Source organism: Euwallacea similis, chromosome 14 (genome assembly GCF_039881205.1).
Source record: "Euwallacea similis isolate ESF13 chromosome 14, ESF131.1, whole genome shotgun sequence".
In the NCBI taxonomy this organism is placed as follows: Eukaryota; Metazoa; Arthropoda; class Insecta; order Coleoptera; family Curculionidae; genus Euwallacea; species Euwallacea similis.
Window position 1 is genome coordinate 3,563,996 of NC_089622.1, and position 243,458 is coordinate 3,807,453.

The 243,458-nt window shown below is 34.8% G+C and overlaps 11 protein-coding genes across 23 annotated transcripts; 7 read left to right on the plus strand and 4 right to left on the minus strand.

Annotated features, from left to right (window-relative positions):
* The first annotated feature begins 1,039 nt into the window (after positions 1–1,039).
* On the plus strand, positions 1,040–3,698 carry LOC136413617 (peroxiredoxin-2-like). The gene is made up of 6 exons (XM_066397297.1): positions 1,040–1,197; positions 2,624–2,693; positions 2,747–2,888; positions 3,003–3,138; positions 3,190–3,424; positions 3,476–3,698. Exons 1-6 carry the CDS (start codon positions 1,174–1,176, stop codon positions 3,562–3,564), a joined length of 696 nt encoding a protein of 231 aa, XP_066253394.1. The 5' UTR covers positions 1,040–1,173; the 3' UTR covers positions 3,565–3,698.
* Positions 3,699–4,274: 576 nt separating this feature from the next.
* Positions 4,275–8,730, plus strand: LOC136413613 (fibroblast growth factor receptor-like 1). 2 transcript variants are annotated; one of them, XM_066397293.1, is made up of 4 exons: positions 4,275–5,491; positions 7,436–7,560; positions 7,618–7,813; positions 7,884–8,730. In XM_066397293.1, exons 1-4 carry the CDS (start codon positions 5,404–5,406, stop codon positions 8,441–8,443), a joined length of 969 nt encoding a protein of 322 aa, XP_066253390.1. In that variant the 5' UTR covers positions 4,275–5,403; the 3' UTR covers positions 8,444–8,730. The 2 variants fall into 2 exon arrangements, with proteins under 2 accessions (XP_066253390.1, XP_066253391.1); XM_066397294.1 differs by having other exon boundaries at positions 4,280–5,491; positions 7,436–7,564.
* Positions 8,731–15,882: 7,152 nt separating this feature from the next.
* nac (GDP-fucose transporter nac) lies at positions 15,883–17,701 on the minus strand. Of its 2 annotated transcripts, XM_066397291.1 has the most exons (6): positions 17,486–17,701; positions 17,237–17,435; positions 16,708–16,933; positions 16,360–16,652; positions 16,086–16,159; positions 15,905–16,032 (listed from the first exon to the last, which is right to left on the minus strand). In XM_066397291.1, exons 1-6 carry the CDS (start codon positions 17,548–17,550, stop codon positions 16,026–16,028), a joined length of 864 nt encoding a protein of 287 aa, XP_066253388.1. In that variant the 5' UTR covers positions 17,551–17,701; the 3' UTR covers positions 15,905–16,025. The 2 variants fall into 2 exon arrangements, with proteins under 2 accessions (XP_066253387.1, XP_066253388.1); XM_066397290.1 differs by having other exon boundaries at positions 15,883–16,159; positions 17,486–17,699.
* Positions 17,702–18,941: 1,240 nt separating this feature from the next.
* dom (domino) lies at positions 18,942–39,709 on the plus strand. 5 transcript variants are annotated; one of them, XM_066397116.1, is made up of 28 exons: positions 18,942–19,152; positions 21,412–21,587; positions 21,676–21,877; positions 21,942–23,181; positions 23,269–24,066; positions 24,575–24,794; positions 24,847–24,983; positions 25,040–25,226; positions 25,282–25,594; positions 25,807–26,007; positions 26,326–26,456; positions 26,625–26,765; positions 27,040–27,314; positions 27,545–27,917; positions 27,970–28,281; positions 28,333–28,524; positions 28,581–28,715; positions 28,893–29,114; positions 33,646–33,681; positions 34,250–34,565; positions 34,614–35,019; positions 35,070–35,293; positions 36,855–37,070; positions 37,374–37,840; positions 38,098–38,227; positions 38,500–38,861; positions 39,225–39,383; positions 39,446–39,709. In XM_066397116.1, exons 2-28 carry the CDS (start codon positions 21,423–21,425, stop codon positions 39,578–39,580), a joined length of 7,695 nt encoding a protein of 2,564 aa, XP_066253213.1. In that variant the 5' UTR covers positions 18,942–19,152; positions 21,412–21,422; the 3' UTR covers positions 39,581–39,709. The 5 variants fall into 5 exon arrangements, with proteins under 5 accessions (XP_066253213.1, XP_066253216.1, XP_066253211.1 ...); XM_066397119.1 differs by having other exon boundaries at positions 39,449–39,709; XM_066397114.1 differs by having other exon boundaries at positions 34,250–35,019.
* Positions 39,710–42,495: 2,786 nt separating this feature from the next.
* Tpst (tyrosylprotein sulfotransferase) lies at positions 42,496–145,633 on the plus strand. Of its 2 annotated transcripts, XM_066397288.1 has the most exons (6): positions 42,496–42,625; positions 63,831–63,899; positions 89,024–89,360; positions 132,695–133,246; positions 144,758–144,935; positions 144,995–145,633. In XM_066397288.1, exons 3-6 carry the CDS (start codon positions 89,095–89,097, stop codon positions 145,133–145,135), a joined length of 1,137 nt encoding a protein of 378 aa, XP_066253385.1. In that variant the 5' UTR covers positions 42,496–42,625; positions 63,831–63,899; positions 89,024–89,094; the 3' UTR covers positions 145,136–145,633. The 2 variants fall into 2 exon arrangements, with proteins under 2 accessions (XP_066253385.1, XP_066253386.1); XM_066397289.1 differs by lacking the exon at positions 63,831–63,899.
* Positions 145,634–146,286: 653 nt separating this feature from the next.
* LOC136413498 (eukaryotic translation initiation factor 2-alpha kinase 1-like) lies at positions 146,287–151,623 on the minus strand. Its single transcript, XM_066397084.1, has 7 exons — positions 151,310–151,623; positions 148,625–148,873; positions 148,200–148,564; positions 147,959–148,144; positions 147,655–147,905; positions 147,395–147,600; positions 146,287–147,340 (listed from the first exon to the last, which is right to left on the minus strand). The coding sequence occupies exons 1-7, from the start codon at positions 151,505–151,507 to the stop codon at positions 147,011–147,013; spliced, it is 1,785 nt and encodes a 594-aa protein (XP_066253181.1). The 5' UTR covers positions 151,508–151,623; the 3' UTR covers positions 146,287–147,010.
* Positions 151,624–152,474: 851 nt separating this feature from the next.
* LOC136413423 (gastrula zinc finger protein XlCGF26.1-like) lies at positions 152,475–154,743 on the plus strand. Its single transcript, XM_066396976.1, has 5 exons — positions 152,475–152,771; positions 153,286–153,793; positions 153,922–154,256; positions 154,307–154,491; positions 154,546–154,743. The coding sequence occupies exons 1-5, from the start codon at positions 152,619–152,621 to the stop codon at positions 154,724–154,726; spliced, it is 1,362 nt and encodes a 453-aa protein (XP_066253073.1). The 5' UTR covers positions 152,475–152,618; the 3' UTR covers positions 154,727–154,743.
* Positions 154,744–154,864: 121 nt separating this feature from the next.
* Positions 154,865–158,560, minus strand: LOC136413424 (putative acyl-CoA-binding protein). Its single transcript, XM_066396977.1, has 4 exons — positions 158,435–158,560; positions 155,915–155,936; positions 155,654–155,768; positions 154,865–155,077 (listed from the first exon to the last, which is right to left on the minus strand). The coding sequence occupies exons 2-4, from the start codon at positions 155,927–155,929 to the stop codon at positions 154,938–154,940; spliced, it is 270 nt and encodes an 89-aa protein (XP_066253074.1). The 5' UTR covers positions 155,930–155,936; positions 158,435–158,560; the 3' UTR covers positions 154,865–154,937.
* Positions 158,561–173,119: 14,559 nt separating this feature from the next.
* LOC136413439 (acyl-CoA-binding protein homolog) lies at positions 173,120–175,582 on the plus strand. The gene is made up of 3 exons (XM_066396997.1): positions 173,120–173,262; positions 174,915–175,029; positions 175,377–175,582. Exons 1-3 carry the CDS (start codon positions 173,200–173,202, stop codon positions 175,502–175,504), a joined length of 306 nt encoding a protein of 101 aa, XP_066253094.1. The 5' UTR covers positions 173,120–173,199; the 3' UTR covers positions 175,505–175,582.
* Positions 175,583–176,602: 1,020 nt separating this feature from the next.
* Positions 176,603–183,927, minus strand: BBS1 (Bardet-Biedl syndrome 1). Of its 2 annotated transcripts, none has more exons than XM_066397275.1 (11): positions 183,904–183,927; positions 182,087–182,194; positions 181,767–182,029; positions 181,519–181,714; positions 181,217–181,433; positions 180,906–181,148; positions 180,624–180,852; positions 180,419–180,574; positions 178,707–178,834; positions 178,518–178,652; positions 176,603–176,835 (listed from the first exon to the last, which is right to left on the minus strand). In XM_066397275.1, the coding sequence occupies exons 2-11, from the start codon at positions 182,095–182,097 to the stop codon at positions 176,629–176,631; spliced, it is 1,785 nt and encodes a 594-aa protein (XP_066253372.1). In that variant the 5' UTR covers positions 182,098–182,194; positions 183,904–183,927; the 3' UTR covers positions 176,603–176,628. The 2 variants fall into 2 exon arrangements, with proteins under 2 accessions (XP_066253372.1, XP_066253371.1); XM_066397274.1 differs by lacking the exon at positions 183,904–183,927 and adding an exon at positions 182,766–182,855.
* Positions 183,510–223,596, plus strand: Exn (Ephexin). Of its 5 annotated transcripts, none has more exons than XM_066397259.1 (16): positions 183,510–183,855; positions 198,448–200,251; positions 206,813–207,026; positions 210,455–210,552; positions 219,027–219,148; positions 219,323–219,491; positions 219,879–220,334; positions 220,392–220,598; positions 220,657–220,877; positions 221,111–221,303; positions 221,422–221,598; positions 221,657–221,828; positions 221,885–222,086; positions 222,143–222,562; positions 222,615–222,819; positions 223,243–223,596. In XM_066397259.1, exons 2-16 carry the CDS (start codon positions 198,454–198,456, stop codon positions 223,395–223,397), a joined length of 4,809 nt encoding a protein of 1,602 aa, XP_066253356.1. In that variant the 5' UTR covers positions 183,510–183,855; positions 198,448–198,453; the 3' UTR covers positions 223,398–223,596. The 5 variants fall into 5 exon arrangements, with proteins under 5 accessions (XP_066253356.1, XP_066253355.1, XP_066253352.1 ...); XM_066397258.1 differs by having other exon boundaries at positions 183,510–183,748; XM_066397255.1 differs by lacking the exon at positions 183,510–183,855 and adding an exon at positions 193,258–193,435.
* Positions 223,597–243,458: the final 19,862 nt, after the last annotated feature.

Here is a 243,458-nt window from a genome sequence, read left to right on the forward strand (position 1 = left end):
TATAAACATCTCATTAAGCAATCTCTTGATAATATGGCGATTGCTATATGCATTGCAATAAATCCAATGAAATGAAATTGGGATCTTGTTTAGGTCATTTGATTTATATATACCATATATATATTTATATAATCATGGTTGCCGATAAACACATAAATTTAATTCGGCTTCTTAAAATTCTGTATCTACCAGATAAAAATGCAAAAAGTTCTAATTTACTGACGAGAAAAAAATAATTAACCGGCATAAGTTGTTCGTAACTTTGTTGAATTCAAGTGACTCTAGATATATAATCTATCGGTTTTTGTGAAATAATGAATGAGCTAAGTATTTTTTAGCTTGGGTTTGAGATGTTCAAAATTTAGCAAAGTACGTACTGTATCAGGGACATCGCTTGTGCTAAATATGGTTCAACTAAGGCCACTTTAGATGCTTGAGCAATAAATTTTTTAAATATTACAAGAGAAAATTGTCCTTTAGAATAAATATGGTCAAAAGACATGTTTAAAATTTATCATTGTATGCCCCGAATCAAGCCCATTATTTTTGTATATAAGTTATTTTAATAGATGATAATAAAAAACACATCTCGCAGTAGCCAGTGTACCGAAAACATAATAAACTTAAAAATATTTACCTCATAACACATGAATTCCTCCAAGATATATCTCTCACATTTCAACATTTTTTTGAGTTTTTTTTTAATGATCACCCTTTATAATTACGGTTTAGTTTGAAGGTAGTTCGGAAACAAGGAAATCTATGGATGGAATTGACCACAATATGGAGTTAAAGCTTTCGATGGCAATTTAGTTTAAGTAAGTTATTATGTGGGTGAAAGTTCTCTATCTATTCAACAGCAGTAGAATTTTAAAGATCCGTTAATATTAAATTAAATCTAAATTGGTAAATTCGAAAGGTTTTAAAGGTAATTCCTGCACTTAGAACTGTAGTGCAGCACGACGAGTAAGTGATGTAAGTAAAACCCTCTTTACTTCTAATTGACTTTGACATTACCTACATGAATATTCAGAAAGTCAAAAAAAAAGTTTTTTAGTTTCTGATTAAAATAAGACCAAAATTTAAAGAAATTACATAATTTTCCAAGTCTATTTCCTCATTTAGCAGGAAACTAAAATTATCTTGTGTACTTTAGTTTTCTAGTCTGATAAAATGTTGGGAAGTGTGTATAAAAAGGTAAGAAAATCATTGATCTCTCTGAAAGAAAAACATAACCTAAAGTTCCTGTGTTTATATGAGAATTCAAACTTCTTCTCACTACATTATGGATTTTTGTTAAGATTTTACTGTTTATGGCACTTTTCTTTGAAAGAAAATCCAATAGCAATATCCCTACAAAAAGCAGTACGCATTTGAGGTATGTAACGATGTGAATTTTTAAATAACATGATCGTAAATAATGCAAGTAGATGGATCACCAATGCAATAACACGATTTTGTGTTCTCGGTCCCTACTTAATAGAACATGTTCAGTTCATTTCAGGAAACATGGTCTGCTACTATATTTAATTCTCTGTCTAGTATTCTATGAAAATTCACACTATGAAGAAATGTCACTCACATAATTAGGGATAAGCACAATATAACAAAGAGGATTCATTTTCAGTCCCACATCCTCTAGTCAACAAATAACAATTCACCTGTCATTAAACTATTTTAATTGTTTAATGCAGATGAGAAGATGTAAAAAACAGAACTTCATATTAAATAGTCTTATGATGAATGTGGTTTATAGTGATGCCTTTGGAGATTATGGCTCTCTATTACATTTCTAAATTGTATTTTTTTGAAGATATGATTATGTATTTTTAAAATAAAAGTTTTTTATAAATAGGTTGTAAATATTCAAGCAATGTTAATGAAAAATATGTATAATAGCACAAGTTTAACACATATTTCTATGTCTAAACAAAATATTTGGGTACAGTTGGATTCTTATCTCTGATGTCTATGAATTTTTCACATCATGAAATTTTTGTAGATCTTTAATTAAACTTCAATATGATGAACATTGTTAAGGTGTGTATGATTTAGTAATAATATTATACATTTCACTGTTCTACTTTTACAAAGTTAAAACAAGTCAACAAAAGGAATATAAATAAAAAATTGCAGTACTGTGGAAATTTATAAGGGAGCTTATGACTTCATTTATCACGCTTTCAAATGTAACTTGTAACCAAAGACTGTATACCTGAATTGAATAGCATTTGATTAACCTCTACCTCTAAGATTCTCTTTACCTCTGCTCATTTTATTCATTAGTTCTTATGATTGTCTCAGTTAATGTAGACATAACAATATGATCATTTGCTTGATCAACATAAGTACCTATTATTATTGCACTATCTCTTTTTTCTTTCTTGTCTAATCTCATTAGAAACATGCTGGAAACAAAAATGTAAGATAATCCTGACCTTACTGTATCATTTTCATGTAAAATAAATTGATGAATGTTTATCACCACTTGACTCTGTGGTGCTACCTAATCATCGATTTTTAGTTGAGTTTGTGAAAATATATAAACATTTACAATTTGAATTTCATGATAATAAATAATTTTTTCCCTACATGCTGATTATTAATTTATTACCATTTTTAGGTACCCCAGTTAGTCAAAATAGCAGCTCCCCATTTCAAATCTAATCAAGTTGTTAGACCAATTTCACTTTGTAAGTTATTCACTAAACTTATAAACTCAATAATGTGATCTACAAAATTCTAGCATCTTCGTTTTTGGCACCAAGAGTACAAGAACCAGCTCCTAACTTTTCGGGTACAGCTGTAATTTCCTCAAATTTTAAAAAAATTCAATTAAGCGACTATAAAGGAAAATATGTTGTACTGGCATTTTATCCTTTAGACTTGTAAGTATCGAAAATTTCTTCGCATGGAAATCCGGAATGAACGTAGTGTTTTTAACATGTATATTGTATTCGCCATAATGATAAGAAGATATAATATTTTTCCTGTTTTTATAGTACGTTTGTCTGCCCCACTGAACTAATTGCGTTAGACGACAGAATAGAAAATTTCAAAAAACTAAACGCTGAAGTCATTGGATGTTCGATTGATTCACATTTTACCCATTTAGGATGGATGAACACTGAACGCTCAGTAAGTCCCATAAATTTGTAGTTAACTCTTTTCTGTTACTACATTTTGTAGAAAGGAGGTCTAGGTCAACTTAGGTTCCCTCTTTTATCTGACATAAACAAAAATATTGCTAGAGATTATGGGGTGTTGTTAGAGAAAGAAGGTATTGCCTTGAGGGGCATGTTCATTATCGATACAAACGGCATTTTACGACAAATTACCATCAACGATCTTCCTATTGGAAGGTCAGTTGACGAAGCTTTGAGGATAATTGAAGCTCTTCAATTTGTAGAAAAACATGGCGAAGGTAAGTACTCATTTCTTTTAAAAGCCATATGGTGATATTATTGTCTTCTAGTGTGCCCGGCAAATTGGAAAAAGGGAGATAAAACCATAAAGCCTGATCCTAAAGGATCGCAGGAATATTTTTCGTCTCGTGATAATTAAACAAAAAAAATGGGTTATTGTTTTATTTGTTTTTGTGGTTTACTGCATTTCATTCGAACGTTAAGATCCTAAACTGTGTGAAATATTAGATCAAAATATTGCTGTTATTATACTCATTAAATTCAGTTTATTTACTCGACGCCTTTTTGTAACAGCGCTACTGGTTGTTTGCAGAAGAAATGATGTCGTTTCCTCGATTAAAGCCATATCCGCTTCTTAACCCATTGAATTTAATCAATGATTGTTAATAAATGTGAGTCGATAGGCAGACAGAGGTTGTATTACGAGTAGGTGAGGGAAAATTGATAAATGTTTATTTTAATCTGTATATAAGGATTATAGCGAAGTTGATCGATGATTAGTAAATAAAATTTTAATAAATCAAAGTATTTGACTACAAAATAGAGAATCAATCACTGCATGTGACACGAAATTTCAAGACTTCATATTACAACAACATACTTGTTGGAGATAGCAACTTTGATTGGCATATGGAGTGGCTTGGGTGCTGTTGTCACCTTGGGCTATTTAAAAAATGTTGAAATTTTATAACGGCAATTGGATTGATTTGAAGTGGAAATAAATACTTTTTGTGACCACACAGTGATCCTCTTACTGCTATTTATCCTGATTATATTTATCTAATAGCCATTTACTGGGGGGCAATTAACATCAGCCTCTCAATATGGTTTAAGATCTCGATTACATAAAAAACTAATACGTTAATTAAATTGTATGATCCCTCAGTAAATATTTTTACTACTGTCACTAAGAGTGCGAACCGTTTTATTACTTTAAACACCGGAACATGCGGCAATGTGCTGAATGCGTACGATGATAAAATATCGTAAATGTTTTACAATGTTTGGAAAACATTTGGAACATTTTTGCCGGGATTACGAATTAAAATAAACGGGATCAAGACTTGCTAAATACACAAGAGATATGGCACCCAATGAGGTGGTAAACGATGTCGACAAACCGTGGATCTGCGGGTATGTTTACTTTTTATTGCCCCTCTTACAGATACTGGCGTATATTTAGCGCAATTTTGCTTTTCAAGAGTGCGCCTAAAGGCACGTACAACTAGGTGGCCTAGGTGACCGTAGTCATAAAAAGATTATCTGCGATGGTCCGTCTAAACCAAAAATATATCTGTATCTAGCTATCACAATAAGCTTAATCGATAATCCTCTAAATAGAGTTTATTGTCAGATGGTCTTATCTCCCCCTTATCGTCATTTACCTATTTTATTGATACACAACCGTGCAGTTGAACAGTAGTTTATTCGGGCGCTCGTCGAATAGAACACCCAAAATTTTCAATTCTAAATTGAACGAAAATTGATTAGATTAGCGCAGTGTTGGCTTTTTTTTAATTGTTTGCATTGGTGGGATTATCTATACAGAGGCGTGGACTAGTTTTCTTTGACCCTAAAACTAGAGTTATACCGGCAGTAACTATGTAAGCCTTGAAACAACCAAGACATTAGTTTTTTGAAGTAGTACCGCTCTGGTGGTTGAGGATAACATAAAGAAGGCGCGAATACCAAACACCATTTATTTCCATGTCGGTTTGTTATAATATAGAGTGTTTCCACAAACATTCAGCGCGCGTCTTAAGCGAAAATATCCACGCTCGCCTATAAAATGCCCGCTCCCGGTGTTTGTTGTGACGTTTCGATAAATGTTTGGATTGTCTGATCGAAAACAGACCCGGTGAATTTTAAATAAACCCATTCGGGAACTGGAGTGTAACGCGCATCTCTGAATTCCGATTACAAGGGAGTTCGCATGTTCTACGCTCTAGTGGGACTAAGCTGAAGTCATTTCCTTGCCATGGTAGTCTGGCAGGGGCTAGTGCGCTACTGTCTCCTGTGTTTCTTGACCATCGGCTGCCAAGCTGATGACTTACTTGATACCGAAGGTAAGCATTTTACATTAGTTTAGTTGATGAAAGTGGTACTGAACGCTACTGACGATAACTAGTCGGGTATATTTGAATTTACAATTTTACTACCTAACAAGTAAACTTTTGGATCGTAAAACCGTCGTAAATTCGGAATAAAATATGATTTGTTTTGATAGGCAACAAATGAATAATAAATATCTGCGATAAATGAGCAAATTTATTTAAAATTAGGGATTCATGTTATTGATGAGATTGGCCTACTTAGAGTACAGTTGCTCTGGAAATATTTAGCAGTTTCACTGGTATCCTTGATGATTTCTAAAAACTGGCCGAGCGCTTATTAAATTAGAGCACTAAATCATTGCAACCCTAATAAAACAATTTGAATTCAAAACGACAGTTTCTTTAAATAGTAAATGTTTCGAAACATAAATCTTCACAATTTGACTTCAGTTGGGGCCATCCGTGGGAACTTTATTGTATGAATTCCGTTCTGTTTTTACTATTTTTTAATTTTAAATTTAAATAATACAAAAGCGTTCATAAATAATATATTCTAATTAAAAATCGTTCTAATCGTTCTAATTCTTTAAATAAATACCTTAAAACATTACATTGTTCTAAAAATGGTTGTCACGTTATAAAGGGTGATTACTAAAAAACCTTAAGTAGTTATTGAAATATCAGTAGTATGTCTTTGATAAATTCATCTGTTATCAGTTGGTCAGTCAGATCCTCGATGGTGCATTAGAAATTATTTAATTAACGCCCTACGTTTAGTGTTTGCCACTTACTACGAGGTTTTTTTCAAGAATAATTACGCGTTACAGGGGACCATATTTAGTAAAATTTGCAGGATCCACTGTGCAACCATTTCAATTTTGGAGGAACATGAATGTGAAATAATTATTTTTAAATGTTTTGTTATAAGGCATCTAAACAGTGATAAACTAAGTGAACGAAATAAAAAGTTTAAAACCGTGTTTTTCGTAAAACATAAACCTTTTGTTGATTTAAATTATGAAATGGAAAATTAACTGGGAAATATCGAATTGTTTAACTGTTCGAATGATCATCGAATTTCAGGGTGTAGTTTATTCAAATAATTCGTATACAAGTCCCAGCCTTAGTATACATATACCCTACCTTCAATAATAAACTTAGCCATAAGCCTATTAAACAACGGGTGATAATTAAAAAAAAACACGTTTTGCAATTTATCATGAATTATCTAGCAAATAGATAACAGCTAATGAATTTATGCAAGACCTGCCTCTGATATTGCGACACCCACTTGACTTTTTTTTTAGTGTCCATCCTTTACTTCTCGACCACATTCTTTATAGAATTGTAAAAAAATTAGATATGATCGTAAGAATTGTCTAAAACGATGCGACAACTAGTTCATGTCCAATATGCGTCTGCACCTCTCAGGAGGGTCAGTAGGGGCTAACCGTTCAGATTCATGTTAACTGAGTTGTTTTGTGAAAGTCAAAATCTATTAAAACCCATATTTTTTCATTTTATCGATAATGTACCTCTCCTTTTTAGTAATATGATTTCATATATACGTTTCTTTATGACCGTGTATTATCCTGCGTCTCACTGTACCAACATCAACTAAAACAAACGTTTCGGTTTCAAGTTACAATACAGTTACAATAACTATATAGCCTCCAGTTCATAAACATATAACATTCCTACATGGAAGTTTTTTCTAAGAAAGCTTACACGATAAGCGTTCAAGAAACATTGTAAGTCGTATGCAAATTAAGCATAATACTGCCATTTTATTATAAATTTAAAGTTCATAGTTTACTAAATATTTGCTTCTTGCTCTAATCTTATCTACAGCTGTGTATATTCCTGAAATTAATATATTTATCTGGACTCTTTTAGGGAAAGTTTAAAGTAATTGACTAAAATTTTGCAAAAAAAGACTTCACTTTTCCGTTTCAGGATATTCCAATGATTCTCCCTTCAACCTGGAGCCGAAAATGAAAAGCTTCAGAGTAACGGAAGGAACCCAATATACCTTCAGATGTGCCAGCAATGCCACCAGCCATATTACCTGGGAATACAAAGCAAGTATAATCAATTTCTGTGTTTCATTCTGAAACCCACATGGTTTTGCCTTCCAGGAATGTGGCAAGACGCACGTCAAGGGCCTCGACTGCGATCGCCAAGACTGGACCATCACTAGCTCGAACGAAAACTGGAAGAAACGCAGCAATAAACATCGCTTCATCATAGAATCTCTGAAGAAGAATCAATCAGGACTGTATCGTTGCATTGAAAAGGGCATTGTGCGAAAAGTTTTCATGATTGAAGTTGTAGGTGAGTCTTGAGCTTGAAATTTAAATTCACGAAATCTCAATTGGTAAATATCACTGTTGCTAACTTCTAGCTGGTAATAGCTACGAGGGGGAAGCTCCTTCAGTTCAATCTCTGCTTACTTCCAACATAACAGGTCAACTAAACATGGAGTTTACCATTCAATGTAACGTCACCAGCATCACTCCACCTACAATAATCTGGTTCAAGAAGTGCTATGGCTCCAAATGCGACGTCGAATATGAGGAAATCTGCTACTGCCATCTCAATGTCGAAACTTCCTGGTATAACCTGGGCATTACCTATATTAGCAAGATGAACATCTTCAATGCCCGCGATTTGGACAGCGGCTTGTATGCCTGTTTGGCGGTAACACAGTACGGTCAAGATGTCAAAAATGTGACTATAATCGTGCCAGATACGGACTTAAAGAACGGGGGAGGAAATTCGATAACCTTCTTATTCCTTATTCCGCTTACTTTGGTAGTAGCTCCGTTAATTGTGTGGTTGTGTTACGTGAGACGGAAAAAGAAGAATATTGTGATTGAAGTGCAAAAGCATCAAGTAATTCTGAAACCTTCTACGGCTAAGGCTGGAAGATCTACAGAAAGGTCTCCAGTGGTGGATGTATAGGAGGGGAATCATATTTATATTGGGTTTGAGACACGTATGTCTCAGTGAATCTAAAGAAAAATAAAAATTAGTGATCGCACAATTATAACTGCTGGTAAGAGGCTATATTCCTACGATGATTTAGAATTGAAAATGAAAATGTCAAAGCTGGAACAAATGATGAAGTAGGAAGTTATTTGTCTTAAACAAATTAATTTAATTCTCGGGCATTTACTGTTAAATACGTCATCTTACTTATAACGTGCAACTTATCTGTGATATATTATAATAAGTACATAATTTTTTAAAATATGTTTGTTTTTTTTATACATTCAACTTAAAATATTTGTGTTTTATTAACCTAATAACCTACACATAAAATGTATTGAGTCAATAATAAGCAAAAAAGAGAATGGTCCTGCTAAGAATTTTAGACAATTGTTTAATGTAACTCTAAATTATCATTCTCTTAATTTTCAAACTGTTTTGATTAATGGGGACCTAAATGTTAATTTCATAATGAACTCCCAACGGAGTGATATTCTCATATGCTTGGTAAGGAGGTTTAAATTGGAATCAATGCTACCTTAGGAGCCAACAAGAATGATTCTGAGAGTATGTTTTTTTTGGCTTGATCATATGTGGTCCAATGATTATTCCCTTTTTGTAGCATTAAATTACGAGACCATCAGGCATAAATTGTCGCTGCAACAGAAGTAGCCAAAGCCTAAATTTTTCTAGCAATATTTGCATCATGTCTCGCAGAACGGTTCTTTAATTTACAATATGCTACAATTTGCATAAAATTTTCTAATTTTGCCATTCGATGAAGAAATCACGAAAACATTGGTATAAATTTCAACATATTCACCTTACGCTCTGTATTTGTAAACCTACAGCAACCGCTATTGTTAACAGTCTTATTTATTAAATAACCTGCTCCCAATATGTAACTAATTACAAAATGAAACCTGTTTTATCACCACAGTTTATATGGAAAAAATTGTTACTTTATTGTCAAAATTAGAAAAAGTTTTTACTATTATTATTAATAAAACAGCTATTTTGTTTCTTTCAACTGACAGAATAGACTAGAACTTTCGTGTTGTTAATAAGAACACAGCACAATAAGTAAATAAACAATATTTAATTTATATTTGAAAGCCATAAATTGATTAAAAACAAAACTATTGTCTTCTGAACTATCTCTAAACTCAGTTCAATTGAATTGCAATTCAACAATTTTTATTTCCAGTTGAATTTAGAATGGAAAAATTTAATTTCCTCATCTCCGATAGGTTATTTTGGGAATATTGATTAGAACTTGAAAAATTACTATTTTATCCCTCAATTCTCCAAATTTTTTACCTAAGTATTAATAACTCACATACTTCACCTGGGATCACAGCGATGAAATTAGATCAGATTGTTTAGATAATAATTTAAAAGAATCATTGTGGACATTAGAGGAATTATACTGCAATCAGATTCAAGGAAATGTATATATGTAGGATCCGCTCGTCAGATCGCTCTAACTCTTCTAAATGTAATTATTACTGTCTGACCAAATCGAGACACCAACGGGAAAGTCCGAATATTTGTTAGATAGTATTAGTTAAATTAGGGTTGAGGAACCGAGGGGGATTAAAAAGTGAGGTACCTCGATGTTACGCCCATGCGTATCGTACCTGAGTTCGAGTGATTCTCGGCTGTTGCTGGGTTCTCCCAGTAACCTCCTAGAATCTGTGTCACGGAAAAAACCCAAAAAGCGAACATCTCTTTGTTTGAACCAAGGAAGAAGGGCCTGAGGATGGTTGCTAAGGGCTCAAACAAAGGATGGTTCGTGGTGCTGGCTCGCAGCAGCCAGATGTTGTAACGGTCGCTGGCCTCTACTCGAGGTACGACACTGGTTTATTACCCCCAGGTTTAATATTTAAGATTTGTGACAAGGAGAATCGCTCTCTTTGATATCCGGAGTGAACGACGAACTAAGTGACGCGAGTTTTTACTAATTAAGTTACCATTTAAGCTTCGTATTGTACCCTATCCCAATTATACATAAACCCTAGACAACCGAATAAAAGATAAATCCCACAACTTTGGGGGCTCGTCCGAGATTTGGGGTAACGATTTTGGAGACTTTTACGAGATTTGGGGTAATAGTTTAGAAGACTCAGCCGAAATTTGGGAAACGAGTTAGGACGACCAAGCTCTGCACTTCAGGATTGAGAGCAACGGCGACGGTGATAACGACGAAATCACTAATACCAGACGGGTAACGACGACGACGGCGATAACGACGAAACAGTGCGAGATTAGGGTGATAATAGTGATTAATTCCGCGAAGTGAAGTGGAGTGCGGAAAAGGTGTACGCAACCGACAGATAAAAGCAGTTAAGGTAGGATACAGAAGTTAGTCTAATTTTACTGTATTAGTAGATTTATTGCTTTGTAATCCCGATTGTGTCTCGATTTCTTCTATTGACTGGTCTTTTCAAGTCGATTCTACGTAAACAGCAAAACGCATCGTATCTCATTTTTTATTTTCTTGGAATATTGGCCTAGTATCAATTCCATACCCAATTATGACTACTTTGGGGGATATTGAAAAAATTGCGCAAAATATCACAAATTCTAAACTGAGGGCGGTTCAAGCGCTGCATGTTGCTGTTTACGGCAAAGAAGGTCAAGGTCGGCAAACTAGAAAAAATGTGAGGAAATTCCCTGGTTTTAACCTGGACAAGGAATCAAGGGAATATCAGACCAAATTAACAGAGACCGAAGATCAGTTGAACTTAAGCGATTTGATGGCGATCTGTCACATTCTAAACTTGGACTATTCGGGACAACACGAGGACATCGCGAATCGGGTATGCTCTTTCCTGAATGACTTGTCAGTCAACGACGATATTACTGAGGGACAAGAAGACGGGGAGACCGAAGATGAGGATGCCGGAGGTCAGGAAAGTAGCGACGAATCCGGACAGGAGGACGAAATTGACGAGGGAAATTTAGCTCAGCCACAAGCCCGTACCAAAACGAAGACGAGAAAAAATAATCCTTTTGCGTTAACCTTTCGTGACGTAGAAGACAGCATTAGACCATTTGATGGCAAGGATGATTACCCGATAGAAAAGTGGATCCGAGATTTTGAGGAAATAGCAGAGGTCACACGATGGAACGACTTACAGAAATTAATATTCGCGAAAAAGTCGTTGACGGGTTTAGCGAAACTATATGTGCAATCAGAAAAGGGTATTAAATCCTGGACTACTCTTAAGAAAAGACTTACCGCTGAGTTTGAAGTGAAGGTCAGCAGTGCTCAGATTCATAAGTTGCTAATGTCTCGAAAGAAAAGTCCTGCTGAGACAGTACAGGAATATGTATTGGTCATGCGTGAGATCGGAAGCCGAGCGACGTTAGAGGCCGAGGTCGTGATACAATACATTATTGACGGGATACAGGATGATCCATCAAGCAAATGTGTGCTTTATGGAGCGAAAAACTTCGCTGAGTTTAAGGATAAGGTCAGATTGTATGAGCAGATCAGAACAAAAAGGCCGACGTTCAGCTCAGAGAAGAAGTATGAGAAAAAGGAAATCAAGAAGGAGGAGCACGATAGAAAGGGGAGAACTACCAATTGTTTCAATTGCGGGCTCAAAGGACATAAATCCAACGCGTGCCCAGACAGAGCCAAAGGGGTCAAATGTTATAATTGTAATAGTTTTGGACATATATCAACCAAATGCCCAACGAGGACAAACGACGCAGGTAAAAATAGCCCGTGTGCCAATGTTCGCCTTATGGAAGTCGTACCGAATAATGCCGTTAAGGTACAAATCGACAATGTACAACTGACCGCACTGTTAGATACGGGTAGCGACATAAGTGCGATAAGGAGCGATGCTTACGATGACTATCTAGGACATATCCCTTTAACGGGGAATGAGATAATTATAAAAGGAATAGGTTCCAATAGAGTGAGGACCAAAGGATTTTTCCAAAAGGAAGCAAGGATCAACGACGAAGACATATTGTTAACGTTCCACGTGATACCAACAAATGCCTCAAACTTTAAGGCCATTGTGGGTAATGACCTATTAAAATGGGCGGATGTAAGTTTCACAGAAGGAGGCGTGGTCATACACAAGAGGAGGGAGGAAAATTTCTTGATGGAGATGAAGATTGCCGACGGTCTGGATCAAGAGAACCCGCAAATTGACCATATACCGAATGTAGAGTGCAAAAACAAAGTTAAGGACTTGATAGAAAATTACTCGCCGGAGAAAGTAAAGGATGTCGACATTAGGATGAAGATTGTCCTGAGGGATGAAGAGCCAGTATATCAGAACCCAAGGAGACTCTCACCCGTTGAGAGAGTAGAGGTAGAAAGACAAGTACAGGAGTGGTTAGATGAAGAAATCATAAGACCCAGTTATTCTGATTTCGCAAGTCCGATAGTGTTGGTAAAGAAACGAGATGGCAGTATGAGACTTTGTTGCGACTATCGCAGAATCAATAGGAAAATAGTCAAGGACCGTTTTCCGTTACCATTGATTGAGGACGTGCTAGATAGGTTGCAAGGAGCCAAATACTTCAGCACGATAGATCTGCGAAATGGATTTTTCCACGTTCCCGTAGACGAAGACAGTCGAAAATATACCTCGTTCGTCACTCATAACGGACAGTTCGAATTCCTAAAATGTCCTTTTGGCCTATGTAACAGCCCAGCAGTTTTTCAGAGGTTTATATGCCATATTTTTCGGGAGTTAACCTCTATGAACATTGTGTTGTATTATATGGACGATGTAATAATTTTAAGTAGCACTCTCGAGGAAGGGGTAGAGCGTCTGGCGATGGTCTTACAAGTAGCGAGAGACTATGGGCTGGAAATAAAGAAGAGTAAATGCCAATTCTTAAGAAGACGAGTAGAATTCCTAGGCTATATCATCGAGGATGGTAAAGTACAGCCCTCTGAGGAAAAGGCATTGGCGATCAGAAGATTTCCGGAACCAAAAACGCCCAAGCAGATCCAATCCTTTCTCGGTTTGACGGGGTATTTCCGAAAATTCGTCGCTTCATATGCCATAATCGCAAAACCTTTAAGCGATCTGTTGAGGAACAACAAGGAATTTGTGTTAGGCGATGAACAAAGACGGGCATATGAGACGTTGAAGGAATTACTAACTAGTGAACCAGTCCTGTATATTTACAGGCAAGATGGTGAAACCCAATTACATACTGATGCAAGTAAGTATGGTTACGGCGCTTGCTTGATGCAGAAATCCAACGACGACAATAAATTCCACCCTGTATATTATATGAGTAAGAAAACGACACCAGCTGAAGAACGATACCACAGCTACGAACTGGAGGTTCTGGCTGTGATACAAGCTGTCAAGAAATTTAGAGTCTACCTCTTAGGCAGTAATTTCAAGATAGTCACGGATTGTTCCGCTTTCCAGAAGACTATGGATAAGAAAGACTTGACTACGAGAGTAGCACGATGGGCATTACTGTTGGAAGAATATTCATACGTTATAGAGCACCGAAGTGGCCGTCGAATGGCCCATGTGGACGCTCTGAGTCGATATCCAGCCGTAATGACTCTAACTGAAATTAATGACGAAGAAGGGACTCTGCGGCGATTAAAAGCGGCGCAAGAAGGAGATGAGTTCGTCCAGGCTGTCAAGAAAATTGCCAGCACTGAAGATTACCAAGGCTATTTAGTAAAGAACGGTATTTTGTACAAATACGACAATGGGTTGGAATTAATAGTCGTACCGAAGTCGATGCAGTCCGAGGTCATAAAGAAAACGCACGAAATAGGCCATTTTGGCATTGCAAAAGTGGAGGAAATCGTCAAAAGAGAATTCCATATACCGAAGTTGAAAGAAAAGATTCATACTGTTATTAAGAATTGTGTGGCCTGCATTCTGGGAAACAGAAAAGAAGGAAAGAAAGAGGGAATGCTGCACCCGATAGCCAAGGACGAAGGACCGCTATACACTTACCATATTGACCATTTAGGACCTCTGCCTTCAACAAATAAAAATTACCAGCATATATTGGCCGTAGTAGAGGACTTCTCGAAATTCGTTTGGCTGTACACTACCAAGTCGACGACGTCGCGGGAAACCATCGACAAATTAAGAACGCAACAGAAAAATTTTGGAAATCCGTCAAGAATAATTACAGACAAAGGTACTGCGTTCACGTCGAAGGAATTCAGCGATTATTGTGAACATGAGGGGATCCAACACGTCACTGTCACCACCGGAGTACCTCGAGGGAACGGTCAAGTGGAACGGGTTAATCGCACGATTATCCCTGTCCTTACGAAACTGAGCATGGAAAATCCTAGTAGGTGGTATGACAAAGTAGATAAGGTGCAAACTGCTTTGAATTCCACACTGCAAAGGAGTATCGATGCTACACCGTTCGAGGTATTGTTTGGTGTCCGGATGAGGCATAATGAGGAGATTCGCATTAAGGAAATGCTGGAAAAGGAGATAATCAAGAATTTCGACGCAAAAAGGGAAAGACTACGTGAAGATAGCAAAAAGCAAATTTTGAAGGCGCAAGAAGAAAACAGGAGGCAATATAATTTAAGGCGGAAGAAAGCGACAAAGTATAAACGGAGGGATTTAGTGGCCATAAAAAGAACGCAGTTCGGGGGCGGGCTGAAACTGTGTAAGAAATTTCTTGGTCCTTATGAGGTCATCGAGGTTCTGCCCAATGAGCGATACGAGGTCATTAAGGTGGGCACCCACGAAGGACCGGGACGCACCTCTACCTGTGCCGAATACATGAAGCCATGGGTCGATAATGATAGCGAATCCGAGGCGGATTGCTAGTCAGAATGGCCGAATGTAGGATCCGCTCGTCAGATCGCTCTAACTCTTCTAAATGTAATTATTACTGTCTGACCAAATCGAGACACCAACGGGAAAGTCCGAATATTTGTTAGATAGTATTAGTTAAATTAGGGTTGAGGAACCGAGGGGGATTAAAAAGTGAGGTACCTCGATGTTACGCCCATGCGTATCGTACCTGAGTTCGAGTGATTCTCGGCTGTTGCTGGGTTCTCCCAGTAACCTCCTAGAATCTGTGTCACGGAAAAAACCCAAAAAGCGAACATCTCTTTGTTTGAACCAAGGAAGAAGGGCCTGAGGATGGTTGCTAAGGGCTCAAACAAAGGATGGTTCGTGGTGCTGGCTCGCAGCAGCCAGATGTTGTAACGGTCGCTGGCCTCTACTCGAGGTACGACACTGGTTTATTACCCCCAGGTTTAATATTTAAGATTTGTGACAAGGAGAATCGCTCTCTTTGATATCCGGAGTGAACGACGAACTAAGTGACGCGAGTTTTTACTAATTAAGTTACCATTTAAGCTTCGTATTGTACCCTATCCCAATTATACATAAACCCTAGACAACCGAATAAAAGAAAAACCCACATATACATTAATAAAAATAAAACTAATTATAAATTATTTTGTCTACTAATACATTGTCATTGCTAATACTAAACTTTGGTATATGCCGGTGATTGCCGATGTTGTTTCTCCATATCTAATTGTTTAACCCTGGCATAAGCCCCACTAGCAGCTAAAATAATTAGGTTCGAAAACCACCACATAAATGATTTGGTCTCACGGTACCAATATGTTGCTAGCACTGTTTGAGCACATGCTTTTGCAGTGCCTGATATGTTATGCGTAAGAGCTGATGTGTACTGTAAATGAATCACCCATAAGTCTACTCTGTTTATTTATTAAAGAGATCATGTGACCTTTGGAAATTTAACTTTCCCATTTTTTGCATATTATCTCGTTGATATGTGCAGAAGGAAGATTTATAATAGAAAAATTAATATTTCAAAGGTAGCAAGATCCAGCAAATGGTTATTGTATTCTATGATATAGCAGTACTTACCTTGATTTGTAGAGAGGTGAAGAAACCAATTAGAAACCCACACAAACCACCTCCAAGTACAACTGACCAAAAGAATATATCCCCTAAACGGGGATAAGAGGAAACTACAGGTATTTCTCCACTCAGAGCTATTATTGGCAGGAAAAGAATGGAAGCATACACATTATTGGCATATTGCAGTAACCAAATTTCACCATCAATTTTTGGCAACACTTTTTTAGTTAAAATTGAAAATAAAGATAAAGAAAATGAGCCTAAGATGCCAAAAATTGTTCCAGCTACTGAAAGACTACCTACAAAACATTTCTCTATAGTGCAACTTTAATTCCAAATTTCAAATCTGATTACCTGCAAAGTGCTCTTGATCCACTCCCAACCAAAAGCCAATAACAATAATGACACAACAAAGCATGCATTTTTTGGAAGTTTTCTCTCCCAAAATAAGGAATGTAAGTATCACATTAAAAATTGTAGTCAAAGATCTTCCTATATAATAGAACGCCACAGAGACGTATTTTAAACATAAATTGTTGGTTGCTATCATGGATGTGAACATGACAGAAACAGGCAGTATCTAAAAATGGTTTTGTCTTTTAAAATTTGTCAAAGTTTTCATTAAGTATGTATTGAAATCTTATTCCTCAAACCATATTTGATATATGGTGTGACATAATATTCTACTTTTCCGTAAGATTCAATATGCTTTAGCAAAGATCAGTAATAATCTACAGTAATTATATCACATTGAGGAATGAAAATTTCCAAAAATCCTTATCGTCTTGCCTTATTCAAATAAAATAAATCTACCTAATCCTTTTTCTAGATTGAGAAATAACCACTAACAATATAATATTAAATTCCAACCAATTCTACCTACTTGTCTCATGATTTGTGGGTCCCAAATATTTTGTTCTGGAAAGCTAAATCTCTCAGGATACAATCTACTAAGTATTTTCTTTCCAAAACATATAAGGGCAGTCACTAGCGTTTGACTCAAGTTTATAAACATAGGAGCATCAAGCTCAATGTTACTTAATAATGTTTTGTTCATAAAAACTGTTGATATTGAGACTATCCTGAAAATGGATTATTTTAACGTGTATTTGAAGAAAGAAACAAACCTTACCAATATCCGCTAACAACAAAGAATATTGTAATATATTTTCTTAATAAACTGTCTTGGGGAGTCATAGTTCTAGTTCCAAATCTTTAAGTATATCTATCTAACGATGATCTAACAGGTAGATCTAGTGATAACAGATGTAATTGGATAATTTTTTTGATAGTTACGTTGTAACATCATATCAATTTCTTTTAAGTGTTTCGTGGCTAAAAAAGTTTTAAAAACAACTTCTGATTAATATGATTTAACTAAGGTTATGTTTTTTTTGAGGTTACATGATTTCTCGTTACTTCAATAAACTAAGGTAGAGATGGTCAAAATCGTTTCGATTCATAATCGAATCGATGTTTTTACTACTTTGCATTAAAACAATCGAATCGATTATATGGATATAAATCAGTACAATAATCCAATTCTTTGATTTCAAGGAAAAGTCGAATGGATAAATTCTGCAATTAAGTGGAGCGAAAAGTTCATATGACTAAAATTTCAACCACTTCAATTTTATGCTTTGAGATTTAAATAAGGCATTTTAAGCAGTTGTTAATTTTGAAGTTGACTTTTGACATCGCCTCTTTGATTTGATTGGTCCACGCTATTTAACACAGATGCGTCATTGCCAATAGTTTTATGGCATTTCCCATGAAAAGGACAAAGTAAAGTTACAACTTAAAAGAGACCATTTTTAGCTACCGAATAAAATAAAACAAAACATTAATATGTATTATTATTATTTTCGAGCAATTAAACTCTTCTACTGTCGCTAATGTTTCTTCAAAAGATCGATGACTTGTGTTTGCTAAGTCCAACATTGCCAGATTGCCAATACCTCGCCATCTTTAAAAATATAAACAAACTGCGAAGTTGCCAATAATCACGAAAATTTCCTAACGTCGAGGTATATACAGTCAAACTTTGAAAGTTTTACAATTAGATATTTTATTAATGAAAAACACGTCAATCTTTAAGACCAAATCAGAATAGATTTTTTTGAAATTCTTTTCAGTTTCTAAAAGTGGTGCGGTATTTTTTATTGCGGAATGTATTATTAATTTAAGGCCACGACAAATGAATGTTTTTAGCTCTTGCAGCTTTTAATTTCGCGGTCTTCAATAAACCTTCGCCTTTCCAGAGATTGAAAATATAATACACCCATCTAGTATATATAATTTTATACGTTTTTAAATATTGTGGCGGGAACTTAAAAAATATAAATTTAAAAGTTATAAATTACTTCTTAGACAGGAGTTTCTGTTTTTTAAAGCATAATATGTGATTTTATACATGTAAACATTCATCTATATATAAAAAAACTTAATACATAAACTTAACCAACCATCCCAGCCTCTTTTCTGTAATTCAAAATTCAAATCACAAATCCCATTGCGTTTGCGTGTATACCAGGGAAAACTATCTGGCAACATTGATCGGAACGTCAAACGAGGCACTCAACTTTCGGATTTCGTCATCGCCGTTCTTGTTGGTCGCCATGTTTAGAATGGGCGATGCGGCCTTGTGAGTACTAAAATGCCGAAAATATCCTATAGATTGAACAATTTCTTGATTACGTGGAGTATCTAAATATTCCTCGGAGTGTAAAATCGTCGTTCGTAGTGTTTTTAGTTGCGGATGGCTGCGAATTTTGGAGATATTTTGTGATAATGATTACGGTAAGTTTAGCGGATATACAACGGGATCAATATGGCGTTGCAACACCAACATTCTTTGTTCGAGAATTTAGTTTAAATTTTTTCTATTGCATTATAACGGCTTAAATTCTATATAAATGATATAAAAAGGTAAATGGCTTCAATTTCAAACTTATTTCTCGCTTTTATACACGAGAATTTAGAATATAAATTTAAATGTCGGCTTGAAATTTCCGGGGTGGCTCTATTGATTTTTTTCGTTTTTAGGCGCTTGTTGACCGAGACACGCCCGCCAAATCGTATTTGTGGAACCGGGATATTCTTAAACATGTATTACGCAACTTTTTGTCATAATTTACTTAAATAATAAGTAATTATTCTAATTTTTGGACTTTCAATTAAGGGCGCGATTTTTAAAATCATTACGTCACAGTGTTGCCAGTGTTGCCGTTAATGGGTTTTTCCTTTTCTTTTTTGATTCTTTTAGAAGGGTTTCGGTAAGCGAGTGATCTGACCGTTGTTGTAAACGTTGATATGCAAAAGTTTTCAGTTGGATTTTATATTAATGACATGATACTTAATGATAAACTGAACTGAATTTCAATTTTTGTGCTGAGTCTTAATTAATCTTCCTTCTTTTTTCCTAATAAGTCACTCTTCCTAATTCTTATCAAACATTGCAAAACAAAAACAGTTCTAACATACATAAAACGATTCACTTATCAAAAACAAAATAATAAAAAATATACGGAGTTTCATAAAAAAATTTATATTGCATAGCATTTGCTGTTACTCAAAGCAGAAAAGTTCTATAAATGTTACAAGGTGCATCCACATTTCATATTGAAATTACAACCTTTTCAGCAAAAACATTTATAATATTAAAACTTTAACCTCATGCTCCAATAGTTTGCTGTACATATGATTCATATTATAGGAACCTATAATTATTTGAAAAATGGGTATTTGCCAATGTATACGGTGTGAAAATTTTAGTTCTCTGCATTTCTGGGCCTTGGTTATTTGCTAAAACAGAGTGGGTGTTTAATTTGAATGGTACCTAATCAAAAATGCAAAAATAATACAAAAAAGGTCCTAAAAATAAAATCAAAATGTGACATTAACTCTTAAACAATCATCAGTTTCAGTGGCTTTGCAGTAATTGAAAATTTCTGGATAAGGTGCTTGAAATAATTGACAAACTGTCAAAAAACAATTCCATGGTTAATACTGTATGGCAGTGATTAGTTCTATATGTCCTCATCACTGGGCCAAATTTCTTATCTAGTAACTTCATATCCTAGATAATTCTCTGTTTTGAAATTAAGAGACTTTAAATATGACCTAAAAAATACCTTGACCTGTTAATGATGATGAGCAGTTTATTACCAAATCAGTGCTTATCCAAACTATTCCATTTATTTAATAGATGTGTCCTTCATTAATCCAAACTTTAGTTTCAAAGTTTAAAATTGATATTTCAAGAAAACATGAAAATGTGACCTTTCTTCTTTTACTCCTGTATTCTTCATTTGGCATTTGAAAAATTTGTTTTCCGTTTCCACATTTGCCAGATATTTGGAACATTTGCTTAATATTTACAAAATATATGATTGACATTTTTCAGTAACTGACCTTCACATTTACAATATATATAGTTAACATTTGACAATTTTTCTGAACATTTGACCATGTTTGCTTGACATGTTACATTTTTGCCTATGATTTAACATGTTAAAAAGTTATTTAACACGCATTTAGAACATTTGCTGAATATTTGATATGTTTGAATATTTAATAACTACTGTACACTACATTTTTATATTACTTTCTCTGTTCAGATATGCCTTTGGTTAAACCCATTTTAATATATGGGAAAATATTAAATAGTAGATTTCCTGTATTTTTCAGAAAGAATATTTTTTTAAAATGGTTTATTAGATCCTAGGAACCAGTTCTTAGGAACTTTAATGTTAAATGATTTGGCCAAAATGACCCCCTGGTCAACCTGTATTAGAAAATTGTATGTCCTTGACATGTCAAACTTCACCAAATTTTCTATACCTATTTTTTTTTTAATGCCTTCTTGATAACTGTTGATAATGAAAACCCATTTGTACATTCCATATGATGATTTCATACTTTTGAGAAAGAGGAAACAATCCATTCAATCCTCTTTCACCTGTGATAACTATCGAGGCATTTGTCTGACTTTTATTTATACAAATTGAATGTTTTATTGTATAAATTTCTTCTTACATGAGACAGTTTTAATTGTAGCATAGCCAGTAATGAGTGATGACACCCCGGGGGCAGGGCAGGGTGCTCTGCCCCCGCGAGATGGCCAATGCCTTCGCCAGGTGGCAGAGCGCCCTACTACTATGAGATTGACCCAAGTTGCCGGGGGTCAGTATGTATTGACCACACAGCAACATGGAGTACCAGCACTAGCACAGGTAAGGCTATTGCTATAAATATATTTTTTGGTAAAACTCACAAGATTTTTGAAGATGAGGCAAAGTGATGTGACTCTTATCATTACAGCTAAGTCCTGGGAATTTTTCAAATGTTCAAGGGGGAGTAAGTCGTATTATAAGTATCAGCCCATCTAGAGGGCAAACATCACCTTTAAGACCTAGTTTAACAAATCAGTCCATTGTAAATGTACTGACTAGAGGTAGAGTTACCCCTAATGTCCGTCTTCAGTTTGCGAACATTGATGGTGCAATTGCTAGCACATCATCAGGTCAGTTTCATTTATTCACATTAAATATTCCCAGAACATCAAAATTTTTTCATTCATTTTTCAGGAGTCACAACTCCTACTTCTACCCCGACTCACTCAAGGCCCTTAAAACGTCCGGCTCCCTCATCCCCCGAAAAAAAAGATAACTGTTCTGCAAAATTGCAGCGTGTTATGAACCATAGAATTGTCAGATCAAAGTTTGTTAAAGAGAAATATGCTGAACATTTGCTTGAACTCTTTCATCTTGAGACAGGGGGCAATATTCTTGATCTTTATCAATATGCAAAGAGGCCCAAAAGCCAGGCTTACTTGGCATATATGAGGGAGCATGGCATTGACCCTAAAGAGTATGCAGAAGATACGTCTTTAGTTTCAATCCCACACACCACTCCCAGCACCCCATCAGCCACAGCTGTAAGCTCATTGCCAGGCATTTCTGTGAATAATTCTATTCAGGAGCAGCAGCAAATATCCACCCTGCAGACCAGTTTTGCTTCCACTTCATCTAGTTTGCCTGACACCTCAGTTTCCCAGAAATCAACAACCTCACTAGGCTCGTGCAATAGTCAAGAGCAAATTGTGGAGAAAGCCAAACAAGAGGCCCATGTAGTGCAACGGATTAATGATCTGCAGAAGGAAGGTCTGTGGTCTGAGAAACGGCTACCAAAGCTGCAGGAAATGCCAAGAACAAAAGCTCACTGGGATTTTCTTCTGGAAGAAATGGTATGGTTAGCAGCAGATTTTGCCCAAGAGCGCAAGTGGAAGAAAGCGGCGGCAAAAAAGTGCGCTCGAATGGTGCAGAAGTATTTCCAAGAAAAGGCATTAGCTGCTCAGAAGGCAGAAAAAGCCCAAGAGCAACATCTCAAAAGGATAGCTGCTTTCTGTGCGAAAGAAATTAAAGTCTTCTGGAGCAATGTGGAAAAATTGGTGGAATACAAACAGAATACCATATTAGAGGAAAAAAGGAAAAAGGCATTGGACCAGCAATTGAGTTTCATCGTCGATCAGACGGAGAAATACTCGCAGTTATTAGCGGAGGGTATGAACAGATCTGCTGCCGATCTACCTTCCAGCAACATATCGTCACGGCCCGCTTCTCGTTCTCATTCTGACGATGAGTTTAATCCTGAAACGCAAAGTGAAGAAGACGACGAAGAAACCATCGAACAAGAAGAAGCGACGTTAGAGAACGCGGATCAGTCGGCAGAAGTCGAAGCGTTACAACGAGAATCTCAGTTGGAATTAAATGATTTGCTTGAAGACGATTTTCTGAGGGATTATCTTTTGAACCGTGATAATATAAGGTATGAACTGGATGGATTAATTCAGTAGTGGTTGTGCTTTTTATGATGTATTTCTTGGTAAATAATCCTTCCATGCCATATTTTTAGGCTTAGTGGGTCTGAGGATTCTGATGACGACAATGAGGATAAGAGGAGTAAAAAGTCAGAAAAAGAGAGCACTAGAAAATCCGTAAAAGAAAAAGTGGTTATTGAGAAAGAGTCTGATTCTGACGATTCTGACGATGAACTTGACTCAGAAATTGAAAGTGATTCTGCAGAAACTCAAGGGTCTCAAACTGACAACCAAAGTCTGAAGTTGTTAATGGACGAAGAGTCGCAAAATGAGGGAGAAAAATCTAAGACTGATGAGAAGGATGACCTTATAAATGACGCTGCCGCGATCGCGGAGAGCATCCAGCCGAAAGGCAACACTCTGTCTTCCACTACCGTTTCCACTAAAGTACCGTTCCTCCTCAAACTACCTCTTAGGGAGTACCAGCACATCGGCTTAGACTGGCTCGTGACAATGTACGACCGAAAACTAAATGGAATCTTAGCTGACGAGATGGGTTTAGGCAAGACGATCCAAACCATCGCCCTTTTAGCCCATTTAGCTTGCGAGAAAGGTAATTGGGGTCCGCATCTCATTGTCGTTCCTACGTCCGTTATGCTCAATTGGGAGATGGAGTGCAAAAAATGGTGTCCAGCTTTCAAGATTTTGACTTATTACGGGTCGCAAAAAGAGAGGAAAATGAAGCGAACCGGATGGACTAAACCAAATATGTTTCACATATGCATCACTTCCTATAAATTGGTTATACAGGACCATCAGAGTTTTCGGAGGAAGAAGTGGAAGTATTTAATTTTGGATGAGGCTCAGAATATTAAGAACTTCAAGTCTCAAAGGTGAGTTATTGTATTTGCAACAAGAACCTTGTTGAAGTTTGTTCAGAATGAAACTTACTGTCTACAAATAGAGAGCAATTGGCATTTTGTAAAAGTCAACAACTGTGGATGGGTCAGCCTAGGGAAAATTTTGTTATTGGTAGGATATATTTACCATGTCCACTTGAAATCCCTGTAATTTATGCATTAACAAAAAAAAATGTTAAATACGTCCGAAATATTAATAACAGTCTTACTAAAAGTTTCAGCGTTTCTTAGATAAATTATTGGGTTTATGTAGAGTATTTGCTAATATATGTATATGATGTAAGAAAAATCTGTTCTCACAAAACTTTCTGCACTTTTAAATTCGAAGCTGTAGGTTTTAGATATCGTCAACAGCATTTTTGAAAAATTAACATTTAATGCGGTGGAAAAAATTTCGTGAGGCGATATTTTTGTGGCGCAATTTAGAAAATGAATTAATCTGAATTATTTTTTTGCATCAAACTTCACGACATTTTTTCAGATGGCAGCTGTTACTAAATTTCCAAACAGAAAGACGACTACTTCTCACCGGTACCCCATTGCAGAACAATTTAATGGAATTATGGTCTCTGATGCATTTCTTAATGCCGAATGTCTTCCAGTCGCACCGAGAATTCAAGGAATGGTTCTCCAATCCAGTTACTGGGATGATTGAAGGAAATTCTGAATATAATGACAGTATTATCAAAAGACTGCATAAGGTTTGATTTCCCTTATTTAAATGCTTCTGAGAGCGCATCAATTTTTTTTTAGGTATTAAGACCATTCTTGCTTCGAAGACTAAAGTCAGAAGTGGAGAAACAAATGCCAAAAAAGTACGAACATGTGGTGATGTGTAGGTTGTCCAAGAGACAAAGATTTCTGTATGACGATTATATGTCAAAAGCTAAGTATGTTTCATGCTTTTTTTGCTTTGAAAAAATATTTTGACTTTTTTCCTATTTAGAACGAGAGAAACTCTTGCCAGTGGCAACTTACTTAGCGTGATAAACGTACTTATGCAGTTAAGGAAAGTATGCAATCATCCAAATTTATTTGAAGTGAGACCCACAATCTCCCCATTTCAATGTGATAGTATAGCAATGCACATACCCTCCATCGTATTTTCAGCACTCCAATATGAGGTCTTCAAAGTGAGTTCAGTTCTTTATAAACATTTATTTTAAATAACGCTAAATCTTTCTACAGCATGTCAACCTTTATGCTATGAATCTGGTTCTAATAATGTTGGAAATGCACTTGAGTGCTTACCAGTGCTTCCGCATGCGTCAGTCGGTCAAGAAAGTAATTCCCATCGATCAGGGGATTCCCGACGCTCTACCACTATGCCCTCCCTGTAAACTGAGCATGAAAGTAAGAGTGCGGGACTCCAAAGTAGAGGAAAAGAAAGATCCGCCAGTGGTGCAGCAACAAGTTCATCAAATTCGAAGCGTCACCGGACAATCCAATGTTAAAATGAAAGTTGCAGGGTTGCAGGTGCTTAGTCAAGGAGTAGTCAAAAGTAAGTCCGTTAATTTCCCGTTTAATTTGCATCTTGTGAGTCACTAATAAGTTAAAAAATACAGTATTTATTTCATGATGATAACACTTACCATAAGTCTTGAAACGGGGTTATCCCACTTTGAAAGCTTGAGGCATTTGTCTGATACGTCATCTAACGTCATAGATTCAAGTCGCCTACACCTCCCATGTTTACTAACCCCTTTTTTGTAGCTGTGCCCCTCATTAACATCTCTCAAGCAGGCGGACAGGTTCAGTTAGGTACCCCCCTAAATGTCACCTCCGTTTTGAAATCCACAGACAAAGTTCCCAGTAGTTTTGCGCAGCTGGTGCAAACCTCCACGGGCAAGCATCTTTTGTTGACGTCAAATGCTAATTTAACGGGAAGTGTGCCCTTTACTCAGACGTCTGCAGGTAATGAATCGTTGGGGAGGTTTATTTGATATAATTCTGAAGTGAAAATTAACCTATTCTGGGGTGGTTAATTGTATTTATTTCGGTGTCTATGTATACACAAAATAATCAGTTATTACTAAACATGTCTGTGTACTGTGTTATGGGCGGATAACAATGATTGCTTTTTGGGTCACTCTTTAAGGTTTTTTTTCTTGGTAATAGATCAAAATCATCGTCATCGATTTGAAATATTTCATATCTAATTCATTAATTTCTTTCAACTTCACTTCCGCCAATATTTAGTTGTTTTCCCACTATTTTATACTCATTTTCAAGGAGGCCAAAAACTCACGTTCCTGTCTACCAAACAGCCCATCGTTACTAACTCAAATAGCCCGCAGGTAACCACGGCGTTTGTGAAGTTTCAATTGACTTCTGTTACCACAGGCACCACAACTACAACCTCGGTAGGTAAAGTACCTTTCTAAAGATTTGTATTCAAAGTTTGAAATTCTTTCCGTTCCATTAAACTAATATTACACTAGTTTTAAGTTGTTATTTGTCGTTTCTTTCGTGTCTCTACTTTTTAAGGTTTAATAATCCATATTCTTTCTAACAGTTTGTGAAACTTGTAGAATTCCACAGCAACTGCAAGAGGGCTAGGAGAAGAGGGACTGAGACCTGTGAATTCAAATTTTTTAGGACAGTTGTATTCAAAACAAAACAGTTTAGACGTGCGATGGAGAAAAGATGATGGCAGACGTGGATCAAGTCAGGTAAGAAAGTTACGAGGACAATTAGAACGAATGGACAATATTGTTTTCACTAATTTTGTATTCTTGTAAATTAAATATATTGAAAATATTTACAGTAGCAAAGGTTTGTTATAGTAAGTTAGTTTTTTCTTTATATAACCGGGACATGGGAGTTTTCCTACCAAGAATCCAAACTGGCACATACTATATATTCTTTATGTAAAAACTAGAGAACAATCATAGGTTTACTATGCTATGAACTCTTCTAAATTTGCTCATATTTTACTTTTCCCAGGTACAAGAAGACTCAAATCCTGACTACAAAAAAAGGCTTCAACTAATGTTGCGTATCAACGAGCGGCGATGCTCTGCGTTACCCCTGTATGGAAAAGATTTCCATGACGTCATTAAAATTTATAAGCCAAACGCGTTGTATCCGTGGGACGGAGGCCACATAAGCTGTCTGAACACCCTCTTCGGCATAAATCTGGAAGAAGCTTCCGCTTTCCTGCGTGATGCCTTGTACAATCCGGAGCGCAGGATCGAGCAGTTGAAGGAAATTTGTGATAGGTTTGTGTTTCTGTAGTGTTTAGTTAGATTTGCTCTTCCTGATCCAATGAGGTTAAATTATTTGTTTTATAACCTCAATTTACCTGGAAGTATAGTAAATGCTAGCTTACCAAGCAAGACTCCTGTTGACTTGGGGTTTATGCATGAATGTTACCTACATTAAAGAAGTTTTCAAGATATCCGAAAATCGTTTGAATCTTAAGCTGCGACTTAACAAGATGTCGTTTCAGATTTATTTTTTACGTACCTTCCGTGAAAGCAAACGAACCTCAGTTGAGGGTGTGGCATCCTCCGCCTAGCGATTACTGGACACGAATAGAAGAAAAGCGTCGAATTCAGCAAATCTTTTCTAAGCCGGCCACTCCTCTTCACCTTATCGCTTCCGCCATGGTCACGCAGTTCCCCGATCCGAGACTGATACAATACGACTGCGGGAAGTTACAAACGTTGGACAGACTATTGAGACAACTGAAATCGGGCAGCCATCGGGTGCTGATTTTCACGCAAATGACCAAGATGCTGGATGTATTAGAGGCGTTTTTAAATTTTCACGGCCATATTTATTTGAGGCTAGATGGTAGCACAAAAGTGGATCAACGACAGGTGCGATTTCTGTTTGTTTGTTGTCACAGTTGATGAAAATGACTATTTTCAGGTTTTAATGGAAAGGTTCAATGGAGACAAACGAATATTCGCATTTATTCTCTCGACTCGATCGGGAGGAGTAGGCGTGAACCTTACTGGAGCCGACACTGTGATATTTTACGACTCTGATTGGAATCCTACTATGGATGCTCAGGCTCAAGATAGGTGCCACAGGATAGGACAAACCAGGGACGTCCACATTTATCGGCTTGTAAGTGAAAGGACCGTGGAAGAGAACATCTTAAAGAAGGCGAATCAGAAAAGGTTGCTTGGAGATTTGGCTATCGAAGGCGGAAATTTCACCACAGCCTATTTCAAGAGTGTATGTTAGTTTTCTTTTTCTTTGTCCGGTACTGTTATTTTCAAGTTACAGAGCACCATTCAAGATTTGTTTAGTATCGATCAAACCCTAGAGACGGCGGCCCAGAGAATGTCTGAAATCGTTGAGAGTCGAAAGGAAATTGCCATAGTTGCTGACAGTTCGTCGAGTCAGTCTGAAGATAAAGGGGCAGCGGGAGCTCTTGAGAATGCTCTTGCTGCTTGTGAAGACGATCAAGATGTTCAGGTATTTATTAGGCTCATTATGTTGATTTAAGAAATTTAAATACGTTAACTTTGTAGGCTGCAAAAATAGCGAAAGCAGAAGCGGTGGCGGATTTGGCCGAATTCGATGAGAATATTCCGTTAGATCAGGAACCAGAGAAAGAGCCGGAAGTCAGTAAAGCAGAGATGGAGATAAATAATATTATTGAAAAGGTATGCGAATATTGAGATAGGTCGCGAGCATTTGCACATTTGATGTTTTGCTACAAATATTGGCGCGAATATATCAAATCCTTTTTACAAAGTTCAAGATTGATTACTTTTTAGTTGTTTGGACTTTGAAGCATTTGAATTTAACAAGTTTCTTATTTAACATACATTTCTTTCCAGTTATCTCCAATTGAAAAATACGCCATGAAATTTATTGAACAAACCGAATCGGCGTGGTCAGCCGAACAATTAGCTGCTGCAACAAGACAAATCGAAGAACAAAAACGGGAATGGGAATTAAACCAGATGGCAGCTATGCGCGAGGAAGAAGAACGAAGACAGCGTGAGCTGGAAGAAGAAAACGACATGATCACCTATTCGCGCGAAGACGCCACCAATCAGGTTAGCTTTAAACGTAGAAAGGTAATTAGAGATAAGAAAGTGTTGAACAGTGCTAAGAGCGGTGTGGTTAAAAAGAAACCGACTTTGCAAACCAAAGTGTCGAAATCGGGACCTCTGAAGAAAATAGGCGACAAGACTTTGTATAGTACTATTGTTGAGGTGAATGGCAAGTCTGATGCTCCGGAAGAAAGCGAGAAAATTGAGGGAGTGGAGAGTACTATTCATCCTGAAGTGGACGAGTCTTCATTGGAAAGCACTCAGTCTGGGTCAGAGTTTAATATGACTCTTTCTGATCTGAAAAAAGCAGCATTAACACACGTTAATCATGTGGATCACAATTCTCCTAGGACAAGGTCCCGGGGAACTGTCGCAATTAATTTGTGGACTTTGGATGTCAGTCCTATTTTGCCATCAGTTAAACGTGTGAAACATAGATTATCAAATTCTCTGGGGGGTCCGAAAAGAGTGATTAGGAAGCGAAAGTCTTGTTCGGACGATGAGAACAGGGGTCAGAGCGACGAGGAGGAGAATATTAAAAAAACTAAGGGCTCGGAAAATGAACAAAACAGCGAATTTCAGGAATGTAAGATAGTCCTAAGTGATATAGTGGCCGATGGCCAGTACACCTTGCCTGAAAATGTCACGGACATACCCAAACATTCAGGTACTGATGCCGATAACTTTACAGAAGAACAGTCAGATGTTATTACAAATGAAAACGACGACATTGCTAACGAAGTCAGTAGTGATACTGTTCACAATAATGGCGAATTTAACAATTCTGAGGTGGAAATTAATACTGAACGTGAAGTTATAGACACCGAAGAATTAATAACCTCAGAAAAGAAATTAAATACTAATCACCTGTCCGAAAATTCATTTTCTGAACTCGACCAAGAAGCTCCCAATGAAGACTCATTTGTGTCTTATTATGAAAAAGAAACGTTGGAAGACAACAAACAAATAGAGACTTCCAGCAGTTACGACGATGCTTTCATTTCAGAATATGAAATAGAATTCAACCAATCTTGCAAGAAGACCAACGATGAGACGGGTAGTAGCTGGTCAAAACCCGAATCCGAGTCTCCTAGCCAACCAAAAGATGAGAACATTTGTGATACTGTGTCAAATACTGCCATGACGTCAAAAACAGGGTTTTACGTCACCACATACGTGAATACAAACCGGTTTAGCAGTAAGCACCGTCCAGAGACTCCTGTGGGAAACATTCAGAAAAACACTGCTGGAGTAAAAGTGTCCAGATCTTTTGGCGGTTTCAGACCGCCTGAACCCAGAAAGACTTTTAGGAGATTTAAAAAATATTCCAATAAACAGACATTGGATGGCTGGGTGACCAAGCGAGGCCCCCATAATAACATGGAACAGTAAATGTCTCTTTGTACAGGGTGTCCATATTTCGTTTTACGAGTTACAGAGCAAACGGTGATAGAAAAAAAAGTAAAGCAGGTGTTATGAATTCGATTTTTAAATTGAGTTTATCAATTCAAAGGGAATTTGGCTATTTCTATTTGTTTCCCATATATGGGGAGTTTTAAAAACTGCCGGGAGCCGTTTTTAAATTCTCGTTAACTTAAGTAACAGTTGAAATGCAAGGAAGAACCGAAAATGTTCAATTTTGAAAATTCCCTCATATATTGTAAATAACTAAGGTAATTCTCTTTTGATGAAAGGGCTAAGCTAAAACATTCAGCTCATAATCCCTATTTTACTTTTTTTTTCTATCATCGTTTACCTGGTATTTTCGTAAATTGAAGCGATTTATGGAAGAATATGTGAATAATGTGATCTAGTAGATAGGTTGTTTTGTAAATATATTAAAGATTAGTTTAGTTTTTTTACAGGAGCCTTGATTTTTATTACGGATAATTGTAAATTATATTGTATGAATGTGTACGTGTGGCTGAGATGCTTCGCCGGCCTGTTTAACTGTTTTATCAACTCACAAGTGTGGCCGTTTATGGTGGTTGTGATCACATACTTTCATAATATACTTATCACATTTTGATAATCATAGTTTGAAAAGGTGGGATAAATGACATTACCCGTACTCTATGAAGCACCCGCACATACTTGCATTGTCAGATCTTGAATACATTCGATTATATAATTGGTTGAATGTAGGGAAGATTTATATACTAGTCTTATATTTGAGTCATGGTGGCTCGTGAAAATGCAGACAACACATTGGTGAGTGCATGCATAATGTGGTGGGGACAGGAATGGAATATATAATACATCCATGTACATTACATAATTTTAGAGATGTATAATATAAGCATAAAATATTTTATACATTTTTAAATAGTATGGTGGGGAATTAAAATATTTTCAAAGTTATAAATCACTGCTTAGATAAGAAGTTCTGAAACAATCTTGTCGGCCAATATACACTTATTCATTTGCTTTTAATTTTCTAAAAACTTGTATCATTCTAAATATGTCCATTCTCGATACATTATGGCTTTGCCGTCAAGAGAGGAGTATCTTCACTCTTCACCTTGTTATTTTGAAAGTAAAGTGTCAAGAAAAAATGAAAAATTTGTAAAATCATAACAAATGAATATAATCTAAGAAAGTTACGAAGTGACGTTACTGATGTCCAATATGGCATTTATATTAAAAGAAATTTTATACGTACATTTACTCAGTCGTGGGTACAGGTTCTACTTTCTTACCCGAGCCTCTTCGAACTCAATTGTACACTTTGTTGAACTGTGTGTACTGCAAAATACGAGTAATGTCAATATCTTTGCTCTCATCCCCTTGAGTCTCTTTGCAGTCCAAGGTTACTAATGTAAACTATTGGTCATGAGTAGTATATTATGAAAGTAGTGATTATGATGGTGTGGCTGAGAAAAGATTTTGTGTGATACTTGGAGTTCTGTCGTTTTTTCTTTACAAAAAAACTACCACTCTTTACTACTTATACTTTTTTCATAAGATTTTACGTTTTCATAAGAAACGTTTTACAGTTATATTTTGACATGTATTTGCGTTTTTATTAATAGATACCAGTCGGAAGTCAATATATAGGGTGTTTATTAAACGTACGGTGCAACTTTGAAGGGATACCTTGGATTAAAATAAGATCAACTTTTCTTTAACATATGTCCGGAATAGCTTTATTTCCTAAAATACACAAAATACACAAATTGAATTAAAAAGTATCGTTTAATAATAATATTGTGAGGTGTTTTTTAGACATATCATAGTTTATTAAAAAAATTCAGGGTCGTGTCCATGGGGCAGGACTGTCGGATTTTACAGAAAAATTGTAACACCCAGTAGAAGTTTGTAATTTTCATAATTATTTCTAATAGAGTGACTAAAAATATGACTTTTCTGCTTTTGCGAGATTTAAATTACATTCAAAACTCTTGCTTATAGTTCACTAAACTTAATATAACTCAAAAAAATGAAATCAATGTATCTAACGGTTTAAAATCTCCAAAATGGTGTAAAATAACTACCACCAACCTAGGATACATGAACCCAATCTACGTCTAAGTGACTTAAGAAATTCATGATCGAAAATTTGTTAGAATTAAAAAATTTTGAAAAGTATCAGTCTAAGTTTTGTATTTCGGAAATAAAGCGATTGCGGATATATATTGATATAAACTTTTTTTTTATAGCCAAAGGATATTCCCTTAAAGTTGTGCCGTGTCTTTAAGGAAACACTATAGAGCTGAAGGTGAACTGATTAAATTTTTGAAGGTCACACCATATTCAGCCATCAATTAATTTTCTTTTAGCTTGCTACTACTAGTATATTCATTCTGAAAGCCCACTTTTCTTCTTAAATTTGTAAATTGTGAACTTGTTAATTGATTGGTTAAATTGGCGTCCAACTTTGTGCAGCACTTTTAGAGCATCTCATGCTATCGACCATGTCTGTACAAATTCACAATGTCGAAGTGTAGCAGCGTTATTATAGTTTGCGCTCTCGTTTTCAGCAGATTTTTATATACCTACACATCAACACAAAATAAAACTACTGACTTGTATATATGTAGTATGAAATAAGTTTAGGTTAAAACGACAAAAAAAATCATGAATGGGGAAATAAAGAAGTTCTCTTGCGAATCCGACTCGGGCGTTTCATTTCTCAAAGTTGCGGGATCGGCCGCGGGTTTTGGTGCCTCTTTGCTCAGATTTGTCCTCAGGGGTCACCAAAACTTTGCCCCCCGCCGGATCTGAGCAAGGGGGCTTCTTTATGCAAAACCTGCGACCTTTCCAACTGCTTGTACCCTTCCCTAAGTGGAGAATAGTTGCGAATGTACGAATTTTGTTACAATATTATGGGGGGAATTTTTTCATTAATACGCGTTAAAACTTCTGAAGTTTTGGCAACAGAATGTGGTAAAATAATTTTTGTGGTATTGGAGTCGTTACAGGTACGTAAAGGAAATTTTATAAATGTAGATAAAGGTCGCAGGTTTTTGCATTTCACGTAGCATTCGTTATAAACGTCAGTATTAAGGTTATAGTATGTTTTTATTCGTTTTAGGTGTGGGTGTCTGATAATACCATGGAACAAATGCCAGTAAGTACTTAAATTTGATTAAGGCCTAAAAACTTAATTTAAACCAAAACCGAGTAAAATTTTCCTAACTTGAATTAGTGCTTTTTTTGTCTCTTCTTAAGTTCACTGATTGCGAAAATTTAAATAATTTCATTTTAAAAGTGTTCAAAAGAATGCATGATCGGCTAAACAGGAAATAATAAATTCGAAACATGCAAAATACTTGAACCTATTTATAGATGCACAAGTTTAGTATAAGACATGATCAAGTCTCATTTCTTCTGTTATACGCTGTCCACCATGTCTAACGAATCAAAAGTCACTATTTTCAACGGTAGCGTAGAAATGTAAAAAAAAAACTATTGGGGTAAAAAGAAAAACAGATAAAACGATCAATCAAAAAATTAAAAATTATGGGTTTAAAAGTCATTCCCATTTACAAGCCAACGCCCAAAATTAATTAAAACAGGAAGTATCTAATTATCGAACATAACAGAATTATCAAACTTTACTACTAAAGATGCCACTATCTTATAATTAATCAAGCGCAATTGAGTTGATTTTTAAATCTCTTTCCGTGTATTATTAGATGTGGTGTCCTCCATCTCCTCCTCAACAAGATACTGACGTTTACATTGACCAAACTATGGCCTTCCTGTACGACAATACCGTAATGCCCGAATCGCAACTGCCCCCAATTTACGTAAAGAAGGAACATAAACGTCGTTTTGATCCTGGAAACTTCGGAATGGATTATCGTCGTCCCGTAAAATTACCTCGAAAAGAAGAAAGCACAGTACACGCTCCTAGGTCCCTTTTCCATTCACCAACTTTGTTAAAATTGCGGCGTGACCTGAAATTACAAAAATATCGCGGCTTACTCAGACCATCGCTTACAGTACCTGGTAAGATGTTCTTTAGTAGAATCAAGTGTATTATTGATTATTTTCCAGGCAAACCTGCTACTGCAAAACCGGTGGAGCAAACCATCTCACAGAGTTGGACCATCCACGAAGATATGGCGCTGCTAAAAGTCATTAAATCGTTTCAAGGGCTGCCTTTAAATTTGATTGTAATGTCTCCGGGTCAAACACCTAACTGGGATTTTGTAGCGGATTATGTGAATACCGTTTCGGTTACATATCGTTCGCCCAAACAATGTAGGCAAAGATACGAAGGCCATTTGATGCATCGCGAAGAGGGCAAGTACAATTCATTGGAAAGCGTGATGAGGAAGAAGAAGAAGGCAGCTCAGTTGCAGAAGCTTCCCCTGCCTAATAAATCGAGGCATACTTTGAGAACTTCGCAGTTATACACGCAGGATAACAATACGACCTTTTCGCAGACTCTCTCAGAAAGGTCTGTGTTAATTTTAGAATGGATATAGTTACTGTACATTTTTATTTTAGATTTGATACATTGAAGGCCATAACTAATAAACGTTTGCCGACTCCGCGCACGGTGGTAAACAATCCGTTGATGAATAAATCGAAGAATACCCCAGTTTTGAACGATTGCGGTATTGATTTTGAGCATCCAGTAATGCCGGTAGAGTTAGCGGCGAGACGAGCAGAGAGAATCGCCAAAGAGAAAAAGACACCGGAGGAGATGGCCAAACTGCAGTTATTGAAGGGTAAATTTGCAAAAACTCTAGCGTTGAATATTTTTAGTCAAAACAAGTTGGTTGATTGTCGATGTATTTTTTTTGTCATTCCTCAGCAATTGAGACGAAAAATTTTCAGTGTTTAATATACAGGGTGTCCTGAAAATCAATGTCAAAAGTGGTATCACGAGATTATTTGGGTCGAAACATTAAGATTTAGATCAAAAGTTATTTGAAAAAAGTTTTTCGTTTAGATGCTATTGGCGGTCAAAGTTCTTGGAAAAAAACATACTTTTTGCTATATCTCGAGAATGCTTCAATGGATTCTAATGAATCCCATTGTGCATTTATTCATTAGTACAGGGATTATTTTCATTTAACATTCATGTCTTTTCGCAATGTGAAAGTGGTAAATTCTTAGCCATCTTCGTACAAAAATTATCAGAACTTTTCATTGGGTAGCTGCATCGTGTCGTTTTTTTTCTGATGATACATTAGCCCTTTCTCCAACTTTTCTATCTCTTGGAAATTTCTCGTACGGTTAACATTTCATGCCGAAAAAAATTATTTACTTTTCTCATACAGAACAACAACTTGCCATTCCTTCGATAATTATCGACGTTTGTCGATGTGAACGCTGACGTCACATCGAAAATGTCATAAAAATTCATCAACATTTTTTTACGTTTCTTTTGGGTCACTTTGAACATCTGCTATGATTTTTTTAATTATTGAATTTTTCATATTTATCGTTTTTTATAGTTCATTTAAATTGTTTTTTTATTTAAACATTTTTTTTATGAATTCAGTCTTTTCATTAATTTTTATGACATTTTCGATAAGTGACGTCAGCGTTCACATCGACAAACGTCGATAATTATCGAAGGAATGGCAAGTTGTTGTTCTGTATGAGAAAAGAAAATAATTTTTTTCGACGTGAAATGTTAACCGTACGAGAAATTTCCAAGAGATAGAAAAGTTAGAGAAAGGGCTAATGTATCATCAGAAAAAAAACGACACGATGCAGCTACCCAATGAAAAGTTCTGATAATTTTTGTACGAAGATGGCTAAGAATTTACCACTTTCACATTGCGAAAAGACATGAATATTACATGAAAATAATCCCTGTACTAATGAATAAATGCACAATGGGATTCATTAGAATCCATTGAAGCATTCTCGAGATATAGCAAAAAGTATGTTTTTTCCCAAGAACTTTGACCGCCAATAGCATCTAAACAAGAAACTTTCTTCAAATAACTTTTGACCTATATCTTAATGTTTCGACCCAAATAATCTCGTGATACCATTTTTGACATTGATTTTCAGGACACACCCTGTATTTTAGATACTCACATTTCATACACATGAGTTTTGATAATTTTCGTCTTTATAATGATTTTTACCTAGTTTCTGAAAACAGCAACAGATTTATCAACGAAACGTTAACAAGGGTTTTCATTCGAGCCCTTAGCAAAGAAAGAATCTTTCAGTTTTGACTGAGAATAATGTGAATTACAACCACTCCAACAACCCTTACTTGTGTGAGGCGTTATTCCTAAATAAAATAAAAATATATATGTACTTCAGGAGTGACGGCATCAGCACAGCATCAACAGCCGCAATCGCAGCAAGTTCAAAGCGCTCCAGCGGCAACTCCAACTGTTTCCGGAACTATTCCGAACGTCGTTCAGGCAACTGTGGGAATCCCCACTGTGGTTGCCGTGCCCGCTACTCAAGCTGTTGTGTCTCAGACACCAGTAGCGATTACCACAACCACTGCTTCTGTTGCCGCTGTTACTCCTGGTAAGAAATTGCTATACGATGACGTTTGTTGGTCAGCTTTTCCCATATAAAGGATAATAATTTAAAAAAAAACTGCAAGTTGACTTTAAAATATCAAAAGCATATCTTGGATAAATTGATCTATTATCTGTTGTTAATTCGATATTTGATTTTAAATAGCAAATGTTTTAATTAACGTTTATGATTCATTTCCTACTGTAAGGTTTTTAAGTTATTACCCGTTATTTTTATTATTGTTTTTGGGTATGACTTTGTATATCGATTCAAATGTATCTGCTGATAATAATACATTTTTGTTTGCAGTTGTCCGTCCCCAACGCATCGTTGCTTCCCCCCTTCAGACCCCCACGGTCGTCAGTGTTTCAGGACTTAGTCCAGCGCAATTGCAAGCTGCCACACAGCGACTTATAGTAACTGCAGGTGGAACTCCGAAAACGGTGACTGCGGCAACGGCTGCTCAAGGCAAACAATTGAGCCAGGCACAGCTACAGATAATCAGGCAAGCTGCCAGCTTGAAAAATCACCCGCTCAGAGTACACCCAGGTGCATTGGCTCAAGGTACGAAAACCTCTACTGTGACAATCGGCGGGCAACAGACGGTGGTACAATTCACCCAGGCGCAGCCACGTACACAATTTGTTCGGCAAACGACTGTTGGCGGTAAAACTGGAATTACGAGACCCGTGACAGAGGTCGAAGTCGCGCAGTTCTTGAAGAAGCAGCAACAGCTGCAGCAACAAAAGCTGGCAGCCGGTGGGAGTGTGACTCAAGTAAGTTACGTAATCGGTATTTATTTTACGTACGTTTGGGCAAAATAAAATCCGTGACCTATAAAATAGAGCTTTTGTTACATGAAAGTTTCATCGTGCGTGTCTTAGGAAATCTTTTATAAGTTAACAATATTCAAACAATGAAAATACTTTTAATTTAAGTAATGTAAATAATAGTACGAAGTACATCTTATCGGTTGATACACAATTTTCTGGTAAATTTGGAAAAGGAAATTCTATAATCACGTTTAAAACAGGTCAGCAATGCAAGTGGAGGAACAATTCATGGCCTAACAACTCAAGTCTTCGCACAGGCCATTCAGCAGGCAGGTACGTCGGGTACTCAGGTGGCAACATTGGTAAAAGCCGTTCCTAGTTCTTCAGGATGTAAGTAATAACTGTTTCCGCTGGGAAATATAGAAAAGTTTTTTTTGATCGTCCAAAAATAATTGACATAAAAAGACAGTCGTGTCGAAAACTAGTTCAAGAATAATGTATTCTTATTTTTGTCTACTGAATGTCAATAAAATACCATGACAGTAGAAGAATTATTCATTAAATTTATCACTTCAAAATACAATTTAAGTAAAGTGTAATGGGGTAATTTTGCCTCTCACATATACTACAAGCTGACAAATCGTCTTATTCTTACTTTTTAGCCGCTCAAACAGTCACTATACCCGTATCTCTGGCCGCTCCTGGTACTAAAGCTCTCACCCCATCTTTAAAGGCGAACACTGCCCACGTGCGTCAGTTACAAATTCAGCAGCAGCTGTTAGCACAAAAGAAACTGGCGGCTGTCAGTGGTCAGAAATTAAGCATCGCTACCGCAGGGGCAAAAGGCTCGGGAGTACAAACTGCGCAACTAATAGTAGGCCCGAAACAAGCCATGACCGTGCAGCAGTTTCAGCAAGTAATTAGAACACCCTTGAATGTGACTCAAGGACCTGTTGTCTTAACCAAAGCCACGCCTAGGGTTATTCCTGTTAATACCGCGCAAGGGGGCAAACAGACCATCCAGGTAAGTTTACAGTCATTATTCTTTATTCATTTAACAAATGCATTCAATTTTTTTGATCATTTTTATTAAATTTAATTTCAATTGTTATTTAATTTCCGCATGCAAATGCGAGAAAATTATACGTTTCTTAACTATTGTGGGAAAGAAGATCAAGTGCTGTTTTGCACGTAATACTTTATAAAGTGACATTGACAGTGACTTCATCAATGATATCTGTTTAAAAAGAGCATCTAAGGTCATAAAATGCCAGCAGAAATTTTTTTTTTTATAATTATTACGGAAAGTGTTTTCCCGCATTTGTTGCGACAATAAACACAATAACTGATCTTCGTGTTCTAATTGATAAACGAATATCTCTTTTAGGTCGTTGCCGCGTCCTCCCAAGGATTGGGTTCCACTTTGAGACCTCAACCTGGTACTACAATTGCTGGAATCAAACTACAAGGGGCGACCAATACGTCACAACAGGCTTTACTCTCCCAAGTATCGGCGGCTCTGAACCAAGGCGTAACAGTGAGACAGGTTTGTTATCATTTTTTGTCGCACTTTTGAGGCAATAAAATTTAATTTTTCCCTAAATGAAGCAGAATAGTCCAGTGCGACTTCAGACGGCTAGCGGTCAACCAATCGTCGCTGTGACCGTTCAGTCGCCTTCGCAAGGAGGACAGTCCCAATCCCCAAATCCGAGCGAACAAGTAAGTAGGTTCGTAAGGAAGTGATGTGGCTTGTGTTCGGTTGCGAAGTAATCGTCAGTTTGCATCGTGGAGTGCCGCACTAATATCTTCCCCAATAGCTGGATGATTTAGTATAAGAGTTGGTGCACATGTCATTCGCCAGTTTTTTTTTTTTTTTTAACAAAATGGACACCTTCGTATCTATTGCAATTGAAGTTTAAGAAATTTTTCAAAAACTAGCCAATTGCAGTAAAGTTGAAGGTTTAAGTGTAAGTGGTTCGCATGAAGTTTCACGTCGTTTTAAAATACCGGATTAAGGAGATCGTTTTTCAGGAATAAGAAAATCTCCGTACAACGGTAATTATTGACCTTTTTGGTTCCATAGAGCCACATTTGACTGATTCGCTTAGTTCGTATTTACAGTTCGATAAATGACATTGCTAAGTTTAAACTTAAGGTTTGTTTTTAGTATTAATTGATGTGTTCAATGAACCCATTCCCCATTATTTAGTTTCTTAGGGAGCAGAAATTCGTGATAAGGGATTCTTCCATGTACAGGGACATTGTGACACCCAAGTGCAATATTCTCGGTTCGTGACAAGATTCCTGGGGAATGCGATTTTTTTTTTGGATTTTGGTTCATTTTCCATCCTAGTTTCTTTAGGAACATCTCTGCCTTGTCATATTTAATTACGAATTTTTTGCTCCTAACTACATCTACAGTTTTATTACAAAGTATAGTTGCCATTTTAGGGCCTTCAGTTGCATTTTTGTCATTTATATAGAGATTATTATGTGTTTAAGTTTAAAGAATTTTTCGCATGTTTATTTTAACATAAAAGTGCAACGTAATTGCATTTCAGAAGCGTCAAGTATAAACACCATTTAATCTGCTATTCAGCTATTTATTTTTCTTTCAGTTTCGTTATTTCACTATTCCCAACCAGCTTTTGTCGTTAGTAGTAGGAATATACGTAGTCTAATGTCTCCTCTGTGATATGCTAATATCGTAATGGATAATCGTTTAGTGAGTAAAGTTTTCTTTTTTAACTTCAAACGCTTTTTGTTCTGTATATATATTCTATTAGGGTCTACACTAAAAAAAATTTTGTATCGGGCTAGGGTAAATAATTTTTTTTATTTCCGAAATAAAATTACATTTTTATAACTCGTGTTTATGTTTTATTTCATTGGAGAGCGGTTTGTTCCTATTATAAGTAATGAGTGGTTATTTTTTCAGCAGGAGTAACGAATCTTCCTTCGAAGACCTGTCACTGTAAAGTAATAACAAATAAATTGTTTTTTAGATCATTTGTTTTATTGCCTGAGAAGCGCAAAAGAAGTTTGCCTTTAATCTCCTCAAATTTTGCAAATATTGATAATTTATTTATTAGTATGGTTTAACAATCCTTCACAAGTTTCTTGAGAGTTTTGGTTAGTTTTAAAAATATTGATCATTTAGATTTGATTCATTGGGCCTTAAAATAACTAGAGGCACAGTAGTGGCCATAAATTTCTGGGATAAGCATTATTCTAACTTCTAATCTATTAAGAGATTCTTTTCTAGGTGTTTATCTTTAGACTCTCACCTTTCCAGGTTTTATATTTGATCTTATTAAATTAAAAATTAAACTAAAAACTAAATTTAAAAAATATTTATATAGTTTTAGTATTAATTGGTAGTTTCACCATTGTTCTGGATGATTGTTTGAAAATGATAAGCCATCCTTGATAACAGGGTTCTTGTATTTTTTGCATTGGTAAGTAGGTTAGTAGTTTCGTATATTCTTTTGACCAGTTCTTCATAGTTTCGTGGTCAGAAATCTTGCCTTAAAATATAGTTTACCATTTCTGCTCAAAGATTACCCTTGCGATTGAAATCAGGGCTTTTATAAACCCATAATAAAACTTCAAAATCGCTTTTGTAGGTGCATTACCTTGTTAGAAAGTGAAATCATCCCCATATAGGGCTAATAATCCTGGATTGATCTAATATAGTTTAATTTTCTCATTCAAAAATATGTTAAACCCCCACAAATTATTTCGGTTTACGTATTCCTGAGAATACATTTGCTAAATTATTGCGTTGGAAATTTGCAAGCTCTACACCTCTCAATTTATGCATATTTTGACACTTAAATTTCCATTTTAAATACTGAATTTTGAGTCTAAAACAACTGAGTGGTTAACAGCTGCAGATTGCCGAGGGTGAAAAATGTCTCAAATAATGATTAAGTTTTATATGAGAGTAGAAAATTAAAAACTGCCAAGCTATGCCACTGCTTTTCGTAAAAGTTCAAAGATTATGCGTAGAACAACTATAGTATGGTTACCAGTTTTATTATTTTGGTATGTTCAATAGAAAGATGCAGTTTGTCAGGGCCGTACTGAGAGTAATTTAAATTAAAAAAAAATTAACGAAAGTTTTATTTTATTTTTTATTTATATTATGTATAATTTACAGTACAAGAATACTCATAATACTGAGTTATTACATTTTTGAATAGTCACGTTTTCAGAGACAGAGACATTTTTTATCCATTTCAAATGCGATCCTGTAAACTATTTGTAACTAATGAAACATGCTACCAAGGGTCACATGATGTTTACATTTGCTATATCTTTCCACTGGATAGGGTTTAAGTAAATCGAAAAATGAACAGTAATGTTACCTTTATCATTTCGTCAATATTAAAATACAAAAACGAAAGTAAAACTTCCTAATGTGACAACTCCGGATTTTCCCATAGTCGCCTGTGGATCTATTCTCTTTCAAGCCCAGTTTGTGAGGATTTGTTTGTCTTTCCCTGTATTCAGTGATAGGTATAAGAGAGACAGATTGCTAATCCAACAACTCTTTGACTCCAAATTAATACGGTCAATATGTGGCACTGACAGCTGTCAGAGAATCAGCTGTTCTCTGATGAAGTTTTCAATTTTCAGTCTTTTCTCAGTTCGCGAATAGCTTCTATTGTGTTAGTACGTGGTGCTCTTTCGATTAATTACAACCTAACGTGGTCTTGTTTACGACTACGACCCTCTCGAATTGTCTTCTCTTCTCTCCAAAGAAACCAGAATCTTCAACCTAAGGTAAGTCTTAGCACGAAACGATTTTTTAACGTAGATACCTCAGCTGTTAATGTTCTAATTAAAGATTATTACATTATTAGGGAAGACCTTTTTCAGTTAACACTTTCTAATTATGATTCTTATATTATAATGGCAAGGCACTATGCTTAAAAAGTATTGTAAAAAAATTAGATTCAATCCTCATTTTGATTTGATGATTTTTGGCTGAGGGGTTATCTTTGATGCACTGCACTTTCTAATGGTGAATTCATACGCTGACCTCTAAAATCTTACCATTATTCATTGTTGTGTTTTCTTCCGTTCCACGTAACGACTCAGAACGTAAGTACACAAACTGGGGGTTTTGGAATTGTTATTATAGTTAAGTTATAATTATTGTTTATAATATATTTAAGAATATAAGTATTAAGATTTAGAGATTACTGAAAGAAGATAAGACTTGAGATGGTAATAAATTTAATACCTAACTTTATGAGGGTGATAATTGAAATAGTATAGGAATCCGATATCTTGGTAGGTATTACAGAAAGAAGCTCACTAGGGCGTCCGTTCCAGACTCACTGCTTCTGAATATATTCTTACACTTCTCATATAAATTTTAATATTGATTGATTATTCAGTTCATGATCCATGCAGTTCATCATTTACATTAAACATATCTCCATATTCATGTCATTTATGAATAAATGAGATAGATACGAAGTGACTTCAAGCCGAGTTTCAATTGAACAAAAAAATATTTTTTGGAGTAAAAACTGTTCATAGTCACAAATCTATTTATTATTACAGTTGGGTACTCGATTATTTACTTACCTTGACCCTTGTCTTTTTGCATTGAAGCCATTCCCCAAGTTGCTCATTTTTATGGCTGCTGCCAGCCCTCCAGTTCTCTTATAATATAAATTGATAGATAGTAGCAACCGATGAAGCAAGAGACAGTAGTATAGGAATAACATTCTTTTTTGCTCAAGCTTAAAAAGAGTATCCATCTTAATTTAAATTCGTCAATAAACTGCTCCCATCAGAATCCCAACACTTTTATTTTTTCCAGAATTTTTCTTACCTACAATATGGTTTTATGCCTTTGAAAATTAATACTTAGAAGCAAACTGAAAGAATATTTAACTTCTTCATTAACTACTAGCTTTCCCTACTACTTCATTACATATTACATTCTAATCTCTCTTGTGGTTCAGTCTAAATGACTAAAATGTATTTTCCCGTATGGTAACTCAGTACATGTGTATTCTCTGGTTTAGTCATCATAACGACTATTAGACTTTCAAACATCCTACATAGTAATGGTCGTTTACTTATATTTTATAACAAGATTGTATTGTGGGTCGAAACTGAAACAAAGGATTGGGTAATGATTATGTAAATCCAATCTGGGCGAAGAATAAACAATAGTGTTGCGACTTACATTACTGTTCATGCTTTATTATAAGAAAATATATCTGACTATCTAAGTACGTACTGGGTGTCCAGGCGAACCCTGGACATAGGAGATTAGCATAGGAAATATGCTTTTATATTTTTATGCCTGCACGGATTATCCAATTGAAAAACTTTTACATGGAGACCAAAGTATTCAAGACCGGCCATCATTCCGCATTTTTTTCCAATCTTCTAATATTTTGTTTGCGATTTTTGCTCAAAACGTTTACAAATTTCAAAAATTTGAATGTTCTGCGTAATCTTGAGTGAGATAGAAGATATATGTTATGGTTGGGCTCCAAATAACTCTCAAATAACTTTGTGTTATTACCATAGGTTGATAAGAAACTTTATTTACTATAGATTACATTATAATTATCCTCAGGTTTTCCATTGACTTTTCACTGAATTATCTCGTAAATAAGTTAAAAATTGCTTAGAAATTAGCAAAAAGAGAAAGTTCCTTTAATATAAGGTTTTTACGCTTATATTGTTGGTGACTTTGTGTTTGCTTAATTCTGACCTTGACTCTGACCAATAGTGACCTCGAACGGTTTCGCGGGACATTAAAATTTTTAAAATTTAAAGGCGTTTTGAGCCAAAACGACTTCAAGTAGAAGATTGAAAAATTGCGGAATGATGGCCGGTCTTGAGAGTTATTATCTTCATGTTAAAGTTTTTCAATTAGATAATCCGTACAGGCGCAATAAAAATAAAAACTGATTTCCCATGTTAATCTTCTATGTTCAGGATTGGACACCCAGTATAATGAAGATGATATTAGTTACGCTCGTTTCGCTGAGAGGGCCTGAGGTTGCAATTAAAACGATGTGATTTTACTCTTCATGCTTCTTATTTGGAATATTTGAAAAAATAGGTGTTTGGGCTTCCAATTGCTTGTTTATATCTGCTTCTGTCATGTTTGTGCAATTTATTATTAAATAATAAAAGTAAACCGAGATATAGATCACTGTCTAAAAAATTACGACCTTATTATAAGGACATGCTAAATCATTAAATTGCAATTTACGCATGAAAGTAAATAATATAATTGGTTACCTTTTGGCTGAGTATGCAACGGGACTAGATATTATAATAAAACGAAATAAGCCGCATTACGTTGAAATTTAGGGTCTTAACGAGATTACTACTGAGTAGAAATAGAAAGTTTCCCCAGCTTTATTTTTGCAACCTTTAAATCCACCTAATACCTACTCACGTACCAAATTCACATTTTTTGTAACATTACAGACTAAACTAATGTTTTCATTGTGAATTAATATTCATTTGCATACCTCCACGTCTTATGGTGGTACCACCTCCGTTTTGAAGAGTTCATTCAACTTTTATTATATGTAGCAGATTTTTTCACTATTTTTAAAACAAATATGATATCCTTATTCCTTATTCAATTGTTTTCTGTAATGTGATTTTAGTTACATATGAAAAATGAACAATAACCCTCACAAAATCGTTTGTTAAGTAGGTCTGTGAAATACTGTTTATGTGCACTTTAATCAGGGACCTATTTCTTTGCGAAAGCTATACACTAGCATCGAATTTAATCAGCTGTGGTGTTTGTAGTTGCTTAGTCCCGTTAGTCCCAAGAAAACTTTGCCCTGATGTTGTCAGTTTTATATTACATTACAATCTCACGTGTACTGTTTACCTGGTATGGTAATTTTAACAACCGTCTGATAGCTACCGTCGTGCTTTAACAAAAGCGCGTTAGCTGTGAGGCATCATGTCATGTATGCTTATTCAATTACCTTAGACAATCGTCACGTCCATTTGTAACCGTTTCTGTAATTCATTGCTGAAACTTAATTCCAAAATAAAATTACCCGTGCTCCTGGAGAACGGTATAACGACACGAATTGACGAAGTGTAGCGGAGGTTAAAATGTTCGAAGGAATTTTTATTGGATTTTTTTTAACGTAGGTACTATTTAACAATTTCGATTTGTATCACCTTTTTTGGTGTCACCTCGTTCTTTTATACATCAATCCAAAATTCTCCAACTACGGTTTCAAATCTCCCACTTGTTAATCAATGTCTGAGCTTTCAGATTTAATATTTTTGATTGATGTTTCATCTTTGATTTGTATTTCGAGTCTGCCAGAATTATGGTTACATATGTAGGTTACCAGCAAATGCTCTCAAGTGTGTCGGGTGGAAAATTGACCAAAATTGAATTACAGTACGGTTGGATAAGTGCACCCGGATTTTATATCAGTAATTTTTACTAATTATTTTATCCAATGATAGATGTCTTGGTATGGCATTCGTGAGGCATATTAAATTGGGGCATTTTTTAAATAGTGAAAAATCGGTTACAAAAGTTTATATTATAATTTTACTGAGAACAAATTGATATATTTCTTTAAATATATCATTCCCACTTCCCCAGGTTCCGGGTAAAGGTTAATTCTCACTATACATTCCTTTTCCATTCCATATTTGGTCCGTAAACGTTCCGGAAGTTATTCCATAGAGAAATTAATCTCTATGTACCTGTGTATACGGTATTAAATTGTGAGTGTATGCACATTTCTCTGTTCCGTTTATATCTCTCAAGTTCTATCAATTGTAAAGTATCAAATTGTATGCAATGTACATATGTGTGTATATGGAATGGATATGAGACGGAAACCGAATGTATAGTGAGAATCAACCTTTAAATGGAAGTTAACACTAAGCTATTTCGTCAATGCAAACGATACGATACTAAGTAAAACTGGGAGACAGCAAAATATTTGTAACTTTAACCAATTTAAGAAAATAAAAATATTGGTATGCCGCGTTATGCAAGATACAGTTACCATTTATTTTCTTATGTTCGGTATAGCGTATTCTTTCATACAACTTGTGACCTTTTATGTCTTCTTACAGTAATTCTTGACCATCTTGTAACCTAAGAGTAAGGTAATAAGGAATTCTATACAGGGTGTTAAAGTTTTTTTTTAGTTTTTGCTATTTTTGGTTAATACTGAAACATCCTGTATCGCTTTTAATTATAATTAAGCGGTAAATTCGATAATCCTACTTTCTCACTACGCCAGGAAAATTCTATATAGAATCGAAGGTGAACGTTCTAATATAGGTAAAATGCTTCATACTTCATATATAAAGTAATCCATCTTGTAAAGCAAAGCATCAAAGATTTATGAAATTTGTTTTACGTACATACAGTAAACGTACTCTCATGGTCCATACTGTCACTCGTTGTGTAGAGGAGTAAAACTCCCTCCTTTCACTCCACACACTTCATTCACTATTTTCTATCACAGTTGTTCAAACCAAATGCCCTTTCTCCAAATTTTAAAGCTTTCTTCCTCCGCTCTCCATACTTCCTCTCAAATGCACTAAGAGAAACTATATTTTATTTCAAATTAGGCTCAACATCTTCCGGAGTCCATTATAGGATTCAGCAACCCATTAAGACATTAGGGCCGGGTTATCCAGCATTCCGCAGCAGCGAAAGGGACTAATAATAACGGTCCCCTGCTTTGTCCCCCCCCCCCCCCCCTCCATGCTCCTCTCACGAAAACCGGGATTGCTCCGCTAATATTGTTCCAATAAATGCGATAATGGAAATTACTTGTTCGGCAGTGCCGAAGCCATTAAACGTCGATAGTTAACTTATTTTCGGTAAACAGATCTCGTCTAATCCAATTTAGTGCATCCTCGCCCGGTTGGCCTAAGGCTTTAGCTACCAATGTGGATGTTTGCTTCATTTGCTTATTGGAATAATTTCAGACTAAAGTGAGAGAATTATGGCAAAATAATACTGGTCTGAAAATGCCAGTTAAATCAATGAAATTTAAAGGTGTGAGATGTACAGAGCTTGACTGTGAACTGGCCTAAAACCAGGAAAACGAGGTTTTAATTTCTTTGGAAAAATGGTCAAATATAGAAGGGTCGAATCATTCTGGTAGATATCTCTGAATGATCTTTATAAACTTGTAAAGTTAGTGTTTTATGTGATTCAAAAAAGAGACAATTTGAAGCTGAAAGAATTTAAAATCCAGGAAAATGGGGCATCAGTTTACTCGATTTTTGAAAAAATGTGAAAACCTTCAATTGTCAAAAGATTTTGGTCTGAATACATTGGTCTGAACAATCTTTATAAGCCTGCGAATTTTAAGTGTCACTTGACTTAAAATGCAATCAATAAAGGCAAATTAAAGATTCGTTCTCCTAGAAGTAAACAGAGTCAACATTTGTGAAACATTGTGAAATTATCCATCTACTCGCTGTTAGGGAGCGCTTTAGCAAGATTAGTTGATAGGCATGTATTACTGGTTGCCTGGCCGTATTGATTGAGATTTGAGATTGATTGATTAAGTCCATTTACCCCTTTCTTTAGGGCATTAGAATATATGTGGAATTCTTTTCATAAAGAATTTTGAAATTCTTCGTAAACTTTGTTTGTAAAAATCGAATTCTAATGATAGAGGTGTTGCAAGGTTATAAATTTGACATTCATAGAGCCCACAAACATGCTTCACTGTTTCAAATTAGAAAAGTTTCACTTCTTGCCGCGACTGGCAGATGTTCATTTTCGGTTTACAGTGGAAAATTCCTCAGTTGTAAACATCACTTATGTCAGAGGGAAAATTGAAAAACCCGCAGCTAGTCACGGCCTTTTAGTTTCCAATATTGGTGAAACAATGTTTGCCTTCGACGCCTTCCCTTCACTCGCCATATGTAGCCGAATGATTTATTATAAATAAGAAAAGCACTTGTTTGTGCATTCTGAAAATCTCAATTAATTCCCCTTATTTGAATTAATCGAATAATTACTTGGAATCAAATCGCTTCGCATTAACCCGAGTTACCGCATCGAAAACCGCCCGAATTATACGCGGTGGCGTTCAATACATGTTTGTAATTTACGAGCCGCAAATCCTCTAAATACACTGGAACCCATTGAGGGGTTGTCACGCTGACCGAAACCGACGAAACAATATCGGTTCCATTTCCAAATGGAACTTTGCGGCGAGCAACGCAATCACTTATCATCGAGGGGGAAATTGGAAAAATAAATTGCGTCCAGTGTGGAAATGGAATGGGATTACGGACAGGGCTGACATATGCCGTACCGACGAACTGATCCATTATAAAAGATAAACAAGACGACGACGCAAACTTGGCTGTACACATCTAAAAGCTTTTAGTAAGGCTTTGTGCCCTAAATTGGATAATGTACTTGGTAAAGATTGATTCCTCGATCGATGCCCTCAGTAAGGCATTCTTCGTCAAAGACAACCCGCCAGGAAATTTAATATTTCACTATGTGCAATTATAAAAAGGTATTGGATATTGTTCATGTTCTGTATTTTTTCTTGATGCCCATTCCATCAAACCCTTTGAAAAAAAATTTCACAATCCAAAAAATCATTAAAAAAAACTAAAAATTTAACGTATTTGTCTTCAGAGTTTTTGCAATACAGCGTATCTCAAATTTTAAATTCGACTCGATGAAACGGTAGTAGCGCGGTTATGAGAAGAGTATTTCACCCTTAGTTCACTTCTTCAAATTCCTAACTAACCTGAACCAACCCTATATTCCAGAATAAATTTTAACCCCATTACTTTTGTCACTGAATTGCATTACTACATGATACCCGAATACTCCTAGGTCACTTTGAGCTCAATTTGATTGCCCAAGAATAATTTTACTTTCTCACAATTGAACCTCATTATTCGCGGTTAAGCAATTTAAGCTTCCTGAGCAATAGCGGCGTGCAAACTGGAGAAAAATGGCTCAAGATTGGTGAATTATTCGTCTTGAAATTAGAGTTTTTTTTTTGACTTACGGTTCAAGGTCTGTGTTATAATAATTTACACTTTTTTTGTCGATTACGACGTGTTATTATACCATGGGATTAAATTTCATCGGTTAATTTAAATTGGATATAATAGTAAAGTATAATAGATCGAAAACGTGCGCTACTAAAAATCACATTAACTGAGTGAAATGCAAATAAACGGTCGGACCAATCGGAATTGGGTTAGACTTGGAGGGAGCCTGCAATGGGTAAATAAATAATATGCAAATGAAATAAAATGAATATGTTTTATTTAAAAATTGCTGTAATTAGGCGGGATGTGGGTCCAACGATCCGTAAGTCAATAAATAAATAATTTGGAAATTCCTGTTCGCGAAATGGTAAATATTTTCTATTACCGATGGAAATGGCCAGAGAGAGATATATCGCTATTTGATGACAAAAATTTATGTTTTACTCTACTAGTTTTTTATTATTATATCGACGGATTTATAGGAAGCGTAGTTTGACACCCTCTTTTTGAGATGCTTTTAAAATAATTCACATTTTCCACAAAATTACAAGTAGCCTTACGAAAAAAAATGTTTGGCACCCCTTTTACTGGGTATAAATAACGCCTCTGTAATCCCAGAAAGTCAACCAGAAACGTGTTCAGGTTGATTTTAAAAGAGGCACACAAAATATTTAAAACGGGAAATTTATATAATAATGATAATTTTGTCAGCTACGCCACTGTTTTTTGTAGATATTAAATATCCAAACTTTCCTTTATTTTCCCGTAAATTTGCAAATAAATCTCTAAAGAAAGACGAAACAGTTGAATGAGGAAATGCCTGTGTCGTCGTTAAGAGGCAAGCTACCGATTTTGATGCATATATTTAACGAGGTATTTAGAGCCTAAACTTTCCTCTATTTTCCTTAAAATTTTCATATAAATATCCAAGTATCTATCCAGGGGCGTGATCTCGGAATTTTAATAGGCTGTGAATGTTTAAACCATGAATAAGACTAAAATTTTCCCACGTTTGTCAGTGAATTAGTGAAGAAATTGGAAACCATATTTAGAAAAAATCAGAAGTATATTCTCGTCAAATCTGAAAGTAAAATTTTTGACACATCTTAAATTTGATATTCCAATGTGTTTTGAAAAACTAAGTTATGAATGTACAAGCTATTTTGCCATAACTCACACCGGTTTGAACTTACGACTATTGAGTGTAAAATGTATAAAAATTTATGCGGAGGACATTAGTCGTAGTTCTATGTATCCTATTTCTGTCTTCCAAAATCCGAAAAAACACATTCTTATTTTACTTTGACTTTATACATTTTGAAAGATCTGGTGGAGATGCAGCAAAAAAGACGCGGCTGGTGGTGCTGGTTGGATATTTTTTCTGCAGGTCGAACATACTTGCCGTTGACATTGTCTATTTCTTCTTGTGTTTGATTGACTTGAGATGAACCGAACTGACGGGATCTAATAGCATCTAAGTCGGTCTTGGGGGTGCTTGTATTAATTAAACGCAAAGCTGGAATGAGGCACATAGCGTAATAGGCTTCAATCTTCTGAAATTAAGGATTTGTCCTATTCCACAGAGAATCTTAATTTTTTTATTATGCTATCCAAGTATAACCATTTTTCCTAATTTTTTTGTTAATTTTTTTTGTTCTTGAATTTCTACGATTTTTAAGCTGATTTTTGAGAAGTTAATTAGGGAAACGTATTTTTGAACATCAGATGTCGGAAATCGGATGCATGAGGCTCCGGCTTTAGTCCTGATAATACGTGGTTCCAGAGTGGATGACCTTATAACAGAGATGAATCATAATACACCGGATGACTGAGATATTTTCAGAAATTAATATCAAAATGTCGTCACGCAATTCAACTGTAATGATATTAGGACCAAACAAACATGGTTCTTTTGAAGAAATTGTGTATTATAACGGAGGAACAAATCGCTCAAAAATCAGAATTTAAATAAATAGTTGGGAATCATAATAACAGATATCCTCCAGTGTAATCTTCACATTTAACATATTAACACTAAAACTATGAAATATCGTGGCTGAAATTTCTGAAAAATTTTTGGAAATTTTCGAAATTTTTGAGGTGCTGATTTTTCGGTCTAATCAACCGATATGGGTCCAGTATTAAATTCCCAAAGCTCAATATTGACGTCCGAAGACTTAGAAGATATTTATTTAAAATAAAGGGAATATACCAAAGCGGAAATTTAATACCGTTTCTTCGCAAATGTCATCAAATCCCTAATTCCTTCGTGGACTTATGGAAATCTCGAACCTCAACCCAAACTCGAAACAAAAACATTATTCGAAACTACTATATACAGCCGTATTTTAGCCGCCTGGGGCTCGGCTTGAGGTCTCCCAAACTGCTAGTTTGGAGATATTAATTTTAATTCCTCCCTGTAATCTGGCCAATCTAATAAATCTCGGACCTTTTTACTATATCGATCCGATAAACGCTATAATGGAAACACATTCAGTGCGGCGAACTACACCATTACACAGAGATAGTAACTTTCTCGACGTAAATAGAGTCCCCACGATCTAATTAGAGCAAACACATGTAGCTCTGGCTCTCTTAATTGCTTTATTTATTGTCTCGGTTATTGGATTAGAGGACACTGGAGGCGCTTAATGGGCTCGTGGACAAGCTAAATCAATTTGAATTCACTTAAGATGGGATCGAAGTTGTTATGGAAATCGATACTTGTATTGGGAATAATGGATCTCCGGGGCGAACTTATTGCGAAACATTTAAGTTTTCCCCGAACTTTTAAAAACTAAAAACTTCGGCAACAGATCGCTCATAAATAGACGAGTTCATTATTTAAAAAGCGGCAGAGATTGCAGCCGAATGCAAGGAAAGTTAATATTGACTTTCTTGAGTAAATGAGAATCAAAACTTTAAATATTAATCGAAGTCTTTATTGGCGAACGGAACCGAGGGAGAGGGGAAAATGAAAATAAGTTGCCGGGAGATGCTTATCTAATAAGGGGATGTTTTCGAATTCAAAAGAAAGAATCCCATTTAAAGTTGACGCTTAAACCTATTTAAAGTTGGTGTTAAGGACGACTCGAAAGAGAAGTCATTTGTGAATACTTCCTAGTGATCTGTGGTTCATCAATAGTGATTCTTTCATGTTGCAATAAGAAATTATAACAGCGTTGATATGTCAACCAGATTTTCCTATCTTCTGAAACCACTTGCGAATGATTAAGAACGTTATTAGTATCCAAGCGATGTTACTTCGTGTTTATTTCATCAGCCATCCAAATCTCCTTGAGTTTCAGTCGAAATTTGCATATCGCCAGACTTAATATGTGCTCAATTGATTTCGCTACAGGAATTAATTAATATGGAAATTTAGGAAACTGCCTCAATCTTGCATCTAGCATAATCCCTCGTAAGCTCAGGAGGCGACAAGGAATTTTGGGTACTACAAAACCGGTGATGATTATGACGAGAATAACGTTTTAATTGATACTGGTCAAGTTGGTATTTAAATGAAAGTAAAACCATGTCCGATTGTTTCTAAGAAACGTTTTGCATTCATTTCTTCCGTCGATGGAGATTTGGTAAGTGCCATGAGTCAGCAAAGAAAGTCTCTTCAAGACTTTTACAACTTGTTCTTCTTGGTAATTGAATAAAATGCTTCATTGAGTGGCTAAAAAAAAAATCGTTTCCAAAAAATATTTCCCTAATGAAACAACATAAATCAATTTTATTTCATTTCGGGGTCGCTTGACTAGTCCTTTGTTTTTCTAGAAATTCAGCTTTTGTCCCAACGTTTTCCCAAGGAAAGGGTCCTCTCCCACGTGGCTTTGTTATCAGGAATCGCGGAATATTCGCATGGCTGACTTTTGTTCCTGGATTTATTTCCTAATATTTCTCCTTAAAGTTAACTTTGATAAGGGAACGGGCTTGTTTTATTTATGATGTGTTCTTCAACCTAAAGCAAAATAATATATGATGTGGAAGGAGAGGGAGATGCGTTTGATCGTCCCGAAGGGGAAATTATGGAAAATATCAATAGGAAAGAAGTATTCGACGAACCGTTTGTAGATTGGCAAACGTTGGGTTTCCTTCCATGTTTTTATGAATTAATTATAGTGTTATGTTTCGAAATAAACAGGCCCTAGATCGTGCTAGTATTTTTGAAGTGTTAAAGAGTGCATATTAAGATGTAATTTTCGAAGTTGGAGAGAAGCAATTTTCACCACCGCTAAATTTGAAGTGCTGCGATATAGCTGAAGCAGCATACGCATTGAATCGGCTCGGAACGGTCGAGTTGGCTAAGGAAGTACATATACATTTCTTAAAAAGTCTATGGCACTTCCTGTGCTTAAAAAGTTCTAATAGGAGTTTTTAAAGCTCCCAACATTTATCGTCAACGATCTACGTCTATGTTGAGAAGACAGAAAAGGTCAAAATTCAAGTTTTTGAGAGATCTACGACGACTATTGATGGGATCCTAAGGTCATCAAGTAAGATTCACTCCATTGATAAGCTGCTGAAATCGGATGCTGATTCAGGAAACTAATTATACTGAATTTGAGCCTCAGGAGGATACTGATTTTTACTCCTTTATAAAAACAACCAAAGTGGACATCTAAAAGCCATCCAGAGAAAAGCACGGAAGCATATAGCCTACATAGCCTAAAAATCGGACAATCTGAAGAGGAAAAAAAGGCATCTTCCCAAGATACAACAAGACGCAAATATTCACAACCGAAGCCATGTTGAAGATAAAAAAGACAGTACTGAAATAGGTAAATACCCAAACTCTAATATCTGTATTTACTTCACATATACAGGGCAATTCATTAATCATGAAAAATCGGAGAACTGGAGATACTACACGAAAACAATGACCATTGGTGCAAACATGCCTCACTTGAAAGTTGAATGAAAACTTGGGAAATATACAGTATGCTGAAAGTTAAAATTTCAGTTCGTTCTTTACATTTCTTTTTAAATAAGTGTTGCAATTTCCTTGTTGCATTATCAAAACATATCGTTCGTTTAATCGATTTTTCGTGAAACAGATCGAGATATCTAAGGTGAAATAAGAATACATATCACCAATAATGGAAAAATGATTGCTCTTTCAGGCATTGAATAAAATTTCATATTAGACATACAGGGTAAAAGGTAGTAACTGTAAATGTAGATGAAAGAGAAAATTTTGAGGTAGCTTCAATTGAAGGCTCGGGGCCTTTGAGGATGTAATTTGAAGCAGAACCTCACATAAGTCTATGTAGGGGATGTAACACCCTTGATCAAATTTTCTCTTATTTTGGGACTTTTTCTGGACTTCTGTTTTCCACAAAAACCAAAACTAAATATTTCATAAGCCAATTTCAAGCATGTAATTCCAATACATCATTTCCTCGTATTTTGACGGACGGCCATAATTTTGAAATAACATTCGATTGCATCTCTGCTCGAACTTGCCTTCAGCTTTATCATCTATCGGGGAAACGTTGGATCGGCATCCATCCAAAGCGAAAGCGTTCTTAATCTTCCTGAAATAGTTTCGTGTCAGATTTTAAGCATGTCTCATTATTTCTGGAAATGCGTTAGCGAACTTGCAGATGTTGCTGTTTTTAGATTTAATTAATCTATTAATGACATTTGACTATGTTTAGTTTCCTTACTTTCTTTGTTTAAGGGTTTTTTGACGATCTGGTTAAGTAACTGTCATATTAGTAAATTCCCAGAACAACGATTTAGCCTAAACTAACCCTGGCAAAATTAATCTCGGTCAGGGTTATAGTCTGTTCTTCAAATTTCCGCCGTCTGTGCCATAATGTCCGTATTAAGGGCTGCCGTTATCCCCGGACATAATTAAATTACATGACAAATTGTCTAATTCCTGCGATTTCATATTTTATGGCTCCGCCCGGATAACTCTTGTCCGAGTGAATTAGGGTCGCTGTCAGCCTTCCGTGTAATTAACTTCGCAGCCCTTAAGGCATTTTTCCTTGCTCTGTAGAATTAAATGCGACGTCATAACTCGCATCCTTTTGCCATCGTAAAACTTAATGAATCTTTACCATATGTTCATATTTTATTTACTCCTGCAATAATGTTCCTAATAAAGCTTTTGTTCCCCAGATGTTCACTGAACTTTATCATAAAGACTGAAAATGATAAATATATTATTTTCTGTAAATTTTCTTTATATATTTATTTATTTCACGTGTGTCCATTATTTATCTATGTATTATATATGGGCAGTTTAAAACTCAATTTCGTGTACTCGAATGAAAACAGATCGTTGTTTGTTTCAGTTTTGTTAGTTCTCTAGAGCAGATAAATTAAAAATATGTGTATTACCGTTGATATGTATACCGATGAATATTCTGAAATATTCGTATATCTACCTAACCGTTTTTATTAGTGCATATTTTTGCTCGTTTTGCGGAATGATTGATTATTGATTATATATGGTTTCAACAAAGCCATCAAGGGGGAGGTATTGGAAACTGAATAGAAAAAAAATGGCGAAGAATCATTATTTATTTCATACAATTTGTTATGAATATGTACAATAATTCCTAGGTGATGGAGACAAAACTACAGTAACATTAATAAAAAAAAGGGTGCCACAGTTTATAGCCAGGTTGACTGTAAATGGGGTAAAAATAGTCAATACTGTCGAAAACAACACCTGCTTGTAGGCAACCCACCATACACATTGACGGAAGACGGTAATCTATCTCCGTATTAACTAGGTTTACCTCGAAATGGTTCGTCATTGAGTGGGAGTTTTGGTTACAGTACATATTTAAAAAAGTTTCCGTCTGTATTAAATATATAGGAGTGAAACTTTTTGTACTTGGGATCCTCTTAACGGCAATGGGTTAATATTGATAAGAGACAAAACTTGGGAGAATGATAATGACAGAAAGACAAAATGAAGAAGAAAGTAAAAAGAGAGAAAAGAGAAAGACGTAAATGGAATAAGACATTATACTGAAGCATTAACAACAAAGACGAGAACAGATCAAGCACTCTCGTAATCTTGTTAACGGATTTTAACGTAAAACATTGTAGTTTATATTACCCTAGCTTGGTTTCGGAAGATTTAATCAAATTAAATATGTCACATTAAACACACACATTTGATGTTTGAAAACCAGAAGCGTATTTGACCAAAATATCATAGAACATAGTAGGAAAACATTTATGAATTTTAAGGGCATTTGCGATTTTTCAAGATTATTATATTTGAATTTTTGAGGTCTGTCGTTTAAGTTTCTGTACGTGACCGAAACTAGCGTTTGAACTGATATAAATCTCTCTAAAACCCTGAAACAACTGATCAAGAGATCATGATTCCTAGTTTTCAGTTATGAACCATTACCGTTAACCTTGATTTTTTTGGTAGGCCAAAAGAACGGATATTGCGATTATAAAACATCATAACAATACTCCTACATGTGCCTCTGAAATAGACATTTTTAATTACTTGAAAGCAGGGGAATTGTGGATTGGTATCACTGTTTTGTCATACATGATTCATGATTGAAAAAAAAGCGAAGGAACGTGATTCATAAATCATAATGCTTTTTATCCGAAATCATGAGTCGAAAGAAAGCGGTTTTAGTAACAAACTTTGCCCTATAATAGCAAATCTATAGAACTGTGAACCCCTTTTTCCATTTCAATTAATCCTTCGCCAGCTGGAAACAAGAATTACTGCATAGGGAGCTGAGGGCCCTGCACTGCTGCGACCGGGTCCGGATTTTTAGTTCTGTACTGATTCAAGCCCCATTTAACAAACAGCACCCGGAATCGGAACAATAATTCCGGGTATTCATCGCAGGAGCATTGTGACTCGTAGGAGCGCGTTGCTAATTTGTCCAGTTCCAATGAGAAAGACAATACTAGTGGAAAAGATTAATGGTCTTGAGTGCACCAAACGGCCCCCTGAAGTGACCACCATTGGGGTTGTTGATAAAGGGATCAAAAATTCAGTTGCAGTTCCAGTTGTTCGCGTTTTCTAGGAAAAAGGGTTGATTTGAGTCACAGGACTTAGCATTGCAATTATGTAATAATGTATGGCTTATTGCACTTCACCATCTCTGTTGTAGTAACCTAAGCAAATTTTTGATTTTAACTTGCGGAGTTAAGTATCTTAGTACGCCCATAATTAAGTATAGGACTTTTCTGTAACGTTTTAACCATTATTGAAATATCACGACATAGTTCACTACCGTAGGTTTCTTCCTAATTATATGAAGCTCGATAGGATTTTCTAAATTTGCCATTTGTTGTTGATTTGAAGTATATTAAGAAATAGATCAGGGTCAAGGAAAATCGTACTGGGAAAAATATAAGAAACTATTATAGTACAAAACAAAAACAAATATTATTGGTGTAATCAGCGAAGATGGAACGGAATTGCTCTGGCTTTCGCAGTGTTTTCAGCACTTCAACAAACCCAAAATTTGATTAACACAATTGGAAGTGTGGTATACGCCTGGTACGAAAAGAAGTACTTCTGCTATGCTGACGATAGTACTTTTATTCTACATGAGAAATCGACTGAGAAAGCGGTAGAAAGACTTAAAACACTAACGGACAACATAAGGACATGGTTCTACTATGAGATCATTTAAATTTCATATCTAGCCAGTTGTGACGTTTTACACAAGAGAAGTAAAGGATAAAATGTAGGTCTTAGCTTGATCATATGCCACAAAATGATGTTAAAATTCATTTTTGATAAAGAAGCCGAGTGAAGTTATGTTGCTTTATTTACTTTTATCGACATACGTTCTTCTCCTCAACAAACTTCATAACTGACTAGATATGAAATTTAAATGATCTCTCTGTATAAATGGAGACTAACGCCAAATGCCACCAAAAACCAACTTCTACTCGTAAATCACCAAATTAAAGTAAAATCTCTAACGTTAATAGCAGATATTTACATAGTTAAATAAAAAAACTACTTCAAATACTAAGGGATAACAATCGATAAAAAATTGAAATTAACTAAACACGTTCAAAATAGGAGAATAGGAATTACTAAACGGACAAAACATTTTCGATCGTTAACGTCTAAATATAAATGGATCATTAGAACAATTGCAACAAAGAAGAACAAAAAGTCTATCTGCAAATTATTGTTAGACTATGGACATATTCTGAGAGAAATCTTGACAAATTACATACATGCAATGGAACAAATTGCATTAACACTTATTACAAAGATAAAGCATCCAACTAACCCACTACACAATTAAACTGAAAGATTGCAACAAATTCAAGAAAGATGGAAAGATAATCGTTACAACTGGACCATTTCGAACTTCTTTGCCTTACAAGATAAATAAGGCAATTCCGCTTCCATTTCCCTTCAACCTCTTCATTGGAGCATTTCCAAATATTGTTGTTTCTCTTCTGTTCTTTGTATTTTATGAATTATTTATTATCACTATTAAACACCCGGTTTTTCCCACTCTCTTGATGCTTTAACCTCAATGTTAATTTGCAGCTCCTTGTGGTCTAACTACAAATATCGCCTAGGGATCGAAAGACCTACTTCAGGCCCTTGTTATATAAATTACTATTATGTTATTTATTTGCCTCCCTCTCCCGCCAGAAGTAAAATTAGTTTAACCCGATTTCCCACTCGTTTCCCAAACAGCTTCTCCGAGCTTATTCTACATAAATCATCTCTTTTTATCAATGAACTCATCAATCATGCAACGCATATGACTAACAGATCTGACAACATAAAAGGGTAACATTTTTCAAGCTGCAGATAAATGTTTTGTGTTATTTCTATATTGTCTGCCCTTTCTGAGATTTCCTTTATTTTTTCACCCCGAATATCGTTTATGCCATTTCGCCGAGTTTTGCTTTTTACTGCATATAAAAACTGAAGGCGGTTATAATACACCAAGTTCATTATAACCATAAAAGAAGTTTATAAAAGAAGTTTATAGAAGTTTTCGATTGAGTTTTACAACTTTAATACCAACGGTGTGGTTCTATAGAAACAATAAAGCTAGAATATCCTCTCGCGGTGTATGTTTAATTGCACAAGCATGAAGTTGATGCATATTTTACTGTGCTCAACGAGAATTTAGCACGCAGCTTCAGACCAAATTAGAAAGTTGCCGGATGCCATTCGGGAGGGCCATAATGGCCAAAGGCGACCTTTGGCTTTCCGAGAAATACCACTCCTGCAGAGGTTTAATAAACTACATCTGCTGGATGGGTTTTTCTGGCATTTCACACATTCTTCGAGTGCCCCACGGTCGGACCCGCCTAGGTAATTATTTCTCAAGAATTTAATGACTTCAATACAAGGTAGAAATGGGGAGCTTGAAACTTGCCAAACGCACGTTGTTTGCTGGGGCATTTTCGTATTGAAGTTGAAAAGAAAGGAAACCATTATGAGATCGAAAAACTGGCAAACCTTCCAATTACTCATTTTTGTCCTTAACTGCTCCGTTCTGGCTTAAACAATAATTCAGGCGGCAATAATTGCGGAATTACGAGAATCAAACTTTCCAATCTCGTTACGTTACATCCGCCGACTTCTGGATCCTGGAACGCCGACGGTCCGGATGAAAATTTCATTTGCTCGTTGGCGCAGTCGGCTGGATCGCTCCGGATACGTGCAAACGTACATTTCCATGAAACGACAACGGGAAATGCAAAAGCAAATTGGTACTACGACAACGTTTCGAATTGAGCACTGGATTTCGGCTGTGTTAGTTGAGTAAACACGATTAGTCCCGAACTAACGACAGGTCCTTCTCACGTGTACGGATTACTGCTTGATTGACTTAGTTGGACCCACTCGACATAGAGGTGGTCCTCAATTGAATTTTGATGCTTCGGGGTGATATTGGCCCTTGTTCAGAGACCAATTATCGTGAAACATGAGACCGTACTTATATGGCGAATTGTTTGGATGAAATATTTTATTTTCAGATGCATAAACGAAAATGATCCTCGTATGGTTTTTCCAAAACTCTTGACTCAAATGGGGTATCCAGAGTCAATATGGAATATCTTTTAATATCTTAAATACAAAATCGCATTGATATATATTTTCGTAATTTTTTAAAGTCCCTCTAAAATAAACGTGGTCCAAATTGTATTTTCAAAGATCCCGAACCTCATCAGCGACAACGTAGGGTTGATTACTTCGAAAATAACACCTCTTTATGAGAAGAGAGCCACCAATTTTTCGACACTTTGGGCACCAATATTTCGGCAATCTGACGAGCAATTGGTTTAAATAATCGATACGGGGGCCATTTTGATAGCAATTTTTGAGATTTTGAAAATGTTTTAAACCGAACGTTTCCCAATTGGGAAACGTATTTGGAAATTTATCAAAGTTAAGTGTAGGGATTTGTGGGTGGAACTGTCTCTTATGGTTAGTAAATTATGAGTATTCAACAAAACATTCAACGTTTTTATCAAAAAATTGGATTTCTGGGTGAAAAACTTAAATAAGCTTTGAAAAGTGTCAAGTATTAAGTTTTTCAATAATTGGAATATTATTTTCTTTAATTATATAAATCTGGTTATAGAAATGTACCTTATAATCAGTACATTACGAATATTTAATATAAAAATGAAAAAGTTTGTGCGAATAAACATGAAGTAGGGAAAGTTAGTGGCACGTTCGCAACATGCCACTAACTTTCCCAATCCTGTTCAAGTTGAAATGGAAAGGGGATGCTGGGCAACTCGGCGACACGTGTTTCTACTTATTGGCTTCATCAGGCATCTGTGCATACAAAGTAGGTACACCCACATCATTGCGCATGTTTGAAGGCATACCCACATGGGAATGTAGCCTGGAAAAACGTGTCTCCGGGTTGCACAATCCTTTTTCCCTTTTTCCTTGAACCCACATCGCTTTCGTGGATTCACTAGTAACTTTTAACTTTACTTCAATATAAGGTTACACTTAAGATGAATTTAAGAGATCGACAACTTACAAGTGTTAGTCTTTCAATAAGTGAAAAATTACTAAAGTTGGGTATGGGAATATGGTTATTAAAATGTTCTTTATGATCAATAGATTATGAATATTACAAATGATTATTAGATAATTTCGTTTCTTTAGAGTGATCTGGTATGATATGAAAGAAATTTTCATAGAAAGGCGAAATACGAATCAAAGATAATCTGTTGGAGTTTCATATATAAGGTTATACTTTTATACGTGCCAAAATATCACAGTTGCGTAACACTTCATTCAAATTTTTATTCAAGAGGCACGTAAAGACACTCTTAGTAGATTTCCTTAAATATGAATGAATAAACCATCCCTAAGCTTAGTATTGCTGCCCTTATACGTGACCCCATTAGAAGTTTTTGTTTTGCCTCCGGGCTTTCGAGAGAAACGCGCTCTGCAAACGGAATAAGACGAAGTCCAGATACATATATATCCAGGATCTGGGAGCTTTCATAATTATCCAGGCTCCTTCTGGAAATTCATATCTGGAATAGGTTTAAATTAATATCCAGTTTATGCGTCTGTGGTAGAATTTCTCCTTCCATGCAAGCTATTGGTCGGTAGTGAATTGTATCAGACGTGTCTGGCCCATTAGCAGTTTATGGTTTGTTATTGGAAATTAATTAAGCAGATATAATAGTTGCGCATGTGATTGATGGGGCCTATTAATTACATATTACAGATTAGTGTGTGGAGTGTGATATTGATATCGGAGTTATGATGCGTGTTATCGCGGATTGTGTGTCAGAAGTTGAAATGCGAGTTTCGAATATTTCGAGTAAACGAAGGTTTCAAATATTATTGGCAATTTGATTATTATGCAAGATATTTCTGATTTGTGATCATATATACGCGGTGTTATGTGTGTATAATCAGTATATGCATGTGTTGTGTTATATATGCACATATGTATATCATGGACGTTATATGTCCCAAGGAATTTAACATAACTCTAGTCAGAAATGCTATACATGACTGCTATACATTTGTAAGTATATACGAGATATATGTCATAATCAAATAGTGAAGTCCATTGACCTCCCCATATGTTAGAAGTGTTAACGAGAGTGCATATATGTACATGACGAAAATGTGTCAATTCTATTATTCTAAATTCTAATTTCCATAAGTGTATGTATTGTTTCACGTCAGGATTTCTCGTAAATCTCTGCGGGCACTTCAACACTCTGGATGGGATAATTTAACTCACGTCAGTTTTTAGCGGCTAATTAGCATTTAACGAGAGTAAATGACGTGCTAGACACGCTTCAGTTTCATCTCCCCCACAGCTCCATGAAAGTTGTTTGATTAAAGAGAAAACGTCTTTAATTTGCCGCAATAATTGACTGACACAAAACACAATCGCCGCTTTAACCAGTTTTCCCCAAAGTACCAACAAAGGAGGGATTGAGTTGGCTTTATAAAAGCTCAATTTTTGTTTGAGTTTGAGCTAAGCAGCAATTTTTCTCTTCGTTATATCCACTTGACTGGCGATATCCAATTAGTGGGTTGGTGCGTTTGCTTCAATCGGGAATAGTTTTTCGGATGAGTAAGCCGATAAATTACAATGCCGCGGAAATAATGGAGAGATCAATGGAAAATTGAAACAAAACGGACCGAAGGAGAGGAAATAGGCGAGCCATCGCATCTGATCGGGCCCACGTTCAATTTGAGGGTAATTTGCCTGTCAGTTCGCCGAAGCTTTTTCGATTTGCAAATTTGCTAATCGCGTTCATTTTCCTTGGGTTTTGTCCCAACGATTTAGATTTCTCCAATTTAGGTATACTGAAAAGTTATCAATTGTAAACATTAAACTACACAACAAATAACTAGTGGAATTACAGTCATATGTGCCTTGTATAGGTTAAAAAATGTTAAATCCTGTATAACAGCTATTACGATCATTTTATTTGTTTTTTGATTTTATAATTTTGTTTTCAGAGATTACTACATATACACACACGCAAATCCCCTTATGGTAATAGTCATTGAAGCCGAACACGTGATAAGGTATATATTTTGCATTTGTACCTATTGTATTTTTTAAGATTAACGTCAATCACTCAATCACGCAATACTAGGAAAAATCTTGATTTCCTATTCTTCTATATTCACTGATCACAAGATAAATGGCATAAATTTGTAAAATTTCATTATTATGTAGTGAGAAGATTTCCTGACTGATTCGAGAATTTTCTTTTCCGTTAAACTTCCATTTGCGTTTGTAGAGCTTTAAAAGAATCTAAATTCATATCAGAACTCATAATCATCAGGTTCATACGGTTTTTTCTTCTAGATTCAGACCAAAAAAGGTATGAAATTTTCCTATTCCTATTATCTCTGTTAACTCTGAATTTGACTGTAGAGGGATTGCTCAGGGGATTAGTAAATAAATTTAGTATCCTGTCATTCCAACTTCTTATTTCTCTTAAGTTTTCATTTGCGTCTCAAGAATTAAAAGTCCTGTCTTTTATTAAGTCTGAGAGTTTCCGATTTTCCATTGTGAGAAGGAAATTTCAAGTTTTCCGTGTCGCTAAGGACCTTTAATGAACGTTTGACGCCTTTAGTTTGAGTTTCTTGTTTCTGATAAGTTAAAATGAAGTACAACTTTGCCATTAGTGCTCCAATTCCTTTTAGATTAGCTACTCTAAATACTGCCTTGGCATTGAAGTACGTCTACGAAATATGCACTTTATTTTATAACAATAATATTTTAAACGATTAAACTTAATAGATTATGAAAGACAATTGTAGGAGTTTAGGTAAACTAGCAAATTTAGTTTATATTTTCAAAATTTGAGGGGCTCACTTAAGCGATTCTGTTCAGGTTCAGGTTCAGGTTCAGGTACGAAGACAAATTAAAGAATTCTCCAGTTGCAGTAAATCTGCGAGAAAGCACATATTTGACTATGGTAATCTCTTTGAAGGCAGGCCCGAAATGATAGATACTATAATCAATTAATTAAAACCATTTAACAAATTTAGCTTGTATATTGTTAAACTTGAGCACAAAAAGATGAATACTAATTTTTTAAATGTCTCTGATTCATGAAGTGCGAAAAGAAAACAGTTCCAAGTCAACTACGCATTTCGAAAAAGACAAGATCAACGATATGAGGAATGTGTCGGTTAAAAAATATTCATACAGGGTGTGGGAGACCAGAATGATACACGTTAATAGTATAAACTACTAGTATATTATATAAGAAATAAAGTGCTTGGTTGAGGTGATTCCGTAACCTCTTACAGACGACGACTAACTGTATACCTATATCATATGCAAAGAAGTAAACGGTACTTAGAACTCAAGAATAAAACATAACGTAGCCAGAAAAAAGAACCAGACATAAACATAAACAATCTCCTTAGACGAAAGGTAATCAATATTAAGTATTTATTACCGAAAATGGGAGACTGTTCCCATAAACCATCTTTAATATTGTGATTTCTAACAGAATGTAACAGACTTGTACTAATTTATTTCGCAGTCAGTAGAAGGAAAGAATGGGAATATAACTTAAGGACTATAACTAAGATAGTTCTCTTATAAGACCAATTATTAGGTCGTGTAGTATGAAATGAGTAGATTCTCGAAATGCCACATTCAACTGCGAATAACTTCACTCTAAATCTATATTTGGACTTGACTTTTTTATGTGGAAAAGGCACATTCTTCCTCTTTCGATCAGAGTTTAAAGTGTTAAAAATGATTGAAAACTTTTATTTTTATAAAAATTTTTGTGCAGCCATGCAAAATAGTGAAATTCGTGTGTTAATGAAATATGAGTTCCACCGTGGAACCACAACAGCTCAGACGGCTCGCAATATTAATGATGTGTTTGGTACTGAAGTCACTTCACAGCAAACAGTATCTCGTTGGTTCATTTCGTTCTGGCAATTTTGACCTGAACTAACCTGAACAAATGAACCACGTGGACGACCTGAAACTCAAGTGGATAACGATTATCTGAAAGCCGTGGTGGAAGCGAATTATCGTTAATATTCAGTGTAACCAAAAAAACAATATTGACTCATTTGGCTGAAATTGGTAAGGTGAAAAAGCTGGACAAGTGGGTACCGCATGAGTTGAGCGACATACAGAAAGAACGACGTCTCGAAGCTTGTGTTTCTTTGTTGTGCCGGTATAATAACGATCCATTTTTGAATCGGATTGTTACTTGTGATGAGAAATGGATCCTATATGACAATACCAGACGTTCATCGCAGTGGTTGGATCAAGATGAACCACCAAAACATTGTGCGAAAAAAAACCTTCATCAAAAGAAGCTTATAGTGTCCGTTTGGTGGTCCAACGCAGGTGTCATCCATCACAGCTTCATGAAACCTGGTGAATCGATTACGGCTGATGTCTACTGCCGACAACTGACCGAAATGATGAGGCAACTGACGCCAGCCAAGCAGCCAAGATTAGTCAATCGAAGCGCACCGCTATTGTTGCACGACAACGCTCGGCCACACACCGCACAAGTCACCTTGGCCAAGCTACAGGAGTTGGAATTGGAAACTCTTCGTCATCCACCGTATTCACCCGACTTAGCACCCACTGATTACCGCTTCTTTCAAAATTTGGATAACTTCTTGGTAGGGAAAACATTCAACTCCGACGAGGCTGTCAAAGCTGCCTTCCAAGAGTTTATCGACTCCCGGCCTGCAGGCTTTTACAGCAGGGGAATCAATGAACTTTCCGTTAAATGGCAGAAGTGTATTGATAATGGTGGTGCATATTTCGATTGACAATAAAAACATTTCATATGAAAAAAAAAATGACTAAAGTTTCAATTCAATTCTACTCATTTCATACTACACGACCTAATAAAAAAGAAAACATTACTTTTATTCAGATGTTTGCACTATTCGATAGTTAAATACTCTTCCATTGACGTGCTTTTAGCTTAAAATATAAATCTCAAAATTATGAGGTTATCCATTACCCAGAAAAGGAAGAACATAATAGTTTTATTTTCAAGAAAAGAAATATCTTTCTGCGACTGAAGAAATATTTTTAAAAATTGCAAGTTTTATGTAGTTCTCAGGTTATAAAATATTTTTATTCGTGGCAAAAGGCATTATCCTCATAACCTGACATAATTTCTGTTGAAGAATTTGGGAAAGTTGTTAGACGGATATTTGAAGAAAGGTGCCCTCAGAATCCTTCCTCATGAATGCGAACAGTACGTCTACCGAACCAACAAACCGACAGAATTGACACTTCAAAACCTGACATCCCTGAACTCGAAGACTTTGGCGCTGGAATTTTTTTTGGACATAAAAAGAGCACTTAACAATGCATTACCAGATTTAGTACTTGATGTAGTTAAATGCAGGAGGAGTTGAAAAAAAAAGCAGTTGTATATACAGCTGCATTCAACTGATACAGGATGGGCAATCCCAAGAAAATGGTTATTTTTTTGTTCACCATAAAGAAAAATAAATAAATAAAAATTGAGAAAAGATTGAAGATTTCAATAAATCTTTAAATCTCCTAAACAATTATTATTGGTAGATTAAGATCTATTTTTATCTTATATTCGATATTACAGAAGTGTTCGAGATTCTCAAGGAGTAAACAAGTTTCGAGGTATTTTTGTTGATTTTTTAGACCCCGTATATTCCCCTGTTTCCCAGCTAATTTTCTATTCCCTGGTTACAATTCATAAAATAAAACAACAATATTTAAAACTAGTTACACGTGCTGACCTTTCCATCGGCCGGGTTTAAATCCATATGCAATTTTCTGCCCTCGAAAAATAGAACAGGAAGTCATACTGCACATATTTCAGAAATAATTGGATTTGATTATCGGCTTTGAATTCCGGAACTACGGGTATTTGTAAAAGAAGAAATAACCGTTTCCATCGACTATATCCAGTAAAATTTCGGTTCAATCCAGAAAAAAAATTTTAATGTTACATTCGCATATTATGCGATTTTTCTTACTTGCATCGGCGTTTTTCAATTACCTTTCAACTCTCAAACCTTTAACAGGAGCCAAATCTAAATCTCCTTACGACTTGAATCTTTCCAATACACTTTATGCTTCAAATCAACCTTTCCCAGGATACGTCCATTTACCATCTCCCCTAATCGGCAATGAGGGATCATTTCACGCATTACAGATTCTATGAACGTCTTTCGGGAATTATACGGGATGTCTTAGCGGTGATTCCCGAAGGAATGGCGTCCCTCGAGCGTGAAACGCATCTGGCTCTAACAAATTACTGTTTGCTTAGATCGAAATAAGAAAACTTTGTGTCGACTGCGCTATTCAAGATCAACTAGGGTGATACAGTTTTCTCGGATTTCAGTTTAACTGCGACGGAATTCCTTTACTTAATAGATGTTTTTTTCATTTTTGTCCAACGGTCAATTACAACATAACTGTTAAATATTATTTTTGCTATTTCGCCTCAAGTTTTACACGAAACAAGTGTCCTAACCTTATCGTCGCAAAGTATCAAAACTCGCATTTTTATCGTCAGCCATTGTTAAATATTATGAGCAGAAGTTTTATGGCTCAACTAATAGTAAAAAAAGTTATTGAAATGTTACCAGTTAAAGTTTGGTCGCATCAAAAGCATAAAGTTCCAATTTTGACGATCGCTACATCTGAACAATGGATAATCAGTATTCTAGGAGGATTCCTGCCGATCAAGCGGGATTAATCGTCGAAAGACCAACTTGGATAATCAGGAACAACGGGGAACCTCAATCTTCCAGCTTCCGGAATGTGTGGATGTGCGGGCACGTGACCATCTAGATTACATTTGGAGGACATTGATCCCGCATAATATACAATTAAGCACAAATGTTAGTATTTCTCATATTCAATGAATTTTGCTAGGAATTGCAAAGCCAGAAAAGATTTACACATTCTCCTGTGGATCAAACTTTACTTTACCCAGGGTTGAATTACCCCGTAATCTCCCCCATCGCAAACCGTGGAGTGGAAGTTGAAAACGACGTCGAAAGTTTTGAAGATAGGGAATATTTACATCCACGAAAAGCCATCTCTGATATCACTTCAAATCTCACGGTTGACGGTGGGGGATGTTGGCCTCAAAAGTGGTGTAGGTAACGTAATTGCGAATTAAATTTTTAATCCCAGGGTTACGCACGATTAAACCCATCTAAAGTTCAACTTCACCAAGCTTTCAACGGCGGTTTTAAGCTTTGAACCATTTAATTGATTCGGGTTGTTTGAGCCCCGTTTGAAGGAAATTAAAAAGCGTCCTAATTTTTTTCCATGTTTTGTATACGGAGGAGAAGACATTGATAGTAAATCTGAATCTATTATTCGAGACAGGCCTAAAAACTGGGTAACAAAATGGACTGAAATGGCGACTGAAAAAAGCTATTGTCACATTGTCGTTTCGAAAGGAGGATAAACGACGACCGAATGAGTAATAATAAAGCCAGGACAACGGCGGTGAAATATCGTTTTCTCGGCTTAGTTTAATCTAGGTTTTTGGCGAATTGGATTAAGCGACCTAAAATACTTTTAATCCGATACAAGAAAATTCTTGAAGCTCGCTTATTGATCAATAACTTCTAAATTTGCGCACGGTAACAAAGGAATTATAAAAAAATTCTCCCCCTGGATCCTGAAATAACCGATGGCTGTAAGAGTTATTTTTGACGTATATTTTGATTAGGACATCTGTGCGACAAATGGATCGTTCAATCAGAGATTCGAAATCGTCGTGGCAATATGGTTGCTGTAAACAACTTCAAATAGGATAATGGGACGGCCAAAATCCGCAAGCACTTTGTACAGAAAGGTGAAACGAACGAAGGATTTATTTGGAAATGGAAAATAAATTAGTTTCACGCTTAGAAATTTCTCAATATTTAACCTCAAGTTATTCATAAACTTAGAGACTCTCCACATTCAAAATTCAGAGTACTCTAAATTGATCAGAAATCTTCTGAAGACCTACTCTCAAGTCACGCTGGATTATAAATAAATCATGAAAATTTAATTTTAGGCCCCTTGAAAGTGCAAACAAGTTTCGTCTCTGTTTTTCTTGGAATAGGTTGCCAAATTCCTAGGGACAGGGCTCTTTAACTTCTATTTTATAGATAGAATAGATAAATATTCTAGATTATAGATAGTAGATAGTCATAGGGAGAAGGATTTAAATTCGAGATTTTGTTGACTTTGACAAAAGTCATTTCACCTATTCGGGGATACACCTTAAAAGATGGACATAATTATACATTGAAGTATAATAAAGTCGATAATAAATAAATACACGCCAGCTATCTGTTTTATAGAAAACGCCCATAAACGTGTCGCACAATGCCGCGTTGAGAACTTGAAATTAAGGTATTCCTTTACACTGTAAAGGAATTTCCATTAAAAATTCGCTTGATTCTTCGTCTAAAGTTGTTAAAGTCAAGGTTCTTTATGTCTGAAGGTAACTTTATGTAACCGAAGGTTCCTGACCGATGTAGCGGGTCTACATCTAGGCACTCGCAGATGATCGGCATTTCGAGTGTTAAATGTCTATACATCAGAGTGTATAGTAAAATAGTTGGTTTTGCAGTGTTGCTGCGAATTTTACTCAGAAATGTTATTACAGATACATGCCGAAGTGCTTTGAACTTGGTATATACTTTGTTTGAACTTTGTTCCAAAAATGCGGGATTTTTGGAGGAATCATTAGCCATCTTAACATCACTTATTTAGTTAGCAACAACTCCACAATCTTCCGTTATAAATACATCAATTAAAATAGGTTTAGGTGCCTTGTTCGCTTTCGCCACACAGGAGGTCAATTAAAGATTTTTTGTGACATGTTTGTGAGTTATCAGAAGACAATTAGTGCCTCTCGAAAAATCCACCGAGTCATTAAAGTCTTCAAAATTACACTTAATCTTCACGTAAAACGGAGTTCGGAATTCCGGCCCCATACACGCATCTGCCACGTTAAACGAATTTTTTGTCGTGTGCTGAGATGATTCGCGGTCTTAATGCGGTAATTTAAAGTCCGAGTCTTTACCTTTAACTACAGTTTAAACATAGAATATTAGATTTAATAGGGTCCGTATAGTTTAGTTTCCCTGCTGAGAATAACAATTAATTCCGCTCAGAGCCAGCCACTCAACAAAGACTTGACGATTGCGACCATTACCGTTCTAATTAGCTCCTAATCCGTCGTAGATAACCCTTAGCAGCCAGAAACATGTTCCAAATCCAATTAAGCAATTTTCTTAATTACAGACGATTATTACTGTGGCGCTTCTATTTAAACTTACAATAATTACTTTTGGCTGTGATAGCGATTTTGAGTTGTCACAAGAATCAAGTTTGAGGAGTTATTATCTTAACTTATCTTCCACCTAAAGGGGTATTTATTTATTTATTTATTGGCAGACAAAATTCAATTGCCTATTCAATAGTCCCGTGTTGACCAAATATGGGCCCGAAGCGAACGTGATTCTTCGTCTTGGTCGCGAAACAAAAAGCGACACAATGGATTCGTGGTGCCGTGGTTCACCAGGTGTGGACGTATAATGGGGCATTTACATTTATATCTGCTTTTAAGATGGAAGTTTAAATGGTTGCGATATGCCTTTGTTTTAGGGCTCCCTGAAGGGTCAGGATTGATTGGCTTGTCAACAGGTGAAATAACGATCTTAGGAATGTAGCTCATTGTCCAGAGAGGGAGAAAATTTAAGGAATGTTCTTACTTTAATCCATCACAAATTTACATGCAGATGCTTAGCGACGCGAGTCGTAGAGGTCTCCAAAATTAGATTTGAAATATTTCGGAAAATTCTGGTTAACTATAGGACAGCGTAGGAAGGTGTCACCATCACTCATATAGTTTTAGTGTATAGTTTTTGAATTAGACGAAAAGGACTCGACATGGAAACTTGAAGGTCAAACAATCGTACGTGCTTGATGTATCCTTTTCAGCCTCAATTACACAAGTTATATGCTTCCTATGCTATCCTATGCATAAACATTACGCAGTTGCGAAAACCTGTTGTACCTCTCTACTTTAATACTCATCTTACTATTTATAGTGCCCGTTATAAATCTCTAGAAAGCTCTTTAAATTGGATATTTGCAGTCGAACCCAATATTTGTATATTATATTTGTGTTAAAATAATTTTCACTCCAGACCTTAAATGGACCTATACAGGGTTATTCACCCAACCCGTTCATTAGAAGTTTACTAGGATCTAAAAGTGATACGAATTTGAAAATTTGGAGTTAAATTAAGTTCGATATATACTATTTTTTAAAAATATTTTCAACTTGCTGTCACTTCCGGTTTAACCGGAAATAGCTGTAACTTGCTTATTTTAAATGGAACCCCCTGTATATTATTTTATTCTTAGATTATACATAATATTTTAGATACATTTTCTGTATAATGTTCTATACTTAGTTCTTACCGTTTTTGAGATATTTAACCTTGAATTAAAAACGTGCCTCTGTAATGACCAATTTTAAAATTGCATATCTCCGCAGTTATTAAAGACATAATCTCCATATTTTGCAGAATGTCAATACATAGTCTTAGGTTCACATTTTCACTATTTATGTGGCTTAGTATTATACAGGGTGTTCAAAATTCAGTTCCTAACATTTACATTTTTGAAGTTGCAAAAGTCGTTTTTTTTAATGGGACACCCTATAACTTTAAGCAGTATCAAGTAGAAAATGTAATTCTCTATCAAACTGTATTAGGGTTACCTATACCTATTCCAAACCATTTTCGAAATAATTAAGTTTATGTGAAACTAATAGTAGATATTCATTCTGGTAAATTTTTATTATTCGCGTAGTTGGCCGTTGAAAAAGAAATAATGACAGTTATTGTACGTTTTTGTTTTTCGGTGGCTGTTAGTAGCAAAATTAAAGTGAAATTTTGAATCAAAATGGAAGAATACATAAACGCTGATATTCTCAATTTTAAAAATATAAAGAAAAAAGTATATGTCGAACTTAACTCCAAATTGTCAAATTCGTATCACTTTTAGATTCTAGTAAACTTCTAATGAACGGTTTGGGTAAATAAACCTGTATATATATATACAGGGTGAGTTTTTTTCGATGATTAGTGAAGGGATCTTGGAAACTAGCGGAGTTACGAAATCAGTTAAATAGGGAAAGAATTGCAGTTTTAGGAGACCAATTTAAAGCCACTTTTAGTTTTTTGAAAAAGTCCATGGCTTGCTAGATATTTAGCAAAAACCAAATTTTGTCGATTTCTTTTAATCGATCTTGTCGTCTAAATAGTGGTTCTAGAGTGATTGTGTAAATACGAACATTGTAAATAATTTTGCCCTGAAAAAGATAAACTATCTAGATTTTTTTTGACAGCTGTCATTTTTGAGATATTGCATAAACTTGCTTTTTTTTAAATGGAAACCATAGTAGGTAATGAGTTATTTAAAAAGGTATTTTTTCATACTTTAAAATGATACCAATAAGCAGAAAGTTATTTTCAAAATGGCGGACTTATAGCCTTTTTTAAATCCGATATTGCAATTTTAAGATAGTTGGACATGAAATCTTTCATATTGATTTATTATTTGCTTGACACTGACAGCTCGCATTATTTAAATCAGATATAAATTTAAGTTTTTTAATTGCTTTGAAAAGAATTTTTCAAAACGAGGAATTATTAGTAAATGCGCATAAGTTTTTAAAATGAATTTTTCAAACCTCGAAAAGAGGGATATAGTAGAGTGTTAGATTCGGTGTAACTTAAACGCTGTTTGAGCTGCAGATCAATATTTTGAACAGTTTTTTGATCGTCGACAGCCTGCACTGTGTACATTTAGAAGGTTGTATGATAATCTAGGACTATACGGTTCCTTCAGTAAACAAAGGGACTCATCAAACAACATAAATGAAATTACAGAAACAAATGTGCTGGCTTGTATAAATCAAAATCCATCGGTTTCAACACGGCAAGCTGCAGAAGAAGCAGGAACTTCTCAGCGTACTGTTGTAAGAGTGTTGAAAAAACATTTATTTCATCCTTATAACTTTATTACCTACTATGCTTTCCATTAAAAAAAAAGCAAGTTTATGCCATATCTCAAAAATGACAGCTGTCAAAAAAAATCTAGATAGTTTATCTTTTTCAGGGCAAAATTATTTACAATGTTCGTATTTACACAATCACTCTAGAACCACTATTTAGACGACAAGATCGATTAAAAGAAATCGACAAAATTTGGTTTTTGCTAAATATCTAGCAAGCCATAGACTTTTTCAAAAAACTAAAAGTGGCTTTAAATTGGTCTCCTAAAACTGCAATTCTTTCCCTATTTAACTGATTTCGTAACTCCGCTAGTTTCCAAGATCCCTTCACTAATCATCGAAAAAAACTCACCCTGTATAGCTTTTACTGGATATAAAGAAATTAAAAATAGGGTCGCTTTTTCTAATTCGATCGGTCTCGTGTATTTTCTAACAGTTTTTGAGGAAACACTAGACAAAAAAGCATTCTTCGCGAATTTTTGCTGCATTTTCACGAAGTTTTTGCGAGTTGTACGTATTTCAGGGAATTTCCCCTCTCTACAGACAATCCACATTATTCGATTTCCTGACGTCGGCACATTTTGCCAAGATTCTCTTCTAAATTTAATGACTAACGACATTAACTCTGATATAAATCCACACTTACATGCAAATTCATCTGCGAAATTTCCAACAAAATAAAATCCATTCATCAAATCTTTTTTGTAGTTTCGTGGGTCGAAAAGTGCGCCTCTGAATCCTTACATGGCCATTCCATTAGATGCGAAAGCTTAAATGCTGTTCCCGGTATACAGAGGATTTTTTCCAACGCCTCTGCGTCCGCAAAATAAGCAGTAAAAATATTTTATGAGCAAAGTTTGCATTTCCCAAAGCGTTGCTTTAAAAAAAACCCAAAGTGAATTATCTTCCATGGAGAATGCGAGTCTCTTTGGAAGCATTACTATGCTAATGTGTTTTATATGCAGTGTAATCCGGAAAAAAATCTATACATAAATGTGGACTAAAGAGGGAGTTTTTAAGGTTTGAAAGAATTTGCCTCACCATCAAGTTTTGCGTGGGCATAAATCTCTCAGATGAGACATCTCGACGTTTCGTGGTTTTAGAATGACAGAAAGGCCGCAATAACGTGCAAAAAGTATACATCATCTCGTCAGGTGGTTTCTCTGTCCTAAATAATAAAAATAAATCCACTCCAGCGTTCCTTTTACGCATTTTTTATATAGGGGTGTCATATTTCATATAGGGATTATTGGCACAGTCCAAGGGAACAAGCCGAAACAATAAACGATCACCCTTGGAAAAGAATGAGGACTTTTCGTTTTCCTTTAGAAATGTTCGTATTATCGACATGGGAACAACCAGTAAAAACACATTGTGCAGTCATCAAATTTTGCGTGATGTGTTCAGTACATTAACAGGAGATTACAAATTCATTATGTAGGCACATTGTACCTCGTATATAGCCAAAACATACATTCTATATACGAATAATTAAATAGATGAATTGCTGAATAATTTATTGGGCAGCATCATTAAACTCAATTCCCTGTTGTATGTAAATTTGCAAATGTAGTATTTTAACCGAAAAATACTCAAATATCGACACTAAGCCCAGCTCTAGCTATAGCTATATAACCCCGGAAAAAAGTTGTTTTGGCCTTGTCTCAGCAACTTCCGGCAAATGTGTTCATTTACCGCAAAATATTTTATTAAACTGCCCATTTCTCCCCCTGCAAGGGCACATATGCCCCTATTTTAGTGAATCAGACCTTGATTTATGTTCTCCTCTACCCAATTTGTTGCAATTCGACTTTTCCTTCAGTAGTGCTTAGCGTTAATACCCACCCTTGAAGCGGTGGTTGATAAATGAAATTTGTCGAAACCCTCCCCTTGACTCACCTGATGCTGAATGTTTTACAAAATTGTAAAGTGTTGGAATCGATTTATCATCGTTACTACACCGGAAGCCCTTTCGCCTTCGGATATTAGTTAAAGGCCACGAATTCGGGATTCGGCTTTATAATTGATGGATGGAATCTGGTAGTCATTCAACAAAGGTACGAAATGCGTGCGAATCGTGAAGATTTATGGCTTAAGCCCTTGGATTGATTTATCCTAGGTAGTTATGGTTTGCACTTGTGTTTGTGGAATTATGTTTCTTTATTATAAGCCTTAAGCGGCATGTTAGAATGGACCGGTAGAGAACAAATGACCACAGAATTTGAAGAACAATGAGAAGACGGGAATTTTCTTTAATGCTATCAAGCCGTATTTAATTTTTCAAGTATGTACTTAGAATGTGGAGCATCTACGATACCAACGCAGCATTTGCTTCAGCTAAGTGTAGTATTTGGGGCCGATGGATGAAACTCCTGGCAACTTTGCCAAAACAATCACATCCATGGAAACATAGAAATAAAGACAGATTATTGATAAGCAAAATTGCCTGTATATTGATCTTCACACATTTTTTAAGGTCTCAGTTCTTCTCCATTATCATCTCTGCGAATTCAAACTTCGTAATACTCCATTCAATTAATCGAGGATTAATAATGCTGAAATTTCTTCCTCTGGAGTTTGGGGCTAATTACCATAGATTGCTAATTACCTTAGACATAACACTTCACAGAGTGCTACTAAACCCAATGATCTCAGTAGTCCTCAGTCCTCTCACTCACTCTTACTGTTTCAGCAATTATAAAGGGACATAATCAACGGGTCTGACACGGTCCCTTGCTACCGACAATAGTAATCCTCGCACTATCAGACCCTCATCCATCATCCGGTTATTCAAACTGACTAAAAATATATATACCAAGCGTTCCCGTTGTTCGGCTCGGTGGCGTGATAAAGGCGGTTTATGCATGCAAATGTTACAGCTTTACAACGTGGCTACTAAAACTCACCCTCTACTGGACTGGATTTAATTTAGAACCGCCATTGTTCTGATATTTGATCTCGTTATTCTCGCCTGTCGAGATTAAGAGCCGCAATATGTATCTGCTATGAGTAATCTGACCAGAATTTTGCATGAGGTTTCATTAAATCATCATCTAGTTAATTACAGTATTTTCTCTGCGAATTTTTGAGCGTAATTTTGGAACAATAATTGGCTCAATTGGAGCTCATGCAATGCACCGATTACAGACAGAATGCAAAACAGGATATCCATGGCATTTTCGCGTAAAAATTTCAATTGGAGTTAAAGCAGGAAAAATTGGAAAAAATAGTACATTATGTTACTAGGAATAAAAGAGGGCGTTTTTGTGCTGAGTTCAAAGATTGGCAGCTGAAGTGAGGCTGAGGCTAGCAATTGGGCGAAGCACGATAAAAACATTTTACTGTGAGCAATACACACTCTTTGTATCAATGAATGATGCGTTTAGCCAACAGTTATTACACACAGTTCTTTTAATGACATCAGCTTGTTAGAATTAATGGAATATCACTCCCACTTTTAACGTCTAACAGAAGACATTTTAATAGCAGGCCCATCTAATTAAAGTTTTGCTTTTAAAGGTTACCATAAGGTTCACATGGCCTCCATATAAGCGTCTCGATTTTAAACGCTACGTCTCTAACATCGACTTATTTTTTGCCATTGGTAGTTTAAATTGTAAGCTATTAAATGTTCAATTTAATGAATTTCGTTATAATATAATTTCACAATGGTCTCTGCTTGAGATTTTCAGAAAAATAGATAATGTTATATACAATTGATACACCAGTCGTTCCTGGGATATAGCAATCGGTTTCGCATTGCTGTTGCCAACACAGCATCATTGAATTCATTAAACTACTTTTAATCCTACGCATCAAAACATTTTTCATATTTGCGTATTTTGGGGAGAATATTGATCCACTTTAACCTGCTTGAAAAAAAAAGAACATTTTTAACGTCGATAAACCAAATCATAGGCGCTAGTAAAACGGCGGGCATTCCTATTTGCTGAATTAAAATTAATGCGGAAATACTGGCCTACCTGACACAGCAACCCGAAGCGATATTTCCAGTTTCAGCATAGTTTTGCGGATATAGGCTCTGGCAATTAATATAAATTAGTTTACTCTTTGATATCATATTCAGCTGATTTCAACAATTATTTCAATGAAACATAAAAAGTGTTTTAATCAATGTAGAGCACAATACTTACTATATTTATTTAGATCAAATCCTTCGAACCAAAATATCAGTTTTTACAGCGATGATGAACGCAAGTTTTCGAATATTCATAGCTTACTTTCAGTGATACGGAGGGCAGGAGCATTGGTTTCCAATTTTCTAGATTTTCTCTTCTTTTGAGAACGATTTTGATCATTTTTTTAGTCTTCCATTAGTCTTCTGTTCTCGAATTATAAGGTGTACAAATAAGTTTCCTCCGTTTGACAAAACATGGCCCCACCAGAAGATTATCTTGAAATTGTACTATCGCAAGTTTGGCCATCTAGTAACAACTAACTAACCTGAACTAACTTTGAAATATTAGTGACTCCTTATCAGTGTCACATAATTTGTTTCGTTCAATAATGTCAAGTTTTGCGTCGAATAAGCGTAATTTGCAGGAACTTTTAATTTACTTCCTTAATTTGAAGAAATTTGCGACTGAAGCGCCTCAATTGCTTGAAGAAACATATGACGAAGCTACTTTAAATTAGAGAAGTTGTCGCGAGTGGTTTCACAAATTTAAAAACGGTGAATGAAAAAAACGGAAAACAAAGAACGCAATGGAAGACCTAAAGTGTACGAAGATACGAAATTGGAAATATTATTGGAGGAAGATTCATCCCAAACGCAAAAAGAACTTGCACTTACATTAGAAGTGACTCAACAAGTAATTTCGCATCGTTTAAAAGTGTTGGGAATTGGGTTCCTTATGCATTAAAGCCGAGAGACGTCGAATGCCGATTTTGCATGAGTGAAGTGCTGCTTGCCAGGCATAGAAAAAAAGGTTTTTTTGCATCGAGTAGTCACTGGCGATGAAAAATGGATTCATTACGATAACCCAAAGAAGTGAAAATCGCGGGGATCACTTGGCCATGTTTCAACATCAATAGCCAAACTAAATATTCATGGGAAAAATCTCATATTGTGTATTTGGTGGGATCAGCTTGGTGTCACGTATTATGAGTTGCTCAAACCGAACACAACCATTACTGGAACTCTCTACCGAACATAATTAATGAGATTGAGCCGAACACTCAAGGAAAAATGCACCCATTACTACTCCAGACTCCAGACACACAAATTATTCTCCTACATGATAACGCTCGTCCGCATGTTACGGTGCCGGTCAAAACCGATTTGTAAACACTTAATTGGGAAGTCCTACCTCACCCGCCATATTCACCAGACCTTGCCCCATCTGACTATCACTTATTCCAGTCGATGGCACATGCTCTGTCTGAGCAACGTTTTACATCATATGAAGATACCAAAGATTGGGTCGATTTATGGATAGTCTCAAAAGGTGAAAAGTTATTCCGATGTGGTATTCGAATGCTGCCAGAAAGATGGGAAAAAGTAGTGGCTAGCGATGGACAATACTTTGAATAAAACATAATGCACCGCCCATTCACAATCAATTCCTAATTTTTGATATCAAACAGTGAAAACTTATTTGTACCCCTTATAAAAAAGGGTTTTATGTGCCTATAATGGTATGCAATTGTTTTCAGAAGGGGTTCACGACCCTTTAATCTAAACAATTTTTTTCCATAATGGCAACTGTTAAGTTAAGTAACAGTTTGATAAAAAGGGGGAAAAAAGTAGGTAGAGTGATAAACTTCCCTGAACAAAGAAGAAAATTTTCCAAAAGTTTACTCTGCTTTCCAGGAAAGTTTTTGGTTTATTTTATACTGAAATAGTAGAATTTCTTTGGACAAAAAAAAATCCCTGGAAGTTGTGAATAATCAGAAGAGAAGAAATGGTGAATCGAACATGGAAAATTCATTCTTGTCCTAGTCTTAAAAATAATTATTTGTAAATTAAATTTTAAATATTTAGATATTAAGTTTTTCTAAACTCTTGGCCTTCGTCAGTCTAATATTTCTAATGAAATTGATATACTCTTCTCAAGAGAGACAAAGACAAGAATCCTTTAAATGTATATCTGAAAGGATCTTCTCTGTTACTAATAATAGCATAGTGGATAAAACCATTTTTTTATGATTTATACAAATATTATCAAAAGAATTTATGAACAATTTTTAGAAATCGACAATAAATAATTCGCTTTGGCAACGTTGACTCCTTCTTAATTGTCTATATCATCGTACGTCGTAGAACGCATTCTGAAAACAATAACTTTGCAGTGTTACCATTTTTAACTCGTGAGCGTTCGTTCATAGTTGATTTCCTCATCATTATGTAGCCTCTTCTTTATGCGAATTTTAAAGCTGGAAAGTTGATGTAATATATTCAGCTAATTTCGGCCATTTTTCCACTTAGGCACAAAAAAGTGGTTTAATCAGTATAACATGTTTCTTCATCTAACTAAAATTTCTTTTTTACAGCGATGAAGGACGCGAGTTTTCGATTTTTCAAGCATTTTTACTGCTGTGAAGGACACGAGCATTGAAACTCAGTTTAATAGTTTTTTTTTGTTAAAATGCCTTCCATTAGCTGATTCAATTTAAAACACTAATCCATTGCTTGTCAACGCTTCACGCATTCTATTGTTCTATTGCCTTTTGTGCTACGAACACGAATAAACTTGAGAACAATGAGGCTGCTCAGCCGTTGCCGTTGCAGGGACCCAATCGAAAAGCGTCAATACTATTCACTAAGTGTTCTCTGATGAGAGATTTTGAAGCCATTCTCCATAAATCATCCATATATCTCTCGCTCGGTGACAAATTAGAGCTTATACAGTTTCCATCGGCATAGAATGAGATTCGCGGCTTGATTAGGGCAAATTAGGTACCTACGGGATGATGTTATCGGATTAATTCAGGTTTAGGTTTTGTCAGGTTCAAATTAGAAGTTGTTTTGCTTGTGATTTAGGTTAGATGAAGACAATTCTGGAAGATAATCATCTTCTAGAATTGTCCTCACATTTTGCACAATTTTATAGTAAAATTTTTATTTATTTTGTGATATATCTGTTTATAATGTTTCTTATTTTTGGTAGCATCCTATAGACATACATTTTTCGCTTTTAGATTATAGAAACGTCTTTTAATCGAGTCGTGCCGTTATAGTTATGCAGTCTACTAATTGCCCATTTAAAGAAGTCTTTAATTTCTCTTCAAATTTCAATAATAGGAATTTTCAGTGACCAGGATATGGTTTTTTCTCTCATGATTACAAATCACTATACTTAAGACATTTTTTAAATTCACCAGCAGAAAACTACAGGGACTCGGAAGGAAATGGAAGGAATAATGAAAGTCGTTCTTAGCAACGACCCCACTAAGTGTGGAAAGCAAAACAGGCAAGCAAGCAAATAAGGCTCTTAAAACCCCGGAAAAGGTCCTCATGCAAATTGTCATTAATACCTTGCAATTTGAGAGGAAGCCATGCGTAATGCAGAATAATAGCTCTTGAGGCAATTAGCTATTAAGCCTTAATGTCGTACAAGGCTTACAACTAAAAAAAGGTTTCATGTAACATGAAATATTCCATTGGAGTTAATAAAAAATGAGGAAGAGAATTATGCACACCGTCAAAGATAGCTGAAAAAACCTAAGAATTTTAGTAACGGATATGAAACTCGATATACTCTGGTAATGCATACATTTTTTTGGGGTTACTTAAGAAAGTTGTAGTGCGATTTTTGACAAAACGTTTCTTTCGTTAGAGTAATTAAATACTCCATTTGGCATCAAAATACATTTACAAATAATTTTACAGTTGAAAGAATCGCTTGCTAGCTTTAAAGGTTTATTATTTTAAATGAAACTAGGAATTTGCCATAATGAAATAGAAAACAAATTCCCAGTTTTCCAGGCACGTAATTTTAAGTGCATTGAACGAAAATGTAAATTCTCTTACGGGCACTGCTTTGAAAACTAAAAATAAAGGTACCAGAGGAGTATTAAAACTGCATTTTAAACCGGCAGTCTATATAAAAAGTAATTACTTTTCAAACTGTTCTTCAGCGGTAACCCTTTATACATTTTTGCTACCTACATCAGTTTTATACCGCATTTAAAATTTCATTTCACAGCATTTTCGGCGATAATAAATTTTGTAATAAATTTACGAAATGGTTATATGCACGATCGACCTTTCGATAGGTTTAATTGGAAACATATATCCAGACAATAGTCAATATATGGCATACTTCCATGGTCAAGGCAGTAAAGCGCGAAGCCGATTGAAATCTCAATCGAAATAAAATGGAACAAAGGCGGTTATCGAAAGATCAAAGTGGCTTTTTTGATTGTACTTCGCAGCCAGCTGCAGTTTCCTGAGCTTTATAGAATTTCCGCGAAAGGTATTTTTATACACTCACCTGGGGGATATTCGATTTCCTTTGGGCCCTTCATAAAGTCACTATGTTTATAGCTTCAGCAGCGTCTAGACACAGAAACTTATCAAATATTGGGGATATCTTCCAATGTGAGAATAGTTCCAAGAAAAAGCTTCTGGTAATAACCAATTACTTTTCTATGGCAGCTTTTCGTAGTTGGCTCGAAGGACCAATAATTGCCATTATGGAAGTGTCTAGCTTTTGAAATTCTGTGCTAAATTGAAATTAGCAAAACTTGTCACGTATTTTTATTGGCCTCAAACACTATTTAAAGCTGGCATAAGCCAATTTGAATTTATTAAAAACACTTGCGGGCTGTGGGAGAGCTAGGGTTGAATAATAAATGATTGGTTGCCAGTTCGGTCACGTAAAAAGGGGTGGGTTGTCCTGCCTGCGGTTTTAAAAGCTCAAAAGCCAGGCTAATAGTTATAAATTTCAATTTTTGTCCATCTATAATTTCAATAAGTGGTGAGAGGTAAATCTATCAAGTGCCATTTGAATTCACCTTGAGATTCCTTATTTATCATAATTGAACATTTTAGGCAATTTTTGATCTTGTGTTAATCTAATTTGGAAAAACTCAAATAGATGAATTGAATATAAATAAAAATTTCCCTGAATAATTTCAATTTTAATTAATAAGTCAGTAAAATTCTCACGAACTACGATTCATGCATTTTTATGGTTTTAAAAAATCGTTTAATTACTCTAGAATCACAAATAAAGGAGTTGTATTTCTCATTTTTTTACAGTGCCAACCCTTCAATATTTTTTCATAAAACCTGTTATTTTCTATATTTTTTCAACAGTTCAACAAATCACTTTTCGAAAATCGTTTAAGTCAGCTAAATGCATGTCCTCGTCACTGCTTTTTTGTATTTTTATATTTTGAATATACAGGTATACAATTTGCAATTATCTAATTTTCTACAATTAGGAAATCAGGGACGTACTCAAAGAAGTTGCTTTTTTTCATTGCAATTATTAGACGGATAAAGGTCAAGAATTTTGAAACAACGTGGTAATAGTTGTTCCTAGATAGGAATTGGATAGCGATTTTCAGTTGCTTCTCTGAACAAAACTCACGCGTTTGAAAGTTTTGAAAGTCAAAAACGAATTTAAAATTCTCCTAAAACGCTTTTCATGCTACGTTTTTATTACTTGTGAATTTATTATGCTTCTTCAACCGAAATACTATCTGAATCTCTTGAAATGCCACTTAAAGAATGAATAATTCTTTATGTTCAAATTACATTTCTCTATTCTGATTGAATATGCAGATAATTGCAGATTCTGCATAATATTGACTTATTATGCACCTCATTTAAAAGATCCTAACCTTCATCAATCGGGTCTTGTCATAAATTCTCTTCGTTTATGTCGCGCCAAAAGCACTTCCTCTTTTCGCCATTTTAATTTACGGCCTTTTCGAAATTTAATGATGGATTCTAATACAGCTCCCAGGAAGCGTGGGCGAAATAAGAATTCCATAAGAAGTTCGACGCTCCGATGGATTCTAATAACTGGCACCATTATACGAAGATGCAAATATTGGAAGAGGTTCAGGTTAGGAAAAATTTCTAAAAGATTTCCTGGAAATCGTTAAATTGCTCTCATATCGAATTTCAGATTTATGCAAAAAATGTGTGAATCAACAATTAAGCAAGTTCGTTAGATGGTCAGTTAAGAACTTCTATCTCTCCACTAATCCAGACCCTCACTTTGGCAATCTGTCTAAGTTTATACAAACACAAAGGGCGAATTTACTTGCTGACCTGCAGGGATAATGGAGCACTGTTTCTAACAGTAATTAATTTAGCCAGCCAATCACTTTTCCCGCTATAGTTCCTTAATCAACGATGTTAGAAAGTTAAAACCTGGATTAAAACTTTCTATTACTCTGTGAGTGCGATGGAAATTTATATTTAAATAAACTTGGTATTAGATTCGAGATATAATTGATTGTGGGAAGTCGTATTATTAAAAATAGATATAGACAAACAAATTTGTACTAAAGTTTGAAAGCTATTTTAGTTTATTTTAATTTTTCCTGGTGCAAGAACTCCAAAAACAATTTTCAACTACATTAAGAAAACGACCCTAGAGAATATCATTAACGACAAACTTGCTTCAACTCAACAATTACAAAGGGCCGAATTCGCGAACTATTTGAATTGTATAATGTCTTTGGGAATTGTCGTTATCGCGGCATTTCTACTGCTCTCTGAACTTCGATACTCCCTAAAAACTTTAATGTCCCTATTTAAATTTTTTCGCTTCTCCGACTGGAAAATGTAATTCTGTATTTTGACCATTTCGGTCCATAAGTTTTTATCGATAATTGTGTATGTGCTGTGCCGTTGATCCTTGAAACTACCCGCACGTAAGCGGAATCGGGTCACTTGCACTTGAATAGACCAATTCTTTCTCATTATAAATCGGAAAAAGATGTAGTGGAAACTTTATCGTTTTCTTAAATTTTAGACTTATATGGGTACAATTCCGCAAGTAGATAAAACATAAAACAACGTACCGAAACTTCCCAATGCAAACAAACCATTAGAGTTTCCATTATGCTGATATACGATCGTATTCCATATTTTAATATCGTGAAACCCTATTTACCAACTCCTTTTCTACACGATAAATTTCAGTTCGCAACACTTCACATAATATGCATTTTTCTTCATATATTTTGATAATGCAAATTGTGTTCAGCAGCTGCGACATAGGAATCGATAGTCATTTCCTGTGTTTTTAAAATTGAGAGAAATTGTATTTCCATTTTGCTTGAGAGCTCTGTGATATTACGTGAGTCATATGCTTTCAAATAATGTTTAGATTTTCTGCGATCTCCGCAATTCGATATTTGCACTTTCTTGCATGTTCGTTTGTTCTGTGTCTAATTTGGGGATAAAAAATCATCGGTAGTTTTTAAGTAAATTCACCTTTTATAATAATCTCTGATTCAACTCTTATTCGAGTCCGTTATTCACAAAGGCTTCGAAATTGTCAGCGCCGATGCAATTCAGGTAATTTAAATAATTTAAATTCGAAAGTTTTCGACTTTAAGTACGTAAAAGCGGTTTAAGTTTTCAACTTGTCTAACTTCTTAATAGTCGACGTAGTTACAAAGTCCATCCGTCTTAGTTTACAGACAGTAGTGGTATAGATTCTACGAGTACAACTTGAGGAAAGTTGCACGCAGGGGAGAGCGGATAGTTTGCTTAACCGTCAGCAATTTAACTATAATTCATCCATGGATTTCTCATTGGATTTCAAACTTCATCGTTGTTATTGTAAGAGAGATTTGCCTCAATATTAACTAGTCCATTAATACCTGGGGAGTACAGGATATATGAGGAATTTGCCTTTTCATGTATCTGGAAATACCTGGAAAATCATCGTTGAGCAAATTTATATTACTAACTATTTCTCAAGGTTCAGAAATTTTAAAAATTTCTTTTGAGGTAACTTCAAGTTATTTGAAACTCAGGTTCAGAAGTTTAAAAAATATATATTCGGGTAACTTCAAAGTTCGTACCCTAATCCAAAGGAGGGAAGATACTTACTTTTATGCGCTGATATCTCGGGAACCCCCTGGAGTTATTATCTTGTCAAATAGCTCAAATTAATTATTTCGATGAGGTCTACAAGGTCGCTTGGTTGTTTTAGTTTTCAAATATGTAGTCATTTAGACTCCTATACGAGTAGGTTCATTATAGCATCCACATCATTTGTCTGTTGTTGAAGAATAATTTCATTTTGATTCTAACTTTCTAGATCGAACTATCCTGTCTTGAATGATAGTAATGTAAAAATAAATTTGCAAGACTGTACAACACAATTCGAAAGCATTTAGCTCAAGGTTTAAAATTACCAGAACTCATTTAAGGGGGGTTTTTACTCTTGTAATAGTGCCCCATAAAGTTCGTGAAAAATCAAATTATCTTGGTTAGCCGGGATTAAGATTTTATTTTATGATTTAATTAAATGAGTACCTTCTGTTGATGTTATTCAATTAAAACCCTTTTAAGTATCTCTCGTTTCGAATTTACAGAAAACTTTTGCACATTATATTTTAACGTTTTTTTTGGAGGCTATGATAAAACCTTTCTTTTACTAGATGTCTTTTGAGGCGTTTGGTTACAGTAAATATTCAATAGTTTTATGCAATTTCGTTACTATTTTCATCAAGCAAAACTAAAAGCTGGAACGCAAATCTCGTTAACAAATCCTCAATTAAATCGTTATCGAATGGTGCCATTCATATCCTCGATTTCGTATTACCCATTTTATTAATCATGCAACATTAATCAATTAACAATTAACTATAACATTTTATTCCATAAATCACGATCAGCTCTTTCGATATCAGTATCCAATTATGAAATATAAATTTCGGGCCAAAAGGGAACAAAATGCCTATTATCGCTCTGTGTATTGAAATACCGGCAAAACAGAGCTCATTAGTTTAGGTATTCGGTTGCAAAAGATGTTCTTGTTTACCCCATCATGTTGGTTCACCCCTTCGGGGGAACAACTCGTTTATTATATCTGTTTCGAGTACTTGTCAGACAATAATGGGGCTGACGATCCGTGAAGATATCTGGCTGTCTTATCTTGCGGTTTCCGATGTGTCAGTAAAGTGAATTGAAATGGATGTTGTGTAGAAGTCTACACTAATTGATCTACTTGTGTCTGCTGCAAATATTGATGGAAATAAAGCCTCAAATTTGATTCCTCCGGGAAGAAAACAAAGTGGTGTCTCTAGGAGTCCAAGTTCTTCAACGATTTAATTAACAAATTATGGCATGGGAGGGAGTATTTAACTTTGCGTTATTAAAACATGAACGTAGCTGACGTCAAGGGACCAAAGTTTAAATTGGTTAAATTCTTAAACTTAAGAAAGATATTCTGCAGAGACGTCTTAGAAATTAAATTGAAGTGTTCGAATTGTGCGGTTTAATATCATTACCGTGAAGACTCTAACGTGATCAATCTATGGAATTTAATATATTGAAAACGAGGAATTAGTGGAATGTTATTAGAAAGTGGGTAGAAGTCTAATATTGTTTATTTTTTCCAAGAAAAATATCGTGGAGAATAAAGTGTTTCTCGGGAAGAAACTTCTTCTAAACCAACATGATGAATGTAACTCACAAAGTATGTTCGTGGAATCTCTAGTCGTGTGTCATAAAAGAATGAACCTGAGTACCGTATTTTGAAGATATCACATGGTCAGGATAGTAAGAAAACACTAAAAACGATATTTTAGAAATCCTTGAAAACTGTCAACACGCAATAAATTTTAAAAAATATAAGGATACCCCTAGGGAATTTCCTAGATAAACAGCAGCTGATTTTCCACAAACGCCTAAAATTTTTCCTCAGACTTTTAGTAAAGTTCAAATCGTAGATCTAGAGAGATTTTTGAGATAATTTTAAGGTTTAGAGAGCATTTTCTAGTTCTTCTGAATTAATCGTTATGTGGGGAGTTGTAAGGTTTAAGAGCTTGCAAAAACCGCCTGAAACTTTCGTTGCAAATGTTTGATTTAGAGGCCTTTTCAAAAAAATTAGGGTAGTTTCTTTTAAGTCTCATCCCTTTTAAAGGGAATGTAGAGAGTCAAAAAGCCGTCTGCAAAGGCCTAAAGTTTCGGCTATTAACCTCAGATTTAGATAGATGGATATCGAAATTTTTGCAAAACAAGTTGGCACATCATGTGAAATTCTATAGGAATAAGGTATTTTGCTTGTATGTGTCCAAATTAGTTCGCAGCTTTTTAGTTGCATGCATAAACCAATTCATCAATCTTCTTGCTAAATAGATAACATCTTTGAATCCAAGATACCAGTTAATGCATCCACTTTACGTTTCCAAAGGTAATATAAAACACAAAAGAGTTTTTGTAGTAGAGTAACCCATTAAGCGGATCCCATAAATTAACCTCGCTAATGAAAGATTGATTAACCTTTTTTGTTTTTCAGTTGCAATTTATAAGCTCCATTTTTATCTAAACAAATTAGGTATCTCGCCAATGATAAGAGTTTTATATGAGTAATCCAAAATTCCATCGTCAAAATTAAATTTCACATTATCCATCATCTGTTATAATTCTTTTCTTTTGTGTGCTTTACATGGGTATATTCGGAGGGAAAAATTGAGTTGGAGAACGCACAAACAGATCACGCGAGATTTCCTAAATGCATCCAGAAAATCACTTTATCCAGTATCCAGCCGAGCTTTTCGCTCTATTTGTTACGGGTTTTAAGTGCGCTCAGGGAGCGTAGCTTTGAAATGAAGTTTATGAGAATTAGAGCTTAATTCAGACACTAAGAAATTTACGTTCCATACAACTTTGTAGAGCGAAAGTGAAAAAAAGAGTTCGTGTTTGTTTAAAACTGCAATTGGAATTCAAGTGCATATCTCTCAAGGTTTCAGCAGGTTGAGAGAGTTAGTCTTTATTTCGAAACATCTCTCAGGACATTTCTAATTGAATGTTTGTTTTAGAGACTGATCTATAAGTCATTCTTAATTGACCATTGCATCTGAAAAATAGTAATTAGTGTCATCAATTGTATACTGCTGAAATTCCTACTGATGTTACTAACTCAAATATCCTTTTTTCAGAATGAGTCATTCGTAATTTTGCCCTTTCCCGCCCATCCGCCCAGAATGCCGTGACCTTTGGCGCAGGTGGCATGCAACTTCCGAGGCCCATGCGCGGCGGCTTTCGGAAGGCCGCTGGTCTCTTCGGCTGTATAGTGGTGCTTTACTTCGTGGTACAGGCCTTTGTGAGCGGTGCCCCCAAGCCGCGCATGGTCGCCACCCAGGAGAAATACACGGTGGGCAATGACAACAAAGTCTATGAGTACAATCGCCAGATGCCTCTCATTTTCATTGGCGGCGTACCCAGATCTGGAACTACTTTGATGCGCGCCATGTTGGATGCTCATCCGGATGTTAGGTGAGTTAATATCTATTTATCCAACAAGTGCGGAAAATGATTGTTTACCGGATGCTGATTAGAATTGAGCGAACGATGCGCTGTGGAGTTGGATCGAGTGCGGTGAAGACATTACCCAATTCTTATTGTCTTCATTATCGCACGCACGTTTTTATTTTTGCCTTTACGCAATAGTTTTGCGCGTGAAACTTTATTTTCCCACACTTGCGTTAATCGGTCACTTCCAACTCTCATTCGCATGAAGTAATAGTACAATACATTAGGAGAATAATAAACAGCAAGCTACGATCGAAATGGACGTTTGCGACAGAGCTGCAAGCTAAGTCAGCATTCTTGTCCAGAAACGCACTTATTTAATTATAAACTTATTGAAGTGTTAATTTGTTATCCCAATCTTCAGATATGCCGTTTATTTTGTTTGTTTTTCGAAATCCTGCAGGAGAACACATACAGATACTTTTTCGCTGCTATGCACATGAAGTTTTAGTGATTGCTAACAAAAGGCAATTAGGCGATTGATAAGTGCGGGGGAGACAGGCTATCGTTTCCTTTTCCATTATCAACAATCGGCTAGCATCGTTGACGCGCAAGCAGTGCACTTTAATCCGAGGATAGATGCAATTCTTCGTGATTTTAGAGGACGCCAATTATGCACATATATTCCGTTTTGTAATAAATTTAAATTTTTTAGATTAAAAACCGCAGCTATAAAAAAATTTATCTTTTCTAAAAAAGGGGCTTGTAGAAGATGCTTAAATCAACCACCCCTTCGTGCTAAACAATACCCAAGACGATCATAGAATTTCCTATGAACATTATTTAGCATGTCCGAGGTAATTGATTGAGAGGCATCAAGAATTTTTTGTCTCAATCCTGCTAAACGAAGTGTCTGATCTTCTTCATATTGGAAGATTTTTGATTTAAGATAACCCCAGAGAAAGAAGTCATTTGGAGTTAAATCAGGCGATTTAGCGGACTTAATATTCCCAAATCCAGCAATTAGACGATTAGGGAAATTTTGATTTAAGAATTGCCGCACTACTTGGCTGTTGTGTGCAGGACAACCGTTTTGTTGAAACCAAACGTTATTGATTTCAATATTAGGAAACTCAGTAATGGCTGGAACAACTCGATGTTCAAAAAGTTCCAGATATTTGTAGGCATTCAAATTTCCGTCAATAAAGTCCAATAATATGATTGTCCAAAATCCCAGCCCAAACGTTAAGTTTCTGAGGCGTTTGAGTGCCTCTATCATAAATCTCTTGAGGATTTTCTTGGATCCAGACTCGAGCAACAAATGAATTACGTTTTCCATACAATGAAAAACTTGTTTCGTCGGTAAAAATGATGTTGGAAGCAAAATTTTCATCGACATTCGCCTTTTCCATCAAGGTTTCACACATCATCATCCGAGACTCATGATCTAGATCGAAAATCTCATTTGACTCACGTAATTTGTGTGATTTATACTTACTGTTTTTAAAGGTATTATATACCTTTAAAATAGATGCACCAACCCTACTTGGTGTGGTTTCAATAGAACTACAAGGTTCCTCCTTAACAGCAAGGCAAATATCCAATTTTTCTTCCTTATAGATGTTTTCTCGATTATAATTGTGTAGATTCATTTTCACCAAGTGAGAAGAATTCACACATCCATATTTTTTAAAATTTGCTACAATGTTCCTGATAGTGCTCATCGACGGAGCAGGACAATCAGGACATTTTAAGCAAATTCCCGTTGAACACCCGCACCCGCTGAGAAATTACCCCCAAAATAGATGTAATTTGAGTGCGTTCTTTGAGCACAAATTATATGATAAATTTTAATGTAGTCTTACCTCTACAAATATCATGGTAGGAATGGTATCTATAGATCGCATCAATTGGAAAACAAGCCTTTTTTGTGACACGATTCGTCTGCGGATTAAGGCGTACTGCTTGCGAATCAACGACGCTAACCGATCGTTGACAATGGATCCTGTAGCTTGTAGCCTGTGGTAGCCTGCCTCTTTCGTACTTATGAATTGTATAATTGCTTTTTGCTTGCACTCACTAAAACTCTATGTGCATAGCAGAGAAAAAGATACTGTATAACGCACACGTTGCGGCGTGGATGTCGTGTTTATGCTCATCTATTAGCCTGTTCTAGCTGAACACTGCTGTTGGGAAAATACCCAACATCCTCACTTAATAATAAATTTCTTTCTTTGCCAACGTAAACCCTCCTTAATCACCCTTAAGGGCAGTGTACCATGTTTACATTATCCAAATGCATACACATTCCACATTCTTCCCACGCTCATAACTCTTCTCACCCATCATTTTTCTCACACCTTCATGGCACCGTATTGATAAGCAATCCTTATTCCCTTGCACTAACAATTCACACTAATTGGTATGACTATGAGGTGGTAAAAATATATATGGATAATATAAGGTTCGTATTCGGTGGGAAAATTAAGTTTTTGAGACGGTCAAAGGACAGTCTCATATAGTCTCTCACACAACACGCAACGCCACCTCAACACCTCTCCAACTCTCTTTATAGACTCCTACAGCCTTAGTAGGATCTCAATACCGCTCTCAATTAAAACACATTTGCCCTGTCCCAAAAAACTCCCGATCGTCAAAGGTTCTTGATAATCGGTGGTCGCTTGTGGTTTTCTAGTTTACCCTAATTTTACACTTTGTTATGACTTTTGTCACCTGTGCAGTAGTGTTGGACATTTAGTTAAATAAAAATAAGTGTTTTGTTATCAAGTGTGTGTGTTCTGCATTGGTTCAGCGCCAAATAAGCTGTGGTCCTTCGAACAAAAATAAGATCTAAACAAAATAGATACAGTTCACCTCGGCACTGCCAATCAACTGTGCCCCCCTTGTGTCTGGGGTGAGACAGCAAGCAAAACGCAAACTTACCCCGTTCAACTGCTACATAACATTACGCACAGTTTAAAGCTGTTACACACATTACACACGTAACTGATGATTTTCTATTATAAATTATCCTTACGTTATTTGCAATTTACTGGTAATGGAGTAGAAAAAGTGATTTTACGTCACTCTATAGTAGAAAAAAGTTGATGGATATTAAAAAGAAAGAATTTGAGAGATGGATGAAATTAAATTCACCGACCATAGGTGTGACCAAGTGTCAGGAGCCACATTTGAAGCAGAAAAGGGAAAAAAGGGTTTAATTGAGGGACGTCGGGGAATTTACGGACGATGTAATTCGTTATGTGGATGGAGTAACGCTGTTTTGTTGCCTCTATGTTTGAGGCGTGTTTTTTTATGTTTTTTTGGGGAGAAGGATTTCATCCACAACGCAGCAAATTAATATATATACAGTTTAGTTGTTCCTGCTTCCACTCTGTTCACCATCAGGAATGACAAACATTTTATGCTACGAGAGTAGGTGGGTGTAACAATCTGACATGTAAATAAGGAAAATTCAATATTTACATACACTAAGTATAATTGTAACACAGGTAAGTTTAATAATAAACAAGATAAACTAACAGTGTTGCCTCGTTTACCATGGGTCTTGCACACACGTTGCGAGTTATGTGAAATTGAGTTATGACTTGAAAACGGATGTCTAAATAGTGTATAAATTAGACTAGAATAAATTCTTATTAATTAAGTAAATGATTCAGCTAATGGTTTATAAACAAAATTCTGTTTGTCATATCGAAAAATCTTCAATAAATCCTTTTCTAACCCATTTCTGTTTCCATGTTGTAAGAGTTGTTTTTTTATCTCACTCTTAGTCAATATTTTTTCTGAATACTTCTTTGCCTCTCTTCCCCTTCGAGAGGTAGCATTTAATGACCCTCTGAAACATTTTGGAGTGATTTATATGTGAGCATTCCTCGCTTATGTTAAGACCATCAAGTAATACCATGTGAGAATGACATGGGGGTTAGCCGTAAATTACTTCTAAGATAAGCGTGAGAAAACGATAGAGGGTTGTTTATGAATTCCTTAACATAGGCGAGAGAAAAATTGATGATGGGTCAGGGAATCGTGGGAAAAGGCCTGGAATGTGGCTTATCAATGCTCTTAAAAAAAGGAGAGGGGTGCTCTCGGGGGTGGATAAGGCATGTGTATCGGGGACTCGGTTTTGGATTCTTGACAAGTAAAGAAGTACCTCAAAACTTGCTTTTGTTTTATTTTTTTTCTTTCAATAACGATACCGAAATCTTACATCAGAAGTGGGATAAAATCCTAATCAGTGCCATAGTCGTGTCCTAATCAGTGCCTTAATTGTGTGCGAATAAGTGCTTTGGTCGTGCTTCAATAGCGCCGAGTAGTTACACGGAAGTTTTTTTTTCCCTTCTTCTTCAAAATCGTGAGTGTGACTAAACTGGAACATGGAGGCTTTGGTCCAAGTCCTAGCTGAAACTCTCCAACAAATGAGGGAAAACGCAGCGCAACCGAACTCTTCAAGGAATGTAGTCACCTCGATCCAAATACCACTCTTCAATCCAACAAGTGACGACTTGGGGGCAGCGAGATGGGTAACCGAGATCGAAAAGCTCCGAGAAACCTTCCATTGGACCGATTTCGAGACTCTATCACGGGCGGCTAGTGGATTGATGGGCGACGCCAAAGAATGGTTCAACGCTTGGCAGCCTTCCGAGAAAACTTGGAAAAACTTCAAGGCGGAACTGTCGGACCTATACCCGCCGAAAAACAACTTGAGTGAGCGGTTTCGCCAGGCCAGCAGATACACCAGCAACGACGCTAAAGAGTACTGTGAGTATGCTAGAAAGAAAATTTCCTTACTTAAGGCCTTGAACTTTAATTTATCTGAGTCTCAGTTGGTAGAACTCGTAATGGGTGACGTTAGAGACGCAACGGTACGAACCGCGATGTTTAATAGTGGAGTCACCACTGTGACTGCGTTGTTATCTCTCTTAAATAATTTCAAAATGATAGATAATAATAGACAAGCCACCCCTATTCGAACAAAACGCCAATATCCATTCGGGAAAGATGATGGCCCTAAATTATGCTATCTTTGTGACAGTCCAGGACACTTAGTACGAAACTGCCCCAATTCGGGAAAGGAACCTGGACTGGATACAAGGCCTGCCCGCGTAACTTGTAGTTTTTGCCGCAAACAGGGTCATGACGAATCGAAATGCTTCAAAAAAAAAACAAGCGAACAAGGAAATCTGATAATAAAATAGCAAAGATTCATTTCTTCACTGTCAAATTAAATAATGAGTTTTGTACAAAGTTTTCAATTCGGGGCGATACTGTTTCAAAAGCATTTAGATAGGACGACAAGAGTAGTTTCGTATTTTTCCAAGCGTACCACAGATACAGAAAGCCCATATCATTCATACGAATTGGAAACTCTAGCAGTGTATACAGCCGTTAAACACTTTAGGGTATATTTGCTAGGCATAAACTTCAAGCTAGTGACCGATTGTAACGCCTTAAAATTAACCCAAAACAAAAAGGACTTGGTTCCGAGAGTCGCGCGCTGGTGGCTGTACTTACAATCATTTAACTTTACAATCGAATATCGAAAAGGCAAGTATATTCAGCACGTAGACTATTTAAGTCGAAATCCGATAGAGAAACCCCGCGCGTTGCAAATAAATATCATTACAACCGATAACTGGCTAAAAATCAGTCAAAAAAAGACCCAGTTACACGAGAAATTAAATCCAAATTAGAAGAAGGGAAATTAACGCATGAATATTTTTGTCAAAAAGATATTTTGTTCCGAAAAATCAACCCGGGACAAAACCCCCCTATCTATCGTGCTTATGTCCCGAAAGGCAGCCGATTTGGTCTGTTAAAGTTATTTCATGACGAACAGAACCACATCGGAATAGATAAAACATTTGCAATGATAAATCATTACTTCCGGTTCCCCAGAATGGCCCGATTTGTCAGGAAATACTGTAATCATTGCTTAACGTGCATAGCGAGTAAAAAACATACTGGCCCAAAACAAGGAACCCTACATCCCATCAAAAAGGTACCAATTCCGTTTCACACCTTACACGCCGATTGTGTCGGTCCTTTTCCCGAAACTAAGGAAGGATTTAAACATCTTTTAATCTTAATAGATTCCTTTACTAAATTTGTTTTTTTGATTCCCATAAAAACCCTAACGGGAACAGAAACCTGTGATAAATTAAGAATTTATTTGAACATCTTAGGAAACACAAAAAGACTAATTTCCGACCGCGGGACAAATTTTACCGACAAATTAGTTACAAAATATCTATCAGACCTAAATATTGAGCAGCATTGCGTAGCCAAAAGTGCCCCTAGAGGTAATGGCCAAGTCGAGAGGTATGTTTCTACGGTACTAGATTTGTTGAGAACAACAATCAAAGATAAGTCAGAATGGACGAGTAGCGCGGAAAAGTTACAGGGTACACTAAACACAACGGTTCAAAAAACTACAGGATTCGCACCTATTTATCTTCTAACGGGTCGACACCTAGCCAGCCAAAACATTGAGTCTCTAACGTCTGCTATTCCTCGCACCATAACTGATACTCTAGAAAAAGATCGCCTACTAGCATACGAACGTACCCTTGGGCATGGAGAGTACATGAAATCTAAATATGATAAAACGCATAGAATTAACAAAAACTTTAATGTAGGAGATATCGTTTTCCATCCATCGGGAAACTCTCACTTGGCAAAACTGGACAGAAGATACGACGGTCCTTTTGAAATCACAAAACTCGTTCCGAATGATCGAGTGGAACTGCTAAACTTAATAACAAATCGCAAAAGGATAGTCGCAACTGATATGTTACGAATATGGCCTGGAGAGTTCCAGATGGAAGATGACTAGTTATTTACTTATTGTTATAGTTATTAGGCTCGTGTGAGCATTGACCAATTCAAAAAATATATAAAAAAAAAAAAAAAAAAAAAAAAAATTGTTGATGTTGGAAGCCGTAACGCTTCGCATCTTAGAGCTTGATGTTGGAAGCCGTAACGCTTCGCATCTTAGAGCTTGATGTTGGAAGCCGTAACGCTTCGCATCTTAGAGCTTGATGTTGGAAGCCGTAACGCTTCGCATCTTAGAGCTTGATGTTGGAAGCCGTAACGCTTCGCATCTTAGAGCTTGATGTTGGAAGCCGTAACGCTTCGCATCTTAGAGCTTGATGTTGGAAGCCGTAACGCTTCGCATCTTAGAGCTTGATGTTGGAAGCCGTAACGCTTCGCATCTTAGAGCTTGATGTTGGAAGCCGTAACGCTTCGCATCTTAGAGCTTGATGTTGGAAGCCGTAACGCTTCGCATCTTAGAGCTTGATGTTGGAAGCCGTAACGCTTCGCATCTTAAAGCTTGATGTTGGAAGCCGTAACGCTTCGCATTTTAGACCTTGATGTTGGAAGCCGCAGCGCTTCGCACAAAAAAAAAAAAAAAAAAAAAAAAAAAAAAAAAAAAAAAATTGTTGATGTTGGAAGCCGTAACGCTTCACACCTTGAAAATTCTTTTATTGTTAAAAACTTAGACTTAATTTATTAAGTATGTTTTTGTCGAAAACTTAGATTTAATTCATTGAGTATGTTTTTGTTAAAACTTAGATTTAGTTCATCGAGTATATTTTTGTTAAGACTTAGATTAATTCATTAAGTATGCTTTATTTGTCAATAATTGTTAGAGGCAAATTCGAGAGCGAATTTAGTGTCAGAATTGGCCGTGTGAGCATTCCTCGCTTATGTTAAGACCATCAAGTAATACCATGTGAGAATGACATGGGGGTTAGCCGTAAATTACTTCTAAGATAAGCGTGAGAAAACGATAGAGGGTTGTTTATGAATTCCTTAACATAGGCGAGAGAAAAATTGATGATGGGTCAGGGAATCGTGGGAAAAGGCCTGGAATGTGGCTTATCAATGCTCTTAAAAAAAGGAGAGGGGTGCTCTCGGGGGTGGATAAGGCATGTGTATCGGGGACTCGGTTTTGGATTCTTGACAAGTAAAGAAGTACCTCAAAACTTGCTTTTGTTTTATTTTTTTTCTTTCAATAACGATACCGAAATCTTACATATATATTTCTTTCTAAATTTCAATCTGTTTGATTCGTTTATTTAAAATTACAAACGAAATGGTATTAGTTATTCAATTAATGCACATGTTGGTTAACATGATTTGTTAATTACTATTTATTGAGTTAACGAATCTAGAATACAACGTTATAAGCACTATGAAGTTGTGTACCGTACAACAGAATTAGTAAGTGTAAAAATAAAGTGTCAGGAGTGACCGGTCGCGATGTGTACAGAATGAATGTTCGTTGGGAAGTGAGGTTTCGAATATTTGCGTCATTTTCCCCACCTCGTCGATGAGAAGGTCGGGAAATGCGTTCTGGTCGTACCATCGTGTACTTTCCCAGGGTAACTGTTAAATACCTGGGGTATTTTAGAATTAAAACAACATAGCTGGCTTCAGTACCAGCCACAACTTATCGGTTCAAATTCTCAAAGTATATTGATTTACATAATCATATTTCAACGGGGATTAAAAAATAAACTGTCTATACGCTGTTAATAAGCGTACCCTTGATAAGCATGGCAATTTTGGCTACTCAGCCATGAGTCACCTTAGCGCCTAACGGCTTAGATTACTGGACAATGATTCCTTATAGTTATTGCCAGCGAAGCGGTCAGCAATTAAACTCGGATGTTTGGCCAATAATGAAATTGATGTGATTCCCGACGTAAACGGCTGATGCAGCATCGGGATACACTAACATACTTAATTATAATTAAAAAACAAATAATAATAAAAATAAAAATACTAAACAGTAACTATCGCTGACCCTTCGGGCGGCTTGTTGCAAATTGCACCTAAGATCAAATATCCATCTTTTCTAGTTTGCAACTACATATTTCAGTTTTCGGGTCCAATAAAATCCTTCCCGACCTTCTCACCGATGAGGTAGGGAAAATGACGCAAATATTCGAAACCTCACTTCCCAACGAACATTCATTCTGTACACATCGCGACCGGTCACTCCTGACACTTTATTTTTACACTTACTAATTCTGTTGTACGGTACACAACTTCATAGTGCTTATAACGTTGTATTCTAGATTCGTTAACTCAATAAATAGTAATTAACAAATCATGTTAACCAACATGTGCATTAATTGAATAACTAATACCATTTCGTTTGTAATTTTAAATAAGCGAATCAAATACAATCCAAGAATTTTTCTAAACGTAAAAGATTTATGATTTCAGCCAATAATTTTGTCTCGATAGGCTTGTTACCTGGATTTGAAGAGTTAAACATTTTTTGTCTTGTTTTGAAGAAAATAACAAATTTTACTTTTTTTAAAATGAAATCTCCTCATTTAAAAACGGTTCTGGTACATGCAGTAACTGCACAGGAAAGAGAATCTTCAAGAAGCTTAATTAACGTGAGAAAAGGACCCGCGACAAAGTTGTAACTAACTTTAAGACGCCATTTGCTGTCTCATCCGGGTTTACCCAATGCCGCTTCCTTTTCTCTTGTACATAGACCAAATAAATATTCGCAATGCTAATTCAGTCATTTCGCTAAAGCACCATCCTTAAGAGCGTCAAATGCAGTAAAATGAAATGAAAAATTGTGCTCAACATCCCTTCCATGAGGAAAAAGACCGGAGCACTCGCATTCTCATCTCGTTAACCCAGGCGATTTTTATTTGCAAGTATTTACGGTTCGGATCCTGCGTTTTTCTATATTTAATTAGCGACACTAGGATTGCGACAATTTTGAATTCCGGACGGACAACAAGAAGTTCTCGTATTTGTTTCCGGGCAGACACTAGAAATGTTCCAGTTTTTGCCCCTCTCCTCTTTTCGAGAGCGGGATTATAATTCGTCTAGATGCTAAGCTTTCTCATTTTAAGGGGATAATTTAGCATTTAGCTATTATGTAAATTTTAGATGCAGAGGCAGAGATGACATTTTTCAGAATTGTTGAGATTAAGTATGCACGTTAAGTTAGTTTTTTGTAAGGGTGGGGGAGTTAAGATGTCTGGAGGAAATTGTTAACAATTTTCAAGGCACAAAAGAACAGGTCTGAATTGAATTTTGTGAAAATGTGTAATGTTCACAAAATTTCGTTTTTTTGGATATGTTTGATCCACCACCAATAAAATTATTTTTCTACAATTCATCCATAAAATCAACAAAATTTATAAGAATTTATTTAAAGAGAAATTTTTACTAACGACTTAAGCTCTTCTGAAACACATTTGCAAATACCAACTTAAGGCGTAGAAAATTGAACAAGCCGAAGTAAATTCGCTTTTAAATATTTAGCAGCCCCAGTCGATGTCAGGCAGATTTCTACGAGATTGTAAACATCTACGAGCCGACTTAATAAATATACCATTAGGATCCGATTATGGCTAAAGCCGTGTTTGCATTAAATAAGAACCTAGGTTTACATATTTAGTTAGAATATTTAAATTTGGTCATCAATATGCTGTTTTCAAGTTCCTGAACCTTATCTAGTAGTGACTTGGGCCATAAAGAAAATTCCTGCGGGGATGATCTATCTGAAGAATAAATTGACGACCTCAAACAAATTTATGAAATTGGTTAACTGTAGCGACAAGGGCAGGAGCTTCTTTTTCAACCTGACCGTAGTTAAATTTCGATTTGAAAAGAGCTTTACATTTATGAAAGTAGAGTAGTGCACTACCTCTCGTGAAGGAGGAATATCTTTCTAGTTCTCGACACGACTTAGTTGTTCAATGGTAGCCACTAATGTGGAATCAAGGCTGAAGCCATTTGACGATACAGCAAGATCGTACTAAACTGACGTTTCTAAAGCTCAAGACATACACTCCAGTACTGTACTAGCCTTAGAATTTGTTGAAGTTGACGATGGTGTTTGTTCTGTTCAGGAACCATGGCCATGCCCAGAATTTTTTTATTTAAGTTCTTCATCTAATGAAAGTTTCTTAAATTAATTGTCTGCCATTAATATTGGAGATTCTGCTTTAATTTCCGGATTTAAGGGTAAAAGTTGCTTTGTCGTGGTATTTGGTGTTAGTCCCTATTTATCGAACCATGTCATGGTTTTGTCCGTTAATGTTTGATGTTTTTATACCGTTTTCTCAGTTGTATTGTCATGTACAAAAAATGTACGGTCATTAGCGTATTGCAATACGTATGCTGTTTTATTTGCAGGTTTTTTATGTTTTAAGCCATGGTTTTAAGGTCAAAGCAACGATCCCCGAGGGAGCTCTTGTTCAGCAGAAAAGGGAAAAGAAAATTCGTCAATTCGTGTTTCTAGTGGACTGTTTCTCAATAGGTTCTGATAGTATGAATTAGGTATTTTGGCGTTTGAAGTTTGTATAAATTGTAATGTAGATCATTATGCCAGACGCTGTGCAGCTATCTTTCTAATGTTCGTAAATAGATTTCCTGATCTTTTACCGTTTCGATATATGGTTTACATGTTGTTCGTCAAATCAAAAAGTGGGTGAATAGTCGAGTGGTTTTTTGTAATTCTCCTTATTTGTTGAAGGAAGGATTTCATTATTCAATTAAATGAATAATAAGCTTAAATTCAATCTCTTAAAAATTTCAATCAGGCATAATGCCAAATGTTGAAACTCTTAAGAACACAGTTATAAACAGGCCTGTAACAATAAAAATCAGTAGGTGTATTAAAATCTTGTGTATTTAAAATAACTTTCCTAATATCGTATTGATGTGGTCTATGCATGCTGAGTATACACGAACATCTTTTATAAACAATTAATAAACCCAACAACTGTCATATTTGGAGAACTAGCTAATTTCTTTCAAAATTAAGCTCTACCACTTGGTAAATCACTACTTTTAAATACGGCCCTGTGTCAACTACTATTTTAATAGATTAAGTATACCAATTTTATAATAATTGCATTGCAGGCTTAATTGTTGCATAAAGGACTCTAAATGGACTAAATATGCTTTATAAATGCCAGCCATTTTGAATAATCGAATAGATTGTTGTTTAATAATCTGAAAATATGATTCATTGTGACTAAACCTAACTATACATAGTGTTTCAATTGACTGGTTTAAATACATGCGATATAACAGGATTCTTATAAACAATTGATATACTCCCTCATTTTTTTTTGTTACTTAATTGATATTTAATATTTTCCCTCTCTCAAATTTTATATCACAAATACTAGTTAAAAATCATCTCAACGTTGATCAAACGTACTTTATTTTGTATTTTCTACTTATTCACATTTTATGTTGTGTTGAACGGAATAATTTTTTTACACCTTATTAATGTGCTTAATTGTGAAAGTCACTTACGGGACTTTTAGATATTATTTTGATCGTAAAATAATATTTTTTTATAATCATAACAGAAATATTTACTTTTATTGGTGTTGTTCAGTGCAATGAAATGGTTCCATCCTGATTCCCAGCACATGTAACTACATAATACACTCACTTTTCAATGAAATGCACCACCCAGTAATAATAATAATTAAGTCTTGTAATTTTGACAAAATAATGCTTCATAATAGAGTATCAAATGATCAGACTTTCAGTTAAAAGATACAACATTTTATAATGAAAAAATTAATGATGAGTGACATCGCCTCGTACGGCAATGCAAGCACGTACTCTTCGCGGTATGCTTTGCAACAAATTATCAATATGTTCCTGGGGTATTTCATTCCATGCTACCTCAAGATGATGTCGTAGGTCATCCACATTGTTTGTAGGCCTCGGTAAATTTCGAAGACGGCGACTCATCATATCCCAAAGATGTTCGATGGGCGATAGGTCCGGTGACCGTGCAGGCCAAGGCAGTATTTCCAATTGTGCTTCTTGCAGGTATCTTCGAGTAATGTTCGCACTATGTGGTCTTGCATTATCCTGTTGGAAAATGCCATTTGGTAAAGTTTGCATGAAAGGTACTAATACTGGCCTCAGAACATTGTCAATGTAGCGACGTGCGTTTAGGGTGCCTGGAACGAACACAAGAGAAGATCTTCGGCCAACACATATCGCACCCCAGACCATAACACTAGGTGTTAAAGCTGTGTGGCGCCTTTCAGAAAATTGCAAATTTCTTCTTTCACCTCGGTATCGTCTGACTCTTCTACGACCATCATTGATCCATAAACAAAATCGCGACTCGTCGCTGAAGACGATATTGTTCCACTTATGATTCCAATCAATTCGTTCTTGACACCAGGCCAATCTGGAAGCTTGGTGTTGGGCGGTTAGTGGCAGTCGTAGATTTAGGCGGTATGAATGCAGGCCAAAAGACGAAATTCTTCTGTAAGCTGTTATCATCGACATCCGACGATTTAGAGCTCCCATCCAATCTACTGCAACAGACATTGTTGTTTGAAATCGATCACCAATGGCCATCCGTCTAAGAAGTCGATCTTCACGTGCGTTGCTGCTACGGGGAGGACGTCCAGGTGGACGATGTCGCTGAACCCTTTCTTCAAACCACGAAGACCATATTCTCGCAATCGTGGTGTGGTTCCGATTCATTCTTCGGGCAATCTCACGAAAAGAAAGTCCACCCTCCTTCATGCCGATAATTCGCCCTCTATCAAAATCCGAAACGTGGGAAAAATTTCGACGCTGTCACACTGGGGGCATTTTGAGATGTCTTGTTTACAGTTCAACAACAAAATAAACTGATATTTCGATGTAAATATTATTTTATTTATTTACAATTGAATAAAAAATCTAATAGGTCGATGACAAACAAACCACTAGCATTCTTTCTTTTTAACTGAAAGTCTGATCATTTGATACTCTATTATGAAGCATTATTTTGCCAAAATTACAAGACTTAATTATTATTATTACTGGGTGGTGCATTTCATGTGAAAGTGAGTGTATATACGAGAACGTTTTAGTGCTGTTCGAATATAATTCTGTAATTGTATTTTTTTTGCTTTATTTAATCATAAAATAATAATCGTTCTTTCGTACTAAAAATACTTTTAATATAAAGATAGACACCAACTTGACTCATGCCCATCTAAACCCGGATCACGTAAAATTTTAAAAGTCGAAGAGGCGTAATAATTCTCCTTTCGATAAAAACTCTGGATAAAAATAACTTCGCAATCCTTAAAGGATTTTCTCTTTTAATCTTTTTTAAGAATTAATTATTCGCATATTACTGAATTTTATTTAAAAAATGCATTAAATTAAAATATTTAATGACCCCGATTAATCGCGTTATGGATGTCCGATGAAACATTCTTTTATTGTTGTCTGCTATAAATATTTACATAATTATCCTATAAAAGTTACAGGAACAATAATAAAACATATTAATAGTGTCTCTATTAGTTTTATAACATGCACCCGTGGCACGCATTTAAGCGTTTTATAAATATTTAAAAAATATTTATATCACCGATATGTTTCTATAAAAAATGGTTCAGAAACTTATTTTTACAGCTATTCCCATATTCTTCATGAAAGAAACGTTCTAAAAACTTTTGATTTAATGACTAACTACCTCGAATATGAACTAACACATAAAATATTTATGTTCTAAAATGGATATCAAAAAATCTTATATTGTCTCGAAATGGAATCAACGACGAAGTGAAGCGTGACTGTGCCCCCTGGGATTTGCTTAATGGATATATTGGATATATAGTTGGCTCGAAAACTCGGCAAAATTCTTAACGTTCTTGTGACATTCGAGGTCGTCTATGCCTCGGCTTCAGATTTATGAATAATAAAGGATATAGCCGAGAAATCTATATCTATCTGCCCAGGCGTGAGCTATACAATAGGAGATCGCGTTTGCCTATAGACATGGAAGAAAAGTTTCGATAAGGTTACGATTTATCCTGAGCCGCACTAAACATATTTCCAGATTCAATCCTCTCATCTTTATTTTGTGTTATACATGCATAGCTCTAAAAGCTGAGCACCAGAACGGAGACCGGGAGAGGGAAAAAGACAAAGCCGCGAGAGCCGGCTCTATTGTTCCGCAACACAGTTAAATTAAACTTCAAATTTGGCAAGAATTCTTTGGTGTTTCTCTCTCTTTCCTATCAAAATAAAAAAACCCATTTCAATTCTACTTCGGCTAATAGCCTAGGAGCTTTTTGCAAATAACCCGGCTGTAAAATAGAAGGAGTCAGGCGAGAAAACTGCATTTAATTTTATTCAAGCGTATATATCAAAACTTTGCTCTTTTAATGCGGCTATAAAAAGAGAACAAATGACACTGGCCGATTTATGGTTATGAGACTTTTTGAAAGTTTTTGCTCAATTTTTGAGCCAGAACGAGTAAGGAAAACAAAGTTTTTAAGCCTCGTATTCGACCAAAAACGGTCGTGTAAGAATTTTGTAAATAAAGATTGAAAGTGATGTGTGAACGAAATTATTTTAGTGCGAATGTTGACACCGGGAAAACAGAAAAGGTGAAGAATTCCGTAAATTCAATTTACACGATCGTTTTTATCACCGTTTCACTGCACTCCTGAAAGAAAAACAAGGTAATTTAACCCGGGAGAAAGGGATTAACCTACTTTGTTTATGAAGGTTAGTGAATTTAATTTTGTAGTATTTTTTCGTAAAAATTCATAATTTCCTCTTGTTCGCATGTCGTTGAAAAAATAGAAAAATACCTATTCGAAGGATTAATTTCTAGTTTTCTTGTCTTTTGCATTTTTCTTTCATGAAAACCAGTGACCGAGTACGTTTCACACCGTTGACGATTTTTTTAATTTAATATTATTTGACTTATTCATATTTTCGGAATAAAAAATATTTTCCGTATTAACTTTTCTGAGCTTTACTATATGCTGTCTCGATTACAAAACCGATAGAGTGTTATTTTTTCGAAGTATTAGAAGATGGGAGTAATGTGGCACCACTACAATGGGGATACCTTGTATGTGAAGTTGTAATCACGATAGTGAGCACAATACCAACTATGACATGATATAATATACAGGGTGATTCACAACTTATCTATAAAATGTTAGGGGTAGATATGTTATGAAAAACTAAATCGATTTTGTAAAAAAAATTTTTGAAAAATCCTTGAAGTACTTTTGTTTCACCCGAAATAAAAGAAGCGAGCTTACATGTGTAAGCAATTTTGGCATCATAAATTGTTACCCTTAAGTCGGATCACCCATGTCTTCAGCTCCCAACCATTGACACGTGGGAGACCTAACTATAAATTATACGTAAGGTTTATGAACCTAAAAGGAATTCTGCAGAAGAACGTAAATATTACAGTCGTCCAGTTATACAATGATTAAGCTGTAACAATTTTTTTCGCGGAAATTATAAGGATTTTCCAAAAAATGTTCTTACAAAATCGACTTAGTCTTTCATGACACACCTATTCCTAAAATTTTATAGATAAGTTTTGAATCACCCTGTATAATACAAATGTACATTCTTATGTTACCCTTTTTTTCATTCTAAAATTTAATGTCTATTAAAGCCAAAAAGTAATCCTTAAACAAAGAGGTTGTTTTTATTGGTCTCATTTATTTCTTTTTTAAGAATAATGGCATCGTTATTGAGTCCCTAGCCAATATTGGATTTTGTTCGCCGTTTTTTCCATTAAAGACTTAATTAACGAAATTCAAATTGAAACTAAGAGAATTCTTCTGGAAAGTTTATAAGTCTACGTTAATTAATTAAAACTGATCCTAATGTTGAGACACATTTCAAGCGAAATTTAAAGTTATGGTGGTTGAAGCAATAAGAAAGTAATAAATGAAAATCAAATTATGGCAGGAATTTAAAAGATTGAAAATATGCTAACAATTTCTCGATTTTTCATCGACTGCATCAACATTAAAATTCTTTGTCAGTCATGATTCAATTAAACCCTGGAATCGACCTCTAAGATAATATTTGACAAAGATTTTGGGGTCGAAAATGAATCGTGATGATCTTTTTACTAACTTTTAATGAATACCGGACCTAATCGAGTTTATTTAATTAAGCCGAGGGACAATTTGGAAAAAGACCGCATAAACGATTTGTATGGAAAGAAGAATAATTTAGCTTCATCAGAATGTGGATAAATGACACCTAAAAAATATACTTTCGATTAAGCTCCAATGACTTAGCAATTCCATTATCCTCCAATTTTTCTTCGTAAGAGGAGTAATTTTTAGGCAGTAGGCAGGTACATCGAGACATCTAAGCGGAAAAAAAAGGAAAAAGAAAAATTTATCATAATAATTTAAGTGATGGCAATACTAAATCCTAATGGTATCCTAAGCGTAATTGCCCAGTTCCGCATATAAATTGCTGTTTTTTTGAACAAAGGTCTACAGGAATATAAGGCGCCCTTTAAGGGAATCATTCATTGCATATTTTAAGACAATATGAAAAACGTTGTTTCACTTTCCACGAAGGAAAACCAACATTATCCAAGACAGTGAGAGATGGCATGAATGGGCGCTCTCTAAAAATGGATGAGATTTATCCAGCTTATCGTGGAACGATAATGGAAAAACAATGCCAGTCGTATTATCTGGAATTATGATACGCTCGCGAGACGCCGCTATCTCCCTAGTTAATGTTTACGTATCATTTGCTCCCTAACACAGCGTGGGTGTGGATTGTGTTTTACGGGTAAATTTACGTTCCGTCCTTATTTTGAGCGTAAACACTGCCTTATGTGGATAACATACTGTTTAAAAAAAGCTGCGAAATCTAGTAAAGTTCCTTTCAGTGTTTTTCATACGAAGGAAACTTTTTGCACCTGCAACTTCTTTTTCGATGGAGTTCAAATACTCGACCACATAAATCCATTTGGAATCGCCTGAAACTGGCATAAAATTCGCATTACCTAGAAAGGTTCAGACTGCAAAGTTAGTACTAAAAACAAGTAAAAATTCTAGATTAATTCAATTGGAAATACCGGTTCAGTGGATATTTGTGCAGGATACTTAGAATGAAATGTAATTAAGCAGATAATATAGAAATTAATCTCGCAACTCGAGTATTAATTAAATTCGCTGATCGGCTGGAATCCCAAAATTGAGAAGCCGAAGTAGGAGGGACGAGATAACGACGTTTGGATAATGAAATTATCAATCACGGGTTAGAGGGATTGGGATTCAATTTGAACCCCTTTTTAATTCGTTTGTAAAGAAAATTTCCGGGCAATTAAAGAAGTTTTTGTGATAAAAACACTTCACCATTAAGATAACGCAAATATTGAGATGCAGACACAATAACAGTGTTATAAGCCCGATATAGCGTGTTCCAGAACTATTGAAGCTTTAATGGTCCTAAACCACATGCATGGTACAGTGTTATTACTTTTCGCCCTACCTTGTTATTCAGAGAGAAAACAGCAATAACACGAGACACCGTTAACCTTAGTGCTTTTGATTTTCTACAAACATTTTTTTATGAGTAAAAGTAAACAAATTTCGCTTTATTATTGTTAAAAGGGTGAAATATAAATTATTTACAGGTCTAGCTGATTTTTTGGTAGTTTATTTCCTTGGGAAACACGCAGTGAAATGTTACCCTTCACAGACTCAGTAATAACATTGGTTACCTATTGATCTAAAAAAGACTGAGGAAAAACAAATAAAAGAATCATAAAAAGAATTCCTTTCTCAAACGAGGACGTTTGTATGGGGCTTTGAATTGAATTTTCGAATAATGGGGAGATGGATCTAACACTTTGGTTTTGTTTTTTTCTGTGTAATCGATTTACAAATGTTTGCATGTCGTGTTTTGAGAGTAGGAAGTGTGATTTTGTATAAAGAACGAAGAGGAGATGGAATATGCTAAAGGGTATGCAACCAAGAGTGACATCAGAGAAATAAAAGTTCCACATGTATTTTAGATATTTATTTCGCGTGATAACAAACTTGCACCTTGAAATGTTCTCTTCTCGAGATTTTAAAAAGATTGAAATTAAATACAAGCGGAAGTTAGAGAGAAATTAGTTGTTTCGTTTCTGCAGTTCATCATAATTTGAACTAACGGGAGCAGCAAACCAATTGAACTTCTAAGAATATTCTGTTTTGGTCTTAGAGGAAAAATTCACAGTGATAATATTTGAAAATAGCAGAAGGGTAGGTTCAAGCTACGGGGAAAACTAAAATACAGATCTAAGTGAGATTTGCTAATTATCTACATTGGAGCTGGGTGCTTGACTCCTCCACGCCTCCTACACCTCCGCTCACCTCTCGTCACAGAAACACCTGAGCAGTTGCTAAAACTGATCAGCTCTTTCTGAGAAGAGCCTACATAAGCTAAAATAAGTAATAACAGAAAAACATGATCTTAGAGACAAATTGCATATCTGTTGACTATACAAGGGTTAGTTCAGGTTAATTGGGTTCGCGACTTTACAAAACATAGTAAAAGATTATTAATAGAAACCAGATTTTGCTTCACAACATTTTAATGATTTTTGAACGTTGTTTTGAAGTATGAATATTTTATGACGCTGGAACAGAAACAGTATCCAAAAAACTTAGAAATTAGTCTATCAAAACCCGATTTATGCCCAATTCGATAGTTCTCAATTAGCTCCTTTCAAATCACCTTTGACAAATCTTTATTTTCTAAAGGCTTCTTAACAAAAGATTACTTTATTTCGGGCAATCCATTGTTTCTTACCCATAATCATTCGATTTTCAGCAATTACTCCTAAACGTTCTTATGTTTGTGAGTCACATCTTAAATCAATCAATCTAATCCAATTCCCTATGGCAGAAGCAACCTTTTTGGGTGCAACCAATCCTCGAATTTCTTATAAATCTGTAGAGGAAGTTTTTTTACCAGCAACGGAAAAGGTCACATGGGTGTCGCCGATGCGAACGGGAAACTGTACAAATTGGGGTATTTGTAAAAACGGGTTGCCCTGATCCATTTTCTAGGGTTAAAAAGCACTTTAGAAGATGGTCTCCAGCTTATGCCGTGTTAAAAACTGTTGGATGATGGTAATCAACCAGATTTGCTTTCACATTGCGAATAAAAGGAGGAAAGGCAAGCTTCGGGTTTACATTTCATCTAAATAAAGGGTCGAATTTAAATTGCAAAAGTAATTTCGTTGAGGGGCAAGAATTTGTTTCACTAATATATTAATTGAGGAAAGCGAGTATTCAACAGCTCTCTGCCGCGGAGCTCCCAAAACAAATAACCGAGTAAAATATCTGCGTAATTTGGGATGATTTCGTTCCGGCCATTTGTTTTAAACGTACCACGCCATTTCCATTATTACTGCGACAATCTTGGACCTCGAACTTTTAATTAATGGCATTTCAAGTATTTCAATAAGGAGGACCTTTGTCTCTCAAAAGCCAAAGTTTCAATTTAAATCTACGCGCTATAGTTGTATGTTACTATTCAATTCAGTTTACGAGTATCGTGGTCGCTGCAACAGCTGGACCATTACGTCTAATAAAATTCCCCAAGTTTCATCTCCAAAAATCTTTTGGATCTAAAGTGTTTTTTAAATTTACGCCCCGAAAGACTTACAAACGGAAAAATTCCTCGTTGAATGGAAATTTTTCGAGGGTGCACTAGGGAAAAGAGGCCTCATCTTATAAGCCGCCATTTGAACCACTCTGGCTTGAAGCGATGAAGGCGGGTATTAGGGATTCAAAGCGTGAAAAAACAGCTGGATTTAATTTGTAAACACCTGAAATTTTCCAGGGTTCTGGGAGTGATTTCTGCAGCAAAAATGGGCTTCTAACTTCAAGTACACAGTATTCATGCAGGCAAAATATGATGTCAAAGTTCAACACTCTGACTCGAAAACCCGCCCTTTTTAACTATTTCACTCTTAATGTGTGCAGTGGCGCATCTTGTTTTTGAGATTGCCTGAAAGGCCAGAATAAGACAGTCTTTTACTTGTTTTTTCTGTAGTTTTTGTCACAATATTTTAAGTGTTTCGGAAAATGCTATTGATTTTAGTAAAGTAAATTCCAAAAACTGAAGGTACTCTGAGGAAAACACAAAAAGTTCTAAAATTTTATGAAATGTATTTCAGAAACAAAGCGTTTTCTGATATACAGGGTGATTCGGAAGGAAGTACCAATATTTCAGGTACGTATTGGGTAACACAAAATAAACATAAAAGTTTCTATATATGTGGGTCCTATTTTCAACCATAACAAAAATATAAGATTAAGTTCAACATTTTTATTAAATGTACTAAATTGTCATTTAACAATTATTAATAAAACACATTGGCTAATAATTTTTAAAAATACCACTGTTTGCATCTAAACACAGTCCGCTCTCCGATGAATAGAAAAAACGTAATAATAAAAAATGTATTTCCAACATACTGGCTCTCCTCCACATTACAGTTTGCAAGTGAGGAATTTTTTGAATAACAATTTTCCAAATCTTTGGATTGATCGAGATAATTGGCCACCTAGGTCACCAGACCTTAATCCCTTAGATTTTTGTCTGTGGGGACGGTTTAAATCCTTAGTATACGTAACTAAAGTAGATATTAGAGATGTATTACTCAATCGTATAGTAAATGCAGTAGAAATTATCAAAAACAAACCATACTCCATTCACAGAGCGACTAGATCTATTCATCGGAGAGCGGTCATGTGTTTAGATGCAAATGGTGGTATGTTTGAAAATTATTAGCTAATGTGTTTTATTATAATGTATACAAATAAGTTTTCGCCGTTTGACAAAACATGGCCCACCAAAAGATTATCTTGAAATTGTCAGATGTAAAACGTACTATCACAAGTTTGGTCATCTGGTAACAATATAACCTTGAAGTATTAGTGACTCTTTATCAGCGTCACATAATTTGTTGCGTTAAACAATGTCAAGTTTTGCGCCGAATAAGCGTAATTTGCGGAAACTTTTAATTTACTTCTTTAATTTGAAGAAATCTGCAGCTGAGGCGCATCGATTGCTTGTAGAAGCATATGGTGAAGCTGCTTTAAGTGAGAGAAGTTGTCGTGAGTGATTTTACAAATTTAAAAACGGTGAATTTGATGTGGAAGGTAAAGAACGCAGCGAAAGACCTAAAGTGTACAAAGATATAGAATTGGAAATATTATTGGAGGAAGATTCATCTCAAACGCAAAAAGAACTTGCACTTAAATTAGATGTGACTCGACAAGCAATTTCGCATCGTTTAAAAGTGTTGGAAATTGGGTTTCTTATGAATTGAAGCAGAGAGACGTCGAACGTCGATTTTGCATGAGGTAAATGCTGTTTACCAGATATAAAAAAGGATTTTTTGCATCGAGTAGTTACTGGCGATGAAAAATGGATTCATTACAATAATGCAAAGAAGAGAAAACCGTGAAGACCACCTGGTCATGCTTCAACATCGACAGCCAAACCAAATATTCATGGAAAAAGATTCATGTTGTGTATTTAGTGGGATCAGCTTGGTGTCACTTATTATAAGTTGCTCAAATCGAACACAACCATTACTGGAACTCTCTACCGAACATAATTAATTAGATTGAGCCGAGCACTCGAGGAAAAATGCACTCATTACTACTCTAGACTCCAGACACACAAATTATTTTCCTACATGATAATGCTCGTCCGCATATTACGGTGCCGGTCAAAACCGATTTGTAAACACTTAATTGGGAAGTCCTACCTCACCCGCCATATTCACTAGACCTTGCCCCATCCGACTATCACTTATTCCAGTCGATGGCACATGCTCTGTCTGAGCAGCGCTTTACATCATATGAAGATACCAAAGATTAGGTCAATTCATGGATAGCCTCAAAAGATGAAAAGTTCTTCCGACATAGTATTCGAATGCTGCCAGAACGATGGGAAAAAGTAGTGGCTAGCGATGGACAATACTTTGAATAAAACATAATGCACCGCCCATTCACAATCAATTCCTAATTTTTGATATCAAACAGTGAAAACTTATTTGTACCCCTTATACATTAAGTGACTTTCAAGCATCAGTGTCAGATTTCTTCTATCTCAATTAGAAATGGGACTTTCTTTATTACAGTTTACACACCATATTCCACAATTTCATCAAAAACTATAACCTTAAAAGAGAAATATAATTCAGTCGAAAATCTCCCTATAATCATTCCTCATTCGTGACGTTTCCTGACTGCATTTTCAGGCTTTTCTTCCCACATTTTTGGCCTCCGGCATTGTCTTGATAGTGTTTCCACGAGGGCTTATGATACGCGACAGCCTTTGTAAAGTGCACTTAAGAAATTCTCTGTAAAATTCAGAGAGAAAGAATAGGATAAGATAAGTGTCTCATTTTGTGTGCATAAGTTATTTATTTAACTGGAAACATCCTTTGTGTTGAATTGAAATGCGAAGAAAAAATTAATAAACGCCAACGAAATTAAAAAAGCGCCCATTCATATCTGGCTAGAGCCAGACGGTTGGTTATTCATTGGAAATGCCTCTGTCAGTCCTCTTTATCCCCTCCTTTGACGTAATTTTAAATGGGAAAGCGAATCCAGCTCAGTCATTGCCTGGTTCTAATTAATTTCGTGAGGCCTTCCAAATGGATCGACTCCACGCTGAGTTGGGTCGCGTTCTTAACTCTTTTTTCCCTGCCCATCAGCTGCATCTGCAAGATTGATATCTGGTTTCGATTCGTTTGTTAATCGCATCGGCTCATTAATCAAATATTTTACCCTGGAAAAGGAAAAATACATTAAGGTAATTAATTAAGACTTTAGTCGATATTTCTTTCAAGGTTCCATCTTTGACCGAGTTAGAAATTTTGTTTATCTTCATAATTTCAAACAATGAGTTCGAAGTGGTTTCAAACTTTCCAGCTCAAGCTTAACTTTCGTGTAATAAACCAGAGACGAATTAAAATCAAACTTCAGTCCATTCTCCTAGCGATTCCCTTTATCTACTTGTTCATTTTAAACGCGTTTCGAATTTCTTATGTGTCTCATCTAGTTTTGTAGCGCTGTGCGGGCATTAAGGCGTCTGGGTCGAAAGATATCCACGTTCAATTCCTAATCTTGACCTCTCGGTCCGGCTTAGCTTGGATGTGGATATCTGAGTAATAAAGAAACCAGCACTGCCATGCCACAAAATGAATCTATGCATTCTCTGAAACGTTAAGCCAGACGTTTGTGTATGCATTACCTGCGAGACGGTCCCATTTCCGTCCAGTAATACATTTGAAATTCATAGGATAAACAGTCAGTGCCATTACTGTAACATTACGTTGGCTTTGCATTGCAAATCACGTGTGAGTTCGGCACGAAGTTCGAAACAAGAGGCATTGCCAGTAATCAAATATCGTTGGGATGGATGGAGGTATCATTGAACTATTTAATAATTAGGATAGGAGGTTATTTCTCTCTACGCGGCCAATGAAAATTTAGGCAGAAATGGAATTTAGGTATAACTTGCGACTGTATGACGATCATTTTATTTCTGTCGCATAAATATGTCCTGGGCGTGGTAATCGGCCAAATCACGGCACGTACGTGCAATTATCGAGGCTTATTTGTTATTATCTGCATAATTTATTTGTATCTGACTAATTACAATCGGAATTTCGGGATTTTATTGAAATGGGTCGCTAACAATGGATTTTCACTAATAAACCTGCGATTTTATGATCAGGATTCTATGACAGGACAGGAATCTGTACAAAAATGTACTTTAATTCGAATTCATTTGCATCAGTTCTCCCTAAATTGAAGGCAATATATACAGGGTAGCGCACCGAATAGTTTCTACTCAGGTTTTTTTCCTAGTGAAGGAATAAATGAAAATATGCTAGGACACGTATATCTTAGGTTTTCTGGAAGACACATTTTTTACATATTTGCACCCCCTCTGCTCCAACCTCTACGAAGGAATGACTGTCACCCTTAAAATCTTAAATGGAAACGGGGGGCGAGTTATATCTAATTTTAAAGGGATTTAATTTCTTTTGTTATGAGATCTTCAGCGTATTATTTGGCCGATAAATACAATTCACCAAAAAAGGTATTAATAACAATATTTTGGAATTTCTCTTGATCCTTCGAAAAACCTGCTATTATCAGTTTGTTTCTCACAAAAGCAGATGAATTCGGAGAAAGTCATATTTAATGGCCCGCAAGATCTCCTAATTTGTCACCATTGGACTTTTTCTTGTGAAAGCATTTGAAATCTAAAGTTTATGCAACCAAACTTAATTCTTTAGAAAACTTGCGATAACAAATAGTGTACGAGTGCCAACAAGTAACTTTCGAAATACTCCATAATGTTCGCGAACATTTCGAACAGTGCCTTCTATCATTGCACGGAGGTTGGCGGTGAACATTTTCAATATTTACTTCATTGACACAAGTGGCAAGAAATTTTGTTACTTTTACATTCAATTTCTTTACTTTTCACCAACTACTCAATCGATTCCAACGAGGAAGGTTCCATAACAAAGGGAATTCAATTCCCTTTAAAATAAGATATCACTCGCCCTCCCTTTCCATTTAAGATTTTAAGGGTGACAGTCATTCCTTCCTAAAGATTGGAGCAGAAAGGGTGCAAATATGTAAAATATGTCCCTTGAAAATTAGAGTTTACGTGTCCGAGCATATTTGTATTTATTTGTTTACATTATATTGTTGTTAATAAAACAACAGAGTGGAAACTTTTCGGTGCGCCACCTTGTATATTACTATATTGGGATATAAATATACAGGGTGTTTCAGAACTGTTGTGACAAATCGATACAGGTAATAGATTATCGAAAAATAAGTATAGTTTACTTAATAAATGATTGTCCTAAGACTCGTCGTTTCTAAGATACAGGATGTTAAACTTCAATTCTTTTAATTATTTTTTTTAATTTACTTCAAAACTACTGTAACTATTGAAATGAAACTCGGTGTACCTTTGTTTCTTAATCCGATAAATTTGATGGATATAATTAAAATTTTGTACATTATAGAGAGCGCTAGTTATAAGTGTATTATTACATATTTTCATCCAAAACTTTTTTAAATTTAGATTTATCGGTAAAAGAGTTCAAAAATTTTAGAGAACAATCAATTCTGCATAAAAAAAGTAGTCTTAGTAAAATACCTTAAAGTGAAAGGTTGTCCAGAAAAATTATTATTATTATCATATCGATTTTAAACACTTTTTTAAAAAAAGTCTGAGATTTTTCTAATATTGCTTTTAATACTACCTAATTACAATAAAATAAACACTACAACTACAATAAATGTTTAAAGTGATAACCAATAATAAAAGTGGAAGAATTAACTGGAAGAATTTTTAATGCTTTTGATGTAATTCAGAAACCCTAGGAATTTTTCAAAGAGTACAACAAAACTTGATACGATGGTGCAATTTATGTACTGACCAACGCGATCATCACTTTGAATATTTATTGTAATAGTAGTGTTTGTTTTATTGTAATTAGGTAGTATTAAAAGCAATGTTAAAAAATATTAGACTTTCTTAAAAAAAAGCGTTTGAAATTGATATGTCAATAATTGTTATTTTTCTGGACAACCGTTCACTTTAGGGTAGTATTCTACGAAGAGTTTCTTTTTTATGCAGAACTGATTGTTTTTGAAAATTTTTGAACTCTTTTATCGATAAATTTAAATTTTTAAACATTTTGGATGAAAATATGTAATGATACACTTACAACTAGCGTCCTCTCTAATGTACAAAATTTTAATTATGTCCATCAAATTTATCGGATTAAGAAACAAAGGTACACCGATTTTTATTTCAATAGTTACAGTAGTTTTGAAGTAAACTAAAAAAAAGAATAAAAAAGTTGAACTTTAACGTCCTGTATCTCATAAACGACGGGTTTTAGGACAATCGTTTATTAAGTAAACTATACTTATTTTTCGATAATCTATTACCTGTATCGATTTGTCACCACAGTTCTGAAACACCCTGTATGAAGGATCGCAGTTGACTATTGGGGTATTCTTGTAGATAGATGTTACTTTTACGTTTGGCAGATGTTAGATAATAGGTATTATCTTTAAGACTGATATACCCCTGAGGTACGACCCTGATAGGCATTAGTTGGAGCATGGGAATTTTCCACACTATGCTTTGTCGGCATTGGAAATCCCTGCAATATACTTTGTCGGCATTTGAACTGCCCGTGATGGATTCCGTTGGCCTTATAGTTTCAGTTGCGATTCCCAGCTAAGATGCCACGGTTTAATGCGGCGGGTGATGCAGATGGCACCCTAGCCAGGATATGCCCATGGTTTATCATCATGGGTTTTAGTATTTAAGGATTTGCTGGGCATGTACAAGCTTTTTTCTTCTGGATTCGGTTGACCGTTGGCAACTCAGAAGTCGCGTCCGCGCTCGCAAAATAAGTTATTGTACTTTATCCTCCGCTTTGTTCACTTTGTATTAATAAACGCACATTTATAATCCCTTTTCTAACCTGTAATTTCATTATAAGGTATAAACACCATCCTATATGTACAGCAGTATCAAACCCGATGTTACATACATATATTGCTGTCACCAAAACATTAAGTAACGGATTTGTCTGCTAGCAAATTGTTTAGACAATTTTAAGATCCACCTTAGCATAAATTTAAGGAGAAATGACATAAATGGGTGTGAGATATAGGATGTTAAATTTATATACAGGGTGCACCAACTAAAACGAAACAGAGCTATTTTCTCGGTTGATGAAATTACGTAAAAATCCTCGGACACGTCAACTTTAATATGTAGGGGGAAGGTTTTTTTATTAGAAATTGACGGTGATATCCTTCGTCCCCTAGGCAGGAAGAGAAGCCAAACAAAATTTTGGAGGTGGTTCTTTTCCTGGCGTGTCCGAGGATTTTTGCATAACGTCTTTATCAACCAAGAAAACAGCCTTGTTTCGTTTTAGTTGGCACACCCTGTGTTTTTGTAGGTTTCAGTTCGCAGCTGTTTCAGCTTTTGTGATTTAAAGTAGCAAGGGTATACACGTGCTGCTCGTTACATTATACATTTTAAAAGTGGCTGTGAAACTACACAGGTAGTAATTTTTGAGTGGTTAAGCTGCATTTTACTGCCCTAAACGTTTTTGCTGTTTCGCTGTGGTTGTAACTTGTAATATTATTCCTAGGTAACATAGAACTTATATTTGCTCGGCAATGGTTTTGTTCTATGACAAATTGATTTAAAATTCTTGCAAAGAGAAATACTGAGTAACCCAGATGCAAACTGAAAACTTGAATAAAGGGAGCAATTTAGGATCAAATTTCTCAGTATATCTACTCAGATTTCGGGCAGTTTCCTGTCATCAGCAATAGTATTCTCTAAAAGCAATTTTGAATCAAAACACGACGGATTACATTTCCCTTTTCAGAGATAGATTTTGCAGTTTAGAAGAGCTCCAACATATTATGTTGCATTGGATTTCATATTTATCAGTAAAAACTTTAATTTCCCGATAAAAAAATCGATTTTGGCTTCCAATATAGAAATCTCGGGATTTCAGCCCGAAGCAATTATAGATTTCGAGTTGCCTCGCTCCCTCCCAGAGACTAAAAATTTAAAAACTTTCGTAGGACAGTATTTGAATCGGGATTCAATTACGGTTTCTTCTGGAGAAACTTGGAATTTATTTTTAAATAAGCGGCACGTTTAAATTGAATTTTTCCTCAAGCTCGGTTTGCAAGAATTTCGCTTCACCTATTCCTCTAAAGGTTGTGCTCATCAATTTTCACTGTCTTCAAACGTAGGTTGATAAACAGGAAAACCCTCGTTGGGAACGAAAAGAATTTACTTTCTGTTTTTCTTTGGCTAGAGCTACATTGAAATTGTTTTAGTAAAATACGATTGAAAGTTCATCCGATCTGATGAAAAAGATTTCGCGGTACAAGGAAATGTCCAAAAGTGGCACTTTCCGGGTCATGTGAAATCCGTAAACGCAATCTGCAACAACCGTGAAGCCTGCTCTAGGAGTAATAAAGAAAATCCAAATATCCAGAAATATAGGTTAAACTAGGATTTGAAGCGGTGGTATTCAAATTTCGCTGTGATAAATTGCTAACTGACCTACAAAATATATCTGAATAATTTACTGCTTTTATTGCAGTGAAAGAAAAGTTACGAAAGAATATCCATCAGGAGCAATTTTACGACGCTGCCAGAAACTTGCAAACCGGAGAAACTAAGTCGGTTTTTGATACCAATTTAGTGGCCTGCGCAGCACTATAAAAGTTCTGGAATGATATTATTTTAGAAGTCGCACCGGGATAATTTTGTAACTGGAACGTGTGATATATTTTTCATTTCGTAATGGTAATTTTCAGCACATACTACATTAAATAGGCCATATTCACGTGTGAAACTGCCTCGAGTAATAGTTTTATTGCAGGAAATACCCGGAAATAACATATAAAGGTGGCTCGCTACAGCAGCTTTCAGTTAAAGAAATTAAAGTCTAATTTGTAGTTTAATTTAATTCAAATTGAGTTATAGGAAAATTTGTCTATTACGCAGTTGATCTGTTTTAGTCACGAGAAAAAGTAGTATTTATTATACAGTGTGTTCCGATTTTCATAAATCCACCCTAATATCCCCGTTATTAATAATGCGACTTTCTTCAATTTTGGGTGGTAATTGTATGTTGAAAAAACGAATTATTTGGCATAGAAAAATTTTCATTCAACATTTGCGTGCGGTGTTAGGGCGTAAAAGAGGGTCGATTTTTCAGCGAAAGGATATTAGGACTTATTTTAGATTATCTTTTCAAACGTACTTAAATTCAGCATCCCCAGAAACCTTCTTTTTTTAACTTTGGGAGTAATTTCTTGGCAGGCTTGCCTAATCCTGGCGCAAAGTTGTTCTCTTACGGCCGAGCAATATACACAATTTAATTCATCAAAGAGTGCTTTGAAACAAAAGTGTTTGTTGACATTGTCATACGAATTGTCAAAAGTTAAATGGTCAATTATTGATATATTTATTAATAAAGTGGCACACGATCGGAGAGTAGTTCTTACAATTGAAGAAAAAGTTGAAATTATCCTTTTAGTTGGTGATAATGAAAGATCTACTCGTGAGGTTGCTCGAATATTTAATCAACGTCATCATGATCGATCTCCAATTTGGCATAAAACCGTTGGTGACATCAACTAATTGTTTGCAACTACCGGAGCAGTTTTCAAGACAAGACCAAAAAGGTACAATTTAAATGGATGACAATATCCAAACGGTGAATATGTCTTAAGAGAATTTCAGAACAATCCAAATAATAGTGTAAGGGCAGTTGAGAGGACACTAAATTTAAGCAAAAATAAAATCTGGAGGTGTCTAAAACGCAATAGGATTAGGGCATTTAAGCCAAAATTTCTTCATGCTCTGCTAGATGGTAATTTTGAACGGCGGTTTGAATTTTACCTATGGTTGCAACGTAATTACTTTAACGATAGATTTTTTTTAAAGAACGTAATGTTTACCGATGGAGCAACATTTACGATAAACGGTGTGATGTTTAGTCAAAATTGTGAACATTGGACAGCCGAAAACCCCAACTATGTAATTAATTGTAAAAGCCAATACAGCGAAAAAGTTAACGTATGGTGTGGCATATTAAACAAACAAATTGTTGGCTCATTTTCCTGAATAACCCCAACTGATAAAAATGTCTATATTTTTTACAAAATTATTTTTATGATTTTTTAATGGAATTGCCTTTGACATAGAGAGAAAATTTATACTTCCAGTTAGATGGTGCTCCAGCACATAATTCTTTGATAAAGAAAAAAAATTTAATGCAAATTTCCCTATGAAGTGTATAGGTAAAAATAGCCATTTAGAACCATAGCCCTTTAGATCACCTGATATTAGCCCTTGTGACTTTTTTCTATGGGGATACTTGAAAAATAAAATGTATGTTACTCGGCCGTGTAACAGAGAACAGTTTTGAGCCAGGATTAGGTAAGCCTGCGAAAAAATTACTCCCCAAACTTTAAGAAAAGTAAATGAATGCTTAAGAAGAGTTGTTACAAAGTGTATTATCTTGGAAGATGAATATGTTGAAGAGACTAGAATTTAAAAGAAATATACTTTTTTTGTTTATTATCGTAATTAAATAAAACATACTTTCAAATTAATTAATTTGTCATTTCTGCGACAATCAGTTTTTGAGATTTTAAAAATATGCTTTACGGGCTTTTGGGGATGGAGAATTTAAAAATTATGTAAAAAATTGTCTAAAATAAGTCCTAACATCCTTTCATCGAAAAATCGACACCCTTTTATCCCCTAACACCGCACACCAATGGTAAATGAAAAATTTTACTATGGCAAATAATTCGTTTCTTGAACATACAATTACCACCCAAAATTGAAGAAAATCGCATTATTGATAACTTAGTTATTAGGGTAGATTTTTGAAAAACGGGACACATTGTATATCTTAGAGAGGTTCCCTCTAGAGGTAAAAAAATAAGATTCATATTCATGAACTGGAATTGCTGGGTTTGTGTGATATGTCCATAAATTTCGGCAGATTATCAGTTAACGGTGTTTGTAGGGTGTTTGTTGTAGTATTGACAATCAGGTAACTAATTAATTTTGGTGTGTATGAGTTGTTTAAGTTTGTTCAAAGTACGGTACCGGAACGAAAGTTTATGTGATATTTTTTCTGGTTTTGTCCTAAAACCTAACACTAAAATCTTCTTTAAGTAGATCTTAGACATCTAGACCTTTAAAAAGAAAAGTAAATTACACTAAACTTACATTAAATGTAGAAAATTTCAAGGATCAGGTGTATGCCAGCATGCCTTTGATAATACTCACAGAATTAAATAGAACGATGCTGGCATCGTTACCAAGGAATTATTATTAATAGAAGCGTAAAATTGAAGAAAGTGCATATACACTGCTCAAAAGAATCTAAGGAACAACGGCAATAATGGCTAAATTTGTAAATTTTAATTCGCCTATGAAGCAAAAATTGTCGATACTTTATTTTTACAATTGTTGCAACCTATAGTGATAAAAAAACTGATAGGCCTGTCGGCCTTTTTATCAGACAAACAAAAAACCCAAAAATGCGTATCGACATTTTTACCAATATTTTTATTTTTTGTTCGTTTTTTGGCAAAAAAAGATTATTTTTTTAGTCTATTGTTGACTAAATTAGTGGATTGTATTCTTGTGAATGATGGAGCGGAGGCACTTGACAAGAGAAAAAATGTTGCCAGCAGTAGGAATGATTGAAGGTGGTCAGCTGCAGATCAATGTTGCGGCTGAGTTTGTTGTGTCTCGGTCGGTGATTTCCAAATTGTGGGCGCGGTACCAGGAAACTGGAGACGTAGCTGAAAGACACAGTGGCCGTACGCGCATTACAACTGCAGCAGAAGACCGTTTTCTGACACTGCAAGCTAGACGTAGAAGAACTGCTACAGCTAGGAATCTGATTGGAGATCTACACACGGCTCACGGGGTGTTAATTTCGGACCAAACTGCGAGAAACAGGACATATGAATCTGGTCTACACTCTCGCCATCCCATAAGAGCTCCTACGTTACGACCAAGGAATCGCACTCTTTATTTGGCTTGGGCGGAGCAACACTAATATTGGGGCCAAGCAGAATGGGTCAATGTGCTATTCACAGATGAGTCTAGGTTTGGATTTTAGCCTGATACACGAATACAACGCATTTGGCAGGTGGCAGGTCGATTGAAACAAGAAAGGTATTTCCAAGAGGTATATACATATATACAGGGTGATTCACAATTTATTTATAAAATTTTAGGGGTAGGTGTGTCATGAAATACTAAGTCGATTTTGTCAGAAAATTTTTTGGAAAATTCTTATAATTTCCGCGGAAAAAATTGTTACAGTTTAACCATTGTATAACTGGACGACTGTAATATTTACGTTTTTCTGCAAAATTCCTTTTAGGTTCATAAACCTTACGTATAATTTATAGTTGGGTCTCCCACGTGTCAATGGTTGGGAGCTGAAGACATGGGTGATCCGATTTAAGGGTACTTTTGTTTCACCCGAAATAAAAGAAGCGAGCTTACATGTGTAAGCAATTTTGACATCATAAATTGTTACCCTTAAGTCGGATCACCCATGTCTTCAGCTCCCAACCATTGACACGTGGGAGACCCAACTATAAATTATACGTAAGGTTTATGAACCTAAAAGGAATTTTGCAGAAGAACGTAAATATTACAGTCGTCCAGTTATACAATGATTAAGCTGTAACAATTTTTTCCGCGGAAATTATAAGGATTTTCCAAAAAATTTTCTTACAAATCGACCCCTAAAATTTTATAGATAAGTTGTGAATCACCCTGTATATTGGCTTATCAAGAAAGTGAGATATATTCAAAATCATGCTTGTTCCTTAGGCTTTTTGAGCAGTGTATTTTTCTTAATAAAAACCGATGTGTTGCCTGCCGCTTGGTGCGTAAACCTGGAAAACATTTAATTACCTAAGCTTGAACGAGAGGCCAACCTCAGGCACATAAGAAGGAGGTGAGGAGTAACAAATACCACATAAAATAAGCAAGAGCACAGGAAATCAAATTTAAAAAAAGGCAGCAAACACTTATATCAAATTAACCTTTTGAAATGATGATATGATTCGTGTTAAAGACATTCTCGTTCCTCGGCCATTAAGAAGAGAAATTTCGAAATGTTTCATGCAATTTAAATATTCACCTTTCATATATTTTACTTTAACCTTTGTTTTTTATTTTCCTGCAGTTTTTTTTTGTTAATGTTGTATTGAAAATGTAAACAAAAGTATTCGTCCAAACCCTTAGTAAAGGGCAAATGTTAGTTTCAATTAGTTTTAACTGAGAACACAATGTGCAATTCCACCGCTCTAATAACTATTGGTGTGAGGCGTTATTGCTAAAAAAATAAAAAAAGAAGTGCGGAATTGTTGCAACAACAAGCATTTACATTGCCCAAATTTCGCCTTAAGGGAGGGTTGTTATTGGGGTTTTTCTTTAGCTAAGAGTGTTCCTTTATAGGACTTTAAACTCCATTTGCAAGGGAGAAGTTCAGCTTTGTTACGCGATTGCCTGAGCCTTAAAATACATCGAGCTACCATTGCGGGGTTCTTGGAAAGTTGAAGTAAAGTTTTATCCCTCGAGGAGGCTACAAATAGTTTCGTTCACGAAGAATTTGTCCGAAAGGCGAACTGCGATAAAACTAATAGATGTTAGTTTTCGGGTCGAGCGACGCACAAGCGATTTATTTCTGTGCCACCAGGAAATACCACGATAAAATTTTACGAACAACTCTCTGCAAAGTTCTTTTTCTCCAAATCCCATGTTACAACACTATTTCTCGCCAGCAGTGCCAATTGCAGGTCATTAGTTTTATTTGTTTTTAACGGCCAGACAATTAATGTTTTACGTTTGGTGAGTGGAATTTTTTGGCTGAGAGGAGAAAATCCGTTTTAAAAGTGTATTATAGTGGAGGTAATCAAGTCTGAAAATTACTTATCGATTTTGTTTATCAGCATAAAATGGGGAATGTAGAAGGAATTCGTGTTGAATCTTGTTGATGTTTAAGAATAAACGCTTTTTTAAGGGGTCAAGTAAGTGAAGAGAACCGAGCGAATAAAATTATTTTCGATATCTCTGATGATGATTTGCGCTGTTTAAAAAATCAGAACTTCTAGGTACACTGCAATAAAGTGGTGAGGCGATAATACCACCAAATTTATCTGCATCGGGATTTTCGCTTAGAAGGACGGTCCAAGATATTCAAAATCAGAGAGTATTTTCTTTACCTTCAGATTCCTCAATAAAAGTCACTACAGATTACTTATATTTCCAAAGAAATGGATTCTTGGCTCCTTGGAAAATTAGCTTCATGTTAAACTCAACAGTACATCAATAATTAGATCTTTAAAAAAGATAAACTGAGGTTGCTAATGTGTGGTGGACTGTTGATTTCGTTTATCATTAAGGGGGAAGATACTAGAACGCACTCCTAATTACTGGTCATAGGGCTCTCAATTATTTTTCCTCTATTTCAGAAGATTGGAACAGTGGGAGGATCAGCTCACATTACAATCTCCATTTTTTCCTGCCAACTGTTGCCAATTCTAACAAAAATGATGTGAGATCAGGTCTTTATGAGATATGGGTTTACTGACCTAAAATTAGAACCCTTCAATTGCAAATTATCTTACAAATCTTTATTACACCTCCCTCTCAATGTCAAAGAGAAAACTTTATTTTCGAGGCTTCGCCTTAACTTCCAACCTCCATTGTCTCCGAAAGCGTCCGTACAAGAACTTGTATAAGGTTATGCTTCTTGTGAAGTGCATCTTAAGAAACTTCCCTCGGAGAGCTTCAAAGGAAAGGAACTAAACAAAAACATTTGTTCCATGTTTTAAGTGCTCGCGACTCAGTATAGGTGAGCAGCATTGTCGTTTTTGCTCCGTCGCGAGAAGAAAATAGGATATGAAATATCAATTTCCTCTGATTCAGACTTTGTTGTGCTCTCGCGTCAAAAGCAGAGGACATAATACCAGGTTGGCGATTATTCAAAAAGGAAATAGAGTATGGAAACTGCAACAAAAGCCATCTCTCTTTGAGAGCCAGTGAGGCGTCCGCGGCAGGTGCAAAGAACCCAAGGTGACAAAGGACCCCTCCGGGGTTTAAGAGCGAACTATCCGAAAAGCATTGACAGCTTCGAAAATGCAATTCCAGGTCTTTCGTAAATATGTATGTGTGACTTGTAAGGAGCATTCCCATTGGAATACTTTCTATTCCTAACACAGCTCGAAAAGTTTGCTTCCGGTTGATTTATTTGCCCATTGTTTAAACAAGACGAATGCGGAAATGAAATTTTAAAGCACTGATTTCCAAGTGATTTAATTAAGGCTCGTAATTGACGTTGAGCTCGTACACGGCTTTAGTTCTCTTTCATTTCGTTCTAACAATGTCCATTCCGTTCGTTACGTCCCAATAATGTTTGTCGGACACAAATTAAATATTTCCCTAGTGGATCCAATATTTTCCTCGATTTTTCCATTTTATCGGCCTCGACGAGCAAACAGACCAAATCATTTTAGAGCTGATTATGGAATAGATGGAATTTTGCCAATTATCAGAACAAGGTTTTTATGGGAGATGTTTTTAAAGCTTGTCAGTCGTAATTTTTTCGTTCACGTTGATTGTAGATAAAAGAGGATGGTTGTTTTTGATAATTTGGAATAAGAGGAAAGTCATATAGAGCTCGGATTAACATGGGCAACCAGGCAGAATTTGGTTAAGAGAATTGAATATTCTGTAGATAATAAACACACCCAGATTAAGCACACATTTTTATCACTGATTAAGTTGTGCTCTATGAAGACAAAATTTGTGTCAAGAAATGCCTTTTTCAGAAATGTCTACGTAAATAGTGATTCGAAGTTCTATTCTATAAGATTTTCTGTTCATTGTGCTGAAAAATATTCGATATATATTCACAATTTCAGAGAGACAAAATTTAAAGGCGACCATAAGGAACAGTTCAGGAAGGGAATGACGCAATAATTTATAGGAGAAAAATTGCGGACAAAAGAAAAATTAGGAGATTCCAACCGAAAGATTGCTAGTTGCAAGAAGAAAGAAAATATATATATTACTCAAAAAGAGAGGTTTTGAACGGCAAAAAGAAAAAAAAAACGGTAACAGAATTTATACATTATATTGATTTTCCAGATATGACGTAAGCTTATGTTTTTTAAATGGTAATCATAATTGGCTATAGACGCATTAAATAGCTTTTTTTCTAATTTTATTGATATACTTCATTGTATCATTATTTTTTTGCATGCATTCAAAATCATCAAAATAAGCCAAATTTCATATTTTTACCAAGATGACCATGGAAAACAAAATAATTTAAGTTATACTACAATAAAAAACTAACAATAAGATGAAATATCAACCAAATTAGTTTATAGAATTTTAGTTTTTTTAACAAATAATTAAATAAAATATTTAAACATTTGAAACAAATTTTATTTATCAAAAACGACTAACAGAAATTAAAGTGACAACACGAAAATGATAATCAAAATTTAAAAAAGTTAAAAAATTAGGAAAAAATTAATTTAGCGTATTTTGATAATTTTGAATGCTTGCAAAAAGATAATAATGCAATGACATACTATATCAGTGAAATTAAGAAAAAAGCTATTTAATGCGTCCATAGCCAATTATGATTACCATTTAAAAAACATAAGTTTATGTCATATCTGAAAAATCAAGATCATTCTGAAAATTGTTGAAAATTTGCTTAACACCATTGAATTTTACGCAAAAACATCTGTAAAAGAAATTTATTTCATTGATCTAACTTTAATAGATTTTAAGATATTTGAGCTTAAAGATTTAGGCAATTTTCAGTTTTTTTGCAAATATTTCAGAAATATGATGTAATTTGTCATATTTAAAACCGGCATCACATTACACATGAAATTCTGCCCAATTTTGCCCATTTAACTGATTTTCTATTTCTTCAAATGAAAAAGTTACCCATACTGAGAGATAAATTATGGTCACCCTGTAGGTAAGGAAATATTTGATATTCCATAGATAGAAAAGGAAGATATATAAATATGTTTAGTGAGAAACTTTCCCGTTAGAGCAAATGAGAGTGAACGTATAAAAAAATATGTAGTGAAAGAAAAAATCAGAGCAAGATGTAAATTCTGAAGAATGTAAGGAAAAGAAAGCAAAAAAAATCAAAAGCAGATTTAAACCTCTTTCAAAACTTATCTGGTCCTTCCTGGATTAAAAAAAGTCATGAAATTAATTTCAAAATCTCGGTTTTCATACACAGAATTATTGTTTTTAAAGTTCAATTTGAGATTAGTTTCTCTCTAAGTTCAACTGGGTATTAGATATTCCCAATTAAATCTTGAGACGACTAGTCATTGATATCGATCAAAGTATATATTAAATTGCTTTGCAAACTTTGAAATTTATAGCTTTCATTCGTAATCGGTAACTGAAATTAGTTTTTGAATGGATGTTCCTTGAAAGTCGTATGGCATCAGGCCTGTTTGATGTCTGAAAGAAAAGCGAAAGCTCTGCTAAAATTCCTTTATATATCTCTCTCCCTGTTGCGAAAGTTAGAAACTTATTGAAAACCTGCCGAGAACTCGCTCTGGCTTTGAAATGGCATTTCCCTTATCGGACCAAAAAACTTGATAAACTTTTCTTCGGTAATTTCTTCTCTGATGAAAAATTAAAACGTTGATGTCGCCTCTCAAAAAAAAAAAAACAAGCCCCAGACAAAGTTCGCAATTTTCAAAGATTCCTCCAGTTCTCAGCACCGGCGTAATCGAGTTTCGGGGGCGCCGTCCTTCGTTTTGAATATAAATTAGGCCCCCTGTTTGGATAAATAATTTTCTTTGCCTCGTTTACGATAATTTTCCATTTCGCCGCCACCAAGGAGGGGTTGCATCGCAAGTACTTGTTGCGCTCTATGTCTGCTGTGCCCTTAATAACGTACCTCGAAGGAACTTAAAACAGTCTAGCGGTAATGCATAAATAATATTCCGGTGAAAGCGTGATTGTGGTCGGTAATTAATTCCCCGGCGAAGCTCGCTGAATTTTCAAGGAATAATATTTGCCCGACAAACTTCAGTAATTAAGTGCAGAAACTTAAAACACAAGGCTGTTGCGGCACGCACTGAAACTTCAAAGTGTCTCATTAGACGCGTTTCACCGTAATTTCAATTGTAATTAGACGCCCCCTTTTCTCAAATGGGATTCACAGTTTCGAAAGTTTCAGTGCTACTAGCGTGTCACATGAAGTTCAACGCCTGCGACACTTTTCAGTTCGAAAGTTCCTCCAAGTAGGACGGAAATCGGTAAACCAAGAAACCCCGACTTGAAAGGAAAAAGTGTTGTCACATGCCATGGCTTATTGGATGTTCCGACTTTCTTTAGCTTAGAACTGAATAAACTTGGGGATTTGTCGTGCAGTTGAAAGGGACATGATGAAGACGTAAAAAATCGAATATTTCGATGTGATTTTGTCTTTTGGGGAATAGGTGGGATACCTTTAACACTGGGTCTTCGTTTCTGGAGTTCCACCATGGAGATCTCGTTAACCATCAAAAGATACAAAGTTGGCTGAACTGGGGCAAAGTTCCGCAATTCGAAGTTCAACAATATGCCGTTTTAAAACATCGTATCTTTTATAGCTACCGAGATCTTCATGGTCGATCTCCAGAAACGGAAATCCTGTACACAGAGTGATTAAAAAGTATGGGCCGCCACTTCAGGAGCGTATTCCACACATTCATATAAGATAAAATTTTAAATACTCTTTTTCCTGAATCGTTTTTTAAAAAAGTTAAGGCGATTTAAAAATGGGGCCAAAAGTTACATGAATAGTATACAGGGTGTTCCAGTTTATAGTAGCAGGACTTTAACAGTCGATAGAAGACCTTTTCTTAAGATGAAAATGTTATATAAATATATATTGAAAACGGCTCGGTTTTTGAGATACAGGGTGGTAAACTTGACTTTTTTTTTCATTTTTTAAAAATAATTCACTCAAATATTAAGACACAGCCATGAAATTTGATACTTTGGGATTTTTCGCAGTGCCGAATTTATATTTATTAAAATTTTCGTCAAATTTACAGAGGGCGCCGTATGAAACATAATAGTGAATATTTAAATTATGATAATTTTTTTGCGCCTCCTTGTAGCAACTTTTTTTTAATCAAAGTGGATTCGCCGTTCATTTTTTTCTAAAAAAGGTACTCTTGTTATAAATTGCTAAATGTCAATGTTTTCGAGATATTTTCAATTTAGTCCTTAGCAGTACGACTGGCTTCCACAAGGGAGTTGTGATTTGATAGCAAATCATTTATTTTGCCAATTTTTATATGTTTAATAAATGCTAAAATATTTTTTAAATTCATTTATCAACGTTATTAATTATTATGACTATTACATTTAATATTATTTATTTATTAACATTTTAATATTTTGGAAAAAAATTAATACCAAACACTTTTTAATTGTTAATTAATACAAAACAAAGAAAGTTTTTACTTTGAACATTTACTTTAAATTAGAGCCAAATTAGTTTCAGATTAGTTGGAATATGATTACTTCTTTGTTTTGTATTAATTAACAATTAAAAAGTGTTTAGTATTAATTTTTTTCCAAAATATTAAAATGTTAATAAATAAATAATATTAAATGTAATAGTCATAATAATTAATAACGTTGATAAATGAATTAAAAAAATATTTTAGCATTTATTAAACATATAAAAATTGGCAAAATAAATGATTTGCTATCAAATCACAACTCCCTTGTGGAAGCCAGTCGTACTGCTAAGGACCAAATTGAAAATATCTCGAAAACATTGACATTTAGCAATTTATAACAAGAGTACCTTTTTTAGAAAAAAATGAACGGCGAACCCATTTTGATTTAAAAAAAGTTGCTACAAGGAGGCACAAAAAAATTATCATAATTTAAATATTCACTAGTATGTTTCATATGGCGCCCTCAGTAAATTTGACGAAAATTTTAATAAATATAAATTTGGCACTGCGAAAAATCCCAAAGTATCAAATTTCATGGCTGTGTTTTAATATTTGAGTGAATTATTTTAAAAAAATGAAAAAAAAAGTCAAGTTTGCCACCCTGTATCTCAAAAACCGAGCCGTTTTCAATATATATTTATATAACATTTTCATCTTAAGAAAAGGTCTTCTATCGACTGTTAAAGTCCTGCTACTATAAACTGGAACACCCTGTATATGGATAGTCCCAGCAGTGCTCGACCTGACACATAGATGGCCATTTCTTTGTTAAAAGTTTACCCACATTACAAAGACGTAACCTAAAAAGCTTAGGTCTAAATTTGAGGGGCTCCGTTGATTTATGTTCGTTTTGGATTCGTTTTTAGGGAACGCTTTTAGAGATTTTGTGAACATGGAAAAAATTGGCCAGCAATACGTGATTCAATACTTTCATTTGAAAGGTCTTAATCCATCCAACATCCAAGCGGAATTAGATTCTACTCTGAGGGAATCTAGTCCTTCGTTAACAACTCTACAATATTGGGTGGCAGAGTACAAACGCGGTCGTACAAGCTGCCAAAACCAACAGTGGTCAACCCAATGAGGTGACCACTTCAGAAATTGTGGTCAAAATCCACAAAACTATATTGGAAAACTGTCGGCTAAAGTTGCGCCAGTTAGCAGGCATGATAGGCATTAAAAAAAGTACTGTACATCGCATTTTGACCGAACAAATGGATATGAGAAAGCTGTGCGCAAGATGGGTGTCGCAATTACTCACAATTGAACAAAAACAGCGCCATAAGGATATTTCGAGGGAGTGTTTGGCAAAGTTTCGCAGTCATAAAGCCGAGTTTTTGCGTCGATTCATAACCATGGATGAAACATGGGTTCTTCATTTCATTCCTGAAACGAAAGAGCAATTAAAACAATGGACTCAAAAGGGAAAATCGGCTCCAAAGAAGGCGAAAACCGTTACATCTGCAGGAAAGGTGATGGCGTCAGTTTTTTGGGATGCACGTGGGATAATATTTATTGGCTATCTCCTTAAAGAAAAAATAACAAACAGAGAATGTAATACAAATTTATTGTTGCGTTTGAGCGAATAAATTAGGAAAATGCGACTGTATTTGGCGAGAAAAAAAGTCTTATTTCATCAAGACAACGCACCAATCCATACTTCCATCATCGCGTTATGGCCAAAATCAATCAACTTAATTTCAAACTTTTCCTTACCCACCCCATTCGCCAGATTTAGCCCCCTCAGATTACTTTCTATTTCTAAATTTGAAAAAATACCTCGACGGAAAGAACTTTGCCAATAATGAAGAAGCGGAGTCCGAGGTTGATGCCTATTTTAAAATACTCGAAGCTTCTTACTATAAACAAGGTAGAGAAGCCATAAAACATCGCTGGGAAAAGTGTGTTAATCTCAAAGGAGGCTATGTTGAGAAATAATGTAGTAGTTTCCAATTTTTTTTCTTTAAGTGTTAAGTCGGGTACTTCTGGGACTATCCTCGTATATACAATATACTATAAAATTTTGGACGTTGTTGAGGTTCCTTCGATAAACGAAAACCACGAAAACAACAATTTGGTTTACGAAAGTGGACTGTATTAATTTTCACGTACTATATAAATAATGATAAAGTATTGGTCTAAGTATGAAGTGGGAGTTTGCTTAGTTGGGAAGATTACGAGGTACGTTTACGATCACATGTCTAGAGCGAGCACTGGTCAAAAAAAGCAAAATTACTGCAATCATCCCTTAAGTACTAAACCCGAGGAACTCCAACCAGGGGCGCACCAATACCAGAAGCCCTTACGGGCAATGGTCGCACTTAAGATCATAAATTGCCGCCATCTGGCAAATACCTATACAAGTCGCTTTCATTGAAGTATTGCAGATCCGCCGAACTGCGGATCGCGGCAATAGTCCAATTTAGAAAGCTCCCTTTGACGAGCAGCGTATTTCCCAGCTATAAAGAGCCCTTCGATATGGCCTGATGGGTACGATGGTCTGGCGCCCAGATGGAATCCTTCAAATACGTATCGATACACATGGGCATAACTTAAGGGATGAAAGTACAAAATAAATTAACTACGTAAACTACGCCAAGAAACAATAACCTAAAGTCCTTAACAGACGTGATTTTTTAAAACTAATTTTTCTGGAAAACGCTAAGTTTAAACGAATTTAAAAAAGAGTGCTACATTATTGTAAAAAACTTTGCTCTTTATAAATACGATATTTTCCTGTCAAAATTTTATATTTCAAAAAAATTCTATCGAAAATAAGTATTTCTACCCCCCAACGTCGGAGCACAGATTATTTAAACATTTTCGTTTTGTAAAAGTATTCTATATCCACTTTTATGACTACCTATCAAATTTTAACACACTGTGACTTACTGTTCACCAATTAGGGTCAAAACACCACTTCTTTAAACCCCTCTTTAAATCCCATCTTTAAATCGCTATAACTTTCTTAAGAAACAATTTAGAAACAAAAGTATTTAGGAATTTATCTTATATTAATCTGCAGAATACTCCCCTGAAATAACGGCTCGTACTTTTCAATTGCCCGCAATAATTTCAAAGGATTTTAAAAGCCATATTTTTATGTGAATAAGAATGTGCAATATTTCATTATTTCGAATATTTCTAGAACCATTCAACATTTGAAAGAAAGATTTTATCGATTTACAGCTTTCCCCCAGTACTCTGCATTCTCAATTTCCGATCTCTTAACAACGTAGATCAAATTTGAAACTGTTTTATGTGTTTTCGGTAAATGGATTTTTGCTCCCGCTTCCATCTATAGTTCGTACTGTTACTGTTGCATCTACATTTTCTCTTTCATTTCAGATGTGGTCAAGAAACTCGAGTAATTCCCCGCCTATTGCAACTCCGCTTCCATTGGCTTAAATCAGAAAAAGAATCGATGCGTCTCGAACAAGCTGGAATTACCAGCGACGTGCTCAACTCAGCCATAGCAGCCTTCACCATGGAAATCATCGCCAAACATGGCGAACCTGCCGCACGCCTGTGTAACAAGGATCCATTACTAATCAAAATGGGTAGCTACGTGCTGGACTTGTTCCCAAACGCCAAGTTCATTTTTATGGTGCGCGATGGACGTGCTACTGCCCACTCTATAATCACGCGCAAAGTGACTATTACCGGGTTCGATTTGACTAGTTATAGGCAGTGCTTGAAAAAGTGGAATAGCGCCGTGGAGGCGATGAACAACCAGTGCCGGGAAATGGGGAGGGACAAGTGTTTGCGGGTACCATACGAACAGTTAGTACTGCATCCGAAGGAGTGGATGGAGAAGGTGCTCAAATTTCTGGACATTCCCTGGAACGATTCCGTGCTCCACCATGAGGACTTTATTAATAACGGGATTAGTCTTAGCAAGTGAGTTTCGTTATTAACTAATGAACTTGTATCAGATCCCACGCAATATTGGAAAACTTGCAAAATCGACAAAGTTTGAAGCAAAAGTCCAACGGCCTTATTAATGTCAGCACAAAACGCAGCTGAACAGTTTAAATTAGTTTTCAGAGGTTACTCGCGTACTTTCAGCCGCGATTAGCTCGATTTTCTCGAGAGAATTAATGGAATATTAATTTAAAATATGTATTCCCTACTCCTGATTCGGGTTAAATTAGTTTAGCTTCGACAAGATAGCAAATCCATTGAGGAATTTGGGACGTCCTCGCTTCACTAAATTCCTCAGTTAAACTAAGATTTGTCTTATCTGGTATTAAGTCTTTGTAAAATTAAATCCATTTCTATTCTTATCTCAAGCCTACGCACCCATTGTTAACTTCAAACGGAAGTTTGAAATGGTTTTACCTGAAGAACAAAGCAAACTGAAAGTTAGCGATATGGTTCCAACTCCCAGGGGTAAATTTGTTTCGCGAAACTTTGAAGCCTCCCTAGTTTTCTTTTATGCCATAGTAAATTCGATGCATTATTTATCTTGTTTTAACAGAAATTTGAGGCACACTATAACACAAGGTTATAAAATAACAAAAACCGGAAATTAAATTTTCATTTGGATGAATGTGCAAGAACGAACAAGGGATATTTCCAAGTTAGATATAAACATAAACCCCGAACAACAATTGCTCCTAATTTAGATATACAAAGGATATATAAAGGAAACTGATTAAAAAATTGACCAAAATTGCGAAAAAGTTAACCAAAACTGTTCTAAGTTAGGTCATGACCTAGCAAACATGCTCCTAACTAACTTTACAATAACTTTGAAATGGAAATAGAATTACTTATGAGATTTTAAGATGCATCTAGCAGTTTCCAGGACTGAGACTCCTGCAATTTGCAAAAAATTAAATAAAATTGCTGTAAATTCGTCTCTGGGATGTGCTGCAACAATGTTCTTCTCACCCTTGTCTTGCCTTCTCAATTGACATCACACAAATTTCTCAACGACTTTTGTATTTTTTTACATTCAACCAACAAGAACAACTATTGTAACCCTTTGAGCGTCTTCTTTTTATCAAATGTGCGAACCAGTCACAACCCAAACAGAGCTAACCATTCCATTGAAAACGATAACGTCGGCGACGTAATTTGGTTTTAATTTTTCGGGACCAGAACTTTCCACTGGATTTTTTCACAAAATTGTATAACACTATAAGTCTTCGGTCTAACTAAGAAAAACAATTTTTTTTTTAGAAATTCGACTTTATTTATCAACATACTCTCCTCTAAGAGTGATATATTCATTTCAATATTCCGCTAACTTTCCGATGCCTTTTTTATAAAACGATTTGTCTTTACTCTCAAAATAGGCCTCGGTTTTGGCAATCACTTTTCCATTTGAGCCAAATTTCTTTCAACATCTTTTTGATGTCTGCAAAAAGCCAGTAGGCACTGGAGGTCAGATCTGGAAAAAATGGTGGGTGAGAATGCAATTCAAAGAGTAATAAATTTAATTTAACCATCGTTTTTACCGACTTATGACAAGGGGTATTATCTTGGTGGAACAGCATTTTTTTCTTTTGCATGTTGGCTGTTTTTTCTAGATTTCTACACTCAATCGATTTAATAATACCATGTTATATTTGCTACTGATAGTTTTACCTTTTTCAAAATAGTTGATGAATAAAATATCATGGGCATCTCAAAATACGAATGCCATAATTTTGCCAGGTGACTGCTGAGTTTTTGGTCGCTTTGGACGACTTTCTTGACTTTGGATAAAATTTTGACACGTACCGTTTGAAGGTTAGTACTATCCAAAAATCAAATGGGTCTGTCAACAGTATTGCTACATACAGGGTATATATTTAAGTATGTGGTGAAATTTTAAGGGGCGATTCTTTGAGTGATTTTAAGACGAAAGATTTATATAAATAAAAGTCCGATAATGCTTCGTTTTCAAGATGCAGGGTGTCAAACTTTTCTTAAAAAATCGTTTTTTCGTAAAAATTTTAATAATCCTTTAGCCGATTTTATTGAAATTTAGCAGCGTCATTTATGTGTATTAATGTTATTCATGCGCTACTGACTTTTTTAAACTTTTACATTTTTTTAAGCGCAGTCATGGCCACCCAGGACACTGGATTTAAATCTGTTAGATTTTTTCGTTTGGGGGCATGTAAAATCTTTCGTTTATAGAATTCTGTTCAACACTGAAGAAGAATTAATTCAATGGATACAGGATTCATGTAATCAGATAAGATATACGCCGAGAATATTTTAACGTGTTCGGCAATCGATGTTAAAACGAGCAGCATGCATGCAATGCAACTTGCATTGAAATTGAAGGAGGACATTTTCAGCAGCTATTGTAAGTTTCGTGTTACTTATTGTTAAATATTTTTTACTAAAAAAACTGCATATCATTTGTTTAAGTGTAGTTTAAATGAAACGTTTTTCTCGTTTAATTTTTCTTAATTTCCGGTGTTACCTCTGCGTACGCTCGCAGCAAAACGAGACAAACAATTTCTAGCTTAAAAGGTTTCTTTGTACTACATTAAAAATTGTCACCAAGTTTTAACGTCACATTAGTTTGCGTCTTGTTATTTAGGATTTTTTTTAATTGCATATGTATATACCAATTTTTATTTCCTTAGAAACAGGCTATCGACCACTTGGCCTTTCTGCCTATGTCACAATATTAATAATGTATCTTACAACATTGTTCTTAAATCCCCACATCTAAAAAAAAAAAGAACAAAAAGAGGTGAGTACATTTTCAATCTAAATAATGTTCCAACAGGGTCGTGGAAGAGAAGAGGTATCGGGATTGTTTTGCCTGTCTTATTAGGCAAAGGCGGTTAAGTATAGTCCAGTTATGATGGTTGTCTTTCCATTTTGTCTGTAATTTTAGTAGACTTTCTGTTATTCTAGTCATTTGTGTCCGTTCGTATAAGAGTTCGTTGGATGGGTTGTGAAGAGGGTTTCCGGGGTGTCTTATTTTTGTAATTAGTTTCAGTGCAATCTGTTTTGTAGTTTGTATGTGTTTCCTTGTTTTGTCAGTAGTATTTGCTTTCAGTATATGTTCGTAGTCCAGTAACGGTCTGCAGATGGAGTTGTAGATTTTGATGGTCGTTTTTATGTTAATACCTTTGTCTTTATATGTTAGTGCTCTAAAGTTTTTAGTCCTATTGGAGTTTATAAGAAAATGGATATTTTAATAAAAACACGGCACTAGCTGTTGATATAAGCTGGAGCTTTTACTTTTATTTTAATTGCAAGGGCAACATCTAGTCAAAGACTAACTCACGAACCTTTTCTATATGTATAGTATACGTACCTCCCATTTCACATTTGTATTTATTTTATTTAATCATCAATATTCTTAATGAGTCTAGACATTTGCTCTAAAATGAGACCTAATATTTATTTATTTACTCCTTTTTGGATCTAAACCGGCGAGATACCTAAATCTAATAAGGCCTTTTAATAATTTCTGTTCTTGTCTTTTGTACGTGTTTGGTGAATTTCAACTTGTTGTCTATTATTATCCCCAAGTACTTTACGTCATGTTTTGCTTGAGTTTGGTGACCGTCTGCTATTATTGTTGGGGAGTTTTCTTTACTTTGATGGTTTGATAGTAAGAGTTGGTTTTTGGTGGCCTTAAGTATTAATCTCCATCCGTAGAACCAAGTCATTGTGTTGTCCGTTAGTGATTGAAGTTTATCTACCGTTTTCCTGGTGGTTTTGTTGTGTATGATAAGAGCCGCATCTTCTGCGTATTGCAGTATATAGTCTGTTTTGTCTATATAGTTTCTGTCTTGCAAGTTGTGGTTGTACATGTTATGGTAATATACAGGGTGTCCCGAAAATTAATGTAAAAAATGATATCATAAGATTATTTTAGTCAAAACATTAACATTTAGTTCAAAAGTTATTTGAAAAAAGTGTCTCATTTAGATGCTATTGGCGGTCAAAGTTTTTGAAAAAAATATACTTTTTATTATATCTCGAAAATGCTTCAATAGATTTTAATGAAACCCACTGTGCATTTATTCATTAGTACAGGGATGATTTTCATGTAACATTCATGTCATTTCGCAATGTGAAAGTGGTAAGTTCTTAGCCATCTTCATACAAAAATTATCAGAACTTTTTATTGGGTAACTGCATCGTATTGTTTTTTTTTCTGGTGATACATTAACCCTTTCTCCAACTTTTCTATCTCTTAGAAATTTCTCGTACGGTTAACATTTTATGCCGAAAAAAATTGTTTACTTTTCTCATACAGAACACCAAGTTGCCATTTCTTCGATAATTATTGACACTTGTCAATGTTTCATTTGAATAGCCAGTCAAGTCTGTGATCTGTACTATAATCTGTAGTGAAGATTGAACTCATAAAAAATGAAACAAAATAAAAAAACAATTTAAATGAATTATGAAAAACGAGAAATTATTATTATTATTGTTCTTAATATAAAAAAAACAACTCAAAAGAAACGTCAAAACATTTAGATTAATTTTTATGACATTTTCCATAAGTGACGTCAGCGTTCACATCGACAAACGTCGATAATTATCGAAGGAATGGCAAGTTGTTGTTCTGTATGAGAAAAGAAAATAATTTTTTTCAACGTGAAATGTTAACCGTACGAGAAATTTCCAAGAGATAGAAAAGTTGGAGAAAGGGTTAATGTATCACCAGAAAAAAAACCAATACGATGCAGTTACCCAATAAAAAGTTCTGATAATTTTTGTATGAAAATGGCTAAGAACTTATCACTTTCACATTGCGAAAAGACATGAATGTTACATAAAAATAATCCCTATACTAATGAATAAATGCACAATGGGTTTCATTAAAATCCATTGAAGCATTCTTGAGATATAGCAAAAAGTATGTTTTTTTTTAATAACTTTTAAACTAAATCTTAATGTTTTGACCTAAAAAACCTGATGATACCATTTTTGACATTGACTTTCGGGACACCCTGTATGTTGTAAAGAAATAGTGATAGTGGCGATCCTTGTGAGAGCCCTTATACGGGGACGAGGTAAAGGAAAGGGTGTTGTCTATGGGCACTTCTAATTGTTTGTTAATATGTATCGATTTGAAAAAAAAAGCTTGACACCCTGTATCTTGGAAACGAAACATTACCGGGCCTATCTATATGATCGGGATGAGTCTATCTGCACTCGATGTCTCACCCCAAACACAAGGCGGGGGCACAATTAAAAAATAATGCCAATGGTTGGTTTTGTATGTCTTTATACCTTAAATGATTTATCTAAGGCCCACAGCTTATACTGCGCTGAACGGACACAAGAAAGACACTTGGGGCTAAATTACACTCTAAGTTTATTAAACAAAACGAAAAACATACACTGCATAATTAAACTAAATTTCTAAAATAGTACTACGCTACTGCGAGAAAAACTAGTGACCATCTATTACCAAAAAAAACTTCGAAATTTTTGCCTTTTGTTAAGGTTTGGGAGAATCGTTAGCTATTAGTAGTAAAAGCGAGTAATTGGGACCTTACTAGGGTTGTCGACTAAGACCTAGTAAATGTGAGAGAGATCTGTCTTGTGTTTTTGAAGAGGCTCAAGCCGCCTGCCCTTTTTTCTTCCCACTGTGTCATCATAAAGAGAAGATTTATGACTAATTTATTTTGTCTAAGCAATAAATTAGTCTCATTGGTTGTCTATACTGTAAATGGTGTTGGGTTTGTTTTCTTTCAACAAGCAGATTTATATCACCTATAGACACTGTTGTGTGTTTTTCCAACACTATATTTATATGTATAAACTATCAGCCCTTGAAATTTGGCCACATACTTAAATAACACTTTGTATGTATTAGATCAGAGACTTACTGAGTGATGTATTACTTTACATGAAACCATTAAAAAAATTCCTAAATAGTGTATCAAAGCAAAACAGAAGAACCAGAACCATGAGTAGTCATTACTAATGAACTTGCTATGTCATTAACAAGCCATCGCTTCGAAATCAATTTGCATCGATGTCAACATTCTTGTAGAATTTCTGTTAACCGCAGCTAGAACCACATGCGAATAGCAAACGCTCTCTCTGTTTTATTGATTTTTCGGCAAACCCAACATATTGTCATTGTTTTGAATTGCGTTCAGGAAAGTGGCCAAATTTTCCAGTTCAGTTAATTGGAAATTAACTGTGAGCTGCGTGGAAAATTGCGGGAAATTTTGATGTAGTGGTAGGTTATTAATTTTCCTATATTTCCCTTGGTACTAGGTGGAAAATCTAATAAACAGCTATATTTACAATATATGCCATATAGTACTAGACGGAGGCGATAAAGGCGTTCGAATATGATTTTGCAAATAAGAATTTAAGTTAACGCAGTCGAAATATCATGAATTCGTAAAACAATTACCTTCAAAGACCACCTCAAATTAATCATCATGATGAGTTCTATAAAGTTGATTTCACACTATAAGTCAAGCAACGCTCATTAGTGAACACACCGAACACTTTTCAAAGTATTAAATTTATTAAATTTATGAATTATTATTATTTTGAGTTTAAAATTTTTATTAATTATTAAATTTTGAGTTTTGTTTGAGTGGAGCGTTGTAATGTGCCGGGTTGGAAAAACTAACTTCTCGATGATACAAGAGCAGAAGCGAGGCGTAAAGACCCTTTTATGTACGTGTCTGTGAAGATGAGTCGTGAAGGTTTCTGCTGGACTTGAGCTTGACTGCTTGACTGACTGACTGACTGACTAACTGACTGACTGACTGACTGACTGACTGACTGACTGACTGACTGACTGACTGACTGACTGACTGACTGACTGACTGACTGACTGACTGACTGACTTCCTGTGTAGACATACCTTATTTATATATATGATATCTACATGGACTTTACCAAAGTACATTAATAAGGGTGGTTTGAACCCTGAACAGTACTGAGACTTCGAGTCTCAGCTAATTACAATTTGATGGGTTAGTTATATCAGATAAAGGAATTTGTGTTTCTACATAAACATACATTCTAATTAAGTTCTAATATTGTCCTTAGGTTTCCATGAGAAAATAATATAAGTGACAATATAAGAGGTCAATACATATATAATACAATAATACATATGCGTAACCTGGGGTGCTTTACAGCGTGAATCTATCGTGGCTATAGTATAAAACGACCTTAAGTCTGTACAAATCGTGCTGAAATATACCTCTTAGCTTCTTAAATATAGAGACGCTTTGGTATCTATTCTCGTAGTTCTGAAAAATGCTCTGAAGTGAAGGTGCCCGAAAATTAATTTCTACAGGTCCAGGACCGCAATCGAGACATCGAAGTTCAATATTGAACTGTATAAAGACCCATAAAAACATTTTTGCCATATTTTACCTTCGGATCGAATATTAATAAATTTCCGGATAATTGTGATTCTTTAGTGAGGAACAGAAACATCAAAAGATAAATTTGTTTATTTACACATAAACATGATTTTCTTCAATAGTAGCTGGTAAACTATTAGCATTAGTCGCGTTACAAGTTCCATGAAATGTGATGAGAATGTGAAAATTATTCAGAAAATGTCATAAAAAGTTTGTCATTCTGTACTAACTTACTTTACTGCACTAACCTCAATTTATGGTTGATTTGTATCTCACCCTATATATTTCTGCGGATTACAGAACGGTAGAACTTTTGTCGAACATTTTACGCACACTGCATTTAGGTACACTGTGTTCAAATAAAGATTTGCTCCCCCAAAGTCCAAGAGTGCATTCTTATCTTGGATACACTATCCAGCGTTAAAACTAGCAGAACAATCATAACATACTCACTTTCAAAAGTTTTGCACCCCCTGTCTATATTGGTTTAAGCAAAGTTTTGTAAAACTTTCTAAATTTCTAGTGACAAGTATGAATTTAGAGTCGATCTATACAGGCTGATTGAGCAATATAACGATCTTCTCTAATCGTGATAACACGAGGGAGATCAGTATGAGGTTTGCTTCGCACATCGCCATTCTCTTTATGTCGTTGAATTGTCCTGCTAATGATACTTCTCTGAAAATTCAACCTGTTGACCATCTGGTAGCGAGACAAACTCTCTTGTCACAGTCCAACAAGTCTACCCCTCTCAAATGCTGACAACTCTTTTTTAGGCATGATGACATGTTGCTTGCACCGAATTCTTACCAGTACTGATAGACAACAAATGGTTTGTGCAAAAAAAAATTAACAGGTAAACATGTTATTTTCAATTTCTTATTGCCAATTGTTGTAAATAAAATATTCTTTTTATCAACAATACTATTAAGAATCTGTTAAATTTATGTGTGTAATTAACATGAGGGTAAAAGACTTTTGAAAGTGAGTGTATTCAATAACAATTTCTACCTCTTTGACACCAAATCGTATTCCTGGGTTATTAACTTTCTGCTTGGAACCTGATACTTCTTGTGTTGCCCCCCCCCCCCTTTGTGACCTTAATAATGGCCATCTGAAACATTACGTGCCTGTGCAAGGATCTCTCGAAGTTTCTGGTCATTTCTAAAGTCGTCTTGATCAATAGCAGTGCTTTCTCAGCCACTCAAAAAAAGTAAACAAAAATGAATCCATTTCCCTTGTTTTTGCACGTACTGGTCTACAAGACCGGTATGATTAACCCGATAAAAAATGAAAGAAGATGAAGTAGCTCCCGAGTGTTTGAAAGAAAATTTGCTGGGAAATTTGCCATTACCCATCGCTCAGGATGATTAACGATAGAGACTTGCCGACCGAACATGCGTATGGGTTTAGAAATGAAATAATCTTTGTTCGTGTTTATTCTAAGAGTCTGCACTAAGCAATTTGTTAAATGAACCTCCGGGGCTTATTACTTTAATCTACGAATAGCCTCAATTTGGAATAGTCAGCATTTTAATACAAGGCCGGGTCTAAAAAGACCGAAAACGGAACGAATTAACTGCTTCCATTAAGGTGGAAGGAGCGCACAAATGAAGTTGTACGAGGCAACAAATTAGCTTTTTGTTGTTTGTGGGTTTTAATCGCGAACCTCAGCGTTAAGATCGCCAAACTTGCCACGATTCTGTTGCCAGGTTTGGGGTAAATTAATTTATTTGTTCAGATTATGAGTTTTGAAATTTGTCTCTATGTGTTCGGTTAGACAAGACGCTTCAGAAAAACACTCGCAGTTGCTTTATTCTTCCTTTTTCAGTTTTGTAGAACATGACTGAACTCTTATTTACAAACAGGGTGCCCCAGTTTTATCCAGCCAAATTTAAAATTTAGATTCTACTAATGGAAGTAAAAAAATTTAATTTATAAACTTTACTTCAATTCTTTAGATATTGATCATTCTCATCATTCCTTTCATCAATTCCGAAATATTGATATACAAAAAATTTTTAATTTGTCTGCGCTGCAATTGTTTTCCAGAAGTGCTAAATAAGATTTTTGGTTACTTCAAAACACAATTTTTTTTCGTCAGTTTCGTCGTTTTTAATATTTTTGGTTTGCCCTTTGTGTAACCTTAAATTAGCAGAGAAACGCTTCAAAGAGTCCTCCATTATGTGCTACACAACTTCTACATCTTTGAAGTACCGAATGCGTTGCAGCTGATATCTAACATAGTGTTATTAATTGACAGGAAGCTCGGATTGAAACAATTTGCCTCTCTTGTGTCGGTTAAAAAATAATTCATACAGGGTGTGGGCGACCAGAATGATACACGTTAATAGTATGAACTACTAGTATATTATATAAGAAATAAAGTGCTTGGTTGAAGTGATTCCGTAACCTCTTACAGACGACGACTAACTGTATACCTATATCATATGCAAAGAAGTAAACGGTACTTAGAACCCAAGAATAAAACATAACGTAGCCAGAAAAAAGAATCAGACATAAACATAAACAATCTCCCTAGACGAAAGGTAATCAATATTAAGTATTTATTACCGAAAATGGGAGACTGTTCCCATAAACCATCTTTAATATTGTGATTTCTAACATCTTGTTCCCGCAGGACTTCTTTAATCCGGAACTTTCAAAGTTCTGCACAAAAAAAATCGAGTGAGGTAAGGTCGAGAGACCTAGCAGGCTAGGTTACAGATCTATTTCTTTCGATTCAGTGTTCAAGGTAATTGTTGTTTAGCCAGTTTCGAACGAGTCGACTATGATAAACTGACGTTGAAAGCGATCTTCTTGCGTGGCGTAAAGATTTTCATATAACTACATGCTCATTGTGCATATTCAACAGATCTCTTCGAGTAAATGTAGCTTCGTCGATCCATAAAATCACTTGAAATTGTCGTCTATCAAGGTGAACAGCATTAATCTAATCTGCAAAATCTAATATGCATTCCAAATTTCCAGTTGAAAGTTCTTGCACTCAACAAATATGAAAAAGATGTCTACCGTCTCTTCTTAAAATTCGACTAATGATCTACCGAAGAATGTTTAACACATTGGAAGCTCGTCTAACACTTGTACGAGGATCATGGTTGAAATGATTGAGGATACCGTTATCTTGTTGAGGCACAAGAGCAAGCTGATGATCTCATAACATTAATCAATCCTGTTTCTTTAAGAACTCTATGAAGTCGTACAAAAACTTCACGATTAGGATGGCGTTTTTGAGGAAATACAGTTATGTACAATTTTCGGGGTTTTCTCGCAATATCCCGAACACGGCCGTAATAAAAAGCATGTCGGCATATTTTTCATTCGAGTATACGTAAGGCATTTTGAATTCAAAATTTGAAATTTTTTTCAAAAAGAATTAACACCAAACAATATCAAATCACAACTGAAATTATTGATTTATAAATGAATCTGCAAAATAATAAACATTTTTTGAAGTAAAAACTTTCCTCAGTCATGATAAGAAACCTGTTTTTATTTTGGAGGTGAAAATTTCAACACAGCAAATACTTGAAGAAATTTTATTATCATACTTCACTCACTAAATCACATTGATGAAGGAAATTATGTATTTTGAAAAAAGCAAAAATCTTGTTTGTAACTTCTTAAAAACAACTGCAGTATGGAGAAATTAGAATTTTTTTTAACATCAACATCTCGGAATTGATGAAGAATTAAACTAAAGTTTATAGAATTAAATTTATTTAATTTGATTAGTAGAATCTAAATTTTAAATTTAACTGTACAAAACTGGGCCACCCTGTATAATTCGAGAAAGAACTTAAGGAGTAACATTTAAGTCACTGAACAGAAATTCTCGAAGTCGATCTTCAAGAAGATCGGTAACTGACTGATTAGGTCATTTCTGTTTAATTTTCTCTTCCAGGATTATGGGGGGAAGATAATAAGGATTATGGAGAAATACCCCATAAGGGCAAATTTTCAAAAAATATTTCGATAAAATTTTCATCACAAATTGATTTGCTCTACAAGCGGTCAAAAATCATCTTTTTCTAAAACACCTTGTACAATGTGTTTTTCATTACAGAGTAGAGCGATCGTCAGACCAAGTAATCAAACCAGTAAACTTGGAGGCTTTGACTAAGTGGGTGGGGAACATTCCCGATGATGTAGTGCGGGACATGGCGGAAATCGCCCCAATGCTTTCTGTTCTGGGGTACGATCCCTATTCGAACCCTCCGAACTATGGTAAACCTGACGATCAGGTTTGTGTTATCTCTTTTCTTACTACTCACTGTTCTTCTGATTGTGTTATTAAATTTAGGTGGCCCAAAAGACAAAAGACATCCAGCGCAACAAGAACGACTGGGATCGAAAAGCCAAAGAAATGTTCAGCATGGGTTGGGACAATGGGGCCGATAAAGACATGGACAAGGATCCTAGCGACAATCCGAATCTAACGTGATGATAAGTGACATTCTCGGGCATTTTAGCATTAAGTTTACACTGGTCGAACTTTTGGGAATTGAATTATTGCGTTTTTTAATAACCTCAAGAGTTATTTTTTCAGGTTTACTAAGTATTACTTGTGTGGTGCTAGCGGGCGTTCTGTGCAATAAGAACCTAATTGCATGGTCAGCGAGGTTCAAGTTGTGAGTTGTGCCCTATTTTCTAGTCCTGCCATTTAGTTAAAGAAGTATGTAATTTGGTGTGCAATTGTTTAATTAAAAGATTGTAATTGCTACCATAAAGACTGTTTTAAAAGTTGTAGTGAAATTTAATATTTGCAACAAATGAAGAAGTTTTTGCGGCCTATAGGAATTAAGCATTGTTTGACTGTTGGTGAAAGAAAAGTTTGACCGCTGTATTTGGACCATATTTGACTTAAATTATATCATCTAGGTATTTATAAATCAAATTTATTAAGTATAATGTTATGTTTAATAAAAAGTATAAGGAAAAATTATGCTGTAGTTTTTATTTAAGAATTGTAGCTTTCACATGCATCACATGATAGAAGCGCATAAGGTGGAAATTACCAAATCGGGAGATTTTTAAAAAATTGAAAATCAGGGATTTCAAGCTTCGGAGAACAGACGGTCAGCAACGTGCGACAAAAAGTGGTGACGGTAAAAGACAGCATCTTAACCCCATTGTCCACATATTTTTGTGTGTTTAAAGTAGAATTCGCAATATCCACGCATATTAACCAGTCCCTAGGGCTAATAGAGCAAGTCCTGACATCTTTACCAGAGGATCTATGGAAACAATGCAACTAATCAATATTAAATTTCTTTATTTCAACGGTTAAATGAATATTATCTTCTCTAAAACGATGCTAGAACGTTGATTATTGACTTTTAGACTCAGTTTTTAAAGCTCTTGATAACTTTTCCTGAAGGATCACTATTATGGAAATAGAGAAATTGATTAATGTTCTGTTCTAATTTTGTATCATCAGGAGTATATAATGGAGAACTTTAGATGCAAAAACTGCGAAAAATAATGATAATAGTATTAGGCAAAAAAAAATACAAAAAAGTGTAAGTAAACGTTCATTTGGGTATTTTTAAAATTATTTACAAAAAAATTAATATCTTACATAAAATATCACCTGTAGGTAAAGATTCTAGAAAACAATATAGAAACATTTCATCAGTCGAACTTGTTTATAAAATATTGGTCGTTTGGAACAATGAATAATTTTAAACGTATAATTGCATAAAAAGGAATTATCATAATTATTCCAAACAACCGACGCCTGAAAATTTACAAACTAAAAGTATCTTATACTATGGCCAACATTTATTATAGTTGAGCCAAACAAATATAATAATCAAAACCAGAAGCCATTATTTTCAACGATAATTGAGCATTAAGCATCTTTATGTCTGTTTCGAAACTTTGAGGAGCTAAAAACGAAAGAATGGACTTATAACTTATTAAATTCGGTGACTTCTCGACACATTTTGCAATACGGCGAAGAGGGTAAAGAGAGAATGGATCAAAAGTTTGAAAAGAAAATCTGCTGCTGCAAAAACGATGTCTAACAAATGTTTTTCAGTTTTAATTTACATACAAACCAAAATATACATTTTTACTATTCTTTGTATAAGAAAATTCTCCTTTGTGTTTCATTCACGATTCACACTTTAGGTTGCAGTTTGGTGATTTCCACCTGCGTAAAAAATATAGAAATCACCTTAAGTTCTCTGGCCTGAATAATTTTATATGATCAAAAAAACCTACTTTTCCATTTCACATATTTCAGCAAAAAAAATTAAGCAACGTCATACAAACGGCAAATTAAATTAAGAAGCTCAGCAAACATGATACTTAATCAAACTTCCTTCACCCCGTGTTTCCTTAATAACGCTCTAAGCCTCTCGATCTCCAAATCCTTTTCTCGCAAACGCCGCTCCAAAGCTTCCAGATCAGGTGGGGATGCATTCGTAATATTCTCCAAAACTGTGAGTAAAGTTGCTGCGTCGGGTCGCTCACCTGGGGAATGTCTCACTAAAGCGGAAACTAAGTTTGAGAGTGACAATTCAGAAGGAACCGGCAGATCTCTGCGACTGCGAAGTTCTGAAATTTTTTTAGTTCTTTCCATCTCGGTACTAAAATCCTCGAGGAGCTCAAACAGGACTATGCCCAATGAATACATGTCACTCTAAAAATATATCATTTTATTATAATTTATCGTTAGAGATAACAGAAACCTGACTTTAGGATCGCAACGCCCTGCCAATTGCTCTGGAGCAGCGTACAACGGGGTTCCTCGAGCAAATTCATGACTAGAAGCTTGAAGAGGACACGCAAGACCAAAATCGCCTACTTGAACTAATAAAGAGCCCCCCTCATTTGATACAAATATATTGCTAGGTTTAATATCATGATGGACTATCCCTTTAGAATGAATGTATTTGAGACCTGAAATTTATAGGCTATATATACGAAAGTATAATTTTATTTACGCGAAATTACCCCTTAAAATTTGAATAAGTATTTGTCGAATTGCCTTGGTTCTTAAAGCTTCGGCCCCATTGGATGTTACTGCCACATCGGCATTGAATGACTCATTTCTTCTCCTCAACCACTGGCCTAGAGTGCCATGGCACAGGGCCATTTGGATATACAGAGTGGCCCAAAGGATTTTGGGTTTAGAATCATTTCGATGGGTAACAGCAGGGGATAAAATTATAGGGTTTTCCGTGGGAGAAACATTCTTAGTAGACCTAATACTGTGTCATTCATTACACCACAAATGAAGCAAACACAAGGAACTTACTTATCCACTTTTGATAATGACTGATTATTTGTGCTACTGTTTTCAAATGCTACTTCAAAATTGGAACTATTTTCATGAGGTTTTGTGCAAGTTAAAGAACTCTCAGAGATATGATTTGGCAGAAAAAGTTCAGTCTCTACTGGAGTTAATTTAACTCGACCAGTTTGTTGCTTAGGAATTCGCACCCTTAAAGAAAATAAATGTAAAACAATTAACGAAACTTCTTAATTCAAAAATATACCTGCCATTGTTATTAGAAGTACTGCTAGTGCTTGAGCTAGATTTATCACTACTACCGTTTGGCAGTTCAGGACTAGAAGATGAATCTCTATGTTTCAAGATATTATGATCCGTATTGGAATTGCTAGGAATGAGTTTGTTGAGTTGTGCTGAATCCCATGAAGTATGGGTGATTGCTTTAATATCTGTGGGTGCTCCCAACTCGAGCCAAGCGGCTTTATACTGGACTATATTAGGATGGTTCAAAATGGCGAAAGTTTTCACTTCAGACAGATATTTTTTCACCGAATCTATTCTCTCGGAGCGGATTGGAATTTTCTTAACTGCATATTCAGTTCCGTCAAGTTTATGTTTTACGCGAAACACCTTGAAAATGTCTTGTTGCAAACAAAACCGATTAGATCGCAAAATCTAGACCTACGATACCTTTCCGAAAGCACCCCCTCCTATTTTTTGATACTCATCAAATTCTCTTCTGTATTGGGAGGTATAATATGCTCCCTGTATAATTATGGGAGACGCAGGACTACTCGTAATGCCTTCGCTGAATAATTGAAACATAACATGTTCAAACTGAACACGAGCACCTTCTAACTCGGTCATTTGCCAGCTCTCGTCGATTAGTCCCATTTGGAATAAACGGCGACATATTTTTTTATAGGCATGTGCAATCCTCTAAAATTAAATTTTATCTTTGGAATGCCACGTTTATTAATGAGACAAAATTATAGTGGCAGAACCAAGATCATACAGATTTAGGTTTGGCCAGTGCCGAGTTCAACGGAACACCGCTGATACTTAGGACAAGCAACAACCATTCTATAGAAACTACAATAATCAGTGTTGTATCACATCAAAATTAAAAAAATATGTATTTATACAGAAATAGCGTAATAAGTGTTTAAAAGACACTTGACTAATTTGTTATCCATAGTGCATGTTCTCAGAATATATCTACTAGGTAGTAGGAAATGCCTCATTAATATATACAAGGTTATTCAAATGTCTCGCATAAAATTCATGTCTTTTTTATGAATGATTTTTTCAAAAAAGGCTGAAACACGTAACTTCATTGAAATTACTGTTCAACTTTTGGTGATAACATTCCTTCCTTATTTACAACCCTTTCATCCCCAGCTACCCCAACTTTTTTTTTTAAATGACAACCTCATATGGGGCCTCTATGAAAAAGTCTTCAAAAACTGTATTCGGTGGTACCAAAACAATCTGAATCTGCTCATTTCGTTTCGATAAAACAAGGGCTAATTATTTTTTGAGGACAATATCCTTTTTAATAAAATTAGTTATTCTAAGGATGGAAATAAATAATATTCCAGCCAAAAATATTTGTAGTGCAGTAGATACTATTTATTCTAGACTTGGTCATGTCAGGTGAAAGATGGAGGTCATCTTCAACATTTACTACAATAAATCAAATTAGGTAAGTGATAATTATCTATTTAGAATAACTCATTTTATTAAAAAGGGTATTATCTTTAAAAAATAATTAGCCCTTGTTTTATTCAAACGGAATGAGCAGATTCAGATTTTTTGGTATCACCAAATACAGTTTTTGAAGACCTTTTCATGCAGCCCCCATATGACCTAGGTTGCCATTTGAAAAAAAAGTTGTTGTAGCTGAGGATAAAGGAGTTGTAAATAAGGGATGAATATTATCACCAAAAGTTGAACAGTAATTTCAATGAAGCTACATTCAAAAAGTAAATACTTTCTGTCTTGTAGAATGGAAGATCCTGTTATTTAACCACGACTGAAATTAATTGAGATGTTTCATAGGGATCCGTTTTGGGCTCCTTATCATTTCATTTCTATCTAGATCGCCTGTCAGATAATACTGGCAATGAGTCGGTTTGCCAATATACTGATGACACCTCAATTATTCTTTCATCTCTATCACAGATTTTTTATCTGGCTGCATAACTACAGTAAATTGAATGAGAGACTGTTTTTTAAGCGTCAGAAGCGAGTGTTGAAGTTAATAATAGAGGTTAGTCCTAGAATTAGATGCAGGCTTTAATTTAGCTATTTGGGTATTTTTATTGTTCCATCATGGTATTTTTTGTCCGTGGTAATGTATGTTTATTGAAATCTAAAACCGATTGTTCAAAATGATGATACCTATTTGTGCTAAATGTTACTAAAACCACAGATGTGGAGGATCTATCTATTCCATCACAATGTTAATCTTTTTTGTAAAAGGGTCAGTTATATTGAGTTATAAAAGAATATAATCTACTTTGGCAGTATATTTGTGTAATTTTTGATAATTTTTATAAGAACAATATTTTATTCTCAAAATTGAGATGCTTTCACTCTCTTAACTTTGTGGAGTAGACCAGTGTGTTTACTTTATTAGGTTTTTATAATTTTTATTTTATTCTTCTAGATTATCAGTCATTGTACAAGCATTTTATATGCTTCTTGATGTTACTGTGTGATGTTGTATCATTTTATCAGTAATAAAGAAAATTATTATTTTAAACCTATAAAACAGAAAGAGTCCATATTCTTGACATGTTGCCTCATTTTTTCAAGAAAATTAACACTATCAAAGCCCCTAATACACTAATGACAAATTTAGAGACCAAATTTGGCTTGTGCCCTTTCCAAGTTCCAACATTCACCATGCAGTCCTGTGAGACTACAGAAATGGCACTGTTCTAATTTATTTTAAGAGTGTACATGCAAAATTCAGAACATATCAGTTAACTTTATGTGTCTAACCATAACTTGGCACTGTTAAAATTTTGAGTGTAAAAATTGCAAACTCCAATAGATTGCACTAGGGTCTTCAAACATGACATTTAGTTCTATCCTGTCCAGAAAGACAAGACATACATAAGAAAAACAGTATTAGCAGAAATTTTAGCATTCACAAATATGAAAAGATGTTTGGGACTAGGAAAATTCCTAGTTAGTCTTCACTAGTGTAGGTGTCAGAATAAGCTACATGAAACAAAACTTTACCTCATTATTTTGGGTGAAAGCGTTGTGTGTGGCAAGAACGTAATAAATTTTTGAACTTCTTTTTGCACATTTACAATGTGAAGGTTTTCTGCCACAATATTCTTGTAATGTAATATTACCTACCCTTCGGTCTGGTTCATACATAGAAATTAAATTCTTCACAAGGGCTTCAATTAGTAAACTAACTCGTGTTGACCTAAAGGGTCTTTTTGCCACTGTGAGTGAAGTAGACCGGCTTGTATCCTCATCCTCATCACTGGCCTCAGTTTTAGACAAAGGCTCTCCTAATTTCCCAAAGGCTGCCTTATTAGGGTAGGGCATGTTTGATATGGATTTAATGCTTCCTACAGGGAATCCTCTAAGATAAGTGCTATTTTAAGTCAAGATTTCCAGGAAGATCACAGCTCATAAAGAATGGACTCAAAACTAGCAATAGTGTTATTAAACATAACTTAGTGTTTTTTAGCTGTTACAACATGCAGGAAAATTCAAATCTGCTTCTAGTTACCACATCACGTATATTCGAATTAAACTTTAAATGTCTACATTGTTTACCTCGACATAACTGCTCATTTTAAATGTACAGTTGTTATTGAAAGAAAATATTGAATTATTTTCAGGATGACATTCTGTCTCTTTTTAATATGCAGCTGGCTCCTTGAAAAAATCAACTTTTGTAGTGCACTCGAAAAATCGTTCGCTCCAAGAACCTGCGCCAATAAGCGGCACTGTCACTCAAGTCTCACTCGGCGCGTGACAGTAGCGGACGGACCGAAAAAGTCGTTGCCCTTTAAAAGGGAAACAACCCCTCTGCAAAGCTCTCTTTTGGTCCTCAGCTCTCTCGAGATAACGCACAACCAACATCACCCTTAGTGTTAGACATACCAAGCTGTGATAATCAGTGTATATCCTAGTCCTGTGTAAATAAAGTGATTGTGTAAGAAAAGCGCGTATTTTATCGACTGGATCAGTTTCTCTGTCGGGTTGAATACTGATCCTTCCTGCGTGTCTACCGGGAACTATAACGCAAAACGAACCTGTTCATTCCAGGTGCACGCTACACTGTTACTGACATCTTAATCGGTAAACGCACGCACACATATAACCCCGACAACTTCTATACAGGTTACACGATAACGTAAAATGATTAAAATGAAAATGACTTGACAAGACTGGATATTAACACGCTGATCTTTAACCGGGGCTTGGCAACATTGGCGATAACTCACTTAGCACCCCTTTCCTTAACGTTAACATAACCTAGAAGAATTGTTATTCCTGTTTTTTTAGTTTTAGATAATTTTGTACCAAGGTGACAGAATAATAATTGATAAATTGGCTCTGCTATAGAAGATGAGAAATCATGTTTGAAGGATATTGGAGCATAGTTTAAGTTACAATTTATTATTTCACGTTTTAATCCACGGACGACATGGCACAACTTCAGAGCGATATAAGATACAAAGATTTAGCCCAACTTTGCCGTACATGCCTGTCTCGACAGTCCTTGATTCCCCTAGCAAAATGTACCCTGCAGAGTGGTGTTTCAATTCAAGAAATTTTGAGGATTTTCATCCCTTCAGTGGTTTGTGCACCTTTCTATATTTTAATAATATAGTAATAACTTGAATTTAATCTTCAGTACTGCAAGTACAACAAAGATTGAGCTTTTTGTTAAATGTCTTTTTGATGAGGAATTTAAGTAGTGAAGGTGTAGTTGATGACCTTGATAAGCCTAAATGTACTACTTATATTGAAAATTACATTAAAACAATTAAAAGTGGTATTGAAATTTGCAAGTGAATTAAACTATTGTTTATTCACTAGCAAAAGAATTAGGGTCATAAGCATAGCAAGTAGCCCAAGTCCTTGAAGTGATTAAAACATTAACATATAACCTAAATGACATGTTACTGCTTAATCTGGCTTATTAATGGATTTTAAAAATGTTTTAAATAATAGACCACCATTCTGAGAATTAGTTCAAATATTCTGAATGCATGCTGAGAAAACTGACCATTTACAAACATATTAGTGTAAATTGGCATTAAATATTTTTTACCAATTTTGACTTAGTTCCTAACTTAAGCTCATTTTAGGATATCGAAAATACTGACTTACCACAGCAAATATGTTCCCTATGTGTTACCCTATTAACAAATTTCCATATTTTCAAAACCACTTGTAGTGACAATGAAACATTTTTCAAAACTTTAATCCAAGAGCATCACATAAAGCCTGACTCACCTATCAATGAGAATGATTCTTATCTTAAATCAGATTGTGCTTCAATAGATGATGATGATTTGCCCTTAATAAAAAGATTTAAGAAAACTGAAAAGCGAATAAAACAGAAAATGCGAGTAAGACAAAAAGGTGAAAGAAGCTTGAAAGTAAGTGGTGACAATAGTAACTACACCTGCCCACATTGCAACAAATCATTCCCATATAAATACAAACTAGTTATGCATGCTAGGGTGCATACTAAAGAAAAACCTTTCAAATGTGATAAATGTGATCTTAAATTTAGTCTTAATGGCAATCTAAAGAGACACAAAATGATCCATACTGGGGAAAGACCTCACGTTTGCCCCGTTTGTGGAAAAGGTAAAAAAAACGCAACTTCGTAGCCGCACATTCTTCTGTATATGGTAGATTTGATACCTTCTGTAGGTAGAATTTTTTGCATGATTGATTTTTAAATTCGGAATAATTTAAGGAAATTAAGTTTTCAGGGTTTATTCAAGTCACATCATTACGCATTCACACGCAAAGCCACAAAGTAGATAAAGAATTGCATAGGTTTACTTGCAAGGTTTGTGAAAGGGTGTTTGTCAGAGATAAAGCGTTTAAAGTGCACATGAAGAAACTCCATCCCACAACTTTAGAAGGTTCTAATTCAGATATCGAATCATCCAAATTGGAGTTCAAATGTGATATTTGCGGCAACGCGTTTGCGAAACTAGTCCTTTTGAAGCGGCACGAGACTCGACATGGAGAAAAGAAGTTTTTGTGCAGCGATTGCGGCAAGGGATTCGTGAGGAAAGCCGATCTTCAATCACATATTAAGGTTATTTGACTCAGTTGCAGTTCAGATTACTTTTAACACTTCTTTATTAGGTCCATACTGGTGAAAAACCGCATAGTTGCGCTATATGCAACAAGACTTTTGCACATAGCGGATCATTAGTCACTCACAGCTTGCAACATAAAGGGCAAAAATTGTTTCAATGCCAGACATGTGCAAAATCGTTTTCTCAGGTGTCGCATCTTAAGGTTCATCAGAGGACACACAGTGGAGAAAGGTGCTTTATATTAAATATAAGAATATTTGAAAACTAGAGCCATAAATATTTCAGGCCGTATTCGTGCTCATATTGTGAGAAAAATTTTTCCTTGAAATCCAATCTTACAGTTCATATTAGAACTCATACAGGAGAGACGCCGTTTCTGTGCAATGTGTGCGGAAAAGGATTTTATGATTCGAGTAGTATGAAGAAACATAAGAACACACATGTTAGTGCCTTGGAGAAGCAGTAAATTCCGGGTTAGCAACATAAATCTAAGGTGCCAGGTAAAAAAATTGCTCCAGGGATGTGGAATTAAATCAAAAACACAATGTATTTAAAAAAAAACTTATTTCTCCTATAAATAGGAAGAAATAATAATAAAAAACCCTTATACAGTAATGTGTATGTTTTGGTAGTTGTTTCTTAGTATTACCTAAAATTGGGTATAGACGATTGAGGTATTATGCAACACCCAGCGTGCTTATCAGGGATTCTACTTTTGTAATGTATTTTTCCTTGGCATCGTTTTGGGAAAGCCCCTTTCGCTCGTTCCACGCGTCCCATTTGGCCTTACCTTTCAGATCAAGCATTCCTGGACGGGCTAATAATGAGAATAAAAATTTAAATTAGTGCCTAATCATTCATTTGGTGAGGTAGACTTGTTGAGTCATTAAGAAAGTATCAGGTGCGTGCTTGAAAATAATAAATTTTCAATATTTTGTAGAAATTAATTATGTTTTTTCATATGGGATGCATATATAAGTATACAAACGTTTTTTTGATTGCCACTAATTATCTACAGTAAGATGTATTTCCGATATTAAGTAATCTAAAGATATTTTCTATCAAGAACAATAGAATATTTCAGTTGATACTAAGTTAAAAATGAAAACATTGTGGGGTCTCTTCAGCTGTACGCAACAAATCGCAAAACTCAAATTTCTTTTTCCGTAAAGAACATGTCAGAAATAATGATAATTATTGAGTTTTGTTCTTCACACATCACTAAACAAATCAGAAAAAAGGTCACGCTTCAATTGTTACCAGAAGCAAAAACTGATTTTGCATCTTTCCAACGGTTACATAAACAAGATTAGATGCAAAATAATTATTCTTGACCTTAAAGAGTCTTGAACAACAAAGTTTTATTGACCATAGGTAGTAAATTGATATTTACCAGTATTTACATCACCGACAGTTGCTTGCTTAAAGAGGGCATAAAGTTCCAAGAGGTCGTTATCTGAAGGTTTTGACTTTAGCTTCTTGACATCCTCGGCAGCCTTGTTGAATCTCTATAGAAGGAAAAATCCTTTAGTCGGTGTAACAAGTTAGTACTGTTTTAGAGTGTTTATATATTTATTTTATGACTTTAAATTAATTTTTGGAGATACTTTAATTCGATGATAAATAACGAAATAAAAAAAAATCTTCTACTCACCTCGTCAAGCGACATGTTAATTCTGAAACATAAGAAAAAGGAATTAGATCGATTGGTTTGAAGCAACTCTATAACTAATTAAATAATCATTCATTGTAGTCAGGCACATAGCATAACGATTAAGTGTTAATAATTGGCGAAATGACTTGAACTTCACGATAATTATTGTAGTTATTACAGATGTTAAATTAGCAATCTACTCTATATGACGTAGGTATTGATAGTTTTTTCTTATTACTAATATACGTACAGATTCTTTATTAAACGCTTGTGTATTTTTAGTTTAACCAATATTCTATCCTGTTGAATAATCTACCTATGGCATCAAGCAATTTTGATTGTCTGAAAAATTGCAGAGTTGCGCGAGGTCAAATTCAACCTGTCGTTATATATTTTATAATTTATCTTGGCGATATATTTTTAGGTCGTTTCTTAGTAAAACCTCTCGTAAATCAATAAAGGAGTAATCCATTATTGATGGTAATGACAAGCGTTATCAAAGTTCCTAAGGTACGTGATATGATCTAGCTAGAATGTTTTATAGGAAGCAATTTAAAGCAGGGGAAAGTTGATCATACGAAATACAAGACTAATAAAAGTTCGTATTAAATTTGTAGTAAAAACTGATGAGTGATATCGACGGTACCTAGTATATGTAATTTTCGTCATAATAAACCTTGAAATTTCATGGCTTTTCACCACCATCGTGGTTTCTTTGGAATTAAAACATAATTTTTGACTGCAGAAAATTTGGAAGTTAGAAATAAAAAATTGCTTGATAAAATTTACCTACTCATAGGCTTTAAATGACAGAAGTTCCAGACTTTTTGAGACACCATAGACTGAAAGCCTAAACGGATGTTGAAAACTCTCAAATCAATCAGGATTTTTCACATTCCTAAGTCTTAATGACTCCTGATAGACTACTAAAATTCAAAGATTTAAATATTAAAATTGTGCTAAAAAGTTATACCAACGGTTTATGATATTCACCATTATGACGTGAAAATTACACCAGCTTCTCTTGGAGTATGAAGTCCTGATTGTTTTGAGAATTCTCAGCATCTATTTTTGATGTTTGGTCTCTCAGACCGTCTTTAATCCTCTCATTTGAAATTTATGAATATGTAAATTGTTTTAAACAATTTTTGACTCATCAGAATAGATATCAGCAGGATCGTGAAAAACCATGAAATTTTACGGTTTGTATTAAAAATTTTTTGAATTTAAATTAGGATTTTATGTCTTTGCAAAACGATTGTCAGGAATACCGTACGTGTTTTGACATTGAGCTATCTGGTTTCTCAATATTTTCTCAAGTACGTTCCTGGTTATTCTCTCTCGAAATCTATTTAATGGAATTCGATTTTTTGATTTTTTTTTCTTTTTTTTTTAAATTAATATTCTAAATTAAAAAATTATCAAGAAATCCAGAACTATTAAGGGATTATCATGAGTATTTTAGAGGCATGAAAGAACTTATCTGGTTTATCAATTGAAATGTTTACCAACTTATATTCATTTAAATTTTTTTAATCATAAGAATTTTATAGCTAAAATAACGTGATCATCGGTTTAATTTAATTATGATATTTATACCCGGGACACTGTAGATATGGGTGTTAAGGTGAATTAGTAATGTTTAATCGAGGTAATTTAGTATTTTTGAAACTATCAAATTGTAACATCGACATGTACATGAGACTAATTTTAATGAAGTTATATTTATGTTATCACTCCACTGAAAACAAGGTAAATAATTATAATATTTGAACGTGTGTACTGCTTAAATGCACGAACAATAAATTCATACATGGATATGGGAGTATACTAATTAAATTTTTACTTTGATGCTACATCTATTATAAATTTTAACTTTTGCGAGTGCCGCTATAGATAGGTAAATCGATCAAATAGTTATTTATTTTTTGGCCCTATAGCTTTTGAGATACTTCAAATTATGCATTCAATTATGAGCTATGAAGTAGGTTTGTCCTTTGGGGTCTGTTTATGTAATTTAGATTTTGCTTTTTTTCGTAGTGTTGCCTTTATTGGCATTTTACGTTCCTCTTTCCTAAATTCAACAAGCCATTTTAATTTTGTAAATTTTCACAATTTTTTCATCTACGTCACAGTTATGTAGCCTATAAAAAAAAGAGTTCTTCAAACTCTCAAATCTCAAAAATTATAGGACCCTTGCATAAAAATGAAGGAAAACATCACCGTCTAGGATGTGTAGAATGAGAAAACGAGATAAATGAATATTCTGACCTAATTATTAAGTCATTTATTCGTTAAAATTGTAAACAGTACAATATCAATACCGGTTTTATTTACATTTACATAACATTAGAAAAAAAGCAAGGCAAACACATGTGAAATAGATAATATTTATGATCTTTTAATTAGCGTTGTAGCTACAAAATATCTGTTCAATTAGCTACAGTTAAACTAACATAAACTTGATTTCGTTTTGTAAGGCTTACGTATCGAATGGATGATAATCGTATGAATACTTACAGAAGGATATTGTTAAGCTACTGAAAGGCACGTCGATGACTACTCAGTTCACCGGCCAATGATTAAATGAGTGAACTGTATCTGTATACACGCAGGACGTGGCCCCAAACATGAAAAGCAAGGCCAAATAGCAGGAAGCGATGTTGTCGGATTTTTATTGGGAATGTCTATATATTATACAGGGTATTCCTAAAATGGTTGTATAACGCTTAACCAAAAATTCCTTAACAAAAACAAGACGTCGTATGCAAATTTACTTATATCCAATGTTGCTTCGTTTTGCCGCTATAAAGTGCTGAAGTTCTTAAATTAATACAGTTTTTTCGAAATAGTTACTAAACGCTTTTATCGATTCTAACTAATTTTGGACCTTACAGCTATTACATAAATTGGCATGTTTTCACGTAAACAGGATCTTTTTTTAATGGGTGAAAATATTAAAAATGACACGTAGTTCGTAAATAATAGTTGTATTTTTGTTACTTTTTTTCCGAATTACTTTAATTTTTTTCCGCTACGAGCTGACTTTATTGTGAAACATTTTTGTTTCTTGTAAAATCTTCGTCAGACATACAGTTTCTCTACAAAAAAAATATTTACGATACCTTGCAATTCACTTTTGTTTAGTCGAAACGATAACATAAAAAAAGTTTTAATTCTAAATAACTACTAACTTAATCTGATTCTTATAACAAATCTTCAAAATGTCTGCCGTTTTTTTGAATACAAAAATGAATTTTTATCAAAGAATTAGTTTGTACTTTGAGCATCGTGTCGTCAAGCTTTTTTTAACATTGTTTTCGCAACAATGATGAATTTGAAATGCCCTGTATATACAGAGTGAGTCAGAAAGAATGGGTCAACATTAAACTAGAGGTAGTAGTTTCCAAAATGTTGTGATTGAGCTCAACATGGCTAATATCAATGTTACTGGTTTAAGAGATACAGTGTGTTCAAAGTTTAAATTTTATTCTAAAATTTTTTCATAATTAAGAAAGATTTCATAGTATAAATCTGAAAATTTATAGTTTTATGTTTTTTGGTGCGAAAATTACGAATGTTAAGGTTATGGTGACGTTGCTCCTAGAGGGTGCTAGGTTCATCGTATTGTTTAATTAATTTGAGACATTTTTTTAATCTGTTGAACTATGCTTAAAATAAGTCAAGAATTTTAAAGAACAATCAATTCTACAGAAAAAATGTACTCTTGTTTAGGTCGTCTAAATCTATCAGTTTTTAAGTTATTTGCATTTAAAAGTTCAATGTATTTTGCTATGATATGTTTTTCTTTTTTTTCTTTTTTTATTCATTTCCATACTCTTCAAAAGCTGCGGCAGAGAATACAAGAAACCATGAATATATTTAAAAATAATAGGGCAATTTTGTTTAACATTCAGAGACATCTAAGAAAGTGTATTTTAAAACGTATTGAGGTAGGCGGTGGACATTTCCAATATTTGATTTGCAGTTTGTCATTATCACTATTACCAATAATTGCTATTGTTATTTATTGTTGCTTTAATTACTTCTTCGTACTTTTCCTTCTGTTAAGAATAAAAAAAATGTTGTTTATTATGGTTTTATTATCGTATGCATATATATACTATATACGGAAGTTACTATTTCAAATGTGAACTGATAAATCAATAAAAACAAGATAATAAAGAACAAGATAACGGTCGCAGATATGAGAAAACTAAAAGAGACAAAAAAAGTTTCTAAACAAAATATGAAATTCATTTTACATTTCAGAATTCACCAGAGGCGTAACATAAAAAAGCTAGGGGGAGAAAAGGAGGCATTACCTGTGAAAAAATATCTCCCTGTAAAATGTAACAACTATTGCTACATCCAATTATGTTAATCCCATGAGGTAATCTATATTCCAAATTTGATTTAGATAACTCAAAAATTGCCGGAAATATAATGAAAAAACTAAACAAATTTTGAAATTTCAACACCCTGTAGATTAGTAACGTAGCATTTTCGGACCTATGTTTATATGAACTTTTATTCATGAAATAAGTTAAAGAATTGCCCTCTTTCGTATGTGCCGCATATTTAGGAACGCCTTGTATATTTAATTAGAGACACGGTTATTCTTACGGCACAGATTTTTATACCTCGGTAATATGTAGATGAGGCTTTCAGCCAGCTTGAATGAAAAAAAAATTAATTTGAGGTACCCAAAAGCCCCTCTAGAGGCAATTTCAAATCTGTAAATTAACGATTGTGAGATTTATTTCGAATTTACAATAAAATTTCAATATAGACATATAGAGATATAAATAATAAAATTAAAACAATATATTTTTTGGACAATTTGTTTGTACATATAATGTTTGAACCCATAATATTCTTACCAAAACACTGCTCCACTTACGTTTATTATTCTAGAGTAAAAATAAAACATGGCATTTCTACATCCAATAATCAGAATTTTTCCATTAGTTCTTTTTCTAATTCTAACAACCTTTTAATTATCCAATAAAGTCTGAACTGGAATAATTAAATGAAATATGTAGTTCCTACGTGATTTTAAATTTGTATTTGTATGAGTCGTTCAATATTAGATATGAAGCAGTTAACTATTCAAGCTACAAAGAATTACGGTTATATTTTGTAACCTTGAATTTGTTAAACAAATCGCAAAAGATTGTCATTGCTGCTTTTGATAATGAAAGTGTTTCCCAGCAGATGTCGATTTTGTGTTGTGTCTAAATTTTAGCCTATTTTTGTTTTTGTTTTTTCTTTGGCTTCCCTACTTTTATTTTCTTTGTCATTTCTTAATGTAATAAATTACCTAGAATTTGATACAATATGAACAAACAAAGAGCATTGTCATTTGTATTTACATATCTGAATAATAACTGATCATCTATCATCATTGTCGGTTAACTCGGATATTGCAGTAAAGGAGGCAACGTTGCCTCAGATACCTGTAATTAATGTATTTCGAGAATTTAATTTTTTCAATTTTTTGAGAATCAGGTATTAACACCGTCCAATGCTCCTCAGGGGCTAAAGGTTAAAGAGACGTTTTCATGTAAATTTATTGTAATTGTCGTAGAGGAATAAAGTGCATGCTGTTATGATGGGAAACGTTTTATGAATCCCATAGTACGTTTATAATAGGCAAAAGCATGCATAGAAAAAACAAAGTTTGACAATAATTTAAAGCATAAAAATTGAAGTATTCATGTATTTTCACAAAATAATTTTTTTTATGATAATAATTCAAGAAAATTCTCGAAAGTCATTACCTGTTAAACTGGATGTTTTCTAATATTTCCAGTCCTAAAAGCCAATCAATTATTTTTCGTATATTTAGAAAATATCAGTGGTAATGCCAGATTGTCAGCATATATTGATTTATGACCGGTATAAAAGCAGATGAATGAGTACTTGGTTGTAAAACTTGTAGACCTAGATAAAAAAAAAACGTTTCCTGAACTGTATAATATTTATGGTTATTTATTACGTATATTAAATTAATCCCAAATGTTGATTTTTGCCACCAGTACGAAAATGAAATACATCTTTAAATTGTATATTTTGGATTGGAATGAAATTTTTTTTTTTTGCAGACAAATAATTCCATAGCGAAAACATGCCATGCAATAGGTTTTCATGATTTTTGAAGGTTGTAAAAGAGAACAATATAATTGAAATGTTAATTTTTAAAAGTTAAAAAAATATCTAAATTTTCTCAAAAAGATTCCTTGCAAAGAACCGCCCACACAAGGATTCTTTGCAAAGAAACTATGCTGCGCTAATCTGAACTAGGGAGAAAACTTTGGGAAGTCTTGATTTCTAGGTGCGTGACTAAAATCAAATTTGTGAGTCATAAAAAATTTATACGCTTTAAAATATTTGAAGATTAATTTAATTTAAACGAAGATCCAAATAATATAAGTCAGGAGCGCCTCTAAAAGAGTGACAAGATTAAAACAACATATCTTAATAAATATTTTCTGCTGTTAACTCTTGCCTCTTCAATTTTGATTTTGAGCTAACAAATGTTTTACTAATAGAAAATATCTATACACAATTGAATTAAAATATAGCCATGCAGGAGTGATACTAAAAGGCTCCTAAAATACGTCCAGTAAGTTATACTTATGTACAGGGTGTTAATTAAGTGTGTGTACAAACTTTAATTGATAAATCTTTGAACAATTTAAATATATAGAAAACGTTCATATTATCATTAATTGTTATTATATTATTGTATATATACAGGGTGTTACAAATTATTATATATCATATATCAATTCGCTAACCACAGATTCCTTGAGCGAAAATAAGTAGACTTTCCTAGTACGACTTTTTTCTTTGGCGTTTTATACTCACTCTAGTGTTAAAGTTGTTAAAAAATTAATTTATTTGGTTAATAACTTCAGTACTTCTTATCGTTTTTTAATGAAATTTTGTAGTGATGCACAGTTCGATGTAGCGTTCTTTTCCTATAATTTTGGTTAAAAAATTTTAAACCGGAGAGAGGAAATTGGGTGTCACGGACACGTCCCCCTCCCAAACTTTTTTTTGCGCGCGCTAATGGTGAACGTGTTTAAATTTTTAAACTAAATATTCTTTTATCTTAATTTTTTCATTCTTGTAAAATTTTGATTTACTGCTTACTTTAGAAGATATTCCAGCATATTGCCTTTCAATACATTATAACTATTTTTTGTTTAGTATATCGGAAACGTATCTTTAAATACACGATGTATTGTCACATACTTATCTTAAATGTTATAAATAAAACAGACCTTTTCCTTAATATTTCTTCTAGATTTTATTTAATTTTATCCAAATTGGGAAATTTCAGCAAACGGACAACGATTTTGGAAAGTTAAAAATAAATAATAATACTACAACTAAATGGATTGAACGAATCTAAATTAAATGTTCAATATAATTGCCCTCTTCTTCAATACACATCCGAGCTCTTTTTATTACTGAGATGCGAATATTTTGAAAAAGTTGTGGTTTCAACTTAAATTGTTCTGCACCTTCTATGATTCTTTCTCGTAAATGTTATTTATTTAGTACCGGAGCCATATAAACGAAATCTTTCATAAATCCCCAGAAACAAAAATCTAATGAATTAAGATCGGGAGAACGAGCTTGTTGAGGTTCCTTCGATAAACGAAAACCACGAAAACAACAATTTGGTTTACGAAAGTGGACTGTATTAAATTTCACTTATATAAATAATGGTAAAGTATTGGTCTAAGTATGAAGTGGGAGTTTGCTTAGTTGGGAAGATTACGAGTTACGTTTACGATCACATGTCTAGAGCGAGCACTGGTCAAAGAGAGCAAAATTACTGCGATCATCCCTTAAGTACTAAACCCGAGGAACTCCAACCAGGGGCGCACCAATACCAGAATCCCTTACGGGCAATGGTCGCGCCTAAGGCCATAAAATCGCCGCCATCTGGCAAATACCTATACAAGTCGCTTTCATTGAAGTATTGCGATCCGCCGAATTGCGGATCGCGGCAAAGGTCCAATTTAGAAAGCTTCCTTTGACTAGTAGCGTATTTCCCAGCCATAAAGAGCCCTTCGATATGGCCTGATGGGTACGATGGTCTGGCGCCCAGATGGAATCCTTCAAATACGTATCGATGCCCATGGGCGTAACTTAAGAGATGAAAGTACAAAACAAATTAACTAAGCAAACTACGCCAAGAAGCAATAACCTAAAGTCCTTAACAGAGCTGGCCAATGAATAGGTGCTTGTCCCCGGCCAATCCAGCGATTATTAAGAACCATGTTTAGATGGTTCCTAACATTTCGACCGTAATGTGGTGGAGCACCATCCAACTGAAACCACATATTTTGACACACATTTAAAGGCAAATCATGTAGTAAATCTCTGAATGAATTTCTTAAAAAAATAGACATTTTTCAGGATTTAACTGCGGAGGTATGAAAATCGGACCTAAGACAAAATTGTCAACTATTCCTGCCCAGATGTTTAAACGAAAATTTACTTGATGATTTCTCTCTACAATAGTTTTTGGATTATCTTCTGCCCATACGTGGGTATTGTGCATATTCGTAAATCCATTACGCGTAAATGTTGCTTCATCCGAAAATAAAATAAATCTAAGAAACCTAACGTCATGGTTATTCTGCTGGCAAAGCCAATTACAAAAAGTAACTCTTGCTAAAAAGTCTGGTGGTAGAAGCGCATGGACTTTCTGAACATGATATGGGTATAATAAATTTTGTCTTAAAACTCTATGGACATCAACAAAGTCAACGTGTGCATTTTCGTTAATCCCATTTATTTCTGTAGCCATTAGTCTAGTACTTGTGTCCGGGTTTGCTTCCGCTATTTAAAGAATATGTTCTTCTTGATTTGGTTGTAGTTTGCGAGGTCGTCCACATTGCCCTGCCCTCTGTTGCTTAAGTTTTCCCGATTTTCTCAAATGATTAACTAAATTGCAGAAGAATTTTCTTTTTGGATGGTACCGATTAGGAAATGTATCTGCATAACATCTAGCCGCTAGATAGAGCCGCTAGAGAACTGCATTTTCCTATAAATGAAAAATCCTTTACCACGATATCAAAAATTATTACTATTGTTAATTTTATTGTGTTGGCTACATACTCATTATTAAAACTATATCAGTCATTTCCGAAAATGATAAAAATCCTTCCCGATTAGCCATTTGCCTTTGTAACGTTAGTATAAATGTAAGAATATAAATTTATTTTCAAGAAAGATTAAAAGTTATATATACATATATATTAATTGTATTAATATATTATTATAAGTAATATTATTAATAAATTAGTTCCGCAATTGTTAAATGCTTGAGACACAGGGTCTTGAACTTACAATTTTAATTTCGTTATTTGTTTTTGCAAATTTTAGATTTCAGGAAAGTTGAGAATGGGAGACTTAAATATTCTCTCAATTGGTTATCAAAGTGTAATCAAAGTATTTACATACTCTGATGTACTTAAATTTAATGAATCATAACTTTTTTGTAAGTCACTTTAAGTAATTTTTGAATACAAAAAAATTTATTTTCAATTCATTTTTACAGACAAAAAGCACTCTTAGTAAACAGTACTAAAAGTTCAACTTCAGGTACGTTGTTAACGAGAAATATTAAAAATCCCTTCTATCAGTAAAAATGAGTGAGAATAAGTTTGTTTATAATTAAACAGTGACATACAGTGAGCTACAAAAAAGTTATGGCTATTTAAGTTCCGGTATATCGCAGCATGCGGTGCCCTCTAACGGTAAATAAAAAAACTGAGTAAATATTTGAGTTTCTTATTAAACATTTTTTAGGTATGCAAAATTTCGTTAAAATGCGGTATTATTGCCCAAAAATTTATTCAAAAGCCGAAAATTAAATTTTTATTTGGATATCCTGTATCTCAAGAACTTAGCCATCGGGGATTCAATGTAATGTAAATTTTCTATCTCGAAATTCTTAAAAAAATAACGTCTTAGACTGAGATTAACAAAACCTTGAAACTGCAATTTAAATTCCCTTCAAGAATAGTGTTCTGCTTTGTTTTTCAACTACGAATTTTTGAATACCTTTTGGAATATCAGTTTCAATATTAATTTTAATACATAAATATGTCAGTATTACGTATAGGTATGGCCACAAAAAATAAAATAATTTGGTTTTGGCCAATTTAAAGAACTATTTATATATTTACACCATATTACAGACATATTAATCTGTAAGTAGACTTGGCATGTGGCAGGGAAATTGGGGAGAGTAGTAGAGTACAGTAATGTGATACTGCCAAAATGTACAAATAACACTAATGAGGTCGAAAATTAAAAAAAAATGTATTTCAATCTTAAAAGTAATATAAAAGTGAAAAACAAATTACATACATATCTATCTTATTTTTAGTTAGGTACATTGCCTTTAACAATTCCTTATTTGATTTTCTTATTTTAAGTCCTTATTCCAATATACATATGTATGTATATTAGTAAGAGCACGAATACGCTTTTCGAACAGTATGCACAAACTGCTCCATACTTTCCTCTTGGTTTAGGTCTTTTTGCTTATTCCATATGTCTCATTTTACTTTTCAATTACATTGAAAAACACTTGGTTTCCCTGGAAAAAGATTAAAACTCACTCTTTTGAATTTAAGTACTCTATCTGGCAAAAATGATTATATTGCATCCTTATTTAGAAAATTGAGGACACTTATTGAATAAATCAAAACAGAAGGTTTTAAAACTAGAGAGAATTCATGTTAGAATTTTGAGATGATTCTTTGAAATATTTCACAATAATTGACTTGTCAATATTGAAAGTAATAAATTCGCTAATCCCGTAAAGTGATCAAAATGAGTAATTTATGGCCACTTGTCAATATACTGTTCCTAACATGTATACATTTAGATTATAGGATTTTGTTAGATTTAACTTCGTTTTTTACTACAACTCCTTTATAGGGTACTTTTTTAAAGACATGCAGTTTATATGCAGATCCTTAAAATGTATGAACGTATTAGGATATAGGGATTAGAAAGATATTGCTTGAAACATCACATATTTTCTAGCAATTTATTAATAACTCACTTTATTTAATAATTACTCCCTCTGTCCCTTATTATGGTATACATTTCTGTTTTTATTTTGTCCCAAATTATGGCATACAAAACCAATGAATTTATATTTTTTTTTACATTACTAATTGTTTTTTATAAGTACATAATTTACATAAAATAGGTCTACTTGTTAGGCTATTTGAAATTTCGGGCTATGGCAAGAACCTTTTTATTATACATTATTGACACTGGTAAGCGTCCTTCACGGCGAAGTTTTTCTTTGTTCATGTGTTGAATCTTGTAATTATTGTCCCCCCTAGCTATGAAAGTAGACTTCATACACTTTTCATGAGTCAAGAAAACATTATCTAATTGGGCTTTACTTAACGCATTGAAAGTATTTTTCACACGTTCGATTAACTCGTCGATAGTTTTTGGGGGTTCTTGATGCTGGAATGATTGAATTGAATTGAAGAAATCAAGATCCAAAACATTTAAATCTGGACTATTTGACGGCTGTGATTAGCACTGAATGTTACATCCATCTTTTGATCTTTCAGCCAATAGAACTTCATTATTATCATGGACATATAGTTTGACGTTGTCTTGTTGAATATACAGTGGTGGCCATTGAAATAGAGCCAGTTCAAAGAAATATATTCCTTGGAAAATAAAGTTTTAATATCACGCTGAATTAGTATAATAAATGTATATTGTAAATTTATAACAAGGAAAGAAAACTTTAACAACGAGCTTAATTTTAAAAAATTGCATAAACATAATATTTAACAAATAAATGGAATAAATCAACACGAATACTTGGTCATAAAAATAGAACCAACCGAAGATATAGCCATAATTAATAATATTTTGCAGTTTCAAAATTATGAAATAATGCTTAAACTCTCTTTAAACTCTTAATACTTTGTTGTATGACCATTATGTTTAATAACTTCGACGCATCTTCTAGGCATAAAGTTTACAAGCCTTTGTCACACGTCTAGTGGTATTGCTTTTCATTCTGTCTTGATCACCTCCCAGAGTTCGGCCTTGTTTTTCGTTTTATGTTTGCCAATAGCATTCTTGAGGACAGTCCATAAGTTCTCAATAGGATTAAGGTCCGGCGATTGGGAGGGCCAAGGTAATAAATCCACATTATTATCATTTAAAAATGTTTTCGCTCTCCTAGATGTGTGCTTCGGGTCGTTGTCTTGTTGGTACTTCCATATTAACGGCATATTCTCCTCTGCAAAAGGTAACATAATATCTCGAAGAATGTGGACATATTCATGTTGATCCATGGTTTTTTTAATCCAGTAAATTGGTCCTACACCATACCATGAAAAGGCTCCCCAAAATTTTATGTTCCCACCTCCATATTTAACTGTTTTAATGGTGTGATTTGGTAATAATTCCTGGTTGCGTGGTCTTCTAACATATTGTCTCCCATCAGATCCCATTAGATTTATCTTTGTTTCATCGCTCCATAAAATATAGCGCCATTTTTTTATTCCCTCTTCACCATCCCAATTCAAATGGTCCTGGGCAAATTTTAAACGTTGCTTAATGTTCTTGGAGGATAACAAAGGAACTTTTCTAGCTATTTTGCCATATAAATTATTTGTCTGAAGCCTTCTTCGAATAGTTCTTGTACTTATTTCCAAACCTAGTTCAGTTTTAATACTGGTAGACGTCTTGAAGGGATCTTTTTTGGAGACTCGAACAATTTGCCTGTCTGTATGAGGACTTGTTTTTCTCCTCGCTCCACGATTTTCCCGATTTGGTGGTTTTCTTACAGCATTTTCAACCATTTTTTTTTGAGCACCCGATAAGTCTTGCAATTTCTCTTAGCGATTTTTCCTCTTTCCGAAATGTTAAGATTGCTACTCTTTCCTCTGCTGTGCAATGAACGCCACGGCCCATTTTTATCTAAGTTATTCTTCAGTACTTCACCAAATGTTAAAAATGAAATCACGATGATAACTTGAAGGAAACGACACGTGTAAACTTGAAGGAACACTAGTACTATGTGTTTTATTTTTCACGTCTCTATTTTAATGACCAGACCAATTGAAACCAAACAAGACCAAAGAAGTGAAAATTTTTATCGTGTTCACTTATAATTTTCGTTTCGGTGTGCATTTGAAATAATTCGTATTGAACATGCATAAAAATTATATTGAAATTCATCAAAATGTTTCTAAAAAGTTGTAGCGTTGAATTTTACCAAAAGTATCAGCTGGCTCTATTTCAATGACCACCACTGTATATACATATATGTGTGTTTTAGTTTATGTCCCATTGGAAACTTAGATCTAATAGCTGGCAAAATATTTTGAACAATCATTTTTCTACATTCAACGGCGTTGATAAATTCAATATGTTTGGTTACTAACGATCCTTTTTTTTCGGTTTTTGATGTTTCGTTTGGCCGGCTCTTGATAAACAAAGGGCCAAATTCCGACCTTTCCGTCAAAGTACTGTTTTCTAGCATAATTAAAACGCGGTTTGGCCACTGCAACCGTGAACATAACTTTGGTAATAAAACGCTTACTTTTACAAGATCTCTGAGGCTCTTGCTCATCGTTTACTTTGAGTCAGGTAAAACCATTTTTCATCAATATGTACATAGTCATACATGTCTTCAAAAAATCCATTTGGCTTCACCTTCGATAAGCAAAATTTTATTCGAACTAATTTGTTTTGTTCTGTTAACAATGGTTTCACTGTTGATGTTATTCGCTTCAACTGTGTGCCTTTTTTAAATATGCGAAAAAGAGTTGATCTTGAAATGTCTGATGAAAAAGATAAACTACGGATTGTACTGCAACGAATGAACAGGGATATCTCGGATCTTGTTCAAATTTTCCGAGCAATTTTTGCGTTTTCGACCACATTTTTCTTTCTTTTTTTTTAACGAAACATCTGTACAAAGGGATCCCTTATCATATTGCCCTTTAGCCCTTTGCCAAATCCGGGACACACTTAATTGAGTAACGTCGAATTTGGTTGCAGCTTCGTTAATAGCACCGCAGCTCAGTTTGTTTTCTACTTTTTGCTGCAGTAAAAACTGTAAAATTCCATTGAGTTGGTCACAACTTAATTTCTTGTTTTTTCGGTCTCTTCTAACATATACACCACTATTTTAATTTATTGTATTTTCCATATTTTTTTCTTAACCGGTGTGATTTTGATTTTATGTCTTTTGCATTTTTTTTAACTGATTATGACAAACTGTCAAAATTTCTTTTGAGCACAGCGTACCCTTTAAGTTTATGAAATTTCAATAGTCAAATAATTTTAAAGAAATGTATACCATAATTTGGGACAGAGGGAGTACTTATTAGGACATTTTCCCACTAATCAGTAATGTAAAATTATATCCCGTTACTTTTATGAATGTCACTCTTTGTAGCCTATTTCAGTAATCCATATACCTCAAGTCCATCTTGTACGGAGGACGGTGGACACCCTCTTTCCTTTGATTCACTTAGGCAAGCATCGAATCTTTACAATTTAAAAAATAAAAATTAATTATGCAAACAAGAATTTTGGATTGTTTTTTTTACCTAACGCGAATCGAACTCTGGTCTGATAGTGTAGTCAATCAATTACTTAATTAGATACCTACAAGACGAGAATAAATAAGGCACTACACAAACAAGACTTCCCAAAAATAATAATAATAAAACTAAAATTTTACTTTGTTTTGCAAAATCTGTTTAAGATGTTCAGAAATTAAATACATCCTCATCAGACTAATGTGCCATTTTTCTTGGGACAACAATATAAAACATGAATTTTTTAAGTGAAACTGTGCATTTACTTAAAATTAGTTCATATAAAGGATTAATAAAAAAAATAAAAACGAATAGTTCCCTTAACAAAAATTTAAAATAGGATAATTTCAAAAAACCATTTTGTTTCTGATGCGGTGAACTTAATGGTCCATGTCAACCAATTTTTTACCGCTTTCGAACAACTAATCCTCTTGAGTGTTCTTTGGCAATTTATACTTTCCCTTTATAAGTGATTCACGCTATTTTTAATATTGTGCAAGAATTTTTAGCATGCTCGTTTATTCCTTATAGTTAAAATTATTCTTAGTGATTTCACATAAATTTGATTGTTAAGAAAATTTTCAAAGGAAAAGGTTTACTGGTTTTATACATTTTCTTAAGTTTTAATTTAGATTTTTTAAAAATTTAAACTACTCCAAGAAAACATTAATTCGAATTATGTTAATAACCGATAAAAACTAAGCAGATAACTATGAGACGGAATTCCAGAGGAGCAAAGTTATTTAGATGGTTTTAGGTCAAATATTCTTTTGGATAATTTACGTAATATTTGCACCCAAGGAAGTAGTGACTAGAACTTCCAGCACATATAGCCTTGGCCAAAACTATTTGCCACCCCTCTCAATTTTTAGAAATTTAATTTTTTTTGACTCTAAGTAATTATTTTGTATATTGTTATTAATCAGCGCAATCACTTGAATAACATAAGCAAAGCATACCATCATAAACACGCGAGAACGGTTACAGCAACAAACTTGAATTTTACTTGTAGGTATTCATTTTACTTGGTCACTCCTAGTGTGCGCATCGATTAATAATTATTAGCTTATAGTGGTTTATTCTAAAGAAAACTCTTATTTTTTTACAAAAATGTCAAAAATGAGAGAATTAGATTTAGCAAAACGTATAAAAATTCAATTGACCCCTGACTATCTGTAAAGTGGTACAATAGTCGTTAGTGTCTGGTTAGTCTAAATGATGTCAAATTTTAATTTCCAAATGAAAATTTCCCAAAAAAAAATTTTTTGAGGAAGGTGAAAATAACACACAAATCGTAAAAATAGTCAAATGTCCTCATGATACTGTCAGATATGCATTAAAACGTTATAAAAAAATCAAAAAGTCATGAAAATATAAAAAGAAGAGGAATAAAAGGCTTTACAAGCGCAAAAGAAGATAAGCAGTTGGTAAGCACTTCTTTACAAAATCGGAAAGACACATCTTCTGAGATGGCTGTAAAATTATTCGGGGGCACTGAGAAAAGAGTTTCTGCCAGAACAGTCAGGAGACAGCTTCAATATGTCGGGCTCAAAGGTTGCAAAGCAAGGAAGAAACCGTGGCTGCCAGAAAATAATTTTAAAAAACGCTTGCAACAATGTATTCAACATAAAAATTTCACTGAGGAGGATTGGTCAAATATCGCCTGGTCAAACGAGTGTAACTTCGAGGATAATGATGTGGAGTAGTATCTTGGCATACGGGGTGGGCAAAATCGTCGTGTGTGAGGGCCGAATGGATTAAAAAAATATATCCAAGAACTGGAAACGGCACTAGAATCGTCTTTTAATAAAATGTTTGGTGACACCAACATGGATGGCGTTTGTTTTCAGCAAGATAACGCTCTGTCATAAATTGTGAACGACAATAGTTCTCAGATAATGGGGTTAAGGTCATAGATTGGCCTTCTTAGTCACCAGACTTCAACTCCATTGAATATCTTTGGTCGATACCGAAGTGCAAAATTAGAGAACACTATTACATCAAAGGAATCACTAAAAAATTATTTGGTTCAGGAGTGGCATAACATTACTCCACAAGAATGCCGACGTTTAGTGTCGAGTTTACCCAAAAGAATCATAGCTGTTATTAAAGCTAAAGGTATCTCTATTAAATATTAATGTTTAATGTTTTATTTTAATAAATATTCCTATTTTTATCAATTGGTATTTTCCTTTTATCTCGAATACAAAATAATTTAAAATTATTGAGGTTTTAGATACGTGACAAATGCTTTTGACTAAGACTGTACAGTGTACACCGGTACATATGCCCGCTAAAGAGTATTTATGCCATGGCAGTTTTGAACTAAATAATAGAATTTATTATGAATACGTCTTTCAGAGTAGACGGTCCATATTATAGTTTTTCAAAAGAAAAATTACTATAACTATTTATCTGTCACTATGTTTCTAATAATTTTTTTGTTACTTCATGCGACTCTCCTTGAACTAAGAAATGATATATGATATTGGTAATTGGATAATAAACTTTTTATAAATAAATTTTTCAAAACATATCCGAACATATAGAATTAGAACCGTTTAATCATACTAAAAATTATATTGTCAGAAGTTTTAGATATGCAAATTTCACCTTGTACGCCTATAAAATGACACTGAGAAGCTGGTTTTCATGCAGAGTCTTTTTTCGTGTATTCAAGTGCATCCAAGTGAAATAAAAATGGGTTTAGACGAGGTAAATATGGGTTTTATATTGTTCTTTTTGAGTAATTTTTTACATTACAATTGGAAAATTGTCATATTAAAATAGCTATAGTGCCTTAAGAAGGTTTTGACCCGTAATGGTACTTAGCAGTGAACCGGGAGACTGAAACTCTGCGATTAGCCTGGGACCCTTTCCACTTCCCAATCCATCCCTTTTACTCCATGTGCGCCCTCTCAACCTCGACGAAACTCCTCTTTATGAGGGAGAATGTCCTGTCTCATTCGAAAATCTAAAGTTCCTTCCAGGAGGAGGGGACTAGCGGCTCAGAATAACCTGTGCTTATAGCTGGGTTGGCACTTGAAAAAATTTGCGTTGTGCGTTGAATACGACACAACATGTGTGCGTAAATTCGCAAACACACATACAATGTTGTGTTTCGTTCAATCCACAGCCCAAACTTTTGCAAGCGTGGACCCGGATTAAGATGTTGGCACCTATTGCATCGTTCTAGGAAGTAGTATGAGGGCCCTCCCCATAGTGCAGGGTTCGCGAAACGGACCGTCCTTCATTCTCAGAAGATGCATATATCTGTTTAGTCTGCAATGACTCGTGAGGACCTTCACTAACTCCTCCAAGTATTGATCCTCTTTAGTCACCCTTACTAGCGATAACCACGTGCGAGACCTACCTTTCTCTAACTAGGAATCCCTACTCATCAACCCATTAATTTCTCTGGACGACCCTATGTTCCGAGACCCAATTCACTCAATGATCCTCTTGGTATGTGTCACTTCCTGAAGAACGTGCCACCATTCCTGGATGAAGTTTGAATTCATCATTGCTCATGCTTCTACAGGCAGATCGCAAAATCGTTTGACCGTCGAAATAATCCTGTTTTTGTCTGACGTTTTAAAGGAATATAATGGGGTGATGTTTGGAGGACGAGCTACCCAAGGATGTTCTTAGTGGGGTCTATACATCTTCCAGGAAACCTATGTGATAGATATTCATGCATTATGTAAGAGTATGCCATTCCGTTTGGAGCTAACGGTTACGTGTTAAGGTGTGTACGGTTTTGTGTGTACCATTCTTGAAATATTTTTCACTTTTCATTGTTCCCGGGTTGGTCCCGGACTGACAAATTGTAACTTTAAAGAGATGGTAGTTTAAATAAAACAAACCCAGTTGTGGATTTTTGTGGTATGTTCGATTTCACGGAGCGATATTACAAGGTTTCCAGTAACCCAGAACATGGCATGCTTTTCTTGTTAGCCCTTTTTAAATGGTCCGTATTCCATATATAAAATCCGGCAATTATACAGGGTGTATTTAAAATGACCCCCAAGTTCTTCATAACGTTGTTAGACAATTCTTTTATGAGCTCCACAAAAATAATAAAAAAGAAAATTAGTTCGACAATTCTTTCCTGCTATAGAAGTTCAAAGTTGAAAATACAACTTTTTTAAAAATGTTGTCGTGTTTTTTTCATGTAGCGGAATATCCTATAAGTAAGTAAAGAGTGGTCCTGGTGATATATTGACTCCCTTGAGTGCCATTTTGAATACACATTGTATGGGAATATTGTCCAAGATATTTTATTATAAATTTAACAACTGCAAACAACTTCTTGCACAGTTCTAAAGCCAAAGTATAATTTACATATGAACTTTTTACTTTTGTAGGATTTCAACGCAGCTGCCAGCAAAGTGCGAGTTTTCACTAAGAGACCTCCAGATTCTGATGCTTTGGAAGTATACGCCCTATATAAGCAGGCCACAGTTGGAGATACCAACATTCGTAAGTATATTCCCATAGATATTGATCAAGCATTGTAAAACTTCTTGAAGTATCCGATATTTTTGAGAGACTTTGAATTCGAATTTAATACTTTTAGTCAGTCGATAATAAAAGGACGCCAGTTTCTGGAAGATTTAGCTTTATGGAAATTAACTGCAAAGCTAAAGCTTAGAAATATGTGAATTTTGAACTCCAGATGTTACCAATTTATACAATGTTTATTAATAACTTTTAATAGCTTGTTTCTCATTTAAAGCCCACACATAATAATATATTAGATTTTTCTTGTTTCGCCTATTTCATGTAATTATTCAAATTTCATTACTGCAGTTTTTTGTGTTTGTTAGCCAAACCAACTGGCATTGAAGCTTCATCCAAGTGGAACGCATGGAATGGTAAGAAGGGCATTTCAACTGAAGAGGCCAAGAAGCTGTATATCGCAAAAGCCGAGGCTTTGGCTCCCAAATATGCTTGAAGCTTTGTTTTGAATATTAATTTATTCTATTACACCCAAGAATGTTATTTATTTATTAATATAATATCACAAGTCTTGAAAGAATATGTGGTTTTTATTATTTAATTAACGTAAATGTTGCGAAGCGGTGGCGACTTCCTTGATCTAAAATAAAACAAAAAATCAACATAAACTTAAATCGTACTCATCTTTTTTCTGCAGATTCTACAGTTCACTAAATAAGTTTAGTTCTAATTTGAGGTGATTACTGTTTTTTTAATACAAGATAAGTTGTCTGTGATTCATTGGTCAGTTGGTGATAAAAACCGTTAGAGCAGGTTCTCCCCAATTTTTAGATCTCACCAACCTAAAACATTCATGTTTATTGAGTATCAGACAGTGGCTCGTATTGGGGTGATGGAAATTTGTCTAGTTTTGAACCACTGGTATGAGGTTTTTGGTCCACTGGGCTTACTGTTGAGGTAGATCTACTATCCCCAATTTATCCTTAGCATTCATTACGTTCTCTCTTTTATAAGGAAATTTGTATACGAAACCCTCTTTGTGATTTGAATAATTACTGCAGAAATGATTTTGTATGCACGAATTATTGTCATCACTTTTATGTATTTTTAAACGAATAATCAAACCAAATATTGAAGCTACATACAGGAGTATGTAATAATTGCACCACTCCACACAGTATGATTTTTCTCTTGGTTTCTAGGTCTTTACAGGTGACCCAGTCTATTAAATCTCTTTTAAGTTACATTTTTTACATATTCAACGAAGTAAATGTTTATTTATTTTGCAGATATTTTTAACTGCTTTTTTCATTTAATTTCTGCATCATTTACGAGGAAGGATATGTTAATTTTGTCCCTTTTACTGTTTAAAATTATTGCCTTCGTTTTTTCCGGCGCCAAATTTAAAGCATACCCCACAACCATACCGATATCATCAGTCATACAGATTAGCATTATAGAAATGATGTAGCTATAGATGTAAAGGTGAAATTGTAAAAAAAAATGTATTGGGAAATTTATATATTTTCATGGATTTTTTTTTTGTGGTATTATCAGCAGTTAAATATAAACTATTAATCCTTATACCAAATATCCATTTATTAGTTTTGTTTTATACAATTAAAATACTAATTCCATAGGAGGCATATTGATAGTAGCTGCCAATACAGGAACAGGTACTTTTCCCTTGGTAACAAAAACCCTAATCACTTTCAAATTGTCCGATTTGAAATCAGGGATGTATTGATCATTATTGAATTCTTCCCTTATTATTTCTTGCACCCTATTCTCCACTTTGTAGGATAAACTAGGGGGTACCAAAGGAATCTAAAACATAGTTGTTTTTAGATTATCGCATGCCGCTTATAGGTATTATTAGATTATTATACAGAGTGGTATACAAAATGGTGCCCCAGCTCTTTGTTAAGTACCGCTCTTTAGACTTTATTAAAAAAAAACAATGTAAAGAAAAATAGTCACAAGGAAGAAAATTAAGGTAATTGAAAATCAGCATCCAAATTTAAACAGCTATACACTTTTAACGGAAAGTATAATCTTCACGAAATTTATAATTTGAAAAATTATCTTATGACCTTTGACGGTTAACCATAAAGAGTTGAATAAATTCGATAGAATATTCCCTAAAATATGATTTAAAAAGGATCTACAAAAATATAAAAAAGTAAAGTCCCTCTGTTTTCGCGAAAGTAATGGGATTGTATTCGGTTCTTGCTTCTCTATTTAATTAAAGCCTTCGTTATGCCTGTTAACACGGAATCGATGTTATCTCCAGTTTATAAAAAGTTTTAGTCTGTTTTGTAAAAACTGTATTTTGCTCCAATTTACAAAACTACCTTTTATTAGCTCAAAACATGCTATAATGTAACCCTTTTACTGCCCAGGCGTTTTTCTTTTACTTCCTACATCTTAGAAATTTAATAAACGCAGCAGTAGAAGTTTTTCACTACCTAGGTGGTAAAGGTAAAAAAATACAAATATATGAAAGAAATATGTTATATGAAATATATGTATAAAATCAAACGAGAAAGAATTTTAATCGGTACTAACCAAAAAAAAAAAACCTATTTTTTTCAGCGAAAATTTAAATTTTTTGCTTTAACTTTTCTTACAGCTTCATTCGTTTTCGACTCAGCTATAAATATCGCTAGGTAGTAAATTTGTTGCTTCTTCGCCTTGTGAGACAATTAACTGGATTTGTGAATTGATATTCAATTTTTTTTTTTAATCAAATATAAATTTTATGTTAGCTGATTTCATGGAAACATTTTTATTATACAGAGCGGCTCAAAAAGTAAGAGCTTGTAATTCTTTTTTATTATTAATTTTTGCGCTCCTTTGTACAACAGCAATACTTTCACGACTGGAATGAAGTTATTAATATAAATTTTAAATATAATTGAAAAAACCTAAAGAAACTCCATTCCATAGAAATGTAGATTTTAATATATTTTAATAAATTTGTTTCCATGTCAACAGGTTTAAATAGCACTTTAGTTTAATGTAGCAACGAAAAACTATTACTATTCCATCACCCTGCAGAAAACGGAAGGATTTTTTTGACTCTTGTAGGCTTTTTTGAGTGACCTTATTCCGTCACCTGCCGACCTTAGTTAAGATTATATGGTTACCCGCAAAAACTAGGAAATTACGTTTCGGAATATGAAAAACACATAGAAATTTCGCACAATATTTCTCAAAAAGTTAATGAATTGACAAAATTTAAACGATGATTTTCAATATCCGTAACTTATATAGTATCATTTATATAAGTTTACTTATATATTATAATTAATGAAGCTTTTAATAATTAAGTGGTTGGACAAATTCTTACCTTATTTTGTTTACAAAATTATGATAAAACAGAGTTTGTACATTCCAAGAATATTCCCAAAAAAACTATTTTTTTGGTCCTCTAAAATCATGCTTCGGAGCCTTTTTGTATGCACCCTTTAAAAACTAGATACCTATCGCTGTATTTACTTACTTACCGATATAACATAAGAGGAAAGTATATAAAGCGCAGGATTGCAGTGAAAAGTCAGCGAGAGCCCCACTAGTGGTTTAAGGGGGTTGATGTTTTCGAGAGTAAGGATTACTGTGAATTTTGGCCCTAAGCCTAAAACCTATACAGAATTAGAAAGTGATATTGTTTTTCAAATACAAAAACATTATTATACCTGGGCAGATAATTTTATTTGCTCCTTTTCATTGCCGATTCCAGATTGGTCGCTAAGGTTTTGCACAAGGGCTCGAGCTGCTGTTAGTCTTAGTCTGATTAGTTCTTGTTGAAAGGTTTGATGGATTTCTACAAATTGTTAAAATTATTGCGTAATTTCCCACTATGAGAGTATAATATACAAAACAGAGATTAATTATACGTTTTAATTATTTTCAATCTAATATAAACATAGTCTAGCTGTGAAAGGCAGATTTTAATGATTAAACGAGGAAACCCTTGAATAAGTTGAGATATATTCAGGGCAAATGAAGTCAAACCAGGATGTATGTTTCAAGTTACTACAGTGGGAAAATGTGGTAGATTACTAGTAGATTTTGATTAAATTTGATTTAACATTCTATTCTATGAAATTGCAAACAGAAAAAGCGATGTAAAGCTGCCTTCAACTTAAAGATTATTTAATAGGTCGATCAGTCCTCGACCTCCTCTTACTCTTGAGTGTTAATCGTTAAATATGTTGGTGATTTAGTAGTTCACAAGTTTTAGTATTATAGTATTAGAGTTAGTAAAACTGGCAGAGCCATCTAGGGATGAAGCACTACTCAAACGAGGTTACTACTACTACTGCTACCAAGTGTCGGAGAATCCCATGTGGAACTAGGGTATGCCTTGGAAATGCAGAAGGAAAGACAGGAGCAAAAAAATAGGAGTCGAGATATAGATATGTAAAGTTGCGGTTGAGCAGTAGTAAATTCGTTGTCTGTTTATTTTTTGATAATACAATAACATTTCTTAACTATGGAAAATGTCCCGAATGTTATTTCAACAAATACTTGACTTCAGATATTTTCATTGAGATAATTTTGTCTCCTTAGTCAGTGCTACTCGACTAAGTCAACGTTTGCCAAGTCTGGTAGATTATTTCATGCATTATTATTATGATTAAAATTGAAATATAATAATAAATTTTGCTACCCTATTTTTTGTTTTTTTTATCAGTACGTGGATATAGAAGATACATACCGTACATCAAATTTGTATATTCTTACTTAATTACATTTTTCTCGTAGAGTCAGTAAGACTCCATTTAAGGTCATCTAAGACCTGATTTAAATTAAATTTCATAGAATTTTTATTTATAGTATATAAACGCAAGATAAGTTGGCAAAATTGTGCGGATATTAGCAGCACTATCTTGTTTATATTCCATTGAATAATCAACAAGTAGAATTTTAACAAATTCGCTCCTATTAATATACATAATTATTTCGGTAATCAAAATCCAGAAAAGTAAAAAAGAAATTATTAGTTGTTGTTTGTGTGATTTAAAATTAAAAAAAAAAACAATATTTGTGGAGAGCAAAACAGTTTCCTTCAAGAATTTCATTAATCGCCTGTTTACATTAAATTCACAGTATTTGATTCATGATACTTTTCGATGAATATAATTCATGCACAAAAAATTTAGAAAATTTAATAATAAAATAAATGAGGATCAGAAAAAAATGGCTCATGTTATTTTCATCCCAGACTGTATTCATGCATCTTGCCCTAACTAAAATAATGGATAATTTTCGATGCACTAGTTAAACTTTCAATATTCAATATTTTCAATTAATTGAGTTTAAGTGACTTTCAATTAATTCATTAAAAATCAATTGATCAACCATCATTCATACAATTTGCTCGTCAATTCGAAAACATTTCTACCTAAAGCATTCTGCCTTTCTCGTAAACTCTGCTCCAAAAATAATTTGCTACGTTTGGGCAGTGGCAGAGGCTTTGACTGCAATACCGGTGAATTTTCTTGAGGTTTCACGGAAAAGTCCGCAGTCCTTTTCAGTATTTTGAAATTTATAGAACCACCTAAAACGAATTTAAACAACTTCCACGCAAAGAACTCTATTTCATCTACCTATAGTAATAACAACCATAACGTTCTCCTCTTGCCCCAGTTGCCCAAAGGCAATTACTGAAGGAGCATCTGCTACAGAAGTAAAATCGATGGGATGTCTGCCTTGGTACAATTGGATGGAACCACTTCTGAGCCCTACTGCTATCAGGCAGGTACTTAAGTGGTCTAAAGGTACCAGGCATAGACATGTGACTGGATTTGAAGTTTTTGAGGTCCACAGTTTTTGACCCTAAAAAACCTCAATCAGAGAAGGTCGTTTGGTATAGATTTATAATAACTAACCCTTTTAGTATAGCAATGCAGGTTGCTGTCCGCAGTGGCAATAATAATAAAATTGTCTCCAGCCATTACGATCATGTCTACTATATCCGAGCTTAACTGAATTATAGATTTTCCCTCTAACCAGTTCTTCCTTAGCAGGCAAATGTGCCCTTCTCTGGTAGCTATAACCACTCTAAATTCCACGTCATAGAGCCCTGTACCTTTGATTATGAAAGGGGTTGCTTGTACATTACAAGTATTCGCCTTAAGCATAAAATTATGGTTTAATTGAATTGCTATAATTCTGGATGTTATGGTGAATGTATTCTCACTTGATAGATTATAGCAAAATTTTGAGGATCCAATACATAAATATTTCCATATTCTGTGGCAATAATAGGGCAGGCAATTGCACCCTTATCGCGTGATGTCCTCTTGAGGGTGGTCATACACGTGATTATGTTTTCTTTCATTGGCATTGAGTGAACGCATTTACGTACAAATTCCTCTACTTTCATTAGAGATGTTAAATTAAGGATGTGTTGAGACCTTCAAAAGCATTATTACAAGAATTACTTCACTTGATTTGATAAATCTTTAAATGATTTCCCACTCTGAATACTTCGATTTATACCTTGAACTTAAATTGCAGTAAGAGATCTTCTTCAACTCACTGCATAACTTCTCGATATCGACCTCCTTTGTTTCCACAATTTTAGCCCAAATATCAGATTCCTCTTGTGTGAGGGGGCAAAATGGCACTCTGAACTTGTAAAATGGTTTCTGATTCTTGTACAGAAACAGTTCAGAGCCACAAGCAACTGCTACAACTAAAACAAGATTGGTACAACACTTTCATCATTTTTAACAAATAAATCTTACCAGGTATTCTTGGTTCGAGTTGATCTGCATAAAAGCTTGTCACTGAGCTGGGTATATTTGCTAATGGTTGGTCAGTGGCTAGTAGTGTTCCTTTGTACACTTTTAGTCTGCATTTCGTGTCTTTGTCAAATTTCAGGTCTGTTATTACCAGATGGTAATCGCCAGTACCAGAAATATCTGCTAGTACTGCGTTCCTGGGTAGGGTTGTTAATCCTGCACATCGGTCTGTATGGGCTTCCAACCATCGTGAAATGTTGAGGTCACTAAAAATTGTGAGTTATAATAATTCCTGTTGAATTTAACTTCGACGAAAAACTTACGCTCTGCTCATTTTGTAAGCAAAGAAGCGTTATGTTTGTATTGTAGCTAGACATAAAATCCATATTAGAATGGGCGCTTTCAGGTGGTAACACGCTGAAATTCTGTTCCTAAAATACCAAGAATGGATTGTTAATTGCAGAATATCTGATATACTTTCCCTATTAATCCATCCGATGATTACCGACTATCTTTTTTGATCAATTACGGACTCTCTAGGCCATTAAACATTGAAATTGGAAATTGCCCGCTGTTTATCACTTAGCTCATCAGATTATTCCCCGTAAATTGATGATACATCTACCAAGTACTCTGGTTTGAATAAAAAAAGCCATTCACAAATTTTAAACTTGTTCGCGGTCAGCAAGAAGGTGCTTTCTTTTCGCACCTGCCCAAGTACCCAGAGTGTGTCTTTGGTACCATCACCGGTGAGTCATACACGGCAAATGAACTGGTTTCTTGGTACCGTCAAAGAGGCCTCAATTATTTACTGAATCATGTTGAGGGCGATGGTGCAAACCGCGCCAGGGCTTCGAATTGTGTATTTAACGAGAAAGTCAAGCCAAGGTGATAATTGTTATGAACACTGATTTGTATATTTGTCCAACCGGAAGTGCCATAGAAAGGCGATATATTTGTGAAGGAAAAAACAATTGGCTATTGAATTGGGTCTATACGTACTTCAGTATTCGGTATACCATACCAGGCTTCCTTTAGTCTTCTTTAGTCTGGGCAAGAAGGCTGTAATGGGCTGCTCCCTTTAAACTGTTACACTAAATATTTGATAATTTTCCTTATTATTAGTCATTCTGAAATAGTCAACAAGTAGACCAAAGAACCAAAATCAGAAGAAGGAAGATTCCAGTTTCATGAAGCGAAAGCGTAAGTTTTGGGCCAGCATATGAGGATGGGAATTTCCTATACAATTATAACGTAAAATTTGTTCAGATTGAGTAATAACTGGCATCAACAAAGATAAAGTAGAGATAATTCGTATTATTGTCTATCTTAAATATTCAAATTTCGTGTCACACGGAATCATAAATAATCACACGCAATGCTTTGCGAGAAGGAGATCGAGACTTCCGAGACTCTCAATTTATACTCCCTGTTTAGGTCGCGCATCCAGAGCGGATACCAAAACCAAGCAAGTCTCGGACTCGATTTCAAAATAGAAATTAAAGACAAGTCCCGTAATCTCTCGAGCTCTAATCTAAACATTTTCCGTCCACCTGTGCCTTTCTTTGCCCTGTCTATGGCCAGGAATCAATCTTCTTAAAGAATGTTAACTATCCAAGTACCAAAGTAGGCAGAACGAGCAAATGAACCGTTCGTTAAACGAACTTCGGACGGTTCCGAAGAAAAACGAGCTCCCAGCCAACATGGTACCAAGTACTACTTCACTACTTCAGTGCCGCAGTACCATGCGCGAAAAACACCGAAATCGCCACTGCCGTTAAGTTGTAGTTTTGATAACTGGGTAAACAGCCGAATCGTTTGATTAGGTGATAATAACATGCATTGTTGATAGTGGACGGAAATGATTGTTGTTAATGCAATCAGCTTTAGTGTTTACAATTAATGTCACGGTGATTTTTTTTTAATTTGTTGTGATGATGTCTTGACTTTGATATGGAGGAATGTGGGTTTATAATTCTGAAGAGGTAAAAAGACTGTATAGCTGGGATAAACGGATGAATGTCGTCATTACTGACCGTTAAATTCTACCTTCACATAGGCACAGATTATACTACTTGGCTCAGGAATTTAGGTATGTGTACAGAAAGCACGAGCGGAGAATATTACTTTAAATACTCACAAATTTCCAATACCAAAAACTTCTAAGCAATCACAAATCGGACTCAAAATAAGACTCCTTCAAAGAAGTGAGGGTATTTTCATGTCCTCAATTTACCAAATACAACATATCTGCCAATAGCAATCTTTTACAGCAATAAACTCAGAATTATCTCGACGCCTCTGATAAAATACCTACTTTAATGTGTGTTACCTACATTCAAGATTAAATGAAATAATACGTCATTATTACACTACTACAGGTTCTGTCTTGGAGACGTGCCTACCTATCTTAGGATGGGTTTGCATAAATTGTTGCCATAATTTGAACATGGCATTGCTAAATTAAAGTTTTGAAACTGGTATTTTTGGTTTAAGAAGAGAGGAAATAAATATCAGTGAACACCTACACTCAAGAAGATAAAGAGTTTAGTTTTGAAATAATTTGAGTTATATGGTCTATCGTAGCCTTGGATGAATGTTATAATTGCAGATAGTAATAATTCTAATAACGTCAAGGCCCGTGGCGTGACATAAATACTAATAATATTGTGGGGATTTCTCATTTACTGTATAATAACAATAGGAAGGCGGCATAAATTCATAGAAAAATTTGGAGGACAGTACTCCTAGTAAATGCAAATTCAAGTTTGGCTTAGGTTAGTACCGAGAAATCGGGTCTTATTATACGTACCTATTCTCAACTCCCATAAACCATATTTTTGAACTTTTATTATTGCTTTGAACTTCAAATGAACAACCGGAAAAAATAAAGTATCAATGTAGTCGAGTATGTATAATAGTATATATGGTCGTTTAACGAGTTACGCCAATGAGATTTTCTTTGAAAATATACAGAGTGGGGCACCAAGAGCACCTACGTCCTTATTAATGATTTTGATCAAAAATTGTTTTTAGAGGTGTATATAGGAACTTACAAGGTACATTTAAAAAATATTCCCATTTATACAGGGTATACAAACACTTCAAACATATGTATGTTTTTTTTAATGGATCACCTTACATTTTATTATATATTTGGAACTAGAAGAAGAAAATAGTAGAAATTTGTATAAGACACATTGTTTAAAATAAACTTTTCAAGAAATTTTAGAAAAAAAAATGCAAGAGTTAAGAAAACATTTCTTTTTCTAAGTGAAATGAGTTACTTGACTACTATTTTAAGTCAGCGTACTCTTGAAAAACAATTGGGTATAAGTAGAAGAACTGTCGGAAGGATTGCGATAAGTTAAATAAAATAATAAAATAAATAGTAACATTAATTAAATAAAATCTCATATTAAGGAAAAACGGTAAAAGATGAGTATAGGACACCATAGCATCAATTGAAAGGGCATTAATTAGTGATTTTAATTAATACATAAAAATGTATTCATTCTATTTGAAATAAGAAAGATATGCTAAATTATAAGTAAGTAATATTTGATCATCCTTTTTGCTCATCCTGTATATCAGTTTAGTAAAGAATTCATTCTAGTTTGAAAAATAGTTTGTTCTGAAGAAGTAATAGTAAAAAATAATTGTCAAGTAACTTATTTCACTTAGAAAAAAATGTTTTCTTAATCCTTGCATTTTTATATTTTCTAAAATTTCTCAAGAGGCATTTGTATTAATCCTAATGTGTGTTATATAAACTTCTACTATTATCTTCTTCTAATTCCAAATACAGTAAAGACTCTCGTATCCGAACACCCAATATCCGAATATCTAAAATACGAACATTCTATTATCCATATATTTTGTTATCCGCCTAATATCTCTTGGTGTTTTTAGATTTATTTGACAAAAATGTTTTTTTTTATTCGATCGACTAAATGTGAACATATTTAGCCTGAAGCAGATCACAATGGCAAGTAAACAGAAACGTGTAGTTTAACTATTAAAGAAAAATACAAAATAATAAAAGATCTTGAAAGTGGGGAAAGTGCAACGAAATTAGCAAGGATACATGATGTTGGGAAATTTACAATAACAGATATCAAAAAACAGAAATAGGATATTGAAAATTATATACAAAATGTAGATTCCACGGATGCTACCTGTAGAAAAACCTTAATGAACCCTAAAAATAAAAATGTAGATGTTGCTGTCTTCCAATGGTTTCGCCAACAAAAAGACAAAGGCATATCGATATCTGAACCCATGTTATGTGAAAAAGCTTTACGATTCAACAATAACTTACAAAGAACCCATTTAATGCTAATAATGGTTTGTTAGTAAAATTTGAAGCACGTCATGGTATTCGACAGCTGGATATCTGTAGAGGAAAACTTTCAGCGAGTAGTACTGCTGCAGAAACCTTCAAAACAGACTTTAACAAATTTTGAAATGATGAAGGATATGAATTAGCAAATATCTACAACACTGATGAAACGGGGATAAATTGGAAAGTACTATCACAGAAAACGTTAGTTTCTCGTCGTGAAAGATCACCCCCCGGTCGCAAAGTTAGTAAAGAACGCATCACTGCACTTCTTTGTGCGAATGCTACCGGATGCCATCAACTTCCAATTTTGATCATCAGAAAAAGTAAACATCCATGCTGTTTTAAACGTGTCAATATGAGTGGAATGCCTGTTGTTTATAAAAATCAGACAAATGCTTGGATGTACAGCAACATTTTTGTTGAATGGTTTGAAAAAGATTTCATACCAAAGGTTAAAGAACATTAATTAAAAAAAGGTAACAGAGAGAAAACCGTTTTACTGATAGACAATGCTAGATCGCATTCTATACGTGACGTTTTTAACCAGGAAGACAAATTTATAAAAGTTATGTTTTTACCACCTAATTGTAACTTCATTCATACAGCCACTAGATCAAGGGGTAATCGAATGGACTATAGGAAATCAAACGACTATATAGAAAAGAGTTGCTCAAAAAAATGCCTGCTTACATTTCCCTCTAATAAAGAGAGGGTGATAGAGCAACATAAAAAACTAAATTTAAAAGACTTCTTTTACATGGTGGCAAATGAGTGGAGCAATATTCAAAGCACTACATTAAAAAGAGCGTGGAGAAAACTTTTGATGCATGAAATTGAAGAAATTAGTGAACAAGGAAGAACAGTAGAACCAGATGTTGAAGAAGCTGTCACTACATTGCATAGATTACCAGGATGCGATTGCGACAATAATGATGTAATGCAATGGTTTCAGTGCGATAAAGACAATAGTAATGATGAAGATAGCATAAATTCTACACAAATAGAAGCACCTAACGAGAGTAACGATGAGAATATATCTTTTCATATTGAAGTATTTGAGTCATTTAAAAAAGGACTTCAATAGTTTGAGACACAACAGGAATGTAATTCTACGCAACTACTTGTAATAAAAAATATATGTAATTTAGAGGCTAAAAATATATTGAACACTTAAATGTTAAGAGAAAGTGTTAATTTCGTTCATTTCTAATTAAATTAATGATGTTTAATGCAAAAAAAGCAATTGCTCTGTTATCCGAATATTCCGCTATCCGTACACTTTTGTCTCCGTATTAGTTCAGATGCGGGAGTCTCTGTTGTATGTAATAAAATATAGGGCGTTCTATTAAAAAAAACATAGGTTTGAAGTATATACCCTGTATAAATGAGAGTATTTTTAAAATGTACCTTGTAAGGTCCTACATACACCTCTAAAAACAATTTTCGATCAAAATCTTTAATAAGGACGTAATCCTCTGAGGCGCTCCCAGTGTCCCACCTTGTATAGGAACCGTAGAATATTATTCGGGAAAAAATAATTCTTATAGGATTCCCGTGAAAACATCACATTTATTTTCAATTACACTCAAAAATGAAATTTTTCATTTCACATAATAGATACATTAACTTCTAATTTGTACGTAATTAACTTGAAGATAAAGAGATTCCGCCAAAGGAATTTTTATTGAAAAATTGAGATATTACAAAATAGTTTAAAAATAAGCTGTTAGAGTTTACGGCTCCAGTCACAACTTTTGTTTAGACGCTCTCAACATAGGATGCTACAGGATACAAGTTTCTCAAAGCAGCTCATTGTAGCTCATAATATCGGATCAACTCGTTTTTTTTGCAATTGGACGCGGACCACAGTGAGCTTTATAAGTCGTATATTCTATGCTGTTTTTTAGTGAGATACAAATTTATATTAATAATAAATTAGAATATCAATGAATTTAACTCTACAATGTTATATGTAACTTCAAATGTGAAATTTTTTTTGAGTCCGCTAAAGGGGTTTTCCAGGTCATTTGCTGCGTCGTTTATTCTTGATATGTGAAATAATTGTAGATACAATATACAACAATGTCCAGCAATCTGGACAAATTTATTCAATATAATGGACATACTGTATGACACCTCCCTCAGCATTTTTAATACCTTAATTTTTTAGATCAAATTATTTATAAAAAAACTAATAATATACCTGTCTAAAACAACAACGTTTGTACAGATTGAAGAAAGTGCAATTTTATTCCGAGTGACGAGCATTTCTCTAATTTTCCAGTTAAGATTTCGGAAAAATTTGTATTTTTTAAAATTTGCGAGCTATCATGGAAAACGCATATATTCGTTGCATATAACGAGAACTTGGAGAATTCATATAGGCCTTTATGGGAGTTTCTAGCTGCTATATGGACATTGCAAAGTGAAAGATTTTTTTCAAATTTCTAGGTCGTGGTGTTGGGAAGGTATCAGATGAAATGCGGTGAAACGACCAAAAACGAACTTTGAAAAGAAATGTTCAGTTATAACTCGCTGGATATAAAAAGTTGCACGAAATCTCCTAACAGATTTTTCTCTGAGCTCTATGTGACCACAGTAGAAGTGAATTTTTGTCGGGTCTCTCGTGACCCACGCCTGACGAAACAACGCCAAGGGCACTTAAAATTACGTCGATTTTCACGTTGAAAGTTTCAATCCCGATTTACACCCCTTAGACGGACACCCTCGGGCAACTTTTAAATACAGGGAAGGAAGCCCAAACGATGCCCTTTTCGATGCCTCAAGGTGGGGCTCCCTTGGTTTCTAGGAAGGGAGCTCTTACGCCCCAAGCAGACCCGACACTCGAAAAACTTTGGGATTTCTTTTTTATTTATTTGTGCTAATTCAGTCACTACCCAAAAAGGCTTCAAAAACTCACACCCCTAATGAATTTCTACTCTTGGACAAGTTTAGACACGTTTAAAGTGTCGATTAATAGAGTTTTAAGGAAGTGCATTTTTAAAAAAACGACATATTTTGCCTTTAGCACGCCACTGCTGCGGCCCCTTTGACGCGACCGACCTCGGAGGACTGCGGTGGAAAGCTCAAAAAATCCTCTTTAAACGGCCGTTGGACCCAAACACTTTATCCTCGACTTCATGACTCCCCAAAAATTCAAACTACACAAAATTTTACGACGACTACGTCGTACATCTTAAAAAGGAGAGGTTAGTTCAGGAGGTTCAAGGAGGTTCAAGGAGAGGTTAATCCTCCTGCGTCACGTTTGGATTCATATAAATTACGAAATTAAAATATTTTAGTATTTTTCGGTTTTTGCGGCTATTAAGGGGGAAATGGCATTGGACGGTGTGTATGGCTAAAATCAAAGAATACTCTTTTTTTTTCAATTTTAACCTCACAGCAGTGCGGCAAAGCTGCAATTTTGATTGCAAAATAGGCATATTAAATTTTCAACTTTACACTTTAACTTCTAGTTTAGATATTATTAACGTGAGAATTAAGCAATACGCCAATGGAAAACTTCATTAAAAAATTGAGGAATTAAATAACGATTTGGAAAAAAATTTAAGTCATTTTAGGATTCCAGTAACAACACCACATTTTTTTACCGCGCCAGATAATTACATTTTCAATTTTAAGTATTAGGTAACTACTTGTTTTGGACATTATTAATTTGAAAAGAAAGAGAGTTACGTGAATGGAATTTTTAACGAAAAATTACAACTGCAAAACCCATAACAAAAGTATTTAAGTTTTTATAAGAATCCAGTGACAGCGTCAATTTTTTTTTTTGTAATCGCCCACAAAAATTTTTAGTCGAAATTTTTAATTTTAATCAAAAATACTGTTCATTTGACGTCATTTTTAATTTCCAATAAAAACCAGGAAACGTAAAAAATTATGTAACAGAAAATTAATTAGAATTGAAAGTAAAGCATCGTCAAATCTATTTCATACTCTATGGGAAAACAGTAATTGCCATAACACGATAAGAATTGCATGCGGTCGTGCCCTGATGGGTAAAAGAATTCAGAATTATTGCGGGTGTAGCAATAACCGCCATTTTTTTTACGCCGCACGGCTTTTAATGAATACGTGTTAATGATAAAAGCCACGAAGAGTATCGTTACAATTATGAGTCTAATTCAGATATAATGCGGAAAGCATTTACAAAATGGGAAACATTACTGACAATTGGTTACATAAAATTAAAATGAGGTTTTTGTCGGTAAATGTTGACAAACATGTATAATTTTAAAATAGGAAATGATCCCAAATTAACCGTTCAACAGTTGATTTACTTAACTAAGAGTGGAAAGTGATACTTTCGTGAATGATGCGAAGCGGAGTTCGGTAAGCAATTGAGTGCGGGAAATATACTTTCGTACGCGTTAGGTGCAACATTTTTCTTAACAGGGCATGTGTGTTAACTTTATTGCCTTCTGTAGGTTCAAATTTCTATATGCACACATACGGTAAAATGATCTTACCGCATTCATGTGAATATGAAATATACACAAAAGGGTTTAACACTACTTTGGTTAGCGCCGATAGGAAAAGAATACTTATTTGATTAATTAGAAATTGAACACGTTACTGTACAGATTTAAGTGCTAGTAGATAATTATATAATTTTGCAACTTTGTAATTTCAACTATCAATATCATTATTATAAGAAATATGTGTATGGTAGATTCCCAGCGGGAGGAGGAATATTTTAAAAACTAATCTAAACTATTTATAAATATCTTTGTTTTGAGATATTAAGGCATTTATAGAGAAAAGTTGTTAGTAATTAAGAGATGTAAAAATCTCGATTTTTCACCAAAATATTGTGATTGAGCTCAACATGGCTAATACTAATGTCACTGATTTAAGAGATACAGTGTATTCAAAGTTTAAATTTTATTCTGAAATATCTCCATAATTATGAATGATTTAATAGTATAAAGCTGAAAATCGGTAATTTTATGTTTTTTTGGTGTGAGAACAACAAATTTTAAGATGGTTATTTTAACATTACTCCTAGAGGGTCATGCTTCTATTGAGCCATGATTAAAACAAGCCGAGAATTTAAAAAAACGCTCAATTCTACAGGGAAAATGTACTCTTGTTTAGGTTGTTTAAATCTATAGGTTTTTAAGTTATTTGCATTTAAAAGGTTCAATGTATTTTGCTATGATTTTTTAATTTTTAAAAGAAGGGAAGGTACGGAAACGTAATCAAAGCAACAATAAATAACAATAACAATTATTGGTAATAGTGATAATGTCAAACTTCAAATCAAATGTTGGAAGTGTTCACCACCTACCTCAATACATTTTAAAATACACTTTCTTAAATGTCTCTGAATGTTAAACAAAATTTCCCTATTATTTTTAAATATATTTGTGGTTCCCTGTATTCTTTGCCACAGCTCCTGAAGAGTATGGAAATGAATAAAAAAAGAAAAAACATGAAAAAAAAACATAAAACTACCAATTTTCAGATTTATACTATCAAATTGTTCTTAATTATGGAGAAATTTCAGAATAAAATTTAAACTTTGAACACACTGTATCTCTTAAACCAGTGACATTGGTGTAAGCCATGTTGAGCTCAATCACAATATTTTGGTGACTAGTATCTCCAGTTTCCATCTTCCAGTCCATTCTTTCTAACTCACCCTGTATATTTCTTTTTGTAATATTTAGTTGCAAACAAAGTTATTAGTCTTTGATCAAATTTGTCTAAATTTTGTTAAGAAATGTGGAACTTGAGGGTCTTTTATTTCGACCCCCTGTAGATTTTTGATATATTGAATTCTTCCGTTCAAGATGAAAAATCGTTCTCTACTACTAAGTATTTTTCGGTTTTTGTCACGTACACGAGAACAAACAATAAAACACCTTATTATCATTAAATAAAGGAAAATCGAATTCTTTTTCTATGACGCAGTTCGTTCTGGGGAATTTTGAAAATGTCGAAAATTGATATTCACGCTTAATTATTTTTTCTGGGGCAAAATAAAACACTTTATTTGCATATATGTATATTCGTAAATTACTTATTGCCACCTGTGACGGCAAATATGCATAACTGTCCGGCGATTACACCTGTAACCGAATTTATTTACACTACATCACATGGTAGCCAATTAGCTTGTTTAGGAATGTAGTGAATTATCAGCAACTAACCCAGTTTTCTAACTGTTTAAAATGTATTTCATAAAGCTGGTTGCGAAACTGAAATACGCAAGGGTATTTTCCTTTTCGATATCATTTAGTATTCATGTAAAGCACCGATACATTAAAGATTGCACGTTAGTAGAAACATGGCAAAGGTAATAATAATTCCAAAGGAAATTATTTGTTTAAAAAAAAATTATTGAAGTGTAATTTGGTGTGTAAATAACAGTGGAAGGTCACGTGGACTGGTTTAATTCTCTTATTATCGGCACTAAGCTTAGTAGAAAGTGGGCTCGGCTTGTTTGCCTCAAAAATAATAATCGATAATAATATGCAAATTTCGCGTTATATGCCGCGATATAGTAATTATCACGCGTGACACAGCTACCAAAGAAGGTGAAATTCCATTATGACCTAAAGGAAAAGGCCTTTGTTTCTTTTCATCATCTGAGCACGGCTTAAAACGTAAATTTTTACATCTTTTAACATCCGATCAAGTTGGTTTATGGGTGCCTGTCTTTAAATTCGTCGGTTGGGGATTTCGTAACTACAGGTTCCGGTGCTATGACTGGTTTTGTGGTTATTGGTCTGAAGATCCATTGTCTCATCGATTTGTTCCCTCGATTTGTTCTTACAGCGCAATGGTTTTTTCCCGATGATTTACTTTTCTCTTTGCAACATTCGTGTGGGAAAATGCATTTTCTGCATTCTCAAAAACATTAACCGAAGTAATAATGCGGCTGTGAACAACTGATAACTGAGCAGGCACCACACAAACGTTTTCAAATAATATCTGAATAATCAACAAGAAAACCAGTCTGAGTAGCTAAAAAATCGGCATATTTTTACTTATTCAGTTATACATACAGTTTTTGTGTTGTTATAACTGTTTTCTGCATATAATACAAAATAGACATGTACGTGCCAGTACACGGTGTTCCACTTCATTTAGTAGCTATTAAGATTTCGCGCCGTTGGTACTGATGGCGAAGTGTAGTACTTACTTTTATTGCCATACTTCCGGTCTTTAACTTCTCTATTTTCATTTCATTGCGCTCAGCAATTTTTCTTGCATTCCTCTCATGTTTACTCTGGACTTTTCAAATTTGGGACTTTTTTTTGCAAGCCTGCTAGTGTCAATACTGATTTACATCATGGTGAGTGTAATCGAGAAAGTTTCTCGATTTTGATAAAAATTGCGTTCCGTGAAAATGGGAAGAGGTAAGGCAACATGATCCGTAATTGTTTATTTAATTGGGTAACGACATCAACAGTGTCGTAAAACATGACCGTAAGTACTGTTACTCGGCTTATTTACATTGCATTATAAGCGAAGGTCGTGCTAAAAAAATAAATCATTTGTTTTGTTTCTCACAGTCGTGAGGTTTGTATTGTTTCGGTTAACGCATAAAAGTTTGCAAAAATGTTTTAAAAAACAAAAAAAATGTGTACAGAGAAGCCTATAAGTATATCATCAGACTTACAGGACATGTGGAAACAAAGGAAAATTGTTAGCGAGATGGAAAGAGATGAGCATTTTTGAAAATTTGATATTCCTCTCGATGCGAAAATATGCGTTTTCAATTACCACAAAATTTTCTTAGTGATGATAATGTCAATTATTTCTTCTCTTTCATTAAATGCACTAATTCTTAATAGTTATTTTTTTGACGTATCCTATACCTTGATGCAATCGCTAAGATTTCGTTCATATTCTTTTATGGTATTTTCAGGCTCTTCAACGATCTATATTATTACAACCAGACATATTTCATTGTCCTTTGATATTGGTGCATGCACTCTTGAGAGAAACATGTACTCCCCATATAGGCAGATCTTAAATATAGAATGTAGCTCTAGTAGATAGATTTGTGTGTCATCTTGTGAACTCTAGGCTCACAATGGATATCCTTGTTATACCTACTTAATTTTTCTTCCATAATTAATTCTGAAAATACTCAACAATTTCTTCCTTAATTAGTGCCAAAGGGACATCGGCTGCTGACTCCTCTTATACAAACATTCCTTCAATCACATTTCTGTAGATCGTTCGCGCATTTAAATTTAAAAAAAAACTATGAAAAGCGACTTAAATAATCCTACGTATCTAAATTACAATCTCTGTTACAATAGGCAAAATCAGTGAATGTCTATTAACATATTTTTATAACATTACTACAGCGTTTACTACGATGCCAATTAGGTCTAATTGAAACCAAACATTGCGGACACTCTGGCTGGAAACGTTCAATCATGGTGCTTTTACAGAACGGTTCCATCGCATAATTGGCATAAGTAAAATCAGACGAGAGAGCGAAAGTACGCACATTACGGGGTACTCCCGCAAATACTTGTCACATAAAAAGATAAAGTGCAAGCAATTTGAATCAGGTGCAATTATTCTTGTTATGAATTGTCCGATCGATCCGAAGGGGCCCCGCCCATTGACATACTAAAAAAAATGGCAGAGAAAATTGGAAAGTACCTATAGTGCCGGCTATACCTATATTTTGCACGTGTCTCACGTGTTTTAAGATTTAATCCTAATTGAATATTAAGGCATTTTTTCCTTATAGAAATAATACAGTATCAGTTGCTTCGATTTAGCGTAAAAACTCTTCGACACTTAGGGAAATGAGCATTGCAAAACTCCGTCCATACAATGAGGTAATAACACTAGCAATTTCAACAATAAGTGTTCATTGTTCGTAAGGAAAGGGGGAAAGAATTAAGAAAACAAAGGCGATCGGACACAAGGCATTAATACTTTGGACACGTTCACGTTACAGCGAATGGCCTTGCGGAAACAATAACTTAATAAATAATTGAGAATTATCAACAAGCGAATTAGTATGCCTAACATTGCAACATTTCCAAACTAAACCAGGTGTTGCGGTTATGGTCAACTTTCCTGTCTTTTGTGTTATTTGGAAATTTTCGAGATCCTAAGAGTCACATCACTAAGTCATCTTCAGCTTAAAGTCGCGCACAAACTCTCCATTGCGAATTTCTTATTGGAATTCTTTAGGTGTTTACACGAAGTAAATCGACACACCAATGTATGTAACTGTAATTGGTAAACTTCAACAGAACCAATATGCAATCGTAATAACTCTTTCTTTATACAATCTGTAGAAATAGAAGTCAACAAATTGAGGTTCGAATCCAGTTATCTTTGAAGAGTTTATTGATCTTATGTAAATTGACTTATTTTTAACAAGCCTCTGGACACGCGGTATGAATCATGTATGTACTTACCATCTAAAGAGGAATTTGTTATTAATAATCGGGCTGATAAAGTCAGTGTGATAATAAGGGCCTTATGATATCAAAGTTAATGCTCATATTGCTATGAGTCTGTTATTTTTACGCAGAATGTTTCTATCATCAAGACAATGACGAACAGTACGAAATTAATCATTTTATGGGCACTTTTTGTTCCGGAATGTTAGATTATTGTGTTTATCTTTAAGCTTGTTTTATTTGATGTAGTTCGATGTAATCTTTTTCATGAAATCTCGATACAGCGAATAATAATGAAGTCGGTGGCTAAGTTTCTCAGTCAATTTCATAGTCTTTCTCACCTATTTGAACTCGCATTTCAAGCATATACAAAGTTCTCCCCACCTAATGGGTCAAAGTTCATCTACATATTCTTTCTGAGTTTTCATATTCTCTGGTCTTTATTTATGTTACTTATGGTCTTACTACTCTTGGTCTTTACAAAGTTTCAATTATTTTATCAACTTTTGCCTACAGCTCTGACAGATTGTGAGATATTTAATTCAAAATGTAATATGAGGATATTAGTCATTTAAGTTTACTTCACTAGATGAATCAAGCAATTAACAAAATCTTTATTAATAAACGTTGATAATTTCCATGCAGTCGAATACCCTTTAATCCTCCCTAAATGTTTATTAACCATTTTCTTTTTAAAAAGCCAAATTCACAGTTTAATTTAGAAACTTTTCGCCCTTTTCATTTTACTAATCAACTGGTATCCTTTCAAAGTTATTTGCAACAATATCACACACCGCATTTTTTGTATTGATACACTCTTAGCACAAAACCGAGGTGTTTTGCCTCATATTTTTCAGTAAAATGTAAAGAACAAAAAGTTTCGAATTTAAACAATGCATTCAATGTACCGAATCAAAATGGTCAGTGGCGCACTACGAAATAGTAGGAGGGGTGGTGAGAGCTGAAACGATATCGGATCGCAGGGAAAATACTATCCTATACAATGTGATTGACAAGGTGATTCAAATATCTATCACGAAACTTAAGGAGGTGATTTTATATGATAAAATAACCGTAGAGCTTCATACACATTTTTTTCGAAATGTTATTGGTTTTCGAGTCACAGCCCGTCAAATTCAATTTTTTGTTTTTTGTTTTTTTAAATTATTTACTTACGCAAAATGCAATATGACTAATTTTTAGAGCATAGACTAAGTCTATTGCGCTCCATTATTTTAGTAGTAATTCAATTCGATTGTGTGCCACTAGAGGGCACTTTACCTATATTGAAAATTATTTTTCTGCAATAATTTTTGAGCTTTGAGCTCGCTTTTAATAAGTTTTCCGAAAGATTGATGCAAGTCCTTTAAAAAAGGTACTCTTTATGTTTTCTTAACTCGCTAAATCTAACTGTTTAGACGTAAATCGCCTTTAAAAATGATGTCGCAAGTTAATTTTTCAACTTTCTAAATTCCGTTATTTTAAATTAAACAAAAAGAATTAACTAAGTTAACAAAACATTACTAACCAAACTAAAAAAGATTCTCAAAATCTCCCTCATTTTCTTCAATACTAGTATTAGGAAATATAAATTTCCTAATACTCTTAAAAAAATGCTGCCTAACTCGATGAAATATTCTCTGTGTTTCCCTAATAGTTTGGCACTCCTCTATTATCCGTAAACGAAGAGAACAGAATTTACTTAGTCTATGCTCCAAATATTAGTCATATCGGATTTTGCGTGAACAAATAATTTAAAAAAACAAACAAACAAAATTTTAATTTGACTGTCACTCGAAAATTAATCATATTTCGAAAAAAAATGTGTGTGAAACTCTACTATTATTTTATCATGTAAAATCACCTTCTTAAGTTTCGTGATCGATTTATTAATCACCCTGTAGACATTAATAACTACTTGACTTACCTAGTAAAGTCATTTCGCCAAATTTAATATTTTTGCAAAAAGAATATGTTTAACCCGTTAAATGAGAACTCCCCCTAATAATGCCAAGGCATATTCCATCGGACACATCTTCAATAAAGATGTTTCGTAACTCAAATTTCAATCGTTCAATGTTAAGGCATTCAATTAAAGCCAAATGGAACACCATTTCTGATTATGCAATTGCTGTATACGGTAGCCTACTCACAATATCTGGTGGGCAAAACGCGAACACAAGAAATATCAGATTAACATAAAATGCAACGATTTAGAAGAAGTGGAGGTAGCATGGTTTTTTACAATTTTGCCCTCCCTTTTGGTAAATTAGACACTAATCCATATCGGCACCGGAGGAAGTAACGTCTCTCCCACACCTTACGACTCGGCCTTCCTTTCAAAAAATAATATCAATTTTCCGAATGCCGATTATTGTTTGCTACATCTAGTCTTTCTGGGTCGTTGATAAAATGCGTTTTAAGATTAGAATTTATTACGTGGTTTCTTTGGTTTATTTCACAACGCCCCCATTAGTGGCCAAATTTTCCCTTAGAAAATCCCAGCACAGCGTCATGGTATTGATTGTTTAAATTTCCATTTACCCCAAATATTCCTGTAAAATTTAGTTCAGGTTATTTTAGTCGTCTGTTCGATTATTTTGCCTACCATCTAATCCCTTAATATAACTTTTTACAAATTGATTTAATTCCCTACTCGAATATCTCCCAAACAGCTTAAAGTTTAGCCCAAAAATTACACTCTGGCATTATTGGAAAATACGTAAACGATATATTACCAAGATACCGCTAAACCAAATAAACTTATCCTCTCTAGCACATAATTGTAACGCAAATTACTATTACGTCTTAAACTTCGAGATAATGAAATCTAATAAAATGTCATTATTTCTAATTACTATAGATGTATTTAAGGTACGTATCACCAGATCTGATATCTCTAATAATAAAAGATAATTTTTTCCAGATAAGAATGGAGACCAAGATATCAACAGTCGCTTGGCAGCAGTCGCTCGCATTGCAGCCCAGCCCCATAATATTTGATATTCCATATCAAACAGTGGATATCTACCCGGTCTTTCAAGATATCCGCTCAAATCAGTCGTTTTTACACTCTCAAAAGCTCAAAGATAGCATTTTCGAATCGAAAAAGGCATTTTTGGAGCAGTCTTTGAGCGACGACAAACCCGAGGATGAGTTGATGGAAGTGAAGCCCCTCCTGGGGACCGTGCAGGAATACAAGAAGTCTGCTCCGTGTAAGAAAATCAGCTTCAAGATCAAGAAACAATCTTCCTTGCACAGAAGGAATGTGTCTGCCCCTAAAGTTACCAACATACCTTCGAGTTCTGTAGCTGAATTAACGAAAAAGTTCAACGAGATGGTTGAAAGCAGGAGCTTTTGGGAAGAAGAGAAGGTGAAGATGCTCATCCAGCGAGGTGATAGTGTGAGCAGTGAAGCTAAACGACCTTCAGTAGTGCATAGAGACAGTGTAAAAGTGTTACGGAAACCTAGTGTAAAAACAAAACCCAACTTAGAATCTAAGAACCTTGTGATATTAAAAACTAGGAAAACTAGTGTTAAGAAACAGAGTAATGAGAAACTGAGTACACGTGCCAAATTTACAGAGAAACCTGAACATCCCCCAAGACCAACAACCTTAAATTTGCACGTTTTAGATACATCACCCAATGGAACTTCAGTCAGAGCAGCAATTGAGAAATTCGAGAAACGGTCTTCTTTGTCTTTTCCCCAGAGAACAGACATCCAAAGACCCAAACCGATTGTCCCAGAAAAATCTTCAGCTCTCATTAGGAGCTTGGCCAGCAAAACTGCCACTTTGCCTCGCTCATTTAAATCCACTTCAACAGACACATCACTAATGAACTTGGACCCTGAGCATGACAATGAGATTAAGAAGACTGAACTCAATACAGAATTTGAGGAAGATATAGTTGAAGTCATAAACATCCCTGCAGTACTCCCTCAAAGGCGGTGCGACTCAATGTACGAAACTCTAAATATGAAAAAAGTCCAAAGTTCCCTCAAATCTGTTTCAGTGGATAACATCAGCTCAGAAATAAAGACTTCATCGGCATTACCAAATTCTTCATTCCTTTGGAGAGATAAATCTCCTTCTTCGACTTCAAGCAGATCTTCCATTAGCACAATCTTTCACACCGCTGCAAATACTCCTGAGGAAATAAAGAAACTAACCCCAGAAATCCCCCCAAAACTTGTTCCCAAACCTACAGTTGAGGGGGCAAAAGTTCAAGTTGTAAAAAAGAAGATGCCTCTTCCAGAATCTCCAGTACTACCCCCTAGAGGATGTAAATTTGACGAGGATTTAATAGAATATGAAGAAATTGGCAGTTTGGAATCTCATGAGGAAACCTTTAAGGGTTACGATGAGATTACTAAACCAGTGAATGATTTAGTGATGGATGGCGCAAAGAAGGAGAAGATGTATGAAGTGATTAAAATTTCAGAAAAGTTCAAAGTTGATGGGGTGGAGGTGGAACATTATGAGGAAATCACCAAGGAAGATGATGGTTATGAACCGATAGGCCATCAACTACCTGTAAATAGGAGTTCTAGTCCTGAAACTGAGAATATCTACGAAACCCTCCCGGTTGACCCTATTCCAATGAGGCGGCAGCTGCCTCCAAGACCTCCTCCATCCACAATAGAATCCACGAAGAGTGATGAGACCGTCTACAACTGCTACGAATCAATATACACAAAGAAGGAGGGCTACTATGAGAGCATTTATGGTAAGTTTGGTACCTTAAGAATGAAAGTTACAGAATGCAATCATCACATTTATACAAATTGTGCTCTATGGTAAACAATAGCAGTTTCCAAGTATTTAAATATGTGCATATGATTAACACTACGAGAACCTTTAGCAAACTAGCACTTTTTGGTTTGATAGCGGTTAGAGGAGTGTTAATGTGTTTGAATATTTATGTAGTAAATATTTCTATTATGAACATAGGGCTATTAATAGTTCACTGAAAATATTCTAGGGGGTTCCACCTGGTACCGAAAATTTTATGATGATTCTAATGGGTACTTAAAGACTTCCGATTTTAATCCTATTGTTATTGAAAGTTATTGCTAAAGGAAACTGCGGTATCACAGTATATAATGTGTGATAATTGTCAATTTAAAGTCGTATAAATGGTGATCCAAGTTATCGTTTTTGCTAAATTTAATTAATATCAATTCAAACAATTCAACAAAATAATGCGTGGAATTTTAATTGGTGTAGGGTTTGTTTCGTTTATGCGAAATGTATCCAAGGAAATATTTTTATGGTTACGATACTTGTAGAAAAATTTTACAATGTTTGGCATTTTTCTGGTAGCAGCGTTGCAATGCAATTGAAAATGCATTATAACTTATTCAAGGTGATTATACATGAAACAGTCATGCTGATAACAAATGTGACCTGTAAATACGTAAAAAGGGAGTTTTAATCGGACGATTTTTATGCCAATGTACACGTGCTTAAAATGAATTGTTCAACAATTTTGAAATATCTATTTTTTAGCAATACTTTAAAGTGAAAATTTTTATTCATATTTTTTATCTCAATTGTGAAGGAAAAGTGAACTGAAAACATGCTTCTTTAGCTTAGTGAACTTAAAGATTTGAAGAAAATTACTTTAGGCTGTCAATGTTCTCTACAAGAAATGCAGTTGATATATGTATGTCTAGTTTTCTCAAAAAAAAATTCAAATTTTGATTTTTATACGGTGTGTCCCACTTAAGATGAGTACAATCTTATGTTTTTCTTATTTTTAGAGGTGCAAAAATAATTTTTAGTACACTTATAGAGCTCCATAAACTAAATATTTTGCGGCATTTAGCAGACGCAAAATGTCGGGGCGTCACCTGCTGCGATTAACGAACAAAGTGACTTTTTTAAAATGTAGCTTCGCGTTAGGGATATCGAAAAAAGTTATTTGAAAAGTTCTTTAGACATAATTATTTTAAGCCTATATATCGATTTTCATCGAAAAATTCGAATAAATAAAAAATAACAACTATTGTGATTAAATAACAGAGTATCTGCTTATTAAACTGTCAACTCAATTGTTTTTGTTTTCATTGTTTTTGCATTCAGAGCCTGCTAGTAAAAATAATTATAAGATTAGAATGAAAGGAAATCCCAGAGCCAGTTTAAGAAATTTCACACAATATAATTAAGAAACTAAAAATTAGAATTTTTCGAAAAAAATCGATCTCGAGAGAGAGAGAGAGAGAGAGAGAGAGAGAGAGAGTCCCCAGGTATTTATGGCGTGTTTTGGTATCGTTTGATGACCGTCTGCTATTATTGTTGGAGAGTTTTCTTCAATCCGATGGTTTGGTAGTAAAAATTGATTTTTGGAGACGTTAAATGTTAACCTCCATCCATAGAACCAAGTCGTTGTGTTGTCCGTTAGTGATTGAAGTTTATCTACCGTTTTCCTGGTGGTTTTGTCGTGTGTGATGAGAGCCGCATCTTCTACGTATTGCAGTATGTAGGCTGTTTTGTCAGAATAGTTTTTGCCTTGTAAGTTGCGGTTGTACAGGTCGTGGCAATATATGTTATACAGAAATGGTGATAGTGGCAATCCCTGTGAGAGCCCTTGCTCGGAGGAGAAAGTAAAGGAAAGGGTGTTGTCTAGGCGTGCTTCTAGTTGTCTATTTTTAATTAAATTCCTTACTGTATGTATTAAGTATTTTGATGTGTTAAGTTTGTGTAGTTTGTATAGTAATCCTTTGTGTCAAACACTGTCGAAAGCCTTACTAATGTACATGAAAAGATATGCTGTTCTATTGTCGAGATGTATGGTTTGTATGTTGTTAGACAGTACTACAAAGAGTGGATGTACCGTCGAGTGCTTAGGTTTAAATCCCAATTGGTATGGTGGTATGTGATGTCCAATTAGTTGTTGAAGTCTAGTTTTTATGATATTTTCAAATATTTCACTCAACACTGGAATTAGTTTAATAAGTCTCTACTTTTATGTTTATGTGTTGTCTAGTCCGGCTTTGGGGATGGGTATTATTATTCCCGCTTTCCAAGTTTCTGGAATCGTGTTCGTTCAGATACATTTGTTGAGTAAGTTCAGTATGAGTTCGTGCGTTTGTTTAGCTAGGTTTTTTAGCACTTTGCTTTTTATGTTCTTTTCCAGGTGCTGTGGATTTAATGCGTGCAAGTGCTTCGTCGTATTCGACATCGGTAATTGGTTGATATGAGAGGTTCGTTTCGTTTGTGAAGTAATTGTCGTACCATTCATTTATTGAAGTCCAGTTTTGTTCATCAAAGTTAGGGTAAGTAGACGTTGTAAGCGCCCTTTCAAAATGTCTGGAAAACGAGTCAGCTTTATCCTTGTCTACATACAGTTCTATTCCGTTTTCGTTGATTGTACTTATAGTGTTGTTTTTTGTATCGCGTGTGTGTTTTTTTTAAATTTCAGCCAGTAGGTTTTTGCTTTGCCTTGTTCAATTTCTTTGAATGCTATCAGCCATTTGTCTTGTTTGTGTTGTTCTATCAGTGTCTTGACGCTTCTGTTGAATTCGTTAAGTTTTCTTGTTAGTTCATCGTCTTGCGGGTGCATGTATAATCTGTATAGTTTCCTTTTATGTTTGATCAGTCTTAGTATGAATTTAGGTAAAGTATGGTATGTTGGTAAAAGGTGTTTTTGTCCGAAGTGAAAATTTCTCTACTGCCAGAATATATCAAATATAGCGCTGATATAGAAGTTGTATGTTTCCTATAAGGCCCTGTCTGTGTTTCACAGTGTAGTCATGGATGTTTAGTTTTACTTTTCCGATGTCAGTTTTGTTTAGATTTAGTTTTTAGATGGTTTTTGTTGTAACCGTATGTTATGTTTATCCGAGATCTATGTCAGACGTTATCGCTAAATGGTCTGATTCAAGATCGTTTGTTAGCTCGATGTTATTTATAATATTTGCGAGGTTGGTTGTGTGAAGTATTGAGTCGAGTGTTGAGTCTTGATTTCTAGGCATAAAAAATGTCGGCGGTGTCTGTTGTTTTATGAAGTATGAATTGTCTAGGAACCTGTTCAATTGTACAAGGTGCTTTTTTTGTGGTACTTAATGTTAAATTGGCATAAAATGACATTTAGCTGTCAGATAGATATATGACAGCGCGCGTTGGAAACGTCAATCCAGTGCAATTTTTGCCATGGAACATTACGCGCCAAAGGAAAGAGCTGAAATTGTTAAATTTTATTTTCAAAATCAATCCTCAGTTAAGTGAGCACAACGTGCGTATAGAAGTAAATGTCGTGGTCGAAAAGTGCCAACATCGAAGACAATTCGACGTTTAGTGACTAAATGTAATGACAGTGGTTTTTTAGCAACATCAAAGCCTAAGAATAAAACTCGTCGGGGTCGATATAATGAGATTATTGATGCCGTAAGGGCCGATGTTGAGCAAAATCCAAAAACATCGTATCGTCGACGCGCTCAGCAATTTAGCATGCATCCGTCGAAATTATGGTCGATTTTAAAGGTTGATCTACATCTCTTTCTATACAAGATGTAAACAGCACAACTATTACCTGCTGATAAGCCATGTCGCGTGCAATATGCCAGAAACATACAAAACATCGTTGCTGATGCGCTTGATTTTTGAAGTCGTGTGATTATGACTCATGAAGCTCATTTTTCGGCTTGTGAAAGTGTTAATACACAAAACGTTCGTTATTGGGGCACTCAAAATCTACATTTAATATAAAAAGTGCCTTTACATTCCCCAAAAGTTACTGTCTGGTGCAGTATATGTTCAAAAAGAATTATTGGCCCGTACTTTTTTGAAGTTAAAAATTGCACGACAGCAACGGTCAATGGCGAGCGATAGAGGGCAATGCTAAGCAACTTTTTGACGCCTACATTGGATCACAATGGCATAGAGAATTATTAGTTTGAACAAGATGGCACAACATGCCATACAGTTCGTCAAATAATTGTTTTTTTGAAAGGAATGTTCCCTAATCAATTGATTTCCAAAAGTGGGAATTTTAACTGGCCCGCACGCTCACCCGATTTGTTTTCGTCTAACTTTTTCTTGTGGAGGATATTTGAAAAGCAGAGTGTATGACAACAAACCAGAATCTCTCGAACAACTTAAAACCAATATTCGGAACGAAATCACCGGAATTTCATCGGAAACTCTTCGGAAAGTGATGGCAAACCCCGAAAAAAGGGCCAATATATATTTTGCTGCAGGAGGTGACCATTTGCCAGATATCATTTTCAAAAAATGGCCAAACAAATTGTAAAGGTCCAAATTATTTTTAAAAAAACTTTAGGCACCTCAAAAAAAAGCATTTTGTATTTTCTTATTTCTATTAAGGTTGAAGTCTTCCATAAGGATGGCATACCTGTACAGGCATGCTTTGGTCATTATGTTTTGTTCCAGGTTGGCTTGAGGATATATGTATACTAGGAAGATGTGGATAAGGTCGTTTAGGTAGGGTATGATGAAGTGAAGGCATTCATTTAAAGGATTGTTCATCGCTGGGAGATTTACTTTTCCTAATTTAAGGTTTAGTTTGAATAATACCGTTGTCCCCCTTTTGGCCTTGCCAATTGCATTGCCATGTCTACAGATATATTACCAGTCTCTACAAGTCGGTATCTATCCTGGTTTGGTTTTGGTTTCTACAAACATGTAGCAGTCAGTGTCGTTTCGTTCTATGTAGTTGTAGATAAGGTGTTTTTCCCATCTGTTGTAATAGCCCGTGGCACCTCGTCTGTTCAGCATTTTACTCTAACATTAGATATTCCCTCGATGGGTGTTATTGTTTTCTTGGGGCATTTCATGTTAGAGGCCGCATGATTATTTGAGTTGCAACTGGCACATTTGGTTGGAAGGGGTACATTTGATTGTAAAGTGACTTTCCCTGGCATTTATTCAATTGTATTGGTTTTTTGCAGTCTTCTGATCGGTGGTCGAATGCGTTACATTTGCTGCAGGGTGCTGGAAGTCATACTGGAAGTTTACTTTCAACAATCCTAAATATGCATCCCAGGAAGTGTACTGTCCTATTATTCATAAGTTTTCCATATGTGGTATGGTCTCCGGTGATAAGTCGCATCATTAACATGGGCGCTCTTCGTTTTCGAGATATACATAATTCTTTTGCAGAATCTTATTTCCAATTTACTTTTCTTTATATGTTCCAGGAATATCTCGTCTGTGATGTTAAGAGCAATACGTGTAGTCACTACCGAATATAACGGCGTGATGTTGCGGTTGTTGTTCGTTGAAAATGTCGGTGTGGTGCTCGCTTTTTGCCTTTTGTATGTTGTGATTACGCCCTATTGTTTGAGGTGATTTAGTGCACTTGTTGCGTTGTACTCATCATTCGTTTTAATTAGGAAGTTTGTGTCTTGTTTTATAATTATATCTCTGTTACTTTCGTTGATTTCTTCCCATTTGATTGTTAATTGGCCCTGGTCAACGTCGGTGGTAAGAAGACACAGAGTGTCCATTCAAAGACTGGCTATCTGGGTTGGCGATTGGTATTGGTGGTTGGTCTTATGTAGCTTTTTTACGGAAGCCGTTGGTTTATCCAACGCCGACCTTTTCATGTCTTGGGTTGGTGTTGTTGGGGCTAATGTTGTGGGGGTGAAGTTTGGTTTTCTACCTGTTCTTTTTGTTCTTGGTTGGGCGAATCCATCGTCGTGGGAGGCCGTGTCCGACTCGGACTGCGAACTTCCAGGATACATGCTAGTTTTGGATAGGACCTCGTATACTCACAGCCAAGAATTCATTGGAAATACTTGGAATTTCTTCTTCCTTGTGTGTACGGATTAAAAAAATGTTTTTATATACTCTCGCACGGCACGTCCGATCGCTATCGAGGTTGTCCATCTTGGCATTGAATTATATGGAAAAATCATTAAAATTAATGAAAAAGGCATTTGAGATTTATGAATTTCAAGTGCAATGAAAATGATTTTCGAATTTAGTTAATTAAGGCTTAAAATTGAGTGAAGACTCTTCCTGAAGTTCATTTCAGCTATTTTGTACTCTTGAAAATGAACATGTGGAAAAATAGAATTATTTTCCATAGAAAACAATTTTCTAAATATAATAATTACCTATTCTAAGCCCTTAAAAATTACGAGCTTTCCATTTTTATATACGGTGGTGGTTTGGATAATTATTGATAACCCTGTCTGAAACGCTATAAGTAATTTTTAAATTAAATTCATGCGTTAATGGCCCATCAAACCTTTCCGAGAGTCAACATTTCATACCACAAATTATTTTTTAATTTTCATAATCATTTTCTTCATATTTTTAGGTTCTCAACTGACCACAGACAGTGGTTCCAACAGAGACAGCGTGCTTTCTTCAGACCAGAAAACCAACAGTTTGTATGGTCAGCCCATATGGCAGTATAACAATGAAAACACTTATTACAAACCTCCTAGTGATGTTAGTGATCGAGTCTCGGAACGTAGTGACGAATGGGAGGACGTTACTGATAACGAGGATATTGAGAACACTTTTATTGTGTAAGTGGATATATTAGTCGTAAATTAATCAAATAAATAGAGAAGAGAGCTTTTCATATTGGATTCTGAAAACAACCGAAGTATATTAAAAAAAAAGTTGATAACCGGTTAGTAGTTTATATACGAGGCTCGGCTGATAAATATTGCACACTAATATACCACATGGAAATGAAAGGTACCATCGAGTTGCGCTTAATGTCAAATGACAGCTAAAGTCCTCCTTTATAAAGCTGTGAAATTGCTTTGAAATTATGATTCTGTTAATAGAAGTGCTGTAAATAAGTAGGTGTTGAACTTTCGCGAATATGATGCTGGTAAAGCGACAATTGTGGATATACCTCGAATTGGATGGCCTGTTTCTGCAACAGACGACAAACATCGAAAGAAGGTGGAAAATTTGATTCAAGGTGACCGACAAATTACCCAACAACAAATTGCCATCCGTTTAGGAATATCTATAGAACGAGTAGGCTATATTATCCAACAGTTGGATTAGCGTAAAATCTATGCTCGGTGGGTATCGCGCAAACTGACAAAGGAACACAAGAGGTGTTGTCTTGAATGTTATCACCAACGTTTGCAACGTTACCATGATGAAGGAAATTATTTCCTTTTCAATATTGTCATTGGAGACGAGACTTGGATACATCATTACGACCCCGAAGAAAAGAGACAAAGCTTGAAATACAGACATTACACCTCATCAATACCCAAAAAATTCAAAACCCAAGCATCGACGAAGAAACTTTTTTGACGGTGTTTTGGGAGTCAAGCACGTTTACGTGACTGAATATCTCAAACATGGGCAAACTGTCAACTCTGAACAATATGTTAAAATGTGAACCACCTTAGAAGACTAGTGTGTCGCGTCCGAAAGACCGCAATGCTCATAATCCTGCAAAATGACAATGCGCGACCCTACGCATTTCATGTCACCTTGAAGGCTCTTGATAAACTAAAGTTAAGTCTATTTCACATCCACCATATTCTCCGGATTTGTCTCCGTGTGACTTCCACTTCTTCCCTTATCTCAAGAGGTATATCAAGAGTAACCATTACACCATCAACGATGAGGTAAACGAAGCTGTAACCATTTGGATCCGCAAAAGACATCCAGAATTCTATAGTGACACATGTAAAAACTTGTTACGCGTTGGGAGAAATGTATAAGTATAAATAGAGATTATACTGAAACACAAATATTGCATTTTGTAGCTGAAGAATTGTGCTTTTATCAATTTTTTATTTCATTCTAATATTTCGTTTCAATTCCATGTTGCACGTAGGTATGCAAAATTTATCAGCCGACCCTCGTATTTTCTATCTGAGAATGTCTGGTACGTTTTTTCTTTTTCGAAAGAATATCATAGTTAATTATGGTGTTGTAATTATTAATATCGGATGAAATTTATTATTATGACTATTATGAAACTGTTTTTGAATTAAGAAAATATTAATAATAAATTTAAGCAAAATCGATAAACTTACAAAAATTTAATTCACGTGCAATAGATAAATATTATAGAACAAAACGTAAACCTTTGAAAGGCGGAAAAACTAATAAGACACCCTATTTCACAGAAACTTAGAATAAATCTAAACTTTCGATATCTTTACAAAAAACACTTTTTAAGTAGTCTAAAATATACCAAGTATTTAATACATTGAGTGCCGTGAACTAACACAAGTGTTTGAGAATATTGTTGTGTCAAGCCGCACGTACTGCAGTTCTTGTAGTCGCTGTCGTGGCCTAGTCAAACATGGACCCATACCATACCTGGGCTCAGCAAAAAATTATCGTAGAGCTTTAATTTTATGGTGACTGCTATAACCCTATAGTTTACTTTATTAGTTTTACTCTAGTCAATTTCTTTTTATGTCCGTTGGAAAGGATTTGCTCATTGTACTTGTAATGGCTCTTTCGATCTGCGATTAACCCTCCGAATATCAGTTGGGTGGTTGGCAACCCCACGCTCTTGTTTTTCTTATGTAAAATTGTTAAAACAAATTATTTTCTCATCAAACTGCAGGAGTGTTGTCCTCTAATCGTTTGTATTGCTTGTAGCAGAATATATCTTTTTATAAAAAACAATGAATTTATTAAGAATTTCTGTTCTTCAAAAAATAAAGTTGAGGTCCCTCCGGAACGTCACTTGGTACTTCTAGTACTCCTAATTCAAAGCGTTAAACCTTTCAGTTTCAACTGTAAATATTACCGGGACGTAGTGAATCATGTTAGTTGTGTTTCCTCTTTCTCCACCTTCTTCTTTTTTCACCAAATTTCCTCATCTTACCTTCATTGAATAGTGAGACCTAGTTTCTGTTCGGTCCGAATGGAAGGGCTAAATGTGCTTTGAGGGTAGAGGAACCAAATGTGTGGTGTGACTCGATGAAACAGAATTATATGATTCGGCACAGGGACCAAAATGTTTGATCCTTTCCAATGATCGCATTGTGGTGCTTCCACAAAATGGCAGCCAAGATGATTATAGACTGGATATTTAACTGTAGCTATGATCCAGAACCGATTAAATAATCCTGGCGTTTAAAACATACTTTTAAGAGACTTTAAGAGAAGTTCATCAGTCAATGGAGCGTTGCTTACAATCTGTCCACGCAGAAGAACAAGTGAAAGAAGAAGCAAAGGAAGGTGTCTCAGAGGAGCAACTGAAACAACTTCGTTATCAGCAAAAGAAGAGATCAAAGTCTTACTCCTGTCCAAGAAAGATTGACGCCAAAGTCAACACTACCAAAGTGCCACAAGTGTAAGAAATTAGTAGACATACAAAGAACATCAAAACTTCTCCGTTATATGCAAACAGTGTAATTAAATTTTTAAGCCTTTTGTATTTCAATGTTAATTTTTTAATACATAACATTTTAAAATATCTTATAATTTACTGAACTTGATTTCCTTCATTTATAGCACTCATTTATTGCACTGATTAAGAAAAAGTGGGGAATAAAGGAGTGATTTTACACACAATATGTTGTGTAAAATTTGTCATTTGATATTCGGAAGGTTAATGTCTGCAAACCATGTCTTTTCTGGTTCCTTAGTTGAAGATTCTAATATAGAGCTACGGGAGATGTCGGTGCCTGTCAGTTACTTTATTAAAAGGAATGTATTAAGTACGTTACGAGAACCAAAAAACTCTCGAATATTCTCTAATGATTTATATTAATGCGTTTTAACTCTGACGTTCTACTCTTACAAGTTTAATGATTAGAAAATCTCTTTTTGCCATATTGATATCGAATTGAATAAATAAAAACTTTTATGAGGTGCAAGGAGAAACCCACATTAATCTTCACGTACCAAAGACATTAACAGACGACATAAGCATATGTGTAATGTATTCATTAGTAGGTAGCGCTCTATTTAACAAGTTATTGACTTCTGTTCATGGTATTTATGTCTTTTACAGAGTAAGAGAAAAGCACAAGGGCAAAAAATCAGGTTGGTCAAGACATTTCAGGGAACAACTCTCTAAGAACCTGAAGGAAAGAAATTCTGCTTCTCCAGGTAGGATATAATTGGTAATTAACTAGAGAGTTAGTAATAAACTAGCCACATTAAATCAGAAGTAAATATCAAGACTAGTATAAACCTAAAAAGAGAAATGTGGGAATGTGGTAACATAGTTTAGTCATAGAATTTTTGACAATATGGTGACTGAAATTATTATCTTCCAATAATTTCATAATGCAATTTTTTTTTCTTTGAATGCTTATTTCTGTTTCAAATCAATCTCTATCTCTTGCATTATATAACAATATTTTAACCCTTAGAAATGTGTCAATAATAAATTTATCATTCACATTTCTATTAATTCGGCGTTATGATATTCTTGAGTGAAACATCCTCTAATTTGAACGTGATTTCGATATCAAATAGCATCAGTTCGAGATAAAACTGCCTAACAAACTACGATTTTTTTGCTGCACTTCAGCAATTTTCGTGTCATTCTTCAGTACATACGAAATCGATATATTAAAGGGTGCCCGATAGTCAGTGGCTCGTTAGAGTTTTATGGTAATTGGACGTAGAATGTTTCTTTTTTTGTCGCCAGTCAGAATAAACCAGAAAGCGTACATGTTTTCGTCGGAAGTGTGATTAATCTTACCACATTCAGTGTTAACTCAATATGCGAATGATTCCCTGATGATAAAACATAAAATTGGACAATAACTAGGCGATTGTCAGGTTAAAGTTGATGTTGGAAAATAATGTAAGTGGGCATATTGCCTTGACCACAATGATAAGAGTTTGTTTCTGTATCAAAATCAAAACTATGTTTGTATTGAAGACAGGAACACTTATTCGGAAGCTAATTGATATTAACTAGATATTAGATAGAAAATTTAAAATTTCTAAGGCTGAATTAATTTATCAAACATATTCCATGTTTTTTCTCAATTATTTTTTAGATTTTATATTGTTTGCCCTTAGCTTTCTTCTTAATTAAAGATGTAAGTCCACTTCACAGCTGTGAACTTTTGTTAAATTCTACAGGGTGCTTGGTAGAGAAATAGAAACTTTTCAATGGGAGATAGATGGGGTCGTTATGAATCTGTATAATCATATTTATCCTTATGCAAAGTCTCATCGTATTTGAAATATCGCCTAAGGAGGGAGAGTAGGGAGAGCAAAGTAGAGGGGGCAAATAAATGTGTTAGAAATGGAGGGTCTCATTTTGGAAATAAAATTATAATAATTAATAGTAATATGGTTTATGTTAGAACTAACGCTATAAGTTTTAAAATTATTAGTACTTATTAATAAAAGTTTTTAAAATATTAGTACTTATTTAAATTTAATATTGCTTATTTTCTTGTTGTGAGTAATATTTCCTTTATTATAAAGTATTTTAACACCTTACTTTGTCTATATAATTATTTGTAATAATAATTTTTAATTAGTTTTTGTTTTGCTTTATCCATATTCATATTAAGAATCTTTTAAAAAATATTTCCGAAAGCAGAAAGTGTTTAATATTAAAGAAATGAACTTAATTGTATCAACTCAATTATTTCATATAAAAATCTAAGAAGGCCCACATTTCAAAAACGATGACACTTTGTATAAGGGTAAATATATTATAGTTATAAAGTGTCCGCCAAAATTGACACAAGAAAGTAAAAGCAAATTAAAACTGCAAAGAATGTCGATTCAATCCGATTTATTGTTTTGTTTTGAACATTGATCTATACCATTTATGCATAAAAAATAATATCACTCAAATGTTCACTACGACTTGTTTTACATACCTCAATACGATGGTCGAAATTTTCGATAATGTTTTCTAACGTGATCGCTTCAATTGCATTTATCTCGCCAATAATATTGTTTTTAAGGTCTTGAATAGTAACTGAATGACAGACGTACACTTTACTTTTTAAAAATCCTCCTCAAAAAAAAAGTCGAGAGGTGTCAAATCGCATGAACGAACGGGTCAAGACACATTTCCACTTCATGAAATTACACCTTCACCAAATTTGGACTACAATAATTCTATGTTTGCACACGTTTTGTGGCATATCGCACGGTCTTGTTCAAAGTAAAGGTCTTCTATGATGATATGATTAATTTTCGGAAAAAAATTACTTATTATGGCACGGTATAGGTCAAAATTCACAGTAATCGCATTTCCATCTTCATTTTCAAAGAAATAAGAACCAATGATTCTTTTCGACCACAATCATCACTAAACACATACTTTTGGAGGATACATCGGTTGTTTTCGATATTTTTTAGGATTCTCATTGGCCCAAATGAGACAATTTTACTTATTTACCGTTCTATTTAATGTGAAATGCGCTTCATCGCTAAAAATGATTTTTGATGAAAAAGTGGCATCAATTGCACGATGTTCAATGAGCCAATTCGAGAAAACACAACAGGTAAAATAATCTGCTGACTTCAGGTCTTGTGTTAATTGGATTTTATGTGCATGTAAACTTAAGTCTTTATGCATAATACGGTGTAAACTGGTGAATGAAATGCCCGATTCTTGCGATCGACGAGTTACACTCAATTTTGAATCCTCCTCGACAGTTTCTTTCACAGCAGCGATATTTTCTGGTGTACGAACACTTTTTCGTCGGCTAGTCTTTGAAACCAAACTAGTTGATTCAAATTTGTGCACTAAACGACCGATTGTGCTCTGATTTCGACGGTTATGCCGACCGAGAAAATCACGTATTGCGTGAAAGGTATTTTTTATTTTTGTACCACTTTTGTAGTGTTCTTGAATAACTTTAATTCGTTGTTCAATCGTATACGACTCCATAACGATAAATGGCAAACACTCAACAACCAAAATAATATACAGGATGTTTCAGATTTTGATACACAAACTTTAATCGTGTATTCTACGTTCGAAAATAACCCTAGTTTGCTAGACAAACTATATTCCAGAAATGATTCGTTTAAGAAATACAGGGTGTTGAAAAAAAATTCTAATGTCAAACTGATAGTAATCAGCCTTGCAGTCTTAAGTCTTTAGAGCCAAAACGGTGCGTTCTATCAAAATAAGATAAAAATAATTATATCTACTTTTGCTTTTTAATAGTATTCTTAAGTGTACTTTATGCTCATCTTATAAAACTTAAGTTTTGATGCACAAATAAAAGAATTCACACAAAAAATTACAGTCATATTTTATTCAAAAATGGGACGTTTTTGGGATGAGTTTTTTCTTCGGAATTGAATGAGGACTAAAAAAAATTTTTTTTTTTCCAAAACGCAGTGACGTACCATTTTTTCTTTAAAAATAGCCAGTGCTGCACGTAGCGGCGCGTCACTGATAGGACTAAAAAAACATTTTGTGTTGCAAAATGTGCTCTTTCCATAGCTTTGGACACCCTTAAAATGTCATCGAAATAGCTCGAAGGGTTCTGTAAAAAATAGAGTTTTGGTGTTATTATATTTTAATTAAACTTCAACACCCTGTATTTCCTAAACGAATCGTTTCTTGAATAAAGTTTATCTAGCAAACAAGAGTTATTTTCGAACGTTTCTACGTTCGAAAGGTATATTTTTATACGATTAAAGTTTGTATATTAAAACCTGAAACTCCCTGTATAGTTGACAGAGAAACAAAAGAGCGTCTCTGTCAAATTGACATTCACTTTCTTCCACCACATTTGGCAGACCCTCTATAGATTCAAAATGACCCCAACTATCTTCCATTGAAAACTTTCTATACCCAACACCCTGTACACACGGGGCGTCTGATAGTCGATGATACTTCAGTGGGTTACGGAGAAGTGGACATAGCGCTTTTACGGTAAAAATCCATAATAAAATGATGCGTTTGACCCTTTCTCATGCCTGAGCTTATTCTGCTTATTTGATCGGCACTGAATTCCTAAATTATATCGAATGTGATCGCGATCTGTAACAACGTTCAGTGTTTTTTTTTTCTTTGATAAAAATAAGATTTTTAGTCGAGTTAATCCCAATATCTACAGTCATTTTAACTACTGAATCATTTGCTAACGGAGATCTGTAGAACAGACGCTTAAAATTAGTAAGATGATATCTTACAGCAGCAACGGTGAGAAACTGAACACAATCTACAACATGTATAAACTTTTCCTGCACACTAACATGCATTATGGTACTATTTAGAACAGCCGTCGGGAATTTTCTAGTAAAAGCGCAAGTTTCTCTATGCGTTTGTTATGCAGTACGTTGCCATTCATCAAGTCAGATGACGAAATGGGAAGACGACGCAAGGTGAGAAATTGCAATTTAAGAGGCTTCGTTAGTGTGTAAATCTCTTTGCAACTTAATAAGACCAATCGAAAAGATGAGGTCTGTTGCAAAAGAAGCGGATGTAATGGTTCGAATAAATGGGAAGCTGATGTGATTGCTAGACCCGAGAGTTATTCAAAGTACCCATTACATTGGTAGTTTAATTAAATTAACGAGCACAAAGCTGGCAGACAATTTTATGTAAACAAAGGTCGCCTTCAGAGTCGGGGCTGATATCATTCCAAACCCACGAAGAATGACGAGGTTCTGCAGAATGTTACATGTTGCCAGTCATCTACGTTTTACCAAAGTGCCGATGAAATGTTCATTGAACAATAAAAGCTTTAAGTGTGAAAGTGGCGCACAATCTGATTATGTCATTAGGCGTATTACTAGTTGAATATCAATAAGGCTATAGCAAGTGACAACTTAAGTATAGTCGTAATTTATATGGAAGACGTTTTCGGATGGGGAAATCTCAATACATAACACTTTAAAACTTGCTACTGCAACTCGCAGGACCCTCATGCGTAATCATTAAAAATAAATGGCAACAATGCGGGTTCCGTCGCTGTTCGGTACCATTTCGGTACCACTCGCTTTTGTGGGAATTAACCACTGTCCTTCCAACAAGGATGCCAGCAATAAACATTCTTTTGTTTATATTAATATTATGAGAAGGTTTTCAGTAACTTGTGCGTTTTTGATAAAAATTCAGGACTAATTAATCAGTGATTGTTCATAATTTTTAATCAAATTGTTAAACCGAAGGCCCATCTGAAACTACATTGTACGGATGCATGGGTGAAGTGAAAGTTTTTCGACTCAGTTCTGCAATGTCGGGTTTTTACAAACCAGTTTTCATCATAGTGATGCATGCGTTGTGTCTTTAAGAAGTTTCTTGTGGTTAAGAATAAGGATCCAAATATTTGCAAAGGCATCCGTGCAGTTCCGATGTGTCATAAGTGGTGACCAGTGTGTGGACTTACCAATTTTCAAGTTTGAACAGCGAAGGTGTACCGTAGGTGATTCAGCAATAAATGCAAATAGTGCTTAATAGGTTTAAAAGAGGTTTCCTTGAAGTATTTGGGAATTGATACCATAAGTATGTGAGACTGCAAATAAAATAACACAAAAAAAAGCCACGAACAAAAAGAAGGTCATTTTTTTAAATCCGATTTTAATTTTCTTAAGATTGAAATTTCAGCATTTAGATAACGAATGACCAAAAGTAAAGGTACCGTAAGGAATGTCCTACATGTTGAGGTTGTCAATATTTCCTATACCATAACTGGTCTGGCGATGCCTTATCTTAACCTTCAGCTTAATTTTCATATTTAATATTTTTTTAACGCTAATTAATCGGCCAAATAAAAATTTTAAATGACGTAAAAATATTGGGAAATGTTTCATATGTATGTTACAACGGATAGGATATCCTTAACATGAATTGAAACCAACATTCAACTGTTGACCTTCACCTTACGTAATTTCGTAGCTAACACTAATTACATCTTTGATCGTTCCTTTAAGAGTATTCAATCTATATGTAGGTATTTTCTATGCCTAAAAATTCTCGGCCTTTGCCTGCGGTCAAATTACATTATAGAGGTGTTCACAAATTAAATTTCCTTTCAATGCTGCTTACAAGACAAAATATAATTTTTAAAATCTGTTGTATCGATATATTGATATTCTGTGACCTCAAAACTATGTTTTCTGCGACCTCAGGACTGAGTTTGTTCGTGCATTAATATCTTTCTAAGATTCCACAGCAAAATAGTAGAAAATCTTTAAAAACACATATTCCACGGAGGATAGGAAAATGTTTTCTTAGGTCTTGAAATTCTTAATTTGTTCTTACATTTTGAAACAATTTTCTGGTAAAAGTAGAAAATCGTTAAAAGCAACTAATATTCTTTGTCAGAAAGAGAAATCGTCTTCTTTAGATCTTCTTATTTTAAGAGTATCTTCTGTTAAATTTACTAATAAAAAGCTAGAAAATTTTTTTGAGAGGAATCTATATTCTTTTTTCAAGTAAAGTGTAATTTTAAAATACTTCATTTTCTGACAATTTTCTGGAAGATCCCGAAGTAAAGAAGTAGAAAGTTATTAAAATATCTGGTGGCAGGAAAAGAGACCTTCTAAGCCATTAATATAGTAGTGTTTTCTGATAAATTTTATAGATAAAAAAAAAACGCAGAAAAAAATATTTTATTGAAAAAGAAAAATTTTAAAAAGTCTTGAAATTCCTCATTTTTTGAGAACTTTTCTTCTACGTAAAGTAGAAACTCATTGAAAATAAATTTTGTATGGATGAACAAGAATTTTTCTAAGTCTTGAAAATATATTTTCTTGCCTCTCCAATTCATTAGTAATACATAGAAAATAGAAGACATGTAATTTGAAAGAAATACTCTATGGGAAAAGAGGTCTTGGAGTTATGAAATTCCTCCTTTTAAAGTAAGAACTCTTTAAAATAAATACTCCGCGAAAAAAGGAATCTTCTTTTTCTTGAAACTCTTTCTGTTCCCTCAATTTTCCGGTAGATTTCATATTTTATAGCTAGACCGCAGAACATATTTGAAAACAAATATTTCATGGAAAAATTTGAAGAAATTTTTCAAATTCTCAAAACTTTGAAAAAAGCCATCGAAATTCTTTGATAGATATATAAATAGATTTCATAAAAGAAAGCGACCAATCCTTTAATATTCTTTTTGAGACAATTTTTTGGTAAATTAAATGGCAGGAGACTTTCAACAAATCGCTGGCAACAAATAACGTTCCATAGAAGAAAACGAAGTCTAGAGGCTCTTGAAAATTTTCTTTCACCATCAATTTTCTAATAAATGCATGGAAAATCTGTTTAGTAAAATTTATAGATATTCTTTTGCATAAAATGCCTTCACACTTACCATCTGTTGGAAACATTAAGTACTAAATTTAATTTTAAATAATCTACTATTGTAAACTACGCACACCTGCCAAATTCCACTAAGCAATTACGTAAATCTTGAAGCATTTCTCCGGTTTTGATTTTATGGTACATCAACGTAGCTGAGAAATAACATAAAAAGTAAAAGTGCCAATTAAATATTCCATAAGCGTTTAACAGTGGCAAGTCAAAGAACTCTTTTGTTCTGCTCTAATATTCGTGCTCGTTAATTAACTGAGAGGTTTTGATTAATACATTAGGAAAAACGTTAGAATTCGTAGTTTTCATACAAAAAAGAGCTTTAGGACAAATTTCTACTAAAGTCTGTACTCTGCAAAAAAACTTTATATTCACAACGAGAATATTCAATTAGAACTTGCGTCATTGCTTAAGACAGTAAATACGCGACTAGCATAATACATTGTTATAATTCTTTCCCATGTTCAATAAAGAAACCCGCCTACATTAATGAATCATGAGCTTTTAATATACACAAAACTGGCCAAACATTGAAAGGAACCTTTTAAAACTATTAGCGAATGCCTTCTATTAGTCTGAGTACCATGAATAATGTTGACACACGAACCAAGCCGTCATAGACGGTCGTTAAGCACAAAATCCCTTAAAAGCATCTACAAGAATGATACCAGCAGATTCTTCACCCCTGTATCAGCGCCTATCCCTCCTCCCCGCTCTGCACCCGCCACAATACGTAAACCTAGGAGAAATGTGGGAGATAGAGTATTTGTCTCATCTTCCTCAAGAGTGTTGCTGGAATACCCTGATGGTAATAGTGAAATTGTGCAAAGACTTCTGGATAGCGCCAGCGTAGCTGAGGTTGAGGAAGATGTTGAGAGTCGGATGAGGGCCATCAGGGAGGGAAAGGATATTCCGAAGATCAGGAATAGGATTTTCGAGGAGAGCTTGGAGAGTCAGGAGATATCATTTTATATAGGTAAAAAACTGTTGAAGCAGGAGCTAGGTACTATATTGCTTAAATCTGTTGAAGATGTGACTCGTTCTTTAAATAGGCTCACCCAAGTTTTGGTTAAATAATTCGAAATCTTCATGAAATGTTGATTTACTGAGGCTTCAAAAACAGGCTCAGCTAAGACTATAGTTATTCTCAGATACCAACCATAATTTTGGGGAAACCACACTCGGTTTCTATGAAAACTGAGAAATCTATCTTCTCTTCTATCATTTACGCATCTGATTTGGAACAACTATTTTTGGTGGCAACTTTTAAGGTTAAACACTATTTATCTAAATGTTCCTAATGTATTGATTGTTGCTACAGGCAACGAAGCTGATCATCACTACGAAAGTCTACACACTGCCAAAGAAGATGAAGATTATGATTACGACTCGTTTGAAAGCGATTCTGAGTCTGAAGCCTCAATGGAGAGGATTAGAATCGTGGTAAGTTTCAACTGAAGAAATTCTTCAAAAGTGCCTTTTTAATTTTAAAATTAGAAATATTAGAGGAAGTTTAAAAAAAGTATTAAGTATATAAGTGAAATTATTAGTTGTATTAGTATCTGATGCATTTTTTTATCATCTTTTCTCACTATTATGATTTACAATATTTTTCAGGATGATAGTGGTATAGACATAGCAAACAGTAGATTGCCTGAAACACCTAATAACCAAAGCTATCGGCTCATGAAATTTGCTGAGAAAAACATGAGGAAATTCGGCAGGAATCTGACGAAGTCGTTTTCGAAGATGAAGAAACATATTTCAAAGACTGATGATTCCACTGGTAAGAATGTTAAATTTATCGTGGCAATAGGAAATAAACTGTTGGCTAAATCAACATCAACATGAATCTTTACCCGAAATTTGAAATTGCCAAAAAATATTCAATGGCGGTTTGTGTGTTGACTGAAGCGGCAAATTTGGATTTTCTCATTTGAATAAAGTGGTATTTTAATCCTAATTTGACTATCAGTAGCAGTGTAATTCATAAGTTTATTCGGATTTGCAAACAACGAATGTCGTAAAATCTCCGTTTCAAATTATAATTTTTCACATTCCGTACTTCACTGAGTTTATGTATTAACAGCTAAGCCAACAAGTATTTGTAACATTAAATGCACAAGTTCTCCTTTTTTTATAATATAATTATTTAAAATACACATTTTTGCAGCAAAAATTTCTTCTTACTTCCATACAGCCCTGAACCAATCTCTCAAAAAAGACCAACCGAAACCCACATCTGGCAGCTACGAGAATGTCGAAACAAGAAACCCCTTCCTCAAACAAATCGTCTATTCTCAACCCGTTATCGTAGAAACTTCTCCAACTTCCGATTTTCAACCCTGTGAGGACCAAGACAAATCTAAAGCAGTATTACGGAACAAAGGAGGCTTCTTAACGAAATTCAGGCGAAGCATGTCTTTATCTGCAGAGAATGCTAGTGAGGTGACCTCAAGCTTAAACAGAGAGAGCAAGACCAAAAGTACCTTTTACCTAACTGAGACCATCGATGTGGATAGTCAGAATGACAACTCTGATAAGTCTTTATCGCCGGTTTTGAGGAAATCAAAGTCACCTTTGATGAGACCCAAAAGTCCTCCTCCTCCAGCTCCTATAGGACAATCAGGTATTGTGTACTGTTTAAGGTATTTTAGAGATTTATTAAGTAGCTGAGTAAATTTAGATCTTGGGAAGTCTGGTAGGACTAACGCTAAGACTTCGTCCTGGTACGCAGACTCTGGGGTCTTTAGAAACAAAGAGCACACCACTGTCAAGCGACCAAATACCTTTTGGTATGCTGAGGTAGGTCTGTATCAGGCCCAAAAGAACTCAACTCCAAGTACCAGTTCGGCAGAGAATAGCGGAAGCAATTTAAGCACTCCCATTAAAGGTATTCACCATATCGAGTGTAATAAGGCAACGTGATCGGTAATGTTGTTGGGTTTCAGCAGTAGAAATCTCAAGGCCAGTGATGAAATCGTCGGATTTTATCAACCATGACGATAATGAGAGCTATAACAATATGAAAAATGAGAATCCGTATTATACAGAGAGTGTGAATAGTTTTAGCAGTGTGGAGACCAAGAAGGATGAGTCCTTGCTGCAGGATATTCAGTTGAGGCTACAGGATGAGCCTTTGTATCAGTTCTACGACGCCGCAGTTTTGGAGGTAAGTTCGGGTTATTATAAAATTAATACTTAATTCTTAAAAAGATTTTGTTTTTGGAAAATTGGCATTAATAAATCAGTTACAAAACATGGCAAGATAAGCTGCAGAAAAGCTCCACTAACCGGTTATTTTGTTGTTAAACGTAGTCATTTCCACTTTCCGTAATGTACTATAGCATCTACATAACATAAAACGTATTCCTTTAATAACAACATTGTTTCTACCAATTTCAGTCGATTAGCTACGGCGACACCTCAGATTTCGATTCCGACAATTACGAAGATGTGCCAGAAAAAGACGTCTCCAATGGAGAAATTAAAATCCGACCATCCGCTATGGAGCTCATATCCCCAAAAAGAAACTCCATTTGCTTCACTAAAACCCTTTGGTGCGAAATACCGGAAGTTATAAATTCCGCAGTTTTAAGTAAGATCTGTTTGTTATTTTTATGTGTTTTACGCCACTAGGTATACCAGATCGTTTACATATTATACACCATAGATCGCAACCCTGTATATATGAAAGAATCTATAACTGTCCTTAGGTACATTAAATCCCCACCAAAAAAAGCTGCAAGAAGCCAAATTCGAAATACTAACATCTGAAGCTTCTTACCTCAACTCGCTCAATGTGCTCAATGACCATTTCATCAAAAGCTTCAGTGCCAATTCAATCCTCTCCAATGAAGAATTCAACATTCTCTTCGGGCATGTAGCTGCAGGTAGCAATTTCCGCCTTAAATTCATATTGAAATCGTTACTATTTGTGTACTATTTCAGTTCGAAATTCATCCGAAAAATTGCTACACGATCTCGAAAAGTGTTGGCAAGACAATATTTTACTTCACGGCATTTGCGACATAGTGCAAAAACATGCAGAGGAGAACTTTAACGTTTATATTCCTTATTGTGAGAACCAAATTCATTTCGATGAAGTGCTGAAAAGCCTCAAGTATGTTGCAAATCAATGGAACATTTCGGTTCAGGGTTGATTTTTTTTTTACTTAGGGATCGACTAGGCTTTTCCGCATTTCTAAAGCACTTAGAACTGAGCGAAACGTGTCAATCGTTAAGTTTGTACTCTTTCTTGATGTTACCAATGCAACGAATTACTAGATGGCCCCTTTTGGTGGATGCAGTGTTAAAAAGGCTCCCTCAACAGGATTCTGAATACTATGCTTGTCAGTTTACCTTGGCCACTGCAAATAAGGTCGGTAGCAATTACTTATATTCTTCCTTGCAATCCTTTAGTATTTTTATACATAGATTGTCAGTCAATGCAACGAAGCTGCTCGTCAAAGGGAACGCGAATCCGAGATGTTGAAACTAGCAAAGCAGCTGGAATTCCCCGATTCAATGCCCAAAATCCCCATAATCAGTCAGGAGAGATGGTTAGTTCGGTGCGGCTCAGTGACGCACATGCAATCCAGAAACGAAGACACGAAACTAACGTTCGGGAAGAGATTCAGCAAAACTACTGTGAACCTCTTTTTATTCAATGATTTGTTCATCGTGGCGAAAGAAAAAGGAGTGAAGAACTACGTAGTTCAACAATACTGTCCAAGGAATTTGCTGGATTTGAATACCTCAGATGTGATGCTCGCAGTTCCCACTAAAGAAGCGCAGAACAAAAATTTAATTTTCTTGACAATGTTGGAGAATCAAGATGGGAAAACGGTCGAATATGTGAGTTTTTTTAATGCTAAATTTGTTTGGAAATTGTAATTTTCTTTGGTAGTTGTTGTCCTGTTGTTCAGAAAGTGACAAAGAGCGCTGGATGGAGGCGTTGAGTCCTCCGAAGTCTGAGGACCCAGAAGAAACGTTATATGAATGTTGGGATTGTCCACAAGTTACTGCCATCCACAGTTACCCTGCCATGCAGCCCGATGAATTGGCCTTGGGGAAGGGGGATATTATAAATGTTTCAAGAAAGATGGCAGATGGTAAGTAAGAGTGCATGGAATTTTGTGTTCATTGTCTTTTAAACTTCTTAGAAACCTGGCACTCATGATAAATGAAATATCTTCACCATATTCGGTATCATGAATTACTTTTAAAACCTGGCTCGTCAAGTCTTTGTAACTATCTATTATTTGAAATGAGATACCTTATATTTGTCTTAATTTTTTACAAAGGTTTATTTGCAATGGTTATCTCATTTAAGAAAAATTAGACATTAATAGCGGTGGATTGAGGCGCAATAAAGACCTTTAAGGGCATAATGCTTTACTGTTACTTGCAATTTACGACACAAATTGCAGTACTATAATACAATTATGTTATCTATATTTAAATTCTTTTTATTGATTTTTCGCTATTGCCGTTTTTAATAATAATCAACATGCAAATTTTTTTTTTAATTTTAGGATGGTATCATGGAGAGAGATTACGAGATGGTCAAACCGGATGGTTTCCGGCGAATCACACTGTGGAGATAGCGAATTTCCACGTCCGGGCCCGAAACCTCAAGCAGCGCTACAGGCTATTAGCCTATTCCGAAAATTACCTGAAATCTAAGTGATACTTAGATTTTAATTAAAACTAAATTTGTTTAATTAAATCGTTAGTCAATTGGCTGTGGAGTTTAAATCAATTAAACGGTTATTTTTAGGCATAATCCTTTCTTAATTAGTTGATCTTAGTTCGTTACAGTACGATTAGATACCGACTTTTCCCACGACTCCTACGTGCCTCAAAAATTATTAAAAATATGTTAATTTCGATAATAGTATTTAAAAACTTTTTTTGTTATTTTTTATATATGATCTATAGTCGAGGGAAAATAATATACATACATAACTCGAATGTTTCTTAAACACTCGCGCGAGTAGTAGGTGGGCTGTTATGCCCCACACCCCAAAATTCCACTTCATCCAACTCAAATTTTCTAAATCCCCAGGTACCTACCTAGCCCCCAATCACCGCCAAAAACCCACCGCACTAATCTTTTCGTCTCACCCAATCCATTGGAAAAACTTTTAAGCAAAGGCATCAAAAACCTTTTCAAATCCCCAAGTACCTACCTTAGACTAGGAGTTTTTCTTAAAATTCCAGATGATCTTGGCAGGACTTAGAAAAGCCAATAGACCGATTTTTTCACGAAAATCCTAGAAAAAGCTCTGATTTTTTCAGGAATAACTTGCATTTCTTGGACGAAATGGTGAACGGAATTTATTTACTGAAACCACGAAATCCAAGAATACCGTCAAGTAATAGGGAAAACCGAAATTGTGAGGTCCTAGAAGGGGTCCAACTGGAACCAGGGACGACGAAATTCGAAGATTTAGCAACTAGAAGCTTCCTAAATTTCTAGGAAAACTTAGCAGGACCTAGAAAAGCAATTAGGCCGATTTTCTCACGAAAATCCTGGGAAAAGCTTTGAGTTTCCAGGAATAACTTGCATTTCTTGGACAAAATGGTGAACAGAATCTTTTCACTGAAACCACGAAATCCGGGAATATCGTCAAGTAAAAGGAAAAACCGAAATTGCGAGGTCCTAGAAGGAGTCCAACTGGAACCAGGGTCGACAAAAATTCGAAGATTGAGCAACTAGGGGCTCTTTAAAATTCCGGAGGAGCGAGGCAGGACCCCCGAAATCGGAAGGGGGCCAAAAAACCGGACAACGGAGCCAGGCTTCTTCTGCACGACGAGGCAAATTGAAAAAACGGCTCGGAGGAAGAATGAACTCGGCAAGTCAAGCGAGAAGTAGAGGTAGCGGGGCGTGGGTGAATGGACCTGATTGTGGGTGTAAAAAAAAAAATTCTAGCGCTGATGGATGGAAGAATTTGCAAAAAATAAGCAGGGGAAAGTCAAATGAAACCGCTTTCTTTCATTCTTCTTTCCGCGAATTGAATTTTGAATTGAACGACCGCGTCGGGATACGAAACAAAGACACCGAAACCTTCGCCGGCATCGACGGTATATCCCTCGGGACGGTTCCGGGTCGGCGCAGGATACGTGGAGTCCAAGGTTTTTTAGTGGGTAGGCGCAGTAGGCGAATCTCACACTATCCAGCCGCCGTGACAACAGGCTGGATGTTTTTTGAAGATTTTTTCCTCGAAAAAAAAAGGTACCTACCTGTGGAAAATTACAGAAATTTATTCCTATTTTTTTTTAATTTCCCCAAAAAAGTTACTTTGCACAAGATATGACGAGTGGGAGGAAGACGTTTAGGTGCATCTTTTGTTATACGGATGCCTTCGGCATCCAATAAGGCGCTTTGCTCCCGTTAAGGTGGCAAGGCACCCGAAGAACGGATACAGCGCGAAACATCCTGTGTCCAAAGGAAGACTTCGGCTTCCGTTTCCTAATATAGGGCGCTTTGCGCCCGTAGAAAAATTATTACTCTAATGTAGACAACTGAATGTAACCAAATGTAACGGTGCACCCCAAGTGCGAACCCATGCAGGACCGAAAATGTACGAGAAAAAACGTTCCGGTTTTATTCTACGATTCGCAATTGAAATCGAAAACTTATAAACGAATTTCACTTTGCAAACTCGATTCTACCTTGGGTACCGGGACAGTTTTGCTTCGTGTATCTTCGTTTACATGCTTTTTAAATTGGTGCCACAAATTGCTGTCCACCGACGTGGACTTTGATCAGCACTTGCACAATGTATTTTAAATGGCAAGGACAGGAAAAGTGTCCCGTTTAGCTGTCTCGGCTTTGTTCGGTTTTTATGTTAATGAAATAGGTCTTGGTTGCATTAAAAGTATTATGTATTATTTTATTACTGTTTTTGCATTCGTAAACAATACAATACGCGACTCAACGATTGTGTGCTCGCACACAATCCTAGCAGTGAACGTGTGTCTCTATTTTTAGATTCGTTATCTAATGAAAGTGAAAACACTTCAATTGATTTAAAAATTGCACAGTTGCGAATAAAACAACGGAAACTTAAAGAAAGTGTTAAAAAAACTAAACTTCGAATTAAAGAGCAAATGAAAAAGTTACCTTCAGGAAGGTTTCCTAGTAGGGCGCTTTATGCCCGTATATTTAATACCTTTTAATATAACCAATGCTTGTTTCAAGTCTAGAAAAATGCAGAGAGGAAGGTATAATTAATTAATACAATACAACGAAACACTGACTCACACAAGTTAAAGGTTATCAATAATCAAATAATTATTTATTAGCTTAATATCGTTTTCTCATGGTCAATTTGGTTGTTAAATGGTTTTTAGAAATGAAAATAAAATCAGAGGTTCTTTAAGATTTTTTAAAGTAAGAAAATACTTTAAAAAATTGCGAAAACGTTATACTTACGGGTTCGAAGAACCTTATTAGGATGCTTCGTGTCCATATAAAATGACGAAGGCTGTATTATTTATTTCTTACGCCGCAACATACTTTGTTTTCTTTCTTTGCGTTTACTTTCAAGTAATTCAAGTTGTCTAGGTATCGTAGCCAAATTTAATAAAGGTAAAACCCATTTATCTTTTATGTCAATAAACAATTCAATGGGCAAAAGCATCTTACCCGTTCTGCCCTGTTTAATCATAATATCCGTAGCTATATCAGATAACGGAAACCATAATCGTTGATCAGTTCGGTATTTTTTGTTTCTACTAATTATTATTATTAGTGATACTTGTTCGTCACCTTCATATTCATGTATCGGATTTGTCCCCGGAGGAAACAATTCAGGACTTTGTTCACGAAAAGTGTTATATCGAATTTTTCCCATTACCTGTTTGTTCAATCAATTAAAATTTAATACCCCAATTTTATCGATTCTAATAGTTTCATTGTATGGTATCATATCATAGCGTAAATATTCTTTAGCAAATTCTTCTTCCGTCATATTGCTGTATAGCATTGCACCCATTAGCGAACCTAAACTAGGCAATACGGATGCTTTGCATCCTAGGGCGCTTTGCTCTCGTATTTGAAAACGGCCACACTTTGCGTTTAACTTTTTACAGTCCATTATTAATTGTATTGTTTTGTTTTATTTATTTTTCCAAATTTTTTTTATATTCAATGTAACTCAACAATAGCCTCAAGGTAAAGTATCTATTATTCCATCTTCATTATTCAATATCATTCTTTTATCATATTCAAATTTTAATTCTTTTGTTACGTTTTTATTAACCAACGTTTTATTTTTGTCATTTCTATTTATCATGTTATAGTTTAGTTTTATTTTGTCAATTTCTTTATCCAAAATTTGTTCCATGGTTTTATGATTTAATTTTTGAGAGTTTTTATAATTTAAAGTAAATCCTTTAAATTTCATCACTCCCTTTTTCAATTTTGTATCATAGGCATAACTTTTTGGTCCTGTGCTTACCCAATCATTGCCATAATCATCTTTGCCAAACTCGTCAGTCCACTCACCAAGCATACAACCTGTTTTAACAGCATTAGTGCCATCATCAATATAAATTATACTATCGGTATCATAATATACCACTATTTCACCCAATTGATCTAACATATCATACAGCCTAAGTCTGGCATTAGATGTTGTAAATGCTGCTATAAAAACGTTAGGTGTTAAGCTGTTTTCAACAAACATATTTTTGTACTTGTAAATTACTTAAATCATGTCATCTTTTATGAAGTTAGTATTGCTTACTTCAAGTTTATCATCTAATAAAATTTCATACCAACGTTTAGCGTCAGTAATATGTAGGTTTTTCTAAAGTTGTCTAGGGTTTAATGATATTATCAGATACACTTATGATTTTACTTGCGGATAATAGTGCTGGTGAGCCACTCGAAAGAAAGACAGAACCTTCTGGACGCGGGGCGCTCTTAAGTACTAAACTAAGGGTAATTAAAACAGTGTCGTACCCTGGCTAGAAGGCAATTGCCGACTTATGACACCACCTGAGTCGTTACCGTGGTACCGATAACACTTTGTCGGCACATTTCCAGAGATACCGACAAAGCGCGGCCGCGCTTCTCATCCACGCCGACAAAGGGTGGCTATCCTTTCCCACAAGTACCGACAAAGGGTGGTTAGACGTTAATCATAAAATAGCAGAATCGCATGAAGATAACGATTGCGAAACCCTCTTAATTGACGAAATACTTCTAACCAGGTTGCGACATATATAGGCGTCCTATAGGGGCAACATCAACCCCCTCACAACTCTTTCATCTTAAATTAACAGACCTAACTTATTTACAACTTAAAGACTTCCGATTGTGCCTCGACTTTATCGTAAAAATGGAGAAGTCTTTACATATGTACAAAAGGGTTAGATCTATTCGACCTAAGAATCCCACAAATATATTCGCTTTTAGATGCATTTTGCCTTTGTCCAAATTTTCCCCATAGAGAATTTAAACAAATTTTTACAACAGCTCTTTTTCCTGGATTTGGGATAATATTTTCTTTGTCTAAATTTAAGTCTAAATGTTTCTTTGCAGCTGATATATCATCTTCTACTAATTTATTATCATCTTTCCAAGAGCTCGTTTCCAGTTTAATTTTTATGAAATCTCTTACGTACCCTTTAAAAAGATTATTACTTTTCTTTTTAAAATGCCAAACTTCATATATTTCCAGAATTTTATAACCCTTTTCTATTGCCTTTTTTACTTCATCTGTTGTCCATGTGCCAATAAAAGAACGTTCATCTTCACTATGGCAACATTTTTCACACTTCTCCTTGAAACGTTGCGAACACAACGTAATTATCAATTTTTCCCCTTTTATAGGTAGCACTGGATGATATACATATGTAGTTTTCTTGGGGGCAAAATTTGGCATTTAATAAGGCCGTACCGATATGTTTCGAATGATTTTAGTTTGAATATTTTTATAGGATGACCTACAGGATAATAATCAAAGTATTGAACGGAAGGATACAGACTGCAAACATCTATTTACCTTAAAATTTTTGCTTTAACTTTTAATTTACAAGCATTAGTTCTTCCTCCATAAAATTCATCGCGTGGGTTTAAAGGTTCTACCACACGAAGTGTTTTATTTAAACCATTTTCTTTATTCACTGCATTGAAAGTATCTTCTTGATAACATTTTGTACAGCTGTGCCAAAAACATCAGTTATCCTGATAAACAGTATTTGTGGTCTTATGAAACCCATGAACTTTTGCTCCACAAATAGTAGCCTCACCCCCGTTTAATGCGTGTGTAATGTCAATTCAATTGTTAATCATGGCGCTCTCCTAATGATGAGAGCCGCCACCTACGATTGAGGAAAAACATTGCCTGGTAATAATGTAGGCACTAATCATTGTATTTTTTAGGGAATAAACCCTATAATTATTATAATTATCTTATAATTCTTTCTAGTATCTGTGCCTACATGTAATTTACAAATCAAATCCAGGGTCAGATTCGTATTTTTTAGGGAAAAAGCATAAGTTTTCAACGGTTTGAGTAATATCAAAATCTTAAGATCTAATTTTCTAAAGCTACTACATAGGTAAAGAGACTTCTTGCTGTGAAGCAGTGTGAAATTAATTAAAAAGTTTTGTATTTCTCAGTTCTTTGAGGCTTGATTTATAAAAAATGCGTTTTACAAACGAAGAAAAAACAGATATGCTACTTGTTTATATCCGAGAATTCCGTAAAGCTAGTAACGCGCTCCGAACGTATCAAAATTTATATCCAGAAAGAAGAATACCAAATCCTAGGATATTTCAAAGACTGGAAAGAAATTTGCGGCTTTACGGATCGTTCAACAATTCAATTAAAAGAGGTAAAACTGTCACAGTACAAGGAAGCAGAAATTACGAAAACTTAATAGGTATCTGCGCACATGAACCTAGCTAATTCGCTTACTTCCTTTAAAAAAGTTCCTAATCTATTTCAAAAGCATTATTTTTCACAACGCTATTTTTTTCAGGATATTTGCGTTATAAAAATATCGATGACCGAGACGTATCTTTAAGAGAAATTGAAAACAATTCGGCAATTTCAAAAAGTTCCACAAGGAGAATTTTAAAGAATAATAAATTTAAATCTTATCGTTGCCGCAAAGTGCAACATTTGAGGCCCGAAGACTACCGACGAAGGCGAATATTTTGTAGATGGCTAATAAACATAAAAAGGCAAAATGTCAATTTTTGTAAAACGCTTTTGTGGTCTGATGAAAGCCGTTTCTGCAACAATGGATGGTTCAATCGAAACATCCACTATCGCTGGTCCCAAGAAAATCGGCATATTCATCGAGAAACGGCATTCCAGGAGAGATTTGGCGTAAATATGTGGCTGAGAATTTTAGACAAAAAACCTGTGGGTCCATATTTTTTTCATGAGCATCTGACTGGAACTAGATATTTAGATTTTTTACAAAACACCTTACAAAAACTTTTAGATGATATTCCCCTTGATGTGTTACGAAATTTTAAATATTTTCAACAAGACGGTGCTCCAGCACATCGGCATCATCGCTGCACTAGATATCTAAATACCTGGAAACCCAACGCTTGGATTGGAAACAATGGTCCTATAAGCTGGCCACCTCGATCACCAGATATGACGCCCATGGATTTTTCTGCGTGAGGTTTTATTAAAGATCAGGTCTATCAAACATCCCCCGTAGATTTGGACGACCTTATTTTTAAAATTCGAGCCGCCTGTGAAAAACTAACGCCTATTATGTTAAATAATTTACAAAAAAGAGTTATAAAAAACGCTCGAAAATGTCTTCAAAGTAATGGGGGACATTTTCAACATTTGTAATTATTTGTAGCAAGTGTGTCTACATGTAATTTACAACTCAAATCCAGGGTCGGACTCGTATTTTTTAGGAAATAAACTCTGGTGATGAACTTTTCTAACGAAACGTCGGCAAATGTAAACATATAATACATCAGTGAAATGAAGATAAAATATGCATTTAAAATAACAAAACAAAAATTCAGGTCCGTATTTAAAAAATTGAAGTTAGTGTCGATATCTCAGAAACTAAGTGTTATTTTTTAAAATTTATCATTAGTGTGTAGAACCTTAAAAACCAATAAAGTGTTATAAGAAAAACTTTTTCTAAAACCCTCAGTTTTCGGTTTATTTACAAAAACGTTTTTGGCTAAATTTTATTTTTTTCCAATATTTCCGAAACCAAACAAATTTTGGCAACAGTGTCTCGAGATCTTAACTTGTCATCAAATTTGACAACTTTTGTCTAATTTAACCGAACTTGTAATGTTCATGGTTTAGAAGATAGCAATAGTGGCCCATAGCAATTGGACCACCTTATATATGTAGGTTTTCCTTCCGTTGTCTAGGGGCTTATTAATTGGAGCTTCGGTAACTGTGTTTTAGGGATAGTTAGGGACCTTTCAATTATAGCCACGTTAACTGAACGATATGAATATATTAGATAAAACTGAGTAAAAAAAAAGCGCGGGCACGACCTCTGAGTCTTCAGTCCACCAGAAAGCCAGGAAAAAGAGAAAGAGCCGCTTTCTCCCTAGTCTTAAGTATGAACATCCATGGTCGTAAACCATGGGCATACCATGTCTAGACAATACTTAAAGGCATCGGGACAGTTCTTCACATGGAGCCACTGCGTCCACGTCTGGCACCCAGCCCTTGGCGAAGACCCCGCCAAAGGGAACCACCATTGTACTTCCTATGCCGACAAAGTGTCGTGGAAAAAACCCAGGGTACCGGGTAATACCAACCATGGGCGTACCTTAAGGGTAAATCGCCCTCGTGCCCCAGTCCTTAATCCTAACTTATAGAATAATATTTACAAGCTATGTACAACTAAGCGGTCTGACAAGCGGATCCCACATATACATACATACATGAGCCAAAGAAAACAACCGAGGAGCCTATGTTGAAATCGTCTATGAATTTTTTACAAAGTTTTTTAAGCAATTCTTTCCTATTTGTATGGGTGGTTTTGTTGATCTGACTTTTATATTTATTTATTATGAAGTCATGAGTTGTTATAGGTGAGTGAATTCGACTTTGTTTCGTCGTTTCTTTTGACATCTCGGCTGTTTTCTCGTTGAGGCACATAATTTTGACATTTGGAATACCATCGATTGGAACCGTGGGTCTTTTTGGGCACTTCATGCTCCAAGCTGCGTGGTCGTCGGATTTGCAGGTGGCGCATCGGATTGGGAGTGGCGATGTACAGGTTGCCGTAGTGTGTGATCCCTGACACTTGTTGCATCTCATGGGCTGCTTGCAGTCCTATGTAGTCTTATGGCTGAATGTGTTGCATTTGCTACATGGAGCGGGGATGGGAGCTGGTGGTTTGCTTTCCACAATCCTGAAGATGCGTCCCAGAAATTGTATGGCTCTATCGTTCATCAATTGTTCGAAGGTTTTAAGGTCACCCGTTATCAGCCCTCATCATTAATGTTGGTGTGCCTCTTTCCGTCGATATGATTTGCTTGCAGAATCTGATCTGTAGGTTACGTTTCTTCAATTGGTTTAGGAACATCTCGTGGGGTATGTCGAGGTCTACCCCTGTGGCCACCACTGAGTAAGAGGGAGTGAATTGTCTGTTAGAGTTGTTGTTGCCTTTGCGCTGTGATGTGATGGAAATTTCACTGATTTTGAATTTCGTTATTTTGTTGTGCTGTTTTAGGATTGTCAATGTTTTTGTTGCTTTTTCTACACAGTTTGTCTTTATTAGAAAGTAAGAATTCTTTTTTATAATGATGTCGGTACTGTCTGCCTTTGTTTCCTCCCACTAGAATGCCAGTTGGATCCTGGTAGTAGTTGGCGGTGCATAGACCGTGAAAGAGTGAGTAAAGGTTGGAAGCCTTTGCTGTTGTTTTATGTTTGTTGTTGGTGTTGTTTTGGAATGCGTTGTTGTGGAAGTGGAAGCTTGTGCTGATGCCTCAAATGCTGGCCTTTTGGTCTGTTGTACGGGAGATGTGGGGTTAGAATTGGTAGGGGTGACATTGGGTTTCCTGCCTCTTTTCTTTGTTCTTGGTTTTTTAAACTCCCCGCCCTGTGATTTGTCCGATTCGGACTCCTGGGAGCTCCCAGGGTCTATTATGTGGATGGGATTGGACTATTCCTGTGTTGGCTCTGCTTGTTGCTTGTTAATCAGGCTGTATAGAGATAGTTTATATCCTTTATCGCGAAACTAATAAAAATTGTTTTGAATTGACCGCACTAGCACCGCATTCCGTTCTCTCGAGCTGTCTCTTTTGGTGTCTTTAATAACAGATATTGTATTTTGACCTGTAGATTGCCATAAATACTGCTGCTATCGTGATATACTGAAATGAATCGATGTTTGCTATTTCTAAAAATTGTTTTCGCAATTCTAAACAACCTCTTCGTAAAATATCTACATCAGAATTACAATACTCTACTAACTGTTTTTGAAAGCCAAACACATAATTTTCTTTCACTCGATCAGTATGCCATTCTAGAAATTTTTTCCTAGCTTCTTTTTTCATTGTATTAGGACCATAATATTTAGCATCAGGAATTGAACCGATGTAGTTTTGATTTTTTTTTAACGTTGAACAAATGAGGAAAGTATCCTTTTTTCAATTCGGCAAGACCAAAAGTTTTCGGAAAATTAGAAAGGGCAGAAGCAACAAAATTATGACTGTCAATAATTTTAATTTTTGGACCTACTTTGAGAATCATTATTTTAGTTTCATTATAAATTGTATAAGGCTTTAAAGAATTCTCAACGCAAAATCGTAATATGAATTGTGAATCATAAGCTTTAGTGTTATGTGCAATAGCTGTATACCCTGCATGCTTTTTAGAAATGAGCCAAGTATAAAAAGTGTGCCTAATGCCATTTAAATAATGTGCAATTACGCAATTGGCTTCATGGACGCCCGTTTCTTGTTGAGCTTCATAATCAAACCATATGCATTTTTTCGTATCAGTACAAGACTTACTTTTTTTGTCAGCCTCTCCATTACAGATACAAGGCTTTTTACAAATACCACCCTTTTGAATTTTTTGCTGCATGTAGCATGCGTGCACTGCAATGTTATCATACATTTTATTACAATTTAAGCACTTTCCCGAAACACAATTATAGTATTTTTCCCTGATACAAATTTTATTACATTCCAAACATTTGTAAATTTTCGAACAAACACTTTTGTGATTTTCAAAACATTGTTCGTTATAACAATATCTGTTGCATTCCTTGCAGTATATTTTATTTTTGCCTGACTTATCGTGTTGAAGTTTTTTACACATTATACAAACGCTGTTTTTCCTGTTTTTCTCACAATCGTGTTCCTTATTTTGATAAGGTGTATCGCACTTTTTGCAATTGTATGAAGTAGTATAAAAACCTGACGTACTATTAATTACATCGAAGTGGTTACAATTTTTATACATCTGTAATTAAATTTTAGTCTTTTTCTCTATTCCCGAATATATTACAGTATTTAAAATTTTCAGCACAAATAATTTTGATTTGAATATCGAGCAACTCCTCTGTGTTTTTAATATCTTCTAGTGTAAAACCATCTTTGTTATAATCCTTTAATTTTTGGCATAATGCTTTAGTTAAATCAAACTAATTTTCTTCCATCTTTTATACTTCTTACGTCACGATTGATTAATTCTTTTCCTAAAATCTTGGTTGTGCGGTAAGTAAGAGCTGTTATTATAATCCTTGGACAACATAAATTGTCGTTGTTTTTAATTTGCGTAATATTTCTTTTTGCTCTTTTATCTCCCACTAAATTTATAATTTTTGAATATCCATTTATTTTCTGCAGTCCCTTGCCTTTAGGAATATTAACAACTTGAATATGAAAAGTAGTTTTGTTTATATCGACACTTTGATTGGACAATAAAATGTCTTCTATAAAGTCCAATAATATTCCAGCATTAGGTTTCTTCTGGTAGCCTATTGATATAGGCGCTAAAAAGTCATCATTCAAAACTATTATATTCATTAAATCACCTTTCTGGAAATTAGTTTTTTGCTTTACAACTTTTATGATGTTATTAATAATGTTTCTTAAAGTGTCCATCATTTTAAATATGGCTTCGTCCAAACAATTATTTTCGTCATCAAAATCGAACGGCACATTTGCATTTCTTCTTCTCAAGTCTTTTATTTTATCAAGCTTTATTTTATAATCCATAAACCAAGTTGAAAATTTCTTATTATATTTGTATTTATTTTCTATTATTGTATACACTTCTTTTTGTGCTTTAAAATAATCATTTCTGAAAGGAAAAATGTCTTTTAATTGTACTTCTTTCTCGGTTGTTTTGTTTTTGAGAAATTTCTCTTTAAATAAAGTGTTACTAAAATTGAAAACGCGATGTAGTTTTCTATATTTCGGTTCCTTAAGTGTATTTTGATTTAAAGTTGAAGAACTGTTGTGTTATAAAGATTTGAGATGACGTGCAAAATTGGAAATGCTGTAATGTCGTGATTATAGTTATCGCAATGTTTAACTTTTGGAGCGTTTCCTTTCAGGTGTTGTGTAGATTTAACATGTCGTGTCCCAATTCGATTTGGTAATATCAGTATTACACTTAGTGCATTGCATATTATTATTATAGTTATCGGTATGTTTCGTTTTTAAGTGATGTGCTCAGTTTGAATTTCTTACTTCAAGATTACACTGATCACAATGTGTTAAGGACTTTAGCTTATTCATGTTAAGGACTTTAGGTTATTGTTTCTTGGCGTAGTTTGCTTAGTTAATTTGTTTTGTACTTTTATCCCTTAAGTTACGCCCATGGTCATCGATACGTATTTGAAGGATTCCATCTGGGCGCCAGACCATCGTACCCATCAGGCCATATCGAAGGGCTCTTTATGGCTGGGAAATACGCTACTGGTCAAAGGAAGCTTTCTAAATTGGACCTTTGCCGCGATCCGCAATTCGGCGGATCGCAATACTTCAATGAAAGCGATTTGTATAGGTATTTGCCAGATGGCGGCGATTTTATGACCTTAGGCGCGACCATTGCGCGTAAGGGATTCTGGTATTGGTGCGCCCCTGGTTGGAGTTCCTCGGGTTTAGTACTTAAGGGATGATTGCAGTAATTTTGCTCTCTTTGACCAGTGCTCGCTCTAGACATGTGATCGTAAACGTAACTCGTAATCTTCCCAACTAAGCAAACTCCCACTTCATACTTAGACCAATACTTTACCATTATTTATATAAGTGAAATTTAATACAGTCCACTTTCGTAAACCAAATTGTTGTTTTCGTGGTTTTCGTTTATCGAAGGAACTTCAACACAATGCTTAATTTTTTTATTTATAAGTTGAGTCGTAAAACGACTCAACGATTGTGTGCAAAGCACACAATCTCTTTTTACAGTGGCATCAAGGCTGCGATTATGATGCTTCATCTTGTTATTTATCATATTTATTATATAAAAAAATATTTTTTCAATTTTTTTTGATATCTTAATATTTTAGGAGATTTACAATATCTCTTAAAATACAGTGCGGTGAGGTAACTTAAGGACGAAGCTGTTCTTTAAAACTTTCGAGTAGATAATCGTTACCTGAAATTTTGAAATATACAACTAATTCTTTTTTAAAGGAATCAAGTACGGGTTTTTTTTATCTAGAACCCAATACCAATCGATTTTGTGTTTAAATTTTCTAAGTAAGGAGGTAGGTAATGTTTGGTATACTGAGACTTTTTCCCAGTTTAACTTATCTTGAAAGCCATCAATAAATTGTGGAGAACGTTTTTGATATTGAGATACACTATTCCAATCTAGTTTGTGTGCCCATTTCCTCATAAAATTTTCAGAAAGATTTTTTGTAGTACATATTTCATTCCAATGAACTAAGTCTGAAAATTCTTCAATAAACGGTTCCGAGAAATTTTGTTGTATGGATACCCACTGCCAATCAAATCTGTCTTTGAATTTTTGTATAAATGTTTCTCTTAATTTTTGGTACATCGAAATTCGTTTCCAATTAACTTTATGTTGAAAATCATGTATAAAGACCTCAGATAGCTTCATTTCACTAATTAAATTCCATGTGTGGTTGTCTAAAGTGCATAATCTATGCTGGACTAACTTGAGTACATATTTGGTATCAGTGTAGAATTTTATTAAAGATTGTGTACTTTTTCCTTGAATTCTATTATAATCATAAGCAGAAACAAATATAGATGGTACCGAAGGAAGTAAAAAACATAATGTTAAAATTAAATACGCGATTTTATAATTCATGTTGCAATTTATTTATAATAAATATTTTATTTTTGCAAAAATTTAAGACATCACTAGTAAATGGTTTTCCTTTAGATAAGTAGTACAAAACAAGTAAACATCAATGACCACAAATTGGCGGATCAGTGTAGTTTTGAATTCTATCGGAATTATAATATAAATTATCTTTGCCTAAATATTTAATCAGTTAGAGGAGTGGCTTCGCATCACCGTAGGAATCAAAATAATATTTACAACTTTTAGTTTTAAAGTAAGTGACCCAATGACTACCGTTTTCATAACTATTTTCTAAATTTAGAATGCCACATTCATTTATTTCAGGATAAACAGGAAGTTCGTCTTTCATAAAAACTCCTCTAAAATGTTTTAAATTTAATTTTTTAGCTAGTAATGTTATGTCTAAATTAGTAAGTGATTTTATTACGCTTTTTTGTGAGGCACTTTTCGACTTTTTTTACCCCCGCTTCAACATTTAAATGTTTTACATCTGATTCTAAATTTTCCATTTTGTTGTTATGTCGTTTCTGTTCTTCTAACGTTGCAGCTTTATCTTTTGCATTTACTACTACTGAAGCAATCGAAGTTCCACCACCCAAAAGCGCACCTAAAGCTCCTAAACCAGCAAAAACTAAAGGGAGAAATCCACCGGTATGATTAACTTTAAGTTGTTCATAAGAAATGTCCAATTCTAATTCCTTTTTTTCAATTTTGCATTTTTCTAATTTCTTTTTTGGTTTATCGGTTAATATTAGTTCATGTTTTCCGTTCTCAAATTGCTTATTATACTGTAGTCGCACTATAACGGTATCTTGCCTTTTATAGGCCCGTTTAATTTTTTGTATTTGATGATCAGTTAATGTAATTTTTGTTATATTAGTCATTTATTATAAGCAAAATGAATAATTAATGCAATTTATTTTATAAAACCTCCAGCTTCAGCGTTCTGTTCTTTAAAATTTTAAACCCATCCCAAAATATCGTTTTGCTTTCGTAGCATTCATTGCGACCCATGCCCATGACTTTTCATTTATATCAGCATCTGGTGCTGCAACTCTTTCCCAAGCCTTACATTCAAGTATTTGGTCCGCTTTATGTCTTTGTTTTGTATCTTTGTGATCCCTATAAAATATGTCATGTTCCTTTGCTGCTTCGTCCAATTTGTTTATGGGTTTATCGTTTCTTTTTAAACGTTTCTCGAGTTTTGTCCCAGGCCCTAAATACGAATAACCTGGTGCATGTAATTCGAATGGTAAGTTGTTTAACGAGTCGTTAAAAAGTCCCGAACCCTCTTTTAATGATCCTCTAGGAAGACTAGGCACAATTCTTATTAAATATTCTAAACTTTTTAGTGTATCTACGATGTTTTCGAGTGAATTTTTAATTAACTGAATTACATCTAACATTTCATTATTAAAATTGTTATTACTAGCTTGTTCTTGTGCATACATATATGTATTCAAATCTTTTCAGCAACTCATTCAAATTATTGACGTATTTATACTCTATCTTATTTTCGTTGTATTTTAAGATACCTTTACCAGTGTATTCGGTTTTATTTTCTTCTACTCTTTTTAAAGAATGGTAAAAATTTTTTATAAGTACTATCGGCCACAAAAGTGGTCGACCAGTTTCAAATCAAAATCGCTTGCGGTATTGTGGGTCGGATACCTTTTTTTGTCACACTTGACCTAGATTACTTTTTGTTGGATCCCCTTTTTTGTGTATATACATCAATATTTTGCACAAAAACATGTATTGCTGGCCCAATTCATTGAGACAATTTTATTTTTTGGTATTTTCTCAGTTCATCGTTCGGCTACAATGCCACCAAATCTGAGCGATAATATTAAAAACAATATAGTACTTTTACATGAACAAGGCCATAATATTTCCGAAATTAGTCGTGAGTTGAATATTACGGTACGTAATCACATTGTTTTTTTTTCAATTAAGGTAACTTTATCACTGGCTTAAATTTGGGGACGTTTTTTTGTTTATATTGTTACTTCTGGCAAGAAATTCATCTTGAGTTGAGCGAAAAGTCTGTGAGATGTCGGCTGTGTTATACAGGGTGTTCCAAATTCGATGTGCTATTATTGCTATCTCTTAAACGGGAAGAGTTACAGGGTCGGTTAAATTGGAAGAAATGTGCCAAATTTAATACTCTTCTAAGAACCGAAAACAATGTTGCCGAATGATTGTTAGTTTCTGAGTTACTGTGAGAAAACTAAAATTAGGTCGAATTTAATTTTCTAAATGAATCGATAACTAAAGGTTTTTCATCAAAACGTTTGATACAAGAACTTCGTAGTTTTCTTATGTGTACAAACCAGTAAATTTCAACATTTTAAATGTTCCTTAGCTTTTGAGATAATGAGACAACAACTTGAGTTTTTCAAATACGGACCCGTGCATGTTTCGGCGGTTTTTAAAAGTTCTTAATAACCCCTTTACAACGGTGTATCACAAGATAGAATTTTTTATGTCTTAGTTTAAAAGAAGTAATTCTGCATTTTTCTCTCAATAAGCTAGGCCGCTCTTGGAGTGCCAAGCAAAAAATGCAATTATTATGCCTCAAAAATTTATAATCATATAGCTTGATTGATAATTCATTTGCCTGCATAACATGTTTTGAAACAAGGGCGAATTCTATTGAGTACGTTCGGATGCTCGACGAAGCTATGCTTCCTTCTGTTCGTACTTTGTATCCTGTGGCAGAAATGCCTGTCATCAATTATGCTGATGACAACTCTAGGATACATCGCGCAAACATCGTGAGGGACGGGTATCACGAGCATCCAGACATAAACAATCTTCCCTGGCCTGCATATTCACCAGACCTAAACCCCATAGAATATTTATGGGGCCTAATGGTTCAAAGGTGGCACAATAACAATGAACGTACTACCGAAGATTTGGTGGCACATTGCAACCAAATTTGGAATGGGGTTAGAGGTTCACTCTTGTGCCAAAACCTTGTGGGTTCAATGGGCCGGAGGCTACAAGACGTCATTGACGCCAATGGTGGAGTAACCCGCTATTAGAATTGTTTATTTTTTAATTTAGTCATTTATTTATATAAATTTTAAGCTTATTTTCTCTCGATCGTACTGTATTTCCGAAAAAAATGTGTCTTGAAATTTTCCCTTTTAACGTACGCATTACGAAAAACGCCGTTTATGTCATCTTTTGTCTAAAGAACTTTTGCGACATAGAAATCACTTGATTGTTAAGTGAGAGGTAAGAAACAGTCGGACTAGTTAATTCCTAATTCCCAGCAAAATATTATTGTTAATAAAAGTCTTGAAGTTTAGTAAGTTGTTCTACAGTGTTTTGTAAATTATTGGTCTTGTTTATAATTGAATTTAACATGTATTTTTTTCGTTTTCATCTTAAACAATTATATAGCCATATCAACTTTTGCAATTTACAAAATTCAATGTTAATATAGTGATGTTTTCACACAATCACTAGCAGAAATGATTTATTTGAAATTATCATCCTGAAAATATTCCGGCAAGCTTGGTATTCGATGTAAAATTCTAAATTTATTCGCTAGACACGTTTTTGTTGTGGATCATTTTTTGTGAACTGATAAGGCGCCTTCGCTCGGAATATGCGTCAAGCGATTTTGAACCTTAGCGTGGTCGACCACTTTTGTGGCCGATAGTACATTATATTTTTGTTCGCTACTCGATTTTGGCTTATTAGTCGTTTTATCGTTATTTTAATAAATACTATTGGTTAAAAATAGTACGCTTTTATAAGTTTCTTAATCAACTGTCGTATACATATCAACATCAGGTGCTGCTATATACAGTCAGCGGCAAAAGTGAGTACACACTTAAAAGTTGTACAATTTATCCCGTAGTAAAAAATTTTTAAAAAGCCTTATTTAAAGTTATGAATACAGTAGAATGTTCGTTCTATCGTCTTCATAATTACCGTTTAAAAACATGTTTATATACAATTGGCAACAAGGTAGAGTTTGGGGAATCACAGGACTCCGTAAAATACGATGCAAAAATGAGTACACAGTCTTTGTATTAGAGATCAATTAACACTAAGTAGCATGCAGTGAAGAAGTAATTCATACGATATGTGAATTGTTTGGCTGTTAATACAATATCCAATAAGTAACAACATGGCAAAACGTAATGAAAATCATAAAAGGACTGAAATATCAGAAGATTTACGCAAACTTATTGCAACCTTGCGACAGAGGGCAAGTCTTTTCGGGAAATTGGAAATATAGTGAAAAATATAGTGAATAGTGAATATAGTGAAAAAATATAGAATATAAAAAAAATTTGGGATAAGTATGAAGCTACGGGTAGTGTGCGCAATAAACCTCGTTCAGGACGTCCACGGAAATTAACACCTCTTGATATACGCGATATAACAAGGACGGTTAAAAAGAATCCTAAAACCAGTGCAGTGCAATTAGCCGCGGATGTGTCAGAACCGAAGGGGACTTCTATAAATGTTAGTACTATTCGGCGAGCACTCAATTCGCAAGGCTTCCATGGTCGTATACCCCGTAAAAAGCCAGCTATTAGTGCTAAAAATCTAACCCTCAGAGTGGCCATTGCAAAAAAATACTTATCAGAACCACTAGAATTTTGGAACACAATTCTTTGTACAGATGAAAGTAAATTTGAGATATTTGCTCAAAAAAAGAGATAAAAAATATGGCGAACGAAAAATTCTGAGCTGGATCCCAAAAATCTCTTGAGCACTGTTAAACACGGGGGTGGTTCCGTAATGGTTTGGGGTGCAATGGCAGCCTCTGGAGTGGGGCAGTTAGTTTTTATTGATAAAATAATGGATAAAACAATATATATGAATATCCTAAAAGCCAATTTACGGCCCAGTATTGTTAAATTAGGTTTACAGGGGTCATGGGTATTTCAACAAGATATTGACCCCAAGCACACTGCCCATATGGTCAAGGAATGGTTGTTATACAACATTCCAAAACAACTCCATACTCCACCCCAGTCCCCAGATCTCAATTCAATTGAGAATCTGTGAGAAATATTGGACAGGAAGCTGCGTTCTAAAGAAATTACAAGCGCAACTTCTCTCAAAACTGCACTACTTAAAGCATGGGATACAATTTTGCCTACTGTTACACAAAATTTTATTAATTCTATGCTCAGACGATTAAGAGCTATCATCAAGGCCAATGGTGGACCAACAAAGTATTAATTTTTATCGTTAATGTTAACAAAATGCATTAGAACACGTCGATTTGTAATATTGTGTACTGACTTTTGCCTCTATTTTAAAGCTCTGTTATAAGGCAATCATCTATAAATCTATTTGTAATTCATTTAGGTAATTACAATTATTACCATGTTTTTATGTAACCACATATGTACCTATATTTAATGTTTATAAAATTTTTTTCATTATTTAGTTTATCTTAAATATATTATTCTTTCAATTTCTATTGTGTGTACTCACTTTTGCCGCTGACTGTAAGTTAGTAATCTCCATAATCCTCTGGTTCCCTCGTACGTTTTGTCGTCTACTATTATGTTATCATGATTAAAATTGATAGTTTTCTTACGTATTTTGTGAATCTTGCTGTCTTTATCGTACCATATGCCAAATTTTGAATTATTTGCTCTTGGCAAATATTTTTTTGCAATTGAACCTAGCGTTGTGAATTTCTTTTCTATGCTTGGAGATATTACAGCTGGTGTTGTAGGCTGCGGTACATCCAATTCTAACGGTGAAGGTAATGACAATAATTTTTATGTGATAATTTTCTAATGTTTGCATCAGTCTGTTGTACCCCTTCTTTAACTTTCTCAACAGCGTTTTCAACTTTTTCTAAAGCAGATGTAATAGGTTCGTATATTTTCTTCTTATCTTCGTCGTGCAATAATTCGTTTATTTTAGTTCGTTTAAATTTTTGCATTAATTCCTTTTTCTGTTTATCGAATTGTTTAGGATCTACTGCATTATGCTGTTTCTGTTCAATCTTCTGCTCTGGTGCAGGTTCAATAAAATTTTACTCGTTTTCAGAAAGGCCGTGTAAGTTTAAGGGGTCAATTCGGCCCCCACGGGCGATCGATCTGAAATTTTTACCAATTGTCCCTATCACTCAAAGGAATTACCACATAAAATTTCAACTTCCTAAGTCTCATCATTCAAGGGTAGGACGGGGTTGAGGATGAAAACTTTAAAACGCCATATCTCGGGAGCTATTCATCGTACAGCGTGGGGCAAAATGGTGCGTCCTTCAGTAACCACCTTCTTATTTTCATATACATACTTGCAGATTTATCGATTGATGCCAAAGGGCCAAAATCTAAAAAAAAAAACTTAGGTGATTTTAGAGGAGTTCGCACTTTGGTACACTAACCATGTTTGTACATTGTGTAGAGGGCCTCTCGAAGTATATACCCACGTTGAATCAGATTTGTATCAAATTCAGTATTTGGGATATAACGATTCAAATTATACGC

Excerpts from the sequence above, each read along its gene's own strand:
- LOC136413617 (XM_066397297.1), top strand. The coding sequence starts at position 1,174 with ATGTTGGGAAGTGTGTATAAAAAG. Across the intron at positions 3,139-3,189 it reads GGATGAACACTGAACGCTCA|AAAGGAGGTCTAGGTCAACT; the intron begins GTAAGTCCCATA and ends TACATTTTGTAG. Across the intron at positions 3,425-3,475 it reads TGTAGAAAAACATGGCGAAG|TGTGCCCGGCAAATTGGAAA; the intron begins GTAAGTACTCAT and ends ATTGTCTTCTAG.
- LOC136413423 (XM_066396976.1), top strand. The coding sequence starts at position 152,619 with ATGGCACAACTTCAGAGCGATATAAGATACAAAGATTTAGCCCAACTT. Across the intron at positions 153,794-153,921 it reads TTGCCCCGTTTGTGGAAAAG|GGTTTATTCAAGTCACATCA; the intron begins GTAAAAAAAACG and ends TTAAGTTTTCAG. Across the intron at positions 154,257-154,306 it reads ATCTTCAATCACATATTAAG|GTCCATACTGGTGAAAAACC; the intron begins GTTATTTGACTC and ends CTTCTTTATTAG.
- LOC136413424 (XM_066396977.1), bottom strand. Across the intron at positions 155,078-155,653 it reads TGTCGGTGATGTAAATACTG|CCCGTCCAGGAATGCTTGAT; the intron begins GTAAATATCAAT and ends TCTCATTATTAG.
- nac (XM_066397290.1), bottom strand. The coding sequence starts at position 17,550 with ATGACTCCCCAAGACAGTTTATTAAGAAAATATATTACAATATTCTTT. Across the intron at positions 16,934-17,236 it reads ACCCACAAATCATGAGACAA|ATACTGCCTGTTTCTGTCAT; the intron begins GTAGGTAGAATT and ends AACCATTTTTAG. Across the intron at positions 16,653-16,707 it reads GGATCAAGAGCACTTTGCAG|GTAGTCTTTCAGTAGCTGGA; the intron begins GTAATCAGATTT and ends AATGTTTTGTAG.
- Exn (XM_066397255.1), top strand. The coding sequence starts at position 193,361 with ATGTTTACTCTGGACTTTTCAAATTTGGGACTTTTTTTTGCAAGCCTG. Across the intron at positions 210,553-219,026 it reads AAGAAATTCTGCTTCTCCAG|GCAACGAAGCTGATCATCAC; the intron begins GTAGGATATAAT and ends TTGTTGCTACAG. Across the intron at positions 220,335-220,391 it reads AGCTCCTATAGGACAATCAG|ATCTTGGGAAGTCTGGTAGG; the intron begins GTATTGTGTACT and ends GAGTAAATTTAG.
- dom (XM_066397114.1), top strand. The coding sequence starts at position 21,423 with ATGAGTGATGACACCCCGGGGGCAGGGCAGGGTGCTCTGCCCCCGCGA. Across the intron at positions 23,182-23,268 it reads TTGAACCGTGATAATATAAG|GCTTAGTGGGTCTGAGGATT; the intron begins GTATGAACTGGA and ends CCATATTTTTAG. Across the intron at positions 25,227-25,281 it reads TCCAATATGAGGTCTTCAAA|CATGTCAACCTTTATGCTAT; the intron begins GTGAGTTCAGTT and ends ATCTTTCTACAG.
- LOC136413439 (XM_066396997.1), top strand. The coding sequence starts at position 173,200 with ATGCAGAGTCTTTTTTCGTGTATTCAAGTGCATCCAAGTGAAATAAAA. Across the intron at positions 173,263-174,914 it reads TAAAAATGGGTTTAGACGAG|GATTTCAACGCAGCTGCCAG; the intron begins GTAAATATGGGT and ends TTACTTTTGTAG. Across the intron at positions 175,030-175,376 it reads AGTTGGAGATACCAACATTC|CCAAACCAACTGGCATTGAA; the intron begins GTAAGTATATTC and ends TGTGTTTGTTAG.
- BBS1 (XM_066397275.1), bottom strand. Across the intron at positions 181,434-181,518 it reads TACTGCAATTTAAGTTCAAG|GTCTCAACACATCCTTAATT; the intron begins GTATAAATCGAA and ends ATGCTTTTGAAG. Across the intron at positions 181,149-181,216 it reads ATTTTGCTATAATCTATCAA|GCGAATACTTGTAATGTACA; the intron begins GTGAGAATACAT and ends TTTATGCTTAAG.
- LOC136413498 (XM_066397084.1), bottom strand. The coding sequence starts at position 151,507 with ATGCCCTACCCTAATAAGGCAGCCTTTGGGAAATTAGGAGAGCCTTTG. Across the intron at positions 147,906-147,958 it reads TCATTATCAAAAGTGGATAA|GTCTACTAAGAATGTTTCTC; the intron begins GTAAGTTCCTTG and ends ACACAGTATTAG. Across the intron at positions 147,341-147,394 it reads CAGGGCGTTGCGATCCTAAA|AGTGACATGTATTCATTGGG; the intron begins GTCAGGTTTCTG and ends ATATATTTTTAG.
- LOC136413613 (XM_066397293.1), top strand. The coding sequence starts at position 5,404 with ATGGTAGTCTGGCAGGGGCTAGTGCGCTACTGTCTCCTGTGTTTCTTG. Across the intron at positions 5,492-7,435 it reads TGACTTACTTGATACCGAAG|GATATTCCAATGATTCTCCC; the intron begins GTAAGCATTTTA and ends TTTCCGTTTCAG. Across the intron at positions 7,814-7,883 it reads TTTCATGATTGAAGTTGTAG|CTGGTAATAGCTACGAGGGG; the intron begins GTGAGTCTTGAG and ends GCTAACTTCTAG.
- Tpst (XM_066397288.1), top strand. The coding sequence starts at position 89,095 with ATGCAACTTCCGAGGCCCATGCGCGGCGGCTTTCGGAAGGCCGCTGGT. Across the intron at positions 133,247-144,757 it reads AACGGGATTAGTCTTAGCAA|AGTAGAGCGATCGTCAGACC; the intron begins GTGAGTTTCGTT and ends TTTTCATTACAG. Across the intron at positions 144,936-144,994 it reads ATGGTAAACCTGACGATCAG|GTGGCCCAAAAGACAAAAGA; the intron begins GTTTGTGTTATC and ends TATTAAATTTAG.